This window comes from Oncorhynchus mykiss, chromosome 6, assembly GCF_057628025.1.
Source record: "Oncorhynchus mykiss isolate SJ-2025 chromosome 6, ASM5762802v1, whole genome shotgun sequence".
Lineage (NCBI taxonomy): Eukaryota > Metazoa > Chordata > Actinopteri > Salmoniformes > Salmonidae > Oncorhynchus > Oncorhynchus mykiss.
The window spans coordinates 682,083-956,903 of record NC_143027.1 but is presented as its reverse complement, the minus strand read 5'-3'; the positions used below and the strand labels follow the sequence as shown (position 1 = coordinate 956,903).

Below are 274,821 nucleotides of genomic sequence, written 5' to 3'. Positions count from 1 at the left end.
TTTTACAGGGTCAGCCATAGTAGTGGTGAATTGTGTTGTTTTACAGGGTCAGCCATAGTAGTGGTGAATTGTGTTGTTTTACAGGGTCAGCCATAGTAGTGGTGAATTGTGTTGTTTTACAGGGTCAGCCATAGTAGTGGTGAATTGTGTTGTTTTACAGGGTCAGCCATAGTAGTGGTGAATTGTGTTGTTTTACAGGGTCAGCCATAGTAGTGGTGAATTGTGTTGTTTTACAGGGTCAGCCATAGTAGTGGTGAATTGTGTTGTTTTACAGGGTCAGCCATAGTAGTGGTGAATTGTGTTGTTTTACAGGGTCAGCCATAGTAATGGTGAATTGTGTTGTTTTACAGGGTCAGCCATAGTAGTGGTGAATTGTGTTGTTTTACAGGGTCAGCCATAGTAGTGGTGAATTGTGTTGTTTTACAGGGTCAGCCATAGTAATGGTGAATTGTGTTGTTTTACAGGGTCAGCCATAGTAGTGGTGTATTGTGTTGTTTTACAGGGTCAGCCATAGTAGTGGTGAATTGTGGTTTTTTACAGGGTCAGCCATAGTAGTGGTGAATTGTGTTGTTTTACAGGGTCAGCCATAGTAGTGGTGAATTGTGTTGTTTTACAGGGTCAGCCATAGTAGTGGTGAATTGTGTTGTTTTACAGGGTCAGCCATAGTAGTGGTGAATTGTGTTGTTTTACAGGGTCAGCCATAGTAGTGGTGAATTGTGTTGTTTTACAGGGTCAGCCATGGTAGTGCCCAGAGCCAATTAGTGTTAAGTGCTTTGCTCGAGGGCAAAGACAGATTATATTTTCAGCTCTGATATTTACAGATACCGATAGGCTACCTGCCACCTCTATGGGCCTTGGTCAAACTGTACCCACTAAATAGGGGATAGGATGCCACCTCTATGGGCCTTGGTCAAACTGTACCCACTAAATAGGGGATAGGGTGCCACCTCTATGGGCCTTGGTCAAACTGTACCCTCTAAATAGGGGATAGGATGCCACCTCTATGGGCCTTGGTCAAACTGTACCCACTAAATAGGGGATAGGGTGCCACCTCTATGGGCCTTGGTCAAACTGTACCCACTAAATAGGGGATAGGGTGCCACCTCTATGGGCCTTGGTCAAACTGTACCCACTAAATAGGGGATAGGGTGCCACCTCTATGGGCCTTGGTCAAACTGTACCCACTAAATAGGGGATAGGATGCCACCTCTATGGGCCTTTGTCAAACTGTACCCACTAAATAGTGTGCTGTTTGAGACACAGTCTAAGACCTGACATTGAGGCTCGTTCCAGACTGGTTCAGGGAAGTTCAAGTGTGACTCAAATGTCACCTGCTCTTTAGTTGACCTGCAGAGTAAAGGTCGGCTCCTCCCCCGTTGGTCTTCAGTGTACACTCCACTCTCTGGCCGCAGCTGGAGCATAATGGAAACTATTGTGATGGGTCTTTGAGTGTCTTTGAAATTAAGTCAAGTTGTGATGGGTCTTTGAGTGTCTTTGAAATTAAGTCAAGTTGGGTAAATGAGTGTGTTGAGGATATTTTTTAACTATTTTTTTTATTTCACCTTTATTTAACCAGGTAGGCTAGTTGAGAACAAGTTCTCATTTGCAACTGCGACCTGGCCAAGATAAAGCATAGCAGTGTGAACAGACAACAACACAGAGTTACACATGGAGTAAACAATTAACAAGTCAATAACACAGTAGAAAAAAAGGAGAGTCTATATGCATTGTGTGCAAAAGGCATGGTAGGCGAATAATTACAATTTTGAGGATTAACACTGGAGTGATAAATTATCAGATGGTCATGTACAGGTAGAGATATTGGTGTGCAAAAGAGCAGAAAAATAAATAAATAAAAACAGTATGGGGATGAGGTAGGTGAAAATGGGTGGGCTATTTACCGATAGACTATGTACAGCTGCAGCGATCGGTTAGCTGCTCAGATAGCAGATGTTTGAAGTTGGTGAGGGAGATAAAAGTTTTGCAATTCGTTCCAGTCACAGGCAGCAGAGAACTGGAACGAAAGGCGGCCAAATGAGGTGTTGGCTTTAGGGATGATCAGTGAGATACACCTGCTGGAGCGCGTGTTACGGGTGGGTGTTGCCATCGTGACCAGTGAACTGAGATAAGGCGGAGCTTTACCTAGCATGGACTTGTAGATGACCTGGAGCCAGTGGGTCTGGCGACGAATATGTAGCGAGGGCCAGCCGACTAGAGCATACAGGTCGCAGTGGTGGGTGGTATAAGGTGCTTTAGTGACAAAACGGATGGCACTGTGATAAACTGCATCCAGTTTGCTGAGTAGAGTGTTGGAAGCAATTTTGTAGATGACATCGCCAAAGTCGAGGATCGGTAGGATAGTCAGTTTTACTAGGGTAAGTTTGGCGGCGTGAGTGAAGGAGACTTTGATGCGGAATAGAAAGCCGACTCTAGATTTGATTTTTGATTGGAGATGTTTGATATGAGTCTGGAGAACATCCCTGGTCAGTGTAGTACTAGAACATCCCTGGTCATCCCTACTGCCTCTGATCTGGAGGAATCTATAAACAGAGAAAATCCCTGGTCGTCCCTACTGCCTCTGATCTGGAGGACTCACTAAACAGAGAACATCCCTGGTCATCCCTACTGCATCTGATATGGAGGACTCACTAAACAGAGAACATCCCTGGACATACATACTGCCTCTGATCTGGAGAACTCACTAAACAGAGAACATCTTTGGTTATCCCTACTGCCTCTGATCTGAAGTACTCACTAAACAGAGAACATCCCTGGTCATCCCTACTGTCTCTGATCTGGAGGACTCACTAAACAGAGAACATCCCTGGTCATCCCTACTGCCTCTGATCTGGAGGAATCACTAAACAGAGAACACCCCTGGTCATCCCTACTGCCACTGATCTGGAGGACTCACTAAACAGAGAACATCCCTGGTCATCCCTACTGCATCTGATCTGGAGGACTCACTAAACAGAGAACATCCCTGGTCATCCCTACTGCCTCTGATCTGGAGGACTCACTAAACAGAGAACATCCCTGGTCATCCCTACTGCCTCTGATCTGGAGGACTCACTAAACAGAGAACATCCCTCGTCATCCCTACTGCCTCTGATCTGGAGGACTCACTAAACCGAGAACATCCCTGGTCATCCCTACTGCCTCTGATCTGGTGGACTAACTAAACAGAGAACATCCCTGGTCATCCCTACTGTCTCTCATCTGGAGGACTCACTATAGAGAGAACATCCCTGGTCATCCCCACTGCCTCTGATCTGGAGGACTCACTAAACAGAGAACATCCCTGGTCATCCCTACTGCCTCTGATCTGGAGGACTCAATAAACAGAGAACATCCCTGGTCATCCCTACTGCCTCTGATCTGGATGACTCACTAAACAGAGAACATCCCTGGTCATCCCTACTGCCTCTGATCTAGAGTACTCACTAAACAGTGAACATCACTGGTAATCTCTACAGATTCTGATCTGGTGGACTCACTAAACATCCCTACTGCCTCTGATCTGGATGACTCACTAAACAGAGAACATCCTTGGTCATCCATACTGCCTCTGATCTGGAGGACTCACTAAACAGAGAACATCCCTGGTCATCCCTACTGCCTCTGATCTGGAGGACTCACTAAACAGAGAACATCCCTGGTCATCCCTACTGTCTCTGATCTGGAGGACTCACTATAGAGAGAACATCCCTGGTCATCCCAACTGCCTCTGATCTGGATGACTCACTAAACAGAGAACATCCCTGGTCATCCCTACTGCCGCTGATCTGGAGGACTCACTAAACAGAGAACATCCCTGGTCATCCCTACTGCCTCTGATCTGGTGGACTCACTAAACAGAGAACATCCCTGGTCATCCCTACTGTCTCTGATCTGGAGGACTCACTAAACAGAGAACATCCCTGGTCATCACTACTGCCTCTGATCTGGAGGACTCACTAAACAGAGAACATTCCTGGTCATCACTACTGCCTCTGATCTGGATGACTAACTAAACAGAGAACATCCCTGGTCATCCCCACTGCCTCTGATCTGGAGGACTCACTAAACAGAGAACATCCCTGGTCATCCCTACTGCCTCTGTTCTGGAGGACTCACAAAACAGAGAACAACTTTAGTTATCCCTACTGCCTCTGATCTGGAGGACTCACTAAACAGAGAACATCACTGGTCCTCCCTACTGCCTCTGATCTGGAGGACTCACTAAACAGAGAACATCGCTGGTCATCCCTACTGTCTCTGATCTGGAGAACTCACTAAACAGAGAACATCTTTGGTTATCCCTACTGCCTCTGATCTGAAGTACTCACTAAACAGAGAACATCCCTGGTCATCCCTACTGTCTCTGATCTGGAGGACTCACTAAACAGAGAACATCCCTGGTCATCCCTACTGTCTCTCATCTGGAGGACTCACTATAGAGAGAACATCCCTGGTCATCCCCACTGCCTCTGATCTGGAGGACTCACTAAACAGAGAACATCCCTGGTCATCCCTACTGCCTCTGATCTGGAGGACTCAATAAACAGAGAACATCCCTGGTCATCCCTACTGCCTCTGATCTGGAGGACTCAAAAAACAGAGAACAACTTTGGTTACCCCTACTGCCCCTCATCTGGAGGACTCACTAAACAGAGAACATCACTGGTCCTCCCTACTGCCTCTGATCTGGAGGACTCACTAAACAGAGAACATCGTTGGTCATCCCTACTGTCTCTGATCTGGAGGACTCACTAAACAGAGAACATCCCTGGTCATCCCTACTGCCTCTGATCTGGAGGACTCACTAAACAGAGAACATCCCTGGTCATCCCTACTTCCTCTGATCTGGAGGACTCACTAAACAGAGAACATCCCTGGTCATCTCTACTGCCTCTGATCTGGAGGACTCACTAAACAGAGAACATCCCTGGTCATCACTACTGCCTCTGATCTGGATGACTCACTAAACAGAGAACATCCCTGGTCATCCCTACTGCCGCTGATCTGGAGGACTCACTAAACAGAGAACATCCCTGGTCATCCCTACTGCCTCTGATCTGGTTGACTCACTAAACAGAGAACATCCCTGGTCATCCCTACTGCCTCTGATCTGGAGGACTCACTAAAAAGAGAACATCCCTGGTCATCACTACTGCCTCTGATCTGGATGACTCACTAAACAGAGAACATCCCTGGTCATCCCTACTGCCTCTGATCTGGAGGACTCACTAAACAGAGAACATCCCTGGTCATCCCCACTGCCTCTGATCTAGAGTACTCACTAAACAGTGAACATCACTGGTAATCTCTGCAGCTTCTGATCTGGTGGACTCACTAAACATCCCTACTGCCTCTGATCTGGAGGACTCACTAAACAGAGAACATCCCTGGTCATCCCTACTGCCTCCGATCTGGAGGACTCACTAAACAGAGAACATCCCTGGTCATCCCTACTGTCTCTGATCTGGAAGACTCACTATAGAGAGAAAATCCCTGGTCATCCCAACTGCCTATGATCTGGATGACTCACTAAACAGAGAACATCCCTGGTCATCCCTACTGCCACTGATCTGGAGGACTCACTAAACAGAGAACATCCCTGGTCATCCTTACTGCCTCTGATCTGGTGGACTCACTAAACAGAGAACATCCCTGGTCATCCCTACTGTCTCTGATCTGGAGGACTCACTAAACAGAGAACATCCCTGGTCATCACTACTGCCTCTGATCTGGAGGACTCACTAAACAGAGAACATCCCTGGTCATCACTACTGCCTCTGATCTGGATGACCAACTAAACAGAGAACATCCCTGGTCATCCCCACTGCCTCTGATCTGGAGGACTCACTAAACAGAGAACATCCCTGGTGATCCCTACTGCCTCTGATCTGGAGGACTCACTAAACAGAGAACATCCCTGGTCATCCCTACTGCCTCTGTTCTGGAGGACTCACTAAACAGAGAACATCACTGGTCCTCCCTACTGCCTCTGATCTGGAGGACTCACTAAACAGAGAACATCGCTGGTCATCCCTACTGTCTCTGATCTGGAGGACTCACTAAACAGAGAACATCCCTGGTCATCCCTACTGCCTCTGATCTGGAGGACTCACTAAACAGAGAACATCCCTGGTCATCCCTACTGCCGCTGATCTGGAGGACTCACTAAACAGAGAACATCCCTGGTCATCCCTACTGCCTCTGATCTGGTGGACTCACTAAACAGAGAACATCCCTGGTCATCCCTACTGTCTCTGATCTGGAGGACTCACTAAACAGAGAACATCCCTGGTCATCACTACTGCCTCTGATCTGGAGGACTCACTAAATAGAGAACATCCCTGGTCATCACTACTGCCTCTGATCTGGATGACTAACTAAACAGAGAACATCCCTGGTCATCCCCACTGCCTCTGATCTGGAGGACTCACTAAACAGAGAACATCCCTGGTCATCCCTACTGCCTCTGATCTGGAGGACTCACTAAACAGAGAACATCCCTGGTCATCCCTACTGCCTCTGTTCTGGAGGACTCACTAAACAGAGAACATCACTGGTCCTCCCTACTGCCTCTGATCTGGAGGACTCACTAAACAGAGAACATCGCTGGTCATCCCTACTGTCTCTGATCTGGAGGACTCACTAAACAGAGAACATCCCTGGTCATCCCTACTGCCTCTGATCTGGATGACTCACTAAACAGAGAACATCCCTGGTCATCCCTACTGCCTCTGATCTAGAGTACTCACTAAACAGTGAACATCACTGGTAATCTCTACAGATTCTGATCTGGTGGACTCACTAAACATCCCTACTGCCTCTGATCTGGATGACTCACTAAACAGAGAACATCCTTGGTCATCCATACTGCCTCTGATCTGGAGGACTCACTAAACAGAGAACATCCCTGGTCATCCCTACTGCCTCTGATCTGGATGACTCACTAAACAGAGAACATCCCTGGTCATCCCTACTGCCGCTGATCTGGAGGACTCACTAAACAGAGAACATCCCTGGTCATCCCTACTGCCTCTGATCTGGTGGACTCACTAAACAGAGAACATCCCTGGTCATCCCTACTGCCTCTGATCTGGACGACTGACTAAACAGAGAACATCCCTGGACATCCCTACTGCCTCTGATCTGGAGGACTCACTAAACAGAGAACATCCTTGGTCATCCCTACTGCCTCTGATCTGGAGGACTCACTAAACAGAGAACATCCCTGGTCATCCCTACTGCCTCTGATCTGGATGACTCACTAAACAGAGAACGTCCCTGGTCATCCCTACTGCCTCTGATCTAAAGTACTCACTAAACAGTGAACATCACTGGTAATCTCTACAGATTCTGATCTGGTGGACTCACTAAACATCCCTACTGCCGCTGATCTGGATGACTCACTAAACAGAGAACATCCTTGGTCATCCATACTGCCTCTGATCTGGAGGACTCACTAAACAGAGAACATCCCTGGTCATCCCTACTGCCTCTGATCTGGAGGACTCACTAAACAGAGAACATTCCTGGTCATCCCTACTGTCTCTGATCTGGAGGACTCACTATAGAGAGAACATCCCTGGTCATCCCCACTGCCTCTGATCTGGAGGACTCACTAAACAGAGAACATCCCTGGTCATCTCTACTGCCTCTGATCTGGAGGACTCACTAAACAGAGAACATCCCTGGTCATCCCTACTGCCTCTGTTCTGGAGGACTCACAAAACAGAGAACAACTTTGGTTATCCCTACTGCCTCCGATCTGGAGGACTCACTAAACAGAGAACATCACTGGTCCTCCCTACTGCCTCTGATCAGGAGGACTCACTAAACAGAGAACATCCCTGGTCATCCCTACTGTCTCTGATCTGGAGGACTCACTAAACAGAGAACATCCCTGGTCATCTCTACTGCCTCTGATCTGGAGGACTCACTAAACAGAGAACATCCCTGGTCATCACTACTGCCTCTGATCTGGATGACTCACTAAACAGAGAACATCCCTGGTCATCCCTACTGCCGCTGATCTGGAGGACTCACTAAACAGAGAACATCACTGGTCCTCCCTACTGCCTCTGATCTGGAGGACTCACTAAACAGAGAACATCCCTGGTCATCCCTACTGTCTCTGATCTGGAGGACTCACTAAACAGAGAACATCCCTGGTCATCCCTACTGCCTCTGATCTGGAGGACTCACTAAACAGCGAACATCCCTGGTCATCCCTACTGTCTCTGATCTGGAGGACTCACTAAACAGAGAACATCCCTGGTCATCTCTACTGCCTCTGATCTGGAGGACTCACTAAATAGAGAACATCCCTGGTCATCACTACTGCCTCTGATCTGGATGACTCACTAAACAGAGAACATCCCTGGTCATCCCTACTGCCGCTGATCTGGAGGACTCACTAAACAGAGAACATCCCTGGTCATCCCTACTGCCTCTGATCTGGAGGACTCACTAAACAGAGAACATCCCTGGTCATCCCCACTGCCTCTGATCTAGAGTACTCACTAAACAGTGAACATCACTGGTAATCTCTGCAGCTTCTGATCTGGTGGACTCACTAAACATCCCTACTGCCTCTGATCTGGAGGACTCACTAAACAGAGAACATCCCTGGTCATCCCTACTGCCTCCGATCTGGAGGACTCACTAAACAGAGAACATCCCTGGTCATCCCTACTGTCTCTGATCTGGAAGACTCACTATAGAGAGAAAATCCCTGGTCATCCCAACTGCCTATGATCTGGATGACTCACTAAACAGAGAACATCCCTGGTCATCCCTACTGCCACTGATCTGGAGGACTCACTAAACAGAGAACATCCCTGGTCATCCTTACTGCCTCTGATCTGGTGGACTCACTAAACAGAGAACATCCCTGGTCATCCCTACTGTCTCTGATCTGGAGGACTCACTAAACAGAGAACATCCCTGGTCATCACTACTGCCTCTGATCTGGAGGACTCACTAAACAGAGAACATCCCTGGTCATCACTACTGCCTCTGATCTGGATGACCAACTAAACAGAGAACATCCCTGGTCATCCCCACTGCCTCTGATCTGGAGGACTCACTAAACAGAGAACATCCCTGGTGATCCCTACTGCCTCTGATCTGGAGGACTCACTAAACAGAGAACATCCCTGGTCATCCCTACTGCCTCTGTTCTGGAGGACTCACTAAACAGAGAACATCACTGGTCCTCCCTACTGCCTCTGATCTGGAGGACTCACTAAACAGAGAACATCGCTGGTCATCCCTACTGTCTCTGATCTGGAGGACTCACTAAACAGAGAACATCCCTGGTCATCCCTACTGCCTCTGATCTGGAGGACTCACTAAACAGAGAACATCCCTGGTCATCCCTACTGCCGCTGATCTGGAGGACTCACTAAACAGAGAACATCCCTGGTCATCCCTACTGCCTCTGATCTGGTGGACTCACTAAACAGAGAACATCCCTGGTCATCCCTACTGTCTCTGATCTGGAGGACTCACTAAACAGAGAACATCCCTGGTCATCACTACTGCCTCTGATCTGGAGGACTCACTAAATAGAGAACATCCCTGGTCATCACTACTGCCTCTGATCTGGATGACTAACTAAACAGAGAACATCCCTGGTCATCCCCACTGCCTCTGATCTGGAGGACTCACTAAACAGAGAACATCCCTGGTCATCCCTACTGCCTCTGATCTGGAGGACTCACTAAACAGAGAACATCCCTGGTCATCCCTACTGCCTCTGTTCTGGAGGACTCACTAAACAGAGAACATCACTGGTCCTCCCTACTGCCTCTGATCTGGAGGACTCACTAAACAGAGAACATCGCTGGTCATCCCTACTGTCTCTGATCTGGAGGACTCACTAAACAGAGAACATCCCTGGTCATCCCTACTGCCTCTGATCTGGATGACTCACTAAACAGAGAACATCCCTGGTCATCCCTACTGCCTCTGATCTAGAGTACTCACTAAACAGTGAACATCACTGGTAATCTCTACAGATTCTGATCTGGTGGACTCACTAAACATCCCTACTGCCTCTGATCTGGATGACTCACTAAACAGAGAACATCCTTGGTCATCCATACTGCCTCTGATCTGGAGGACTCACTAAACAGAGAACATCCCTGGTCATCCCTACTGCCTCTGATCTGGATGACTCACTAAACAGAGAACATCCCTGGTCATCCCTACTGCCGCTGATCTGGAGGACTCACTAAACAGAGAACATCCCTGGTCATCCCTACTGCCTCTGATCTGGTGGACTCACTAAACAGAGAACATCCCTGGTCATCCCTACTGCCTCTGATCTGGACGACTGACTAAACAGAGAACATCCCTGGACATCCCTACTGCCTCTGATCTGGAGGACTCACTAAACAGAGAACATCCTTGGTCATCCCTACTGCCTCTGATCTGGAGGACTCACTAAACAGAGAACATCCCTGGTCATCCCTACTGCCTCTGATCTGGATGACTCACTAAACAGAGAACGTCCCTGGTCATCCCTACTGCCTCTGATCTAAAGTACTCACTAAACAGTGAACATCACTGGTAATCTCTACAGATTCTGATCTGGTGGACTCACTAAACATCCCTACTGCCGCTGATCTGGATGACTCACTAAACAGAGAACATCCTTGGTCATCCATACTGCCTCTGATCTGGAGGACTCACTAAACAGAGAACATCCCTGGTCATCCCTACTGCCTCTGATCTGGAGGACTCACTAAACAGAGAACATTCCTGGTCATCCCTACTGTCTCTGATCTGGAGGACTCACTATAGAGAGAACATCCCTGGTCATCCCCACTGCCTCTGATCTGGAGGACTCACTAAACAGAGAACATCCCTGGTCATCTCTACTGCCTCTGATCTGGAGGACTCACTAAACAGAGAACATCCCTGGTCATCCCTACTGCCTCTGTTCTGGAGGACTCACAAAACAGAGAACAACTTTGGTTATCCCTACTGCCTCCGATCTGGAGGACTCACTAAACAGAGAACATCACTGGTCCTCCCTACTGCCTCTGATCAGGAGGACTCACTAAACAGAGAACATCCCTGGTCATCCCTACTGTCTCTGATCTGGAGGACTCACTAAACAGAGAACATCCCTGGTCATCTCTACTGCCTCTGATCTGGAGGACTCACTAAACAGAGAACATCCCTGGTCATCACTACTGCCTCTGATCTGGATGACTCACTAAACAGAGAACATCCCTGGTCATCCCTACTGCCGCTGATCTGGAGGACTCACTAAACAGAGAACATCACTGGTCCTCCCTACTGCCTCTGATCTGGAGGACTCACTAAACAGAGAACATCCCTGGTCATCCCTACTGTCTCTGATCTGGAGGACTCACTAAACAGAGAACATCCCTGGTCATCCCTACTGCCTCTGATCTGGAGGACTCACTAAACAGCGAACATCCCTGGTCATCCCTACTGTCTCTGATCTGGAGGACTCACTAAACAGAGAACATCCCTGGTCATCTCTACTGCCTCTGATCTGGAGGACTCACTAAATAGAGAACATCCCTGGTCATCACTACTGCCTCTGATCTGGATGACTCACTAAACAGAGAACATCCCTGGTCATCCCTACTGCCGCTGATCTGGAGGACTCACTAAACAGAGAACATCCCTGGTCATCCCTACTGCCTCTGATCTGGTGGACTCACTAAACATAGAACATCCCTGGTCATCCCTACTGTCTCTGATCTGGAGTACTCACTAAACAGAGAACATCCCTGGTCATCTCTACTGTCTCTGATCTGGAGGACTCACTAAACAGAGAGCATCCCTGGTCATCACTACTGCCTCTGATCTGGATGACTAACTAAACAGAGAACATCCCTGGTCATCCCCACTGCCTCTGATCTGGTGGACTCACTAAACAGAGAACATCCCTGGTCATCCCTACTGCCTCTGATCTGGAGGACTCACTAAACAGAGAACATCCCTGGTCATCCCTACTGCCTCTGATCTGGAGGACTCACTAAACAGAGAACATCCTTGGTCATCCCTACTGCCTCTGATCTGGAGGACTCACTAAACAGAGAACATCCCTGGTCATCCCTACTGCCTCTGATATGGAGGACTCACTAAACAGAGAACATCCCTGGTCATCCCTACTGCCTCTGATCTGGATGACTCACTAAACAGAGAACGTCCCTGGTCATCCCTACTGCCGCTGATCTGGAGGACTCACTAAACAGAGAACATCCCTGGTCATCCCTACTGCCTCTGATCTGGTGGACTCACTAAACAGAGAACATCCCTGGTCATCCCTACTGCCTCTGATCTGGAGGACTCACTAAACTGAGAACATCCCTGGTCATCCCTACTGCCTCTGATCTGGTGGACTCACTAAACAGAGAACATCCCTGGTCATCCCTAATGCCTCTGATCTGGAGGACTCACTAAACAGAGAACATCCTTGGTCATCCCTACTGCCTCTGATCTGGAGGACTCACTAAACAGTGAACATCACTGGTAATCTCTACAGATTCTGATCTGGTGGACTCCCTAAACATCCCTACTGCCGCTGATCTGGATGACTCACTAAACAGAGAACATCCTTGGTCATCCTTACTGCCTCTGATCTGGAGGACTCACTAAACAGAGAACATCCCTGGTCATTTCTACTGCCTCTGATCTGGAGGACTCACCAAACAGAGAACATCCCTGGTAATCCCCACTGTCTCTGATCTGGAGGACTCACTATAGAGAGAACATCCCTGGTCATCCCAACTGCCTCTGATCTGGTGGACTCACTAAACATAGAACATCCCTGGTCATCCCTACTGTCTCTGATCTGGAGTACTCACTAAACAGAGAACATCCCTGGTCATCTCTACAGTCTCTGATCTGGAGGACTCACTAAACAGAGAGCATCCCTGGTCATCACTACTGCCTCTGATCTGGATGACTAACTAAACAGAGAACATCCCTGGTCATCCCCACTGCCTCTGATCTGGTGGACTCACTAAACAGAGAACATCCCTGGTCATCCCTACTGCCTCTGATCTGGAGGACTCACTAAACAGAGAACATCCCTGGTCATCCCTACTGCCTCTGATCTGGAGGACTCACTAAACAGAGAACATCCTTGGTCATCCCTACTGCCTCTGATCTGGAGGACTCACTAAACAGAGAACATCCCTGGTCATCCCTACTGCCTCTGATATGGAGGACTCACTAAACAGAGAACATCCCTGGTCATCCCTACTGCCTCTGATCTGGATGACTCACTAAACAGAGAACGTCCCTGGTTATCCCTACTGCCTCTGATCTGGAGGACTCACTAAACAGAGAACATCTATGGCCATCCCTACTGCCTCTGATCTGGAGGACTCACTAAACAGAGAACATCCCTGGTCATCCCTACTGTCTCTCATCTGGAGGACTCACTATAGAGAGAACATCCCTGGTCATCCCCACTGCCTCTGCTCTGGAGGACTCACTAAACAGAGAACATCCCTGGTCATCCCTACTGCCTCTGATCTGGAGGACTCAATAAAAAGAGAACATCCCTGGTCATCCCTACTGCCTCTGATCTGGAGGACTCACAAAACAGAGAACAACTTTGGTTATCCCTACTGCCTCTGATCTGGAGGACTCACTAAACAGAGAACATCACTGGTCCTCCCTACTGCCTCTGATCTGGAGGACTCACTAAACAGAGAACATCGCTGGTCATCCCTACTGTCTCTGATCTGGAGGACTCACTAAACAGAGAACATCCCTGGTCATCACTACTGCCTCTGATCTGGAGGACTCACTAAACAGCGAACATCCCTGGTCATCCCTACTTCCTCTGATCTGAAGGACTCACTAAACAGAGAACATCCCTGGTCATCCCTACTGTCTCTGATCTGGAGGACTCACTAAACAGAAAACATCCCTGGTCATCTCTACTGCCTCTGATCTGGAGGACTCACTAAACAGAGAACATCCCTGGTCATCACTACTGCCTCTGATCTGGATGACTCACTAAACAGAGAACATCCCTGGTCATCCCTACTGCCGCTGATCTGGAGGACTCACTAAACAGAGAACATCCCTGGTCATCCCTACTGCCTCTGATCTGGTGGACTCACTAAACAGAGAACATCCCTGGTCATCCCTACTGCCTCTGATCTGGAGGACTCACTAAACAGAGAACATCCCTGGTCATCACTACTGCCTCTGATCTGGATGACTCACTAAACAGAGAACATCCCTGGTCATCCCTACTGCCGCTGATCTGGAGGACTCACTAAACAGAGAACATCCCTGGTCATCCCTACTGCCTCTGATCTGGTGGACTCACTAAACAGAGAACATCCCTGGTCATCCCTACTGCCTCTGATCTGGAGGACTCACTATAGAGAGAACATCCCTGGTCATCCCCACTGCCTCTGCTCTGGAGGACTCACTAAACAGAGAACATCCCTGGTCATCCCTACTGCCTCTGATCTGGAGGACTCAATAAAAAGAGAACATCCCTGGTCATCCCTACTGCCTCTGATCTGGAGGACTCACAAAACAGAGAACAACTTTGGTTATCCCTACTGCCTCTGATCTGGAGGACTCACTAAACAGAGAACATCACTGGTCCTCCCTACTGCCTCTGATCTGGAGGACTCACTAAACAGAGAACATCGCTGGTCATCCCTACTGTCTCTGATCTGGAGGACTCACTAAACAGAGAACATCCCTGGTCATCACTACTGCCTCTGATCTGGAGGACTCATTAAACAGCGAACATCCCTGGTCATCCCTACTTCCTCTGATCTGAAGGACTCACTAAACAGAGAACATCCCTGGTCATCCCTACTGTCTCTGATCTGGAGGACTCACTAAACAGAAAACATCCCTGGTCATCTCTACTGCCTCTGATCTGGAGGACTCACTAAACAGAGAACATCCCTGGTCATCCCTACTGTCTCTGATCTGGAGGACTCACTAAACAGAAAACATCCCTGGTCATCTCTACTGCCTCTGATCTGGAGGACTCACTAAACAGAGAACATCCCTGGTCATCACTACTGCCTCTGATCTGGATGACTCACTAAACAGAGAACATCCCTGGTCATCCCTACTGCCGCTGATCTGGAGGACTCACTAAACAGAGAACATCCCTGGTCATCCCTACTGCCTCTGATCTGGTGGACTCACTAAACAGAGAACATCCCTGGTCATCCCTACTGCCTCTGATCTGGAGGACTCACTAAACAGAGAACATCCCTGGTCATCACTACTGCCTCTGATCTGGATGACTCACTAAACAGAGAACATCCCTGGTCATCCCTACTGCCGCTGATCTGGAGGACTCACTAAACAGAGAACATCCCTGGTCATCCCTACTGCCTCTGATCTGGTGGACTCACTAAACAGAGAACATCCCTGGTCATCCCTACTGCCTCTGATCTGGAGGACTCACTAAACTGAGAACATCCCTGGTCATCCCTACTGCCTCTGATCTGGAGGACTCACTAAACAGAGAACATCCCTGGTCATCCCTACTGCCTCTGATCTGGAGGACTCACTAAACAGAGAACATCCTTGGTCATCCCTACTGCCTCTGATCTGGAGGACTCACTAAACAGTGAACATCACTGGTAATCTCTACAGATTCTGATCTGGTGGACTCCCTGAACATCCCTACTGCCGCTGATCTGGATGACTCACTAAACAGAGAACATCCTTTGTCATCCTTACTGCCTCTGATCTGGAGGACTCACTAAACAGAGAACATCCCTGGTCATCCCTACTGCCTCTGATCTGGAGGACTCACCAAACAGAGAACATCCCTTGTAATCCCTACTGTCTCTGATCTGGAGGACTCACTATAGAGAGAACATCCCTGGTCATCCCAACTGCCTCTGATCTGGAGGACTCACTAAACAGAGAACATCCCTGGTCATCCCTACTGCCTCTGATCTGGAGGACTCAATAAACAGAGAACATCCCTGGTCATCCCTACTGCCTCTGATCTGGTGGACTCACTAAACAGAGAACATCCCTGGTCATCCCTACTGCCTCTGATCTGGAGGACTCACTAAACTGAGAACATCCCTGGTCATCCCTACTGCCTCTGATCTGGAGGACTCACTAAACAGAGAACATCCCTGGTCATCCCTACTGCCTCTGATCTGGAGGACTCACTAAACAGAGAACATCCTTGGTCATCCCTACTGCCTCTGATCTGGAGGACTCACTAAACAGTGAACATCACTGGTAATCTCTACAGATTCTGATCTGGTGGACTCCCTGAACATCCCTACTGCCGCTGATCTGGATGACTCACTAAACAGAGAACATCCTTGGTCATCCTTACTGCCTCTGATCTGGAGGACTCACTAAACAGAGAACATCCCTGGTCATCCCTACTGCCTCTGATCTGGAGGACTCACCAAACAGAGAACATCCCTTGTAATCCCTACTGTCTCTGATCTGGAGGACTCACTATAGAGAGAACATCCCTGGTCATCCCAACTGCCTCTGATCTGGAGGACTCACTAAACAGAGAACATCCCTGGTCATCCCTACTGCCTCTGATCTGGAGGACTCAATAAACAGAGAACATCCCTGGTCATCCCTACTGCCTCTGGTCTGGAGGACTCACAAAACAGAGAACAACTTTGGTTATCCCTTCTGCCTCTAATCTGGATGACTCACTAAACAGAGAACATCCCTGGTCATCCCAACTGCCTCTGATCTGGAGGACTCACTAAACAGAGAACATCGCTGGTCATCCCTACTGTCTCTGATCTGGAGGACTCACTAAACAGAGAACATCCCTGGTCATCCCTACTGTCTCTGATCTGGAGGACTCACTATAGAGAGAACATCCCTGGTCATCCCAACTGCCTCTGATCTGGAGGACTCACTAAACAGAGAACATCCCTGGTCATCCCTACTGCCTCTGGTCTGGAGGACTCACAAAACAGAGAACAACTTTGGTTATCCCTACTGCCTCTGATCTGGAGGACTCACTAAACAGAGAACTTCACTGGTCCTCCCTACTGCCTCTGATCTGGAGGACTCACTAAACAGAGAACATCGCTGGTCATCCCTACTGTCTATGACTTGGAGGACTCACTAAACAGAGAACATCCCTGGTCATTCCTACTGTCTCTGATCTGGAGGACTCACTAAACAGAGAACATCCCTGGTCATCTCTACTACCTCTGATCTGGAGGACTCACTAAACAGAGAACATCCCTGGTCATCACTACTGCCTCTGATCTGGATGACTCACTAAACAGAGAACATCCCTGGTCATCCCTACTGCCGCTGATTTGGAGGACTCACTAAACAGAGAACATCCCTGGTCATCCCTACTGCCTCTTATCTGGTGGACTCACTAAACAGAGAACATCCCTGGTCATCCCTACTGTCTCTGATCTGGAGGACTCACTAAACAGAGAACATCCCTGGTCATCTCTACTGCCTCTGATCTGGAGGACTCACTAAACAGAGAGCATCCCTGGTCATCACTACTGCCTCTGATCTGGAGGACTCACTAAACAGAGAACATCCCTGGTCATCCCTACTGCCTCTGATCTGGAGGACTCACTAAACAGAGAACATCCCTGGTCATCCCTACTGCCTCTGATCTGGAGGACTCACTAAACAGAGAACATCGCTGGTCATCCCTACTGTCTCTGATCTGGAGGACTCACTAAACAGAGAACATCCCTGGTCATCCCTACTGCCTCTGATCTGGAGGACTCACTAAACAGAGAACATCGCTGGTCATCCCTACTGTGTCTGATCTGCAGGACTCACTAAACAGAGAACATCCCTGGTCAACCCTACTGCCTCTTATCTGGAGGACCCACTAAACAGAGAACATCGCTGGTCATCCCTACTGTCTCTGATCTGGAGGACTCACTAAACAGAGAACATCCCTGGTCATCCCTACTGTCTCTGATCTGGAGGACTCACTAAACAGAGAACATCCCTGGTCATCTCTACTGCCTCTGATCTGGAGGACTCACTAAACAGAGAACATCCCTGGTCATCCCTACTGCCTCTGATCTGGTGGACTCACTAAACAGAGAACATCCCTGGTCATCCCTACTGTCTCTGATCTGGAGGACTCACTAAACAGAGAACATCCCTGGTCATCACTACTGCCTCTGAGCTGGTGGACTCACTAAACAGAGAACATCCCTGGTCATCCCTACTGTCTCTGATCTGGAGGACTCACTAAACAGAGAACATCCCTGGTCATCACTACTGCCTCTGATCTGGAGGACTCACTAAACAGAGAACATCCCTGGTCATCACTACTGCCTCTGATCTGGATGACCAACTAAACAGAGAACATCCCTGGTCATCCCCACTGCCTCTGATCTGGAGGACTCACTAAACAGAGAACATCCCTGGTGATCCCTACTGCCTCTGATCTGGAGGACTCACTAAACAGAGAACATCCCTGGTCATCCCTACTGCCTCTGTTCTGGAGGACTCACTAAACAGAGAACATCACTGGTCCTCCCTACTGCCTCTGATCTGGAGGACTCACTAAACAGAGAACATCGCTGGTCATCCCTACTGTCTCTGATCTGGAGGACTCACTAAACAGAGAACATCCCTGGTCATCCCTACTGCCTCTGATCTGGATGACTCACTAAACAGAGAACATCCCTGGTCATCCCTACTGCCGCTGATCTGGAGGACTCACTAAACAGAGAACATCCCTGGTCATCACTACTGCCTCTGATCTGGAGGACTCACTAAATAGAGAACATCCCTGGTCATCACTACTGCCTCTGATCTGGATGACTAACTAAACAGAGAACATCCCTGGTCATCCCCACTGCCTCTGATCTGGAGGACTCACTAAACAGAGAACATCCCTGGTCATCCCCACTGCCTCTGATCTGGAGGACTCACTAAACAGAGAACATCCCTGGTCATCCCTACTGCCTCTGATCTGGAGGACTCACTAAACAGAGAACATCCCTGGTCATCCCTACTGCCTCTGTTCTGGAGGACTCACTAAACAGAGAACATCACTGGTCCTCCCTACTGCCTCTGATCTGGAGGACTCACTAAACAGAGAACATCCCTGGTCATCCCTACTGTCTCTGATCTGGAGGACTCACTAAACAGAGAACATCCCTGGTCATCCCTACTGCCTCTGATCTAGAGTACTCACTAAACAGTGAACATCACTGGTAATCTCTACAGATTCTGATCTGGTGGACTCACTAAACATCCCTACTGCCTCTGATCTGGATGACTCACTAAACAGAGAACATCCTTGGTCATCCATACTGCCTCTGATCTGGAGGACTCACTAAACAGAGAACATCCCTGGTCATCCCTACTGCCTCTGATCTGGATGACTCACTAAACAGAGAACATCCCTGGTCATCCCTACTGCCGCTGATCTGGAGGACTCACTAAACAGAGAACATCCCTGGTCATCCCTACTGCCTCTGATCTGGTGGACTCACTAAACAGAGAACATCCCTGGTCATCCCTACTGCCTCTGATCTGGACGACTGACTAAACAGAGAACATCCCTGGACATCCCTACTGCCTCTGATCTGGAGGACTCACTAAACAGAGAACATCCTTGGTCATCCCTACTGCCTCTGATCTGGAGGACTCACTAAACAGAGAACATCCCTGGTCATCCCTACTGCCTCTGATCTGGATGACTCACTAAACAGAGAACGTCCCTGGTCATCCCTACTGCCTCTGATCTAAAGTACTCACTAAACAGTGAACATCACTGGTAATCTCTACAGATTCTGATCTGGTGGACTCACTAAACATCCCTACTGCCGCTGATCTGGATGACTCACTAAACAGAGAACATCCTTGGTCATCCATACTGCCTCTGATCTGGAGGACTCACTAAACAGAGAACATCCCTGGTCATCCCTACTGCCTCTGATCTGGAGGACTCACTAAACAGAGAACATTCCTGGTCATCCCTACTGTCTCTGATCTGGAGGACTCACTATAGAGAGAACATCCCTGGTCATCCCCACTGCCTCTGATCTGGAGGACTCACTAAACAGAGAACATCCCTGGTCATCTCTACTGCCTCTGATCTGGAGGACTCACTAAACAGAGAACATCCCTGGTCATCCCTACTGCCTCTGTTCTGGAGGACTCACAAAACAGAGAACAACTTTGGTTATCCCTACTGCCTCCGATCTGGAGGACTCACTAAACAGAGAACATCACTGGTCCTCCCTACTGCCTCTGATCAGGAGGACTCACTAAACAGAGAACATCGCTGGTCATCCCTACTGTCTCTGATCTGGAGGACTCACTAAACAGAGAACATCCCTGGTCATCCCTACTGCCTCTGATCTGGAGGACTCACTAAACAGAGAACATCGCTGGTCATCCCTACTGTCTCTGATCTGCAGGACTCACTAAATAGAGAACATCCCTGGTCATCCCTACTGCCTCTGATCTGGAGGACTCACTAAACAGAGAACATCCCTGGTCATCACTACTGCCTCTGATCTGGATGACTCACTAAACAGAGAACATCCCTGGTCATCCCTACTGCCGCTGATCTGGAGGACTCACCAAACAGAGAACATCCCTGGTCCTCCCTACTGCCTCTGATCTGGAGGACTCACTAAACAGAGAACATCGCTGGTCATCCCTACTGTCTCTGATCTGGAGGACTCACTAAACAGAGAACATCCCTGGTCATCCCTACTGCCTCTGATCTGGAGGACTCACTAAACAGCGAACATCCCTGGTCATCCCTACTGTCTCTGATCTGGAGGACTCACTAAACAGAGAACATCCCTGGTCATCTCTACTGCCTCTGATCTGGAGGACTCACTAAATAGAGAACATCCCTGGTCATCACTACTGCCTCTGATCTGGATGACTCACTAAACAGAGAACATCCCTGGTCATCCCTACTGCCGCTGATCTGGAGGACTCACTAAACAGAGAACATCCCTGGTCATCCCTACTGCCTCTGATCTGGTGGACTCACTAAACATAGAACATCCCTGGTCATCCCTACTGTCTCTGATCTGGAGTACTCACTAAACAGAGAACATCCCTGGTCATCTCTACTGTCTCTGATCTGGAGGACTCACTAAACAGAGAGCATCCCTGGTCATCACTACTGCCTCTGATCTGGATGACTAACTAAACAGAGAACATCCCTGGTCATCCCCACTGCCTCTGATCTGGTGGACTCACTAAACAGAGAACATCCCTGGTCATCCCTACTGCCTCTGATCTGGAGGACTCACTAAACAGAGAACATCCCTGGTCATCCCTACTGCCTCTGATCTGGAGGACTCACTAAACAGAGAACATCCTTGGTCATCCCTACTGCCTCTGATCTGGAGGACTCACTAAACAGAGAACATCCCTGGTCATCCCTACTGCCTCTGATATGGAGGACTCACTAAACAGAGAACGTCCCTGGTCATCCCTACTGCCGCTGATCTGGAGGACTCACTAAACAGAGAACATCCCTGGTCATCCCTACTGCCTCTGATCTGGTGGACTCACTAAACAGAGAACATCCCTGGTCATCCCTAATGCCTCTGATCTGGAGGACTCACTAAACTGAGAACATCCCTGGTCATCCCTACTGCCTCTGATCTGGTGGACTCACTAAACAGAGAACATCCCTGGTCATCCCTACTGCCTCTGATCTGGAGGACTCACTAAACAGAGAACATCCTTGGTCATCCCTACTGCCTCTGATCTGGAGGACTCACTAAACAGTGAACATCACTGGTAATCTCTACAGATTCTGATCTGGTGGACTCCCTAAACATCCCTACTGCCGCTGATCTGGATGACTCACTAAACAGAGAACATCCTTGGTCATCCTTACTGCCTCTGATCTGGAGGACTCACTAAACAGAGAACATCCCTGGTCATCCCTACTGCCTCTGATCTGGAGGACTCACCAAACAGAGAACATCCCTGGTAATCCCTACTGTCTCTGATCTGGAGGACTCACTATAGAGAGAACATCCCTGGTCATCCCAACTGCCTCTGATCTGGAGGACTCACTAAACAGAGAACATCCCTGGTCATCACTACTGCCTCTGATCTGGATGACTCACTAAACAGAGAACATCCCTGGTCATCCCTACTGTCTCTGATCTGGAGGACTCACTAAACAGAGAACATCTCTGGTCATCACTACTGCCTCTGATCTGGAGGACTCACTAAATAGAGAACATCCCTGGTCATCACTACTGCCTCTGATCTGGATGACTAACTAAACAGAGAACATCCCTGGTCATCCCCACTGCCTCTGATCTGGAGGACTCACTAAACAGAGAACATCCCTGGTCATCCCTACTGCCTCTGATCTGGAGGACTCACTAAACAGAGAACATCCCTGGTCATCCCTACTGCCTCTGATCTGGATGACTCACTAAACAGAGAACATCCCTGGTCATCCCTACTGCCTCTGATCTAGAGTACTCACTAAACAGTGAACATCACTGGTAATCTCTACAGATTCTGATCTGGTGGACTCACTAAACATCCCTACTGCTTCTGATCTGGATGACTCACTAAACAGAGAACATCCTTGGTCATCCATACTGCCTCTGATCTGGAGGACTCACTAAACAGAGAACATCCCTGGTCATCCCTACTGCCTCTGATCTGGATGACTCACTAAACAGAGAACATCCCTGGTCATCCCTACTGCCGCTGATCTGGAGGACTCACTAAACAGAGAACATCCCTGGTCATCCCTACTGCCTCTGATCTGGTGGACTCACTAAACAGAGAACATCCCTGGTCATCCCTACTGCCTCTGATCTGGACGACTGACTAAACAGAGAACATCCCTGGACATCCCTACTGCCTCTGATCTGGAGGACTCACTAAACAGAGAACATCCTTGGTCATCCCTACTGCCTCTGATCTGGAGGACTCACTAAACAGAGAACATCCCTGGTCATCCCTACTGCCTCTGATCTGGATGACTCACTAAACAGAGAACGTCCCTGGTCATCCCTACTGCCTCTGATCTAAAGTACTCACTAAACAGTGAACATCACTGGTAATCTCTACAGATTCTGATCTGGTGGACTCACTAAACATCCCTACTGCCGCTGATCTGGATGACTCACTAAACAGAGAACATCCTTGGTCATCCATACTGCCTCTGATCTGGAGGACTCACTAAACAGAGAACATCCCTGGTCATCCCTACTGCCTCTGATCTGGAGGACTCACTAAACAGAGAACATTCCTGGTCATCCCTACTGTCTCTGATCTGGAGGACTCACTATAGAGAGAACATCCCTGGTCATCCCCACTGCCTCTGATCTGGAGGACTCACTAAACAGAGAACATCCCTGGTCATCTCTACTGCCTCTGATCTGGAGGACTCACTAAACAGAGAACATCCCTGGTCATCCCTACTGCCTCTGTTCTGGAGGACTCACAAAACAGAGAACAACTTTGGTTATCCCTACTGCCTCCGATCTGGAGGACTCACTAAACAGAGAACATCACTGGTCCTCCCTACTGCCTCTGATCAGGAGGACTCACTAAACAGAGAACATCGCTGGTCATCCCTACTGTCTCTGATCTGGAGGACTCACTAAACAGAGAACATCCCTGGTCATCCCTACTGCCTCTGATCTGGAGGACTCACTAAACAGAGAACATCGCTGGTCATCCCTACTGTCTCTGATCTGCAGGACTCACTAAATAGAGAACATCCCTGGTCATCCCTACTGCCTCTGATCTGGTGGACTCACTAAACAGAGAACATCCCTGGTCATCCCTACTGCCTCTGATCTGGACGACTGACTAAACAGAGAACATCCCTGGACATCCCTACTGCCTCTGATCTGGAGGACTCACTAAACAGAGAACATCCTTGGTCATCCCTACTGCCTCTGATCTGGAGGACTCACTAAACAGAGAACATCCCTGGTCATCCCTACTGCCTCTGATCTGGATGACTCACTAAACAGAGAACGTCCCTGGTCATCCCTACTGCCTCTGATCTAAAGTACTCACTAAACAGTGAACATCACTGGTAATCTCTACAGATTCTGATCTGGTGGACTCACTAAACATCCCTACTGCCGCTGATCTGGATGACTCACTAAACAGAGAACATCCTTGGTCATCCATACTGCCTCTGATCTGGAGGACTCACTAAACAGAGAACATCCCTGGTCATCCCTACTGCCTCTGATCTGGAGGACTCACTAAACAGAGAACATTCCTGGTCATCCCTACTGTCTCTGATCTGGAGGACTCACTATAGAGAGAACATCCCTGGTCATCCCCACTGCCTCTGATCTGGAGGACTCACTAAACAGAGAACATCCCTGGTCATCTCTACTGCCTCTGATCTGGAGGACTCACTAAACAGAGAACATCCCTGGTCATCCCTACTGCCTCTGTTCTGGAGGACTCACAAAACAGAGAACAACTTTGGTTATCCCTACTGCCTCCGATCTGGAGGACTCACTAAACAGAGAACATCACTGGTCCTCCCTACTGCCTCTGATCAGGAGGACTCACTAAACAGAGAACATCGCTGGTCATCCCTACTGTCTCTGATCTGGAGGACTCACTAAACAGAGAACATCCCTGGTCATCCCTACTGCCTCTGATCTGGAGGACTCACTAAACAGAGAACATCGCTGGTCATCCCTACTGTCTCTGATCTGCAGGACTCACTAAATAGAGAACATCCCTGGTCATCCCTACTGCCTCTGATCTGGAGGACTCACTAAACAGAGAACATCCCTGGTCATCCCTACTGCCTCTGATCTGGAGGACTCACTAAACTGAGAACATCCCTGGTCATCCCTACTGCCTCTGATCTGGTGGACTCACTAAACAGAGAACATCCCTGGTCATCCCTACTGCCTCTGATCTGGAGGACTCACTAAACAGAGAACATCCTTGGTCATCCCTACTGCCTCTGATCTGGAGGACTCACTAAACAGTGAACATCACTGGTAATCTCTACAGATTCTGATCTGGTGGACTCCCTAAACATCCCTACTGCCGCTGATCTGGATGACTCACTAAACAGAGAACATCCTTGGTCATCCTTACTGCCTCTGATCTGGAGGACTCACTAAACAGAGAACATCCCTGGTCATCCCTACTGCCTCTGATCTGGAGGACTCACCAAACAGAGAACATCCCTGGTAATCCCTACTGTCTCTGATCTGGAGGACTCACTATAGAGAGAACATCCCTGGTCATCCCAACTGCCTCTGATCTGGAGGACTCACTAAACAGAGAACATCCCTGGTCATCACTACTGCCTCTGATCTGGATGACTCACTAAACAGAGAACATCCCTGGTCATCCCTACTGTCTCTGATCTGGAGGACTCACTAAACAGAGAACATCCCTGGTCATCACTACTGCCTCTGATCTGGAGGACTCACTAAATAGAGAACATCCCTGGTCATCACTACTGCCTCTGATCTGGATGACTAACTAAACAGAGAACATCCCTGGTCATCCCCACTGCCTCTGATCTGGAGGACTCACTAAACAGAGAACATCCCTGGTCATCCCTACTGCCTCTGATCTGGAGGACTCACTAAACAGAGAACATCCCTGGTCATCCCTACTGCCTCTGTTCTGGAGGACTCACTAAACAGAGAACATCACTGGTCCTCCCTACTGCCTCTGATCTGGAGGACTCACTAAACAGAGAACATCGCTGGTCATCCCTACTGTCTCTGATCTGGAGGACTCACTAAACAGAGAACATCCCTGGTCATCCCTACTGCCTCTGATCTGGATGACTCACTAAACAGAGAACATCCCTGGTCATCCCTACTGCCTCTGATCTAGAGTACTCACTAAACAGTGAACATCACTGGTAATCTCTACAGATTCTGATCTGGTGGACTCACTAAACATCCCTACTGCTTCTGATCTGGATGACTCACTAAACAGAGAACATCCTTGGTCATCCATACTGCCTCTGATCTGGAGGACTCACTAAACAGAGAACATCCCTGGTCATCCCTACTGCCTCTGATCTGGATGACTCACTAAACAGAGAACATCCCTGGTCATCCCTACTGCCGCTGATCTGGAGGACTCACTAAACAGAGAACATCCCTGGTCATCCCTACTGCCTCTGATCTGGTGGACTCACTAAACAGAGAACATCCCTGGTCATCCCTACTGCCTCTGATCTGGACGACTGACTAAACAGAGAACATCCCTGGACATCCCTACTGCCTCTGATCTGGAGGACTCACTAAACAGAGAACATCCTTGGTCATCCCTACTGCCTCTGATCTGGAGGACTCACTAAACAGAGAACATCCCTGGTCATCCCTACTGCCTCTGATCTGGATGACTCACTAAACAGAGAACGTCCCTGGTCATCCCTACTGCCTCTGATCTAAAGTACTCACTAAACAGTGAACATCACTGGTAATCTCTACAGATTCTGATCTGGTGGACTCACTAAACATCCCTACTGCCGCTGATCTGGATGACTCACTAAACAGAGAACATCCTTGGTCATCCATACTGCCTCTGATCTGGAGGACTCACTAAACACAGAACATCCCTGGTCATCCCTACTGCCTCTGATCTGGAGGACTCACTAAACAGAGAACATTCCTGGTCATCCCTACTGTCTCTGATCTGGAGGACTCACTATAGAGAGAACATCCCTGGTCATCCCCACTGCCTCTGATCTGGAGGACTCACTAAACAGAGAACATCCCTGGTCATCTCTACTGCCTCTGATCTGGAGGACTCACTAAACAGAGAACATCCCTGGTCATCCCTACTGCCTCTGTTCTGGAGGACTCACAAAACAGAGAACAACTTTGGTTATCCCTACTGCCTCCGATCTGGAGGACTCACTAAACAGAGAACATCACTGGTCCTCCCTACTGCCTCTGATCAGGAGGACTCACTAAACAGAGAACATCGCTGGTCATCCCTACTGTCTCTGATCTGGAGGACTCACTAAACAGAGAACATCCCTGGTCATCCCTACTGCCTCTGATCTGGAGGACTCACTAAACAGAGAACATCGCTGGTCATCCCTACTGTCTCTGATCTGCAGGACTCACTAAATAGAGAACATCCCTGGTCATCCCTACTGCCTCTGATCTGGAGGACTCACTAAACAGAGAACATCCCTGGTCATCCCTACTGTCTCTGATCTGAAGGACTCACTAAACAGAGAACATCCCTGGTCATCCCTACTGTCTCTGATCTGGAGGACTCACTAAACAGAGAACATCCCTGGTCATCTCTACTGCCTCTGATCTGGAGGACTCACTAAACAGAGAACATCCCTGGTCATCACTACTGCCTCTGATCTGGATGACTCACTAAACAGAGAACATCCCTGGTCATCCCTACTGCCGCTGATCTGGAGGACTCACCAAACAGAGAACATCCCTGGTCCTCCCTACTGCCTCTGATCTGGAGGACTCACTAAACAGAGAACATCCCTGGTCATCCCTACTGCATCTGATATGGAGGACTCACTAAACAGAGAACATCCCTGGACATACATACTGCCTCTGATCTGGAGAACTCACTAAACAGAGAACATCTTTGGTTATCCCTACTGCCTCTGATCTGAAGTACTCACTAAACAGAGAACATCCCTGGTCATCCCTACTGTCTCTGATCTGGAGGACTCACTAAACAGAGAACATCCCTGGTCATCCCTACTGCCTCTGATCTGGAGGAATCACTAAACAGAGAACACCCCTGGTCATCCCTACTGCCACTGATCTGGAGGACTCACTAAACAGAGAACATCCCTGGTCATCCCTACTGCATCTGATCTGGAGGACTCACTAAACAGAGAACATCCCTGGTCATCCCTACTGCCTCTGATCTGGAGGACTCACTAAACAGAGAACATCCCTGGTCATCCCTACTGCCTCTGATCTGGAGGACTCACTAAACAGAGAACATCCCTCGTCATCCCTACTGCCTCTGATCTGGAGGACTCACTAAACCGAGAACATCCCTGGTCATCCCTACTGCCTCTGATCTGGTGGACTAACTAAACAGAGAACATCCCTGGTCATCCCTACTGTCTCTCATCTGGAGGACTCACTATAGAGAGAACATCCCTGGTCATCCCCACTGCCTCTGATCTGGAGGACTCACTAAACAGAGAACATCCCTGGTCATCCCTACTGCCTCTGATCTGGAGGACTCAATAAACAGAGAACATCCCTGGTCATCCCTACTGCCTCTGATCTGGATGACTCACTAAACAGAGAACATCCCTGGTCATCCCTACTGCCTCTGATCTAGAGTACTCACTAAACAGTGAACATCACTGGTAATCTCTACAGATTCTGATCTGGTGGACTCACTAAACATCCCTACTGCCTCTGATCTGGATGACTCACTAAACAGAGAACATCCTTGGTCATCCATACTGCCTCTGATCTGGAGGACTCACTAAACAGAGAACATCCCTGGTCATCCCTACTGCCTCTGATCTGGAGGACTCACTAAACAGAGAACATCCCTGGTCATCCCTACTGTCTCTGATCTGGAGGACTCACTATAGAGAGAACATCCCTGGTCATCCCAACTGCCTCTGATCTGGATGACTCACTAAACAGAGAACATCCCTGGTCATCCCTACTGCCGCTGATCTGGAGGACTCACTAAACAGAGAACATCCCTGGTCATCCCTACTGCCTCTGATCTGGTGGACTCACTAAACAGAGAACATCCCTGGTCATCCCTACTGTCTCTGATCTGGAGGACTCACTAAACAGAGAACATCCCTGGTCATCACTACTGCCTCTGATCTGGAGGACTCACTAAACAGAGAACATTCCTGGTCATCACTACTGCCTCTGATCTGGATGACTAACTAAACAGAGAACATCCCTGGTCATCCCCACTGCCTCTGATCTGGAGGACTCACTAAACAGAGAACATCCCTGGTCATCCCTACTGCCTCTGTTCTGGAGGACTCACAAAACAGAGAACAACTTTAGTTATCCCTACTGCCTCTGATCTGGAGGACTCACTAAACAGAGAACATCACTGGTCCTCCCTACTGCCTCTGATCTGGAGGACTCACTAAACAGAGAACATCGCTGGTCATCCCTACTGTCTCTGATCTGGAGAACTCACTAAACAGAGAACATCTTTGGTTATCCCTACTGCCTCTGATCTGAAGTACTCACTAAACAGAGAACATCCCTGGTCATCCCTACTGTCTCTGATCTGGAGGACTCACTAAACAGAGAACATCCCTGGTCATCCCTACTGTCTCTCATCTGGAGGACTCACTATAGAGAGAACATCCCTGGTCATCCCCACTGCCTCTGATCTGGAGGACTCACTAAACAGAGAACATCCCTGGTCATCCCTACTGCCTCTGATCTGGAGGACTCAATAAACAGAGAACATCCCTGGTCATCCCTACTGCCTCTGATCTGGAGGACTCAAAAAACAGAGAACAACTTTGGTTACCCCTACTGCCCCTCATCTGGAGGACTCACTAAACAGAGAACATCACTGGTCCTCCCTACTGCCTCTGATCTGGAGGACTCACTAAACAGAGAACATCGTTGGTCATCCCTACTGTCTCTGATCTGGAGGACTCACTAAACAGAGAACATCCCTGGTCATCCCTACTGCCTCTGATCTGGAGGACTCACTAAACAGAGAACATCCCTGGTCATCCCTACTTCCTCTGATCTGGAGGACTCACTAAACAGAGAACATCCCTGGTCATCTCTACTGCCTCTGATCTGGAGGACTCACTAAACAGAGAACATCCCTGGTCATCACTACTGCCTCTGATCTGGATGACTCACTAAACAGAGAACATCCCTGGTCATCCCTACTGCCGCTGATCTGGAGGACTCACTAAACAGAGAACATCCCTGGTCATCCCTACTGCCTCTGATCTGGTTGACTCACTAAACAGAGAACATCCCTGGTCATCCCTACTGCCTCTGATCTGGAGGACTCACTAAAAAGAGAACATCCCTGGTCATCACTACTGCCTCTGATCTGGATGACTCACTAAACAGAGAACATCCCTGGTCATCCCTACTGCCTCTGATCTGGAGGACTCACTAAACAGAGAACATCCCTGGTCATCCCCACTGCCTCTGATCTAGAGTACTCACTAAACAGTGAACATCACTGGTAATCTCTGCAGCTTCTGATCTGGTGGACTCACTAAACATCCCTACTGCCTCTGATCTGGAGGACTCACTAAACAGAGAACATCCCTGGTCATCCCTACTGCCTCCGATCTGGAGGACTCACTAAACAGAGAACATCCCTGGTCATCCCTACTGTCTCTGATCTGGAAGACTCACTATAGAGAGAAAATCCCTGGTCATCCCAACTGCCTATGATCTGGATGACTCACTAAACAGAGAACATCCCTGGTCATCCCTACTGCCACTGATCTGGAGGACTCACTAAACAGAGAACATCCCTGGTCATCCTTACTGCCTCTGATCTGGTGGACTCACTAAACAGAGAACATCCCTGGTCATCCCTACTGTCTCTGATCTGGAGGACTCACTAAACAGAGAACATCCCTGGTCATCACTACTGCCTCTGATCTGGAGGACTCACTAAACAGAGAACATCCCTGGTCATCACTACTGCCTCTGATCTGGATGACCAACTAAACAGAGAACATCCCTGGTCATCCCCACTGCCTCTGATCTGGAGGACTCACTAAACAGAGAACATCCCTGGTGATCCCTACTGCCTCTGATCTGGAGGACTCACTAAACAGAGAACATCCCTGGTCATCCCTACTGCCTCTGTTCTGGAGGACTCACTAAACAGAGAACATCACTGGTCCTCCCTACTGCCTCTGATCTGGAGGACTCACTAAACAGAGAACATCGCTGGTCATCCCTACTGTCTCTGATCTGGAGGACTCACTAAACAGAGAACATCCCTGGTCATCCCTACTGCCTCTGATCTGGAGGACTCACTAAACAGAGAACATCCCTGGTCATCCCTACTGCCGCTGATCTGGAGGACTCACTAAACAGAGAACATCCCTGGTCATCCCTACTGCCTCTGATCTGGTGGACTCACTAAACAGAGAACATCCCTGGTCATCCCTACTGTCTCTGATCTGGAGGACTCACTAAACAGAGAACATCCCTGGTCATCACTACTGCCTCTGATCTGGAGGACTCACTAAATAGAGAACATCCCTGGTCATCACTACTGCCTCTGATCTGGATGACTAACTAAACAGAGAACATCCCTGGTCATCCCCACTGCCTCTGATCTGGAGGACTCACTAAACAGAGAACATCCCTGGTCATCCCTACTGCCTCTGATCTGGAGGACTCACTAAACAGAGAACATCCCTGGTCATCCCTACTGCCTCTGTTCTGGAGGACTCACTAAACAGAGAACATCACTGGTCCTCCCTACTGCCTCTGATCTGGAGGACTCACTAAACAGAGAACATCGCTGGTCATCCCTACTGTCTCTGATCTGGAGGACTCACTAAACAGAGAACATCCCTGGTCATCCCTACTGCCTCTGATCTGGATGACTCACTAAACAGAGAACATCCCTGGTCATCACTACTGCCTCTGATCTGGATGACTAACTAAACAGAGAACATCCCTGGTCATCCCCACTGCCTCTGATCTGGAGGACTCACTAAACAGAGAACATCCCTGGTCATCCCTACTGCCTCTGATCTAGAGTACTCACTAAACAGTGAACATCACTGGTAATCTCTACAGATTCTGATCTGGTGGACTCACTAAACATCCCTACTGCCTCTGATCTGGATGACTCACTAAACAGAGAACATCCTTGGTCATCCATACTGCCTCTGATCTGGAGGACTCACTAAACAGAGAACATCCCTGGTCATCCCTACTGCCTCTGATCTGGATGACTCACTAAACAGAGAACATCCCTGGTCATCCCTACTGCCGCTGATCTGGAGGACTCACTAAACAGAGAACATCCCTGGTCATCCCTACTGCCTCTGATCTGGTGGACTCACTAAACAGAGAACATCCCTGGTCATCCCTACTGCCTCTGATCTGGACGACTGACTAAACAGAGAACATCCCTGGACATCCCTACTGCCTCTGATCTGGAGGACTCACTAAACAGAGAACATCCTTGGTCATCCCTACTGCCTCTGATCTGGAGGACTCACTAAACAGAGAACATCCCTGGTCATCCCTACTGCCTCTGATCTGGATGACTCACTAAACAGAGAACGTCCCTGGTCATCCCTACTGCCTCTGATCTAAAGTACTCACTAAACAGTGAACATCACTGGTAATCTCTACAGATTCTGATCTGGTGGACTCACTAAACATCCCTACTGCCGCTGATCTGGATGACTCACTAAACAGAGAACATCCTTGGTCATCCATACTGCCTCTGATCTGGAGGACTCACTAAACAGAGAACATCCCTGGTCATCCCTACTGCCTCTGATCTGGAGGACTCACTAAACAGAGAACATTCCTGGTCATCCCTACTGTCTCTGATCTGGAGGACTCACTATAGAGAGAACATCCCTGGTCATCCCCACTGCCTCTGATCTGGAGGACTCACTAAACAGAGAACATCCCTGGTCATCTCTACTGCCTCTGATCTGGAGGACTCACTAAACAGAGAACATCCCTGGTCATCCCTACTGCCTCTGTTCTGGAGGACTCACAAAACAGAGAACAACTTTGGTTATCCCTACTGCCTCCGATCTGGAGGACTCACTAAACAGAGAACATCACTGGTCCTCCCTACTGCCTCTGATCAGGAGGACTCACTAAACAGAGAACATCCCTGGTCATCCCTACTGTCTCTGATCTGGAGGACTCACTAAACAGAGAACATCCCTGGTCATCTCTACTGCCTCTGATCTGGAGGACTCACTAAACAGAGAACATCCCTGGTCATCACTACTGCCTCTGATCTGGATGACTCACTAAACAGAGAACATCCCTGGTCATCCCTACTGCCGCTGATCTGGAGGACTCACTAAACAGAGAACATCACTGGTCCTCCCTACTGCCTCTGATCTGGAGGACTCACTAAACAGAGAACATCCCTGGTCATCCCTACTGTCTCTGATCTGGAGGACTCACTAAACAGAGAACATCCCTGGTCATCCCTACTGCCTCTGATCTGGAGGACTCACTAAACAGCGAACATCCCTGGTCATCCCTACTGTCTCTGATCTGGAGGACTCACTAAACAGAGAACATCCCTGGTCATCTCTACTGCCTCTGATCTGGAGGACTCACTAAATAGAGAACATCCCTGGTCATCACTACTGCCTCTGATCTGGATGACTCACTAAACAGAGAACATCCCTGGTCATCCCTACTGCCGCTGATCTGGAGGACTCACTAAACAGAGAACATCCCTGGTCATCCCTACTGCCTCTGATCTGGTGGACTCACTAAACATAGAACATCCCTGGTCATCCCTACTGTCTCTGATCTGGAGTACTCACTAAACAGAGAACATCCCTGGTCATCTCTACTGTCTCTGATCTGGAGGACTCACTAAACAGAGAGCATCCCTGGTCATCACTACTGCCTCTGATCTGGATGACTAACTAAACAGAGAACATCCCTGGTCATCCCCACTGCCTCTGATCTGGTGGACTCACTAAACAGAGAACATCCCTGGTCATCCCTACTGCCTCTGATCTGGAGGACTCACTAAACAGAGAACATCCCTGGTCATCCCTACTGCCTCTGATCTGGAGGACTCACTAAACAGAGAACATCCTTGGTCATCCCTACTGCCTCTGATCTGGAGGACTCACTAAACAGAGAACATCCCTGGTCATCCCTACTGCCTCTGATATGGAGGACTCACTAAACAGAGAACATCCCTGGTCATCCCTACTGCCTCTGATCTGGATGACTCACTAAACAGAGAACGTCCCTGGTCATCCCTACTGCCGCTGATCTGGAGGACTCACTAAACAGAGAACATCCCTGGTCATCCCTACTGCCTCTGATCTGGTGGACTCACTAAACAGAGAACATCCCTGGTCATCCCTACTGCCTCTGATCTGGAGGACTCACTAAACTGAGAACATCCCTGGTCATCCCTACTGCCTCTGATCTGGTGGACTCACTAAACAGAGAACATCCCTGGTCATCCCTAATGCCTCTGATCTGGAGGACTCACTAAACAGAGAACATCCTTGGTCATCCCTACTGCCTCTGATCTGGAGGACTCACTAAACAGTGAACATCACTGGTAATCTCTACAGATTCTGATCTGGTGGACTCCCTAAACATCCCTACTGCCGCTGATCTGGATGACTCACTAAACAGAGAACATCCTTGGTCATCCTTACTGCCTCTGATCTGGAGGACTCACTAAACAGAGAACATCCCTGGTCATTTCTACTGCCTCTGATCTGGAGGACTCACCAAACAGAGAACATCCCTGGTAATCCCCACTGTCTCTGATCTGGAGGACTCACTATAGAGAGAACATCCCTGGTCATCCCAACTGCCTCTGATCTGGTGGACTCACTAAACATAGAACATCCCTGGTCATCCCTACTGTCTCTGATCTGGAGTACTCACTAAACAGTGAACATCACTGGTAATCTCTACAGATTCTGATCTGGTGGACTCACTAAACATCCCTACTGCCTCTGATCTGGATGACTCACTAAACAGAGAACATCCTTGGTCATCCATACTGCCTCTGATCTGGAGGACTCACTAAACAGAGAACATCCCTGGTCATCCCTACTGCCTCTGATCTGGATGACTCACTAAACAGAGAACATCCCTGGTCATCCCTACTGCCGCTGATCTGGAGGACTCACTAAACAGAGAACATCCCTGGTCATCCCTACTGCCTCTGATCTGGTGGACTCACTAAACAGAGAACATCCCTGGTCATCCCTACTGCCTCTGATCTGGACGACTGACTAAACAGAGAACATCCCTGGACATCCCTACTGCCTCTGATCTGGAGGACTCACTAAACAGAGAACATCCTTGGTCATCCCTACTGCCTCTGATCTGGAGGACTCACTAAACAGAGAACATCCCTGGTCATCCCTACTGCCTCTGATCTGGATGACTCACTAAACAGAGAACGTCCCTGGTCATCCCTACTGCCTCTGATCTAAAGTACTCACTAAACAGTGAACATCACTGGTAATCTCTACAGATTCTGATCTGGTGGACTCACTAAACATCCCTACTGCCGCTGATCTGGATGACTCACTAAACAGAGAACATCCTTGGTCATCCATACTGCCTCTGATCTGGAGGACTCACTAAACAGAGAACATCCCTGGTCATCCCTACTGCCTCTGATCTGGAGGACTCACTAAACAGAGAACATTCCTGGTCATCCCTACTGTCTCTGATCTGGAGGACTCACTATAGAGAGAACATCCCTGGTCATCCCCACTGCCTCTGATCTGGAGGACTCACTAAACAGAGAACATCCCTGGTCATCTCTACTGCCTCTGATCTGGAGGACTCACTAAACAGAGAACATCCCTGGTCATCCCTACTGCCTCTGTTCTGGAGGACTCACAAAACAGAGAACAACTTTGGTTATCCCTACTGCCTCCGATCTGGAGGACTCACTAAACAGAGAACATCACTGGTCCTCCCTACTGCCTCTGATCAGGAGGACTCACTAAACAGAGAACATCCCTGGTCATCCCTACTGTCTCTGATCTGGAGGACTCACTAAACTGAGAACATCCCTGGTCATCCCTACTGTCTCTGATCTGGAGGACTCACTAAACTGAGAACATCCCTGGTCATCCCTACTGCCTCTGATCTGGTGGACTCACTAAACAGAGAACATCCCTGGTCATCTCTACTGTCTCTGATCTGGAGGACTCACTAAACAGAGAGCATCCCTGGTCATCACTACTGCCTCTGATCTGGATGACTAACTAAACAGAGAACATCCCTGGTCATCCCCACTGCCTCTGATCTGGTGGACTCACTAAACAGAGAACATCCCTGGTCATCCCTACTGCCTCTGATCTGGAGGACTCACTAAACAGAGAACATCCCTGGTCATCCCTACTGCCTCTGATCTGGAGGACTCACTAAACAGAGAACATCCTTGGTCATCCCTACTGCCTCTGATCTGGAGGACTCACTAAACAGAGAACATCCCTGGTCATCCCTACTGCCTCTGATATGGAGGACTCACTAAACAGAGAACATCCCTGGTCATCCCTACTGCCTCTGATCTGGATGACTCACTAAACAGAGAACGTCCCTGGTCATCCCTACTGCCGCTGATCTGGAGGACTCACTAAACAGAGAACATCCCTGGTCATCCCTACTGCCTCTGATCTGGTGGACTCACTAAACAGAGAACATCCCTGGTCATCCCTACTGCCTCTGATCTGGAGGACTCACTAAACTGAGAACATCCCTGGTCATCCCTACTGCCTCTGATCTGGTGGACTCACTAAACAGAGAACATCCCTGGTCATCCCTAATGCCTCTGATCTGGAGGACTCACTAAACAGAGAACATCCTTGGTCATCCCTACTGCCTCTGATCTGGAGGACTCACTAAACAGTGAACATCACTGGTAATCTCTACAGATTCTGATCTGGTGGACTCCCTAAACATCCCTACTGCCGCTGATCTGGATGACTCACTAAACAGAGAACATCCTTGGTCATCCTTACTGCCTCTGATCTGGAGGACTCACTAAACAGAGAACATCCCTGGTCATTTCTACTGCCTCTGATCTGGAGGACTCACCAAACAGAGAACATCCCTGGTAATCCCCACTGTCTCTGATCTGGAGGACTCACTATAGAGAGAACATCCCTGGTCATCCCAACTGCCTCTGATCTGGTGGACTCACTAAACATAGAACATCCCTGGTCATCCCTACTGTCTCTGATCTGGAGTACTCACTAAACAGTGAACATCACTGGTAATCTCTACAGATTCTGATCTGGTGGACTCACTAAACATCCCTACTGCCTCTGATCTGGATGACTCACTAAACAGAGAACATCCTTGGTCATCCATACTGCCTCTGATCTGGAGGACTCACTAAACAGAGAACATCCCTGGTCATCCCTACTGCCTCTGATCTGGATGACTCACTAAACAGAGAACATCCCTGGTCATCCCTACTGCCGCTGATCTGGAGGACTCACTAAACAGAGAACATCCCTGGTCATCCCTACTGCCTCTGATCTGGTGGACTCACTAAACAGAGAACATCCCTGGTCATCCCTACTGCCTCTGATCTGGACGACTGACTAAACAGAGAACATCCCTGGACATCCCTACTGCCTCTGATCTGGAGGACTCACTAAACAGAGAACATCCTTGGTCATCCCTACTGCCTCTGATCTGGAGGACTCACTAAACAGAGAACATCCCTGGTCATCCCTACTGCCTCTGATCTGGATGACTCACTAAACAGAGAACGTCCCTGGTCATCCCTACTGCCTCTGATCTAAAGTACTCACTAAACAGTGAACATCACTGGTAATCTCTACAGATTCTGATCTGGTGGACTCACTAAACATCCCTACTGCCGCTGATCTGGATGACTCACTAAACAGAGAACATCCTTGGTCATCCATACTGCCTCTGATCTGGAGGACTCACTAAACAGAGAACATCCCTGGTCATCCCTACTGCCTCTGATCTGGAGGACTCACTAAACAGAGAACATTCCTGGTCATCCCTACTGTCTCTGATCTGGAGGACTCACTATAGAGAGAACATCCCTGGTCATCCCCACTGCCTCTGATCTGGAGGACTCACTAAACAGAGAACATCCCTGGTCATCTCTACTGCCTCTGATCTGGAGGACTCACTAAACAGAGAACATCCCTGGTCATCCCTACTGCCTCTGTTCTGGAGGACTCACAAAACAGAGAACAACTTTGGTTATCCCTACTGCCTCCGATCTGGAGGACTCACTAAACAGAGAACATCACTGGTCCTCCCTACTGCCTCTGATCAGGAGGACTCACTAAACAGAGAACATCCCTGGTCATCCCTACTGTCTCTGATCTGGAGGACTCACTAAACAGAGAACATCCCTGGTCATCTCTACTGCCTCTGATCTGGAGGACTCACTAAACAGAGAACATCCCTGGTCATCACTACTGCCTCTGATCTGGATGACTCACTAAACAGAGAACATCCCTGGTCATCCCTACTGCCGCTGATCTGGAGGACTCACTAAACAGAGAACATCACTGGTCCTCCCTACTGCCTCTGATCTGGAGGACTCACTAAACAGAGAACATCCCTGGTCATCCCTACTGTCTCTGATCTGGAGGACTCACTAAACAGAGAACATCCCTGGTCATCCCTACTGCCTCTGATCTGGAGGACTCACTAAACAGCGAACATCCCTGGTCATCCCTACTGTCTCTGATCTGGAGGACTCACTAAACAGAGAACATCCCTGGTCATCTCTACTGCCTCTGATCTGGAGGACTCACAAAATAGAGAACATCCCTGGTCATCACTACTGTCTCTGATCTGGATGACTCACTAAACAGAGAACATCCCTGGTCATCCCTACTGCCGCTGATCTGGAGGACTCACTAAACAGAGAACATCCCTGGTCATCCCTACTGCCTCTGATCTGGTGGACTCACTAAACATAGAACATCCCTGGTCATCCCTACTGTCTCTGATCTGGAGTACTCACTAAACAGAGAACATCCCTGGTCATCTCTACTGTCTCTGATCTGGAGGACTCACTAAACAGAGAGCATCCCTGGTCATCACTACTGCCTCTGATCTGGATGACTAACTAAACAGAGAACATCCCTGGTCATCCCCACTGCCTCTGATCTGGTGGACTCACTAAACAGAGAACATCCCTGGTCATCCCTACTGCCTCTGATCTGGAGGACTCACTAAACAGAGAACATCCCTGGTCATCCCTACTGCCTCTGATCTGGAGGACTCACTAAACAGAGAACATCCTTGGTCATCCCTACTGCCTCTGATCTGGAGGACTCACTAAACAGAGAACATCCCTGGTCATCCCTACTGCCTCTGATATGGAGGACTCACTAAACAGAGAACATCCCTGGTCATCCCTACTGCCTCTGATCTGGATGACTCACTAAACAGAGAACGTCCCTGGTCATCCCTACTGCCGCTGATCTGGAGGACTCACTAAACAGAGAACATCCCTGGTCATCCCTACTGCCTCTGATCTGGTGGACTCACTAAACAGAGAACATCCCTGGTCATCCCTACTGCCTCTGATCTGGAGGACTCACTAAACTGAGAACATCCCTGGTCATCCCTACTGCCTCTGATCTGGTGGACTCACTAAACAGAGAACATCCCTGGTCATCCCTAATGCCTCTGATCTGGAGGACTCACTAAACAGAGAACATCCTTGGTCATCCCTACTGCCTCTGATCTGGAGGACTCACTAAACAGTGAACATCACTGGTAATCTCTACAGATTCTGATCTGGTGGACTCCCTAAACATCCCTACTGCCGCTGATCTGGATGACTCACTAAACAGAGAACATCCTTGGTCATCCTTACTGCCTCTGATCTGGAGGACTCACTAAACAGAGAACATCCCTGGTCATTTCTACTGCCTCTGATCTGGAGGACTCACCAAACAGAGAACATCCCTGGTAATCCCCACTGTCTCTGATCTGGAGGACTCACTATAGAGAGAACATCCCTGGTCATCCCAACTGCCTCTGATCTGGTGGACTCACTAAACATAGAACATCCCTGGTCATCCCTACTGTCTCTGATCTGGAGTACTCACTAAACAGAGAACATCCCTGGTCATCTCTACAGTCTCTGATCTGGAGGACTCACTAAACAGAGAGCATCCCTGGTCATCACTACTGCCTCTGATCTGGATGACTAACTAAACAGAGAACATCCCTGGTCATCCCCACTGCCTCTGATCTGGTGGACTCACTAAACAGAGAACATCCCTGGTCATCCCTACTGCCTCTGATCTGGAGGACTCACTAAACAGAGAACATCCCTGGTCATCCCTACTGCCTCTGATCTGGAGGACTCACTAAACAGAGAACATCCTTGGTCATCCCTACTGCCTCTGATCTGGAGGACTCACTAAACAGAGAACATCCCTGGTCATCCCTACTGCCTCTGATATGGAGGACTCACTAAACAGAGAACATCCCTGGTCATCCCTACTGCCTCTGATCTGGATGACTCACTAAACAGAGAACGTCCCTGGTTATCCCTACTGCCTCTGATCTGGAGGACTCACTAAACAGAGAACATCTATGGCCATCCCTACTGCCTCTGATCTGGAGGACTCACTAAACAGAGAACATCCCTGGTCATCCCTACTGTCTCTCATCTGGAGGACTCACTATAGAGAGAACATCCCTGGTCATCCCCACTGCCTCTGCTCTGGAGGACTCACTAAACAGAGAACATCCCTGGTCATCCCTACTGCCTCTGATCTGGAGGACTCAATAAAAAGAGAACATCCCTGGTCATCCCTACTGCCTCTGATCTGGAGGACTCACAAAACAGAGAACAACTTTGGTTATCCCTACTGCCTCTGATCTGGAGGACTCACTAAACAGAGAACATCACTGGTCCTCCCTACTGCCTCTGATCTGGAGGACTCACTAAACAGAGAACATCGCTGGTCATCCCTACTGTCTCTGATCTGGAGGACTCACTAAACAGAGAACATCCCTGGTCATCACTACTGCCTCTGATCTGGAGGACTCACTAAACAGCGAACATCCCTGGTCATCCCTACTTCCTCTGATCTGAAGGACTCACTAAACAGAGAACATCCCTGGTCATCCCTACTGTCTCTGATCTGGAGGACTCACTAAACAGAAAACATCCCTGGTCATCTCTACTGCCTCTGATCTGGAGGACTCACTAAACAGAGAACATCCCTGGTCATCACTACTGCCTCTGATCTGGATGACTCACTAAACAGAGAACATCCCTGGTCATCCCTACTGCCGCTGATCTGGAGGACTCACTAAACAGAGAACATCCCTGGTCATCCCTACTGCCTCTGATCTGGTGGACTCACTAAACAGAGAACATCCCTGGTCATCCCTACTGCCTCTGATCTGGAGGACTCACTAAACAGAGAACATCCCTGGTCATCACTACTGCCTCTGATCTGGATGACTCACTAAACAGAGAACATCCCTGGTCATCCCTACTGCCGCTGATCTGGAGGACTCACTAAACAGAGAACATCCCTGGTCATCCCTACTGCCTCTGATCTGGTGGACTCACTAAACAGAGAACATCCCTGGTCATCCCTACTGCCTCTGATCTGGAGGACTCACTATAGAGAGAACATCCCTGGTCATCCCCACTGCCTCTGCTCTGGAGGACTCACTAAACAGAGAACATCCCTGGTCATCCCTACTGCCTCTGATCTGGAGGACTCAATAAAAAGAGAACATCCCTGGTCATCCCTACTGCCTCTGATCTGGAGGACTCACAAAACAGAGAACAACTTTGGTTATCCCTACTGCCTCTGATCTGGAGGACTCACTAAACAGAGAACATCACTGGTCCTCCCTACTGCCTCTGATCTGGAGGACTCACTAAACAGAGAACATCGCTGGTCATCCCTACTGTCTCTGATCTGGAGGACTCACTAAACAGAGAACATCCCTGGTCATCACTACTGCCTCTGATCTGGAGGACTCATTAAACAGCGAACATCCCTGGTCATCCCTACTTCCTCTGATCTGAAGGACTCACTAAACAGAGAACATCCCTGGTCATCCCTACTGTCTCTGATCTGGAGGACTCACTAAACAGAAAACATCCCTGGTCATCTCTACTGCCTCTGATCTGGAGGACTCACTAAACAGAGAACATCCCTGGTCATCCCTACTGTCTCTGATCTGGAGGACTCACTAAACAGAAAACATCCCTGGTCATCTCTACTGCCTCTGATCTGGAGGACTCACTAAACAGAGAACATCCCTGGTCATCACTACTGCCTCTGATCTGGATGACTCACTAAACAGAGAACATCCCTGGTCATCCCTACTGCCGCTGATCTGGAGGACTCACTAAACAGAGAACATCCCTGGTCATCCCTACTGCCTCTGATCTGGTGGACTCACTAAACAGAGAACATCCCTGGTCATCCCTACTGCCTCTGATCTGGAGGACTCACTAAACAGAGAACATCCCTGGTCATCACTACTGCCTCTGATCTGGATGACTCACTAAACAGAGAACATCCCTGGTCATCCCTACTGCCGCTGATCTGGAGGACTCACTAAACAGAGAACATCCCTGGTCATCCCTACTGCCTCTGATCTGGTGGACTCACTAAACAGAGAACATCCCTGGTCATCCCTACTGCCTCTGATCTGGAGGACTCACTAAACTGAGAACATCCCTGGTCATCCCTACTGCCTCTGATCTGGAGGACTCACTAAACAGAGAACATCCCTGGTCATCCCTACTGCCTCTGATCTGGAGGACTCACTAAACAGAGAACATCCTTGGTCATCCCTACTGCCTCTGATCTGGAGGACTCACTAAACAGTGAACATCACTGGTAATCTCTACAGATTCTGATCTGGTGGACTCCCTGAACATCCCTACTGCCGCTGATCTGGATGACTCACTAAACAGAGAACATCCTTTGTCATCCTTACTGCCTCTGATCTGGAGGACTCACTAAACAGAGAACATCCCTGGTCATCCCTACTGCCTCTGATCTGGAGGACTCACCAAACAGAGAACATCCCTTGTAATCCCTACTGTCTCTGATCTGGAGGACTCACTATAGAGAGAACATCCCTGGTCATCCCAACTGCCTCTGATCTGGAGGACTCACTAAACAGAGAACATCCCTGGTCATCCCTACTGCCTCTGATCTGGAGGACTCAATAAACAGAGAACATCCCTGGTCATCCCTACTGCCTCTGATCTGGTGGACTCACTAAACAGAGAACATCCCTGGTCATCCCTACTGCCTCTGATCTGGAGGACTCACTAAACTGAGAACATCCCTGGTCATCCCTACTGCCTCTGATCTGGAGGACTCACTAAACAGAGAACATCCCTGGTCATCCCTACTGCCTCTGATCTGGAGGACTCACTAAACAGAGAACATCCTTGGTCATCCCTACTGCCTCTGATCTGGAGGACTCACTAAACAGTGAACATCACTGGTAATCTCTACAGATTCTGATCTGGTGGACTCCCTGAACATCCCTACTGCCGCTGATCTGGATGACTCACTAAACAGAGAACATCCTTGGTCATCCTTACTGCCTCTGATCTGGAGGACTCACTAAACAGAGAACATCCCTGGTCATCCCTACTGCCTCTGATCTGGAGGACTCACCAAACAGAGAACATCCCTTGTAATCCCTACTGTCTCTGATCTGGAGGACTCACTATAGAGAGAACATCCCTGGTCATCCCAACTGCCTCTGATCTGGAGGACTCAATAAACAGAGAACATCCCTGGTCATCCCTACTGCCTCTGGTCTGGAGGACTCACAAAACAGAGAACAACTTTGGTTATCCCTTCTGCCTCTAATCTGGATGACTCACTAAACAGAGAACATCCCTGGTCATCCCAACTGCCTCTGATCTGGAGGACTCACTAAACAGAGAACATCGCTGGTCATCCCTACTGTCTCTGATCTGGAGGACTCACTAAACAGAGAACATCCCTGGTCATCCCTACTGTCTCTGATCTGGAGGACTCACTATAGAGAGAACATCCCTGGTCATCCCAACTGCCTCTGATCTGGAGGACTCACTAAACAGAGAACATCCCTGGTCATCCCTACTGCCTCTGGTCTGGAGGACTCACAAAACAGAGAACAACTTTGGTTATCCCTACTGCCTCTGATCTGGAGGACTCACTAAACAGAGAACTTCACTGGTCCTCCCTACTGCCTCTGATCTGGAGGACTCACTAAACAGAGAACATCGCTGGTCATCCCTACTGTCTATGACTTGGAGGACTCACTAAACAGAGAACATCCCTGGTCATTCCTACTGTCTCTGATCTGGAGGACTCACTAAACAGAGAACATCCCTGGTCATCTCTACTACCTCTGATCTGGAGGACTCACTAAACAGAGAACATCCCTGGTCATCACTACTGCCTCTGATCTGGATGACTCACTAAACAGAGAACATCCCTGGTCATCCCTACTGCCGCTGATTTGGAGGACTCACTAAACAGAGAACATCCCTGGTCATCCCTACTGCCTCTTATCTGGTGGACTCACTAAACAGAGAACATCCCTGGTCATCCCTACTGTCTCTGATCTGGAGGACTCACTAAACAGAGAACATCCCTGGTCATCTCTACTGCCTCTGATCTGGAGGACTCACTAAACAGAGAGCATCCCTGGTCATCACTACTGCCTCTGATCTGGAGGACTCACTAAACAGAGAACATCCCTGGTCATCCCTACTGCCTCTGATCTGGAGGACTCACTAAACAGAGAACATCCCTGGTCATCCCTACTGCCTCTGATCTGGAGGACTCACTAAACAGAGAACATCGCTGGTCATCCCTACTGTCTCTGATCTGGAGGACTCACTAAACAGAGAACATCCCTGGTCATCCCTACTGCCTCTGATCTGGAGGACTCACTAAACAGAGAACATCGCTGGTCATCCCTACTGTGTCTGATCTGCAGGACTCACTAAACAGAGAACATCCCTGGTCAACCCTACTGCCTCTTATCTGGAGGACCCACTAAACAGAGAACATCGCTGGTCATCCCTACTGTCTCTGATCTGGAGGACTCACTAAACAGAGAACATCCCTGGTCATCCCTACTGTCTCTGATCTGGAGGACTCACTAAACAGAGAACATCCCTGGTCATCTCTACTGCCTCTGATCTGGAGGACTCACTAAACAGAGAACATCCCTGGTCATCCCTACTGCCTCTGATCTGGTGGACTCACTAAACAGAGAACATCCCTGGTCATCCCTACTGTCTCTGATCTGGAGGACTCACTAAACAGAGAACATCCCTGGTCATCACTACTGCCTCTGAGCTGGTGGACTCACTAAACAGAGAACATCCCTGGTCATCCCTACTGCCGCTGATCTGGAGGACTCACTAAACAGAGAACATCCCTGGTCATCACTACTGCCTCTGATCTGGAGGACTCACTAAACAGAGAACATCCCTGGTCATCACTACTGCCTCTGATCTGGATGACTAACTAAACAGAGAACATCCCTGGTCATCCCCACTGCCTCTGATCTGGAGGACTCACTAAACAGAGAACATCCCTGGTCATCCCCACTGCCTCTGATCTGGAGGACTCACTAAACAGAGAACATCCCTGGTCATCCCTACTGCCTCTGATCTGGAGGACTCACTAAACAGAGAACATCCCTGGTCATCCCTACTGCCTCTGTTCTGGAGGACTCACTAAACAGAGAACATCACTGGTCCTCCCTACTGCCTCTGATCTGGAGGACTCACTAAACAGAGAACATCCCTGGTCATCCCTACTGTCTCTGATCTGGAGGACTCACTAAACAGAGAACATCCCTGGTCATCCCTACTGCCTCTGATCTAGAGTACTCACTAAACAGTGAACATCACTGGTAATCTCTACAGATTCTGATCTGGTGGACTCACTAAACATCCCTACTGCCTCTGATCTGGATGACTCACTAAACAGAGAACATCCTTGGTCATCCATACTGCCTCTGATCTGGAGGACTCACTAAACAGAGAACATCCCTGGTCATCCCTACTGCCTCTGATCTGGATGACTCACTAAACAGAGAACATCCCTGGTCATCCCTACTGCCGCTGATCTGGAGGACTCACTAAACAGAGAACATCCCTGGTCATCCCTACTGCCTCTGATCTGGTGGACTCACTAAACAGAGAACATCCCTGGTCATCCCTACTGCCTCTGATCTGGACGACTGACTAAACAGAGAACATCCCTGGACATCCCTACTGCCTCTGATCTGGAGGACTCACTAAACAGAGAACATCCTTGGTCATCCCTACTGCCTCTGATCTGGAGGACTCACTAAACAGAGAACATCCCTGGTCATCCCTACTGCCTCTGATCTGGATGACTCACTAAACAGAGAACGTCCCTGGTCATCCCTACTGCCTCTGATCTAAAGTACTCACTAAACAGTGAACATCACTGGTAATCTCTACAGATTCTGATCTGGTGGACTCACTAAACATCCCTACTGCCGCTGATCTGGATGACTCACTAAACAGAGAACATCCTTGGTCATCCATACTGCCTCTGATCTGGAGGACTCACTAAACAGAGAACATCCCTGGTCATCCCTACTGCCTCTGATCTGGAGGACTCACTAAACAGAGAACATTCCTGGTCATCCCTACTGTCTCTGATCTGGAGGACTCACTATAGAGAGAACATCCCTGGTCATCCCCACTGCCTCTGATCTGGAGGACTCACTAAACAGAGAACATCCCTGGTCATCTCTACTGCCTCTGATCTGGAGGACTCACTAAACAGAGAACATCCCTGGTCATCCCTACTGCCTCTGTTCTGGAGGACTCACAAAACAGAGAACAACTTTGGTTATCCCTACTGCCTCCGATCTGGAGGACTCACTAAACAGAGAACATCACTGGTCCTCCCTACTGCCTCTGATCAGGAGGACTCACTAAACAGAGAACATCGCTGGTCATCCCTACTGTCTCTGATCTGGAGGACTCACTAAACAGAGAACATCCCTGGTCATCCCTACTGCCTCTGATCTGGAGGACTCACTAAACAGAGAACATCGCTGGTCATCCCTACTGTCTCTGATCTGCAGGACTCACTAAATAGAGAACATCCCTGGTCATCCCTACTGCCTCTGATCTGGAGGACTCACTAAACAGAGAACATCCCTGGTCATCACTACTGCCTCTGATCTGGATGACTCACTAAACAGAGAACATCCCTGGTCATCCCTACTGCCGCTGATCTGGAGGACTCACCAAACAGAGAACATCCCTGGTCCTCCCTACTGCCTCTGATCTGGAGGACTCACTAAACAGAGAACATCGCTGGTCATCCCTACTGTCTCTGATCTGGAGGACTCACTAAACAGAGAACATCCCTGGTCATCCCTACTGCCTCTGATCTGGAGGACTCACTAAACAGCGAACATCCCTGGTCATCCCTACTGTCTCTGATCTGGAGGACTCACTAAACAGAGAACATCCCTGGTCATCTCTACTGCCTCTGATCTGGAGGACTCACTAAATAGAGAACAACCCTGGTCATCACTACTGCCTCTGATCTGGATGACTCACTAAACAGAGAACATCCCTGGTCATCCCTACTGCCGCTGATCTGGAGGACTCACTAAACAGAGAACATCCCTGGTCATCCCTACTGCCTCTGATCTGGTGGACTCACTAAACATAGAACATCCCTGGTCATCCCTACTGTCTCTGATCTGGAGTACTCACTAAACAGAGAACATCCCTGGTCATCTCTACTGTCTCTGATCTGGAGGACTCACTAAACAGAGAGCATCCCTGGTCATCACTACTGCCTCTGATCTGGATGACTAACTAAACAGAGAACATCCCTGGTCATCCCCACTGCCTCTGATCTGGTGGACTCACTAAACAGAGAACATCCCTGGTCATCCCTACTGCCTCTGATCTGGAGGACTCACTAAACAGAGAACATCCCTGGTCATCCCTACTGCCTCTGATCTGGAGGACTCACTAAACAGAGAACATCCTTGGTCATCCCTACTGCCTCTGATCTGGAGGACTCACTAAACAGAGAACATCCCTGGTCATCCCTACTGCCTCTGATATGGAGGACTCACTAAACAGAGAACGTCCCTGGTCATCCCTACTGCCGCTGATCTGGAGGACTCACTAAACAGAGAACATCCCTGGTCATCCCTACTGCCTCTGATCTGGTGGACTCACTAAACAGAGAACATCCCTGGTCATCCCTAATGCCTCTGATCTGGAGGACTCACTAAACTGAGAACATCCCTGGTCATCCCTACTGCCTCTGATCTGGTGGACTCACTAAACAGAGAACATCCCTGGTCATCCCTACTGCCTCTGATCTGGAGGACTCACTAAACAGAGAACATCCTTGGTCATCCCTACTGCCTCTGATCTGGAGGACTCACTAAACAGTGAACATCACTGGTAATCTCTACAGATTCTGATCTGGTGGACTCCCTAAACATCCCTACTGCCGCTGATCTGGATGACTCACTAAACAGAGAACATCCTTGGTCATCCTTACTGCCTCTGATCTGGAGGACTCACTAAACAGAGAACATCCCTGGTCATCCCTACTGCCTCTGATCTGGAGGACTCACCAAACAGAGAACATCCCTGGTAATCCCTACTGTCTCTGATCTGGAGGACTCACTATAGAGAGAACATCCCTGGTCATCCCAACTGCCTCTGATCTGGAGGACTCACTAAACAGAGAACATCCCTGGTCATCACTACTGCCTCTGATCTGGATGACTCACTAAACAGAGAACATCCCTGGTCATCCCTACTGTCTCTGATCTGGAGGACTCACTAAACAGAGAACATCTCTGGTCATCACTACTGCCTCTGATCTGGAGGACTCACTAAATAGAGAACATCCCTGGTCATCACTACTGCCTCTGATCTGGATGACTAACTAAACAGAGAACATCCCTGGTCATCCCCACTGCCTCTGATCTGGAGGACTCACTAAACAGAGAACATCCCTGGTCATCCCTACTGCCTCTGATCTGGAGGACTCACTAAACAGAGAACATCCCTGGTCATCCCTACTGCCTCTGATCTGGATGACTCACTAAACAGAGAACATCCCTGGTCATCCCTACTGCCTCTGATCTAGAGTACTCACTAAACAGTGAACATCACTGGTAATCTCTACAGATTCTGATCTGGTGGACTCACTAAACATCCCTACTGCTTCTGATCTGGATGACTCACTAAACAGAGAACATCCTTGGTCATCCATACTGCCTCTGATCTGGAGGACTCACTAAACAGAGAACATCCCTGGTCATCCCTACTGCCTCTGATCTGGATGACTCACTAAACAGAGAACATCCCTGGTCATCCCTACTGCCGCTGATCTGGAGGACTCACTAAACAGAGAACATCCCTGGTCATCCCTACTGCCTCTGATCTGGTGGACTCACTAAACAGAGAACATCCCTGGTCATCCCTACTGCCTCTGATCTGGACGACTGACTAAACAGAGAACATCCCTGGACATCCCTACTGCCTCTGATCTGGAGGACTCACTAAACAGAGAACATCCTTGGTCATCCCTACTGCCTCTGATCTGGAGGACTCACTAAACAGAGAACATCCCTGGTCATCCCTACTGCCTCTGATCTGGATGACTCACTAAACAGAGAACGTCCCTGGTCATCCCTACTGCCTCTGATCTAAAGTACTCACTAAACAGTGAACATCACTGGTAATCTCTACAGATTCTGATCTGGTGGACTCACTAAACATCCCTACTGCCGCTGATCTGGATGACTCACTAAACAGAGAACATCCTTGGTCATCCATACTGCCTCTGATCTGGAGGACTCACTAAACAGAGAACATCCCTGGTCATCCCTACTGCCTCTGATCTGGAGGACTCACTAAACAGAGAACATTCCTGGTCATCCCTACTGTCTCTGATCTGGAGGACTCACTATAGAGAGAACATCCCTGGTCATCCCCACTGCCTCTGATCTGGAGGACTCACTAAACAGAGAACATCCCTGGTCATCTCTCCTGCCTCTGATCTGGAGGACTCACTAAACAGAGAACATCCCTGGTCATCCCTACTGCCTCTGTTCTGGAGGACTCACAAAACAGAGAACAACTTTGGTTTCCCTACTGCCTCCGATCTGGAGGACTCACTAAACAGAGAACATCACTGGTCCTCCCTACTGCCTCTGATCAGGAGGACTCACTAAACAGAGAACATCGCTGGTCATCCCTACTGTCTCTGATCTGGAGGACTCACTAAACAGAGAACATCCCTGGTCATCCCTACTGCCTCTGATCTGGAGGACTCACTAAACAGAGAACATCGCTGGTCATCCCTACTGTCTCTGATCTGCAGGACTCACTAAATAGAGAACATCCCTGGTCATCCCTACTGCCTCTGATCTGGTGGACTCACTAAACAGAGAACATCCCTGGTCATCCCTACTGCCTCTGATCTGGACGACTGACTAAACAGAGAACATCCCTGGACATCCCTACTGCCTCTGATCTGGAGGACTCACTAAACAGAGAACATCCTTGGTCATCCCTACTGCCTCTGATCTGGAGGACTCACTAAACAGAGAACATCCCTGGTCATCCCTACTGCCTCTGATCTGGATGACTCACTAAACAGAGAACGTCCCTGGTCATCCCTACTGCCTCTGATCTAAAGTACTCACTAAACAGTGAACATCACTGGTAATCTCTACAGATTCTGATCTGGTGGACTCACTAAACATCCCTACTGCCGCTGATCTGGATGACTCACTAAACAGAGAACATCCTTGGTCATCCATACTGCCTCTGATCTGGAGGACTCACTAAACAGAGAACATCCCTGGTCATCCCTACTGCCTCTGATCTGGAGGACTCACTAAACAGAGAACATTCCTGGTCATCCCTACTGTCTCTGATCTGGAGGACTCACTATAGAGAGAACATCCCTGGTCATCCCCACTGCCTCTGATCTGGAGGACTCACTAAACAGAGAACATCCCTGGTCATCTCTACTGCCTCTGATCTGGAGGACTCACTAAACAGAGAACATCCCTGGTCATCCCTACTGCCTCTGTTCTGGAGGACTCACAAAACAGAGAACAACTTTGGTTATCCCTACTGCCTCCGATCTGGAGGACTCACTAAACAGAGAACATCACTGGTCCTCCCTACTGCCTCTGATCAGGAGGACTCACTAAACAGAGAACATCGCTGGTCATCCCTACTGTCTCTGATCTGGAGGACTCACTAAACAGAGAACATCCCTGGTCATCCCTACTGCCTCTGATCTGGAGGACTCACTAAACAGAGAACATCGCTGGTCATCCCTACTGTCTCTGATCTGCAGGACTCACTAAATAGAGAACATCCCTGGTCATCCCTACTGCCTCTGATCTGGAGGACTCACTAAACAGAGAACATCCCTGGTCATCCCTACTGCCTCTGATCTGGAGGACTCACTAAACTGAGAACATCCCTGGTCATCCCTACTGCCTCTGATCTGGTGGACTCACTAAACAGAGAACATCCCTGGTCATCCCTACTGCCTCTGATCTGGAGGACTCACTAAACAGAGAACATCCTTGGTCATCCCTACTGCCTCTGATCTGGAGGACTCACTAAACAGTGAACATCACTGGTAATCTCTACAGATTCTGATCTGGTGGACTCCCTAAACATCCCTACTGCCGCTGATCTGGATGACTCACTAAACAGAGAACATCCTTGGTCATCCTTACTGCCTCTGATCTGGAGGACTCACTAAACAGAGAACATCCCTGGTCATCCCTACTGCCTCTGATCTGGAGGACTCACCAAACAGAGAACATCCCTGGTAATCCCTACTGTCTCTGATCTGGAGGACTCACTATAGAGAGAACATCCCTGGTCATCCCAACTGCCTCTGATCTGGAGGACTCACTAAACAGAGAACATCCCTGGTCATCACTACTGCCTCTGATCTGGATGACTCACTAAACAGAGAACATCCCTGGTCATCCCTACTGTCTCTGATCTGGAGGACTCACTAAACAGAGAACATCCCTGGTCATCACTACTGCCTCTGATCTGGAGGACTCACTAAATAGAGAACATCCCTGGTCATCACTACTGCCTCTGATCTGGATGACTAACTAAACAGAGAACATCCCTGGTCATCCCCACTGCCTCTGATCTGGAGGACTCACTAAACAGAGAACATCCCTGGTCATCCCTACTGCCTCTGATCTGGAGGACTCACTAAACAGAGAACATCCCTGGTCATCCCTACTGCCTCTGTTCTGGAGGACTCACTAAACAGAGAACATCACTGGTCCTCCCTACTGCCTCTGATCTGGAGGACTCACTAAACAGAGAACATCGCTGGTCATCCCTACTGTCTCTGATCTGGAGGACTCACTAAACAGAGAACATCCCTGGTCATCCCTACTGCCTCTGATCTGGATGACTCACTAAACAGAGAACATCCCTGGTCATCCCTACTGCCTCTGATCTAGAGTACTCACTAAACAGTGAACATCACTGGTAATCTCTACAGATTCTGATCTGGTGGACTCACTAAACATCCCTACTGCTTCTGATCTGGATGACTCACTAAACAGAGAACATCCTTGGTCATCCATACTGCCTCTGATCTGGAGGACTCACTAAACAGAGAACATCCCTGGTCATCCCTACTGCCTCTGATCTGGATGACTCACTAAACAGAGAACATCCCTGGTCATCCCTACTGCCGCTGATCTGGAGGACTCACTAAACAGAGAACATCCCTGGTCATCCCTACTGCCTCTGATCTGGTGGACTCACTAAACAGAGAACATCCCTGGTCATCCCTACTGCCTCTGATCTGGACGACTGACTAAACAGAGAACATCCCTGGACATCCCTACTGCCTCTGATCTGGAGGACTCACTAAACAGAGAACATCCTTGGTCATCCCTACTGCCTCTGATCTGGAGGACTCACTAAACAGAGAACATCCCTGGTCATCCCTACTGCCTCTGATCTGGATGACTCACTAAACAGAGAACGTCCCTGGTCATCCCTACTGCCTCTGATCTAAAGTACTCACTAAACAGTGAACATCACTGGTAATCTCTACAGATTCTGATCTGGTGGACTCACTAAACATCCCTACTGCCGCTGATCTGGATGACTCACTAAACAGAGAACATCCTTGGTCATCCATACTGCCTCTGATCTGGAGGACTCACTAAACACAGAACATCCCTGGTCATCCCTACTGCCTCTGATCTGGAGGACTCACTAAACAGAGAACATTCCTGGTCATCCCTACTGTCTCTGATCTGGAGGACTCACTATAGAGAGAACATCCCTGGTCATCCCCACTGCCTCTGATCTGGAGGACTCACTAAACAGAGAACATCCCTGGTCATCTCTACTGCCTCTGATCTGGAGGACTCACTAAACAGAGAACATCCCTGGTCATCCCTACTGCCTCTGTTCTGGAGGACTCACAAAACAGAGAACAACTTTGGTTATCCCTACTGCCTCCGATCTGGAGGACTCACTAAACAGAGAACATCACTGGTCCTCCCTACTGCCTCTGATCAGGAGGACTCACTAAACAGAGAACATCGCTGGTCATCCCTACTGTCTCTGATCTGGAGGACTCACTAAACAGAGAACATCCCTGGTCATCCCTACTGCCTCTGATCTGGAGGACTCACTAAACAGAGAACATCGCTGGTCATCCCTACTGTCTCTGATCTGCAGGACTCACTAAATAGAGAACATCCCTGGTCATCCCTACTGCCTCTGATCTGGAGGACTCACTAAACAGAGAACATCCCTGGTCATCCCTACTGTCTCTGATCTGAAGGACTCACTAAACAGAGAACATCCCTGGTCATCCCTACTGTCTCTGATCTGGAGGACTCACTAAACAGAGAACATCCCTGGTCATCTCTACTGCCTCTGATCTGGAGGACTCACTAAACAGAGAACATCCCTGGTCATCACTACTGCCTCTGATCTGGATGACTCACTAAACAGAGAACATCCCTGGTCATCCCTACTGCCGCTGATCTGGAGGACTCACCAAACAGAGAACATCCCTGGTCCTCCCTACTGCCTCTGATCTGGAGGACTCACTAAACAGAGAACATCGCTGGTCATCCCTTACTGTCTCTGATCTGGAGGACTCACTAAACAGAGAACATCCCTGGTCATCCCTACTGCCTCTGATCTGGAGGACTCACTAAACAGCGAACATCCCTGGTCATCCCTACTGTCTCTGATCTGGAGGACTCACTAAACAGAGAACATCCCTGGTCATCTCTACTGCCTCTGATCTGGAGGACTCACTAAATAGAGAACATCCCTGGTCATCACTACTGCCTCTGATCTGGATGACTCACTAAACAGAGAACATCCCTGGTCATCCCTACTGCCGCTGATCTGGAGGACTCACTAAACAGAGAACATCCCTGGTCATCCCTACTGCCTCTGATCTGGTGGACTCACTAAACAGAGAACATCCCTGGTCATCCCTACTGCCTCTGATCTGGAGGACTCACTAAACAGAGAACATCCCTGGTCATCCCTACTGCCTCTGATCTGGAGGACTCACTAAACAGAGAACATCCTTGGTCATCCCTACTGCCTCTGATCTGGAGGACTCACTAAACAGAGAACATCCCTGGTCATCCCTACTGCCTCTGATATGGAGGACTCACTAAACAGAGAACGTCCCTGGTCATCCCTACTGCCGCTGATCTGGAGGACTCACTAAACAGAGAACATCCCTGGTCATCCCTACTGCCTCTGATCTGGTGGACTCACTAAACAGAGAACATCCCTGGTCATCCCTACTGCCTCTGATCTGGAGGACTCACTAAACTGAGAACATCCCTGGTCATCCCTACTGCCTCTGATCTGGTGGACTCACTAAACAGAGAACATCCCTGGTCATCCCTACTGCCTCTGATCTGGAGGACTCACTAAACAGAGAACATCCTTGGTCATCCCTACTGCCTCTGATCTGGAGGACTCACTAAACAGTGAACATCACTGGTAATCTCTACAGATTCTGATCTGGTGGACTCCCTAAACATCCCTACTGCCGCTGATCTAGATGACTCACTAAACAGAGAACATCCTTGGTCATCCTTACTGCCTCTGATCTGGAGGACTCACTAAACAGAGAACATCCCTGGTCATCCCTACTGCCTCTGATCTGGAGGACTCACCAAACAGAGAACATCCCTGGTAATCCCTACTGTCTCTGATCTGGAGGACTCACTATAGAGAGAACATCCCTGGTCATCCCAACTGCCTCTGATCTGGAGGACTCACTAAACAGAGAACATCCCTGGTCATCACTACTGCCTCTGATCTGGATGACTCACTAAACAGAGAACATCCCTGGTCATCCCTACTGCCGCTGATCTGGAGGACTCACTAAACAGAGAACATCCCTGGTCATCCCTACTGCCTCTGATCTGGTGGACTCACTAAACATAGAACATCCCTGGTCATCCCTACTGTCTCTGATCTGGAGTACTCACTAAACAGAGAACATCCCTGGTCATCTCTACTGTCTCTGATCTGGAGGACTCACTAAACAGAGAGCATCCCTGGTCATCACTACTGCCTCTGATCTGGATGACTAACTAAACAGAGAACATCCCTGGTCATCCCCACTGCCTCTGATCTGGTGGACTCACTAAACAGAGAACATCCCTGGTCATCACTACTGCCTCTGATCTGGATGACCAACTAAACAGAGAACATCCCTGGTCATCCCCACTGCCTCTGATCTGGAGGACTCACTAAACAGAGAACATCCCTGGTGATCCCTACTGCCTCTGATCTGGAGGACTCACTAAACAGAGAACATCCCTGGTCATCCCTACTGCCGCTGATCTGGATGACTCACTAAACAGAGAACATCCTTGGTCATCCTTACTGCCTCTGATCTGGAGGACTCACTAAACAGAGAACATCCCTGGTCATCCCTACTGCCTCTGATCTGGAGGACTCACCAAACAGAGAACATCCCTGGTAATCCCTACTGTCTCTGATCTGGAGGACTCACTATAGAGAGAACATCCCTGGTCATCCCAACTGCCTCTGATCTGGAGGACTCACTAAACAGAGAACATCCCTGGTCATCCCTACTGCCTCTGATCTGGAGGACTCAATAAACAGAGAACATCCCTGGTCATCCCTACTGCCTCTGGTCTGGAGGACTCACAAAACAGAGAACAACTTTGGTTATCCCTTCTGCCTCTAATCTGGATGACTCACTAAACAGAGAACATCCCTGGTCATCCCAACTGCCTCTGATCTGGAGGACTCACTAAACAGAGAACATCGCTGGTCATCCCTACTGTCTCTGATCTGGAGGACTCACTAAACAGAGAACATCCCTGGTCATCCCTACTGTCTCTGATCTGGAGGACTAACTATAGAGAGAACATCCCTGGTCATCCCAACTACCTCTGATCTGGAGGACTCACTAAACAGAGAACATCCCTGGTCATCCCTACTGCCTCTGGTCTGGAGGACTCACAAAACAGAGAACAACTTTGGTTATCCCTACTGCCTCTGATCTGGAGGACTCACTAAACAGAGAACTTCACTGGTCCTCCCTACTGCCTCTGATCTGGAGGACTCACTAAACAGAGAACATCGCTGGTCATCCCTACTGTCTCTGACTTGGAGGACTCACTAAACAGAGAACATCCCTGGTCATTCCTACTGTCTCTGATCTGGAGGACTCACTAAACAGAGAACATCCCTGGTCATCTCTACTACCTCTGATCTGGAGGACTCACTAAACAGAGAACATCCCTGGTCATCACTACTGCCTCTGATCTGGATGACTCACTAAACAGAGAACATCCCTGGTCATCCCTACTGCCGCTGATTTGGAGGACTCACTAAACAGAGAACATCCCTGGTCATCCCTACTGCCTCTTATCTGGTGGACTCACTAAACAGAGAACATCCCTGGTCATCCCTACTGTCTCTGATCTGGAGGACTCACTAAACAGAGAACATCCCTGGTCATCTCTACTGCCTCTGATCTGGAGGACTCACTAAACAGAGAGCATCCCTGGTCATCACTACTGCCTCTGATCTGGATGACCAACTAAACAGAGAACATCCCTGGTCATCCCCACTGCCTCTGATCTGGAGGACTCACTAAACAGAGAACATCCCTGGTGATCCCTACTGCCTCTGATCTGGAGGACTCACTAAACAGAGAACATCCCTGGTCATCCCTACTGCCGCTGATCTGGATGACTCACTAAACAGAGAACATCCTTGGTCATCCTTACTGCCTCTGATCTGGAGGACTCACTAAACAGAGAACATCCCTGGTCATCCCTACTGCCTCTGATCTGGAGGACTCACCAAACAGAGAACATCCCTGGTAATCCCTACTGTCTCTGATCTGGAGGACTCACTATAGAGAGAACATCCCTGGTCATCCCAACTGCCTCTGATCTGGAGGACTCACTAAACAGAGAACATCCCTGGTCATCCCTACTGCCTCTGATCTGGAGGACTCAATAAACAGAGAACATCCCTGGTCATCCCTACTGCCTCTGGTCTGGAGGACTCACAAAACAGAGAACAACTTTGGTTATCCCTTCTGCCTCTAATCTGGATGACTCACTAAACAGAGAACATCCCTGGTCATCCCAACTGCCTCTGATCTGGAGGACTCACTAAACAGAGAACATCGCTGGTCATCCCTACTGTCTCTGATCTGGAGGACTCACTAAACAGAGAACATCCCTGGTCATCCCTACTGTCTCTGATCTGGAGGACTAACTATAGAGAGAACATCCCTGGTCATCCCAACTACCTCTGATCTGGAGGACTCACTAAACAGAGAACATCCCTGGTCATCCCTACTGCCTCTGGTCTGGAGGACTCACAAAACAGAGAACAACTTTGGTTATCCCTACTGCCTCTGATCTGGAGGACTCACTAAACAGAGAACTTCACTGGTCCTCCCTACTGCCTCTGATCTGGAGGACTCACTAAACAGAGAACATCGCTGGTCATCCCTACTGTCTCTGACTTGGAGGACTCACTAAACAGAGAACATCCCTGGTCATTCCTACTGTCTCTGATCTGGAGGACTCACTAAACAGAGAACATCCCTGGTCATCTCTACTACCTCTGATCTGGAGGACTCACTAAACAGAGAACATCCCTGGTCATCACTACTGCCTCTGATCTGGATGACTCACTAAACAGAGAACATCCCTGGTCATCCCTACTGCCGCTGATTTGGAGGACTCACTAAACAGAGAACATCCCTGGTCATCCCTACTGCCTCTTATCTGGTGGACTCACTAAACAGAGAACATCCCTGGTCATCCCTACTGTCTCTGATCTGGAGGACTCACTAAACAGAGAACATCCCTGGTCATCTCTACTGCCTCTGATCTGGAGGACTCACTAAACAGAGAGCATCCCTGGTCATCACTACTGCCTCTGATCTGGAGGACTCACTAAACAGAGAACATCCCTGGTCATCCCTACTGCCTCTGATCTGGAGGAATCACTAAACAGAGAACATCCCTGGTCATCCCTACTGCCTCTGATCTGGAGGACTCACTAAACAGAGAACATCGCTGGTCATCCCTACTGTCTCTGATCTGGAGGACTCACTAAACAGAGAACATCCCTGGTCATCCCTACTGCCTCTGATCTGGAGGACTCACTAAACAGAGAACATCCCTGGTCATCCCTACTGTCTCTGATCTGGAGGACCCACTAAACAGAGAACATCGCTGGTCATCCCTACTGTGTCTGATCTGCAGGACTCACTAAACAGAGAACATCCCTGGTCAACCCTACTGCCTCTTATCTGGAGGACCCACTAAACAGAGAACATCGCTGGTCATCCCTACTGCCTCTGATATGGAGGACTCACTAAACAGAGAACATCCCTGGTCATTCCTACTGCCTCTGATCTGGAGGACTCACTAAACAGAGAACATCCCTAGTCATCATACTGCCTCTGATCTAGAGTACTCACTAAACAGTGAACATCACTGGTAATCTGTACTGATTCTGATCTGGTGGAATCACTAAACATCCCTACTGCCTCTTATCTGGATGACTCACTAAACAGAGAACATCCTTGTTTATCCCTGCTAACTCTGATCTGGAGGACTCACTAAACAGAGAACATCACTGGTCCTCCCTACTGCCTCTGATCTGGAGGACTCACTAAACAGAGAACATCCCTGGTCATCCCTACTGTCTCTGATCTGGAGGACTTACTAAACAGAGAACATCCCTGGTCATCCCTAGTGCCTGTGATCTGGAGGACTCACTAAACAGAGAACATCCCTGGTCATCCCTACTGTCTCTGATCTGCAGGACTCACTAAACAGAGAACATCCCTGTTCAACCCTACTGCCTCTTATTTGGAGGACCCACTAAACAGAGAACATCGCTGGTCATCCCTACTGTCTCTGATCTGGAGGACTCACTAAACAGAGAACATCCCTGGTCATCCCTACTGTCTCTGATCTGGAGGACTCACTAAACAGAGAACATCCCTGGTCATCTCTACTGCCTCTGATCTGGAGGACTCACTAAACAGAGAACATCCCTGGTCATCCATACTGCCTCTGATCTGGATGACTCACTAAACAGAGAACGTCCCTGGTCATCCCTACTGCCTCTGATCTGGAGGACTCACTAAACAGAGAACATCCCTGCTCATCCCTACTGCCTCTGATATGGAGGACTCACTAAACAGAGAACATCCCTGGTCATTCCTACTGCCTCTGATCTGGAGGACTCACTAAACAGAGAACATCCCTCGTCATCATACTGCCTCTGATCTAGAGTACTCACTAAACAGTGAACATCACTGGTAATCTGTACTGATTCTGATCTGGTGGAATCACTAAACATCCCTACTGCCTCTTAACTGGATGACTCACTAAACAGAGAACATCCTTGTTTATCCCTGCTAACTCTGATCTGGAGGACTCACTAAACAGAGAACATCACTGGTCCTCCCTACTGCCTCTGATCTGGAGGACTCACTAAACAGAGAACATCCCTGGTCATCCCTACTGTCTCTGATCTGGAGGACTTACTAAACAGAGAACATCCCTGGTCATCCCTACTGCCTGTGATCTGGAGGACTCACTAAACAGAGAGCATCCCTGGTCATCACTACTGCCTCTGATCTGGAGGACTCACTAAACAGAGAACATCCCTGGTCATCCCTACTGCCTCTGATCTGGAGGACTCACTAAACAGAGAACATCCCTGGTCATCCCTACTGCCTCTGATCTGGAGGACTCACTAAACAGAGAACATCGCTGGTCATCCCTACTGTCTCTGATCTGGAGGACTCACTAAACAGAGAACATCCCTGGTCATCCCTACTGCCTCTGATCTGGAGGACTCACTAAACAGAGAACATCGCTGGTCATCCCTACTGTGTCTGATCTGCAGGACTCACTAAACAGAGAACATCCCTGGTCAACCCTACTGCCTCTTATCTGGAGGACCCACTAAACAGAGAACATCGCTGGTCATCCCTACTGTCTCTGATCTGGAGGACTCACTAAACAGAGAACATCCCTGGTCATCCCTACTGTCTCTGATCTGGAGGACTCACTAAACAGAGAACATCCCTGGTCATCTCTACTGCCTCTGATCTGGAGGACTCACTAAACAGAGAACATCCCTGGTCATCACTACTGCCTCTGATCTGGATGACTCACTAAACAGAGAACATCCCTGCTCATCCCTACTGCCTCTGATATGGAGGACTCACTAAACAGAGAACATCCCTGGTCATTCCTACTGCCTCTGATCTGGAGGACTCACTAAACAGAGAACATCCCTCGTCATCATACTGTCTCTGATCTAGAGTACTCACTAAACAGTGAACATCACTGGTAATCTGTACTGATTCTGATCTGGTGGAATCACTAAACATCCCTACTGCCTCTTATCTGGATGACTCACTAAACAGAGAACATCCTTGTTTATCCCTGCTAACTCTGATCTGGAGGACTCACTAAACAGAGAACATCACTGGTCCTCCCTACTGCCTCTGATCTGGAGGACTCACTAAACAGAGAACATCCCTGGTCATCCCTACTGTCTCTGATCTGGAGGACTTACTAAACAGAGAACATCCCTGGTCATCCCTACTGCCTGTGATCTGGAGGACTCACTAAACAGAGAACATCCCTGGTCATCCCTACTGTCTCTGATCTGCAGGACTCACTAAACAGAGAACATCCCTGTTCAACCCTACTGCCTCTTATTTGGAGGACCCACTAAACAGAGAACATCGCTGGTCATCCCTACTGTCTCTGATCTGGAGGACTCACTAAACAGAGAACATCCCTGGTCATCCCTACTGTCTCTGATCTGGAGGACTCACTAAACAGAGAACATCCCTGGTCATCTCTACTGCCTCTGATCTGGAGGACTCACTAAACAGAGAACATCCCTGGTCATCACTACTGCCTCTGATCTGGATGACTCACTAAACAGAGAACATCCCTGGTCATCCCTACTGCCGCTGATCTGGAGGACTCACTAAACAGAGAACATCCCTGGTCATCCATACTGCCTCTGATCTGGATGACTCACTAAACAGAGAACGTCCCTGGTCATCCCTACTGCCTCTGATCTGGAGGACTCACTAAACAGAGAACATCCCTGCTCATCCCTACTGCCTCTGATATGGAGGACTCACTAAACAGAGAACATCCCTGGTCATTCCTACTGCCTCTGATCTGGAGGACTCACTAAACAGAGAACATCCCTCGTCATCATACTGCCTCTGATCTAGAGTACTCACTAAACAGTGAACATCACTGGTAATCTGTACTGATTCTGATCTGGTGGAATCACTAAACATCCCTACTGCCTCTTATCTGGATGACTCACTAAACAGAGAACATCCTTGTTTATCCCTGCTAACTCTGATCTGGAGGACTCACTAAACAGAGAACATCACTGGTCCTCCCTACTGCCTCTGATCTGGAGGACTCACTAAACAGAGAACATCCCTGGTCATCCCTACTGTCTCTGATCTGGAGGACTTACTAAACAGAGAACATCCATGGTCATCCCTACTGCCTGTGATCTGGAGGACTCACTAAACAGAGAACATCCCTGGTCATCCCTACTGTCGCTGATCTGGAGGACTCACTAAACAGAGAACATCCCTGGTCATCCCTACTGCCTCTGATCTGGAGGACACACTAAACAGAGAACATCCCTGGTCACCTCTATTGCCTCTGATCTGGAGGACTCACTTATCAGAGAACATCCCTGGTCATCACTACTGCCTGTGATCTGGAGGACTCACTAAACAGAGAACATTCCTGGTCATCCCTACTGTCGCTGATCTGGAGGACTCACTAAACAGAGAACATCCCTGGTCATTCCTACTGCCTCTGATCCGGAGGACTCACTAAACAGAGAACATCGCTCGTCTTCATAATGCCTCTGACCTAGAGGACTCACTAAACAGTGAACATCCCTGGTCATCCCTACTGCCTCTGATCTGGTGGACTCACTAAACAGAGAACATCCCTGGTCATCCCTACTGCGTCTGATCTGGTGGACTCACTAAACAGAGAACATCCCTGGTCATCCCTACTGCCTCTGATCTGGAGGACTCACTAAAAAGAGAACATCCCTGGTCATCACTACTGCCTCTGATCTGGATGACTCACTAAACAGAGAACATCCCTGGTCATCCCTACTGCCGCTGATCTGGAGGACTCACTAAACAGAGAACATCCCTGGTCATCCCTACTGCCTCTGATCTGGTGGACCTACTAAACAGAGAACATCCCTGGTCATCCCTACTGCCTGTGATCTGGAGGACTCACTAAACAGAGAGCATCCCTGGTCATCACTACTGCCTCTGATCTGGAGGACTCACTAAACAGAGAACATCCCTGGTCATCCCTACTGCCTCTGATCTGGAGGACTCACTAAACAGAGAACATCCCTGGTCATCCCTACTGCCTCTGATCTGGAGGACTCACTAAACAGAGAACATCGCTGGTCATCCCTACTGTCTCTGATCTGGAGGACTCACTAAACAGAGAACATCCCTGGTCATCCCTACTGTCTCTGATCTGGAGGACTCACTAAACAGAGAACATCCCTGGTCATCCCTACTGCCTCTGATCTGGAGGACTCACTAAACAGAGAACATCGCTGGTCATCCCTACTGTGTCTGATCTGCAGGACTCACTAAACAGAGAACATCCCTGGTCAACCCTACTGCCTCTGATCCGGAGGACTCACTAAACAGAGAACATCGCTCGTCTTCATAATGCCTCTGACCTAGAGGACTCACTAAACAGTGAACATCCCTGGTCATCCCTACTGCCTCTGATCTGGTGGACTCACTAAACAGAGAACATCCCTGGTCATCCCTACTGCGTCTGATCTGGTGGACTCACTAAACAGAGAACATCCCTGGTCATCCCTACTGCCTCTGATCTGGAGGACTCACTAAAAAGAGAACATCCCTGGTCATCACTACTGCCTCTGATCTGGATGACTCACTAAACAGAGAACATCCCTGGTCATCCCTACTGCCGCTGATCTGGAGGACTCACTAAACAGAGAACATCCCTGGTCATCCCTACTGCCTCTGATCTGGTGGACCTACTAAACAGAGAACATCCCTGGTCATCCCTACTGCCTGTGATCTGGAGGACTCACTAAACAGAGAGCATCCCTGGTCATCACTACTGCCTCTGATCTGGAGGACTCACTAAACAGAGAACATCCCTGGTCATCCCTACTGCCTCTGATCTGGAGGACTCACTAAACAGAGAACATCCCTGGTCATCCCTACTGCCTCTGATCTGGAGGACTCACTAAACAGAGAACATCGCTGGTCATCCCTACTGTCTCTGATCTGGAGGACTCACTAAACAGAGAACATCCCTGGTCATCCCTACTGCCTCTGATCTGGAGGACTCACTAAACAGAGAACATCGCTGGTCATCCCTACTGTGTCTGATCTGCAGGACTCACTAAACAGAGAACATCCCTGGTCAACCCTACTGCCTCTTATCTGGAGGACCCACTAAACAGAGAACATCGCTGGTCATCCCTACTGTCTCTGATCTGGAGGACTCACTAAACAGAGAACATCCCTGGTCATCCCTACTGTCTCTGATCTGGAGGACTCACTAAACAGAGAACATCCCTGGTCATCTCTACTGCCTCTGATCTGGAGGACTCACTAAACAGAGAACATCCCTGGTCATCACTACTGCCTCTGATCTGGATGACTCACTAAACAGAGAACATCCCTGCTCATCCCTACTGCCTCTGATATGGAGGACTCACTAAACAGAGAACATCCCTGGTCATTCCTACTGCCTCTGATCTGGAGGACTCACTAAACAGAGAACATCCCTCGTCATCATACTGTCTCTGATCTAGAGTACTCACTAAACAGTGAACATCACTGGTAATCTGTACTGATTCTGATCTGGTGGAATCACTAAACATCCCTACTGCCTCTTATCTGGATGACTCACTAAACAGAGAACATCCTTGTTTATCCCTGCTAACTCTGATCTGGAGGACTCACTAAACAGAGAACATCACTGGTCCTCCCTACTGCCTCTGATCTGGAGGACTCACTAAACAGAGAACATCCCTGGTCATCCCTACTGTCTCTGATCTGGAGGACTTACTAAACAGAGAACATCCCTGGTCATCCCTACTGCCTGTGATCTGGAGGACTCACTAAACAGAGAACATCCCTGGTCATCCCTACTGTCTCTGATCTGCAGGACTCACTAAACAGAGAACATCCCTGTTCAACCCTACTGCCTCTTATTTGGAGGACCCACTAAACAGAGAACATCGCTGGTCATCCCTACTGTCTCTGATCTGGAGGACTCACTAAACAGAGAACATCCCTGGTCATCCCTACTGTCTCTGATCTGGAGGACTCACTAAACAGAGAACATCCCTGGTCATCTCTACTGCCTCTGATCTGGAGGACTCACTAAACAGAGAACATCCCTGGTCATCACTACTGCCTCTGATCTGGATGACTCACTAAACAGAGAACATCCCTGGTCATCCCTACTGCCTCTGATCTGGAGGACTCACTAAAAAGAGAACATCCCTGGTCATCACTACTGCCTCTGATCTGGATGACTCACTAAACAGAGAACATCCCTGGTCATCCCTACTGCCGCTGATCTGGAGGACTCACTAAACAGAGAACATCCCTGGTCATCCCTACTGCCTCTGATCTGGTGGACCTACTAAACAGAGAACATCCCTGGTCATCCCTACTGCCTGTGATCTGGAGGACTCACTAAACAGAGAGCATCCCTGGTCATCACTACTGCCTCTGATCTGGAGGACTCACTAAACAGAGAACATCCCTGGTCATCCCTACTGCCTCTGATCTGGAGGACTCACTAAACAGAGAACATCCCTGGTCATCCCTACTGCCTCTGATCTGGAGGACTCACTAAACAGAGAACATCGCTGGTCATCCCTACTGTCTCTGATCTGGAGGACTCACTAAACAGAGAACATCCCTGGTCATCCCTACTGCCTCTGATCTGGAGGACTCACTAAACAGAGAACATCGCTGGTCATCCCTACTGTGTCTGATCTGCAGGACTCACTAAACAGAGAACATCCCTGGTCATCTCTACTGCCTCTGATCTGGAGGACTCACTAAACAGAGAACATCCCTGGTCATCACTACTGCCTCTGATCTGGATGACTCACTAAACAGAGAACATCCCTGGTCATCCCTACTGCCGCTGATCTGGAGGACTCACTAAACAGAGAACATCCCTGGTCATCCATACTGCCTCTGATCTGGAGGACTCACTAAACAGAGAACATCCCTGGTCATCACTACTGCCTCTGATCTGGATGACTCACTAAACAGAGAACATCCCTGCTCATCCCTACTGCCTCTGATATGGAGGACTCACTAAACAGAGAACATCCCTGGTCATTCCTACTGCCTCTGATCTGGAGGACTCACTAAACAGAGAACATCCCTCGTCATCATACTGTCTCTGATCTAGAGTACTCACTAAACAGTGAACATCACTGGTAATCTGTACTGATTCTGATCTGGTGGAATCACTAAACATCCCTACTGCCTCTTATCTGGATGACTCACTAAACAGAGAACATCCTTGTTTATCCCTGCTAACTCTGATCTGGAGGACTCACTAAACAGAGAACATCACTGGTCCTCCCTACTGCCTCTGATCTGGAGGACTCACTAAACAGAGAACATCCCTGGTCATCCCTACTGTCTCTGATCTGGAGGACTTACTAAACAGAGAACATCCCTGGTCATCCCTACTGCCTGTGATCTGGAGGACTCACTAAACAGAGAACATCCCTGGTCATCCCTACTGTCTCTGATCTGCAGGACTCACTAAACAGAGAACATCCCTGTTCAACCCTACTGCCTCTTATTTGGAGGACCCACTAAACAGAGAACATCGCTGGTCATCCCTACTGTCTCTGATCTGGAGGACTCACTAAACAGAGAACATCCCTGGTCATCCCTACTGTCTCTGATCTGGAGGACTCACTAAACAGAGAACATCCCTGGTCATCTCTACTGCCTCTGATCTGGAGGACTCACTAAACAGAGAACATCCCTGGTCATCACTACTGCCTCTGATCTGGATGACTCACTAAACAGAGAACATCCCTGGTCATCCCTACTGCCTCTGATCTGGAGGACTCACTAAAAAGAGAACATCCCTGGTCATCACTACTGCCTCTGATCTGGATGACTCACTAAACAGAGAACATCCCTGGTCATCCCTACTGCCGCTGATCTGGAGGACTCACTAAACAGAGAACATCCCTGGTCATCCCTACTGCCTCTGATCTGGTGGACCTACTAAACAGAGAACATCCCTGGTCATCCCTACTGCCTGTGATCTGGAGGACTCACTAAACAGAGAGCATCCCTGGTCATCACTACTGCCTCTGATCTGGAGGACTCACTAAACAGAGAACATCCCTGGTCATCCCTACTGCCTCTGATCTGGAGGACTCACTAAACAGAGAACATCCCTGGTCATCCCTACTGCCTCTGATCTGGAGGACTCACTAAACAGAGAACATCGCTGGTCATCCCTACTGTCTCTGATCTGGAGGACTCACTAAACAGAGAACATCCCTGGTCATCCCTACTGCCTCTGATCTGGAGGACTCACTAAACAGAGAACATCGCTGGTCATCCCTACTGTGTCTGATCTGCAGGACTCACTAAACAGAGAACATCCCTGGTCAACCCTACTGCCTCTTATCTGGAGGACCCACTAAACAGAGAACATCGCTGGTCATCCCTACTGTCTCTGATCTGGAGGACTCACTAAACAGAGAACATCCCTGGTCATCCCTACTGTCTCTGATCTGGAGGACTCACTAAACAGAGAACATCCCTGGTCATCTCTACTGTCTCTGATCTGGAGGACTCACTAAACAGAGAACATCCCTGGTCATCTCTACTGCCTCTGATCTGGAGGACTCACTAAACAGAGAACATCCCTGGTCATCACTACTGCCTCTGATCTGGATGACTCACTAAACAGAGAACATCCCTGCTCATCCCTACTGCCTCTGATATGGAGGACTCACTAAACAGAGAACATCCCTGGTCATTCCTACTGCCTCTGATCTGGAGGACTCACTAAACAGAGAACATCCCTCGTCATCATACTGTCTCTGATCTAGAGTACTCACTAAACAGTGAACATCACTGGTAATCTGTACTGATTCTGATCTGGTGGAATCACTAAACATCCCTACTGCCTCTTATCTGGATGACTCACTAAACAGAGAACATCCTTGTTTATCCCTGCTAACTCTGATCTGGAGGACTCACTAAACAGAGAACATCACTGGTCCTCCCTACTGCCTCTGATCTGGAGGACTCACTAAACAGAGAACATCCCTGGTCATCCCTACTGTCTCTGATCTGGAGGACTTACTAAACAGAGAACATCCCTGGTCATCCCTACTGCCTGTGATCTGGAGGACTCACTAAACAGAGAACATCCCTGGTCATCCCTACTGTCTCTGATCTGCAGGACTCACTAAACAGAGAACATCCCTGTTCAACCCTACTGCCTCTTATTTGGAGGACCCACTAAACAGAGAACATCGCTGGTCATCCCTACTGTCTCTGATCTGGAGGACTCACTAAACAGAGAACATCCCTGGTCATCCCTACTGTCTCTGATCTGGAGGACTCACTAAACAGAGAACATCCCTGGTCATCACTACTGCCTCTGATCTGGATGACTCACTAAACAGAGAACATCCCTGGTCATCCCTACTGCCGCTGATCTGGAGGACTCACTAAACAGAGAACATCCCTGGTCATCCATACTGCCTCTGATCTGGATGACTCACTAAACAGAGAACGTCCCTGGTCATCCCTACTGCCTCTGATCTGGAGGACTCACTAAACAGAGAACATCCCTGCTCATCCCTACTGCCTCTGATATGGAGGACTCACTAAACAGAGAACATCCCTGGTCATTCCTACTGCCTCTGATCTGGAGGACTCACTAAACAGAGAACATCCCTCGTCATCATACTGCCTCTGATCTAGAGTACTCACTAAACAGTGAACATCACTGGTAATCTGTACTGATTCTGATCTGGTGGAATCACTAAACATCCCTACTGCCTCTTATCTGGATGACTCACTAAACAGAGAACATCCTTGTTTATCCCTGCTAACTCTGATCTGGAGGACTCACTAAACAGAGAACATCACTGGTCCTCCCTACTGCCTCTGATCTGGAGGACTCACTAAACAGAGAACATCCCTGGTCATCCCTACTGTCTCTGATCTGGAGGACTTACTAAACAGAGAACATCCATGGTCATCCCTACTGCCTGTGATCTGGAGGACTCACTAAACAGAGAACATCCCTGGTCATCCCTACTGTCGCTGATCTGGAGGACTCACTAAACAGAGAACATCCCTGGTCATCCCTACTGCCTCTGATCTGGAGGACACACTAAACAGAGAACATCCCTGGTCACCTCTATTGCCTCTGATCTGGAGGACTCACTTATCAGAGAACATCCCTGGTCATCACTACTGCCTGTGATCTGGAGGACTCACTAAACAGAGAACATTCCTGGTCATCCCTACTGTCGCTGATCTGGAGGACTCACTAAACAGAGAACATCACTGGTCATTCCTACTGCCTCTGATCCGGAGGACTCACTAAACAGAGAACATCGCTCGTCTTCATAATGCCTCTGACCTAGAGGACTCACTAAACAGTGAACATCCCTGGTCATCCCTACTGCCTCTGATCTGGTGGACTCACTAAACAGAGAACATCCCTGGTCATCCCTACTGCGTCTGATCTGGTGGACTCACTAAACAGAGAACATCCCTGGTCATCCCTACTGCCTCTGATCTGGAGGACTCACTAAAAAGAGAACATCCCTGGTCATCACTACTGCCTCTGATCTGGATGACTCACTAAACAGAGAACATCCCTGGTCATCCCTACTGCCGCTGATCTGGAGGACTCACTAAACAGAGAACATCCCTGGTCATCCCTACTGCCTCTGATCTGGTGGACCTACTAAACAGAGAACATCCCTGGTCATCCCTACTGCCTGTGATCTGGAGGACTCACTAAACAGAGAGCATCCCTGGTCATCACTACTGCCTCTGATCTGGAGGACTCACTAAACAGAGAACATCCCTGGTCATCCCTACTGCCTCTGATCTGGAGGACTCACTAAACAGAGAACATCCCTGGTCATCCCTACTGCCTCTGATCTGGAGGACTCACTAAACAGAGAACATCGCTGGTCATCCCTACTGTCTCTGATCTGGAGGACTCACTAAACAGAGAACATCCCTGGTCATCCCTACTGCCTCTGATCTGGAGGACTCACTAAACAGAGAACATCGCTGGTCATCCCTACTGTGTCTGATCTGCAGGACTCACTAAACAGAGAACATCCCTGGTCAACCCTACTGCCTCTTATCTGGAGGACCCACTAAACAGAGAACATCGCTGGTCATCCCTACTGTCTCTGATCTGGAGGACTCACTAAACAGAGAACATCCCTGGTCATCCCTACTGTCTCTGATCTGGAGGACTCACTAAACAGAGAACATCCCTGGTCATCTCTACTGCCTCTGATCTGGAGGACTCACTAAACAGAGAACATCCCTGGTCATCACTACTGCCTCTGATCTGGATGACTCACTAAACAGAGAACATCCCTGGTCATCCCTACTGCCTCTGATCTGGAGGACTCACTAAAAAGAGAACATCCCTGGTCATCACTACTGCCTCTGATCTGGATGACTCACTAAACAGAGAACATCCCTGGTCATCCCTACTGCCGCTGATCTGGAGGACTCACTAAACAGAGAACATCCCTGGTCATCCCTACTGCCTCTGATCTGGTGGACCTACTAAACAGAGAACATCCCTGGTCATCCCTACTGCCTGTGATCTGGAGGACTCACTAAACAGAGAGCATCCCTGGTCATCACTACTGCCTCTGATCTGGAGGACTCACTAAACAGAGAACATCCCTGGTCATCCCTACTGCCTCTGATCTGGAGGACTCACTAAACAGAGAACATCCCTGGTCATCCCTACTGCCTCTGATCTGGAGGACTCACTAAACAGAGAACATCGCTGGTCATCCCTACTGTCTCTGATCTGGAGGACTCACTAAACAGAGAACATCCCTGGTCATCCCTACTGCCTCTGATCTGGAGGACTCACTAAACAGAGAACATCGCTGGTCATCCCTACTGTGTCTGATCTGCAGGACTCACTAAACAGAGAACATCCCTGGTCAACCCTACTGCCTCTTATCTGGAGGACCCACTAAACAGAGAACATCGCTGGTCATCCCTACTGTCTCTGATCTGGAGGACTCACTAAACAGAGAACATCCCTGGTCATCCCTACTGTCTCTGATCTGGAGGACTCACTAAACAGAGAACATCCCTGGTCATCTCTACTGCCTCTGATCTGGAGGACTCACTAAACAGAGAACATCCCTGGTCATCACTACTGCCTCTGATCTGGATGACTCACTAAACAGAGAACATCCCTGCTCATCCCTACTGCCTCTGATATGGAGGACTCACTAAACAGAGAACATCCCTGGTCATTCCTACTGCCTCTGATCTGGAGGACTCACTAAACAGAGAACATCCCTCGTCATCATACTGTCTCTGATCTAGAGTACTCACTAAACAGTGAACATCACTGGTAATCTGTACTGATTCTGATCTGGTGGAATCACTAAACATCCCTACTGCCTCTTATCTGGATGACTCACTAAACAGAGAACATCCTTGTTTATCCCTGCTAACTCTGATCTGGAGGACTCACTAAACAGAGAACATCACTGGTCCTCCCTACTGCCTCTGATCTGGAGGACTCACTAAACAGAGAACATCCCTGGTCATCCCTACTGTCTCTGATCTGGAGGACTTACTAAACAGAGAACATCCCTGGTCATCCCTACTGCCTGTGATCTGGAGGACTCACTAAACAGAGAACATCCCTGGTCATCCCTACTGTCTCTGATCTGCAGGACTCACTAAACAGAGAACATCCCTGTTCAACCCAACTGCCTCTTATTTGGAGGACCCACTAAACAGAGAACATCGCTGGTCATCCCTACTGTCTCTGATCTGGAGGACTCACTAAACAGAGAACATCCCTGGTCATCCCTACTGTCTCTGATCTGGAGGACTCACTAAACAGAGAACATCCCTGGTCATCTCTACTGCCTCTGATCTGGAGGACTCACTAAACAGAGAACATCCCTGGTCATCACTACTGCCTCTGATCTGGATGACTCACTAAACAGAGAACATCCCTGGTCATCCCTACTGCCGCTGATCTGGAGGACTCACTAAACAGAGAACATCCCTGGTCATCCATACTGCCTCTGATCTGGATGACTCACTAAACAGAGAACGTCCCTGGTCATCCCTACTGCCTCTGATCTGGAGGACTCACTAAACAGAGAACATCCCTGCTCATCCCTACTGCCTCTGATATGGAGGACTCACTAAACAGAGAACATCCCTGGTCATTCCTACTGCCTCTGATCTGGAGGACTCACTAAACAGAGAACATCCCTCGTCATCATACTGCCTCTGATCTAGAGTACTCACTAAACAGTGAACATCACTGGTAATCTGTACTGATTCTGATCTGGTGGAATCACTAAACATCCCTACTGCCTCTTATCTGGATGACTCACTAAACAGAGAACATCCTTGTTTATCCCTGCTAACTCTGATCTGGAGGACTCACTAAACAGAGAACATCACTGGTCCTCCCTACTGCCTCTGATCTGGAGGACTCACTAAACAGAGAACATCCCTGGTCATCCCTACTGTCTCTGATCTGGAGGACTTACTAAACAGAGAACATCCATGGTCATCCCTACTGCCTGTGATCTGGAGGACTCACTAAACAGAGAACATCCCTGGTCATCCCTACTGTCGCTGATCTGGAGGACTCACTAAACAGAGAACATCCCTGGTCATCCCTACTGCCTCTGATCTGGAGGACACACTAAACAGAGAACATCCCTGGTCACCTCTATTGCCTCTGATCTGGAGGACTCACTTATCAGAGAACATCCCTGGTCATCACTACTGCCTGTGATCTGGAGGACTCACTAAACAGAGAACATTCCTGGTCATCCCTACTGTCGCTGATCTGGAGGACTCACTAAACAGAGAACATCACTGGTCATTCCTACTGCCTCTGATCCGGAGGACTCACTAAACAGAGAACATCGCTCGTCTTCATAATGCCTCTGACCTAGAGGACTCACTAAACAGTGAACATCCCTGGTCATCCCTACTGCCTCTGATCTGGTGGACTCACTAAACAGAGAACATCCCTGGTCATCCCTACTGCGTCTGATCTGGTGGACTCACTAAACAGAGAACATCCCTGGTCATCCCTACTGCCTCTGATCTGGAGGACTCACTAAAAAGAGAACATCCCTGGTCATCACTACTGCCTCTGATCTGGATGACTCACTAAACAGAGAACATCCCTGGTCATCCCTACTGCCGCTGATCTGGAGGACTCACTAAACAGAGAACATCCCTGGTCATCCCTACTGCCTCTGATCTGGTGGACCTACTAAACAGAGAACATCCCTGGTCATCCCTACTGCCTGTGATCTGGAGGACTCACTAAACAGAGAGCATCCCTGGTCATCACTACTGCCTCTGATCTGGAGGACTCACTAAACAGAGAACATCCCTGGTCATCCCTACTGCCTCTGATCTGGAGGACTCACTAAACAGAGAACATCCCTGGTCATCCCTACTGCCTCTGATCTGGAGGACTCACTAAACAGAGAACATCGCTGGTCATCCCTACTGTCTCTGATCTGGAGGACTCACTAAACAGAGAACATCCCTGGTCATCCCTACTGCCTCTGATCTGGAGGACTCACTAAACAGAGAACATCGCTGGTCATCCCTACTGTGTCTGATCTGCAGGACTCACTAAACAGAGAACATCCCTGGTCAACCCTACTGCCTCTTATCTGGAGGACCCACTAAACAGAGAACATCGCTGGTCATCCCTACTGTCTCTGATCTGGAGGACTCACTAAACAGAGAACATCCCTGGTCATCCCTACTGTCTCTGATCTGGAGGACTCACTAAACAGAGAACATCCCTGGTCATCTCTACTGCCTCTGATCTGGAGGACTCACTAAACAGAGAACATCCCTGGTCATCACTACTGCCTCTGATCTGGATGACTCACTAAACAGAGAACATCCCTGCTCATCCCTACTGCCTCTGATATGGAGGACTCACTAAACAGAGAACATCCCTGGTCATTCCTACTGCCTCTGATCTGGAGGACTCACTAAACAGAGAACATCCCTCGTCATCATACTGTCTCTGATCTAGAGTACTCACTAAACAGTGAACATCACTGGTAATCTGTACTGATTCTGATCTGGTGGAATCACTAAACATCCCTACTGCCTCTTATCTGGATGACTCACTAAACAGAGAACATCCTTGTTTATCCCTGCTAACTCTGATCTGGAGGACTCACTAAACAGAGAACATCACTGGTCCTCCCTACTGCCTCTGATCTGGAGGACTCACTAAACAGAGAACATCCCTGGTCATCCCTACTGTCTCTGATCTGGAGGACTTACTAAACAGAGAACATCCCTGGTCATCCCTACTGCCTGTGATCTGGAGGACTCACTAAACAGAGAACATCCCTGGTCATCCCTACTGTCTCTGATCTGCAGGACTCACTAAACAGAGAACATCCCTGTTCAACCCTACTGCCTCTTATTTGGAGGACCCACTAAACAGAGAACATCGCTGGTCATCCCTACTGTCTCTGATCTGGAGGACTCACTAAACAGAGAACATCCCTGGTCATCCCTACTGTCTCTGATCTGGAGGACTCACTAAACAGAGAACATCCCTGGTCATCTCTACTGCCTCTGATCTGGAGGACTCACTAAACAGAGAACATCCCTGGTCATCACTACTGCCTCTGATCTGGATGACTCACTAAACAGAGAACATCCCTGGTCATCCCTACTGCCTCTGATCTGGAGGACTCACTAAAAAGAGAACATCCCTGGTCATCACTACTGCCTCTGATCTGGATGACTCACTAAACAGAGAACATCCCTGGTCATCCCTACTGCCGCTGATCTGGAGGACTCACTAAACAGAGAACATCCCTGGTCATCCCTACTGCCTCTGATCTGGTGGACCTACTAAACAGAGAACATCCCTGGTCATCCCTACTGCCTGTGATCTGGAGGACTCACTAAACAGAGAACATCCCTGGTCATCCCTACTGCCTCTGATCTGGAGGACTCACTAAACAGAGAACATCGCTGGTCATCCCTACTGTCGCTGATCTGGAGGACTCACTAAACAGAGAACATCCCTGGTCATCCCTACTGCCTCTGATCTGGAGGACACACTAAACAGAGAACATCCCTGGTCACCTCTATTGCCTCTGATCTGGAGGACTCACTTATCAGAGAACATCCCTGGTCATCACTACTGCCTGTGATCTGGAGGACTCACTAAACAGAGAACATTCCTGGTCATCCCTACTGTCGCTGATCTGGAGGACTCACTAAACAGAGAACATCACTGGTCATTCCTACTGCCTCTGATCCGGAGGACTCACTAAACAGAGAACATCGCTCGTCTTCATAATGCCTCTGACCTAGAGGACTCACTAAACAGTGAACATCCCTGGTCATCCCTACTGCCTCTGATCTGGTGGACTCACTAAACAGAGAACATCCCTGGTCATCCCTACTGCGTCTGATCTGGTGGACTCACTAAACAGAGAACATCCCTGGTCATCCCTACTGCCTCTGATCTGGAGGACTCACTAAAAAGAGAACATCCCTGGTCATCACTACTGCCTCTGATCTGGATGACTCACTAAACAGAGAACATCCCTGGTCATCCCTACTGCCGCTGATCTGGAGGACTCACTAAACAGAGAACATCCCTGGTCATCCCTACTGCCTCTGATCTGGTGGACCTACTAAACAGAGAACATCCCTGGTCATCCCTACTGCCTGTGATCTGGAGGACTCACTAAACAGAGAGCATCCCTGGTCATCACTACTGCCTCTGATCTGGAGGACTCACTAAACAGAGAACATCCCTGGTCATCCCTACTGCCTCTGATCTGGAGGACTCACTAAACAGAGAACATCCCTGGTCATCCCTACTGCCTCTGATCTGGAGGACTCACTAAACAGAGAACATCGCTGGTCATCCCTACTGTCTCTGATCTGGAGGACTCACTAAACAGAGAACATCCCTGGTCATCCCTACTGCCTCTGATCTGGAGGACTCACTAAACAGAGAACATCGCTGGTCATCCCTACTGTGTCTGATCTGCAGGACTCACTAAACAGAGAACATCCCTGGTCAACCCTACTGCCTCTTATCTGGAGGACCCACTAAACAGAGAACATCGCTGGTCATCCCTACTGTCTCTGATCTGGAGGACTCACTAAACAGAGAACATCCCTGGTCATCCCTACTGTCTCTGATCTGGAGGACTCACTAAACAGAGAACATCCCTGGTCATCTCTACTGCCTCTGATCCGGAGGACTCACTAAACAGAGAACATCCCTGGTCATCACTACTGCCTCTGATCTGGATGACTCACTAAACAGAGAACATCCCTGCTCATCCCTACTGCCTCTGATATGGAGGACTCACTAAACAGAGAACATCCCTGGTCATTCCTACTGCCTCTGATCTGGAGGACTCACTAAACAGAGAACATCCCTCGTCATCATACTGTCTCTGATCTAGAGTACTCACTAAACAGTGAACATCACTGGTAATCTGTACTGATTCTGATCTGGTGGAATCACTAAACATCCCTACTGCCTCTTATCTGGATGACTCACTAAACAGAGAACATCCTTGTTTATCCCTGCTAACACTGATCTGGAGGACTCACTAAACAGAGAACATCACTGGTCCTCCCTACTGCCTCTGATCTGGAGGACTCACTAAACAGAGAACATCCCTGGTCATCCCTACTGTCTCTGATCTGGAGGACTTACTAAACAGAGAACATCCCTGGTCATCCCTACTGCCTGTGATCTGGAGGACTCACTAAACAGAGAACATCCCTGGTCATCCCTACTGTCTCTGATCTGCAGGACTCACTAAACAGAGAACATCCCTGTTCAACCCTACTGCCTCTTATTTGGAGGACCCACTAAACAGAGAACATCGCTGGTCATCCCTACTGTCTCTGATCTGGAGGACTCACTAAACAGAGAACATCCCTGGTCATCCCTACTGTCTCTGATCTGGAGGACTCACTAAACAGAGAACATCCCTGGTCATCTCTACTGCCTCTGATCTGGAGGACTCACTAAACAGAGAACATCCCTGGTCATCACTACTGCCTCTGATCTGGATGACTCACTAAACAGTGAACATCCCTGGTCATCCCTACTGCCTCTGATCTGGAGGACTCACTAAAAAGAGAACATCCCTGGTCATCACTACTGCCTCTGATCTGGATGACTCACTAAACAGAGAACATCCCTGGTCATCCCTACTGCCGCTGATCTGGAGGACTCACTAAACAGAGAACATCCCTGGTCATCCCTACTGCCTCTGATCTGGTGGACCTACTAAACAGAGAACATCCCTGGTCATCCCTACTGCCTGTGATCTGGAGGACTCACTAAACAGAGAGCATCCCTGGTCATCACTACTGCCTCTGATCTGGAGGACTCACTAAACAGAGAACATCCCTGGTCATCCCTACTGCCTCTGATCTGGAGGACTCACTAAACAGAGAACATCCCTGGTCATCCCTACTGCCTCTGATCTGGAGGACTCACTAAACAGAGAACATCGCTGGTCATCCCTACTGTCTCTGATCTGGAGGACTCACTAAACAGAGAACATCCCTGGTCATCCCTACTGCCTCTGATCTGGAGGACTCACTAAACAGAGAACATCGCTGGTCATCCCTACTGTGTCTGATCTGCAGGACTCACTAAACAGAGAACATCCCTGGTCAACCCTACTGCCTCTTATCTGGAGGACCCACTAAACAGAGAACATCGCTGGTCATCCCTACTGTCTCTGATCTGGAGGACTCACTAAACAGAGAACATCCCTGGTCATCCCTACTGTCTCTGATCTGGAGGACTCACTAAACAGAGAACATCCCTGGTCATCTCTACTGCCTCTGATCTGGAGGACTCACTAAACAGAGAACATCCCTGGTCATCACTACTGCCTCTGATCTGGATGACTCACTAAACAGAGAACATCCCTGCTCATCCCTACTGCCTCTGATATGGAGGACTCACTAAACAGAGAACATCCCTGGTCATCCCTACTGTCTCTGATCTGGAGGACTTACTAAACAGAGAACATCCATGGTCATCCCTACTGCCTGTGATCTGGAGGACTCACTAAACAGAGAACATCCCTGGTCATCCCTACTGTCGCTGATCTGGAGGACTCACTAAACAGAGAACATCCCTGGTCATCCCTACTGCCTCTGATCTGGAGGACACACTAAACAGAGAACATCCCTGGTCACCTCTATTGCCTCTGATCTGGAGGACTCACTTATCAGAGAACATCCCTGGTCATCACTACTGCCTGTGATCTGGAGGACTCACTAAACAGAGAACATTCCTGGTCATCCCTACTGTCGCTGATCTGGAGGACTCACTAAACAGAGAACATCACTGGTCATTCCTACTGCCTCTGATCCGGAGGACTCACTAAACAGAGAACATCGCTCGTCTTCATAATGCCTCTGACCTAGAGGACTCACTAAACAGTGAACATCCCTGGTCATCCCTACTGCCTCTGATCTGGTGGACTCACTAAACAGAGAACATCCCTGGTCATCCCTACTGCGTCTGATCTGGTGGACTCACTAAACAGAGAACATCCCTGGTCATCCCTACTGCCTCTGATCTGGAGGACTCACTAAAAAGAGAACATCCCTGGTCATCACTACTGCCTCTGATCTGGATGACTCACTAAACAGAGAACATCCCTGGTCATCCCTACTGCCGCTGATCTGGAGGACTCACTAAACAGAGAACATCCCTGGTCATCCCTACTGCCTCTGATCTGGTGGACCTACTAAACAGAGAACATCCATGGTCATCCCTACTGCCTCTGATCTGGAGGACTCACTAAACTGAGAACATCCCTGGTCATCCCTACTGCCTCTTATCTGGTGGACTCACTAAACAGAGAACATCCCTGGTCATCCCTACTGCCTCTGATCTGGAGGACTCACTAAACAGAGAACATCCCTGGTCATTCCTACTGCCTCTGATCTGGAGGACTCACTAAACAGAGAACATCCCTCGTCATCATACTGCCTCTGATCTAGAGTACTCACTAAACAGTGAACATCACAGGTAATCTGTACTGATTTCAATCTGGTGGAATCACTAAACATCCCTACTGCCTCTTATCTGGATGACTCACTAAACAGAGAACATCCTTGTTTATCCCTGCTAACTCTGATCTGGAGGACTCACTAAACAGAGAACATCACTGGTCCTCCCTACTGCCTCTGATCTGGAGGACTCACTAAACAGAGAACATCCCTGGTCATCCCTACTGTCTCTGATCTGGAGGACTTACTAAACAGAGAAAATCCCTGGTCATCCCTACTGCCTGTGATCTGGAGGACTCACTAAACAGAGAACATCCCTGGCCATCCCTACTGTCGCTGATCTGGAGGACTCACTAAACAGAGAACATCCCTGGTCATCCCTACTGCCTCTGATCTGGAGGACACACTAAACAGAGAACATCCCTGGTCACCTCTATTGCCTCTGATCTGGAGGACTCACTTATCAGAGAACATCCCTGGTCATCACTACTGCCTGTGATCTGGAGGACTCACTAAACAGAGAACATTCCTGGTCATCCCTACTGTCGCTGATCTGGAGGACTCACTAAACAGAGAACATCACTGGTCATTCCTACTGCCTCTGATCCGGAGGACTCACTAAACAGAGAACATCGCTCGTCTTCATAATGCCTCTGACCTAGAGGACTCACTAAACAGTGAACATCCCTGGTCATTCCTACTGCCTCTGATCTGGTGGACTCACTAAACAGAGAACATCCCTGGTCATCCCTACTGCGTCTGATCTGGTGGACTCACTAAACAGAGAACATCCCTGGTCATCCCTACTGCCTCTGATCTGGAGGACTCACTAAAAAGAGAACATCCCTGGTCATCACTACTGCCTCTGATCTGGATGACTCACTAAACAGAGAACATCCCTGGTCATCCCTACTGCCGCTGATCTGGAGGACTCACTAAACAGAGAACATCCCTGGTCATCCCTACTGCCTCTGATCTGGTGGACCTACTAAACAGAGAACATCCCTGGTCATCCCTACTGCCTCTGATCTGGAGGACTCACTAAACTGAGAACATCCCTGGTCATCCCTACTGCCTCTTATCTGGTGGACTCACTAAACAGAGAACATCCCTGGTCATCCCTACTGCCTCTGATCTGGAGGACTCACTAAACAGAGAACATCCTTGGTCATCCCCACTGCCTCTGATGTGGAGGACTCACTAAACAGAGAACATCCCTGGTCATCCCTACTGCCTCTGATCTGGATGACTCACTAAACAGAGAACGTCCCTGGTCATCCCTACTGCCTCTGATCTAGAGTACTCACTAAACAGTGAACATCACTGGTAATCTCTACAGATTCTGATCTGGAGGACTCACTAAACAGAGAACATCCCTGGTCATCCCTACTGTCTCTGATCTGCAGGACTCACTAAACAGAGAACATCCCTGGTCAACCCTACTGCCTCTTATCTGGAGGACCCACTAAGCAGAGAACATCGCCGGTCATCCCTACTGTCTCTGATCTGGAGGACTCACTAAACAGAGAACATCCCTGGTCATCCCTACTGTCTCTGATCTGGAGGACTCACTAAACAGAGAACATCCCTGGTCATCTCTACTGCCTCTGATCTGGAGGACTCACTAAACAGAGAACATCCCTGGTCATCACTACTGCCTCTGATCTGGATGACTCACTAAACAGAGAACATCCCTGGTCATCCCTACTGCCGCTGATCTGGAGGACTCACTAAACAGAGAACATCCCTGGTCATCCATACTGCCTCTGATCTGGATGACTCACTAAACAGAGAACGTCCCATGTCATCCCTACTGCCTCTGATCTGGAGGACACACTAAACAGAGAACATCCCTGCTCATCCCTACTGCCTCTGATATGGAGGACTCACTAAACAGAGAACATCCCTGGTCATTCCTACTGCCTCTGATCTGGAGGACTCACTAAACAGAGAACATCCCTGGTCATCATACTGCCTCTGATCTAGAGTACTCACTAAACAGTGAACATCACTGGTAATCTGTACTGATTCTGATCTGGTGGAATCACTAAACATCCCTACTGCCTCTTATCTGGATGACTCACTAAACAGAGAACATCCTTGTTTATCCCTGCTAACTCTGATCTGGAGGACTCACTAAACAGAGAACATCACTGGTCCTCCCTACTGCCTCTGATCTGGAGGACTCACTAAACTGAGAACATCCCTGGTCATCCCTACTGTCTCTGATCTGGAGGACTTACTAAACAGAGAACATCCCTGGTCATCCCTACTGCCTGTGATCTGGAGGACTCACTAAACAGAGAACATCCCTGGTCATCCCTACTGTCGCTGATCTGGAGGACTCACTAAACAGAGAACATCCCTGGTCATCTCTACTGCCTCTGATCTGGAGGACACACTAAACAGAGAACATCCCTGGTCACCTCTATTGCCTCTGATCTGGAGGACTCACTTATCAGAGAACATCCCTGGTCATCACTACTGCCTGTGATCTGGAGGACTCACTAAACAGAGAACATCCCTGGTCATCCCTACTGTCGCTGATCTGGAGGACTCACTAAACAGAGAACATCCCTGGTCATTCCTACTGCCTCTGATCCGGAGGACTCACTAAACAGAGAACATCGCTCGTCTTCATAATGCCTCTGACCTAGAGGACTCACTAAACAGTGAACATCCCTGGTCATCCCTACTGCCTCTGATCTGGTGGACTCACTAAACAGAGAACATCCCTGGTCATCCCTACTGCTGCTGATCTGGAGGACTCACTAAACAGAGAACATCCATGGTCATCCCTACTGCGTCTGATCTGGTGGACTCACTAAACAGAGAACATCCCTGGTCATCCCTACTGCCTCTGATCTGGAGGACTCACTAAACAGAGAACATCCCTGGTCATCACTACTGCCTCTGATCTGGATGACTCACTAAACAGAGAACATCCCTGGTCATCCCTACTGCCGCTGATCTGGAAGACTCACTAAACAGAGAACATCCCTGGTCATCCCTACTGCCTCTGATCTGGTGGACTCACTAAACAGAGAACATCCCTGGTCATCCCTACTGCCTCTGATCTGGAGGACTCACTAAACTGAGAACATCCCTGGTCATCCCTACTGCCTCTGATCTGGTGGACTCACTAAACAGAGAACATCCCTGGTCATCCCTACTGCCTCTGATCTGGAGGACTCACTAAACAGAGAACATCCTTGGTCATCCTCACTGCCTCTGATCTGGAGGACTCACTAAACAGAGAACATCCCTGGTCATCCCTACTGCCTCTGATCTGGATGACTCACTAAACAGAGAACGTCCCTGGTCATCCCTACTGCCTCTGATCTAGAGTACTCACTAAACAGTGAACATCACTGGTAATCTCTACAGATTCTGATCTGGTGGACTCCCTAAACATCCCTACTGCCGCTGATCTGGATGACTCACTAAACAGAGAACATCCTTGGTCATCCTTACTGCCTCTTATCTGGAGGACTCACTAAACAGAGAACATCCCTGGTCATCCCTACTGCCTCTGATCTGGAGGACTCACTAAACAGAGAACATCCCTGGTCATCCCTACTGCCTCTGATCTGGAGGACTCAATAAACAGAGAACATCCCTGGTCATCCCTACTGCCTCTGGTCTGGAGGACTCACAAAACAGAGAACAACTTTGGTTATCCCTTCTGCCTCTGATCTGGAGGACTCACTAAACAGAGAACTTCACTGGTCCTCCCTACTGCCTCTGATCTGGAGGACTCACTAAACAGAGAACATCGCTGGTCATCCCTACTGTCTCTGATCTGGAGGACTCACTAAACTGAGAACATCCCTGGTCATCCCTACTGTCTCTGATCTGGAGGACTCACTATAGAGAGAACATCCCTGGTCATCCCAACTGCCTCTGATCTGGAGGACTCACTAAACAGAGAACATCCCTGCTCATCCCTACTGCCTCTGATCTGGAGGACTCAATAAACAGAGAACATCCCTGGTCATCCCTACTGCCTCTGGTCTGGAGGACTCACAAAACAGAGAACATCCCTCGTCATCATACTGCCTCTGATCTAGAGTACTCACTAAACAGTGAACATCACTGGTAATCTGTACTGATTCTGATCTGGTGGAATCACTAAACATCCCTACTGCCTCTTATCTGGATGACTCACTAAACAGAGAACATCCTTGTTTATCCCTGCTAACTCTGATCTGGAGGACTCACTAAACAGAGAACATCACTGGTCCTCCCTACTGCCTCTGATCTGGAGGACTCACTAAACAGAGAACATCCCTGGTCATCCCTACTGTCTCTGATCTGGAGGACTTAATAAACAGAGAACATCCCTGGTCATCCCTACTGCCTGTGATCTGGAGGACTCACTAAACAGAGAACATCCCTGGTCATCCCTACTGTCGCTGATCTGGAGGACTCACTAAACAGAGAACATCCCTGGTCATCCCTACTTTCTCTGATCTGGAGGACACACTAAACAGAGAACATCCCTGGTCATCCCTACTGCCTCTGATCTGGAGGACACACTAAACAGAGAACATCCCTGGTCACCTCTATTGCCTCTGATCTGGAGGACTCACTTATCAGAGAACATCCCTGGTCATCACTACTGCCTGTGATCTGGAGGACTCACTAAAAAGAGAACATTCCTGGTCATCCCTACTGTCGCTGATCTGGAGGACTCACTAAACAGAGAACATCACTGGTCATTCCTACTGCCTCTGATCCGGAGGACTCACTAAACAGAGAACATCGCTCGTCTTCATAATGCCTCTGACCTAGAGGACTCACTAAACAGTGAACATCCCTGGTCATCCCTACTGCCTCTGATCTGGTGGACTCACTAAACAGAGAACATCCCTGGTCATCCCTACTGCCGCTGATCTGGAGGACTCACTAAACAGAGAACATCCCTGGTCATCCCTACTGCGTCTGATCTGGTGGACTCACTAAACAGAGAACATCCCTGGTCATCCCTACTGCCTCTGGTCTGGAGGACTCACAAAACAGAGAACATCCCTCGTCATCATACTGCCTCTGATCTAGAGTACTCACTAAACAGTGAACATCACTGGTAATCTGTACTGATTCTGATCTGGTGGAATCACTAAACATCCCTACTGCCTCTTATCTGGATGACTCACTAAACAGAGAACATCCTTGTTTATCCCTGCTAACTCTGATCTGGAGGACTCACTAAACAGAGAACATCACTGGTCCTCCCTACTGCCTCTGATCTGGAGGACTCACTAAACAGAGAACATCCCTGGTCATCCCTACTGTCTCTGATCTGGAGGACTTAATAAACAGAGAACATCCCTGGTCATCCCTACTGCCTGTGATCTGGAGGACTCACTAAACAGAGAACATCCCTGGTCATCCCTACTGTCGCTGATCTGGAGGACTCACTAAACAGAGAACATCCCTGGTCATCCCTACTGCCTCTGATCTGGAGGACACACTAAACAGAGAACATCCCTGGTCATCCCTACTGCCTCTGATCTGGAGGACACACTAAACAGAGAACATCCCTGGTCACCTCTATTGCCTCTGATCTGGAGGACTCACTTATCAGAGAACATCCCTGGTCATCACTACTGCCTGTGATCTGGAGGACTCACTAAAAAGAGAACATTCCTGGTCATCCCTACTGTCGCTGATCTGGAGGACTCACTAAACAGAGAACATCACTGGTCATTCCTACTGCCTCTGATCCGGAGGACTCACTAAACAGAGAACATCGCTCGTCTTCATAATGCCTCTGACCTAGAGGACTCACTAAACAGTGAACATCCCTGGTCATCCCTACTGCCTCTGATCTGGTGGACTCACTAAACAGAGAACATCCCTGGTCATCCCTACTGCCGCTGATCTGGAGGACTCACTAAACAGAGAACATCCCTGGTCATCCCTACTGCGTCTGATCTGGTGGACTCACTAAACAGAGAACATCCCTGGTCATCCCTACTGCCTCTGATCTGGAGGACTCACTAAAAAGAGAACATCCCTGGTCATCACTACTGCCTCTGATCTGGATGACTCACTAAACAGAGAACATCCCTGGTCATCCCTACTGACGCTGATCTGGAGGACTCACTAAACAGAGAACATCCCTGGTCATCCCTACTGCCTCTGATCTGGTGGACTCGCTAAACAGAGAACATCCCTGGTCATCCCTACTGCCTCTGATCTGGAGGACTCACTAAACTGAGAACATCCCTGGTCATCCCTACTGCCTCTGATCTGGTGGACTCACTAAACAGAGAACATCCCTGGTCATCCCTACTGCCTCTGATCTGGAGGACTCACTAAACAGAGAACATCCTTGGTCATCCCCACTGCCTCTGATCTGGAGGACTCACTAAACAGAGAACATCTCTGGTCATCCCTACTGCCTCTGATCTGGATGACTCACTAAACAGAGAACGTCCCTGGTCATCCCTACTGCCTCTGATCTAGAGTACTCACTAAACAGTGAACATCACTGGTAATCTCTACAGATTCTGATCTGGAGGACTCACTAAACAGAGAACATCCCTGGTCATCCCTACTGTCTCTGATCTGCAGGACTCACTAAACAGAGAACATCCCTGGTCAACCCTACTGCCTCTTATCTGGAGGACCCACTAAACAGAGAACATCGCTGGTCATCCCTACTGTCTCTGATCTGGAGAACTCACTAAACAGAGAACATCCCTGGTCATCCCTACTGTCTCTGATCTGGAGGACTCACTAAACAGAGAACATCCCTGGTCATCTCTACTGCCTCTGATCTGGAGGACTCACTAAACAGAGAACATCCCTGGTCATCACTACTGCCTCTGATCTGGATGACTCACTAAACAGAGAACATCCCTGGTCATCCCTACTGCCGCTGATCTGGAGGACTCACTAAACAGAGAACATCCCTGGTCATCCATACTGCCTCTGATCTGGATGACTCACTAAACAGAGAACGTCCCTGGTCATCCCTACTGCCTCTGATCTGGAGGACACACTAAACAGAGAACATCCCTGCTCATCCCTACTGCCTCTGATATGGAGGACTCACTAAACAGAGAACATCCCTGGTCATTCCTACTGCCTCTGATCTGGAGGACTCACTAAACAGAGAACATCCCTCGTCATCATACTGCCTCTGATCTAGAGTACTCACTAAACAGTGAACATCACTGGTAATCTGTACTGATTCTGATCTGGTGGAATCACTAAACATCCCTACTGCCTCTTATCTGGATGACTCACTAAACAGAGAACATCCTTGTTTATCCCTGCTAACTCTGATCTGGAGGACTCACTAAACAGAGAACATCACTGGTCCTCCCTACTGCCTCTGATCTGGAGGACTCACTAAACAGAGAACATCCCTGGTCATCCCTACTGCCTCTGATCTGGTGGACTCACTAAACAGAGAACATCCCTGGTCATCCCTACTGCCTCTGATCTGGAGGACTCACTAAACAGAGAACATCCTTGGTCATCCCCACTGCCTCTGATCTGGAGGACTCACTAAACAGAGAACATCTCTGGTCATCCCTACTGCCTCTGATCTGGATGACTCACTAAACAGAGAACGTCCCTGGTCATCCCTACTGCCTCTGATCTAGAGTACTCACTAAACAGTGAACATCACTGGTAATCTCTACAGATTCTGATCTGGAGGACTCACTAAACAGAGAACATCCCTGGTCATCCCTACTGTCTCTGATCTGCAGGACTCACTAAACAGAGAACATCCCTGGTCAACCCTACTGCCTCTTATCTGGAGGACCCACTAAACAGAGAACATCGCTGGTCATCCCTACTGTCTCTGATCTGGAGAACTCACTAAACAGAGAACATCCCTGGTCATCCCTACTGTCTCTGATCTGGAGGACTCACTAAACAGAGAACATCCCTGGTCATCTCTACTGCCTCTGATCTGGAGGACTCACTAAACAGAGAACATCCCTGGTCATCACTACTGCCTCTGATCTGGATGACTCACTAAACAGAGAACATCCCTGGTCATCCCTACTGCCGCTGATCTGGAGGACTCACTAAACAGAGAACATCCCTGGTCATCCATACTGCCTCTGATCTGGATGACTCACTAAACAGAGAACGTCCCTGGTCATCCCTACTGCCTCTGATCTGGAGGACACACTAAACAGAGAACATCCCTGCTCATCCCTACTGCCTCTGATATGGAGGACTCACTAAACAGAGAACATCCCTGGTCATTCCTACTGCCTCTGATCTGGAGGACTCACTAAACAGAGAACATCCCTCGTCATCATACTGCCTCTGATCTAGAGTACTCACTAAACAGTGAACATCACTGGTAATCTGTACTGATTCTGATCTGGTGGAATCACTAAACATCCCTACTGCCTCTTATCTGGATGACTCACTAAACAGAGAACATCCTTGTTTATCCCTGCTAACTCTGATCTGGAGGACTCACTAAACAGAGAACATCACTGGTCCTCCCTACTGCCTCTGATCTGGAGGACTCACTAAACAGAGAACATCCCTGGTCATCCCTACTGTCTCTGATCTGGAGGACTTACTAAACAGAGAACATCCCTGGTCATCCCTACTGCCTGTGATCTGGAGGACTCACTAAACAGAGAACATCCCTGGTCATCACTACTGCCTCTGATCTGGATGACTCACTAAACAGAGAACATCCCTGGTCATCCCTACTGCCGCTGATCTGGAGGACTCACTAAACAGAGAACATCCCTGGTCATCCATACTGCCTCTGATCTGGATGACTCACTAAACAGAGAACGTCCCTGGTCATCCCTACTGCCTCTGATCTGGAGGACACACTAAACAGAGAACATCCCTGCTCATCCCTACTGCCTCTGATATGGAGGACTCACTAAACAGAGAACATCCCTGGTCATTCCTACTGCCTCTGATCTGGAGGACTCACTAAACAGAGAACATCCCTCGTCATCATACTGCCTCTGATCTAGAGTACTCACTAAACAGTGAACATCACTGATAATCTGTACTGATTCTGATCTGGTGGAATCACTAAACATCCCTACTGCCTCTTATCTGGATGACTCACTAAACAGAGAACATCCTTGTTTATCCCTGCTAACTCTGATCTGGAGGACTCACTAAACAGAGAACATCACTGGTCCTCCCTACTGCCTCTGATCTGGAGGACTCACTAAACAGAGAACATCCCTGGTCATCCCTACTGTCTCTGATCTGGAGGACTTACTAAACAGAGAACATCCCTGGTCATCCCTACTGCCTGTGATCTGGAGGACTCACTAAACAGAGAACATCCCTGGTCATCCCTACTGTCGCTGATCTGGAGGACTCACTAAACAGAGAACATCCCTGGTCATCCCTACTGCCTCTGATCTGGAGGACACACTAAACAGAGAACATCCCTGGTCACCTCTATTGCCTCTGATCTGGAGGACTCACTAAACAGAGAAAATCCCTGGTCATCCCTACTGCCTCTGATCTGGAGGACTCACTAAACAGAGAACATCCCTGGTCATCCCTACTGCGTCTGATCTGGTGGACTCACTAAACAGAGAACATCCCTGGTCATCCCTACTGCCTCTGATCTGGAGGACTCACTAAACAGAGAACATCCCTGGTCATCACTACTGCCTCTGATCTGGATGACTCACTAAACAGAGAACATCTCTGCTCATCCCTACTGCGTCTGATCTGGTGGACTCACTAAACAGAGAACATCCCTGGTCATCCCTACTGCCTCTGATCTGGTGGACTCACTAAACAGAGAACATCCCTGGTCATCCCTACTGCCTCTGATCTGGAGGACACACTAAACAGAGAACATCTCTGCTCATCCCTACTGCCTCTGATATGGAGGACTCACTAAACAGAGAACATCCCTGGTCATTCCTACTGCCTCTGATCTGGAGGACTCACTAAACAGAGAACATCCCTCGTCATCATACTGCCTCTGATCTAGAGTACTCACTAAACAGTGAACATCACTGGTAATCTGTACTGATTCTGATCTGGTGGAATCACTAAACATCCCTACTGCCTCTTATCTGGATGACTCACTAAACAGAGAACATCCCTGGTCATCCCTACTGCCTCTGGTCTGGAGGACTCACAAAACAGAGAACAACTTTGGTTATCCCTTCTGCCTCTGATCTGGAGGACTCACTAAACAGAGAACTTCACTGGTCCTCCCTACTGCCTCTGATCTGGAGGACTCACTAAACAGAGAACATCGCTGGTCATCCCTACTGTCTCTGATCTGGAGAACTCACTAAACAGAGAACATCCCTGGTCATCCCTACTGTCTCTGATCTGGAGGACTCACTAAACAGAGAACATCACTGGTCCTCCCTACTGCCTCTGATCTGGAGGACTCACTAAACAGAGAACATCCCTGGTCATCCCTACTGTCTCTGATCTGGAGGACTTACTAAACAGAGAACATCCCTGGTCATCCCTACTGCCTGTGATCTGGAGGACTCACTAAACAGAGAACATCCCTGGTCATCCCTACTGTCGCTGATCTGGAGGACTCACTAAACAGAGAACATCCCTGGTCATCCCTACTGTCTCTGATCTGGAGGACACACTAAACAGAGAACATCCCTGGTCACCTCTATTGCCTCTGATATGGAGGACTCACTAAACAGAGAACATCCCTGGTCATTCCTACTGCCTCTGATCTGGAGGACTCACTAAACAGAGAACATCCCTCGTCATCATACTGCCTCTGATCTAGAGTACTCACTAAACAGTGAACATCACTGGTAATCTGTACTGATTCTGATCTGGTGGAATCACTAAACATCCCTACTGCCTCTTATCTGGATGACTCACTAAACAGAGAACATCCTTGTTTATCCCTGCTAACTCTGATCTGGAGGACTCACTAAACAGAGAACATCACTGGTCCTCCCTACTGCCTCTGATCTGGAGGACTCACTAAACAGAGAACATCCCTGGTCATCCCTACTGTCTCTGATCTGGAGGACTTACTAAACAGAGAACATCCCTGGTCATCCCTACTGCCTGTGATCTGGAGGACTCACTAAACAGAGAACATCCCTGGTCATCCCTACTGTCGCTGATCTGGAGGACTCACTAAACAGAGAACATCCCTGGTCATCCCTACTGCCTCTGATCTGGAGGACACACTAAACAGAGAACATCCCTGGTCACCTCTATTGCCTCTGATCTGGAGGACTCACTAAACAGAGAAAATCCCTGGTCATCCCTACTGCCGCTGATCTGGAGGACTCACTAAACAGAGAACATCCCTGGTCATCCCTACTGCGTCTGATCTGGTGGACTCACTAAACAGAGAACATCCCTGGTCATCCCTACTGCCTCTGATCTGGAGGACTCACTAAACAGAGAACATCCCTGGTCATCACTACTGCCTCTGATCTGGATGACTCACTAAACAGAGAACATCCCTGGTCATCCCTACTGCCGCTGATCTGGAGGACTCACTAAACAGAGAACATCCCTGGTCATCCCTACTGCCTCTGATCTGGTGGACTCACTAAACAGAGAACATCCCTGGTCATCCCTACTGCCTCTGATCTGGAGGACACACTAAACAGAGAACATCCCTGCTCATCCCTACTGCCTCTGATATGGAGGACTCACTAAACAGAGAACATCCCTGGTCATTCCTACTGCCTCTGATCTGGAGGACTCACTAAACAGAGAACATCCCTCGTCATCATACTGCCTCTGATCTAGAGTACTCACTAAACAGTGAACATCACTGGTAATCTGTACTGATTCTGATCTGGTGGAATCACTAAACATCCCTACTGCCTCTTATCTGGATGACTCACTAAACAGAGAACATCCCTGGTCATCCCTACTGCCTCTGGTCTGGAGGACTCACAAAACAGAGAACAACTTTGGTTATCCCTTCTGCCTCTGATCTGGAGGACTCACTAAACAGAGAACTTCACTGGTCCTCCCTACTGCCTCTGATCTGGAGGACTCACTAAACAGAGAACATCGCTGGTCATCCCTACTGTCTCTGATCTGGAGAACTCACTAAACAGAGAACATCCCTGGTCATCCCTACTGTCTCTGATCTGGAGGACTCACTAAACAGAGAACATCACTGGTCCTCCCTACTGCCTCTGATCTGGAGGACTCACTAAACAGAGAACATCCCTGGTCATCCCTACTGTCTCTGATCTGGAGGACTTACTAAACAGAGAACATCCCTGGTCATCCCTACTGCCTGTGATCTGGAGGACTCACTAAACAGAGAACATCCCTGGTCATCCCTACTGTCGCTGATCTGGAGGACTCACTAAACAGAGAACATCCCTGGTCATCCCTACTGCCTCTGATCTGGAGGACACACTAAACAGAGAACATCCCTGGTCACCTCTATTGCCTCTGATCTGGAGGACTCACTAAACAGAGAAAATCCCTGGTCATCCCTACTGCCGCTGATCTGGAGGACTCACTAAACAGAGAACATCCCTGGTCATCCCTACTGCGTCTGATCTGGTGGACTCACTAAACAGAGAACATCCCTGGTCATCCCTACTGCCTCTGATCTGGAGGACTCACTAAACAGAGAACATCCCTGGTCATCACTACTGCCTCTGATCTGGATGACTCACTAAACAGAGAACATCCCTGGTCATCCCTACTGCCGCTGATCTGGAGGACTCACTAAACAGAGAACATCCCTGGTCATCCCTACTGCCTCTGATCTGGTGGACTCACTAAACAGAGAACATCCCTGGTCATCCCTACTGCCTCTGATCTGGAGGACTCACTAAACTGAGAACATCCCTGGTCATCCCTACTGCCTCTGATCTGGTGGACTCACTAAACAGAGAACATCCCTGGTCATCCCTACTGCCTCTGATCTGGAGGACTCACTAAACAGAGAACATCCTTGGTCATCCCCACTGCCTCTGATCTGGAGGACTCACTAAACAGAGAACATCCCTGGTCATCCCTACTGCCTCTGATCTGGATGACTCACTAAACAGAGAACGTCCCTGGTCATCCCTACTGCCTCTGATCTAGAGTACTCACTAAACAGTGAACATCACTGGTAATCTCTACAGATTCTGATCTGGTGGACTCCCTAAACATCCCTACTGCCGCTGATCTGGATGACTCACTAAACAGAGAACATCCTTGGTCATCCTTACTGCCTCTGATCTGGAGGACTCACTAAACAGAGAACATCCCTGGTCATCCCTACTGCCTCTGATCTGGAGGACTCACTAAACAGAGAACATCCCTGGTAATCCCTACTGTCTCTGATCTGGAGGACTTACTAAACAGAGAACATCCCTGGTCATCCCTACTGCCTGTGATCTGGAGGACTCACTAAACAGAGAACATCCCTGGTCATTCCTACTGCCTCTGATCCGGAGGACTCACTAAACAGAGAACATCGCTCATCTTCATAATGCCTCTGACCTAGAGGACTCACTAAACAGTGAACATCCCTGGTCATTCCTACTGCCTCTGATCTGGTGGACTCACTAAACAGAGAACATCCCTGGTCATCCCTACTGCGTCTGATCTGGTGGACTCACTAAACAGAGAACATCCCTGGTCATCCCTACTGCCTCTGATCTGGAGGACTCACTAAAAAGAGAACATCCCTGGTCATCACTACTGCCTCTGATCTGGATGACTCACTAAACAGAGAACATCCCTGGTCATCCCTACTGCCGCTGATCTGGAGGACTCACTAAACAGAGAACATCCCTGGTCATCCCTACTGCCTCTGATCTGGTGGACCTACTAAACAGAGAACATCCCTGGTCATCCCTACTGCCTCTGATCTGGAGGACTCACTAAACTGAGAACATCCCTGGTCATCCCTACTGCCTCTTATCTGGTGGACTCACTAAACAGAGAACATCCCTGGTCATCCCTACTGCCTCTGATCTGGAGGACTCACTAAACAGAGAACATCCTTGGTCATCCCCACTGCCTCTGATCTGGAGGACTCACTAAACAGAGAACATCCCTGGTCATCCCTACTGCCTCTGATCTGGATGACTCACTAAACAGAGAACGTCCCTGGTCATCCCTACTGCCTCTGATCTAGAGTACTCACTAAACAGTGAACATCACTGGTAATCTCTACAGATTCTGATCTGGAGGACTCACTAAGCAGAGAACATCCCTGGTCATCCCTACTGTCTCTGATCTGCAGGACTCACTAAACAGAGAACATCCCTGGTCAACCCTACTGCCTCTTATCTGGAGGACCCACTAAACAGAGAACATCGCTGGTCATCCCTACTGTCTCTGATCTGGAGGACTCACTAAACAGAGAACATCCCTGGTCATCCCTACTGTCTCTGATCTGGAGGACTCACTAAACAGAGAACATCCCTGGTCATCTCTACTGCCTCTGATCTGGAGGACTCACTAAACAGAGAACATCCCTGGTCATCACTACTGCCTCTGATCTGGATGACTCACTAAACAGAGAACATCCCTGGTCATCCCTACTGCCGCTGATCTGGAGGACTCACTAAACAGAGAACATCCCTGGTCATCCATACTGCCTCTGATCTGGATGACTCACTAAACAGAGAACGTCCCATGTCATCCCTACTGCCTCTGATCTGGAGGACACACTAAACAGAGAACATCCCTGCTCATCCCTACTGCCTCTGATATGGAGGACTCACTAAACAGAGAACATCCCTGGTCATTCCTACTGCCTCTGATCTGGAGGACTCACTAAACAGAGAACATCCCTGGTCATCATACTGCCTCTGATCTAGAGTACTCACTAAACAGTGAACATCACTGGTAATCTGTACTGATTCTGATCTGGTGGAATCACTAAACATCCCTACTGCCTCTTATCTGGATGACTCACTAAACAGAGAACATCCTTGTTTATCCCTGCTAACTCTGATCTGGAGGACTCACTAAACAGAGAACATCACTGGTCCTCCCTACTGCCTCTGATCTGGAGGACTCACTAAACAGAGAACATCCCTGGTCATCCCTACTGTCTCTGATCTGGAGGACTTACTAAACAGAGAACATCCCTGGTCATCCCTACTGCCTGTGATCTGGAGGACTCACTAAACAGAGAACATCCCTGGTCATCCCTACTGTCGCTGATCTGGAGGACTCACTAAACAGAGAACATCCCTGGTCATCTCTACTGCCTCTGATCTGGAGGACACACTAAACAGAGAACATCCCTGGTCACCTCTATTGCCTCTGATCTGGAGGACTCACTTATCAGAGAACATCCCTGGTCATCACTACTGCCTGTGATCTGGAGGACTCACTAAACAGAGAACATCCCTGGTCATCCCTACTGTCGCTGATCTGGAGGACTCACTAAACAGAGAACATCCCTGGTCATTCCTACTGCCTCTGATCCGGAGGACTCACTAAACAGAGAACATCGCTCGTCTTCATAATGCCTCTGACCTAGAGGACTCACTAAACAGTGAACATCCCTGGTCATCCCTACTGCCTCTGATCTGGTGGACTCACTAAACAGAGAACATCCCTGGTCATCCCTACTGCTGCTGATCTGGAGGACTCACTAAACAGAGAACATCCCTGGTCATCCCTACTGCGTCTGATCTGGTGGACTCACTAAACAGAGAACATCCCTGGTCATCCCTACTGCCTCTGATCTGGAGGACTCACTAAACAGAGAACATCCCTGGTCATCACTACTGCCTCTGATCTGGATGACTCACTAAACAGAGAACATCCCTGGTCATCCCTACTGCCGCTGATCTGGAAGACTCACTAAACAGAGAACATCCCTGGTCATCCCTACTGCCTCTGATCTGGTGGACTCACTAAACAGAGAACATCCCTGGTCATCCCTACTGCCTCTGATCTGGAGGACTCACTAAACTGAGAACATCCCTGGTCATCCCTACTGCCTCTGATCTGGTGGACTCACTAAACAGAGAACATCCCTGGTCATCCCTACTGCCTCTGATCTGGAGGACTCACTAAACAGAGAACATCCTTGGTCATCCCCACTGCCTCTGATCTGGAGGACTCACTAAACAGAGAACATCCCTGGTCATCCCTACTGCCTCTGATCTGGATGACTCACTAAACAGAGAACGTCCCTGGTCATCCCTACTGCCTCTGATCTAGAGTACTCACTAAACAGTGAACATCACTGGTAATCTCTACAGATTCTGATCTGGTGGACTCCCTAAACATCCCTACTGCCGCTGATCTGGATGACTCACTAAACAGAGAACATCCTTGGTCATCCTTACTGCCTCTTATCTGGAGGACTCACTAAACAGAGAACATCCCTGGTCATCCCTACTGCCTCTGATCTGGAGGACTCACTAAACAGAGAACATCCCTGGTCATCCCTACTGCCTCTGATCTGGAGGACTCAATAAACAGAGAACATCCCTGGTCATCCCTACTGCCTCTGGTCTGGAGGACTCACAAAACAGAGAACAACTTTGGTTATCCCTTCTGCCTCTGATCTGGAGGACTCACTAAACAGAGAACTTCACTGGTCCTCCCTACTGCCTCTGATCTGGAGGACTCACTAAACAGAGAACATCGCTGGTCATCCCTACTGTCTCTGATCTGGAGGACTCACTAAACTGAGAACATCCCTGGTCATCCCTACTGTCTCTGATCTGGAGGACTCACTATAGAGAGAACATCCCTGGTCATCCCAACTGCCTCTGATCTGGAGGACTCACTAAACAGAGAACATCCCTGCTCATCCCTACTGCCTCTGATCTGGAGGACTCAATAAACAGAGAACATCCCTGGTCATCCCTACTGCCTCTGGTCTGGAGGACTCACAAAACAGAGAACATCCCTCGTCATCATACTGCCTCTGATCTAGAGTACTCACTAAACAGTGAACATCACTGGTAATCTGTACTGATTCTGATCTGGAGGAATCACTAAACATCCCTACTGCCTCTTATCTGGATGACTCACTAAACAGAGAACATCCTTGTTTATCCCTGCTAACTCTGATCTGGAGGACTCACTAAACAGAGAACATCACTGGTCCTCCCTACTGCCTCTGATCTGGAGGACTCACTAAACAGAGAACATCCCTGGTCATCCCTACTGTCTCTGATCTGGAGGACTTACTAAACAGAGAACATCCCTGGTCATCCCTACTGCCTGTGATCTGGAGGACTCACTAAACAGAGAACATCCCTGGTCATCCCTACTGTCGCTGATCTGGAGGACTCACTAAACAGAGAACATCCCTGGTCATCCCTACTGCCTCTGATCTGGAGGACACACTAAACAGAGAACATCCCTGGTCATCCCTACTGCCTCTGATCTGGAGGACACACTAAACAGAGAACATCCCTGGTCACCTCTATTGCCTCTGATCTGGAGGACTCACTTATCAGAGAACATCCCTGGTCATCACTACTGCCTGTGATCTGGAGGACTCACTAAAAAGAGAACATTCCTGGTCATCCCTACTGTCGCTGATCTGGAGGACTCACTAAACAGAGAACATCACTGGTCATTCCTACTGCCTCTGATCCGGAGGACTCACTAAACAGAGAACATCGCTCGTCTTCATAATGCCTCTGACCTAGAGGACTCACTAAACAGTGAACATCCCTGGTCATCCCTACTGCCTCTGATCTGGTGGACTCACTAAACAGAGAACATCCCTGGTCATCCCTACTGCCGCTGATCTGGAGGACTCACTAAACAGAGAACATCCCTGGTCATCCCTACTGCGTCTGATCTGGTGGACTCACTAAACAGAGAACATCCCTGGTCATCCCTACTGCCTCTGATCTGGAGGACTCACTAAAAAGAGAACATCCCTGGTCATCACTACTGCCTCTGATCTGGATGACTCACTAAACAGAGAACATCCCTGGTCATCCCTACTGCCGCTGATCTGGAGGACTCACTAAACAGAGAACATCCCTGGTCATCCCTACTGCCTCTGATCTGGTGGACTCGCTAAACAGAGAACATCCCTGGTCATCCCTACTGCCTCTGATCTGGAGGACTCACTAAACTGAGAACATCCCTGGTTATCCCTACTGCCTCTGATCTGGTGGACTCACTAAACAGAGAACATCCCTGGTCATCCCTACTGCCTCTGATCTGGAGGACTCACTAAACAGAGAACATCCTTGGTCATCCCCACTGCCTCTGATCTGGAGGACTCACTAAACAGAGAACATCTCTGGTCATCCCTACTGCCTCTGATCTGGATGACTCACTAAACAGAGAACGTCCCTGGTCATCCCTACTGCCTCTGATCTAGAGTACTCACTAAACAGTGAACATCACTGGTAATCTCTACAGATTCTGATCTGGAGGACTCACTAAACAGAGAACATCCCTGGTCATCCCTACTGTCTCTGATCTGCAGGACTCACTAAACAGAGAACATCCCTGGTCAACCCTACTGCCTCTTATCTGGAGGACCCACTAAACAGAGAACATCGCTGGTCATCCCTACTGTCTCTGATCTGGAGAACTCACTAAACAGAGAACATCCCTGGTCATCCCTACTGTCTCTGATCTGGAGGACTCACTAAACAGAGAACATCCCTGGTCATCTCTACTGCCTCTGATCTGGAGGACTCACTAAACAGAGAACATCCCTGGTCATCACTACTGCCTCTGATCTGGATGACTCACTAAACAGAGAACATCCCTGGTCATCCCTACTGCCGCTGATCTGGAGGACTCACTAAACAGAGAACATCCCTGGTCATCCATACTGCCTCTGATCTGGATGACTCACTAAACAGAGAACGTCCCTGGTCATCCCTACTGCCTCTGATCTGGAGGACACACTAAACAGAGAACATCCCTGCTCATCCCTACTGCCTCTGATATGGAGGACTCACTAAACAGAGAACATCCCTGGTCATTCCTACTGCCTCTGATCTGGAGGACTCACTAAACAGAGAACATCCCTCGTCATCATACTGCCTCTGATCTAGAGTACTCACTAAACAGTGAACATCACTGGTAATCTGTACTGATTCTGATCTGGTGGAATCACTAAACATCCCTACTGCCTCTTATCTGGATGACTCACTAAACAGAGAACATCCTTGTTTATCCCTGCTAACTCTGATCTGGAGGACTCACTAAACAGAGAACATCACTGGTCCTCCCTACTGCCTCTGATCTGGAGGACTCACTAAACAGAGAACATCCCTGGTCATCCCTACTGTCTCTGATCTGGAGGACTTACTAAACAGAGAACATCCCTGGTCATCCCTACTGCCTGTGATCTGGAGGACTCACTAAACAGAGAACATCCCTGGTCATCCCTACTGTCGCTGATCTGGAGGACTCACTAAACAGAGAACATCCCTGGTCATCCCTACTGCCTGTGATCTGGAGGACACACTAAACAGAGAACATCCCTGGTCACCTCTATTGCCTCTGATCTGGAGGACTCACTAAACAGAGAAAATCCCTGGTCATCCCTACTGCCGCTGATCTGGAGGACTCACTAAACAGAGAACATCCCTGGTCATCCCTACTGCGTCTGATCTGGTGGACTCACTAAACAGAGAACATCCCTGGTCATCCCTACTGCCTCTGATCTGGAGGACTCACTAAACAGAGAACATCCCTGGTCATCACTACTGCCTCTGATCTGGATGACTCACTAAACAGAGAACATCCCTGGTCATCCCTACTGCCGCTGATCTGGAGGACTCACTAAACAGAGAACATCCCTGGTCATCCCTACTGCCTCTGATCTGGTGGACTCACTAAACAGAGAACATCCCTGGTCATCCCTACTGCCTCTGATCTGGAGGACACACTAAACAGAGAACATCCCTGCTCATCCCTACTGCCTCTGATATGGAGGACTCACTAAACAGAGAACATCCCTGGTCATTCCTACTGCCTCTGATCTGGAGGACTCACTAAACAGAGAACATCCCTCGTCATCATACTGCCTCTGATCTAGAGTACTCACTAAACAGTGAACATCACTGGTAATCTGTACTGATTCTGATCTGGTGGAATCACTAAACATCCCTACTGCCTCTTATCTGGATGACTCACTAAACAGAGAACATCCCTGGTCATCCCTACTGCCTCTGGTCTGGAGGACTCACAAAACAGAGAACAACTTTGGTTATCCCTTCTGCCTCTGATCTGGAGGACTCACTAAACAGAGAACTTCACTGGTCCTCCCTACTGCCTCTGATCTGGAGGACTCACTAAACAGAGAACATCGCTGGTCATCCCTACTGTCTCTGATCTGGAGGACTCACTAAACAGAGAACATCCCTGGTCATCCCTACTGTCTCTGATCTGGAGGACTCACTAAACAGAGAACATCACTGGTCCTCCCTACTGCCTCTGATCTGGAGGACTCACTAAACAGAGAACATCCCTGGTCATCCCTACTGTCTCTGATCTGGAGGACTTACTAAACAGAGAACATCCCTGGTCATCCCTACTGCCTGTGATCTGGAGGACTCACTAAACAGAGAACATCCCTGGTCATCCCTACTGTCGCTGATCTGGAGGACTCACTAAACAGAGAACATCCCTGGTCATCCCTACTGCCTCTGATCTGGAGGACACACTAAACAGAGAACATCCCTGGTCACCTCTATTGCCTCTGATCTGGAGGACTCACTAAACAGAGAAAATCCCTGGTCATCCCTACTGCCGCTGATCTGGAGGACTCACTAAACAGAGAACATCCCTGGTCATCCCTACTGCGTCTGATCTGGTGGACTCACTAAACAGAGAACATCCCTGGTCATCCCTACTGCCTCTGATCTGGAGGACTCACTAAACAGAGAACATCCCTGGTCATCACTACTGCCTCTGATCTGGATGACTCACTAAACAGAGAACATCCCTGGTCATCCCTACTTCCGCTGATCTGGAGGACTCACTAAACAGAGAACATCCCTGGTCATCCCTACTGCCTCTGATCTGGTGGACTCACTAAACAGAGAACATCCCTGGTCATCCCTACTGCCTCTGATCTGGAGGACTCACTAAACTGAGAACATCCCTGGTCATCCCTACTGCCTCTGATCTGGTGGACTCACTAAACAGAGAACATCCCTGGTCATCCCTACTGCCTCTGATCTGGAGGACTCACTAAACAGAGAACATCCTTGGTCATCCCCACTGCCTCTGATCTGGAGGACTCACTAAACAGAGAACATCCCTGGTCATCCCTACTGCCTCTGATCTGGATGACTCACTAAACAGAGAACGTCCCTGGTCATCCCTACTGTCTCTGATCTGGAGGACTCACTAAACAGAGAACATCCCTGGTCATCTCTACTGCCTCTGATCTGGAGGACTCACTAAACAGAGAACATCCCTGGTCATCACTACTGCCTCTGATCTGGATGACTCACTAAACAGAGAACATCCCTGGTCATCCCTACTGCCGCTGATCTGGAGGACTCACTAAACAGAGAACATCCCTGGTCATCCATACTGCCTCTGATCTGGATGACTCACTAAACAGAGAACGTCCCTGGTCATCCCTACTGCCTCTGATCTGGAGGACACACTAAACAGAGAACATCCCTGCTCATCCCTACTGCCTCTGATATGGAGGACTCACTAAACAGAGAACATCCCTGGTCATTCCTACTGCCTCTGATCTGGAGGACTCACTAAACAGAGAACATCCCTCGTCATCATACTGCCTCTGATCTAGAGTACTCACTAAACAGTGAACATCACTGGTAATCTGTACTGATTCTGATCTGGTGGAATCACTAAACATCCCTACTGCCTCTTATCTGGATGACTCACTAAACAGAGAACATCCTTGTTTATCCCTGCTAACTCTGATCTGGAGGACTCACTAAACAGAGAACATCACTGGTCCTCCCTACTGCCTCTGATCTGGAGGACTCACTAAACAGAGAACATCCCTGGTCATCCCTACTGTCTCTGATCTGGAGGACTTACTAAACAGAGAACATCCCTGGTCATCCCTACTGCCTGTGATCTGGAGGACTCACTAAACAGAGAACATCCCTGGTCATCACTACTGCCTCTGATCTGGATGACTCACTAAACAGAGAACATCCCTGGTCATCCCTACTGCCGCTGATCTGGAGGACTCACTAAACAGAGAACATCCCTGGTCATCCATACTGCCTCTGATCTGGATGACTCACTAAACAGAGAACGTCCCTGGTCATCCCTACTGCCTCTGATCTGGAGGACACACTAAACAGAGAACATCCCTGCTCATCCCTACTGCCTCTGATATGGAGGACTCACTAAACAGAGAACATCCCTGGTCATTCCTACTGCCTCTGATCTGGAGGACTCACTAAACAGAGAACATCCCTCGTCATCATACTGCCTCTGATCTAGAGTACTCACTAAACAGTGAACATCACTGATAATCTGTACTGATTCTGATCTGGTGGAATCACTAAACATCCCTACTGCCTCTTATCTGGATGACTCACTAAACAGAGAACATCCTTGTTTATCCCTGCTAACTCTGATCTGGAGGACTCACTAAACAGAGAACATCACTGGTCCTCCCTACTGCCTCTGATCTGGAGGACTCACTAAACAGAGAACATCCCTGGTCATCCCTACTGTCTCTGATCTGGAGGACTTACTAAACAGAGAACATCCCTGGTCATCCCTACTGCCTGTGATCTGGAGGACTCACTAAACAGAGAACATCCCTGGTCATCCCTACTGTCGCTGATCTGGAGGACTCACTAAACAGAGAACATCCCTGGTCATCCCTACTGCCTCTGATCTGGAGGACACACTAAACAGAGAACATCCCTGGTCACCTCTATTGCCTCTGATCTGGAGGACTCACTAAACAGAGAAAATCCCTGGTCATCCCTACTGCCTCTGATCTGGAGGACTCACTAAACAGAGAACATCCCTGGTCATCCCTACTGCGTCTGATCTGGTGGACTCACTAAACAGAGAACATCCCTGGTCATCCCTACTGCCTCTGATCTGGAGGACTCACTAAACAGAGAACATCCCTGGTCATCACTACTGCCTCTGATCTGGATGACTCACTAAACAGAGAACATCTCTGCTCATCCCTACTGCGTCTGATCTGGTGGACTCACTAAACAGAGAACATCCCTGGTCATCCCTACTGCCTCTGATCTGGTGGACTCACTAAACAGAGAACATCCCTGGTCATCCCTACTGCCTCTGATCTGGAGGACACACTAAACAGAGAACATCTCTGCTCATCCCTACTGCCTCTGATATGGAGGACTCACTAAACAGAGAACATCCCTGGTCATTCCTACTGCCTCTGATCTGGAGGACTCACTAAACAGAGAACATCCCTCGTCATCATACTGCCTCTGATCTAGAGTACTCACTAAACAGTGAACATCACTGGTAATCTGTACTGATTCTGATCTGGTGGAATCACTAAACATCCCTACTGCCTCTTATCTGGATGACTCACTAAACAGAGAACATCCCTGGTCATCCCTACTGCCTCTGGTCTGGAGGACTCACAAAACAGAGAACAACTTTGGTTATCCCTTCTGCCTCTGATCTGGAGGACTCACTAAACAGAGAACTTCACTGGTCCTCCCTACTGCCTCTGATCTGGAGGACTCACTAAACAGAGAACATCGCTGGTCATCCCTACTGTCTCTGATCTGGAGAACTCACTAAACAGAGAACATCCCTGGTCATCCCTACTGTCTCTGATCTGGAGGACTCACTAAACAGAGAACATCACTGGTCCTCCCTACTGCCTCTGATCTGGAGGACTCACTAAACAGAGAACATCCCTGGTCATCCCTACTGTCTCTGATCTGGAGGACTTACTAAACAGAGAACATCCCTGGTCATCCCTACTGCCTGTGATCTGGAGGACTCACTAAACAGAGAACATCCCTGGTCATCCCTACTGTCGCTGATCTGGAGGACTCACTAAACAGAGAACATCCCTGGTCATCCCTACTGTCTCTGATCTGGAGGACACACTAAACAGAGAACATCCCTGGTCACCTCTATTGCCTCTGATATGGAGGACTCACTAAACAGAGAACATCCCTGGTCATTCCTACTGCCTCTGATCTGGAGGACTCACTAAACAGAGAACATCCCTCGTCATCATACTGCCTCTGATCTAGAGTACTCACTAAACAGTGAACATCACTGGTAATCTGTACTGATTCTGATCTGGTGGAATCACTAAACATCCCTACTGCCTCTTATCTGGATGACTCACTAAACAGAGAACATCCTTGTTTATCCCTGCTAACTCTGATCTGGAGGACTCACTAAACAGAGAACATCACTGGTCCTCCCTACTGCCTCTGATCTGGAGGACTCACTAAACAGAGAACATCCCTGGTCATCCCTACTGTCTCTGATCTGGAGGACTTACTAAACAGAGAACATCCCTGGTCATCCCTACTGCCTGTGATCTGGAGGACTCACTAAACAGAGAACATCCCTGGTCATCCCTACTGTCGCTGATCTGGAGGACTCACTAAACAGAGAACATCCCTGGTCATCCCTACTGCCTCTGATCTGGAGGACACACTAAACAGAGAACATCCCTGGTCACCTCTATTGCCTCTGATCTGGAGGACTCACTAAACAGAGAAAATCCCTGGTCATCCCTACTGCCGCTGATCTGGAGGACTCACTAAACAGAGAACATCCCTGGTCATCCCTACTGCGTCTGATCTGGTGGACTCACTAAACAGAGAACATCCCTGGTCATCCCTACTGCCTCTGATCTGGAGGACTCACTAAACAGAGAACATCCCTGGTCATCACTACTGCCTCTGATCTGGATGACTCACTAAACAGAGAACATCCCTGGTCATCCCTACTGCCGCTGATCTGGAGGACTCACTAAACAGAGAACATCCCTGGTCATCCCTACTGCCTCTGATCTGGTGGACTCACTAAACAGAGAACATCCCTGGTCATCCCTACTGCCTCTGATCTGGAGGACACACTAAACAGAGAACATCCCTGCTCATCCCTACTGCCTCTGATATGGAGGACTCACTAAACAGAGAACATCCCTGGTCATTCCTACTGCCTCTGATCTGGAGGACTCACTAAACAGAGAACATCCCTCGTCATCATACTGCCTCTGATCTAGAGTACTCACTAAACAGTGAACATCACTGGTAATCTGTACTGATTCTGATCTGGTGGAATCACTAAACATCCCTACTGCCTCTTATCTGGATGACTCACTAAACAGAGAACATCCCTGGTCATCCCTACTGCCTCTGGTCTGGAGGACTCACAAAACAGAGAACAACTTTGGTTATCCCTTCTGCCTCTGATCTGGAGGACTCACTAAACAGAGAACTTCACTGGTCCTCCCTACTGCCTCTGATCTGGAGGACTCACTAAACAGAGAACATCGCTGGTCATCCCTACTGTCTCTGATCTGGAGAACTCACTAAACAGAGAACATCCCTGGTCATCCCTACTGTCTCTGATCTGGAGGACTCACTAAACAGAGAACATCACTGGTCCTCCCTACTGCCTCTGATCTGGAGGACTCACTAAACAGAGAACATCCCTGGTCATCCCTACTGTCTCTGATCTGGAGGACTTACTAAACAGAGAACATCCCTGGTCATCCCTACTGCCTGTGATCTGGAGGACTCACTAAACAGAGAACATCCCTGGTCATCCCTACTGTCGCTGATCTGGAGGACTCACTAAACAGAGAACATCCCTGGTCATCCCTACTGCCTCTGATCTGGAGGACACACTAAACAGAGAACATCCCTGGTCACCTCTATTGCCTCTGATCTGGAGGACTCACTAAACAGAGAAAATCCCTGGTCATCCCTACTGCCGCTGATCTGGAGGACTCACTAAACAGAGAACATCCCTGGTCATCCCTACTGCGTCTGATCTGGTGGACTCACTAAACAGAGAACATCCCTGGTCATCCCTACTGCCTCTGATCTGGAGGACTCACTAAACAGAGAACATCCCTGGTCATCACTACTGCCTCTGATCTGGATGACTCACTAAACAGAGAACATCCCTGGTCATCCCTACTGCCGCTGATCTGGAGGACTCACTAAACAGAGAACATCCCTGGTCATCCCTACTGCCTCTGATCTGGTGGACTCACTAAACAGAGAACATCCCTGGTCATCCCTACTGCCTCTGATCTGGAGGACTCACTAAACTGAGAACATCCCTGGTCATCCCTACTGCCTCTGATCTGGTGGACTCACTAAACAGAGAACATCCCTGGTCATCCCTACTGCCTCTGATCTGGAGGACTCACTAAACAGAGAACATCCTTGGTCATCCCCACTGCCTCTGATCTGGAGGACTCACTAAACAGAGAACATCCCTGGTCATCCCTACTGCCTCTGATCTGGATGACTCACTAAACAGAGAACGTCCCTGGTCATCCCTACTGCCTCTGATCTAGAGTACTCACTAAACAGTGAACATCACTGGTAATCTCTACAGATTCTGATCTGGTGGACTCCCTAAACATCCCTACTGCCGCTGATCTGGATGACTCACTAAACAGAGAACATCCTTGGTCATCCTTACTGCCTCTGATCTGGAGGACTCACTAAACAGAGAACATCCCTGGTCATCCCTACTGCCTCTGATCTGGAGGACTCACTAAACAGAGAACATCCCTGGTAATCCCTACTGTCTCTGATCTGGAGGACTTACTAAACAGAGAACATCCCTGGTCATCCCTACTGCCTGTGATCTGGAGGACTCACTAAACAGAGAACATCCCTGGTCATTCCTACTGCCTCTGATCCGGAGGACTCACTAAACAGAGAACATGGCTCATCTTCATAATGCCTCTGACCTAGAGGACTCACTAAACAGTGAACATCCCTGGTCATTCCTACTGCCTCTGATCTGGTGGACTCACTAAACAGAGAACATCCCTGGTCATCCCTACTGCGTCTGATCTGGTGGACTCACTAAACAGAGAACATCCCTGGTCATCCCTACTGCCTCTGATCTGGAGGACTCACTAAAAAGAGAACATCCCTGGTCATCACTACTGCCTCTGATCTGGATGACTCACTAAACAGAGAACATCCCTGGTCATCCCTACTGCCGCTGATCTGGAGGACTCACTAAACAGAGAACATCCCTGGTCATCCCTACTGCCTCTGATCTGGTGGACCTACTAAACAGAGAACATCCCTGGTCATCCCTACTGCCTCTGATCTGGAGGACTCACTAAACTGAGAACATCCCTGGTCATCCCTACTGCCTCTTATCTGGTGGACTCACTAAACAGAGAACATCCCTGGTCATCCCTACTGCCTCTGATCTGGAGGACTCACTAAACAGAGAACATCCTTGGTCATCCCCACTGCCTCTGATCTGGAGGACTCACTAAACAGAGAACATCCCTGGTCATCCCTACTGCCTCTGATCTGGATGACTCACTAAACAGAGAACGTCCCTGGTCATCCCTACTGCCTCTGATCTAGAGTACTCACTAAACAGTGAACATCACTGGTAATCTCTACAGATTCTGATCTGGAGGACTCACTAAGCAGAGAACATCCCTGGTCATCCCTACTGTCTCTGATCTGCAGGACTCACTAAACAGAGAACATCCCTGGTCAACCCTACTGCCTCTTATCTGGAGGACCCACTAAACAGAGAACATCGCTGGTCATCCCTACTGTCTCTGATCTGGAGGACTCACTAAACAGAGAACATCCCTGGTCATCCCTACTGTCTCTGATCTGGAGGACTCACTAAACAGAGAACATCCCTGGTCATCTCTACTGCCTCTGATCTGGAGGACTCACTAAACAGAGAACATCCCTGGTCATCACTACTGCCTCTGATCTGGATGACTCACTAAACAGAGAACATCCCTGGTCATCCCTACTGCCGCTGATCTGGAGGACTCACTAAACAGAGAACATCCCTGGTCATCCATACTGCCTCTGATCTGGATGACTCACTAAACAGAGAACGTCCCATGTCATCCCTACTGCCTCTGATCTGGAGGACACACTAAACAGAGAACATCCCTGCTCATCCCTACTGCCTCTGATATGGAGGACTCACTAAACAGAGAACATCCCTGGTCATTCCTACTGCCTCTGATCTGGAGGACTCACTAAACAGAGAACATCCCTGGTCATCATACTGCCTCTGATCTAGAGTACTCACTAAACAGTGAACATCACTGGTAATCTGTACTGATTCTGATCTGGTGGAATCACTAAACATCCCTACTGCCTCTTATCTGGATGACTCACTAAACAGAGAACATCCTTGTTTATCCCTGCTAACTCTGATCTGGAGGACTCACTAAACAGAGAACATCACTGGTCCTCCCTACTGCCTCTGATCTGGAGGACTCACTAAACAGAGAACATCCCTGGTCATCCCTACTGTCTCTGATCTGGAGGACTTACTAAACAGAGAACATCCCTGGTCATCCCTACTGCCTGTGATCTGGAGGACTCACTAAACAGAGAACATCCCTGGTCATCCCTACTGTCGCTGATCTGGAGGACTCACTAAACAGAGAACATCCCTGGTCATCTCTACTGCCTCTGATCTGGAGGACACACTAAACAGAGAACATCCCTGGTCACCTCTATTGCCTCTGATCTGGAGGACTCACTTATCAGAGAACATCCCTGGTCATCACTACTGCCTGTGATCTGGAGGACTCACTAAACAGAGAACATCCCTGGTCATCCCTACTGTCGCTGATCTGGAGGACTCACTAAACAGAGAACATCCCTGGTCATTCCTACTGCCTCTGATCCGGAGGACTCACTAAACAGAGAACATCGCTCGTCTTCATAATGCCTCTGACCTAGAGGACTCACTAAACAGTGAACATCCCTGGTCATCCCTACTGCCTCTGATCTGGTGGACTCACTAAACAGAGAACATCCCTGGTCATCCCTACTGCTGCTGATCTGGAGGACTCACTAAACAGAGAACATCCCTGGTCATCCCTACTGCGTCTGATCTGGTGGACTCACTAAACAGAGAACATCCCTGGTCATCCCTACTGCCTCTGATCTGGAGGACTCACTAAACAGAGAACATCCCTGGTCATCACTACTGCCTCTGATCTGGATGACTCACTAAACAGAGAACATCCCTGGTCATCCCTACTGCCGCTGATCTGGAAGACTCACTAAACAGAGAACATCCCTGGTCATCCCTACTGCCTCTGATCTGGTGGACTCACTAAACAGAGAACATCCCTGGTCATCCCTACTGCCTCTGATCTGGAGGACTCACTAAACTGAGAACATCCCTGGTCATCCCTACTGCCTCTGATCTGGTGGACTCACTAAACAGAGAACATCCCTGGTCATCCCTACTGCCTCTGATCTGGAGGACTCACTAAACAGAGAACATCCTTGGTCATCCCCACTGCCTCTGATCTGGAGGACTCACTAAACAGAGAACATCCCTGGTCATCCCTACTGCCTCTGATCTGGATGACTCACTAAACAGAGAACGTCCCTGGTCATCCCTACTGCCTCTGATCTAGAGTACTCACTAAACAGTGAACATCACTGGTAATCTCTACAGATTCTGATCTGGTGGACTCCCTAAACATCCCTACTGCCGCTGATCTGGATGACTCACTAAACAGAGAACATCCTTGGTCATCCTTACTGCCTCTTATCTGGAGGACTCACTAAACAGAGAACATCCCTGGTCATCCCTACTGCCTCTGATCTGGAGGACTCACTAAACAGAGAACATCCCTGGTCATCCCTACTGCCTCTGATCTGGAGGACTCAATAAACAGAGAACATCCCTGGTCATCCCTACTGCCTCTGGTCTGGAGGACTCACAAAACAGAGAACAACTTTGGTTATCCCTTCTGCCTCTGATCTGGAGGACTCACTAAACAGAGAACTTCACTGGTCCTCCCTACTGCCTCTGATCTGGAGGACTCACTAAACAGAGAACATCGCTGGTCATCCCTACTGTCTCTGATCTGGAGGACTCACTAAACTGAGAACATCCCTGGTCATCCCTACTGTCTCTGATCTGGAGGACTCACTATAGAGAGAACATCCCTGGTCATCCCAACTGCCTCTGATCTGGAGGACTCACTAAACAGAGAACATCCCTGCTCATCCCTACTGCCTCTGATCTGGAGGACTCAATAAACAGAGAACATCCCTGGTCATCCCTACTGCCTCTGGTCTGGAGGACTCACAAAACAGAGAACATCCCTCGTCATCATACTGCCTCTGATCTAGAGTACTCACTAAACAGTGAACATCACTGGTAATCTGTACTGATTCTGATCTGGAGGAATCACTAAACATCCCTACTGCCTCTTATCTGGATGACTCACTAAACAGAGAACATCCTTGTTTATCCCTGCTAACTCTGATCTGGAGGACTCACTAAACAGAGAACATCACTGGTCCTCCCTACTGCCTCTGATCTGGAGGACTCACTAAACAGAGAACATCCCTGGTCATCCCTACTGTCTCTGATCTGGAGGACTTACTAAACAGAGAACATCCCTGGTCATCCCTACTGCCTGTGATCTGGAGGACTCACTAAACAGAGAACATCCCTGGTCATCCCTACTGTCGCTGATCTGGAGGACTCACTAAACAGAGAACATCCCTGGTCATCCCTACTGCCTCTGATCTGGAGGACACACTAAACAGAGAACATCCCTGGTCATCCCTACTGCCTCTGATCTGGAGGACACACTAAACAGAGAACATCCCTGGTCACCTCTATTGCCTCTGATCTGGAGGACTCACTTATCAGAGAACATCCCTGGTCATCACTACTGCCTGTGATCTGGAGGACTCACTAAAAAGAGAACATTCCTGGTCATCCCTACTGTCGCTGATCTGGAGGACTCACTAAACAGAGAACATCACTGGTCATTCCTACTGCCTCTGATCCGGAGGACTCACTAAACAGAGAACATCGCTCGTCTTCATAATGCCTCTGACCTAGAGGACTCACTAAACAGTGAACATCCCTGGTCATCCCTACTGCCTCTGATCTGGTGGACTCACTAAACAGAGAACATCCCTGGTCATCCCTACTGCCGCTGATCTGGAGGACTCACTAAACAGAGAACATCCCTGGTCATCCCTACTGCGTCTGATCTGGTGGACTCACTAAACAGAGAACATCCCTGGTCATCCCTACTGCCTCTGATCTGGAGGACTCACTAAAAAGAGAACATCCCTGGTCATCACTACTGCCTCTGATCTGGATGACTCACTAAACAGAGAACATCCCTGGTCATCCCTACTGCCGCTGATCTGGAGGACTCACTAAACAGAGAACATCCCTGGTCATCCCTACTGCCTCTGATCTGGTGGACTCGCTAAACAGAGAACATCCCTGGTCATCCCTACTGCCTCTGATCTGGAGGACTCACTAAACTGAGAACATCCCTGGTTATCCCTACTGCCTCTGATCTGGTGGACTCACTAAACAGAGAACATCCCTGGTCATCCCTACTGCCTCTGATCTGGAGGACTCACTAAACAGAGAACATCCTTGGTCATCCCCACTGCCTCTGATCTGGAGGACTCACTAAACAGAGAACATCTCTGGTCATCCCTACTGCCTCTGATCTGGATGACTCACTAAACAGAGAACGTCCCTGGTCATCCCTACTGCCTCTGATCTAGAGTACTCACTAAACAGTGAACATCACTGGTAATCTCTACAGATTCTGATCTGGAGGACTCACTAAACAGAGAACATCCCTGGTCATCCCTACTGTCTCTGATCTGCAGGACTCACTAAACAGAGAACATCCCTGGTCAACCCTACTGCCTCTTATCTGGAGGACCCACTAAACAGAGAACATCGCTGGTCATCCCTACTGTCTCTGATCTGGAGAACTCACTAAACAGAGAACATCCCTGGTCATCCCTACTGTCTCTGATCTGGAGGACTCACTAAACAGAGAACATCCCTGGTCATCTCTACTGCCTCTGATCTGGAGGACTCACTAAACAGAGAACATCCCTGGTCATCACTACTGCCTCTGATCTGGATGACTCACTAAACAGAGAACATCCCTGGTCATCCCTACTGCCGCTGATCTGGAGGACTCACTAAACAGAGAACATCCCTGGTCATCCATACTGCCTCTGATCTGGATGACTCACTAAACAGAGAACGTCCCTGGTCATCCCTACTGCCTCTGATCTGGAGGACACACTAAACAGAGAACATCCCTGCTCATCCCTACTGCCTCTGATATGGAGGACTCACTAAACAGAGAACATCCCTGGTCATTCCTACTGCCTCTGATCTGGAGGACTCACTAAACAGAGAACATCCCTCGTCATCATACTGCCTCTGATCTAGAGTACTCACTAAACAGTGAACATCACTGGTAATCTGTACTGATTCTGATCTGGTGGAATCACTAAACATCCCTACTGCCTCTTATCTGGATGACTCACTAAACAGAGAACATCCTTGTTTATCCCTGCTAACTCTGATCTGGAGGACTCACTAAACAGAGAACATCACTGGTCCTCCCTACTGCCTCTGATCTGGAGGACTCACTAAACAGAGAACATCCCTGGTCATCCCTACTGTCTCTGATCTGGAGGACTTACTAAACAGAGAACATCCCTGGTCATCCCTACTGCCTGTGATCTGGAGGACTCACTAAACAGAGAACATCCCTGGTCATCCCTACTGTCGCTGATCTGGAGGACTCACTAAACAGAGAACATCCCTGGTCATCCCTACTGCCTGTGATCTGGAGGACACACTAAACAGAGAACATCCCTGGTCACCTCTATTGCCTCTGATCTGGAGGACTCACTAAACAGAGAAAATCCCTGGTCATCCCTACTGCCGCTGATCTGGAGGACTCACTAAACAGAGAACATCCCTGGTCATCCCTACTGCGTCTGATCTGGTGGACTCACTAAACAGAGAACATCCCTGGTCATCCCTACTGCCTCTGATCTGGAGGACTCACTAAACAGAGAACATCCCTGGTCATCACTACTGCCTCTGATCTGGATGACTCACTAAACAGAGAACATCCCTGGTCATCCCTACTGCCGCTGATCTGGAGGACTCACTAAACAGAGAACATCCCTGGTCATCCCTACTGCCTCTGATCTGGTGGACTCACTAAACAGAGAACATCCCTGGTCATCCCTACTGCCTCTGATCTGGAGGACACACTAAACAGAGAACATCCCTGCTCATCCCTACTGCCTCTGATATGGAGGACTCACTAAACAGAGAACATCCCTGGTCATTCCTACTGCCTCTGATCTGGAGGACTCACTAAACAGAGAACATCCCTCGTCATCATACTGCCTCTGATCTAGAGTACTCACTAAACAGTGAACATCACTGGTAATCTGTACTGATTCTGATCTGGTGGAATCACTAAACATCCCTACTGCCTCTTATCTGGATGACTCACTAAACAGAGAACATCCCTGGTCATCCCTACTGCCTCTGGTCTGGAGGACTCACAAAACAGAGAACAACTTTGGTTATCCCTTCTGCCTCTGATCTGGAGGACTCACTAAACAGAGAACTTCACTGGTCCTCCCTACTGCCTCTGATCTGGAGGACTCACTAAACAGAGAACATCGCTGGTCATCCCTACTGTCTCTGATCTGGAGGACTCACTAAACAGAGAACATCCCTGGTCATCCCTACTGTCTCTGATCTGGAGGACTCACTAAACAGAGAACATCACTGGTCCTCCCTACTGCCTCTGATCTGGAGGACTCACTAAACAGAGAACATCCCTGGTCATCCCTACTGTCTCTGATCTGGAGGACTTACTAAACAGAGAACATCCCTGGTCATCCCTACTGCCTGTGATCTGGAGGACTCACTAAACAGAGAACATCCCTGGTCATCCCTACTGTCGCTGATCTGGAGGACTCACTAAACAGAGAACATCCCTGGTCATCCCTACTGCCTCTGATCTGGAGGACACACTAAACAGAGAACATCCCTGGTCACCTCTATTGCCTCTGATCTGGAGGACTCACTAAACAGAGAAAATCCCTGGTCATCCCTACTGCCGCTGATCTGGAGGACTCACTAAACAGAGAACATCCCTGGTCATCCCTACTGCGTCTGATCTGGTGGACTCACTAAACAGAGAACATCCCTGGTCATCCCTACTGCCTCTGATCTGGAGGACTCACTAAACAGAGAACATCCCTGGTCATCACTACTGCCTCTGATCTGGATGACTCACTAAACAGAGAACATCCCTGGTCATCCCTACTTCCGCTGATCTGGAGGACTCACTAAACAGAGAACATCCCTGGTCATCCCTACTGCCTCTGATCTGGTGGACTCACTAAACAGAGAACATCCCTGGTCATCCCTACTGCCTCTGATCTGGAGGACTCACTAAACTGAGAACATCCCTGGTCATCCCTACTGCCTCTGATCTGGTGGACTCACTAAACAGAGAACATCCCTGGTCATCCCTACTGCCTCTGATCTGGAGGACTCACTAAACAGAGAACATCCTTGGTCATCCCCACTGCCTCTGATCTGGAGGACTCACTAAACAGAGAACATCCCTGGTCATCCCTACTGCCTCTGATCTGGATGACTCACTAAACAGAGAACGTCCCTGGTCATCCCTACTGCCTCTGATCTAGAGTACTCACTAAACAGTGAACATCACTGGTAATCTCTACAGATTCTGATCTGGTGGACTCCCTAAACATCCCTACTGCCGCTGATCTGGATGACTCACTAAACAGAGAACATCCTTGGTCATCCTTACTGCCTCTGATCTGGAGGACTCACTAAACAGAGAACATCCCTGGTCATCCCTACTGCCTCTGATCTGGAGGACTCACTAAACAGAGAACATCCCTGGTAATCCCTACTGTCTCTGATCTGGAGGACGCACTATAGAGAGAACATCCCTGGTCATCCCAACTGCCTCTGATCTGGAGGACTCACTAAACAGAGAACATCCCTGGTCATCCCTACTGCCTCTGATCTGGAGGACTCAATAAACAGAGAACATCCCTGGTCATCCCTACTGCCTCTGGTCTGGAGGACTCACAAAACAGAGAACAACTTTGGTTATCCCTTCTGCCTCTGATCTGGAGGACTCACTAAACAGAGAACTTCACTGGTCCTCACTACTGCCTCTGATCTGGAGGACTCACTAAACAGAGAACATCGCTGGTCATCCCTACTGTCTCTGATCTGGAGGACTCACTAAACTGAGAACATCCCTGGTCATCCCTACTGTCTCTGATCTGGAGGACTCACTATAGAGAGAACATCCCTGGTCATCCCAACTGCCTCTGATCTGGAGGACTCACTAAACAGAGAACATCCCTGCTCATCCCTACTGCCTCTGATCTGGAGGACTCAATAAACAGAGAACATCCCTGGTCATCCCTACTGCCTCTGTTCTGGAGGACTCACAAAACAGAGAACAACTTTGGTTATCCCTACTGCCTCTGATCTGGAGGACTCACTAAACAGAGAACATCGCTGGTCATCCCTACTGTCTCTGATCTGGAGGACTCACTAAACAGAGAACATCCCTGGTCATCCCTACTGTCTCTGATCTGGAGGACTCACTAAACAGAGAACATCCCTGGTCATCTCTACTAACTCTGATCTGGAGGACTCACTAAACAGAGAACATCCCTGGTCATCACTACTGCCTCTGATCTGGATGACTCACTAAACAGAGAACATCCCTGGTCATCCCTACTGCCGCTGATTTGGAGGACTCACTAAACAGAGAACATCCCTGGTCATCCCTACTGCCTCTGATCTGGAGGACTCACTAAACAGAGAGCATCCCTGGTCATCACTACTGCCTCTGATCTGGATGACTAACTAAACAGAGAACATCCCTGGTCATCCCCACTGCCTCTGATCTGGAGGACTCACTAAACAGAGAACATCCCTGGTCATCCCTACTGTCTCTGATCTGGAGGACTCACTAAACAGAGAACATCCCTGGTCATCTCTACTACCTCTGATCTGGAGGACTCACTAAACAGAGAACATCCCTGGTCATCACTACTGCCTCTGATCTGGATGACTCACTAAACAGAGAACATCCCTGGTCATCCCTACTGCCGCTGATTTGGAGGACTCACTAAACAGAGAACATCCCTGGTCATCCCTACTGCCTCTTATCTGGTGGACTCACTAAACAGAGAACATCCCTGGTCATCCCTACTGTCGCTGATCTGGAGGACTCACTAAACAGAGAACATCCCTGGTCATCCCTACTGCCTCTGATCTGGAGGACACACTAAACAGAGAACATCCCTGGTCACCTCTATTGCCTCTGATCTGGAGGACTCACTTATCAGAGAACATCCCTGGTCATCACTACTGCCTGTGATCTGGAGGACTCACTAAACAGAGAACATCCCTGGTCATCCCTACTGTCGCTGATCTGGAGGACTCACTAAACAGAGAACATCACTGGTCATTCCTACTGCCTCTGATCCGGAGGACTCACTAAACAGAGAACATCGCTCGTCTTCATAATGCCTCTGACCTAGAGGACTCACTAAACAGTGAACATCCCTGGTCATCCCTACTGCCTCTGATCTGGTGGACTCACTAAACAGAGAACATCCCTGGTCATCCCTACTGCCGCTGATCTGGAGGACTCACTAATCAGAGAACATCCCTGGTCATCCCTACTGCGTCTGATCTGGTGGACTCACTAAACAGAGAACATCCCTGGTCATCCCTACTGCCTCTGATCTGGAGGACTCACTAAACAGAGAACATCCCTGGTCATCACTACTGCCTCTGATCTGGATGACTCACTAAACAGAGAACATCCCTGGTCATCCCTACTGCCGCTGATCTGAAGGACTCACTAAACAGAGAACATCCCTGGTCATCCCTACTGCCTCTGATCTGGTGGACTCACTAAACAGAGAACATCCCTGGTCATCCCTACTGCCTATGATCTGGAGGACTCACTAAACTGAGAACATCCCTGGTCATCCCTACTGCCTCTGATCTGGTGGACTCACTAAACAGAGAACATCCCTGGTCATCCCTACTGCCTCTGATCTGGAGGACTCACTAAACAGAGAACATCCTTGGTCATCCCCACTGCCTCTGATCTGGAGGACTCACTAAACAGAGAACATCCCTGGTCATCCCTACTGCCTCTGATCTGGATGACTCACTAAACAGAGAACGTCCCTGGTCATCCCTACTGCCTCTGATCTGGAGGACTCACTATAGAGAGAACATCCCTGGTCATCCCAACTGCCTCTGATCTGGAGGACTCACTAAACAGAGAACATCCCTGCTCATCCCTACTGCCTCTGATCTGGAGGACTCAATAAACAGAGAACATCCCTGGTCATCCCTACTGCCTCTGGTCTGGAGGACTCACAAAACAGAGAACAACTTTGGTTATCCCTACTGCCTCTGATCTGGAGGACTCACTAAACAGAGAACATCGCTGGTCATCCCTACTGTCTCTGATCTGGAGGACTCACTAAACAGAGAACATCCCTGGTCATCCCTACTGTCTCTGATCTGGAGGACTCACTAAACAGAGAACATCCCTGGTCATCTCTACTACCTCTGATCTGGAGGACTCACTAAACAGAGAACATCCCTGGTCATCACTACTGCCTCTGATCTGGATGACTCACTAAACAGAGAACATCCCTGGTCATCCCTACTGCCGCTGATTTGGAGGACTCACTAAACAGAGAACATCCCTGGTCATCCCTACTGCCTCTGATCTGGAGGACTCACTAAACAGAGAGCATCCCTGGTCATCACTACTGCCTCTGATCTGGATGACTAACTAAACAGAGAACATCCCTGGTCATCCCCACTGCCTCTGATCTGGAGGACTCACTAAACAGAGAACATCCCTGGTCATCCCTACTGTCTCTGATCTGGAGGACTCACTAAACAGAGAACATCCCTGGTCATCTCTACTACCTCTGATCTGGAGGACTCACTAAACAGAGAACATCCCTGGTCATCACTACTGCCTCTGATCTGGATGACTCACTAAACAGAGAACATCCCTGGTCATCCCTACTGCCGCTGATTTGGAGGACACACTAAACAGAGAACATCCCTGGTCATCCCTACTGCCTCTTATCTGGTGGACTCACTAAACAGAGAACATCCCTGGTCATCCCTACTGTCTCTGATCTGGAGGACTCACTAAACAGAGAACATCCCTGGTCATCTCTACTGCCTCTGATCTGGAGGACTCACTAAACAGAGAGCATCCCTGGTCATCACTACTGCCTCTGATCTGGATGACTAACTAAACAGAGAACATCCCTGGTCATCCCCACTGCCTCTGATCTGGAGGACTCACTAAACAGAGAACATCCCTGGTCATCCCTACCTCCTCTGATCTGGAGGACTCAATAAACAGAGAACATCCCTGGTCATCCCTACTGCCTCTGGTCTGGAGGACTCACTAAACAGAGAACTTCACTGGTCCTCCCTACTGCCTCTGATCTGGAGGACTCACTAAACAGATTACATCACTGGTCATCCCTACTGTCTCTGATCTGGAGGACTCACTAAACAGAGAACATCCCTGGTCATCCCTACTGTCTCTGATCCGGAGGACTCACTAAACGGAGAACATCCCTGGTCATCCCTACTGCCGCTGATTTGGAGGACTCACTAAACAGAGAACATCCCTGGTCATCCCTACTGCCTCTTATCTGGTGGACTCACTAAACAGAGAACATCCCTGGTCATCCCTACTGTCTCTGATCTGGAGGACTCACTAAACAGAGAACATCCCTGGTCATCCCTACTGCCTCTGATCTGGAGGACTCACTAAACAGAGAACATCGCTGGTCATCCCTACTGTCTCTGATCTGCAGGACTCACTAAACAGAAAACATCCCTGGTCAACCCTACTGCCTCTGATCTGGAGGACCCACTAAACAGAGAACATCGCTGGTCATCCCTACTGTCTCTGATCTGGAGGACTCACTAAACAGAGAACATCCCTGGTCATCCCTACTGTCTCTGATCTGGAGGACTCACTAAACAGAGAACATCCCTGGTCATATCTACTGCCTCTGATCTGGAGGACTCACTAAACAGAGAACGTCCCTGGTCATCACTACTGCCTCTGATCTGGATGACTCACTAAACAGAGAACATCCCTGGTCATCCCTACTGCCGCTGATCTGGAGGACTCACTAAACAGAGAACATCCCTGGTCATCCATACTGCCTCTGATCTGGATGACTCACTAAACAGAGAACGTCCCTGGTTATCCCTACTGCCTCTGATCTGGAGGACTCACTAAACAGAGAACATCCCTGCTCATCCCTACTGCCTCTGATATGGAGGACTCACTAAACAGAGAACATCCCTGGTCATTCCTACTGCCTCTGATCTGGAGGACTCACTAAACAGAGAACATCACTGGTAATCTGTACTGATTCTGATCTGGTGGAATGACTAAACATCCCTACTGCCTCTTATCTGGATGACTCACTAAACAGAGAACATCCTTGTTTATCCCTACTAACTCTGATCTGGAGGACTCACTAAACAGAGAACATCACTGGTCCTCCCTGCTGCCTCTGATCTGGAGGACTCACTAAACAGATTACATCACTGGTCATCCCTACTGTCTCTGATCTGGAGGACTCACTAAACAGAGAACATCCCTGGTCATCCCTACTGTCTCTGATCTGGAGGACTCACTAAACAGAGAACATCCCTGGTCATCCCTACTGCCGCTGATTTGGAGGACTCACTAAACAGAGAACATCCCTGGTCATCCCTACTGCCTCTTATCTGGTGGACTCACTAAACAGAGAACATCCCTGGTCATCCCTACTGTCTCTGATCTGGAGGACTCACTAAACAGAGAACATCCCTGGTCATCCCTACTGCCTCTGATCTGGAGGACTCACTAAACAGAGAACATCACTGGTAATCTGTACTGATTCTGATCTGGTGGAATGACTAAACATCCCTACTGCCTCTTATCTGGATGACTCACTAAACAGAGAACATCCTTGTTTATCCCTACTAACTCTGATCTGGAGGACTCACTAAACAGAGAACATCACTGGTCCTCCCTGCTGCCTCTGATCTGGAGGACTCACTAAACAGATTACATCACTGGTCATCCCTACTGTCTCTGATCTGGAGGACTCACTAAACAGAGAACATCCCTGGTCATCCCTACTGTCTCTGATCTGGAGGACTCACTAAACAGAGAACATCCCTGGTCATCCCTACTGCCGCTGATTTGGAGGACTCACTAAACAGAGAACATCCCTGGTCATCCCTACTGCCTCTTATCTGGTGGACTCACTAAACAGAGAACATCCCTGGTCATCCCTACTGTCTCTGATCTGGAGGACTCACTAAACAGAGAACATCCCTGGTCATCCCTACTGCCTCTGATCTGGAGGACTCACTAAACAGAGAACATCACTGGTCCTCCCTACTGCCTCTGATCTGGAGGACTCACTAAACAGAGAACATCGCTGGTCATCCCTACTGTCTCTGATCTGGAGGACTCACTAAACAGAGAACATCCCTGGTCATCCCTACTGCCTCTGATCTGGAGGACTCACTAAACAGAGAACATCGCTGGTCATCCCTACTGTCTCTGATCTGCAGGACTCACTAAACAGAAAACATCCCTGGTCAACCCTACTGCCTCTGATCTGGAGGACCCACTAAACAGAGAACATCGCTGGTCATCCCTACTGTCTCTGATCTGGAGGACTCACTAAACAGAGAACATCCCTGGTCATCCCTACTGTCTCTGATCGGGAGGACTCACTAAACAGAGAACATCCCTGGTCATCTCTACTGCCTCTGATCTGGAGGACTCACTAAACAGAGAACGTCCCTGGTCATCACTACTGCCTCTGATCTGGATGACTCACTAAACAGAGAACATCCCTGGTCATCCCTACTGCCGCTGATCTGGAGGACTCACTAAACAGAGAACATCCCTGGTCATCCATACTGCCTCTGATCTGGATGACTCACTAAACAGAGAACGTCCCTGGTCATCCCTACTGCCTCTGATCTGGAGGACTCACTAAACAGAGAACATCCCTGCTCATCCCTACTGCCTCTGATATGGAGGACTCACTAAACAGAGAACATCCCTGGTCATTCCTACTGCCTCTGATCTGGAGGACTCACTAAACAGAGAACATCACTGGTAATCTGTACTGATTCTGATCTGGTGGAATGACTAAACATCCCTACTGCCTCTTATCTGGAGGACTCACTAAACAGAGAACATGCCTGGTCATCCCTACTGTCTCTGATCTGGAGGACTCACTAAACTGAGAACATCCCTGGTCATCCCTACTGCCTCTGATCTGGTGGACTCACTAAACAGAGAACATCCCTGGTCATCCCTACTGCCTCTGATCTGGAGGACTCACTAAACAGAGAACATCCCTGGTCATCCCTACTGCCTCTGATCTGGAGGACTCACTAAACAGAGAACATCCCTGGTCATCCCTACTGCCTCTGATCTGGAGGACTCTCTAAACAGAGAACATCCCTGGTCATCCCTACTGCCTCTGATCTGGAGGACTCACTAAACAGAGAACATCCCTGGTCATCCCTACTGCCTCTGATCTGGAGGACTCTCTAAACAGAAAACATAACTGGTCATCACTATTGCCTCTGATCTGGAGGACTCACTAAAGAGAGAACATCCCTGGTCATCCCTACTGCCTCTGATCTGGAGGACTCACTAAACAGAGAACATCCCTGGTCATCCCTACTGCCTCTGATCTGGAGGACTCTCTAAACAGAGAACATCCCTGGTCATCCCTACTGCCTCTGATCTGGAGGACTCACTAAACAGAGAACATCCCTGGTCATCCCTACTGCCTCTGATCTGGAGGACACACTAAACAGAGAACATCCCTGGTCACCTCTATTGCCTCTGATCTGGAGGACTCACTTATCAGAGAACATCCTGGTCATCACTACTGCCTGTGATCTGGAGGACTCACTAAACAGAGAACATCCCTGGTCATCCCTACTGTCGCTGATCTGGAGGACTCACTAAACAGAGAACATCACTGGTCATTCCTACTGCCTCTGATCCGGAGGACTCACTAAACAGAGAACATCGCTCGTCTTCATAATGCCTCTGACCTAGAGGACTCACTAAACAGTGAACATCCCTGGTCATCCCTACTGCCTCTGATCTGGTGGACTCACTAAACAGAGAACATCCCTGGTCATACCTACTGCCTCTGATCTGGAGGGCTCACTAAACAGAGAACATCCCTGGTCATCCCTACTGCCTCTGATCTGGAGGACTCACTAAACAGAGAACATCCCTGGTCATCCCTACTGCCTCTGATCTGGAGGACTCACTAAACAGAGAACATCCCTGGTAATCTCTACTGATTCTGATCTGTTGGACTCACTAAACATCCCTACTGCCTCTGATCTGGATGACGCACTAAACAGAGAACATCCTTGGTCATCTCTACTGCCTCTGATCTGGAGGACTCACTAAACAGAGAACATCCCTGGTCATCCCTACTGCCTCTGATCTGGAGGACTCTCTAAACAGAGAACATCCCTGGTCATCCCTACTGCCTCTGATCTGGAGGGCTCACTAAACAGAGAACATCTCTGGTCATCCCTACTGCCTCTGATCTGGAGGACTCACTAAACAGAGAACATCCCTGGTCATCCCTACTGCCTCTGATCTGGAGGACTCACTAAACAGAGAACATCCCTGGTCATCCCTACTGCCTCTGATATGGAGGACTCACTAAACAGAGAACATCCCTGGTCATCCCTACTGCCTCTGATCTGGAGGACTCACTAAACAGAGAACATCACTGGTCATTCCTACTGCCTCTGATCTTGAGGATTCACTAAACAGAGAACATCTTTCATCATCATACTGCCTCTGATCTAGAGGACTCACTAAACACAAATGCTTAGTTTGTAAATTATGTTGGAGCAAGCCCCTGGCTATCTGTTCTTTAAAAAAACACTGGTGATGTCTGGTTTGCTTAGTGGTCTAGGGCCACTGGTGGTCCAAGAGGGTACTGCAGGTCATCTGCAAATTCCTTTAAAATAAATTACAATGATGTAATGAGGGAAAATGGTCTCTTCCCCTCCAGTTCCTGGTCCAGGATGGGAATTCATAGGAGGTGGCCATCTTGGTTTTCTTCTTGGTCTCTGGTCTGGGTGTTGTGGCTTGGTCTGGGTGGTCAGGTTTGGTCTGGGTGGTAATGCTTGGTCTGGGTGGTGAGGCTTGGTCTGGGTGGTGAGGCTTGGTCTGGGTGGCAATGCTTGGTCTGGGTGGTGAGGCTAGTTCTTGGCGGTGAGGCTTGGTCTGGGTGGTGAGGCCAGGTCTGGGTGGTGAGGCCAGGCCTGGGTGGTGAGGCTTGGTTTGGGTGGTGAGGCATTGGTCTGGGTGGTGAGGCTTGGTCTGGGTGGTGAGGCTTGGTCTGGGTGGTGAGGCTAGTTCTGGGTGGTAGGGCTAGTTCTGGGTGGTAATACTTGGTCTGGGGTGGTGAGGTTTGGCCTGGGTGTTAATGCTTGAGTGTGTGTCTTTGGTCTTCAGTCTAGTGGTTGATGGTCTTCAAATCAAATTAAATACAATTGTACTTGTCACATGCCCCGAAAACAACAACCTTACAGTGAAATGCTGACTTACAAGCCCTTAACCAACAGCTGTAGACCTTACAGTGAAATGCTGACTTACAAGCCCTTAACCAACAATGCTTTAAGAAGTTAAGAACAAAGTGTTAAGTAAAAAATAGATAAGTAAAAAAAATATATATATATAAACTCAGCAAAAATAAACGTCCCTTTTTCAAGATAATTCGTAAAAATCATCATTGTAAAGGGTTTAAACACTGTTTCCCATGCTTGTTCAATGAACCATAAACAATTAATGAACATGCACCTGTGGAACGGTCGTTAAGACACTAACAGCTTACAGATGGTAGGCATCCTCGCAGTGGCAGACCACGTGTAACAACACCTGCACAGGATCGGTACATCCGAACATCACACCTGCGGGACAGGTACAGGATGGCAACAACAACTGCCCGAGTTACACCAGGAAAGCACAATCCCTCCATCAGTGCTCAGTCTGTCTGCAATAGGCTGAGAGAGACTGAGGGCTTGTAGGCCTGTTGTAAGACAGGTCCTCACCAGACATCACCGGCAACAATGCCACCTATGGGCACAAACCCACTGTTGCTGGACCAGAAAGGACTGGCAAAAAGTGCTCTTCACTGACAAGTCGCGGTTTTGTCTCACCAGGGGTGATGGTCAGATTCACGTTTATCGTCGAAGGAATAAGCGTTACACCGAGGTCTGTACTCTGGAGCGGGATTGATTTGGAGGTGGAGGGTGCAACATGGTCTAGGGCGGTGTGTCACAGCATCATCGGACTGAGCTTGATGTCATTGCAGGCAATCTCAACGCTGTGCGTTACAGGAAGGACATCCTCCTCCCTCATGTGGTACACTTCCTGCAGGCTCATCCTGACATGACCCTGTCGCCAGCCATACTGACAATGCCACCAGCCATACTGCTCGTTCTGTGTGTGATTTCCTGCAAGACAGGAATGTCAGTGTTCTGCCATGGCCAACGAAGAGCCCAACAATCCCATTGAGCACGTCTGGGACCTGTTGGATCGGAGGGTGAGGGCTAGGGCCATTCCCCCCAGAAATGTCCAGGAACTTGCAGGTGTCTTGGTGGAGGAGTGGGGGTAACATCTCACAGCAAGAACTGGCAGATCTGGTGCAGTCCATGAGGAGGAGATGCACTGCAGTACTTAATGCAGCTGGTGGCCACACCAGATACTGACTGTTACTTTTGATTTTGAGCCCCCCTTTGTTTAGGGACACATTATTCAATTTCTGTTAGTCATATGTCTGTGGAACTTGTTCAGTTTATGTGTCAGTAGTTGAATCTTGTTATGTTCATACAAATATTTCCACATGTTAAGTTTGCTGAAAATAAACGCAGTTGACAGTGAGAGGATATTTATTTTTTTGCTGAGTTTATATACAGTGGGGTAAAAAAGTATTCAGTCCGCAACCAATTGTGCAAGTTCTCCCACTTAAAAAGACGAGAGAGGCCTGTAATTTTCATCATAGGTACACTTCAAATATGACAGACAAAATGAGGAAAACAAATCCAGAAAATCACATTGTAGGATTTTTAATGAATTTATTTGCAAATTATGGTGGAAAATAAGTATTTGGTCACCTACAAACAACGAAGATTTCTGGCTCTCACAGACCTGTAACTTCTTCTTTAAGAGGCTCCTCTGTCCTCCACTCGTTACCTGTATTAATAGCACCTGTTTGAACTTGTTATCAGTATAAAAGACACCTGTCCACAACCTCAAACAGTCACAGTCCAAACTCCACTATGGCCAAGACCAAAGAGCTGTCAAAGGACACCAGAAACAAAATTGTAGACCTGCACCAGGCTGGGAAGACTGAATCTGCAATATGTAAGCAGCTTGGTTTGAAGAAATCAACTGTGGGAGCAATTATTAGGAAATGGAAGACATACAAGACCACTGATAATCTCCCTCGATCTGGGGCTCCACGCAAGATCTCACCCGTGGGGTCAAAATGATCACAAGAACGGTGAGCAAAAATCCCAGAACCACACGGGGGGACCTAGTGAATGACCTGCAGAGAGCTGGGACCAAAGTAACAAAGCCTACCATCAGCAAGGGCATTGAAGATGAAACGTGGCTGGGTCTTTCAGCATCACAATGATCCCAAACACACCGCCCGGGCAATGAAGGAGTGGCTTCGTAAGAAACATTTCAAGGTCCTGGAGTGGCCTAGCAAGTCTCCAGATCTCAACCCCATAGAAAATCTTTGGAGGGAGTTGAATGTCCGTGTTGCCCAGCAACAGCCCCAAAACATCAAAACAAACAGCGTCCTGGATGGCAGGAAGCTTGGCCCCAGTGATGTACTGAGCCTTACGCACTACCCTCTGTAGTGCTTGCGGTCGGAGGCCGAACAGTTGCCAGGCAGTGGTGCAACCAGTAAGGATGCTCAGATGGTGCAGCTGTCGAAACTTTTGAGGATCTGAGGACCCATGCCAAATCTTTTTAGTCTCCGACTGCATTAGCATGCTTGGACCATGTTAGTTTGTTGGTGATGTGGACACCAAAGACCTTGAAGCTCTTAATCTGCTCCACTACAGCCCGTCGATGAGAATGGGGGCGTGCTCGGTTCTCCTTTTCCTGTAGTCCACAACCATCTCCTTTGCCTTTATCACATTGACGGAGAGGTTGTTGTCCTGGCACCACACAGCAAGGTCTCTGATCTCCTCCCTATAGGCTGTCTTGTTGTTGTCGGTGATCAGGCCTGCCGCTGTTGTGTCAAGGCAAACTTAATGATGGTGTTGGAGTCGTGCTTGGCCCTGCAGTCATGAGTGAACAGGGAGGGGACTAAGCATGCAACCTGTGTTGAGGAACAGCGTGGCAGATGTGTTGTTACCTAACGTCACCACCTGGGGGCGGCCCGTCAGGAAATCCAGGATCCAGTTGCAGAGGAAGGTGTTTAGTACCAGGGTCCTTAGCTTATTGTTTCAAATATTTTTTATTAAACACACACAGGAATGGTGTATAAGGTATACAAGATAGGTATACAATTCTTATCTAAACATACAAGAGCATAAAGGAACAACAAGACCCATAAACCTGGGTGCAGAACAAATCATACAAAACACAACATACAAAACAAGGACAAGTAGAAAGAAAGAGGGAAGATGTCCCCCCTATCCCCCCCCTTATTCCCCCAACCCCCCCCCCCCCCAACTGCTCGGGTGGCAGGGCCAGCACACGCTGCCCAAAGGTAGATTAAAATATTACAATTGAGAGTGCGTTAATAAGTACAAATTCACAGCGCCGACTCGTCCAAGTAGGAGAGGAAAGGCTGCCAGATTTGATCAAATGTTGATAATTTATTGTTCAGAATATATCTAATTCTTTCTAAGTGTACAGTATTTGCCAATTCACTGAGCCATAATTTGGTAGAGGGCGCATCCCTCCTCTTCCAAAACAACAAGATTAGTTTTTTTGCCGAGATGAGACCGTACGAGATGAGTTGTTTTTGGGGGTTGGTTAATCCGTTTAGGGACTCAGATACTCCCAGGATTATCAGAAGCGGGTCTGGATCTATTGAAGTCTCCAAAACTTCAGAGAGGATCCCAAAAATTCCACTCCAATAATCATGCAAGCTAGAGCATAGGGCAAAGCAGTGGAGTAGTGTACCCTGCGTAGCCTGACATTTATCACATGTAGGGGATGTCTCAGGAAATATCCTATGCAGTTTAGTTTTGGAATAGTGTAATCTGTGTAATACCTTGAATTGTATGAGACGATGTCTGGAATTAATGGAGCATGTGTGGATGTACTCCAAGCTCTCTTCCCAGTCTGCCACCGAGATGTCAGTCCCTAGTTCTTCCTCCCATTTAGCCTTAATGGCATCAGTGGAAGGTGTGCTAACAGATTGAAAAGCATCATATAGACGCGATATCAGTTTATCGGAGGTGGGGCATATTTTTATGCATCCGTCAAACATGGAAGGTTTAGCATTCCCAAATGTTGGGAGGTGTTTTCTAACGTAGTCTCTAATTTGTAGGTATCTGAAAAAATTACTTCTGGGAAGGTTATAAGTTTCCCTCAGCAACTCAAAGGAAGCAAAGGTCCCTTCTATGTATAAATCCCCTATGGTACTTATCCCCAACTCTCCCCATCGCTCAAAGGTGTTATCAAGGTTAGAAGGGGCAAAGGAGGGATTCCTGGCGACAGGGAGCATGAATGACATTGGTCTAAGCTCAAAGTGGACTTTAATTTGCTTCCAGATTCGAACTGTGCTATGTATAATAGGATTGTTACAATAAAGTGACATCTCCAGATTGACAGGCGACAAAATCACAGCGCCAATAGAGAAGGGGTGACACTCCTCACGCTCCATACTAAGCCAGCTGGATGCCGGAAGTACGTCATCCAGCAGAAACGTAACAATGCGGAGGTTAGCGGCCCAGCCCACAACCCTGAAAGGAGATGGAGATGACACAGCCTCTCAGATAAGCCTTCAGTGTTTCCCACAATAATGCTGGGGAGGTCTCTGTGTTGTCATTGGTATCAAAGAAAAATGTAATTTGGTCTTTAAGATATTCACAGAATGTTGGTTCTGTGAGGAGTTGAGGATTCAACCTCCAGACCCTCTCGTTTGGTACAATGTCACCCAATCTCAGGGAGAAGGTGAGTGGACTGTGGTCCGAGATTATAATATCATACCTCACATTGCAGGTATAGGGGAGTAGTTTAGCATCCAACAAAAAGTAGTCAATTCGAGTGTAAACCTTGTGAACATGAGAGTAAAAGGAGTATTCCCTACCCGTAGGGTTAGCGATCCTCCATATATCAAATAAGTTCGAATTTTTTATGTAGGTATTCAAGAATTCGCTTGAATAGGAGGTAGGGGTTCGCCGAGTAGAGGATCTATCCAAATATTGGTCTAGCACACAGTTAAGGTCCCCTCCAATGACCAGGTTAGTATGGGAGATATCTGGAATCATGGCAAGGACTCTTTTGAAAAAAGAGGGGTTGTCAATGTTTGGCCCATAGATATTTAGTAGAGTTACTGAGGTAGAGTGGATTTCTCCTATTGCGATCACATACCGACCCTCTTTATCCGCAATAGTCGTTTTATGTAGAAAGGGAATTCCTTTCCGTACCAGAATCGCTGTGCCTCTCGTTTTGGCAGAGAAGTTAGAGTGATACACTTGCCCCACCCACCTACACTTAAGTCTGCCATGAGAGTTATTCTTCAGATGGGTTTCTTGCAAAAATATAATATCAGACGAGAGTGCTTTCAAGTGGGCTAGGACCTTGCCCCTCTTAATTGGTTCGTTTAAACCCTTGACATTCCAGGAAGTGAATGTAAGCCCCGCCCTCCTCTCGTTTGTAGTTCCTATGGTGGCCTGCATACCATGTAGCTTGATAAAAAGGTAAGAAAGCGCACCAAACCATCACGATCAGCATATGTAGCACCTACACCCGAGCAGTATCCAACCCACCCCTCCCCCCCTGCAAGCACCTTTACTTCCCACCCTGTTCCCCTAATTTCCCCAACACTTACCCCCCCCATCAACCCACATTTAACAGGCATGCACAAACAGGAGAGAAAAAAAAGGAAAAATAAAAATAATAAACACATTGTCTGGCCGATGCCAAAAAAGCACGGCGCGACCTCGAACAAGAGGTAAAACAAAAATAAAATCCCAACTATACGTTCACCTCTCACTATCCTAGAACTTCTACTAACATATGAACTGAGGAGGCTCCCGCGAGTTAAGTGTTCAGTTAACATCTAATAAACCTAAACAGAATAAGTTGCAACTTAAACATATTGCGCATTTAAGCGTCATCCTGGGTCAATCCCAGAGATAAGCAAGATATAGCCTCAAGATTATATTGCTAAGCACTGCCGGTCAAAAAATAAACCATCCACAACCGACATAGTCAGCTGTACCTTTACATACTGTGGGTCAGGAGATCGGAACAAGGATTTGTTAAATTAAACGTTCCCCCCATAAACAAAATATGTTTAATAAAAAATTAATAAAAATATATACATTATATATATATATATATATATACACACATACATACATATACACACATACACACATATATACATATACACATATATACATACATACATACATCTACACATACATACACATACATACATACATACATATACATACACATATACATACATATATACACACATACACATATACACACACACAGATATACATATACACATACACACTTATACATACACACACATATACACATACACACATATATATATATACACATACATACATACATACACACATACATATACATACACACACATACATACACATACACACATACATCCATACATATATACACACATACATACACATATACATACACACATATACACACACACATACATACACACATATATATATACATACACACATACACACACATATACATACATATACATGTATGTATACATACCCACACAAAAAAATAATATATAAAAATATATATTTAAAGAATATGTATATACATCCATATGCACATACACACATACAAACATTCATACCCCAGAATAACAATCTACACTGATTTAAAATATACACATACAAACATTCATACCCCAGAATAACAATCTACACTGATTTAAAATATACACATACATAATACTAAAATGCTAAGAGAAAATAGTAATAAAGTACAAATTCAAATCAAATCAAATCAAATTTTATTTGTCACATACACATGGTTAGCAGATGTTAATGCGAGTGTAGCGAAATGCTTGTGCTTCTAGTTCCGACAATGCAGTAATAACAAGTAATCTAACTAACAATTCCAAAACTACTGTCTTGTACACAGTGTAAGGGGATAAAGAATATGTACATAAGGATATATGAATGAGTGATGGTACAGAGCAGCATAGGCAAGATACAGTAGATGGTATCGGGTACAGTATGTACAAATGAGATGAGTATGTAAACAAAGTGGCATAGTATAGTATAAAGTGGCTAGTGATACATGTATTACATAAGGATACCGTCGATGATATAGAGTACAGTATATACGTATGCATATGAGATGAATAATGTAGGGTAAGTAACATTTATATAAGGTAGCATTGTTTAAAGTGGCTAGTGATATATTTACATCATTTCCCATCAATTCCCATTATTAAAGTGGCTGGAGTTGAGTCAGTGTCAGTGTGTTGGCAGCAGCCACTCAGTGTTAGTGGTGGCTGTTTAACAGTCTGATGGCCTTGAGATAGAAGCTGTTTTTCAGTCTCTCGGTCCCAGCTTTGATGCACCTGTACTGACCTCGCCTTCTGGATGATAGCGGGGTGAACAGGCAGTGGCTCGGGTGGTTGATGTCCTTGATGATCTTTATGGCCTTCCTGTGACATCGGGTGGTGTAGGTGTCCTGGAGGGCAGGTAGTTTGCCCCCGGTGATGCGTTGTGCAGACCTCACTACCCTCTGGAGAGCCTTACGGTTGAGGGCGGTGCAGTTGCCATACCAGGCGGTGATACAGCCCGCCAGGATGCTCTCGATTGTGCATCTGTAGAAGTTTGTGAGTGCTTTTGGTGACAAGCCGAATTTCTTCAGCCTCCTGAGGTTGAAGAGGCGCTGCTGCGCCTTCTTCACGATGCTGTCTGTGTGAGTGGACCAATTCAGTTTATCTGTGATGTGTATGCCGAGGAACTTAAAACTTGCTACCCTCTCCACTACTGTTCCATCGATGTGGATAGGGGGGTGTTCCCTCTGCTGTTTCCTGAAGTCCACAATCATCTCCTTAGTTTTGTTGACGTTGAGTGTGAGGTTGTTTTCCTGACACCACACTCCGAGGGCCCTCACCTCCTCCCTGTAGGCCGTCTCATCGTTGTTGGTAATCAAGCCTACCACTGTTGTGTCGTCCGCAAACTTGATGATTGAGTTGGAGGCGTGCGTGGCCACGCAGTCGTGGGTGAACAGGGAGTACAGGAGAGGGCTCAGAACGCAACCTTGTGGGGCCCCAGTGTTGAGGATCAGCGGGGAGGAGATGTTGTTGCCTACCCTCACCACCTGGGGGCGGCCCGTCAGGAAGTCCAGTACCCAGTTGCACAGGGCGGGGTCGAGACCCAGGGTCTCGAGCTTGATGACGAGCTTGGAGGGTACTATGGTGTTGAATGCCGAGCTGTAGTCGATGAACAGCATTCTCACATAGGTATTCCTCTTGTCCAGATGGGTTAGGGCAGTGTGCAGTGTGGTTGAGATTGCATCGTCTGTGGACCTATTTGGGCGGTAAGCAAATTGGAGTGGGTCTAGGGTGTCGGGTAGGGTGGAGGTGATATGGTCCTTGACTAGTCTCTCAAAGCACTTCATGATGACGGATGTGAGTGCTACGGGGCGGTAGTCATTTAGCTCAGTTACCTTAGCTTTCTTGGGAACAGGAACAATGGTGGCCCTCTTGAAGCATGCGGGAACAGCAGACTGGTATAGGGATTGATTGAATATGTCCGTAAACACACCGGCCAGCTGGTCTGCGCATGCTCTGAGGGCGCGGCTGGGGATGCCATCTGGGCCTGCAGCCTTGCGAGGGTTAACACGTTTAAATGTCTTACTCACCTCGGCTGCAGTGAAGGAGAGACCGCATGTTTTCGTTGCAGGCCGTGTCAGTGGCACTGTATTGTCCTCAAAGCGGGCAAAAAAGTTATTTAGTCTGCCTGGGAGCAAGACATCCTGGTCCGTGACTGGGCTGGGTTTCTTCCTGTAGTCCGTGATTGACTGTAGACCCTGCCACATGCCTCTTGTGTCTGAGCCGTTGAATTGAGATTCTACTTTGTCTCTGTACTGGCGCTTAGCTTGTTTGATAGCCTTGCGGAGGGAATAGCTGCACTGTTTGTATTCGGTCATGTTACCAGACACCTTGCCCTGATTAAAAGCAGTGGTTCGCGCTTTCAGTTTCACACGAATGCTGCCATCAATCCACGGTTTCTGGTTAGGGAATGTTTTAATCGTTGCTATGGGAACGACATCTTCAACGCACGTTCTAATGAACTCGCACACCGAATCAGCGTATTCGTCAATGTTGTTATCTGACGCAATACGAAACATCTCCCAGTCCACGTGATGGAAGCAGTCTTGGAGTGTGGAGTCAGCTTGGTCGGACCAGCGTTGGACAGACCTCAGCGTGGGAGCCTCTTGTTTTAGTTTCTGTCTGTAGGCAGGGATCAACAAAATGGAGTCGTGGTCAGCTTTTCCGAAAGGGGGGCGGGGCAGGGCCTTATATGCGTCGCGGAAGTTAGAGTAACAATGGTCCAAGGTCTTTCCTCCCCTGGTTGCGCAATCGATATGCTGATAAAATTTGGGGAGTCTTGTTTTCAGATCAGCCTTGTTAAAATCCCCAGCTACAATGAATGCAGCCTCCGGATAAATTGTTTCCAGTTTGCAGAGAGTTAAATAAAGTTCGTTCAGAGCCATCGATGTGTCTGCTTGGGGGGGGATATATACGGCTGTGATTATAATCGAAGAGAATTCTCTTGGTAGATAATGCGGTCTACATTTGATTGTGAGGAATTCTAAATCAGGTGAACAGAAGGATTTGAGTTCCTGTATGTTTCTTTCATCGCACCATGTCACGTTAGTCATAAGGCATACGCCCCCGCCCCTCTTTTTACCAGAAAGATGTTTTTTCCTGTCTGCGCGATGCATGGAGAAACCTGTTGGCTGCACCGCTTCGGATAGCGTCTCTCCAGTAAGCCACGTTTCCGTGAAGCAAAGAACGTTACAGTCTCTGATGTCCCTCTGGAATGCTACCCTTGCTCGGATTTCATCAACCTTGTTGTCAAGAGACTGGACATTGGCAAGAAGAATGCTAGGGAGTGGTGCGCGCTGTGCCCGTCTCCGGAGTCTGACCAGAAGACCGCCTCGTTTCCCTCTCTTTCGGAGTCGTTTTTTTGGGTCGCTGCATAGGATCCACTCCGTTGTCCTGTTTGTAAGGCAGAACACAGGATCCGCGTCGCGAAAAACATATTCTTGGTCGTACTGATGGTGAGTTGATGCTGATCTTATATTCAGTAGTTCTTCTCGACTGTATGTAATGAAACCTAAGATGACCTGGGGTACTAATGTAAGAAATAACACGTAAAAAAACAAAAAACTGCATAGTTTCCTAGGAACGCGAAGCGAGGCGGCCATCTCTGTCGGCGCCGGAAGTTGTAATTGTAATTATAATTATATGTTTGTAATTATTATATATTATATGTTATATGTTTGTAATTAATTGTAATTATATGTACGCACACCTACACAGACATAAGCACTACAGAGGGCTGGTGGGACTCTAGTCGGGAGAGAGGCCCACGGCCAGACAAAGGCAGAACGGCACAAAACATCAACCTGCTAACCAGGTGTCTGCCCCCTCCCAACCATCACCCCCAGTCCCCTGCAAGCAATAAATAAATGGTATGGTAGTAAGAATAATGTAAGGATTGTAAAATAAATAACGAAACAAAACAAAAGTGGGGGAATATAAGTATATCCGTCCGAAAGTGTCAGTGATCAAACCTGGAAGTAAAAAATATGCATCGCTGAGCACAGCCGGGATGAAAGTGAATGTAACATTAATTGAGAGCTCTGACCGCCATCCATCGGTAGCTTTTGTTGAGCCCGTTTAATACGTTTTCACCCAATATGGTATAGTATGGATTCGAGTCCATGAGCAGACCCTAACACGCAATAACAAGGCACTCTAACCTGTACGGGGGATTGGTGTATATCCCCGGATAAACTTCTCTGGGTCCAAAACCGAGGAGAGCCAAATCTTCTCACCGGAAGGCGGGGTAATTCTTAGCCTTGCAGGGAAGAGTAAGGCTGGGCGAAGATGGAGTTTGTAGAGTTTGGTCATGACATCTCTGTAGTCGGCGCGATGCTTTGCCACATCGGGCGCATAATCCTCATAGACACGGAATGGATGCCCTTTATGTGAAAGGTTGCCCCTCCTTCGAGCTTCACGCAGGATAAGATCCTTGGTCTTGAAACTGTGACAGCAGATGATTACTGGGCGAGGACGTTTGCCCGGTCCAGGCACTGGGACAAGGGAGCGATGTGCGCGGTCCAGCTGGGGATCCGAATCCAAAACATCCGATCCCATTGCATCTTTCAATAACTTGGCGAAGAAGTCGGTGGGGCGAGAGCCCGCCTCTACCCCCTCTGCCAGACCAACAACGCGAAGGTTATTACGTCTGGATCGGCCCTCCAGGTCCACCACTTACACAGAAAGCCTCTGCACAGTATCCTGCAATGACGTGCATAGCTTCTCTAACTCGTCGATCCTACCAGCGTTGTATTCAGAAGCTTTCTCAAGGTCCACAATACTCTGGCCATGCGAAGCGACCGTTCGAATGATGCTCTCGATTTTGGTGTCCAGTTCAGCAATAGTGGTCTTAAGATCCTCAGCTATAGCAACACGTAGCTCCCCCAAAGCCCGGGGAAGTTCTGTAAGTGTCACGTTGTTGCAGGTGCCTCCCGCCATGTCTGTCTCGTTGTTTAGTGGGGAGTAGGCCTCCGCTGTGGATTTATTGTCCTTTGGTCGCTTATTACTCGGCATTTTCATATAAAAAGTTACAATCTTGTATTAGAAAGAAACGTTTGTTGTAAAAAGTGCCATAAAGTAGGTTAAATTAGATTATTTCGCAAAAAAGTTGCAGGAGCCTCTCACGCACAGCCGTTCACTCCAACATGCTAGCTCCGCCCCCCGGGTCCTTAGCTTATTGATGAGCTTGAGGGCACTATGGTGTTGAACGCTGAGCTGTAGTCAATGAATAGCATTCTTTTTATTTTTTTTATTTTTTATTCTACCCCTTTTTCTCCCCAAATTTCGTGGTATCCAATTGTTTTAGTAGCTACTATCTTGTCTTATCGCTACAACTCCCGTACGGGCTCGGGAGAGACGAAGGTTGAAAATCATGCGTCCTCCGATACACAACCCAACCAAGCCGCACTGCTTCTTAACACAGCGCGCATCCAACCCGGAAGCCAGCCGCACCAATGTGTCGGAGGAAACACTGTGCACCTGGCAACCTTGGTTAGCGCGCACTGCGCCCGGCCCGCCACAGGAGTCGCTGGAGCGCGATGAGACAAGGATATCCCTACCGGCCAAGCCCTCCCTAACCTGGACGACGCTAGGCCAATTGTGCGGACTTCCCGTGGGGCGAGACCCTGGGCGCGAACCCAGATTCTCTGGTGGCACAGCTGGCCACCCGGGAGGTCCCTGAATAGCCTGGGTAGGAAAGGGAAGTGTAGGGAAGTGTGGAGTGTAATAGAGATTGCATCATCTGTGGATCTGTTTGTGCGGTATGCAAATTGGAGTGGGTCTAAGGTTTCTGGGATTATGGTGTTTATGTGAGCCATGACCAGCCTTTCAAAGCGCTTCATGGCTACAGATGTGAGTGCTACAAGTCGGTAGTCATTTAGGAAGGTTACCTTAGTTTTCTTGGGCACAGGGACTATGGTGGTCTGCTTAAAACATGTTGGTATTACAGACTTGGGAATGGAGAGGTTGAAAATGTCAGTGAAGACACTTGCCAGTTGGTCAGCGCATGCTCGCAGTACACGTCCTGGTAATCGGTCTGGCACTGCGGCCTTGTGAATGTTGACCTGTTTAAAGGTCTTACTCATATTGGCTGCAGAGAGAGTGATCACTACACGGCAGGACCTGGTCAATGACCTGAAGAGAGCTGGAACCAGTCTCAAAGAAAACCATTAGTAACACACTACGCCGTCATGGATTAAAATCCTGCAGCGCAGGCAAGGTCCCCCTTGACAAGCCAGCGCATGTCAAGGCCCATCTGTAGTTTGCCAATGACCATCTGGATGATCCAGAGGAGGAATGGGAGAAGGTAATGTGGTCTGATGAGACAAAAATAGAGCTTTTTGGTCTAAACTCCACTCGCCGTGTTTGGAGGAAGAAGAAGGATGAGTACAACCCCAAGAACACCATCCCAACCGTGAAGCATGGAGGTGGAAACGTCATTCTTTGGGGATGCTTTTCTGCAAAGGGGACAGGATGACTGCACCGTATTGAGGGGAGGATGGATGGGGCCATGTATCGGGAGATCTTGGCCAACAACCTCCTTCTCTCAGTAAGAGCATTGAAGATGGGTCGTGGCTGGGTCTTCCAAACGACCCGAAACACACAGCCAGGGCAACTAAGAAGTGGCTCCGTAAGAAGCATCCAGTCTCCAGACCTGAACCCAATAGAACATCTTTGGAGGGAGCTGAATGTCCGTATTGCCCAGCCACAGCCCCGAAACCTGAAGGATCTGGAGAAGGTCTGTATGGAGGAGTGGGCCAAAATCCCTGCTGCAGTGTGTGCAAACCTGGTCAAGAACTACAGGAAACGTATGATCTCTGTAATTGCAAACAAAGGTTTCTGTAAAAAATATTAAGGTCTGCTTTTCTGATGTATCAAATACTTATGTCATGCAATAAAATGTAAATTAATTACTTAAAAATCATACAATGTGATTTTCTGCATTTTTGTTTTAGATTCCGTCTCTCACAGTTGAAGTGTACCTATGATAAAAATTACAGACCTCTACATGCTTTGTAAGTAGGAAATCCTGCAAAATCGGCAGTGTATCAAATACTTGTTCTCCCCACTGTATATGCATAGTCTGTCACCCTTTGTCTTACTAGACGCCACTGTTCTATCCTGCCGGTACAGCGTATAACCAGCCAGTTTTAATGTCCCGTTGGTAGTTTAATCTTCCTCGTAGGTCGTCGTTTTTATTTTGCAATGATTGCACGTTAGCTAGAAGAACGGAAGGCAGGAGGGGTTTATTCAATCACCTATCAATTCTCAGAAGGCAGCCCGACCTCCGTCCACTTTTTTTCAGTCGTCTCTTCACGCAAATAACCGGGATTTGGGCCTGTTCCCGGAAAAGCAGTATGACGGAGCAACTCACTGCCTTCCTGAAGACAAACAATGTATACGACATGCTTCAGTCTGGTTTTAGACCCCATCATAGCACTGAGACTGCACTTGTGAAGGTGGGAAATTACCTTTTAATGGCATCAGACCAAGGCTCTGCATCTGTCCTCGTGCTCCTAGACCTTAGTGCTGCTTTTGATACCATCGATCACCACATTCCTTTGGAGAGATTGGAAACCCAAATTGGTCTACACGGACAAGTTCTGGCCTGGTTTAGATCTTATCTGTCGGAAAGATATCAGTTTGTCTCTGTGAATGGTTTGTCCTCTGACAAATCAACTGTGTTCCTCAAGGTTCCGTTTTAGGACCACTATTGTTTTCACTATATTTTTTACCTCTTGGGGATGTCATTCGAAAACATAATGCTAACTTTCACTGCTATGTGGATGACACACAGCTGTACATTTCAATGAAACACGGTGAAGCCCCAAAATTGCCCTCGCTAGAAGCCTGTGTTTCAGACATTAGGAAGTGGATGGCTGCAAACTTTCTACTTTTAAACTCGGACAAAACAGAGATGCTTGTTCTAGGTCCCAAGAATCAAAGAGATCTTCTGTTGAATCTGACGGTTGCACAGTCGTCTCAAATAAAACTGTGAAGGACCTCGGCGTTACTCTGAACCCTGATCTCTCTTTTGATGAACACATCAAGACTGTTTCAAGGACAGTTTTTTCCCCATCTACATAACATTGCAAAAATCAGAAACTTTCTGTCCAAAAATAATGCAGAAAAATTAATCCATGCTTTTGTCACTTCTAGATTAGACTACTGCAATGCTCTACTTTCCGGCTACCCTAATAAAGCACTAAATAAACTTCAGTTAGTGCTAAATACGGCTGCTAGAATCCTGACTAGAACCAAAAAAATATATAATATTACTCCTGTGCTAGCCTCCCTACACTGCCTTCCTGTTAAGGCAAGGGCTGATTTCAAGGTTTTACTGCTAACCTACAAAGCATTACATGAGCTTTCCCCTACCTATCTTTCTGATTTGGTCCTGCCGTACATACCTACACGTACGCTATGGTCACAAGACGCAGGCCTCCTAACTGTCCCTAGAATTTCTATGCAAACAGCTGGAGGCAGGGCTTTCACCTATAGAGCTCCATTTTTATGGAATGGTCTGCCTACCCATGTGAGAGACGCAGACTCGGTCTCAACCTTTATGTCTTTACTGAAGACTCATCTCTTCAGTGGGTCATATGATTGAGTGTAGTCTGGCCCAGGAGTGTGAAGGTGAAGGAAAGGCTCTGGAGCAACGAACCGCCCTTGCTGTCTCTACCTGGCCGGTTACCCTCTCTCCACTGGGATTCTCTGCCTCTAACCCTATTACAGGGGCTGAGTCACTGGCTTACTGGTGCTCTTTAATGCTGTCCCTAGGAGGGGTGCGTCACTTGAGTGGGTTGAGTCACTGATGTGATCTTCCTGTCTGGGTTGGCGCCCCCCCTTGGGTTGTGCCGTGGTGGAGATCTTTGTGGGCTATACTCTGCCTTGTCTCAGGATGGTAAGTTGGTGGTTGAAGATATCCCTCTAGTGGTGTGGGGGCTGTGCTTTGGCAAAGTGGGTGGGGTTATCCCCTGTCCGGGGGTATCATCGGATTGGGCCACAGTGTCTCCTGACCCCTCCTGTCTCAGCCTCCAGTATTTATGCTGCAGTAGTTTATGTGTCGGGGGGCTAGGGTCAGTTTGTTATATCTGGAGTACTTCTCCTGTCTTACCCGGTGTCCTGTGTGAATTTAAGTATGCTCTCTCTAATTCTCTCTTTCTCTCGGAGGAACTGAGCCCTAGGACCATGCCTCATGACTACCTGGCATGATGACTCCTTGCTGTCCCCAGTCCACCTGGCCGTGCTGCTGCTCCAGTTTCAACTATTCTTTCTTGCGGCTATGGAATCCTGACCTGTTCACCGGACCTGCTGTTTTCAACTCTCTAGAGACAGCAGGAGTGGTAGAGATACTCTTAATTATCGGCTATGAAAAGCCAACTGACATTTACTCCTGAGGTGCTGACTTGCTGCACCCTCGACAACTACTGTGATTATTATTTGACCATGCTAGTCATTTATGAACATTTGAACATCTTGGCCATGTTCTGTTATAATCTCCACCCGGCACAGCCAGAAGAGGATTGGCCACCCCTCATAGCCTGGTTCTTCTCTATGTTTCTTCCTAGGTTCCTGCCTTTCTAGGGAGTTTTTCCTAGCCACCGTGCTTCTACACCTGCATTGCTTGCTGTTTGGGGTTTTAGGCTGGGTTTCTGTACAGCACTTTGAGATATCAGCTGATGTACGAAGGGCTATATAAATACATTTGATTTGATTTGATTTGACGGGCTCGTCGGACTCGTTAAAGGAAAAAAAGGCTTCTGACAGTTTGCCCTTGAGATAGAAGCTGTTTTTCAGAATCTCAGTCCCAGCTTTGATGCACCTGTACTGACCTCGCCTTCTGGATGATAGCGTGGTGAACAGGCAGTGGCTCGGGTGGTTGTTGTCCTTGATGATCTTTTTGGCCTTCTTATGACATCCGGTGCTGTAGGTGTCCTGGAGGGCAGGTAGTTTGCCCCTGGTGATGCATTGTGCAGACCACACCACCCTCTGGAGAGCCTAGAGGTTGAGGGCAGTACAGTTGCCTTACCAGGCTGTGATACAGCCTGACAGGATGCTCTCAATTGTGCATCTGTAAAAGTTTGTGAGGGTTTTAGGTGTTAAGCCAAATGTCTTCAGCCTCCTGAGGTTGAAGAGGCGCTGCGGTGCCTTCTTCACCACGCTGTCTGTGTGGGTGGACCATTTCAGTTTGTCTGTGATGTGTACGCAGATGAACTTAAAACTTTTCACCTTCTCCACTGCTGTCCTTTCGATGTGGATGGGGGGGGGGGGGTGCGCCCTCTGCTGTTTCCTAAAGTCCACGATCATCTCCTTTGTTTTGTTGACGTTGATTAGAACAGTAAAAAAAAAATTTGGGGTCAAACCTGTGGTATATGGTCTGATATACCACAGCTTTCAGCCAATCTGCATTCATGGATCAACCCAGGTTTATAATTGTAAATAAATCCCCTTTACGCATGTGCATAACTATAGATAAATCCGACAGAAGAGTTTGTTGAGTTTGTTGCTCATAGATCTCGGAATCTCTGAGCAAGAAACACTTGGATGAACATGAAAAAACAAATGTTGAGCTATTTTCTGGCTCCCGAGTGGCACAGCGGTCTACGGCACTGTATCTCAGTGCTTGAGGCGTCACTACAGATCCTGGTTCAATTCCAGGCTGTATCACAACCCGGCCGTGATTGGGAGTCCCATAGGGCAGCGCACAATTGGCCCAGCATCGTCCGGGTTAGGGTTTGGCCGGGGTAGGCCAGAATTGTAAATAAGAATGTGTTCTTAACTGACTTGCCTAGTTAAATAAAGTGTAAATGAAAAGAATCTGGCAATTATGCTGTTATTCTGTGCCAGATATTAAGACTATAAACTGTTATAAATGGCCCATTTGTGGGATTGACTTGTCAATCTAATGCGTTCTAACACATGATTGGCAATTGCGATAGAGCTTTGATACCTTCCAATTTAATGAACTTAACATGTCCATAATAACACAAGGCTACGGCAACAATACACTGAAGTTATAGGCTATTTATTAAATTGGTTTGACAACTCCAGGAACGCTACACAAGTGGCACAAATTGATTTGCAATGACTCCCGTGATATTGTCATTTCAACATATTTATTGTATCAAATGGAAGCCGACAATGGCATACAAATGAATAGGCTACTTGATGGTCAATAGATGCAAATGTATCATTCTCCACATCCACAAAAAATCTGAGGGAATGGATAACAAATCTGAGGGAATGAATAAATAATCTGAGGGAATGGATAAATAATCTGAGGGAATGGATAACAAATCTGAGGGAATGGGTAAATAATCTGAGGGAATGGATAAATAATCTGAGGGAATGGATAACACATCTGAGGGAATGGATAAATAATCTGAGGGAATGGATAACAAATCTGAGGGAATGAATAACAAATCTGAGGGAATTAATAAATAATCTGAGGGAATGGATAAATAATCTGAGGGAATGGATAAATAATCTGAGGGAATGGATAACAAATCTGAGGGAATGGATAACAAATCTGAGGGAATGGATAAATAATCTGAAGGAATAGATAAATAATCTGAGGTAATGGATAAATAATCTGAGGGAATGGATAAATAATCTGAGGGAATGGATAAATAATCTGAGGGAATGGATAAATAATCTGAGGGAATGGATAACCAATCTGAGGGAATGGATAAAACATCTGAGAGAATGGATAAATAATCTGAGGGAATGGATAAAACATCTGAGAGAATGGATAAAAAACAGGGATTGGCTGATTTTTTCTCTCCACCATGACACTTAGGGGGCGCTGTGGGCTACAGATTCCAATCCCAGTTTTAGCTGGAACTTCTTCTTCTCTGGTATAATGGCCTTCGCAACAGTTGGATGTGAATTCCGCCACCTACTGCACGGCTGGATAATAAGGATGCGGGGTAAAAATCATACAAACTAACAAAAAATAAACTTTCTCTAAACAAAATAAACCTGCTTTAATATTCAATTCTCAAATTCTAAATCGGGACATTTTCTGGCATCAGTAGTCCTTACAGTGCTTCTGCCGTGAAGGTTTGGAGGCCCAAAAACTTTTTGGCTACAGATATAATAATGTCCACTTTCTTGGACTTCTTAAACCCTTGTGCTGTACAATTATATAAATGGCTAATGGCTATAAATGGCTAAAAACATTCACCTTCTTCACAATGAGTGCATCCAGATCACTCAATGGATTTAAAACATTTACAACTGGTTGAGGTACATCCACCTTCATATCTTCTTCAGCACTGTGGCCTCTTACCCCTTTGACTCTCCTCACCGCCTCCACATAGGAGATCTGCCGTGCAGCCAAATCAAATCAAATCAAATGTATTTATATAGCCCATCGTACATCAGCTGATATCTCAAAGTGCTGTACAGAAACCCAGCCTAAAACCCCAAACAGCAAGCAATGCAGGTGTAGAAGCACGGTGGCTAGGAAAAACTCCCTAGAAAGGCCAAAACCTAGGAAGAAACCTAGAGAGAGGAACCAGGCTATGTGGGGTGGCCAGTCCTCTTCTGGCTGTGCCAGGTGGAGATCATAACAGAACATGGCCAAGATGTTCAAATGTTCCTAAATGACCAGCATGGTCCAATAAAAATAAGGCAGAACAGTTGAAACTGGAGCAGCAGCACGGCCAGGTGGACTGGGGACAGCAAGGAGTCATCATGTCAGGTAGTCCTGAGGCATGGTCCTAGGGCTCAGGTCCTCAGAGAGAGAGAAAGAAAGAGAGAAAGAGCGAATTAGAGGGTGATCTCTTTCACCCTAACAGGGCACATGTCCATATCTTTTACAATTCCCAAAATGTAGTGGTTTAGACACAAATGCTCTCACCGCATACCTTACATATCAAAGCCTCAAATGTTGGGGCAACAGGTAGCGTTGGGCCAGTAACCGAAAGGTTGCTGGATCGAATCCCTGACCTGACAAGGTAAAAATATGTTGTTCTGCCCCTGAACAAGGCAGTTAACCTACTGTTCCCCGATAGGCTGTCATTGTAAATAAGAATTTGTTCTTAAATCACTTGCCTGGTTAATTAAAGGTTAAATATTTATTTTAAAAAATCAGGTAAAGTCTCCTCAAACAACAATAATATCAACAGGCTTTTCTCCTTCCTTCCATTTACCATACGGGTCAGGTGACGTGCACTGACCACTCCTGGGATTTTCTGACTGAGGGACTCGTCATCTGTATCCAAGGAAACTCCAGCTGTAACTCCTTTGGCAGGCACCATGCTCCAAGACAGGTTACTTCTGACGTGGACGAATTTAGCCAGATCAATACAGGTTACTTCTGATGTGGACGAATTCAGCCAGATCAATACAGGTTATTTCTGATGTGGACAAATTCAGCCAGATCAATACGGGTTACTTCTGATGTGGACGAATTCAGCCAGATCAATACAGGTTACTTCTGACGTGGACGAATTTAGCCAGATCAATACAGGTTACTTCTGACGTGAATGAATTTAGCCAGATCAATACATGTTACTTCTGACGTGAATGAATTTAGCCAGATCAATACGGGTTACTTCTGATGTGAATGAATTTAGCCAGATCAATACGGGTTATTTCTGATGTGAATGAATTTAGCCAGATCAATACATGTTACTTCTGACGTGAATGAATTTAGCCAGATCAATACGGGTTACTTCTGATGTGATTGAATTTAGCCAGATCAATACATGTTACTTCTGACGTGAATGAATTTAGCCAGATCAATACGGGTTACTTCTGATGTGAGTGAATTTAGCCAGATCAATACGGGTTATTTCTGATGTGAATGAATTTAGCCAGATCAATAATTGTAACTTCTGATGTGAATGAATTTAGCCAGATCAATACGGGTTACTTCTGATGTGAATGAATTTAGCCAGATCAATATGGGTTATTTCTGATGTGGACGAATTTAGCCAGATCAATACAGGTTACTTCTGACGTTAATTAATTTAGCCAGATCAATACAGGTTACTTCTGACGTTAATTAATTTAGCCAGATCAATACAGGTTACTTCTGACGTTAATTAATTTAGCCAGATCAATACAGGTTACTTCTGACGTTAATTAATTTAGCCAGATCAATACAGGTTACTTCTGACGTTAATTAATTTAGCCAGATCAATACAGGTTACTTCTGACGTTAATTAATTTAGCCAGATCAATACAGGTTACTTCTGACGTTAATTAATTTAGCCAGATCAATACAGGTTACTTCTGACGTTAATTAATTTAGCCAGATCAATACAGGTTACTTCTGACGTTAATTAATTTAGCCAGATCAATACAGGTTACTTCTGACGTTAATTAATTTAGCCAGATCAATACAGGTTACTTCTGACGTTAATTCATTTAGCCAGATCAATACAGGTTACTTCTGACGTTAATTCATTTAGCCAGATCAATACAGGTTACTTCTGACGTTAATTAATTTAGCCAGATCAATACAGGTTACTTCTGACGTTAATTCATTTAGCCAGATCAATACAGGTACTTCTGACGTTAATTAATTTAGCCAGATCAATACAGGTTACTTCTGACGTTAATTCATTTAGCCAGATCAATACGGGTTACTTCTGACGTTAATTAATTTAGCCAGATCAATACAGGTTACTTCTGACGTTAATTAATTTAGCCAGATCAATACAGGTTACTTCTGACGTTAATTAATTTAGCCAGATCAATACAGGTTACTTCTGACGTTAATTAATTTAGCCAGATCAATACAGGTACTTCTGACGTTAATTAATTTAGCCAGATCAATACGGGTTACTTCTGACGTTAATTAATTTAGCCAGATCAATACAGGTTACTTCTGACGTTAATTAATTTAGCCAGATCAATACAGGTTACTTCTGACGTTAATTAATTTAGCCAGATCAATACAGGTTACTTCTGACGTTAATTAATTTAGCCAGATCAATACAGGTTACTTCTGACGTTAATTAATTTAGCCAGATCAATACAGGTTACTTCTGACGTTAATTAATTTAGCCAGATCAATACAGGTTACTTCTGACGTTAATTAATTTAGCCAGATCAATACAGGTTACTTCTGACGTTAATTAATTTAGCCAGATCAATACAGGTTAATTCTGACGTTAATTCATTTAGCCAGATCAATACAGGTTACTTCTGACGTTAATTAATTTAGCCAGATCAATACAGGTTACTTCTGACGTTAATTAATTTAGCCAGATCAATACAGGTTAATTCTGACGTTAATTAATTTAGCCAGATCAATACAGGTACTTCTGACGTTAATTAATTTAGCCAGATCCATACAGGTACTTCTGACGTTAATTAATTTAGCCAGATCAATACAGGTACTTCTGACGTTAATTAATTTAGCCAGATCAATACAGGTTACTTCTGACGTTAATTAATTTAGCCAGATCAATACAGGTTACTTCTGACGTTAATTAATTTAGCCAGATCAATACAGGTTACTTCTGACGTTAATTAATTTAGCCAGATCAATACAGGTTACTTCTGACGTTAATTAATTTAGCCAGATCAATACAGGTTACTTCTGACGTTAATTAATTTAGCCAGATCAATACAGGTTACTTCTGACGTTAATTAATTTAGCCAGATCAATACAGGTTACTTCTGACGTGAATGAATTTAGCCAGATCAATACATGTTACTTCTGACGTGAATGAATTTAGCCAGATCAATACGGGTTACTTCTGATGTGAATGAATTTAGCCAGATCAATACGGGTTATTTCTGATGTGAATGAATTTAGCCAGATCAATACATGTTACTTCTGACGTGAATGAATTTAGCCAGATCAATACGGGTTACTTCTGATGTGATTGAATTTAGCCAGATCAATACATGTTACTTCTGACGTGAATGAATTTAGCCAGATCAATACGGGTTACTTCTGATGTGAGTGAATTTAGCCAGATCAATACGGGTTATTTCTGATGTGAATGAATTTAGCCAGATCAATAATTGTAACTTCTGATGTGAATGAATTTAGCCAGATCAATACGGGTTACTTCTGATGTGAATGAATTTAGCCAGATCAATATGGGTTATTTCTGATGTGGACGAATTTAGCCAGATCAATACAGGTTACTTCTGACGTTAATTAATTTAGCCAGATCAATACAGGTTACTTCTGACGTTAATTAATTTAGCCAGATCAATACAGGTTACTTCTGACGTTAATTAATTTAGCCAGATCAATACAGGTTACTTCTGACGTTAATTAATTTAGCCAGATCAATACAGGTTACTTCTGACGTTAATTAATTTAGCCAGATCAATACAGGTTACTTCTGACGTTAATTAATTTAGCCAGATCAATACAGGTTACTTCTGACGTTAATTAATTTAGCCAGATCAATACAGGTTACTTCTGACGTTAATTAATTTAGCCAGATCAATACAGGTTACTTCTGACGTTAATTCATTTAGCCAGATCAATACAGGTTACTTCTGACGTTAATTAATTTAGCCAGATCAATGCAGGTTACTTCTGACGTTAATTCATTTAGCCAGATCAATACAGGTTACTTCTGACGTTAATTCATTTAGCCAGATCAATACAGGTTACTTCTGACGTTAATTAATTTAGCCAGATCAATACAGGTTACTTCTGACGTTAATTCATTTAGCCAGATCAATACAGGTACTTCTGACGTTAATTAATTTAGCCAGATCAATACAGGTTACTTCTGACGTTAATTCATTTAGCCAGATCAATACGGGTTACTTCTGACGTTAATTCATTTAGCCAGATCAATACAGGTACTTCTGACGTTAATTAATTTAGCCAGATCAATACAGGTTACTTCTGACGTTAATTCATTTAGCCAGATCAATACGGGTTACTTCTGACGTTAATTAATTTAGCCAGATCAATACAGGTTACTTCTGACGTTAATTAATTTAGCCAGATCAATACAGGTTACTTCTGACGTTAATTAATTTAGCCAGATCAATACAGGTTACTTCTGACGTTAATTAATTTAGCCAGATCAATACAGGTACTTCTGACGTTAATTAATTTAGCCAGATCAATACGGGTTACTTCTGACGTTAATTAATTTAGCCAGATCAATACAGGTTACTTCTGACGTTAATTAATTTAGCCAGATCAATACAGGTTACTTCTGACGTTAATTAATTTAGCCAGATCAATACAGGTTACTTCTGACGTTAATTAATTTAGCCAGATCAATACAGGTTACTTCTGACGTTAATTAATTTAGCCAGATCAATACAGGTTACTTCTGACGTTAATTAATTTAGCCAGATCAATACAGGTTACTTCTGACGTTAATTAATTTAGCCAGATCAATACAGGTTACTTCTGACGTTAATTAATTTAGCCAGATCAATACAGGTTACTTCTGACGTTAATTAATTTAGCCAGATCAATACAGGTTACTTCTGACGTTAATTAATTTAGCCAGATCAATACAGGTTAATTCTGACGTTAATTAATTTAGCCAGATCAATACAGGTTACTTCTGACGTTAATTAATTTAGCCAGATCAATACAGGTTACTTCTGACGTTAATTAATTTAGCCAGATCAATACAGGTTAATTCTGACGTTAATTCATTTAGCCAGATCAATACAGGTACTTCTGACGTTAATTAATTTAGCCAGATCCATACAGGTACTTCTGACGTTAATTAATTTAGCCAGATCAATACAGGTACTTCTGACGTTAATTAATTTAGCCAGATCCAGTGCAGCATCTTTTGTTCTTCATCGACACAATTAACCAAAAAAGGCCGCTTCTAGATTTAATTCACTGTTCTCTTCACAGTCATTGATAGTACAAATGGATCTCCCAAATGAACTTTGTCCAAAAAATGCAGTCCAACAAGAAATGCATTAGTCCACAGTCTCAAATGGAATATGCCCGAGCCCAGTGTGATGACTGGGTACAATATGCCACCAGACCCTAACCTGCTTTGGTGCGCTCTGCCAACTGTTTGTTTACCAAATGCGTTAAACTGAATCCCCCTGCTGAAAAATAACATTACTCCAATTGGAATAGCGTATTATATGCAATGTGTGCATGGCCCACAAACACTATGCACATGTTTATATACTGTAAATTGGTGTCTATTAATTGAGTAGCATTTAGATAACTTATATAATCAGATTTCAACCAAAACCCAGATATTAATCAAAATAAGACGCCAAAAAGACATCATGAAAAATATGTCTTAATCTAGTTGTGATCTGGTTAGATGTCCCGATCACATTTCAACCAGAAAAATACGTCTTGATCACTGTCGTATGCCCACTGGGTGGCGTTCAGAGGGCTTTGCAAGGCCAAGTTTGATAGACCTGGCCCTGTTGCCTACGTTAACTCTGAGGGAAAGCATTATGTTTTAACAACTTCCTGCGAGATAGATCTTCATTATACAGTGCCAGGGTTCATCTGGTCAGCGAGTGGGTAGAGGAGAGGAGTGCCCGCCAGGACTGGGCTGGGTCGGGCATGCCATCACCCCCCTACGGCCTGGAATGCTGAGTTTGGGCCAAACTGTCCACGGTGACGTTGGAGGGTGAGAGTACACGTGGGACAGTAACCTTGTAGGTTCTCAATATTGCATCAACTTCTCGCGACATTAAACACTTCAATAAGATAAACTCACCGTACTAGTTGTCACTTGTGTCGCGAGAGAAGAGCCGTTGGTCGCCGAGCATCCGTTTTTTTTTTTGCTGAAGATTTTCCTGCAACCGGTCAGAAGCCACGGTCACCATCACCACTAGCTACCACTTACCACCCCGACAATGAGCGACGACGAGCAGACCAAGCTGCTGGAGTGTGCCGGTCCCCCGTCCGCTTCTCCCGCAAAGAAACCCCCGCGGATGCCCAAGTGCTCCCGGTGCAGGAACCACGGCTACGTGTCGCCGCTGAAGGGACACAAGCGCTTCTGCAACTGGAGAGACTGCCAGTGCCAGAAATGCAAACTGATCGCGGAGCGGCAGAGAGTTATGGCGGCCCAGGTAGGGAACTACTGTAGTTTGCAATAGTGCATTGTATTAGGATCTTTCGATTAAGCTATGCATTGGTTTTTTTCCACAGTAAATGTAAATAATGCTGTTTTGCAATTATATGCATACGTGGATTGTGCATTGTGCTGTGTGGAACTAGCTAACTTTAGCTAGTTAACGTTAGCAATAATTTATTAGCTACAGTTTTGCTGCTGTGGTTTTCAAATAGTCTGTCAGATTTATTTTATTTTCATCCTACAGTTATTTGTTTATGTTCCGTATTTACACAGTTGATCACAACAAAGGCATTTGTTTAGAGACATGGATACATTGAATAGCTTGGTGGCTACAATCTGCTACAATGTGAATACACCATCATGCTGGAGTTTCCCTCAGACAGACAGCTAAATGTGTAGACCAATACATAACCTGAAGCATGGATGGAATCCAGGTTATTGAAATACGATGTTAGAATAGTGCCAAAATGTACACTATCAATTTTGCTTTAAATATATGCTTCAGTGTAATTTGTAAACTATAATTTTATAACAAGGCACTTTAACAAGGCACTTTGGGCTTGCAGCTTACTAAAACGGAGTCCAAAGTGAAGGAAGTTTATGACGAACTCTGATGATCAGAGAGACTGGTGGCTTTGTGGAATTTGTCTAATTCACTCAAGGTCAATACTTTAGTCAGATAGGCTACATGTAGAGTAACCTAATCTACTACTAGTGGAAGAAGCTGAAGTCACTCCCTGTCTGTCAGTAAGCCTTCTTCAGGATATATGATTGTGAGACAATACATTTTTTATAAAGTTTGTAATGTCCAATTGTTTCCAAGTTCACTGACATGCAGGAATTCCTATATTTTCATGTGTAGGTAGATTTGGTGGACAAAGATAACAGCTAATATGAATTAAAAACAGGCTGTGGTCAAAGTAAACCCAAAGATATTCTCCACATGCATTTTACATCAGGTCCAGGAGCAGGCTGGGTGTGGGAACTGGCCAATGAGGTCCAGGAGCAGGCTGGGTGTGGGAACTGGCCAATGAGGTCCAGGAGCAGGCTGGGTGTGGGAACTGGCCAATGAGGTCCAGGAGCAGGCTGGATGTGGGAACTGGCCAATGAGGTCCAGGAGCAGGCTGGGTGTGGGAACTGGCCAATGAGGTCCAGGAGCAGGCTTAATCTGGGTGTGGGAACTGGCCAATGAGGTCCAGGAGCAGGCTTAATCTGGGTGTGGGAACTGGCCAATGAGGTCCAGGAGCAGGCTGGGTGTGGGAACTGGCAAATGAGGTCCAGGAGCAGGCTGGGTGTGGGAACTGGCCAATGAGGTCCAGGAGCAGGCTGGGTGTGGGAACTGGCCAATGAGGTCCAGGAGCAGGCTTAATCTGGGTGTGGAAACTGGCCAATGAGGTCCAGGAGCAGGCTTAATCTGGGTGTGGGAACTGGCCAATGAGGTCCAGGAGCAGGCTTAATCTGGGTGTGGAAACTGGCCATTGAGGTCCAGGAGCAGGCTTAATCTGGGTGTGGAAACTGGCCAATGAGGTCCAGGAGCAGGCTTAATCTGGGTGTGGAAACTGACCAATGAGGTCCAGGAGCAGGCTTAATCTGGGTGTGGAAACTGGCCAATGAGGTCCAGGAGCAGGCTTAATCTGGGTGTGGGAACTGGCCAATGAGGTCCACGAGTATGCGAAATCTGTGTGTGGGAACTCTGTCTGTCTGTCTGTCTGTCTGTCTGTCTGTCTGTCTGTCTGTCTGTCTGTCTGTCTGTGTCTACCTTCCTGCTTGTATGTCTGTCATGTCTCTATCCTTCCTCAATACAGTAACTAACTGTGTCTGTGTGTGGGTGTGCATGTATGTGTCTTTCTCTGTGTGTGTGTGTGCCTCTTTCTCTCTCTGTGTGTGTGCCTCTTTCTCTCTGTGTGTGTGTGCCTCTTTCTCTCTGTGTGTGTGTGTGTGTGCCTCTTTCTCTCTGTGTGTGCAGGTGGCTCTGCGACGGCAGCAGGCTCAAGAGGAGGAGATGGGGCTCTGTAGCCCAGCCACGCTGTCCAGTCAGGAGGTTGTTGTGAAGAATGAGCCCACTGGAGACTGTCTGTCCTCGGTGTCTGGAGGACGATCACCTACCTGTGGAAACACCTCAGCTGGTACCTCACCTTCTAATGCAGGTATATATATGACACACATTCAATCCATGTGCATCCACCCACGTCCAAACATATTAGTGTTACTGATGTAAATCTGGTCCCTATGTTTATAACACAGTATAATGTCAGGACTACCACAACTAATATAATCTGGTGCCTATGTTTATAACACAGTGACTACCACAACTAATATAATCTGGTACCTATGGTTATAACACAGTGACTACCACAACTAATATAATCTAGTACCTATGTTTATAACACAGTGACTACCACAACTAATATAATCTGGTACCTATGTTTATAACACAGTGACTACCACAACTAATAGAATCTGGTACCTATGTTTATAACACAGTGACTACCACAACTAATATAATCTAGTACCTATGTTTATAACACAGTGACTACCACAACTAATATAATCTAGTACCTATGTTTATAACACAGTGACTACCACAACTAATATAATCTGGTACCTATGTTTATAACACAGTGACTACCACAACTAATATAATCTGGTGCCTATGTTTATAACACAGTATAATTCCATGACTACCACAACTAATATAATCTAGTACCTATGTTTATAACACAGTGACTACCACAACAAATATAATCTAGTACCTATGTTTATAACACAGTGACTACCACAACTAATATAATCTGGTGCCTATGTTTATAACACAGTATAATTCCATGACTACCACAACTAATATAATCTAGTACCTATGTTTATAACACAGTGACTACCACAACAAATATAATCTAGTACCTATGTTTATAACACAGTGACTACCACAACAAATATAATCTAGTACCTATGTTTATAACACAGTGACTACCACAACTAATATAATCTGGTACCTATGTTTATAACACAGTGACTACCTCAACTAATATAATCTGGTGCCTATGTTTATAACACAGTGACTACCACAACTAATATAATCTGGTACCTATGTTTATAAGACAGTGACTACCACAACAAATATAATCTAGTACCTATGTTTATAACACAGTGACTACCACAACTAATATAATCTAGTACCTATGTTTATAACACAGTGACTACCACAACTAATATAATCTGGTGCCTATGTTTATAACAAAGTGACTACCACAACTAATATAATCTGGTACCTATGTTTATAACACAGTGACTACCACAACTAATATAATCTAGTACCTATGTTTATAACACAGTGACTACCACAACTAATATAATCTAGTGCCTATGTATATAGTATAATGCCATGACTACCACAACTAATATAATCTAGTACCTACATTTATAACACAGTGACTACCACAACTAATATAATCTGGTGCCTATGTTTATAACACAGTGACTACCACAACAAATATAATCTAGTACCTATGTTTATAACACAGTGACTACCACAACTAATATAATCTATTACCTATGTTTATAACACCGTGACTACCACAACTAATATAATCTAGTACCTATGTTTATAACACCGTGACTACCACAACTAATATAATCTAGTACCTATGTTTATAACACAGTGACTACCACAACTAATATAATCTGGTGCCTATGTATATAGTATAATGCCATGACTACCACAACTAATATAATCTAGTACCTATGTTTATAACACAGTGACTACCACAACTAATATAATCTAGTACCTAAATTTATAACACAGTGACTACCACAACTAATATAATCTAGTACCTAAATTTATAACACAGTGACTACCACAACTAATATAATCTAGTACCTATGGTTATAACACAGTAACTACCACAACTAATATAATCTAGTACTTATGTTTATAACACAGTGACTACCACAACTAATATAATCTAGTACCTATGTTTATAACACAGTGACTACCACAACAAATATAATCTAGTACCTATGTTTATAACACAGTGACTACCACAACTAATATAATCTGGTGCCTATGTTTATAACACTGTATAATGCCATGACTACCACAACTAATATAATCTAGTACCTATGTTTATAACACAGTGACTACCACAACTAATATAATCTGGTACCTATGTTTATAACACAGTGACTACCACAACAAATATAATCTAGTACCTATGTTTATAACACAGTGACTACCACAACTAATATAATCTAGTACCTATGTTTATAACACAGTGACTACCACAACTAATATAATCTGGTACCTATGTTTATAACACAGTGACTACCACAACTAATATAATCTGGTACCTATGTTTATAACACAGTGACTACCACAACTAATATAATCTAGTACCTATGTTTATAACACAGTGACTACCACAACTAATATAATCTGGTACCTATGTTTATAACACAGTGACTACCACAACTAATATAATCTGGTGCCTATGTTTATAACACAGTATAATTCCATGACTACCACAACTAATATAATCTAGTACCTATGTTTATAACACAGTGACTACCACAACAAATATAATCTAGTACCTATGTTTATAACACAGTGACTACCACAACTAATATAATCTGGTGCCTATGTTTATAACACTGTATAATGCCATGACTACCACAACTAATATAATCTGGTGCCTATGTTTATAACACAGTGACTACCACAACTAATATAATCTGGTACCTATGTTTATAACACAGTGACTACCACAACAAATATAATCTAGTACCTATGTTTATAACACAGTGACTACCACAACTAATATAATCTAGTACCTATGTTTATAACACAGTGACTACCACAACTAATATAATCTGGTGCCTATGTTTATAACACAGTGACTACCACAACTAATATAATCTGGTACCTATGTTTATAACACAGTGACTACCACAACTAATATAATCTAGTACCTATGTTTATAACACAGTGACTACCACAACTAATATAATCTAGTGCCTATGTATATAGTATAATGCCATGACTACCACAACTAATATAATCTAGTACCTACATTTATAACACAGTGACTACCACAACTAATATAATCTGGTGCCTATTTTTATAACACAGTGACTACCACAACTAATATAATCTAGTACCTATGTTTATAACACAGTGACTACCACAACTAATATAATCTAGTACCTATGTTTATAACACAGTGACTACCACAACTAATATAATCTGGTGCCTATGTATATAGTATAATGCCATGACTACCACAACTAATATAATCTAGTACCTAAATTTATAACACAGTGACTACCACAACTAATATAATCTAGTACCTAAATTTATAACACAGTGACTACCACAACTAATATAATCTAGTACCTAAATTTATAACACAGTGACTACCACAACTAATATAATCTAGTACCTATGGTTATAACACAGTGACTACCACAACTAATATAATCTAGTACTTATGTTTATAACACAGTGACTACCACAACTAATATAATCTAGTACCTATGTTTATAACACAGTGACTACCACAGCTAACATAATCTAGTACCTATGTTTATAACACAGTGACTACCACAACTAATATAATCTAGTACCTATGTTTATAACACAGTGACTACCACAACTAATATAATCTAGTACCTATGTTTATAACACAGTGACTACCACAACTAATATAATCTAGCACCTATGTTTATAACACAGTGACTACCACAACTAATATAATCTGGTGCCTATGTTTATAACACAGTATAATGCCATGACTACCACAACTAATATAATCTGGTACCTATGTTTATAACACAGTGACTACCACAACTAATATAATCTAGTACCTATGTTTATAACACAGTGACTACCACAATTAATATAATCTAGTACCTATGTTTATAACACAGTGACTACCACAACTAATATAATCTAGTACCTATGTTTATAACACAGTGACTACCACAACTAATATAATCTAGCACCTATGTTTATAACACAGTGACTACCACAACTAATATAATCTGGTGCCTATGTTTATAACACAGTATAATGCCATGACTACCACAACTAATATAATCTAGTACCTATGTTTATAACACAGTGACTACCACAACTAATATAATCTGGTGCCCATGTTTATAACACAGTGACTACCACAACAAATATAATATAGTACCTATGTTTATAACACAGTGACTACCACATCTAATATAATCTAGTACCTATGTTTATAACACAGTGACTACCACAACTAATATAATCTAGTTCCTATGTTTATAACACAGTGACTACCACAACTAATATAATCTAGTACCTATGTTTATAACACAGTGACTACCACAACAAATATAATCTAGTACCTATGTTTATAACACAGTGACTACCACAACTAATATAATCTAGTACCTATGTTTATAACACAGTGACTACCACAACTAATATAATCTAGTACCTATGTTTATAACACAGTGACTACCACAACTAATATAATCTAGTACCTATGTTTATAACACAGTGACTACCACAACTAATATAATGTGGTACCTATGTTTATAACACAGTGACTACCACAACTAATATAATCTAGTACCTATGTTTATAACACAGTGACTACCACAACTAATATAATCTAGTACCTATGGTTATAACACAGTGACTACCACAACTAATATAATCTGGTACTTATGTTTATAACACAGTGACTACCACAACTAATATAGTCTGGTACCTATGTTTATAACACAGTGACTACCACAACTAATATAATCTGGTACCTATGTTTATAACACAGTGACTACCACAACTAATATAATCTAGTACCTATGGTTATAACACAGTGACTACCACAACTAATATAATCTGGTACTTATGTTTATAACACAGTGACTACCACAACTAATATAGTCTGGTACCTATGTTTATAACACAGTGACTACCACAACTAATATAATCTGGTACCTATGTTTATAACACAGTGACTACCACAACTAATATAATCTAGTACCTATGTTTATAACACAGTGACTACCACAACTAATATAATCTGGTACCTATGTTTATAACACAGTGACTACCACAACTAATATAATCTGGTACCTATGTTTATAACACAGTGACTACCACAACTAATATAATCTGGTACCTATGTTTATAACACAGTATAATGCCATGACTACCACAACTAATATAATATTGTCCCTATGTTTATAACACAGTATAATGCCATGACTACCACAACTAATATAATCTGGTACCTATGTTTATAACACAGTGACTACCACAACTAATATAATCTAGTACCTATGTTTATAACACAGTATAATGCCATGACTACCACAACTAATATAATCTGGTACCTATGTTTATAACACAGTGACTACCACAACTAATATAATCTAGTACCTATGTTTATAACACAGTGACTACCACAACTAATATAATCTGGTGCCTATGTTTATAACACAGTGACTACCACAACTAATATAATCTGGTACCTATGTTTATAACACAGTGACTACCACAACAAATATAATCTAGTACCTATGTTTATAACACAGTGACTACCACAACTAATATAATCTAGTACCTATGTTTATAACACAGTGACTACCACAACTAATATAATCTGGTACCTATGTTTATAACACAGTGACTACCACAACTAATATAATCTGGTACCTATGTTTATAACACAGTGACTACCACAACTAATATAATCTAGTACCTATGTTTATAACACAGTGACTACCACAACTAATATAATCTGGTACCTATGTTTATAACACAGTGACTACCACAACTAATATAATCTGGTGCCTATGTTTATAACACAGTATAATTCCATGACTACCACAACTAATATAATCTAGTACCTATGTTTATAACACAGTGACTACCACAACAAATATAATCTAGTACCTATGTTTATAACACAGTGACTACCACAACTAATATAATCTGGTGCCTATGTTTATAACACTGTATAATGCCATGACTACCACAACTAATATAATCTGGTGCCTATGTTTATAACACAGTGACTACCACAACTAATATAATCTGGTACCTATGTTTATAACACAGTGACTACCACAACAAATATAATCTAGTACCTATGTTTATAACACAGTGACTACCACAACTAATATAATCTAGTACCTATGTTTATAACACAGTGACTACCACAACTAATATAATCTGGTGCCTATGTTTATAACACAGTGACTACCACAACTAATATAATCTGGTACCTATGTTTATAACACAGTGACTACCACAACTAATATAATCTAGTACCTATGTTTATAACACAGTGACTACCACAACTAATATAATCTAGTGCCTATGTATATAGTATAATGCCATGACTACCACAACTAATATAATCTAGTACCTACATTTATAACACAGTGACTACCACAACTAATATAATCTGGTGCCTATTTTTATAACACAGTGACTACCACAACTAATATAATCTAGTACCTATGTTTATAACACAGTGACTACCACAACTAATATAATCTAGTACCTATGTTTATAACACAGTGACTACCACAACTAATATAATCTGGTGCCTATGTATATAGTATAATGCCATGACTACCACAACTAATATAATCTAGTACCTATGTTTATAACACAGTGACTACCACAACTAATATAATCTAGTACCTAAATTTATAACACAGTGACTACCACAACTAATATAATCTAGTACCTAAATTTATAACACAGTGACTACCACAACTAATATAATCTAGTACCTATGGTTATAACACAGTGACTACCACAACTAATATAATCTAGTTCTTATGTTTATAACACAGTGACTACCACAACTAATATAATCTAGTACCTATGTTTATAACACAGTGACTACCACAGCTAACATAATCTAGTACCTATGTTTATAACACAGTGACTACCACAACTAATATAATCTAGTACCTATGTTTATAACACAGTGACTACCACAACTAATATAATCTAGTACCTATGTTTATAACACAGTGACTACCACAACTAATATAATCTAGCACCTATGTTTATAACACAGTGACTACCACAACTAATATAATCTGGTGCCTATGTTTATAACACAGTATAATGCCATGACTACCACAACTAATATAATCTGGTACCTATGTTTATAACACAGTGACTACCACAACTAATATAATCTAGTACCTATGTTTATAACACAGTGACTACCACAATTAATATAATCTAGTACCTATGTTTATAACACAGTGACTACCACAACTAATATAATCTAGTACCTATGTTTATAACACAGTGACTACCACAACTAATATAATCTAGCACCTATGTTTATAACACAGTGACTACCACAACTAATATAATCTGGTGCCTATGTTTATAACACAGTATAATGCCATGACTACCACAACTAATATAATCTAGTACCTATGTTTATAACACAGTGACTACCACAACTAATATAATCTGGTGCCCATGTTTATAACACAGTGACTACCACAACAAATATAATATAGTACCTATGTTTATAACACAGTGACTACCACATCTAATATAATCTAGTACCTATGTTTATAACACAGTGACTACCACAACTAATATAATCTAGTTCCTATGTTTATAACACAGTGACTACCACAACTAATATAATCTAGTACCTATGTTTATAACACAGTGACTACCACAACAAATATAATCTAGTACCTATGTTTATAACACAGTGACTACCACAACTAATATAATCTAGTACCTATGTTTATAACACAGTGACTACCACAACTAATATAATCTAGTACCTATGTTTATAACACAGTGACTACCACAACTAATATAATCTAGTACCTATGTTTATAACACAGTGACTACCACAACTAATATAATGTGGTACCTATGTTTATAACACAGTGACTACCACAACTAATATAATCTAGTACCTATGTTTATAACACAGTGACTACCACAACTAATATAATCTAGTACCTATGGTTATAACACAGTGACTACCACAACTAATATAATCTGGTACTTATGTTTATAACACAGTGACTACCACAACTAATATAGTCTGGTACCTATGTTTATAACACAGTGACTACCACAACTAATATAATCTGGTACCTATGTTTATAACACAGTGACTACCACAACTAATATAATCTAGTACCTATGGTTATAACACAGTGACTACCACAACTAATATAATCTGGTACTTATGTTTATAACACAGTGACTACCACAACTAATATAGTCTGGTACCTATGTTTATAACACAGTGACTACCACAACTAATATAATCTGGTACCTATGTTTATAACACAGTGACTACCACAACTAATATAATCTAGTACCTATGTTTATAACACAGTGACTACCACAACTAATATAATCTGGTACCTATGTTTATAACACAGTGACTACCACAACTAATATAATCTGGTACCTATGTTTATAACACAGTGACTACCACAACTAATATAATCTGGTACCTATGTTTATAACACAGTATAATGCCATGACTACCACAACTAATATAATATTGTCCCTATGTTTATAACACAGTATAATGCCATGACTACCACAACTAATATAATCTGGTACCTATGTTTATAACACAGTGACTACCACAACTAATATAATCTAGTACCTATGTTTATAACACAGTATAATGCCATGACTACCACAACTAATATAATCTGGTACCTATGTTTATAACACAGTGACTACCACAACTAATATAATCTAGTACCTATGTTTATAACACAGTGACTACCACAACTAATATAATCTGGTGCCTATGTTTATAACACAGTGACTACCACAACTAATATAATCTGGTACCTATGTTTATAACACAGTGACTACCACAACTAATATAATCTGGTACCTATGTTTATAACACAGTGACTACCACAACTAATATAATCTGGTACCTATGTTTATAACACAGTGACTACCACAACTAATATAATCTGGTACCTATGTTTATAACACAGTGACTACCACAACTAATATAATCTGGTACCTATGTTTATAACACAGTGACTACCACAACTAATATAATCTGGTACCTATGTTTATAACACAGTGACTACCACAACTAATATAATCTGGTACCTATGTTTATAACACAGTGACTACCACAACTAATATAATCTGGTACCTATGTTTATAACACAGTGACTACCACAACTAATATAATCTGGTACCTATGTTTATAACACAGTGACTACCACAACTAATATAATCTGGTACCTATGTTTATAACACAGTGACTACCACAACTAATATAATCTGGTACCTATGTTTATAACACAGTGACTACCACAACTAATATAATCTAGTACCTATGTTTATAACACAGTGACTACCACAACTAATATAATCTGGTACCTATGTTTATAACACAGTGACTACCACAACTAATATAATCTGGTACCTATGTTTATAACACAGTGACTACCACAACTAATATAATCTGGTACCTATGTTTATAACACAGTGACTACCACAACTAATATAATCTGGTACCTATGTTTATAACACAGTGACTACCACAACTAATATAATCTAGTACCTATGTTTATAACACAGTGACTACCACAACTAATATAATCTGGTACCTATGTTTATAACACAGTGACTACCACAACTAATATAATCTGGTACCTATGTTTATAACACAGTGACTACCACAACTAATATAATCTGGTACCTATGTTTATAACACAGTGACTACCACAACTAATATAATCTGGTACCTATGTTTATAACACAGTGACTACCACAACTAATATAATCTGGTACCTATGTTTATAACACAGTGACTACCACAACTAATATAATCTGGTACCTATGTTTATAACACAGTGACTACCACAACTAATATAATCTGGTACCTATGTTTATAACACAGTGACTACCACAACTAATATAATCTAGTACCTATGTTTATAACACAGTGACTACCACAACTAATATAATCTGGTACCTATGTTTATAACACAGTGACTACCACAACTAATATAATCTGGTACCTATGTTTATAACACAGTGACTACCACAACTAATATAATCTGGTACCTATGTTTATAACACAGTGACTACCACAACTAATATAATCTGGTACCTATGTTTATAACACAGTGACTACCACAACTAATATAATCTAGTACCTATGTTTATAACACAGTGACTACCACAACTAATATAATCTGGTACCTATGTTTATAACACAGTGACTACCACAACTAATATAATCTGGTACCTATGTTTATAACACAGTGACTACCACAACTAATATAATCTGGTACCTATGTTTATAACACAGTGACTACCACAACTAATATAATCTGGTACCTATGTTTATAACACAGTGACTACCACAACTAATATAATCTGGTACCTATGTTTATAACACAGTGACTACCACAACTAATATAATCTGGTACCTATGTTTATAACACAGTGACTACCACAACTAATATAATCTGGTACCTATGTTTATAACACAGTGACTACCACAACTAATATAATCTGGTACCTATGTTTATAACACAGTGACTACCACAACTAATATAATCTGGTACCTATGTTTATAACACAGTGACTACCACAACTAATATAATCTGGTACCTATGTTTATAACACAGTGACTACCACAACTAATATAATCTGGTACCTATGTTTATAACACAGTGACTACCACAACTAATATAATCTGGTACCTATGTTTATAACACAGTGACTACCACAACTAATATAATCTGGTACCTATGTTTATAACACAGTGACTACCACAACTAATATAATCTGGTACCTATGTTTATAACACAGTGACTACCACAACTAATATAATCTGGTACCTATGTTTATAACACAGTGACTACCACAACTAATATAATCTAGTACCTATGTTTATAACACAGTGACTACCACAACTAATATAATCTGGTACCTATGTTTATAACACAGTGACTACCACAACTAATATAATCTGGTACCTATGTTTATAACACAGTGACTACCACAACAAATATAATCTGGTACCTATGTTTATAACACAGTGACTACCACAACTAATATAATCTGGTACCTATGTTTATAACACAGTGACTACCACAACTAATATAATCTGGTACCTATGTTTATAACACAGTGACTACCACAACAAATATAATCTGGTACCTATGTTTATAACACAGTGACTACCACAACTAATATAATCTGGTACCTATGTTTATAACACAGTGACTACCACAACTAATATAATCTGGTACCTATGTTTATAACACAGTGACTACCACAACAAATATAATCTAGTACCTATGTTTATAACACAGTGACTACCACAACTAATATAATCTGGTACCTATGTTTATAACACAGTGACTACCACAACTAATATAATCTGGTGCCTATGTTTATAACACAGTGACTACCACAACTAATATAATCTGGTACCTATGTTTATAACACAGTGACTACCACAACTAATATAATCTGGTACCTATGTTTATAACACAGTGACTACCACAACTAATATAATCTGGTACCTATGTTTATAACACAGTGACTACCACAACTAATATAATCTGGTACCTATGTTTATAACACAGTGACTACCACAACTAATATAATCTGGTACCTATGTTTATAACACAGTGACTACCACAACTAATATAATCTGGTACCTATGGTTATAACACAGTGACTACCACAACTAATATAATCTGGTACCTATGTTTATAACACAGTGACTACCACAACTAATATAATCTAGTACCTATGTTTATAACACAGTGACTACCACAACTAATATAATCTGGTACCTATGTTTATAACACAGTGACTACCACAACTAATATAATCTGGTACCTATGTTTATAACACAGTGACTACCACAACTAATATAATCTGGTACCTATGTTTATAACACAGTGACTACCACAACTAATATAATCTGGTACCTATGTTTATAACACAGTGACTACCACAACTAATATAATCTGGTACCTATGTTTATAACACAGTGACTACCACAACTAATATAATCTGGTACCTATGGTTATAACACAGTGACTACCACAACTAATATAATCTGGTACCTATGTTTATAACACAGTGACTACCACAACTAATATAATCTAGTACCTATGTTTATAACACAGTGACTACCACAACTAATATAATCTGGTACCTATGTTTATAACACAGTGACTACCACAACTAATATAATCTGGTACCTATGTTTATAACACAGTGACTACCACAACTAATATAATCTGGTACCTATGTTTATAACACAGTGACTACCACAACTAATATAATCTGGTACCTATGTTTATAACACAGTGACTACCACAACTAATATAATCTAGTACCTATGTTTATAACACAGTGACTACCACAACTAATATAATCTGGTACCTATGTTTATAACACAGTGACTACCACAACTAATATAATCTGGTACCTATGTTTATAACACAGTGACTACCACAACTAATATAATCTGGTACCTATGTTTATAACTATTGGGTTTAGATCAGTTGAACATATTAAAATCAAACACAGGTCTTGACATGAACTTTTTTGCCACTAGTCCTTTTGAACATGTAGGACTGATTAGCTTCCTGAAAGCTCAAGTCACTTCTAATGGTCTGTAACACCAGGGGCCAAAATGGTGACATCAAATTCTGTTGAATGATGCAAGGAACCACTTTACACAATACAATTATTGTTATCATTATGATTATTATCATTATTATTATTATTATTAGCATTATTATTATCAGATTTAAATGCAGGCTCCCCTCTGCCTATTGGCTTCTTTGCAGAGTCAAGCTTGTCTCAAAATAGAACACTTTCCCTTTAAGGTTCGCCTGGAGGATGGTTGGCCTAAGAAATATTACAACATTCCAATTACAACCAAATATTATTATGTCTTTATAAAATACTTTCCTACTTTAATGAATCTGGGATCAAATGGCTAAGGTTGGCTACCTCAAAGCAAGGTAACTAACTAACTTGTTTATCTGCCTGGTAAGGCAGGTTTCACTGGAGATCTATTGCCAGCATTGGTAGTTATTTGTGGTTTAGGCTATTCTAAGAATATTTGAATGTTGTCAGAATGACTTGGCCAATGTTGAATATCGGGGAATAACAGCTTTCCAACTGTGTCAGAATTATTTTGCAGCTATTTTCATTGCTTTAGAGGTGTTTTCCAACAGGAGTGTTTTGCCCTGGTTTACTAACACAACCATTCATTTGTGGTTATTCACAATATTTATTTTAGGACATCAGACATGACAATGACATTAATAGATCCTATTAGCTAATTAGTTAACTAGCGAGATAGTTAGCCAGGCTACATGTTATGTTTTGAATTGGCTATCTAGTTAGTCTGTTGTCTATCATTATTTTATAGGCCAGGGATGGGCAATTTTGATAGGGGTGGGGGCCACAAAGAATCTGAACACATTATGAGGGGCAGCAGTGGCTGGCGGGTACCCACACACGCAGTCAGTCCCGGCCCTAGCCTTTTGGGGACCCCCACCGACGGCCTTTTGGGGACCCCCCCGACGGCCTTTTGGGGACCCCCCCGACGGCCTTTTGGGGACCCCCCCCGACGGCCTTTTGGGGACCCCCCCCCCGACGGCTGACAGAAATTTTGTGGACAGTGGACACAACTGGCTCTGCAGACATCGGGAGGACAGTGGACACAACTGGCTCTGCAGACATTGGGAGGCCAGTGGACACAACTGGCTCTGCAGACATTGGGAGGACAGTGGACACAACTGGCTCTGCAGACATTGGGAGGCCAGTGGACACAACTGGCTCTGCAGACATCGGGAGCTCAGTGGACAGCATCTCATGTGGAGGACTTTCTGTGTAGTCCTAGTCCTGATGTCCTGGTACTATCAGTATAGTTCTGATGTCCTGGTACTATCAGTATAGTTCTGATGTCCTGGTACTATCAGTATAGTCCTGATGTCCTGGTACTATCAGTATAGTCCTGACGTCCTGGTACTATCAGTATAGTCCTGATGTCCTGGTACTATCAGTATAGTTCTGATGTCCTGGTACTATCAGTATAGTTCTGATGTCCTGGTACTATAGTATAGTCCTGGTACTATCAGTATAGTCCTGATGTCCTGGTACTATCAGTGTAGTCCTGATGTCCTGGTACTATCAGTATAGTTCTGATGTCCTGGTACTATCAGTGTAGTCCTGATGTCCTGGTACTATCAGTGTAGTCCTGATGTCCTGGTACTATCAGTATAGTCCTGATGTCCTGGTACTATCAGTATAGTCCTGATGTCCTGGTACTATAGTATAGTCCTGGTACTATCAGTATAGTCCTGATGTCCTGGTACTATCAGTATAGTCCTGATGTCCTGGTACTATCAGTATAGTCCTGATGTCCTGGTACTATAGTACAGTCCTGGTGCTATTGTACAGTCCTGGTACTATCAGTATAGTCCTGATGTCCTGGTACTGTAGTCCTAGTCCTAGTCCTGATGTCCTGGTACTATAGTGTAGTCCTAGTCCTGCTGTCCTGGTACTATCAGTATAGTCCTGATGTACTGGTACTATAGTGTCCTGGTACTATCAGTATAGTCCTGATGTCCTGGTACTATAGTATAGTCCTGGTACAATCAGTATAGTCCTGATGTCCTGGTACTATCAGTATAGTCCTGGTGCTATAGTACAGTCCTGGTACTATCAGTATAGTTCTGATGTCCTGGTACTATAGTGTAGTCCTAGTCCTGCTGTCCTGGTACTATCAGTATAGTCCTGATGTCCTGGTACTATAGTGTAGTCCTGATGTCCTGGTACTATCAGTATAGTCCTGATGTACTGGTACTATAGTGTCCTGGTACTATCAGTATAGTCCTGATGTCCTGGTACTATAGTGTAGTCCTGATGTCCTGGTACTATAGTACAGTCCTGGTGCCAGCCTCAAGTCCATCTTTTGATCACTCTGTGGTAGAGGAAGTAAGGAGGCAGAAACAGCTTGTTCCTTCAAGCCTGATATCAGCTCTGGACTGGAATACCAACCCGGTCAAGGCTGCTGCCACTGTGTGTGTTTGTGGCCCCTGGACCGGTGACAGAGAGGAGAGGAGTTGAGCACTCAGTGATTCAGCCATGAGGACAACGGTCAGACCTGGGACACACACAACACTTCTGTCTCCTAATCTACTGATAGTGAGATATACCACAGAGCTGAATCTGGCAGAAGCTTGAGACAAATGTGTCTTTGTTGACTCCAGATATCCCAACACATGATGAGGACTGTTGTTGATATGGTAAATATGCCTTAATTCTGCTCCTTGAGGTAGGTTAGTTGTTGTATCATGTATAATTTTTTGTTTTCTTGAGTAAGACAGCTCCAAAATGCAGGTGTTTCAGCCCAGCTCAGTGCTTTCTGTGGTGGGGCAGCCAGCAGAAAATACAGTGTTGAGCCTGATTGGCTCAGTTTTCTGTCACTCATGGGACAGCACGTCATCCCCAATTCTAAGGTTAGAGCTCGAATATTTTAACCCTTGGGTTCTGCCATAGAGTTATATTAGAAATGCCCATCCAAGAAGGCTCAAGGTCATTGGCCACAGATAATGATTGGAGTGATCATGTCAACATCATACTTTCAAAATCTTAGCTAGCAAGCTAGCAGTCGTCGCCATGAATCAAGTCGACAATCAAATCCTTTTCAACATTACACAACAAGTTGTGGTTTGGGAAGGAATCAGTGGCTAACTGTGAGTTCAAGACAACTCGGGAAAACGAGCTACGACTGGGAAAATACGTTTGAACGGTCGTTCAAATCTTTCTCTTTGATGACAACATTTCCTCAGGATGGACCGCTGCGCCACTTTCCTGTTCAAGCACATTACAACATGAGTCCAAAAAATGCTGCTGTATAAATGATGTAATATGCCAGGGAGATATGTAGACTGTAGCTGAGAAAGTAATACTAAGTGTATGTTGTGTCGTAAGCTGTTAGTAGCCCATGTTCCTCGCCCTAATAATTTGGTCTGTTTTCACCGTTTGTGGCCGTTGTCTGCAACTTTTTTTGTACAACTTTGACAGTGCTACTGATAGTAGTGGTGGCCCTTGGCTTGCACGTGCAAATTCAGCACACACAACATTCTATAAAATAATTGTGTTATTTGACGTATCAAATTAAAAGCTTATTTAATGTGTCAAATAATGTTATGACATGTATCTTGTTTGACACGCAAAGACCCAAACGGCGTTCAATGTTCAGAGAAATGTAATCATCGAATATTGTAAGAGCTTTCATTGTCTGCTTATATGCCCTCTTTATTTATCCTACGGTTCTGACTTGGTGTACAGGGAGAACACTGTAAGTAAGAACGGCCCATGTTCTGAATTCTGTCGCTGTACATTTCAAAAGTGCTGAAGAAATAGTTATATTGACTATCCTCGTCGTCTCTCTCTTAATGTCTTAATCGAAATTACGGATGGCCTCTTATCCACTTGTTGTCCCCCTATGTCATAGTTTGTACATCTCAATTGTCAGCAGGAACCACATTTGTTTAAAAAGCAAGTCAGCCATTTCAGCTATGTCTTTTAGAAAGGCAGTAAATGATGCTGAGTTAACTGTAGCAGTGGTAAGGTGTTGGGACAACTTTATGTTGGCCCTCACAGTTTGTGGGCACAGTTTGTCACCGTTATAGTGCAACTCATGTATTGTTTAGTGTAGTGTTGTTGCTTTGCTGGCATGCCACATTTGTTTGTATGTATGGTTTTACCAATGAAGAGAAGGATGGAGATTGACAGGAAGAATCAGTTCAGGACAGCCACCAGCAGATGGTGCTATTGTGTGAGACTGAAAACTAAAAATGTCTTGACTGAAAACAGAAAGACATCGTTTATTTTTGTTAAATTTAACCTTTATTTAACCAGGTGGCTAGTTGAACACCTTTATTTAACCTGGTAGGCTAGTTGAGAACACCTTTATTTAACCAGGTAGGCCAGTTGAGAACACCTTTATTTAACCAGGTAGACCAGTTGAGAACATGTCCTCATTTACAACTGCGACCTGGCCAATATAAAGCAAAGCAGTTTGACAAAAACAACAACACAGAGTTACACGTGGAATAAACAAACATATAGTTAATAATACAGTATAAACAAGTCTATATACAGTGTGTGCAAATGGAGTGAGGAGGTAAGGCAATAAATAGGCCATAGTAGCGAAGTAATTACAATTTAGCAATTAACACTGAGTGATTGATGTGCGGATGAGGATGTACAAGTAGAAATACTGGTGTGCAAAATAACAGAAAAACAAAAAACAAAAATGGGGATGAGGTAGGTAGGTTGGATGGGCTATTTACAGATGGGCTATGTACAGCTGCACCGACCGGTAAGCTGCTCTGACAGCTGATGCTTAAAGTTAGTGAGGGAGATATAAGTCTCCAACTTCAGTGATTTTTGCATATTAGTTTCCAACCTTGTGAACTCTCTTGGAACTGGCAGAGTTGGTATCAGTGTACTAGGGGTGGCAGTACACTGGCTGGAGGATTTTTAAGTCCATAATTTCAGCATGTGTACAGATGGAAAGCAGAGTGAATGTCTTTTAATCTCTCTCCTGTCTGTCCCTGCAGGGAGTCGGTCTGGTCTGAGGGACAGTATACCTGGCCCTGCCTGACCTCTAACCCTAACCCTGTTCCTCTGTCCCTGCAGGGAGTCGGTCTGGTCTGAGGGACAGTATACCTGGCCCTGCCTGACCTCTAACCCTAACCCTGTTCCTCTGTCCCTGCATGGAGTCGGTCTGGTCTGAGGGACAGTATACCTGGCCCTGTCTGACCTCTAACCCTAATCCTGTTCCTCTGTCCCTGCAGGGAGTCGGTCTGGTCTGAGGGACAGATACCTGGCCCTGTCTGACCTCTAACCCTAACCCTGTTCCTCTGTCCCTGCAGGGAGTCGGTCTGGTCTGAGGGACAGTATACCTGGCCCTGCCTGACCTCTAACCCTAACCCTGTTCCTCTGTCCCTGCAGGGAGTCGGTCTGGTCTGAGGGACAGTATACCTGGCCCTGCCTGACCTCTAACCCTAACCCTGTTCCTCTGTCCCTGCAGGGAGTTGGTCTGGTCTGAGGGACAGTATACCTGGCCCTGCCTGACCTCTAACCCTGTCCTCAATCCCTTGTAGGTAGTCGTTCTGGCCTGGCGTCCAGCCCCACAGCGTTCAGTAGGGGGCAGTCTACTGACGGAACAGCTGACCTTCTGGTGGACACCTCCTACTACAACTTCTACCAGCCGTCACGCTACCCTACAGCCTACTACAGTAACCTGTACAACTACCAACAATACCAGGTAGGCCTCTCTGTAACCCTACCCTACAGCCTACTACAGTAACCTGTACAACTACCAACAATACCAGGTAGGCCTCTCTGTAACCCTACCCTACAGCCTACTACAGTAACCTGTACAACTACCAACAATACCAGGTAGGCCTCTCTGTAACCCTACCCTACAGCCTACTACAGTAACCTGTACAACTACCAACAATACCAGGTAGGCCTCTCTGTAACCCTACCCTACAGCCTACTACAGTAACCTGTACAACTACCAACAATACCAGGTAGGCCTCTCTGTAACCCTACCCTACAGCCTACTACAGTAACCTGTACAACTACCAACAATACCAGGTAGGCCTCTCTGTAACCCTACCCTACAGCCTACTACAGTAACCTGTACAACTGCCAACAATACCAGGTAGGCCTCTCTGTAACCCTACCCTACAGCCTACTACAGTAACCTGTACAACTACCAACAATACCAGGTAGGCCTCTCTGTAACCCTACCCTACAGCCTACTACAGTAACCTGTACAACTACCAACAATACCAGGTAGGCCTCTCTGTAACCCTACCCTACAGCCTACTACAGTAACCTGTACAACTACCAACAATACCAGGTAGGCCTCTCTGTAACCCTACCCTACAGCCTACTACAGTAACCTGTACAACTACCAACAATACCAGGTAGGCCTCTCTGTAACCCTACCCTACAGCCTACTACAGCAACTTGTACAACTACCAGCAATACCAGGTAGGCCTCTCTGTAACCCTACCCTACAGCCTACTACAGCAACTTGTACAACTACCAGCAATACTGGGAGCAACCAACGAAGGAGCCACCAATGGGGAGAATAGTGAGACGCTGGACAGAGGGAGGGAGCCACCAATGGGGAGAATAGTGAGACACTGGACAGAGGGAGGGAGCCACCAACGGGGAGAATAGTGAGACACTGGACAGAGGGAGGGAGCCACCAACGGGGAGAATAGTGAGACGCTGGACAGAGGGAGGGAGCCACCAACGGGGAGAATAGTGAGACACTGGACAGAGGGAGGGAGCCACCAACGGGGAGAATAGTGAGACGCTGGACAGAGGGAGAGAGCCACCAACGGGGAGAATAGTGAGACACTGGACAGAGGGAGGGAGCCACCAACGGGGAGAATAGTGAGACGCTGGACAGAGGGAGAGAGCCACCAACGGGGAGAATAGTGAGACACTGGACAGAGGGAGGGAGCCACCAACGGGGAGAATAGTGAGACACTGGACAGAGGGAGGGAGCCACCAACGGGGAGAATAGTGAGACACTGGACAGATGGAGGGAGCCACCAACGGGGAGAATAGTGAGACGCTGGACAGAGGGAGAGAGCCACCAACGGGGAGAATAGTGAGACACTGGACAGAGGGAGGGAGCCACCAACGGGGAGAATAGTGAGACGCTGGACAGAGGGAGAGAGCCACCAACGGGGAGAATAGTGAGACGCTGGACAGAGGGAGGGAGCCACCAACGGGGAGAATAGTGAGACGCTGGACAGAGGGAGAGAGCCACCAACGGGGAGAATAGTGAGACACTGGACAGAGGGAGAGAGCCACCAACGGGGAGAATAGTGAGATGCTGGACAGAGGGAGAGAGCCACCAACGGGGAGAATAGTGAGACACTGGACAGAGGGAGAGAGCCACCAACGGGGAGAATAGTGAGACACTGGACAGAGGGAGAGAGCCACCAACGGGGAGAATAGTGAGACGCTGGACAGAGGGAGAGAGCCACCAACGGGGAGAATAGTGAGACACTGGACAGAGGGAGAGAGCCACCAACGGGGAGAATAGTGAGACGCTGGACAGAGGGAGGGAGCCACCAACGGGGAGAATAGTGAGACGCTGGACAGAGGGAGAGAGCCACCAACGGGGAGAATAGTGAGACACTGGACAGAGGGAGGGAGCCACCAACGGGGAGAATAGTGAGACGCTGGACAGAGGGAGGGAGCCACCAACGGGGAGAATAGTGAGACGCTGGACAGAGGGAGAGAGCCACCAACGGGGAGAATAGTGAGACACTGGACAGAGGGAGCAGACTCAGTGTTCCAGGACGATTTGGAGAATACTGATTGGAATATATATAGGACTCATCTAACCACGATTAACCACGATTCATTCTCTAACGTTGAGGAATACACATCATCAATCACAAGATTCATCAAAAAATCCGGACATTCCCCAACCAAAAACCCTGGACTAACGGAGAAATCTGTACCATGCTGAGAGCCCCGTACTGCAGCATTCAACGTCAGCAAAGTGAATGTGTAAAACACCTTCATGATTCCTATATTGTCTCTGATAACAGAGTTTAAAACACCTTCAAGGACAGTAACACCAGGCAAGTCAGTTAAGAACAAATTCTTATTTTTGACAACGGCCTAGAAACAGTGGGTTAACTGCCTTGTTCAGGCTTTGTCAGCTCTGGGATTCGATCTTGCAATCTTTTGGCTACTAGTCCAAACACTCTAACCACTAGGCTACCTGCCACCCCGTAAACATGCATGATGCATTGTTTAACCTTTAACTTCCTTTAAGCTGAGGGAGGACGTGAGCTCTGTTTAAAGCTCTGTTTAAATATAATTTTGAAATTGAGAAAGACAATCATTTTCTCCCCACCTGTCTGTGTGTGTGTGTGTTATCGTCTGAAACAGATGCCGAACGGCGAGAGTCGTCTATCCAGCCACAACGTGTCTCCTCAGTACCGGATGCATTCCTACTATTCCTCTGCCTCCTACCTCAGCCAGGGGCTAGGCCAGGGGTTGGGCCAGGGTCTGGGCCAGGTGCTGGGCCAGGGGTTGGGCCAGGGTCTGGGCCATGGATTGGGTCAGGGGCTGGGGACCACGGCAGCCTGTGTTCCCCCCATCTTCTCTCTGGAGGACAACACCTGCCATGACACCAAGCAGACCTGTGAGTAATACACACAGAGATACGTACGCACACATATGCACGCGCACGCACACACGCACACACACACACACACACGACACACACACACACGACACACACACACACACACACACAGATACATAGAGATACACACGCACACACACATACACACACACACACATACTATACACACACAGATACATACACACACTTACATTTCCACTGAATCCAGAGAGGGGTTCATCCGGGGAGGTCCACACTGCACGACAAAGACTCTGCAAAACGTATAAAAATAACGTCAAAAGTCCAGGTTTTATTATGGCCATTTGTACTGTTAGTCCTACTCGTCATCCTACAGTTGTTTACAATCACTTTGGCACTAATTTCAGAACCTTGTGGTCATTATTCAAAACTCTAGACACAAAACTCAAAACGGTCATCACTTTTAACACAGGCTGTCCAATGTTCAAAACATTGCATTGTGCATTCATATCTTTAAAGAAACCTTGCACCTGCAGAATCATCGGTTCAAATAACTCATTTATCATGAAATACCATAGGAACATTCATTTAGATCACCCACACACAAGATACCGATAGTTTCACTGTGTAGTTGTTCATACAATCATTAAATATTGTAGTACAAAATGTGATACATGTTTCATTATGCTACTACACATAAATACATCACTGTAAAAGGACTAGTAGAGAGAATACTACAGACACAGTGGAATCATTGAACAAAATATGACATTTATTGATGAAATACAATAAAATCACAACATAGGTTTCTTTGAATCAAAGCAAAAATAATTAGCTACAAAAAAGAAAAAAATTACAATAAAACGTCAACTGCAGTGTGCCTCACCTGGCTTACTGTAAAACGTCAACTGCAGTGTGCCTCACCTGGCTTACTGTAAAACGTCACTGCAGTGTGCCTCACCTGGCTTACTGTAAAACATCAATGCAGTGTGCCTCACCTGGCTTACTGTAAAACATCACTGCAGTGTGCCTCACCTGGCTTACTGTAAAACATCACTGCAGTGTGCCTCACCTGGCTTACTGTAAAACATCACTGCAGTGTGCCTCACCTGGCTTACTGTAAAACATCACTGCAGTGTGCCTCACCTGGCTTACTGTAAAACATCACTGCAGTGTGCCTCACCTGGCTTACTGTAAAACATCACTGCAGTGTGCCTCACCTGGCTTACTGTAAAACGTCACTGCAGTGTGCCTCACCTGGCTTACTGTAAAACATCACTGCAGTGTGCCTCACCTGGCTTACTGTAAAACATCACTGCAGTGTGCCTCACCTGGCTTACTGTAAAACATCACTGCAGTGTGCCTCACCTGGCTTACTGTAAAACATCACTGCAGTGTGCCTCACCTGGCTTACTGTAAAACATCACTGCAGTGTGCCTCACCTGGCTTACTGTAAAACATCACTGCAGTGTGCCTCACCTGGCTTACTGTAAAACATCACTGCAGTGTGCCTCACCTGGCTTACTGTAAAACATCACTGCAGTGTGCCTCACCTGGCTTACTGTAAAACATAAACCGCAGTGTTCCTCACCTGGCTTACTGTAAAACATCACTGTAGTGTGCCTCACCTGGCTTACTGTAAAACGTCACTGCAGTGTGCCTCACCTGGCTTACTGTAAAACGTCAACTGCAGTGTGCCTCACCTGGCTTACTGTAAAACGTCACTGCAGTGTGCCTCACCTGGCTTACTGTAAAACATCACTGCAGTGTGCCTCACCTGGCTTACTGTAAAACATCACTGCAGTGTGCCTCACCTGGCTTACTGTAAAACGTCACTGCAGTGTGCCTCACCTGGCTTACTGTAAAACATCACTGCAGTGTGCCTCACCTGGCTTACTGTAAAACATCACTGCAGTGTGCCTCACCTGGCTTACTGTAAAACATCACTGCAGGGTGCCTCACCTGGCTTATTGTAAAACATCACTGCAGTGTGCCTCACCTGGCTTACTGTAAAACATCACTGCAGTGTGCCTCACCTGGCTTACTGTAAAACATCACTGCAGTGTGCCTCACCTGGCTTACTGTAAAACATCAACCGCAGTGTTCCTCACCTGGCTTACTGTAAAACATCACTGTAGTGTGCCTCACCTGGCTTACTGTAAAACGTCAACCGCAGTGTTCCTCACCTGGCTTACTGTAAAACATCACTGCAGTGTGCCTCACCTGGCTTACTGTAAAAAGCTAAACAAAGGATTGATTACTGTACTTTTATATTTCCATCAACTGTGTCTTGTGGAGTTGGCCACAGGTTCTCATCCACATCACAATGGATGTTTTCATTGGCCAAACATCTTGGGAAGAATATTCGGGTGAATCCAGGCCTGACACTGGTCTGCCGTGATGTCATTGCATGGTGAATCCAGGCCTGACACTGGTCTGCCGTGATGTCATCGTATGCGTCATCCATGGCCTGGAGAAGGGTGGCTTGTTTGTGAGGGCGCCTATCATATACCTTCCAACTCCATTTGGAGAAAAAATCCTAAATTGGGTTAAGGAACGGAGAGTATGGGGGTAAGTACATGGTGGTAGTGGTAGTGGTGGTAGTGGTAATGCAGATATAGTAATGCAGATATAGTAATGCAGCTATAGTAATGCAGATATTGCTAGGTTAGTCAGATTTAGCCCTCCAGATATAGTAATGCAGATATAGTAATGCAGATATTGCTAGGTTAGTCAGATTTAGCCCTCCAGATATAGTAATGTAGATATAGTAATGTAGATATTGCTAGGTTAGTCAGATTTAGCCCTCCAGATATAGTAATGCAGATATAGTAATGCAGATATTGCTAGGTTAGTCAGATTTAGCCCTCCAGATATAGTAATGTAGATATAGTAATGCAGATATTGCTAGGTTAGTCAGATTTAGCCCTCCAGATATAGTAATGTAGATATAGTAATGCAGATATTGCTAGGTTAATCCGATTTAGCCCTCCAGATATAGCCAGATATTGTAATGCAGATATTGCTAGGTTAGTCCGATTTAGCCCTCCAGATATAGTAATGTAGATATAGTAATGCAGATATTGCTAGGTTAGTCAGATTTAGCCCTCCAGATATAGTAATGTAGATATAGTAATGCAGATATTGCTAGGTTAGTCAGATTTAGCCCTCCAGATATAGTAATGTAGATATAGTAATGCAGATATTGCTAGGTTAGTCCGATTTAGCCCTCCAGATATAGTAATGCAGATATTGTAATGCAGCTTTTGCTAGGTTAGTCTGATTTAGCCCTCCAGATATAGTAATGTAGATATTGTAATGTAGATATTGCTAGGTTAGTCAGATTTAGCCCTCCAGATATAGCCAGATATTGTAATGCAGATATTGTAATGCAGATATTGCTAGGTTAGTCAGATTTAGCCCTCCAGATATAGTAATGTAGATATAGTAATGCAGATATTGCTAGGTTAGTCCGATTTAGCCCTCCAGATATAGTAATGCAGATATTGTAATGCAGCTTTTGCTAGGTTAGTCTGATTTAGCCCCCCAGATATAGTAATGTAGATATTGTAATGTAGATATTGCTAGGTTAGTCAGATTTAGCCCTCCAGATATAGTAATGTAGATATAGTAATGCAGATATTGCTAGGTTAGTCAGATTTAGCCCTCCAGATATAGTAATGTAGATATAGTAATGCAGATATTGCTAGGTTAGTCAGATTTAGCCCTCCAGATATAGTAATGTAGATATAGTAATGCAGATATTGCTAGGTTAGTCCGATTTAGCCCTCCAGATATAGTAATGTAGATATTGTAATGTAGATATTGCTAGGTTAGTCAGATTTAGCCCTCCAGATATAGCCAGATATTGTAATGCAGATATTGTAATGCAGATATTGCTAGGTTAGTCAGATTTAGCCCTCCAGATATAGTAATGTAGATATAGTAATGCAGATATTGCTAGGTTAGTCCGATTTAGCCCTCCAGATATAGCCAGATATAGTAATGCAGATATTGCTAGGTTAGTCCGATTTAGCCCTCCAGATATAGTAATGCAGATATTGGTAGGTGAATCCGATTTAGCCCTCCAGATATAGTAATGCAGATATTGTAATGTAGATATTGCTAGGTTAGTCAGATTTAGCCCTCCAGATATAGTAATGTAGATGTAGTAATGTAGATATTGCTAGGTTAGTCAGATTTAGCCCTCCAGATATAGTAATGTAGATATAGTAATGTAGATATTGCTAGGTTAGTCAGATTTAGCCCTCCAGATATAGTAATGTAGATATAGTAATGTAGATATTGCTAGGTTAGTCAGATTTAGCCCTCCAGATATTGTAATGCAGATATTGCTAGGTTAGTCAGATTTAGCCCTCCAGATATAGTAATGTAGATATAGTAATGTAGATATTGCTAGGTTAGTCAGATTTAGCCCTCCAGATATTGTAATGTAGATATTGCTAGGTTAGTCAGATTTAGCCCTCCAGATATAGTAATGTAGATATTGTAATGCAGATATAGTAATGTAGATATTGTAATGCAGATATTGTAATGCAGATATAGTAATGTAGATATTGTAATGCAGATATTGTAATGCAGATATTGCTAGGTTAGTCAGATTTAGCCCTCCAGATATAGCCAGATACTGTCATGCCGATATATTTACGCAGATATTTCTAGGTTATTCAGATTTAGCCAAATATGGGTGGTCCACAGTTTGTTTTTGTATTGTCTTCTACAGTGGGCTTCTAGGTTCTTGTTTATACCTCTGTTAGAGATCATATTATTTGTTGACAAATTTTTACCTGACAGGTAGTAAGTAACATGGCAATAGTTAGCCAGTCAGTCAGACAGCCAGACAGTCAGTAAGTCAGTCGGACAGCTAGCCAGTCAGTCAGAAAGCCAGAGAACCAGCCAGTCAATCAGACATCCAGTCAATCAGACAGCCAGTCAGACAGCCAGCAGGTCAGCCAGTCAGTCAGCCAGCCGGTCAGCCAGTCAGAAGAGGACAGGAGCTGGACAGGTAGGAGAGGAGATGGCCAGGTAGGAGAGGAGATGGCCAGGTAGGAGAGGAGATGGACAGGTAGAAGAGGAGATGGGACAGGTGGGGGTAGATGGACAGGTGAGAGGAGATGGACAGGTGAGAGGAGATGGACAGGTAAGAGAGGAGATGGACAGGTAGAAGAGGAGATGGACAGGTCGAAGAAGAGATGGACTGGTAGAAGAGGAGATGGACAGGTTGAAGAGGAAATGGACAGGTAGAAGAGGAGCTGGACAGGTAGAAGAGGAGATGGACAGGTAGAAGAGGAGATGGACAGGTAGAAGAGGAAATGGACAGTTAGAAGAGGAGATGGACAGGTGAGAGGAGATGGACAGGTTGGAGGAGATGGACAGGTGAGAGAGGAGATGGACAGGTAGAAGAGGAGATGGACAGGTGAGAGGAGATGGACAGTTGAGGGAGGAGATGGACAGGTAGAAGGGGAGATGGACAGGTAGAAGAGGAAATAGACAGGTAGAAGAAGAGATGGACAGGTAGAAGAGGAGATGGACAGGTAGAAGAGGAGCTGGACAGGTAGAAGAGGAGATGGACAGGTAGAAGAGGAGAAGGACAGTGAGAAAGGAGATGGACAGGTAGGAGAGGAGATGGACAGGTAGAAGAGGAGATGGACAGGTAGAAGAGGAGCTGGACAGGTAGAAGAGGAGATGGACAGGTAGAAGAGGAGAAGGACAGTGAGAAAGGAGATGGACAGGTAGGAGAGGAGATGGACAGGTAGAAGAGGAGATGGACAGGTAGAAGAGGAGATGGACAGGTAGAAGAGGAGATGGACAAGAGAGAAAGGAGATGGACAGGTAGAAGTGGAGATGGACAGGTGAGAAAGGAGATGGACCGGTAGAAGAGGAGATGGACAGGTAGAAGAGGAGATGGACAGGTAGAAGAGGAGATGGACAGGTAGAAGAGGAAATGGACAGGTAGGAGAGGAGATGGACAGGTAGAAGAGGAGATGGACAGGTAGAAGATGAAATGGACAGGTTGAAGAGGAAATGGACAGGTAGGAGAAGACGAAGAGAAAGCAGCTGGAGTGGCAGTGTTCTCTGGGTTAATTCATGTCTTTATCAGGGCCAAAAAGTCAAGGGAATGAAGAGCAGTATAGGCTGAGATGAACTCTGCGTTCTTGACCACAGATCTGCAGATCTGCGGTCCAAACGCTGCCTTACACGGAACCCAAACCAGCTGTGCGCGTGCACCATCGTGCACAAATGTATTTTGTCCCCCCCACACCAAACGCGATCACGACATGCAGGTTAAAATATCAAAACAAACTCTGAACCAATTACATTAATTTGGGGACAGGTAGAAAAGCATTAAACATGTATGGCAATTTAGCTAGTTAGCTTGCACTTTCTAGCTAATTTGTCCTGGGATATAAACATTGAGTTGTTATTTTACCTGAAATGGACAAGGTCTTCTACTCCGACAATTAATCCACACATAAAATGGCCAACCAAATCGTTTCTAGTCATCTCCTCCTTCCAGGCTTTTTCATCGGTATATATGGTGATCGCATCTAAACGTTCATTGTATTACCACAACGACCGGCAAAACAGTTTGTCTTTCAATCACCCACGTGGGTATAACCAATGAGGAGATGGCACCTGCTTCTATGAACCAATGAGGAGATGAGAGAGGCAGGACTTGCAGCGCGATCTGCGTCAGAAATAGAAAGGACTTCTATTTTAGGTCTTGGCATCGCAGACGGTCGTTGGCGCGCGCGAGCAGTGTGGGTGTAATAATTTAATAACGTGGGTTTCTAAATGTATTTTGCCAAGCTCGCGACGTGTCCGATCTGGTCAGCATGTTAGACCAGGAATTCCACGTGGGTTGTGTCTGGTCTGGTCAGCATGTTAGACCAGGAATTCCACGTGGGTTGTGTCCGGTCTGGTCAGCATGTTAGACCAGGAATTCCACGTGGGTTGTGTCCGGTCTGGTCAGCGTGTTAGACCAGGAATTACACGTGGGTTGTGTCCGGTCTGGTCAGCATGTTAGACCAGGAATTCCACGTGGGTTGTCTCCGGTCTGGTCAGCATGTTAGACCAGGAATTACACGTGGGTTGTGTCCGGTCTGGTCAGCATGTTAGACTTGGAATTCCACGTGGGTTGTGTCCGGTCTGGTCAGCATGTTAGACCAGGAATTCCACGTGGGTTGTGCACGCAGGGTACACTACATTAGAGAGGGTGCAGCCAAGGGGTGGGGGTGGCAGCTCTTCTTTACTCTGTGTGTTGTACATGGATATGGTGGTTCTTAGTTGTGTTGTATTTCTAGTATAATAATCACAAGACCTTCCAGTTGTTTTGGTGCTTGTCTGTTTGCAGTAAGGAGGTACATTTTGGCACATTGACCTTGTACAGTCCTGCACAGTCAGTCGGCCTGGTTATCTAAACAGGGTTAGAAAACTGGTTATCAGAGTAGTGTTCCCCTCCTCTCCTCTCGCCTCCTTATCCTCCTCCTCCTCTTCCTCCCTCCTCCTTTCTCCTGCTCCTCCCCTCACCCTCCTCATTCATCTCTTCCTCTCTCCTCTTCCTCTCCTCTACATCCTCCTCATCCTTCTCTCTCCTCTTTCTCCTACTCTCTCCTTTTCCTCTCTCCTCTTTCTCTCTTCTCCTGTCTCTCATCTTCCTCCTCCTCTCTCCTCTTCCTTTCTTTCTCTCTTCTCTTTCACCTCCTCTCCTTTTTCCTCTCTCCTCTTCCTCCTCCTCTCTCCTCTTCCTCCTCCTTCTCCTCCTTCTCTTCCATTCTCCTCTTCATCCTTCTCTTCCTCTCTCCTCTTCCTCCTCTCTCCTCATTCTCCTCCTCTCTCCTCTTCCTCCTCCTCTCTCCTCTTCCTCCTCCTTCTCTTCCTTTCTCCTCTTCATCCTTCTCTTCCTCTCTCCTCTTCCTCCTCCTCTCTCCTCTTCCACCTCCTTCTCCTCTCTCCTCTTCCTCCTTCTCTATCCTCTCTCCTTCTCTCTCTTCTTCCTCTCTCCCCCTCCTTCTCTGCCTCTTCCTCTCTCTTCCTCTCTCCTTCTCTTCCTCTCCTCTCTTCCTCTCCTCCTCTTCCTCTCCTCTTCCTCACTCCTCCTCCTCCTCTTCCTCTCTCTTCTTCTCTTCCTCTCTCCTCCTCCTCCCTCCTCTCCCTCCTCCTTCTCTTCCTTTCTCCTCTTCATCCTTCTCTTCCTCTCCTCTCTCCTCTTCCTCCTCCTTCTCCTCTTTCTCTTCCTTTCTCCTCTTCATCCTTCTCTTCCTCTCTCCTCTTCCTCTTCCTCCTCCTCTTCCTCCACCTCTCTCCTCTTCATCCTACTTCTCCTCCTTATCTTCCTCTCTCCTCTTTCTCCTTCTCTGCCTCTCCTCCTCTTCTCTCCACTTCCTTCTCTCTCCTCTTCCTCTCTCCTCCTTCTCCTCTTCCTCCTCCTCTTCCTCTTCCTCTTCTTTTCCTCTCCTCTTCCTCTAACCTCCTCCTTCTCCTCCTCTTCCTCTCTCCTCCTCCTCCTTCTCTTCCTCTCTCCTCCTCCTCTCTCTATCTCCTCCTTCTCTTCCTCTCTCCTCCTCTTCCTCACTACCTCTCTCATCCTCTCTCCTCCTCCTCCTCCTCTCTGCTCTTCCACTCTCCTCTTCCTCCCTTCTCCTCCTTCTCTTCCTCTCTCCTCCTCTTCCTCTCTCTTCCTCTCTTCCTCTCTCCTCCTTCTCTTCCTCTCTCCTCTTCCTTCTCCTACTTCTTCTCTCCTCCTCCTCGTCTCCTCCTCCTCCTCCTCTCTCCCCTGTGGCACCACACCAACAGGCCACTATGTCTGTCACTACCAGATACCGGCAGCACAGCTAGTGCCAGATCCTTGCCTCCCCTCTGCCGGTTCCCAGGCGGGCACTGTGCCGTTGACGTTGTTCTGTGCTGTACCTAACCCCCAGAACACAATGCCTCCACCGGACCGGCACTCCTCGGACCCTGTCCTTGACATTCCACCTAGCTGGCCAAGGGACTCACTGGGAGGGAAAGACTGGGTCGATATTAGAATGAAGATGCTAGTCTTGTTGAATGAGAATAATGTGGTCATTATGTTCAGTTGAAGAAAGACACGTCAGTGTTCTAGACACAGAAGAAGAGTCTGTCTTTTTATAATGTCATGTTATAATTTGATATCAAAATATCCACTATATATAAAAAAGAATGTAGACACCCCTTCAAATTAGTGGATTTGGCTAATTCAACCACACCCGTTGCTGACAGATGTATAAAATGGAGCACACCGCCATGCAATCTCCATTGAGAAACATTTGCAGTAGAATGGCCTTACTGAAGAGCTCAGTGACTTTCAACGTGGCACCGTCATAGGATTCCACTTTTCCAACAAGTCAGTTCATCAAATGTCGACCCTGCTAGAGCTGCCCCGGTCAACTGTAAGTGCTGTTATGGTGGAAACGTCTCAGCCCCAAAGTGGTAGGCCACGCAAGCTCACAGAACGGGACCGCCGAGTGCTGAAGCGCAAAGCGCAAAAACATTGTCTGTCCTGGTTGCAACACTCACTACTGAGTTCCAAACTGCCTCTGGAAGCAACGTCAGCACAAAAACTGTTCATCGGGAGCTTCATGAAATGGGTTTCCATGGCCGAGCAGCCGCACACAAGCCTAAGATCACCATGTTCAATGCCAAGCGTCGGCTGGAGTGATGTAAACCATTTGAGTCTGGAGCAGTGGAAAGTGTTGAATCACGCTTCACCATCTGGCAGTCCGATGTACGAAACTGTGTTTAGTGGATGCCAGGGAAACACTACCAGCCCAAAAGCATATAGTGCCAACTGTAAAGTTTGCTGGTGGAGGAATACGGGTCTGGGGCTGTGTTTTCGTGGTTCGGGCCCCTTAGTTCCAGTAAAGGAAAATCTTAATGCTACAGAATACAATGACGATTCTGTGCTTCCAACTTTGTGGAAAACAGTTTGGGGAAGGCCCTTTCCTGTTTCAGCCTGACAATGCCCCCGTGCACAATGCTAGGTCCATACAGAATTGGTTGGTCGAAATCGGTGTGAGAGCCCTGACCTCAACCTCACCGAATACCTTTGGGATGAATTGGAATTCCGACTGCGAGTCGGGCCTAATCGCCCAACATCAGTGCCCGACCTCACTAATGCTGTTGTGACTGAATGGACGCAAGGGGCGGACCAACTCTATATTAATGCCCAAGACTTTGGAATGAGATGTTGGACGAGCAGGTGTCCACATACTTTTGGTCATGTTGTGTAAATAACTTTGGCTTCTTTCCTTGTGTATTGAGACACGAGGACATTAAGAGGAACACCGTGTGACAGCTCTCTCCCAGCCCTGACGGCAGCACTGCACTCCCCAGCAGAAAGCAGGTCATTAGTTGGCCAAACACACACACACACACACACACACCAAGCAGCCAAATAAGGATCAGGATGCCACGCTGTCCTATCCCCCCCCCCCCCACCCTGCGCCGTAAATACACTGGACGGGAAAAGAGGTGATGCTGCAGTCAAACCCAACTTAACCCCTCACCTCACCCAGCCTCACCTCACCCCCCAGCCCAGCCTCACCTCACCTCACCCCCCAGCCCAGTCTCACCTCACCCCCCAGCCCAGCCTCACCTCACCCAGCCCAGCCTCACCTCACCCCACAGCCCAGCCTCACCTCACCCAGCACAGCCTCACCTCACCCAGCCTCACCTCACCCCCCAGCCCAGCCTCACCCAGCCCAGCCTCACCTCACCCAGCCCAGCCTCACCTCACCCCCCAGCCCAGTCTCACCTCACCCCCCAGCCCAGTCTCACCTCACCCCCCAGCCCAGCCTCACCCAGCCCAGCCCAGCCTCACCTCACCCCCCAGCCCAGCCTCACCTCACCCAGCACAGCCTCACCTCGGCCCCGCCTGCTACATGGTCTCGGCCCCACCTGCTACATGGTCTCGGCCCCACCTGCTACATGGTCTCGGCCCCACCTGCTACATGGTCTCGGCCCCACCTGCTACATGGTCTCGGCCCCTGTTGCTACATGGTCTCGGCCCCACCTGCTACATGGTCTCGGCCCCACCTGCTACATGGTCTCGGCCCCGCCTGCTACATGGTCTCGGCCCCACCTGCTACATGGTCTCGGCCCCTGCTGCTACATGGTCTCGGCCCCACCTGCTACATGGTCTCGGCCCCTGCTGCTACATGGTCTCGGCCCCTGCTGCTACATGGTCTCGGCCCGACCTGCTACATGGTCTCGGTCTCGTTCCCTGCTGCTACATGGTCTCGGCCCCTGCTGCTACATGGTCTCGGCCCCTGCTGCTGCATGGTCTCGGCCCCTGTTGCATGGTCTCGGCCCCTGCTGCATGGTCTCGGCCACTGCATGGTCTCGGCCCCTGCTGCTGCATGGTCTCGGCCCCTGTTGCATGGTCTCGGCCCCTGCTGCTGCATGGTCTCGGCCCCTGCTGCTGCATGGTCTCGGCCCGACCTGCTACATGGTCTCGGCCCCTGTTGCTACATGGTCTCGGCCCCACCTGCTACATGGTCTCGGCCCCACCTGCTACATGGTCTCGGCCCCGCCTGCTACATGGTCTCGGCCCCACCTGCTACATGGTCTCGGCCCCACCTGCTACATGGTCTCGGCCCCACCTGCTACATGGTCTCGGCCCCTGTTGCTACATGGTCTCGGCCCCACCTGCTACATGGTCTCGGCCCCACCTGCTACATGGTCTCGGCCCCACCTGCTACATGGTCTCGGCCCCGCCTGCTACATGGTCTCGGCCCCACCTGCTACATGGTCTCGGCCCCTGCTGCTACATGGTCTCGGCCCCACCTGCTACATGGTCTCGGCCCCTGCTGCTACATGGTCTCGGCCCCTGCTGCTACATGGTCTCGGCCCGACCTGCTACATGGTCTCGGTCTCGTTCCCTGCTGCTACATGGTCTCGGCCCCTGCTGCTACATAGTCTCGGCCCCTGCTGCTACATGGTCTCGGCCCCACCTGCTGCATGGTCTCGTCCCACCTGCTGCTACATGGTTTCGGTCTCGGCCCCGCCTGCTACTTGGTCTCGGTCTCGGCCCCACCTGCTGCTACATGGTCTCGTCCCCACCTGCTGCTACATGGTCTCGGTCTCGGCCCCACCTGCTGCTACATGGTCTCGGTCTCGGCCCCACCTGCTGCATGGTCTCGTCCCCACCTGCTGCTACATGGTCTTGGTCTCGTCCCCACCTGCTACATGGCCTCGTCCCCACCTGCTACATGGCCTCGTCCCCACCTGCTACATGGTCTCGTCCCCACCTGCTGCTACATGGTCTCGGTCTCGGCCCCACCTGCTGCTACATGGTCTCGGTCTCGGCCCCATCTGCTGCATGGTCTCGTCCCCACCTGCTGCTACATGGTCTTGGTCTCGTCCCCACCTGCTACATGGCCTCGTCCCCACCTGCTACATGGCCTCGTCCCCACCTGCTACATGGTCTCGGCCCCACCTGCTACATGGTCTCGGCCCCACCTGCTACATGGTTTCGTCCCCACCTGCTGCTACATGGTCTCGGTCTCGGCCCCTGCTGCTACATGGTCTCGTCCCCACCTGCTGCATGGTGTCGTCCCCAACTGCTGCATGGTCTCGGCCCCTGCTGCTACATGGTCTCGGCCCCTGCTGCTACATGGTCTCGTCCCCACCTGCTGCTACATGGTCTCGGCCCCTGCTGCTGCATGGTCTCGGCCCCTGCTGCTGCATGGTCTCGGCCCCTGCTGCTGCATGGTCTCGGCACCTGCTGTTGCATGGTCTCGGCCCCTGCTGTTGCATGGTCTCGGCCCCTGCTGCTGCATGGTCTCGGCCCCTGCTTTTGCATGGTCTCGGCCCCTGCTGCTGCATGGTCTCGGCCCCTGCTGCTGCATGGTCTCGGCCCCTGCTGCTGCATGGTCTCGGCCCCTGCTGCTGCATGGTCTCGGCCCCTGCTGCTGCATGGTCTCGGCCCCTGTTTCATGGTCTCGGCCCCTGCTGCATGGTCTCGGCCCCTGCTGCTACATGGTCTCGGCCCCTGTTGCTACATGGTCTCGGCCCCACCTGCTACATGGTCTCGGCCCCACCTGCTACATGGTCTCGGCCCCACCTGCTACATGGTCTCGGCCCCACCTGCTACATGGTCTCGGCCCCTGTTGCTACATGGTCTCGGCCCCACCTGCTACATGGTCTCGGCCCCACCTGCTACATGGTCTCGGCCCCGCCTGCTACATGGTCTCGGCCCCGCCTGCTACATGGTCTCGGCCCCACCTGCTACATGGTCTCGGCCCCTGCTGCTACATGTTCTCGGCCCCATATGCTACATGGTCTCGGCCCCTGCTGCTACATGGTCTCGGCCCCTGCTGCTACATGGTCTCGGCCCCTGCTGCTGCATGGTCTCGGCCCGACCTGCTGCATGGTCTCGGCCCGACCTGCTACATGGTCTCGGCCCTTGCTGCTACATGGTCTCGGCCCCTGCTGCTACATGGTCTCGGCCCCACCTGCTGCATGGTCTCGTCCCCACCTGCTGCTACATGGTTTCGGTCTCGGCCCCGCCTGCTACTTGGTCTCGGTCTCGGCCCCACCTGCTGATACATGGTCTCGTCCCCACCTGCTGCTACATGGTCTCGGTCTCGGCCCCACCTGCTACATGGTCTCGTCCCCACCTGCTGCTACATGGTCTTGGTCTCGTCCCCACCTGCTACATGGCCTCGTCCCCACCTGCTACATGGCCTCGTCCCCACCTGCTACATGGTCTCGTCCCCACCTGCTGCTACATGGTCTCGGTCTCGGCCCCTGCTGCTACATGGTCTCGTCCCCACCTGCTGCATGGTCTCGGCCCCTGCTACATGGTCTCGGCCCCTGCTGCTACATGGTCTCGGCCCCACCTGCTACATGGTCTCGGCCCCTGCTGCTACATGGTCTCGGCCCCTGCTGCTACATGGTCTCGGCCCCACCTGCTACATGGTCTCGGCCCCGCCTGCTACATGGTCTCGGCCCCACCAGCTACATGGTCTCGGCCCCACCTGCTACATGGTCTCGACCCCACCTGCTACATGGTCTCGGCCCCTGCTGCTACATGGTCTCGGCCCCACCTGCTACATGGTCTCGGCCCCTGTTGCTACATGGTCTCGGCCCCTGCTGCTACATGGTCTCGGCCCCTGCTGCTACATGGTCTCGGCCCCTGCTGCTACATGGTCTCGTCCCGACCTGCTACATGGTCTCGGCCCTTGTTGCTACATGGTCTCGGCCCCTGCTGCTACATGGTCTCGGTCTCGGCCCCTGCTACCCTACAACCATTGAGGGAATGCTGCATTTGAAATCAATGAAAGGTGCTATACTGCTCACGCAGTTAACGTTAGCCAGCTAGGGATAGTCAAATCTTCATTTTGGGTCTCAGTTTAGGGTGTTCATTCATAAAATGATGAATTCATTCCCCCCACCACATTGCAAGCAAAACATTTGAACAGCCGCCCTCTTGCCTCTTGACAGCAGAGAGAACATATTTTGTGTAATACTACAGATTTTGCCATGGGACGGAGAGAAATGTTTTCAGTTTTTACTATGATATTTGAGTGAGACTGACAAACCAATGGGGGTCCCCATGCCGTAATTAGACAATGATAAGTAAGTTTAGATAGCTGGCAGCTAGACTAACTTATCAATCTAAAACATTTTGGCTGACATGGCTAATTGAGTGGCTGACATAACAAGATAAACTGCTGATGCACAATCAATCAAATGTATTTAAAAAGCCCTTTTTACATCAGCAGATGTCACAAAGTGCTGTACAGAAACCCAGCCTAAAACCACAAACAGCAAGCAATGCAAGTGTAGAAGCAACACCTTGTGTAGTTTACTATTTACAAGTCTTCAACAGTAAGTTGAGACCTGACTGACTTCTTAAAGAATAGACAGAAGGAAAGAGCCATTCACCAGGATCAGATCTGAATGAGTTCCTCTCTCCTCCTCTCCTCTTTTCCTCTCCTCTATCATCCTCTCCCTCTCTATCATACTCTCCTCCTCTCCTTTCTTCCTCTCCTCTATCCTCTCTTCCTCTCCTCTATTCTCTCTTCCTCTCCTCTATCCTCTCTTCCTCTCCTCTATCCTCTCCCTCTCTATCATACTCTCTCCTCCTCTCCTTTCTTCCTCTCCTCTATCCTCTCTTCCTCTCCTCTATCCTCTCTCCTATATTCTCTCTTCCTCTCCTCTATCCTCTCTTCCTCTCCTCTATCCTCTCCTCTCTATCATCTCATCTCTTCCTCTCCTCTATCCTCTCTCCCTCTCCTCTATCCTCTCTTCCTCTCCTCTATCCTCTTCCTTTCCTCTATCCTCTCTTCCTCTCCTCTATCATTCTCTCCTCTCTTCCTTTTCTCTCCTCTATCCTTTCTTCCTCTCCTCTATCCTCTCTTCCTCTCCTCTTCCTTTCCTCTATCATTCTCTCATCTCTTCCTCTTCTCTCCTCTCTCCTTTTTTCCTCTCCTCTATCCTCTCTTCCTCTCCTCTATCATTCTCTCATCTCTTCCTCTTCTCTCCTCTCTCCTTTCTTCCTCTCCTCTATCCTCTCTTCCTCTCCTCTTCCTTTCCTCTATCATTCTCTCATCTCTTCCTCTTCTCTCCTCTATCCTCTCTTCCTCTCCTCTATCCTCTCTTCCTCTCCTCTATCATTCTCTCCTCTCTTCCTTTTCTCTCCTCTATCCTTTCTTCCTCTCCTCTATCCTCTCTTCCTCTCCTCTTCCTTTCCTCTATCATTCTCTCATCTCTTCCTCTTCTCTCCTCTCTCCTTTCTTCCTCTCCTCTATCCTCTCTTCCTCTCCTCTTCCTTTCCTCTATCATTCTCTCATCTCTTCCTCTTCTCTCCTCTATCCTCTCTTCCTCTCCTCTTCCTTTCCTCTATCATTCTCTCATCTCTTCCTCTTCTCTCCTCTCTCCTTTCTTCCTCTCCTCTATCATTCTCTCCCCTCCTGTCACATCTGGGCTTTTGTTCCTCTCTTCTCTCACTTGCAGGAATGATTGAGTCTTGTTCACTCCCTCTTTCACTCACTCCCTCCCTCTTTCACGGGGCAGGAGAAAAAGCTTCCTTTTGTTAAAGCAACACAAAGACTGTTTAATAGCCGTGGATTCAAAAATATTCTGTAGAGAAGGGGAAAGGAGTGGGAGGAGAGGGAGTGTGAGGAAAGAGAGTGTGAGAAGGGCAAAAGTTCATGGGGAGAATAATCTTTGTGTGAATGATGTAAGGTAGAGCCTCTCGTGTTTCAGAGCAGTTTAAACTTGACGGACGTATGTGGTTCAGTAAAGTGGGGTTATTGTTCATTTTCTGTCAGGAGAAAAGTCTTAGATTGTGTCCCAAATGGCACCCTTTTCCCTATATAGTGGTACTACTATAGACCAGAGCCCTATTCCCTATATAGTGGTACTACTATAGACCAGAGCTCTATTCCCTATATAGTGGTACTACTATAGACCAGAGCTCTATTCCCTATATAGTGCACTACTATAGACCAGAGCCCTTTTCCCTATATAGTGCACTACTATAGACCAGAGCCCTTTTCCCTATATATAGTGCACTACTATAGACCAGAGCCCTATTCCCTATATAGTGCACTACTATAGACCAGAGCCCTATTCCATATATAGTGGTACTACTATAGACCAGAGCCCTATTCCCTATATAGTGGTACTACTATAGACCAGAGCCCTATTCCCTATATAGTACACTACTTTAGACCAGAGCCCTATTCCCTATATAGTGGTACTACTATAGACCAGAGCCCTATTCCCTATATAGTGGTACTACTATAGACCAGAGCCCTATTCCCTATATAGTCCACTACTATAGACCAGAGCCCTATTCCCTATATAGTGCACTACTTTAGACCAGAGCCCTATTCCCTATGTAGTGCACTACTATAGACCAGAGCCATATTCCCTATATAGTCCACTACTTTAGACCAGAGCCCTAATCCCTATATAGTGCACTACTTTAGACCAGGGCCCTATTCCCTATATAGTGCACTACTTTAGACCAGGGCCCTATTCCCAATATAGTGCACTACTTTAGACCAGGGCCCTATTCCCTATATAGTGCACTTCTTTAGAACAAAGCCCTACCTTCTATTTGCCTTCTGTAATCTTTGTCAGGTTTAGCCTTTCATCAACTAGTCCACTGCTTCCTGTTGCTTCAGAAATATGTCTGTAATGCACAGAACCCTGATCTAGAACCTAATGTAGAATGTGTCTTTAATGCACAGAACCCTGATCTAAAACCTAATGTAGAATGTGTCTTTAATGCACAGAACACTGATCTAGAACCTAATGTAGATACAATACCGATATGCAACTGAATAGAAATACTGCATTAAAATTCAGAATAATATTTTATATTATAGGGCATCACCCTCAGGGGTATTTACGAATATCATTGGACACATTAGAACTAGTGGATATATGGAGGTTTAATACCCTGACCTAGTGAGATATACATGGAGCAGGTTTAATACCCTGACCTAGTGAGATATACATGGAGGAGGTTTAATATCCTGACCTAGTAAGATATACATGGAGGAGGTTTAATATCCTGACCTAGTGAGATATACATGGAGGAGGTTTAATATCCTGACCTAGTGAGATATACATGGAGGTTTAATATCCTGATCTAGTGAGATATACATGGAGGTTTAATATCCTGACCTAGTGAGATATAAATGGAGGAGGTTTAATATCCTGACCTAGTGAGATATACATGGAGGAGGTTTAATATCCTGACCTAGTGAGATATACATGGAGGAGGTTTAATATCCTGACCTAGTGAGATATACATGGAGGAGGTTTAATATCCTGACCTAGTGAGATATACATGGAGAAGGTTTAATATCCTGACCTAGTGAGATATACATGTCGGTTTAATATCCTGACCTAGTGAGATATACATGGAGGTTTAATACCCTGACCTAGTGAGATATACATGGAGGAGGTTTAATATCCTGACCTAGTGAGGTATACATGGAGGAGGTTTAATATCCTGACCTAGTGAGATATACATGGAGGTTTAACATCCTGACCTAGTGAGATATACATGGAGGTTTAATATCCTGACCTAGTGAGATATACATGGAGCAGGTTTAATATCCTGACCTAGTGAGATATACATGGAGGAGGTTTAATATCCTGACCTAGTGAGATATACATGGAGGAGGTTTAATATCCTGACCTAGTGAGATATACATGGAGGAGGTTTAATATCCTGACCTAGTGAGATATACATGGAGGAGGTTTAATATCCTGACCTAGTGAGATATACATGGGGGTTTAATATCCTGACCTAGTGAGATATACATGGAGGAGGTTTAATATCCTGACCTAGTGAGATATACATGGAGGAGGTTTAATATCCTGACCTAGTGAGATTTACATGGAGGAGGTTTAATATCCTGACCTAGTGAGATATACATGGAGGAGGTTTAATATCCTGACCTAGTGAGATATACATGGAGGAGGTTTAATATCCTGACCTAGTGAGATATACATGGAGGAGGTTTAATATCCTGACCTAGTGAGATATACATGGAGGAGGTTAAATATCCTGACCTAGTTCTTTAATCATATTCAAGTGTACCTATTTATTTATGACCCTGCCTACACCAAAAGTATCTTTCTTTTAAATGATTTGAGCAAAAAATATTTCACTTTATTTGGAAGAGCAAGCCTGACAAATAAAATGTGCTTATTTATATCGGGATGATTTGTTCAGGGGGCTAAAATGATTAAATATTAAAGCATTAAACCTCGAAACCTTTCCCCTTATCCAGATTACAACCTCTCAGTTTCAGTTGTGTACAGTGTAAAACATTCAGAGCCCTCCACTTCTTCCACAATGTGTCACTTAACAGCCTTATTCTAAAATGGATCAAATACTTTTTTCCCCTTATCAATCTACATACAAAACCCCATAATGACAACGCAAAAACACATTTTTACATTTTTACACAAAAAAAAACGAATATCATATTCACATAAGTATTTAGACCCTTTACTTAGTACTTTGTTGAAACACTTTTGGCAGCGATTACAGCCTCGAGTCTTCTTGGGTATGACGCTACAAGCTTGGCATACCTGTATTTGGGGAGTTTCTCCCATTCTTCTCTGCAGATCCTCTCAAGCTCTGTCAGGTTGGATGGGGAGCATCGCTGCACAGCTATTTTCAGGTCTCTCCAGAGATGTTTGATCGGGTTCAAGTGCGAGCTCTGGCTGGGCCACTCAAGGATATCCCCAAGCCACTCCTTCTTTGTCTTGGCTGTGTGCTTAGGGTCATTGTTGTGTTGGAAGGTGAACCTTTGCCCCAATCTGAGGTCCTGAGTGCTTTGGAGCAGGTTTTCATCAAGGATCTCTGTACTTTGCTCCGTTCATCTTTACCTCAATCCTGACTAGTCTTCATGTCCCTGCCGCTGAAAAACATCCCCACAGCATGATGTTGCCACCACTATGCTTCACCGTAGGGATGGTGTCAGGTTTCCTTCAGATGTGACACCGGGCATTCAGGCCAAAGAGTTCAATCTTAGTTTCATCAGACCAGAGAATATTGTTTCTCATGGTCTGAGAGTCCTTTAGGTGCCTTTTGGCAAACTCCAAGTGGGCTGTCATGTGCCTTTTTACTGAGGTGTGGCTACTGTCTGGCCACTCTACCATAAAGGCCTGATTGGTGGAGTGCTGCAGATATTATTGTCCTTCAGGAAGGTTCTCCCATCTCCACAGAGGAACTCTGAAGGTCTTTCAGAGTGACCATCGAGTTCTTTGTCACCTCCCTGACCAAGGCCCTTCTCCCCGATTGCTCAGTTTGGCCGGGCGGCCAGCTCTAGGAAGAGTCTTGGTATTGCCATACTTCTTCCATTTAAGAATGATGGAGGCCACTGTGTTCTTGGGGACCTTCAATGCTGCAGATTTTTTTTTCTCCAAATCATGTTCAATCAATTGAATTTACCACAGGTGGTCTCCAAGTTGTAGAAACATCTCAAGGAGGGTCAAATGAAACAGGATACACCTGGGCTCAATTTCGAATCTCTTACTTATGTAAATAAGATATTTCTGTTTTTAATTTTTTGTAAATATGCCGGGTGGAGATTATAAGAGTACATCATGGCCATTAAGGCCAGATTGTTCCCTCGAGATGTTCAAACCTTCATAGAAGACCAGCAGGGTCAAATAATAATCACAGTGGGTGTATTTATTTTTTATTTATTTTTTATTTCACCTTTATTTAACCAGGTAGGCTAGTTGAGAACAAGTTCTCATTTGCAACTGCGACCTGGCCAAGATAAGGCATAGCAGTGTGAACAGACAACACAGAGTTACACATGGAGTAAACATTTAACAAGTCAATAACACAGTAGAAAAAAGGGGAGTCTATATATACATTGTGTGCAAAAGGCATGAGAAGGTAGGCAAATAATTACAATTATGCAGATTAACACTGGAGTGATAAATGATCAGATGGTTATGTACAGGTAGAGATATTGGTGTGCAAAAGAGCAGAAAAATAAATAAATAAAAACAGTATGGGGATGAGGTAGGTGAAAATGGGTGGGCTATTTACCAATAGACTATGTACAGCTGCAGCGATCGGTTAGCTGCTCAGATAGCAGATGTTTGAAGTTGGTGAGGGAGATAAAAGTCTCCAACTTCAGCGATTTTTGCAATTCGTTCCAGTCACAGGCAGCAGAGAACTGGAACGAAAGGCGGCCAAATGAGGTGTTGGCTTTAGGGATGATCAGTGAGATACACCTGCTGGAGCGCGTGCTACGGATGGGTGTTGCCATCGTAACCAGTGAACTGAGATAAGGCGGAGCTTTACCTAGCATGGACTTGTAGATGACCTGGAGCCAGTGGGTCTGGCGACGAATATGTAGCGAGGGCCAGCCGACTAGAGCATACAAGTCGCAGTGGTGGGTGGTATAAGGTGCTTTAGTGACAAAACGGATGGCACTGTGATAAACTGCATCCAGTTTGCTGAGTAGAGTGTTGGAAGCAATTTTGTAGATGACATCGCCGAAGTCGAGGATCGGTAGGATAGTCAGTTTTACTAGGGTAAGTTTAGCGGCGTGACTGAAGGAGGCTTTGTTGCGGAATAGAAAGCCGACTCTTGATTTGATTTTCGATTGGAGATGTTTGATATGGGTCTGGAAGGAGAGTTTAGAGTCTAGCCAGACACCTAGGTACTTATAGATGTCCACATATTCAAGGTCGGAACCATCCAGGGTGGTGATGCTGGTCAGGCGTGCGGGTGCAGGCAGCGAACGGTTGAAAAGCATGCATTTGGTTTTACTAGCGTTTAAGAGCAGTTGGAGGGTTGCAACAGGTAGAGTGTTGCAACAGGTCAGCACCTCAGGAGTAAATGTCAGCTGGCTTTTCATAGTCGATCATTCAGAGGTTGAGACAGCAGGTGTGGTAGAGAGAGAAAGGGAGAGAGTCATTCAGAGGCCGAGACAGCAGGTGAGGTAGAGAGAGAGAGAGTCATTCAGAGGACTAGACAGCAGGTGAGGTAGAGAGAGAGAGTCATTCAGAGGACTAGACAGCAGGTGATGTAGAGTCATTCAGAGGCCTAGACAGCAGGTGATGTAGAGAGAGAGAGAGAGAGAGTCATTCAGAGGTCGAGACAGCAGGTGATGTAGAGAGAGAGAGAGTCATTCAGAGGTCGAGACAGCAGGTGATGTAGAGAGAGAGAGAGAGTCATTCAGAGGTCGAGACAGCAGGTGATGTAGAGAGAGAGAGAGAGAGTCATTCAGAGGTCGAGACATTGCCATCAATAAAATGCAATAGTACTTGTTGTCCGTAGCTTAGGCCTACCCATACCATAACCCCACCGCCACCATGTTCACCACTCGCCCACACCACGCCATACACGTGGTCTGCGGTTGTGAGGCCGGATGGAGGTACTCTCTAAAACGACGTTGGATGCAGCTTATGGTACAAAAATGAACATTCAATTCTCTGGCAACAGCTCTGGTGGACATTCCTGGAGTCAGCATTCCAATATCACGCTCCCTCAAAAATACAGACATCTGTGGCATTGTGTTGTGACAAAACTGCACATTGCCTTTTATTGTCCCCAGCACAAGGTGCACCTGTGTAATGATCATGCTGTTTCTAACCCACCTGTCTGTGTCTCCCTGCAGCCTTCTCCCCAGTCAGTGGAGGCGCTAACGGCCATGACGGTCTATCCTGTCTGTCCATCAGCTCCCTGGTCAACAGCTCTGAGGGGAAGACTGAGTGTGACGGACAAGACCAGGGACAGGGCTTTACTGTCGACTCCATCATAGAGGGAAACCACAAGTAACCAGAGAGAGGAAGAGAAAAAACATCTAAAATCACACTCTTTTTGAAATCTATTTGTTGAAATAAAGGTTTTGTTTCTGTAAACTTTCTTCCAATGTTGTCATTCTGAAGATATTCAAAGTGGTTATTTTTTCCTGTCTGAGCTCTATATAAATGGTTCTAGTGAGTGTGGTCTGTTAGCCAGGGGGAAGGTGAACATACAGGGGAGTTATGAATCATGTTGCCTCCCTAGATCTATGCTAGTCTATACCAGTCTATCCTACTCTATACCAGTTTATATTAGTCTATATATGGAATATACTAGTCTATCAGTCTACTTCAGGCAATATTAGGCTATACCAGTCAGTCAGTACCAGTGTATATCGGTATATACCAACCTATACCCGTCTATATTTGTATATACCAATCAGTCTATATCAGTCAGTCCAGAACAGACTATGGGAGGCGTAAGGTACTACATAGTATGGAGCGCCGTTTGGGTCTGCGTGTCGAAAACGATACACTTTAAAAAACAGTTATTTTTATAGAATGATGTTGTGTGCTGAATTTGCACTTAACAAGCCAAGCACCACCACTGCGATCAATAGCACTTTCAAAGCTGTACAAAAAAATACGTCTGCAAACACCCGGCCACGATGTGTTTACAATACCGCGTTGGTAATATGGCTGTATTTGTTCTACCGAATGGGAAAACGTCTGTGTGAGCATTTAAAATAAGATCAGGATCAAACAAGCAAGATCAAAAAATTGTGCAAATATCTTTGATACATGTTATTTGCAACTTCTGCAGTAGCACCCTATCTTTAGCTTGGCACCTAGCTAGCGCCAATACAACCAGCCTGAAAACAATGCAGTCATTTTCATTATTCTGAACAATGATTTAGGATTCCATGTAAGAATTAGTTCGGGAGACACTTTCAGTTCATGAAAATAACGAGCCAGCTAGCTACTTAACCATGTTGCCCAAAGCTAACGTTATAAGCAGCCAGATAACTTCCTCTGGCACGTGAGGCTTTACCGGACCGGTTACGTGTTGTGAAGATAGACACAATAATGACCTTTGCGGTTGGCCTTCAAAATAAAAGTCTCTATGAAAATTACGCAGAACATTACAATTGGTGGAATCATGACATATTTAGACTAGATAATGGTAAACAAGGTTGGAATGGGGTATATGTCTACTCGGTGACACCCACAGAACACAAATGTGAAGAGTTTAAGCAAATAGCTCTTATCAGGGACGTTGACAGGGAAATCACCTGCCCAGTCAGCCTATTGTGTGTACTGACAATCATTTTGCACTGTACAGCCTTATCTAAGGATTGGGGATCAATGAAATGGGGTATCATTCTACTCAGTACCTAAGTGCTTTTTTCCCAACGTCCTCCTCAGTGTTATCAGACTCCTAAACATCCACGTTGTATTGTTTCCCCTTTGGATTAGTGTTCAATACACATAGTAGGTTGACTGGTACAGTAAATGAGGCTCAATTCACAGTTGTTTCTGAGTCCTGCAATAAGAGCTAAGATGCTAATGTTCTCTGGGTGTCACTGAGTCGACTGATACCCCATGTCATTGATCCACAACCCATAGGTAAGGCTGTGCAGTGAAACAAGGATGCCCCCAATGCAATTCTAAAGTCTAATACACCCAGTGGGATTTCAACAGATTTTTGTCAAATTAACAAATTATTGTATTTTGAATTTATATAACAACATTCCAAATTCGTTTTGCAAGATCTATTAAATTATGACATAATTCCACTATTTGTATTAATTTGCTTCGCTGTCAATGACGGACTGTCTTATACATTTGGGGTATTTGTAACGATCGTCTTCGGTGGAAGGAGAGGAGGACCAAAGCGCAGCGTGGTAAGTGTTCATATTCATATTTATTTAAACTCAGAACACTAAACAAAATAACAAAGAGAAAGAAACGAAACAGTTCTGTAAGGTGACGAGAAACACTAGACAGAAAATAATCACCCACAAAACACCGATGGGAACAGGCTACCTAAGTATGGTTCTCAATCAGAGACTACGATAGACAGCTGCCTCTGATTGGGAACCATACCAGGCCAAACACAGAAATACAACACATAGAAGAAAAACTAGAATGCCCACCCCAACTCATACCCTGACCAAACGTGACAGTATTTCAGATGACACCTATCTAGATAGTTAGCTAGCTAACTATAGCTACTGAGAAAATATGATGTTGTTTTGCTATGTTTTTGGGAAAGAACACCATTCGCGTCCATCAGCTAGCTAGCTTTCTTTATGACCAGCACTGTCCAAAGCCTGGGGAAGTGTGGGCCCGTGCAGCTGCGGTAGCTACGTGAGACAAAACTTTACCAGCTTCATAGCAGACGTATCGGTCAATCGCTGTGACATTTGAAATACGAGTGATATTGTAATCAATGTGTAATAACTACGTGTCACTTATTGTGACATGCAGTCCTATTCAGGTCCTGATTGGTCAACAAGGTTATTTGATGAGTCAAATTGTGTTATGCGTGTATCTTTTTTGACACACAAAGACCCAAATGGCCATAACATAGAGCCATGACTACATGTAACTCAATTCCACATCAGGTAACTGATGCAAACAGTGGAATCAGATTTTAAAACCAGATAAAATTACACCATATGGAACAGCGGGGACTGTGAAGAGACACACATATAGGCACAGACACAAGCAAGATCGAATCCCTGAGCTGACAAGGTAAAAATCTGCCATTCTGCCCCTGAACAGGCAGTTAACCCACTGTTCCTAGGCCGTCATTGAAAATAAGAATTTGTTCTTAATTAACTGACTTGCCGAGTTAAATAAAGGTAAAATAAAAATCAGTCTATATCTTTCTTTACCAGTCTATACCAGTCTATATCAGTCTTTACCAGTCTATATCAGCCTTTACCAGTCTATATCTGTCTTTACCAGTCTATATCTGTCTTTACCAGTCTATATCAGTCTTTACCAGTCTAGATCAGTCTTTACCAGTCTATATCTGTCTTTACCAGTCTATATCTGTCTTTACCAGTCTATATCAGTCTTTACCAGTCTATATCTTTCTTTACCAGTCTATATCAGTCTTTACAAGTCTATATCTATCTTTACCAGTCTATATCTGTCTTTACCAGTCTATATCAGCCTTTACCAGTCTATATCTGTCTTTACCAGTCTATATCTGTCTTTACCAGTCTATATCAGTCTTTACCAGTCTAGATCAGTCTTTACCAGTCTATATCTGTCTTTACCAGTCTATATCTGTCTTTACCAGTCTATATCTTTCTTTACCAGTCTATATCAGTCTTTACAAGTCTATATCTATCTTTACCAGTCTATATCTGTCTTTACCAGTCTATATCTGTCTTTACCAGTCTATATCTGTCTTTATCAGTCTATATCAGTCTATATCAGTCTTTACCAGTCTATATCAGTCTTTACCTGTCTATATCTGTCTTTACCAGTCTATATCTGTCTTTATCTGTCTTTACCAGTCTATATCAGTCTTTACCAGTCTATATCAGTCTATATCTGTCTTTACCAGTCTATATCAGTCTTTACCAGTCTATATCAGTCTTTACCAGTCTATATCAGTCTATATCTGTCTTTACCAGTCTATATATTTCTTTACCAGTCTATATCAGTCTTTACCGGTCTATATCAGTCTATATCTGTCTTTACCAGTCTATATCTTTCTTTACCAGTCTATACCAGTCTATATCAGTCTTTACAAGTCTATATCTATCTTTACCAGTCTATATCTGTCTTTACCAGTCTATATCTGTCTTTACCAGTCTATATCTGTCTTTATCAGTCTATATCAGTCTATATCAGTCTTTACCAGTCGATATCAGTCTATATCAGTCTTTACCTGTCTATATCTGTCTTTACCAGTCTTTACCAGTCTATATCAGTCTTTACCAGTCTATATCAGTCTATATCTGTCTTTACCAGTCTATATCAGTCTTTACCAGTCTATATCAGTCTTTACCAGTCTATATCAGTCTATATCTGTCTTTACCAGTCTATATATTTCTTTACCAGTCTATATCAGTCTTTACAGTCTATATCAATCTATATCTGTCTTTACCAGTCTATATCTTTATTTACCAGTCTATATCAGTCTTTACCAGTCTATCAGTCTATGTCTGTCTTTACCAGTCTATATCAGTCTTTATCAGTCTATAAAAGTCTTTACCAGTCGATATCAGTCTATATCTGTCTTTACCAGTCTATATCAGTCTTTACCAGTCTATACCAGTCTTTACCAGTCTACACCAGTCTATATCAGTCGATGTCTGTCTATACCAGTCTATATCAGTCTATATCAGTCCTTACCAGTCTATATCAGTCTATATCAGTCGATACCAGTCTATATCAGTCTATACCAGTCTATATCAGTCTATATCAGTCTATATCAGCCTATACCAGTTTATATCAGTCTATACCAGTCTGTAACAGTCTTTATCAGTCTATATCAGTCTATACCAGTCTATGCCAGTCTATATCAGTCTATACCAGTCTATATCAGTCTATATCAGTCTATACCAGTCAATATCAGTCTATACCAGTCGATATCAGTCCTTACCAGTCTATATCTGTCTTTACCAGTCTATATCTGTCTTTATCAGTCTATATCAGTCTATATCAGTCTTTACCAGTCGATATCAGTCTATATCAGTCTTTACCTGTCTATATCTGTCTTTACCAGTCTTTACCAGTCTATATCAGTCTTTACCAGTCTATATCAGTCTATATCTGTCTTTACCAGTCTATATCAGTCTTTACCAGTCTATATCAGTCTTTACCAGTCTATATCAGTCTATATCTGTCTTTACCAGTCTATATATTTCTTTACCAGTCTATATCAGTCTTTACAGTCTATATCAATCTATATCTGTCTTTACCAGTCTATATCTTTATTTACCAGTCTATATCAGTCTTTACCAGTCTATCAGTCTATGTCTGTCTTTACCAGTCTATATCAGTCTTTATCAGTCTATAAAAGTCTTTACCAGTCGATATCAGTCTATATCTGTCTTTACCAGTCTATATCAGTCTTTACCAGTCTATACCAGTCTTTACCAGTCTACACCAGTCTATATCAGTCGATGTCTGTCTATACCAGTCTATATCAGTCTATATCAGTCCTTACCAGTCTATATCAGTCTATATCAGTCGATACCAGTCTATATCAGTCTATACCAGTCTATATCAGTCTATATCAGTCTATATCAGCCTATACCAGTTTATATCAGTCTATACCAGTCTGTAACAGTCTTTATCAGTCTATATCAGTCTATACCAGTCTATGCCAGTCTATATCAGTCTATACCAGTCTATATCAGTCTATATCAGTCTATACCAGTCAATATCAGTCTATACCAGTCGATATCAGTCCTTACCAGTCGATATCAGTCTTTACTAGTCAATATCAGTCTATATCAGTCTTTACCAGTCTATATCAGTCTATATCAGTCTTTACCAGTCTATACCAGTCGATATCAGTCTATATCTGTCCTTACCAGTCTATATCAGTCTATACCAGTCTATATCAGTCTATATTCAGTCTATACCAGTCGATATCAGTCTATATCTGTCTATATCAGTCTTTACCAGTCTATACCAGTCTATACCAGTCTATATCAGTATTTGCCAGTCTATATCAGTCTATACCAGTCTATATCAGTCTATACCAGTCAATATCAGTCTATATTTGTCTTTACCAGTCTCTATCAGTCTATACCAGTCTATATCAGTCTATACCAATCTATATCAGTCTATACCAGTCTATATCAGTCTATACCAGTCGATATCAGTCTATATCAGTCTATACCAGTCTATATCAGTCTATACCAGTCTATATCAGTCTATACCAGTCGATATCAGTCTATATCAGTCTATACCAGTCTATATCAGTCTTTACCAGTCTATATCAGTCTATATCTGTCTTTATTTGTCTTGTATTGGTACTGTGAGTTCTATCTCAGCTCTATGAAGTCTCCTCCATGTTTCTATCCCTCATCCAACCACATAATTTAACCTGCTGGTTGATATACACGTTTGATTTTCAAATTATATTTAATAAACTGTATATCAGAATATTAATTCCCAGAACAGCAAGACCTTTTAACAGAATATGAACCTTTGTTTAATTTTGCTTTAAAAATAGCGTATAAGCTTCCATACATGACTTGTTTTGTTTGTTCGTAGTGCACAGCAGCTTGCTGGTTGTATTCATTTAGATAGATTGTGTTGTTTAAAATCTCTGTTGAAAATATATGAGCAATAAGCCTAAGATTGTTGAGTGTAATACTACTGCACTGTGTTTCTGTGTGTGTGTTTTATAGCCATTCATTTTAAATGACACATTACAAAACTGTTTATTCCTAGTTATGTTTGAATAAAACAGCGACACATGTCATTTGGAATCTTGGATGTAGTTACAAGTTCTACAGAAATAAACCACTTATTGGTGAGTTGAAATGTAAAATGTGATTGTGTGTAGGGGAGAAAGATATAAAGCAGAACAATTCAGAGACTTGTATTTTGTTTTTCCTTCCTGATATATCAGTGAAATTTACTCTCTTTAATCTCTGTTTTGATCTCTTTAATCTCTGTTTTAATCTCTTTAATCTCTGTTTTAATATCTTTAATCTCTGTTTTGATCTCTTTAATCTCTGTTTTAATCTCTCATGTCTGTTTTAATCTCTTTAATCTGTTTTAATCTCTTTAATCTCTGTTTTGATCTCTTTAATCTCTTTAATCTCTGTTTTAATCTCCCATGTCTGTTTTAATCTCTTTAATCTCTTTAATCTCTGTTTTAATCTCTCATGTCTGTTTTAATCTCTTTAATCTGTTTTAATCTCTTTAATCTCTGTTTTAATCTCTTTAATCTCTGTTTTAATCTCTTTAATCTCTGTTTTAATCTCTCATGTCTGTTTTAATCTCTTTAATCTGTTTTAATCTCTTTAATCTCTGTTTTGATCTCTTTAATCTCTTTAATCTCTGTTTTAATCTCCCATGTCTGTTTTAATCTCTTTAATCTCTTTAATCTCTGTTTTAATCTCTCATGTCTGTTTTAATCTCTTTAATCTGTTTTAATCTCTTTAATCTCTGTTTTAATCTCTTTAATCTCTGTTTTAATCTCTTTAATCTCTGTTTTAATCTCTCATGTTTTCTTTAATCTCTTTCATCTCTGTTTTGATCCTGTTGTTGATGTTTACTAAATCAATTCTGATGTTGGCATTTTGCAGACATTACAAATAGTCTATAATATTAAAGTATGTTAGTAGTGCTCTCACTTTCTCCCTCACTCAGTAATAATCAGGTAGATTTGGGAACACATGAGATACAGCAGAGAAGAAGAGGCGAAGCGAGAGGGTTTACTCCGCCCCAAATCTGTCCACGTCAAGCAGATCATTAATTATTAAGCAAGTGAGGATTTTTTGTATGAGTGCGATGAGAGAGTGTTGAATTTCATCAAGATATACATTAATTGCTATTTTGATATGTGAGGCTTTTTTTCATCTAATAGATGTTCCGTAGTGGTGAGGTTGTTATGGTTGTACTGATATAAGTGTAATGCACGTGACACGTGTAATGCACCCTGCAACGTTTAGAAAAAACACTTTATCAGAGTTGGCCCTGTTGCAGATCCAGACGGTATATAAATATTCATGAGGCTAGCGTAGCATCTCTCTCCATTGAATACAGGCGGTTGACGTCAACACCCCTCATCGAATATTCAAAAGATTATTCAAATAATGAGATGTATCCACCAATCCAAAGAGAGGTATATGCAGGAGCTGGACAACAAATCCCATTGTCAGGGAGGAGACACAAGCATCTCATCATTATATACATATGCCTGGCTACAGTCCTCTGTCAGTTTGAAAGATATTTGTAAGACAAGTGAGGTTAACGTTCTCCATGTGGTTTAGTATGGAATGTCAGCACCAGCAGGTTTCATTAATAAGTGAATGGGTGCTCGTAGATGTGTGATTATAGAGGGAGTTGAGGAATCTCCCCACCTGCAGTGTATTCCTGTGTTTGTTTCAATCCTTTTTGTTTCCTTTTTGTTTACTAAGATTCGTCACTATCTATGAACGTTGCAACCTGGCTGCTCCACAACCGAGCTTAACTTCGACCCCTGGTTAGTACATACAACACATTCTCACACGATTAAGACACATGTTCTGTGAGTTGACTCAGTGAGTTGTTTCTGTAAAGTAGTAATGTCCAGTACCCCGACAGGGCTGTGGGTTAGGTGTGTTGTGTTCAGTAGACCGGGGGGGTTGTAGGTCAGTCAGTAGACCAATAGGAGGGTTGTAGGTCAGTAAAGTAGACCAATACGAGGGTTGTAGGTCAGTAAAGTAGACCAATAAGACGGTTGTAGGTCACTAAAGTAGACCAATAAGAAGGTTGTAGGTCAGTAAAGTAGACCAATAAGAGGGTTGTAGGTCAGTAAAGTAGACCAATAAGAGGGTCGTAGGTCAGTAAAGTAGACCAATAAGAGGGTCGTAGGTCAGTAAATTAGACAAATAAGAGGGATGTAGGTCAGTAAAGTAGACCAATAAGAGGGTTGTAGGTCAGTAAAGTAGACCAATAGGAGGGTTTTAGGTCAGTCAGTAGACCAATGGGAAGGTTGTAGGTCAGTCGGTAGACCAATAGGAGGGTTGTAGGTCATTAAAGTAGACCAATAAGTGGGTTGTAGGTCAGTCAGTAGACAAATAGGAGGGTTGTAGGTCAGTAAAGTAGACCAATAAGAGGGTTGTAGGTCAATAATGTAGACAAATAGGAGGGTTGTAGGTCAGTAAAGTAAACCAATAAGAGGGTTGTAGGTCAGTAAAGTAGACCAATAAGAGGGTTGTAGGTCAGTAAAGTAGACCAATAAGAGGGTCGTAGGTCAGTAAAGTAGAGCAATAAGAGGGTCGTAGGTCAGTAAAGTAGACCAATAAGAGGGTCGTAGGTCAGTAAAGTAAACCAATAAGAGGGTCGTAGGTCAGTGAAGTAGACCAATAAGAGGGTTTTAGCTCAGTAAAGTAGACCAATAAGATGCTCTGCTTTTTTGACACCACACTCCAAAAAGCAAGTCCTGGAGGCTCTAGTTTTGTAAGAGGAAGAGAAGGGTAGGATGAGAGGAAGAGAAGGAGAGGAGAGGAGATAAGGGGAGGAGGAGGAGAGGAAGAGAGGAAGAGAAGGAGAGGAAGAGAGGAAGAGAAGGAGAGGAAGAGAGGAAGAGAAGGAGAGGAAGAGAGGAAGAGAAGGAGAGGAAGAGAGGAAGAGAAGGGTAGGATGAGAGGAAGAGAAGGAGATGAAGAGAGGAAGAGAAGGAGAGGAAGAGAAGGAGAGGAGAGGAGATAAGGGGAGGAGGAGGAGAGGAAGAGAGGAAGAGAAGGAGAGGAAGAGAGGAAGAGAAGGAGAGGAAGAGAGGAAGAGAAGGAGAGGAAGAGAGGAAGAGAAGGAGAGGAAGAGAGGAAGAGAAGGAGAGGAAGAGAAGGAGAGGAAGAGAGGAAGAGAAGGGTAGGATGAGAGGAAGAGAAGGAGAGGAAGAGAAGGAGAGGAGAGGAGATAAGGGGAGGAGGAGGAGAGGAAGAGATGGCAGATGATGGACAACCCAAGAGATTGTCCATCACTGACCTCAGATTAAAGATATGACAGATACTGTAGGAGTGGCTATAGTTGTCAATGCCAGAAGGTTTGTCATTATTGATCGATAACAACAATTTTTCCACCTCTCCCACATTAACTTTACAAAAAATTCAAACGTGCAATGGTTTTCTTTAATTATGAATTTTTTTATGCATGAATATGATGTCTCACTGTTCGTTGTTGGAATTTCCTACCTAAGTTTGCACACTTTGCCAATGAAGTAATATTTCAAATAATTGGCAACATCAAATGGTTTTGTGATGAATAAGCCATCTGATTGGATGAACGATAGAGTTGAATTTGTCTTTCTGCCCATAATTTCATTTCAAGTACTTGAAAGTTGTTTTCCCATCATTCTTTATATCATTGATCTTGGCTTCATAATACAGTTTCTTCTTTTTGTTGAGTTTAGTCTCATCATTTCTCAATTTGCTGTAAGTCATTCAGTCAGATGTGCAGCCAGACTTATTAGCCACTTGTAACGGCAGATTTCCTCCTCTTCGTCTGATGAGGAGGTGTAGCAGGGATCGGACCAAAACGCAGCGTGATAAGTGTCCATATCGTTTATTATAAAACATAAATTGAATACTAAGAAATACAAAACAATAAATGTGAACATGAACGAAAACCAAACCGAAACAGTCCCGTGTGGTGACAAACACAGACACGGAAACAAACACCCACAAACCGAGACGAGCTTCAATGCCATACAACTCTCCTTCCGTGGCCTCCAACTGCTCTTAAACTCAAGTAAAACTAAATGCATGCTTTTCAATCGATCGCTGCCCGCACCTGCTCGCCCGTCCAGCATCACTACTCTGGACGGTTCTGACTTAGAATACGTGGACAACTACAAATACCTGGGTGTCTGGTTAGACTGTAAACTCTCCTTCCAGACTCACATTAAGCATCTCCAATCCAAAATTAAATCTAGAATCGGCTTCCCATATCGCAACAAAGCATCCTTCACTCATGCTGCCAAACATACCCTCATAAAACTGACCATCCTACCGATCCTCGACTTTGGTGATGTCATCTATAAAATAGCCTCCAACACTCTCCTCAACAAACTGGATGCAGTCTATCACAGTGCCATCCGTTTTGTCACCAAAGCCCCATACACCACCCACCATTGCGACCTGTACGCTCTCGTTGGTTGGCCCTCGCTTCATACTCGTCGCCAAACCCACTGGCTACAGGTTATCTACAAGTCTCTGCTAGGTAAAGCCCCGCCTTATCTCAGCTCACTGGTCACCATAGCAGCACCCACTCGTAGCACGCGCTCCAGCAGGTATATCTCACTGGTCACCCCCAAAGCCAATTCCTCCTTTGGTCGTCTTTCCTTCCAGTTCTCTGGTGCCCATGACTGGAACAAATTGCTAAAATCTCTGAAGCTGGAGACTCACATCTCCCTCACTAGCTTTAAGCACCAGCTGTCAGAGCATTTTACAGATCACTGCACCTGTACTTAGCCTATCTGTAAACAGCCCATCTATCTACCTACCTCATCCCCATACTGGTATTTATTTATTTAGCTCCTTTGCACCCCAGTATCTCTACCTGCACATTCATCTTCTGCTGATCTACCATTCCAGTGTTTAATTGCTATATTGTAATTACTTCGCCACCATGGCCTATTTATTTCCTTAACTTACCTCATTTGCACTCACTGTATATAGACTTTTTGTTTTATTTTGTTCTACTGTATTATTGACTGTGTGTTTTGTTTGTTCCATGTGTAACTCTGTGTTGTTGTTTGTGTCGAACTGCTACGCTTTATCTTGGCCAGGTCGCAGTTGCAAATGAGAACTTGTTCTCAACTAGCCTACCTGGTTAAATAAAGGTGAAATAAAAATAAAATAAAAACCAACAGTGAAACCCAGGCTACCTAAGTATGATTCTCAATCAGAGACAACTAACGACACCTGCCTCTGATTGAGAACCATACTAGGCCGAAAAAGAAACCTAAACATAGAAACACAAAACATAGACTGCCCACCCCAACTCACACCCTGACCATACTAAATAAAGACAACACAAAGGAAAATAAAGGTCAGAACGTGACACCACTTCTTTTCCCCTTCTCTTTCAACCATACAGTACTTAAATTCCTCATCAATCCATGGAGCCTTAACAGTTCAACAGTCAGTTTCTTAACAGGTGAATATTTATCAATAATTGGAAGAAGCAATTTCATAAATTCATCAAGTGCAGCATCTGGATGCTCCTTATTAATCACATCAGACCATTAAATATTTTTAACATCACCCAGTGGGAGGTGACCATAGAGATACATATGACTATTTCATTGAGTGGTTGTGACTATATGAGCTCAGATGTGACTAAAGGGTGGGTGGAGTGCAGTGACAGGAGGCGCTGTGGTTGAGTGATGGAGGGACACCTGTCCAGTGAAACATCCATCTGACTGAGCTATCCAGGAAGGGTTAAGGTTAGCTCCATTCTGCTCACTCCGCTGAGTCTGTAGTCAGAAGCTCCTCCAAGGCAGTTCCCTTCATTAACTATGTCTATAGTCCACCTTTTTTCTCCTGTGATGAGACGTCCATCTCTACAAAGATTCCCACAAGAGTTATAACAATTTACAGACCTATTTACAAATACTTTTTAGCATTGTAACTATTTGAATTAGTTCCTTTTAGAGTTCAATGCATTTCTGCTACTTTCCCCCGCTCTGTTCCCCAAGCCAGAATTAGGCATACAATTGGAATAATTGTTTTATAGACCTATTAATGTAGGACTTCGTTGAGCGTTGAAATCCACACAAGGACTATTCAAGTATATATTTGTTAATAAAGATCATTGCTTTTTCACACATGGAGTGTGTGAAAAGGGAGAAGATAGTTTATTTATGTAATTTTACAGTCCACTAACAATGATGTAGTCCCACAACATTAATGATGTTATTATGCATGTTGCAGGATCTCTCCTCCCTCTCTCTCTATCTCTCTCTCTCTCTCCCTCTATCTCTCTCTCTCCCTCTCTCTCTCTCCCTCTCTCCTCCCTCTCTCTCTCCCTCTCTCTCTCTCCCTCTCCCTCCCTCTCTCTCTCTCTCCCTCTCCCTCTCCCTCTCTCTCCCTCTCTCTCTTTCTCTTTCTCCCTCTCTCTCTCTCCCTCTCCCTCTCCCTCTCTCCCTCTCTCTCTCGCCCTCTCCCTCTCCCTCTCTCCCTCTCTCTCTCCCTCTCCCTCTCTCTCTCCTCCCTCTCCCTCTCCCACTCTCTCCCTCTCTCTCTCTCTCTCTCTCTCTCTCCTCCCTCTCCTCCCTCTCCCTCTCCCTCTCCCTCTCCCACTCTCTCCCTCTCCCACTCCCCCTCTCTCTCCCTCTCTCTCCCTCTCCCTCTCCCTCTCTCTCTCTCTCTCTCCCTCTCTCCCTCTCCCTCTCTCTCTCTCTCTCTCTCCCTCTCTCTCTCTCCCTCTCCCTCTCTCCCTCTCCCTCTCCCTCTCCCTCTCCCTCTCCAGTTGAGACTGCAGCCCTGCGCTGCGTTCTATCCGTCACCTTGAGATTCTATTCCCTCGGCTCTGATCGTTTGAATTAAAAGCTTAATAGCCCTCGAGACAGAGTCCATGCAGTGAATTTACCAGGGCCTCCGTTCTCAGAGCCGCGTGCCTCGGTCCCATTATTTTCTTGAATAAACATTTTTAGGGCCAGAAATGTGACACGGGGGTGTCCGGTGTTGTGTTTCTATAAGCCGAGGCTAGGGGGGGACATCAGATCAACAGAGAGATTTTAATAGCCCACATCATTAAGTCCATATAGCACTAGATTGTGTTTAATGGTGAGAACAGAACGGATGTCCATTATATTTGGTGTAAATTAATTAAATATAATTATGAAGAATTCCATTAGATAAATAGTGACAAAGGAAAGCGGCGAAATAGCCAAATAACCGTGCATGGTTAGGCTAGGGGGAAACCAGGGGGGCTAGGGGGTAACCAGGGGGGCTAGAGGGTAACCAGGGGGGCTAGAGGGTAACCGGTGGGGCTAGGAAGAAATCACGGGGGCTAGGGGGAAACCAGGGGGGCTAGGGGGTAACCAGGGGGGCTAGGGGGAAACCAGGGGGGCTAGGGGGAAACCAGGGGAGCTAGGGGGTAACCAGTGGGTCTAGAAACCAGTGGGGCTAGGGGGAAACCAGGGGAGCTAGGGGGTAACCAGTGGGTCTAGAAACCAGTGGGTCTGAAACCAGGGGAGCAAGAGAGAAACCAGGGGGGCTAGGGGAAAACCAGGGGGGCTAGGGGGTAACCTGGGGGACTAGGGGTTAACCAGTGGGTCTAGAAACCAGGGGAGCTAGGGGTTAACCCCTGGGTCTAGAAACCAGGGGAGCTAGGGGTTAACCAGTGTGTCTAGAAACCAGGGAAGCTAGGGGGAAACCAGGGGGGCTAGGGGTTAACCAGTGTGTCACCAATTTGGCCACTTGGGTACATTTGGGCTACTTGTGTGGGACACCTGGGTGACTTCATGATAAATGTCATGTAGCACACTCATTTTGGAAGTTATCATTCTGAAACTTTGCACAAGTACTGTTGCCCTCTTATGTTCTTCACTGAAATTGTCCCCATCATCCTATCTGAATGTTTATTTTATCTTGTTCATTTTAAAGATGATGATACAACAATTGTATTATCTATACCAGATCTATTGTGTTATATTCTCCTACATTCAATTCACATTTACACAAACTTCAGAGTGTTTTCTTTCAAATTGTACCAAGAATATGCATATCCTTGGTTCTGTGCCTGAGCTACAGGCAGTTAGATTTGGGTATGTCTTCAGGCGGAAATTGAAAAAAGTATTGGGGTAGCTTCAATACTATCAACAAGGCAGGTCCTACAGTCCTACAGGCCCTAGTTTCTACCTTCTTAACAGCACTATCAACAAGGCAGGTCCTACAGGCCTTAGTTTCTACCTTCTTAACAACACTATCAACAAGGCAGGTCCTACAGGCCCTAGTTTCTACCTTCTTAACAATACTATCAACAAGGCAGGTCCTACAGGCCCTAGTTTCTACCTTCTTAACAACACTATCAACAAGGCAGGTCCTACAGGCCCTAGTTTCTACCTTCTTAACAACACTATCAACAAGGCAGGTCCTACAGGCCCTAGTTTCTACCTTCTTAACAACACTATCAACAAGGCAGGTCCTACAGGCCCTAGTTTTGTCACACCTGGACTACTGTTCAGTCGTGTGGTCAGGTGCCACAAAAAAAGGAAAATTAGGTAAATTGCTATTGGCTCAGAACAGGGCAGCACGGCTGGCCCTTGGATGTACACAGAGAGCTAACATTAATTATATGCATGTCAATCTCTCCTTGCTGAAAGTGGAGGAGAGATTGACTTCATCACTACTTGTATTTATGAGAGGTATTGACATGTTGAATGCACCAAGCTGTCTGTCTAAATGTTATGGGATTTTTAATATGAATAATGACTAAATGATGTATACAGTAAAATAATGTTTGTTCATTAGTAAGGGGTTATGTAGCATAGATCTAGGAAGAAAGGAATGTTTGTGGGTGTAGAAAGAGAATGAAGAGGGGCATTAACCTATGTTTGAACCGACCCAGCTGTAACTCTGGAGAGATAAGATAGGACAGGGAGAGCCCCTCCAGGGTTCCCTTATCTGGGGGGGACTGGAACTGTCAGCTGAGTAGTTATAAACTGTGGTTAGACTCATGAGAAAATCCCTATGTTAGTGTGTATGTGTGTGCGTAGGTTAGAATGGTATAAAAGGAATGTATTTGTGTATGCACGGCAGAGCTCTCGCAAATAAACCTGGATCTGATCAATTGTGAGCTGGGAATTCTGTCTGTTTAATTTAAGACAAGAACTTTACAACCTCTGGGTATTAGACAGATAAAGATCATTGGAATTTATTAACATTGATTACAAAATTACTGAACACTAAACTACTGGCACACAGCTCAGACACCCATGCATACCCCACAAGACATGCCACCAGGGGTCACTTCACAGTCCCCAAGTCCAGAACAGACTATGGGAGGCACACAGTACTACATAGAGCCATGACTACATGGAACTCTATTCCACAGTACTACATAGCGCCATGACTACATGGAACTCTATTCCACAGTACTACATAGAGCCATGACTACATGGAACTCTATTTCCACAGTACTACATAGAGCCATGACTACATGGAACTCTATTCCACAGTACTACATAGAGCCATGACTACATGGAACTCTATTCTACAGTACTACATAGAGCCATGACTACATGGAACTCTATTCCACAGTACTACATAGAGCCATGACTACATGGAATCCTATTCCACATCAAGTAACTGACGCAAGAGGTAACATTTTATTTAAACAACATATTAAAAAAACACCTGGAACAGCGGGGACTGTGAAGCAACACAAACATAGGCACAGACACATGCAAACACACAGACGATAAAATACGCACTATACACACACTGACACGTGGATTTTGTACTGTATATATATGGCTGAGTAGGGACCTGAGAGCTAACAGTCTGAATGTATTGTACTGTTTTTAAAATGGTAAACACTGCCTTCATTTTTCTGGACCCCAGGAAGAGTAGCTGCTGCCTTGGCAGGAACTAATGGGGATCCATAATAAACCCCAGGAAGAGTAGCTGCTGCCTTGGCAGGAACTAATGGGGATCCATAATAAACCCCAGGAAGAGTAGCTGCTGCCCTGGCAGGAACTAATGGGGATCCATAATAAACCCCAGGAAGACTAGCTGCTGCCTTGTCAGGAACTAATGGGGATCCATAATAAACCCAGGAAGAGTAGCTGCTGCCTTGACAGGAACTAATGGGGATCCATAATAAACCCCAGGAAGAGTAGCTGCTGCCTTGACAGGAACTAATGGGGATCCATAATAAACCCCAGGAAGACTAGCTGCTGCCTTGTCAGGAACTAATGGGGATCCATAATAAACCCCTGGAAGAGTAGCTGCTGCCTTGGCAGGAACTAATGGGGATCCATAATAAACCCCAGGAAGAGTAGCTGCTGCCTTGACAGGAACTAATGGGGATCCATAATAAACCCCAGGAAGAGTAGCTGCTGCCTTGACAGGAACTAATGGGGATCCATAATAAACCCCAGGAAGAGTAGCTGCTGCCTTGACAGGAACTAATGGGGATCCATAATAAACCCCAGGAAGAGTAGCTGCTGCCTTGACAGGAACTAATGGGGATCCATAATAAACCCCAGGAAGAGTAGCTGCTGCCTTGACAGGAACTTATGGGGATCCATAATAAACCCCAGGAAGAGTAGCTGCTGCCTTGTCAGGAACTAATGGGGATCCATAATAAACCCCAGTAAGAGTAGCTGCTGCCTTGGCAGGAACTAATGGGGATCCATAATAAACCCCAGGAAGAGTAGCTGCTGCCTTGACAGGAACTAATGGGGATCCATAATAAACCCCAGGAAGAGTAGCTGCTGCCTTGTCAGGAACTAATGGGGATCCATAATAAACCCCAGGAAGAGTAGCTGCTGCCTTGTCAGGAACTAATGGGGATCCATAATAAACCCCAGGAAGAGTAGCTGCTGCCTTGTCAGGAACTAATGTGGATCCATAATAAACCCCAGGAAGAGTAGCTGCTGCCTTGGCAGGAAATAATGGGGATCCATAATAAACCCCAGGAAGAGTAGCTGCTGCCTTGTCAGGAACTAATGTGGATCCATAATAAACCCCAGGAAGAGTAGCTGCTGCCTTGGCAGGAACTAATGGGGATCCATAATAAACCCCAGGAAGAGTAGCTGCTGCCTTGACAGGAACTAATGGGGATCCATAATAAACCCCAGGAAGAGTAGCTGCTGCCTTGTCAGGAACTAATGGGGATCCATAATAAACCCCAGGAAGAGTAGCTGCTGCCTTGTCAGGAACTAATGGGGATCCATAATAAACCCCAGGAAGAGTAGCTGCTGCCCTGGCAGGAACTAATGGGGATCCATCATAAACCCCAGGAAGAGTAGCTGCTGCCTTGTCAGGAACTAATGGGGATCCATAATAAACCCCAGTAAGAGTAGCTTCTGCCTTGGCAGGAACTAATGGGGATCCATAATAAACCCCAGGAAGAGTAGCTGCTGCCTTGGCTGGAACTAATGGGGATCCATAATAAACCCCAGGAAGAGTAGCTGCTGCCTTGTCAGGAACTAATGGGGATCCATAATAAACCCCAGGAAGAGTAGCTGCTGCCTTGGCTGGAACTAATGGGGATCCATAATAAACCCCAGGAAGAGTAGCTGCTGCCTTGGCAGGAAATAATGGGGATCCATAATAAACCCCAGGAAGAGTAGCTGCTGCCTTGTCAGGAACTAATGTGGATCCATAATAAACCCCAGGAAGAGTAGCTGCTGCCTTGGCAGGAACTAATGGGGATCCATAATAAACCCCAGGAAGAGTAGCTGCTGCCTTGACAGGAACTAATGGGGATCCATAATAAACCCCAGGAAGAGTAGCTGCTGCCTTGTCAGGAACTAATGGGGATCCATAATAAACCCCAGGAAGAGTAGCTGCTGCCTTGTCAGGAACTAATGGGGATCCATAATAAACCCCAGGAAGAGTAGCTGCTGCCCTGGCAGGAACTAATGGGGATCCATAATAAACCCCAGGAAGAGTAGCTGCTCCCTTGTCAGGAACTAATGGGGATCCATAATAAACCCCAGGAAGAGTAGCTGCTGCCCTGGCAGGAACTAATGGGGATCCATAATAAACCCCAGGAAGAGTAGCTGCTGCCTTGTCAGGAACTAATGGGGATCCATAATAAACCCCAGTAAGAGTAGCTGCTGCCTTGGCAGGAACTAATGGGGACCCATAATAAACCCCAGGAAGAGTAGCTGCTGCCTTGTCAGGAACTAATGGGGATCCATAATAAACCCCAGGAAGAGTAGCTGCTGCCTTGGCTGCAACTAATGGGGATCCATAATAAACCCCAGGAAGAGTAGCTGCTGCCTTGTCAGGAACTAATGGGGATCCATAATAAACCCCAGGAAGAGTAGCTGCTGCCTTGTCAGGAACTAATGGGGATCCATAATAAACCCCAGGAAGAGTAGCTGCTGCCTTGGCAGGAACTAATGGGGATCCATAATAAACCCCAGGAAGAGTAGCTGCTGCTTTGGCAGGAACTAATGGGGATCCATAATAAACCCCAGGAAGAGTAGCTGCTGCCTTGTCAGGAACTAATGGGGATCCATAATAAACCCCAGGAAGAGTAGCTGCTGCCTTGTCAGGAACTAATGGGGATCCATAATAAACCCCAGGAAGAGTAGCTGCTGCCTTGTCAGGAACTAATGGGGATCTGTAATAAATGTAATAAGTACAAATACAAAAACATTGACTCGATATTGGTACTCCTTGTATATAGCCTCATTACTACATGGTAACCCTAGACATTGACTCGATACTGGTACTCCTTGTATATAGTCTCATTACTACCTGGTAACCCTAGACATTGACTCGATACTGGTACTCCTTGTATATAGCCTCATTACTACCTGGTAACCCTAGACATTGACTCGATACTGGTACTCCTTGTATATAGCCTCATTACTACCTGGTAACCCTAGACATTGACTCGATACTGGTACTCCTTGTATATAGCCTCATTACTACCTGGTAACCCTAGACATTGACTCGATACTGGTACTCCTTGTATATAGTCTCATTACTACCTGGTAACCCTAGACATTGACTCGATACTGGTACTCCTTGTATATAGTCTCATTACTACCTGGTAACCCTAGACATTGACTCGATACAGGTACTCCTTGTATATAGCCTCATTACTACCTGGTAACCCTAGACATTGACTCGATACTGGTACTCCTTGTATATAGCCTCATTACTGGTACTCCTTGTATATAGCCTCATTACTACCTGGTAACCCTAGACATTGACTCGATACTGGTACTCCTTGTATATAGCCTCATTACTGGTACTCCTTGTATATAGTCTCATTACTACCTGGTAACCCTAGACATTGACTCAATACTGGTACTCCTTGTATATAGCCTCATTACTACCTGGTAACCCTAGACATTGACTCAATACTGGTACTCCTTGTATATAGCCTCATTACTACCTGGTAACCCTAGACATTGACTCGATACTGGTACTCCTTGTATATAGTCTCATTACTACCTGGTAACCCTAGACATTTACTCAATACTGGTACTCCTTGTATATAGCCTCATTACTACCTGGTAACCCTAGACATTGACTCGATACTGGTACTCCTTGTATATAGCCTCATTACTACCTGGTAACCCTAGACATTGACTCGATACTGGTACTCCTTGTATATAGCCTCATTACTACCTGGTAACCCTAGACATTGACTCGATACTGGTACTCCTTGTATATAGTCTCATTACTACCTGGTAACCCTAGACATTGACTCGATACTGGTACTCCTTGTATATAGCCTCATTACTACCTGGTAACCCTAGACATTGACTCGATACTGGTACTCCTTGTATATAGCCTCATTACTACCTGGTAACCCTAGACATTGACTCGATACTGGTACTCCTTGTATATAGTCTCATTACTACCTGGTAACCCTAGACATTGACTCGATACTGGTACTCCTTGTATATAGCCTCATTACTACCTGGTAACCCTAGACATTGACTCGATACTGGTAGTCCTTGTATATAGCCTCATTACTACCTGGTAACCCTAGACATTGACTCGATACTGGTACTCCTTGTATATAGCCTCATTACTACCTGGTAACCCTAGACATTGACTCGATACTGGTACTCCTTGTATATAGCCTCATTACTACCTGGTAACCCTAGACATTGACTCGATACTGGTACTCTTTGTATATAGCCTCATTACTACCTGATAACCTTAGACATTGACTCGATACTGGTACTCCTTGTATATAGCCTCATTACTGGTAGTCCTTGTATATAGCCTCATTACTACCTGGTAACCCTAGACATTGACTCGATACCGGTACTCCTTGATTAGCGTCCTTATTGTTATTTTGTTGTCTTACTATTTAGGCGCATGTGACAACAACACATTTTTTTGTCAAGGCACTGTAGCCTATAATATACAAACAAACTGCAGCATTGCTTTATTGCACTGTGGTTAAATAAGCCTTATTCTATAGACTTCAACACGTTGCTGTCCGTTTTATGAACTCAAGTACACATTATCCCATCCGAGTAACTGTTCAATGTAAATGTTTAATTGGGAGTGTGTCTTTCATTGTCCTGGTAGATTTATGGCTGTATGGAACCCTGGATGGAACGTCTCTCTCTCCCCGGGGATTGGCTGAGGTCTCTCTCTCCCCGGGGATTGGCTGAGGTCTCTCTCTCCCCAGGGATTGGCTGAGGTCTCTCTCTCCCCGGGGATTGGCTGAGGTCTCTCTCTCCCCGGGGATTGGCTGAGGTCTCTCTCTCCCCAGGGATTGGCTGAGGTCTCTCTCTCCCCGGGGATTGGCTGAGGTCTCTCTCTCCCCAGGGATTGGCTGAGGTCTCTCTCTCCACAGGGATTGGCTGATCGGGTGCCAGTGATGCACAAAACAGTATTTCGTTTCTCGCCTTTATGACCATGTGTCAGGAGGCTGATGGGGGCTGATGCACGTCTTTATTTCCAGGGAGGCAGGAGAGGTAGAGGTGGATCCAACCAGCACCTCCTGTCATCTCCTGACTTTCACTGCTCTCTACTCTGTCTGGCCCGGGCTGCGCGCACGCGCCCTTATCAGATGCACCTCGCGCCTCGCGCCTTTGGGAAGGCAAAGTGGCGAGACTGTGTGTGTGTGACTAACTGACTGGCTGACAGTGTGAGAAATGAATGGTTACAGATCTCCCTACCTGTACATAGGGGGTCTAGTGACACAGGTCCGAGCACCGCTCCAGAGGACCCCCAAGTGCGCGCGGTGCCGTAACCACGGCGTCCTGTCCTGGCTGAAGGGCCACAAGCGATACTGCTGCTTCAAGGACTGCACCTGTGAGAAATGCATCCTGATCATCGAGAGGCAGCGGGTCATGGCGGCGCAGGTGGCGCTCCGCAGACAGCAGGCCAACGAGAGTCTGGAGAGCATTGTCCCTGAGTCTCTGAGAGCCCTGCCCGGCATCACGGTGCCTGGATGGGGCGAGAGCATTATCCCTGAGTCTCTGAGAGCCCTGCCCGGCATCACGGTGCCTGGATGGGGCGAGAGCATTATCCCTGAGTCTCTGAGAGCCCTGCCCGGCATCACGGTGCCTGGATGGGGCGAGAGCATTATCCCTGAGTCTCTGAGAGCCCTGCCCGGCATCACGGTGCCTGGATGGGGCGAGAGCATTGTCCCTGAGTCTCTGAGAGCCCTGCCCGGCATCACGGTGCCTGGATGGGGCGAGAGCATTATCCCTGAGTCTCTGAGAGCCCTGCCCGGCATCACGGTGCCTGGATGGGGCGAGAGCATTATCCCTGAGTCTCTGAGAGCCCTGCCCTTCATCACGGTGCCTGGATGGGGCGAGAGCATTATCCCTGAGTCTCTGAGAGCCCTGCCCGGCATCACGGTGCCTGGATGGGGGGCGGGGAACCAGGGCCTGCCGCCCCACTCTGGGGACATGGACCTCCAATGGACATCGAAACAGACTGCCAACACACAGGGTAAGCCAATAATAATAGTAATAATAAAAATAAAAATAATAATACAACATTATGTATTTACTTTTATTGATAAAACACATTTCATTACAAAAAGAGATCTTAAATGTGCTGTGTGCATATGGGTAATAGAAAACTTAGCAACAAGAGAGTGTGCGTTTGGACACTTAGAAGTGGCTGCATTTATTGATTGAAAAAATGTATGCTAATATCAACATAGCAAAAAGCATTGCACTAGACTTAAAATCCAAATCATTACTATCTTTATCCCAAATATTGAAGAGATTTAAAAACTGCAAACGTCACTGCATTAATGCAGTCTTTATTTCCCCAGAGTTACACCAACGGTGGCCTGACTTTACAGACACATTATATGTATACTCTTCTACATATAATAGGTTCACATTTGTGGCAGGGAACAAATAGAGATCATTTAAATAAGTTACAAAACATTTAATTAATAAACAGTAAATGTACATTGTTAAATTCCAGGGTTTTCTCGTGCATTATAAGGACTGCACATCTTGATAAACAGGACTTTTATTTTCAGAAATGATTTGGGAGCAGATAGTGTTCTCAGCACTTCCTGCTAACAGCATTTCATAGAGAAAACAGTTAATGTTCATAAATTGCGGAGTTGTAGACAAGTTGATCGTCTGTGTAGCGGCAGAATCTACAAAAGCTCTATGTGGCTGTGTAGTCTCTACTAGACCTCTATGTTGCTGTGTAGTCTCTACTAGACCTCTATGTTGCTGTGTAGTCTCTACTAGACCACTATGGTGCTGTGTAGTCTCTACTAGACCTCTATGTTGCTGTGTAGTCTCTACTAGAACTCTATGTTGCTGTGTAGTCTCTACTAGACCACTATGGTGCTGTGTAGTCTCTACTAGACCTCTATGTTGCTGTGTAGTCTCTACTAGACCTCTATGGTGCTGTGTAGTCTCTACTAGACATCTATGTTGCTGTGTAGTCTCTACTAGACCACTATGGTGCTGTGTAGTCTCTACTAGACCTCTATGTTGCTGTGTAGTCTCTATTAGACCTCTATGGTGCTGTGTAGTCTCTACTAGACCTCTATGTTGCTGTGTAGTCTCTACTAGACCACTATGTTGCTGTGTAGTCCCTACTAGACCTCTATGTAGCTGTGTAGACTCTACTAGACCTCTATGTTGCTGTGTAGTCTCTACTAGACCACTATGTGGCTGTGTAACCTCTACTAGACCTCTATGTTGCTGTGTAGTCCCTACTAGACCTCTATGTAGCTGTGTAGTCTCTACTAGACATCTATGTGGCTGTGTAGTCTCTACTAGACCACTATGTTGCTGTGTAGTCCCTACTAGACCTATATGTAGCTGTGTAGTCTCTACTAGCCCTCTATTTGGCTGTGTAGTCTCTACTAGACCTCTATGTTGCTGTGTAGTCTCTACTAGACCTCTATGTTGCTGTGTAGTCTCTACTAGACCTCTATGGTGCTGTGTAGTCTCTACTAGATTTCTATGTTGCTGTGTAGTCTCTACTAGACCTCTATGTTGCTGAGTATACTCTACTAGACCTCTATGAAGCTGTGTAGTCTCTACTAGACATCTATGTTGTAGTGTAGTCTCTACTAGACCTCTATGTTGCTGTGTAGCCTCTACTAGACCTATATGGTGCTGTGTAGTCTCTACTAGAACTCTATGGTGTTGTGTAGTCTCTCCTAGACCTATATGTTGCTGTGTATTCTCTACTAGACCTCTATGTTGCTGTGTAGTCTCTACTAGACCTCTATGGTGCTGTGTAGTCTCTACTAGACCTCTATGTTGCTGTGTAGTCTCTACTAGACCTCTGGGTTGTCTCTAATAGACCTTGGTGTAGCCTCTACTAGACCTCTATGGTGCTGTGTAGTCTCTACTAGACCTATATGGTGCTGTGTAGTCTCTACTAGCCCTCTATGTTGCTGTGTAGCCTCTACTAGACCTCTATGTTGCTGTGTAGTCTCTACTAGACCTCTATGGTGCTGTGTAGTCTCTACTACACCTCTATGGTGCTGTGTAGTCTCTACTAGACCTATATGGTGCTGTGTAGTCTCTACTAGCCCTCTATGTTGCTGTGTAGCCTCTACTAGACCTCTATGTTGCTGTGTAGTCTCTACTAGACCTCTATGGTGCTGTGTAGTCTCTACTAGACCTCTATGTTGCTGTGTAGTCTCTACTAGACCTCTGGGTTGTCTCTAATAGACCTTGGTCTAGCCTCTACTAGACCTCTATGGTGCTGTGTAGTCTCTACTAGACCTATATGGTGCTGTGTAGTCTCTACTAGCCCTCTATGTTGCTGTGTAGCCTCTACTAGACCTCTATGTTGCTGTGTAGTCTCTACTAGACCTCTATGTTGCTGTGTAGTCTCTACTAGACCTCTATGGTGCTGTGTAGTCTCTACTAGACCTCTATGTTGCTGTGTAGTCTCTACTAGACCTCTGGGTTGTCTCTAATAGACCTTGGTGTAGCCTCTACTAGACCTCTATGGTGCTGTGTAGTCTCTACTAGACCTATATGGTGCTGTGTAGTCTCTACTAGCCCTCTATGTTGCTGTGTAGCCTCTACTAGACCTCTATGTTGCTGTGTAGTCTCTACTAGACCTCTATGGTGCTGTGTAGTCTCTACTAGACCTCTATGGTGCTGTGTAGTCTCTACTAGACCTATATGGTGCTGTGTAGTCTCTACTAGCCCTCTATGTTGCTGTGTAGCCTCTACTAGACCTCTATGTTGCTGTGTAGTCTCTACTAGACCTCTATGGTGCTGTGTAGTCTCTACTAGACCTATATGTTGCTGTGTAGTCTCTACTAGACATATATGTTGCTGTGTAGTCTCTACTAGACCTCTACATTGCTGTGTAGTCTCTACTAGACCTCTATGTTGCTGTGTAGCCTCTACTAGACTTCTATGTTGCTGTGTAGCCTCTACTAGACCTTAATGGTGCTGTGTGGTCTCTACTAGACCTCTATGTGGCTGTGTAGTCTCTACTAGACCTCCATGTTGTTGTGTAGTCTCTACTAGACCTCTATGGTGCTGTGTAGTCTCTACTAGATCTCTATGTTGCTGTGTAGTCTCTACTAGACCTCTATGTTGCTGTGTAGTCTCTACTAGACCTCTATGGTGCTGTGTAGTCTCTCCTAGACATATATGTTGCTGTGTAGTCTCTACTAGACCTCTATGTTGCTGTGTAGTCTCTACTAGACCTATATGGTGCTGTGTAGTCTCTACTAGACCTCTATGTTGCTGTGTAGTCTCTGTTAGACCTCTGGGTTGTCTCTAATAGACCTTGGTGTAGCCTCTACTAGACCTCTATGGTGCTGTGTAGTCTCTACTAGACCTCTATGGTGCTGTGTAGTCTCTACTAGACCACTATGGTGCTGTGTAGTCTCTAAGATACCTCTATGGTGCTGTGTAGTCTCTACTAGACCTCTATGTTGCTGTGTAGTCTCTGCTAGACCTCTGGGTTGTCTCTAATAGACCTTGGTGTAGCCTCTACTAGACCTCTATGGTGCTGTGTAGCCTCTACTAGACCTCTCTGTTGCTGTGTAGTCTCTACTAGACCTCTATGTTGCTGTGTAGTCTCTACTAGACATATATGTTGCTGTGTAGTCTCTACTAGACCTCTACATTGCTGTGTAGTCTCTACTAGACCTCTATGGTGCTGTGTAGTCTCTACTAGACTTCTATGTTGCTGTGTTGTCTCTAGTAGACCTCTATGTTGCTGTGTAGTCTCTACTTGACCTCTATGGTGCTGTGTGGTCTCTACTAGACCTCTATGTTGCTGTGTAGTCTCTACTAGACCTCTATGTTGCTGTGTAGTCTCTACTAGACCTCTGTGGTGCTTTGTAGTCTCTACTAGACCTCTATGTGGCTGTGTAGTCTCTATATAACATCTATGGTGCTGTGTGGTCTCTACTAGACCTCTATGTGGCTGAGGAGTCTCTACTAGACCTATATGGTACTGTGTAGTCTCTACTAGACCTCTATGTGGCTGTGTTGTCTCTACTAGACCTCTATGTGGCTGTGTAGTCTCTACTAGACCTCTAGGTTGCTGTGTAGTCTCTACTAGACCTCTATGGTGCTGTGTAGCCTCTACTAGACCTCTATGTTTCTGTGTAGCCTCTTCTTGACCTCTATGGTGCTGTGTAGTCTCTACTAGACCTCTATGTTGCTGTGTAGCCTCTTCTTGACCTCTATGGTGCTGTGTAGTCTCTACTAGACCTCTATGGTGCTGTGTAGTCTCTACTAGACCTCTATGGTGCTGTGTAGTCTCTACTAGACCTCTATGTTGCTGTGTAGTCTCAACTAGACCTCTATGTTGCTGTGTAGTCTCTACTTGATCTCTATGTTGCTGTGTTGTCTCTACTAGACCTCTATGGTGCTGTGTAGTCTCTACTAGACCTCTGTGGTGCTTTGTAGTCTCTACTAGACCTCTATGTGGCTGTGTAGTCTCTATATAACATCTATGGTGCTGTGTGGTCTCTACTAGACCTCTATGTGGCTGAGGAGTCTCTACTAGACCTATATGGTACTGTGTAGTCTCTACTAGACCTCTATGTGGCTGTGTTGTCTCTACTAGACCTCTATGTGGCTGTGTAGTCTCTACTAGACCTCTAGGTTGCTGTGTAGTCTCTACTAGACCTCTATGGTGCTGTGTAGCCTCTACTAGACCTCTATGTTTCTGTGTAGCCTCTTCTTGACCTCTATGGTGCTGTGTAGTCTCTACTAGACCTCTATGTTGCTGTGTAGCCTCTTCTTGACCTCTATGGTGCTGTGTAGTCTCTACTAGACCTCTATGGTGCTGTGTAGTCTCTACTAGACCTCTATGGTGCTGTGTAGTCTCTACTAGACCTCTATGTTGCTGTGTAGTCTCAACTAGACCTCTATGTTGCTGTGTAGTCTCTACTTGACCTCTATGTTGCTGTGTTGTCTCTACTAGACCTCTATGGTGCTGTGTAGTCTCTACTAGACCTCTATGTTGCTGTGTAGTCTCTACTAGACCTCTATGTTGCTGTGTAGTCTCTACTAGACCTCTGTGTTGCTGTGTAGTCTCTACTAGACCTCTATGTTGCTGTGTAGTCTCTACTAGACCTATATGTTGCTGTGTAGTCTCTACTAGACCTCTATGTAGCTGTGTAGTCTCTACTAGACCTCTATGTTGCTGTGTAGTCTCTACTAGACCTCTAAGTTGCTCTGTAGTCTCTACTAGACCTCTGTGTTGCTGTGTAGTCTCTACTAGACCTCTATGTTGCTGTGTACTCTCTACTATACATCTATGTTGCTTTTTAGTCTCTACTAGACCTATATGTTGCTGTGTAGTCTCTACTAGACCTCTGTGTAGTCTCTACTAGACATCTGTGTAGCCTCTACTATACCTATATTGTGCTGTGTAGCCTCAACCAGACCCCTATGTTGCTATGTATCCCCTACTTGACCTCTTTGGTGCTGTGTAGTCTCTACTAGACCTCTGTGTAGTCTATACTAGACCTCTTCTAGACCTCTGTGTAGTCTATACTAGACCTCTGTGTATTCTCTACTGGACCTCTTCTAGACCTCTGTGTATTCTCTATTAGACCTCTGTGTAGTCTATACTAGACCTCTGTGTATTCTCAACTGGACCTCTTCTAGACCTCTGTGTATTCTCTATTAGACCTATGTGTAGTCTCTACTAGACCTCTGTGTAATCTCTACTGGACCTCTTCTAGACCTCTGTGTGATCTCTATTAGACCTCTGTGTAGTCGCTACTGGACCTCTGTGTATTCTCTACTGGACATCTTCTAGACCTCTGTGTGGTCTCTTCGAGACCTCTATGTATTCTCTATTCGAGTGCCTCTTTGTCTCTGTGTAGTCTCTGTGTAGTGTTTTATCTTCTAGACCTCTGTGTATTCTCTACTAGACCTCTGTGTATTCTCTACTGGACCTCTTCAAGACCTCTGTGTTTTATCTTCTAGACCTCTGTGTATTCTCTACTAGACATCTGTGTATAATCTATTAGACCTCTGTGTATTCTCTACTAGACCTCTTCTTGATCTATGTGTAGTTTCCACTAGACCTCTGTGTGTTCTCTACTTTACCACTTCTTGATTTCTGTGTAGTCTCTACTAGACCTCTTCTTGATCTCTATGTAGTCTCTTCTAGACCTATGTGTATTCTCTTCTAGACCCCTGTGTATTCTCTACTAGACCTCTGTGTGTTCTCTACTAGACCTCTGTGTAGTCTCTACTAGACCTCTGTGTAGTCTCTACTAGACCTCTGTGTGTTCTCTACTAGACATCTGTGTATTCTCTACTAGACCTCTTCTTAATCTATGTTTAGTCTCTACTAGACCTCTATGTATTCTCTACTGGACCTCTACTAGACATCTGTGTATTCTCTGCTAGACCTCTTCTTGATCTATGTTTAGTCTCTACTAGACCTCTGTGTTGTCTCTTCCAGACCCCTGTGTATTCTCTACTATTCCTACATGTAGTCTCATCTAGAACTCTGTGTAGTCTCTACTAGACCTCTTTGTAGTCTTTTCTGGACCTCTTCTAGACCTCTATGTAGTCTCTACTAGACCTCGTCTTGGTCTATGTGTAGTCTCTACTAGACCTCTGTGTAGTCTCTACTAGACCTCTGTGTAGTCTCTACTAGACCTCTGTGTAGTCTCTACTAGACCTCTGTGTATTCTCTACTAGACCTCTGTGTAGTCTCTACTAGACCTCTGTGTAGTCTCTACTAGACCTCTGTGTAGTCTCTACTAGACCTATGTGTAGTCTCTACTAGACCTCTATGTATTCTCTACTGGACCTCTACTAGACATCTGTGTATTCTCTACTAGACCTCTGTGTATTCTCTACTAGACCTCTTCTTGATCTATGTTTAGTCTCTACTAGACCTCTGTGTAGTCTCTACTAGACCTCTGTGTATTCTCTACTAGACCTCTGTGTAGTCTCTGCTAGACCTCTGTGTATTCTCTACTAGACCTCTGTATAGTCTCTACTAGACCTCTGTGTATTCTCTACTAGACCTCTTCTTGTTCTATTTTTAGTCTCTACTAGACCTCTGTGTAGTCTCTACTAGACCTCTATGTTGCTGTGTAGTCTCTGCTAGACCTCTGGGTTGTCTCTAATAGACCTTGGTGTAGCCTCTACTAGACCTCTATGGTGCTGTGTAGCCTCTACTAGACCTCTCTGTTGCTGTGTAGTCTCTACTAGACCTCTATGTTGCTGTGTAGTCTCTACTAGACATATATGTTGCTGTGTAGTCTCTACTAGACCTCTACATTGCTGTGTAGTCTCTACTAGACCTCTATGGTGCTGTGTAGTCTCTACTAGACTTCTATGTTGCTGTGTTGTCTCTAGTAGACCTCTATGTTGCTGTGTAGTCTCTACTTGACCTCTATGGTGCTGTGTGGTCTCTACTAGACCTCTATGTTGCTGTGTAGTCTCTACTAGACCTCTATGTTGCTGTGTAGTCTCTACTAGACCTCTGTGGTGCTTTGTAGTCTCTACTAGACCTCTATGTGGCTGTGTAGTCTCTATATAACATCTATGGTGCTGTGTGGTCTCTACTAGACCTCTATGTGGCTGAGGAGTCTCTACTAGACCTATATGGTACTGTGTAGTCTCTACTAGACCTCTATGTGGCTGTGTTGTCTCTACTAGACCTCTATGTGGCTGTGTAGTCTCTACTAGACCTCTAGGTTGCTGTGTAGTCTCTACTAGACCTCTATGGTGCTGTGTAGCCTCTACTAGACCTCTATGTTTCTGTGTAGCCTCTTCTTGACCTCTATGGTGCTGTGTAGTCTCTACTAGACCTCTATGTTGCTGTGTAGCCTCTTCTTGACCTCTATGGTGCTGTGTAGTCTCTACTAGACCTCTATGGTGCTGTGTAGTCTCTACTAGACCTCTATGGTGCTGTGTAGTCTCTACTAGACCTCTATGTTGCTGTGTAGTCTCAACTAGACCTCTATGTTGCTGTGTAGTCTCTACTTGACCTCTATGTTGCTGTGTTGTCTCTACTAGACCTCTATGGTGCTGTGTAGTCTCTACTAGACCTCTGTGGTGCTTTGTAGTCTCTACTAGACCTCTATGTGGCTGTGTAGTCTCTATATAACATCTATGGTGCTGTGTGGTCTCTACTAGACCTCTATGTGGCTGAGGAGTCTCTACTAGACCTATATGGTACTGTGTAGTCTCTACTAGACCTCTATGTGGCTGTGTTGTCTCTACTAGACCTCTATGTGGCTGTGTAGTCTCTACTAGACCTCTAGGTTGCTGTGTAGTCTCTACTAGACCTCTATGGTGCTGTGTAGCCTCTACTAGACCTCTATGTTTCTGTGTAGCCTCTTCTTGACCTCTATGGTGCTGTGTAGTCTCTACTAGACCTCTATGTTGCTGTGTAGCCTCTTCTTGACCTCTATGGTGCTGTGTAGTCTCTACTAGACCTCTATGGTGCTGTGTAGTCTCTACTAGACCTCTATGGTGCTGTGTAGTCTCTACTAGACCTCTATGTTGCTGTGTAGTCTCAACTAGACCTCTATGTTGCTGTGTAGTCTCTACTTGACCTCTATGTTGCTGTGTTGTCTCTACTAGACCTCTATGGTGCTGTGTAGTCTCTACTAGACCTCTATGTTGCTGTGTAGTCTCTACTAGACCTCTATGTTGCTGTGTAGTCTCTACTAGACCTCTGTGTTGCTGTGTAGTCTCTACTAGACCTCTATGTTGCTGTGTAGTCTCTACTAGACCTATATGTTGCTGTGTAGTCTCTACTAGACCTCTATGTAGCTGTGTAGTCTCTACTAGACCTCTATGTTGCTGTGTAGTCTCTACTAGACCTCTAAGTTGCTCTGTAGTCTCTACTAGACCTCTGTGTTGCTGTGTAGTCTCTACTAGACCTCTATGTTGCTTTGTACTCTCTACTATACATCTATGTTGCTTTTTAGTCTCTACTAGACCTATATGTTGCTGTGTAGTCTCTACTAGACCTCTGTGTAGTCTCTACTAGACATCTGTGTAGCCTCTACTATACCTATATTGTGCTGTGTAGCCTCAACCAGACCCCTATGTTGCTATGTATCCCCTACTTGACCTCTTTGGTGCTGTGTAGTCTCTACTAGACCTCTGTGTAGTCTATACTAGACCTCTTCTAGACCTCTGTGTAGTCTATACTAGACCTCTGTGTATTCTCTACTGGACCTCTTCTAGACCTCTGTGTATTCTCTATTAGACCTCTGTGTAGTCTATACTAGACCTCTGTGTATTCTCAACTGGACCTCTTCTAGACCTCTGTGTATTCTCTATTAGACCTATGTGTAGTCTCTACTAGACCTCTGTGTAATCTCTACTGGACCTCTTCTAGACCTCTGTGTGATCTCTATTAGACCTCTGTGTAGTCGCTACTGGACCTCTGTGTATTCTCTACTGGACATCTTCTAGACCTCTGTGTGGTCTCTTCGAGACCTCTATGTATTCTCTATTCGAGTGCCTCTTTGTCTCTGTGTAGTCTCTGTGTAGTGTTTTATCTTCTAGACCTCTGTGTATTCTCTACTAGACCTCTGTGTATTCTCTACTGGACCTCTTCAAGACCTCTGTGTTTTATCTTCTAGACCTCTGTGTATTCTCTACTAGACATCTGTGTATAATCTATTAGACCTCTGTGTATTCTCTACTAGACCTCTTCTTGATCTATGTGTAGTTTCCACTAGACCTCTGTGTGTTCTCTACTTTACCACTTCTTGATTTCTGTGTAGTCTCTACTAGACCTCTTCTTGATCTCTATGTAGTCTCTTCTAGACCTATGTGTATTCTCTTCTAGACCCCTGTGTATTCTCTACTAGACCTCTGTGTGTTCTCTACTAGACCTCTGTGTAGTCTCTACTAGACCTCTGTGTAGTCTCTACTAGACCTCTGTGTGTTCTCTACTAGACATCTGTGTATTCTCTACTAGACCTCTTCTTAATCTATGTTTAGTCTCTACTAGACCTCTATGTATTCTCTACTGGACCTCTACTAGACATCTGTGTATTCTCTGCTAGACCTCTTCTTGATCTATGTTTAGTCTCTACTAGACCTCTGTGTTGTCTCTTCCAGACCCCTGTGTATTCTCTACTATTCCTACATGTAGTCTCATCTAGAACTCTGTGTAGTCTCTACTAGACCTCTTTGTAGTCTTTTCTGGACCTCTTCTAGACCTCTATGTAGTCTCTACTAGACCTCGTCTTGGTCTATGTGTAGTCTCTACTAGACCTCTGTGTAGTCTCTACTAGACCTCTGTGTAGTCTCTACTAGACCTCTGTGTAGTCTCTACTAGACCTCTGTGTATTCTCTACTAGACCTCTGTGTAGTCTCTACTAGACCTCTGTGTAGTCTCTACTAGACCTCTGTGTAGTCTCTACTAGACCTATGTGTAGTCTCTACTAGACCTCTATGTATTCTCTACTGGACCTCTACTAGACATCTGTGTATTCTCTACTAGACCTCTGTGTATTCTCTACTAGACCTCTTCTTGATCTATGTTTAGTCTCTACTAGACCTCTGTGTAGTCTCTACTAGACCTCTGTGTATTCTCTACTAGACCTCTGTGTAGTCTCTGCTAGACCTCTGTGTATTCTCTACTAGACCTCTGTATAGTCTCTACTAGACCTCTGTGTATTCTCTACTAGACCTCTTCTTGTTCTATTTTTAGTCTCTACTAGACCTCTGTGTAGTCTCTACTAGTACTCTGTGTATTCTCTACTAGACCTCTGTGTAGTCTCTACTAGACCTATGTGTGGTCTCATCTAGACCTCTGTGTAGTCTATACTAGACCTCTGTGTATTATCTACTAGATGTCTGTGTGGTCTCTTCTATACCTCTGTGTAGTCTCTACTATACCTCTGTGTAGTCTCTACTAGACCTATGTGTGGTCTCTACTAGACCTCTGTGTATTCTCTACTAGACATCTGTGTATTCTCTACTAAACCTCTGTGTAGTCTCTACTAGACCTCTGTGTAGTCTTTACTAGACTTCTGTGTAGTCTCTACTAGACCCCTGTGTTTTCTCTACTAGACCTCTGTGTATTCTCTACTAAACCTCTGTGTAGTCTCTACTAGACCTCTGTATAGTCTCTACTAGACCTCTGTGTATTCTCTACTAAACCTCTGTGTATTCTCCTCTAGACCTCTGTGTAGTCTCTACTTTACCTCTTCTTGATCTATGTGTAGTCTCTACTAGACCTTGGTGTATTCTCTACTAGACCTCTGTGTAGTCTCTACTAGACCTCTGTGTAGTCTCTACTAGACCTCTGTGTAGTCTCTACTAGACCTCTGTGTATTCTCTACTAGACCTCTGTGTAGTCTCTACTAGACCTCTGTGTAGTCTCTACTAGACCTCTGTGTAATCTCTACTAGACCTCTGTGTAGTCTCTACTAGACCTCTGTGTAGTGTCTACTAGACCTCTGTATAGTCTCTACTAGTAGTAGAGGGTTGAGGGTCCTGGCAGTCAGGAGGAGAAGGCTGAGCCTTTCTCCAGCTATGGATAATCTAAATGCATGCTCTCACATCAGAACTCCAGGTTGTTGTATTTCACATGTCACTGGTCCCAAGTTAATATGACTGTGTAGCAAGTCAAATTATTTTTATAGGATGTAGTATGCAGTGTTCTGTGTTGTCTGAGTAGCTGTCTGAGAGAGGTTGTTTCTCTGTAGATCTAACTGAGAATGTGTTTCTTTCTGTGTTCTCTGTAGTGCTGAGTGAGGATGTGTTTCTGTGTTCTCTGTAGTGCTGAATGAGGATGTGTTTCTGTGTTCTCTGTAGTGCTGAATGAGGATGTGTTTCTGTGTTCTCTGTAGTGCTGAATGAGGATGTGTTTCTGTGTTCTCTGTTGTGCTGAGTGAGGATGTGTTTCTGTGTTCTCTGTAGTGCTGAATGAGGATGTGTTTCTGTGTTCTCTGTAGTGCTGAATGAGGATGTGTTTCTGTGTTCTCTGTAGTGCTGAATGAGGATGTGTTTATGTGTTCTCTGTTGTGCTGAATGAGGATGCGTTTCTGTGTTCTCTGTAGTGCTGAATGAGGATGTGTTTCTGTGTTCTCTGTAGTGCTGAATGAGGATGTGTTTCTGTGTTCTCTGTAGTGCTGAATGAGGATGTGTTTCTGTGTTCTCTGTAGTGCTGAATGAGGATGTGTTTCTATGTTCTCTGTAGTGCTGAATGAGGATGTGTTTCTATGTTCTCTATAGTGCTGAATGAGGATGTGTTTCTATGTTCTCTGTAGTGCTGAATGAGGATGTGTTTCTATGTTCTCTGTAGTGCTGAATGAGGATGCGTCGGGGGACCACTCCGGCGGGGAGAATGGTGGTGATAGCGGCAGTGAGAAGGACCAGGTCCATAGCTACTCCCCTGAGGGCTCCAAAACCTCATACTACACTCCATCCCAGACCAACGAGGGTCGCTGTAGCCTCCCTCTCCCCCTCCCTAGCCTCCCTCTCCCCCTGGCCCTCCCTAAGACCTGCAGCACCTCTCCAGAGCTGAAGGCAGACATGCCCCCTAGGGGCTACCCCGGGGTTGGGGCAGGGGGGCTGCCAGGGGACCACAGCCTGGTGATTGAGGGCCTGTCTGGGTCTGTCTCCCTTCCCTTCAACCTGCGAGCCAACCGGCCACCCCTGGAGGTGCTGAAGAAGATCTTCCCGTCCCACAAGCCCCCGGTGCTGGAGCTGATCCTGCAGGGGTGTGGAGGGGACCTGGTGAGGGCCGTCGAGGTGCTGCTGTCCAGCCAGGCCCAGGAGGCCAGGGGGGGTCACCCCCACAGTCAGGACCTCCACTCCGACACCCTGATCCTGCCCTCCATCAGCCATCTCCTGGACCACTCCCTGGGGTCCTACCACCCTCTGGCCACCTCTGCCAAGTGGTCTGTGGACTCTGCTTTCAGGGTGCCTGAGTCCCTGTGCTTCTCGTTTGATTCGTCGTCCAGCCCCCTGACCCTGCAGCCAGGGTCATTCCCCCATCCACCCCGCCACCCTCTGAGGCTGAGGAACTCTCTGACACGCGGTGGTGGGACTGGACCCTTCTGCAATGACTTGACCCTATGGAACACCATGATGCTGCAGCGGCACCAGCTACGGTCAGCTCAGTACGTCTCTCCTTTTTCCTCCGCTGAGGTCTTCCAACGCTCTCCGCTTCTCTCCTCTCCTCTCCTCTCCTCTCCTCTCTTCTCCTCTCCTCCTCCTCTCCTCTCCTCTCCTCCTCCTCCTCTCTTCTCCTCTCCTCTTCCTCCCCACTCCTCTCCTCCTCCTCCCCACTCCTCTCCTCTTCCTCCCCACTCCTCTCCTCCTCTCCTCTCCTCTCCTCCTCCTCCTCTCTTCTCCTCTCCTCCTCCTCCCCACTCCTCTCCTCCTCCCGCCCCCAGAAGGTGCATCGTCTCTCCCAGCTAGAGGACTGTCCCCCTGCACCCATCTCCCCCACCCCCAGCGCTAAACAGACCCTCTACACCCAGAGGAGGACTACGAGGACCGCTCAGACTCCTTCGACTCACGAATCCTCAACTCCTCCACCTGAACCAATATGAACAAATTAACCTATATTTAAGCAGAATTCATGTGTGAATAAGTCCTGACTAAGGGCTGTTCTTAGAACAGAGGTGAAGCCAAGGGGAACTGCCCTTATGAGGGTGTTATTCTAGATCATTCCCAGGTTCCAGAGCCTTATTGCTTTTTTAAAACAGTTGCCAAAATATTAAAAAAGATTATCTGCATGTTTTTAAAAACGTTATTGTATTGACTAAATTCGTTTTATGTTATCCTTCCATCACACTAAATAGTCAGAGTTAAAGCCGGTCCTTAGTTCTGAGGTTGTGAAGTTGCTAGCCAAATGAGAAGGTCATTCATTCTGAGGTTGTGAAGTTGCTAGCCAAATGAGAAGGTCATTCATTCTGAGGTTGTGAAGTTGCTAGCCAAATGAGAGGGTCATTCATTCTGAGGTTGTGAAGTTGCTAACCAAATGAGAGGATAATTCATTCTGAGGTTGTGAAGTTGCTAGCCAAATGAGAAGGTCATTCATTCTGAGGTTGTGAAGTTGCTAGCCAAATGAGAAGGTCATTCATTCTGAGGTTGTGAAGTTGCTAGCCAAATGAGAAGGTCGTTCATTCTGAGGTTGTGAAGTTGCTAGCCAAATGAGAAGGTCATTCATTCTGAGGTTGTGAAGTCGCTAGCCAAATGAGAGGGTCATTCATTCTGAGGTTGTGAAGTTGCTAGCCAAATGAGAGGATAATTCATTCTGAGGTTGTGAAGTTGCTAGCCAAATGAGAAGGTCATTCATTCTGAGGTTGTGAAGTTGCTAGCCAAATGAGAGGGTCATTCATTCTGAGGTTGTGAAGTTGCTAGCCAAATGAGAGGGTCATTCATTCTGAGGTTGTGAAGTTGCTAGCCAAATGAGAGGGTCATTCATTCTGAGGTTGTGAACTTGCTAGCCAAATGAGAGGGTCAATCATTCTGTCCATTCTATTTTTAATGGTTGCTATGTTAAACAAATCATTGGCGTGTAGCTGGTGGTGACTAGATGGAGTACAGCTACGACCAAAAGTTACTTTTCATAGCAGGTTAGGAGGGCATTATAGCTAACCCTAACCCTTTGCCTAACCTTAATAACCTAATTCTCTTAACCTGCCACGGTAATTCTCCTAGGCTAGCTACTTGTCCTTTGCTACATACGTAGCCAACTAAAGCTAACAAACAATCACGTCAAGCACTGACAGCAAACTAACCCTAACCCTCTACAGGTAATGTAGCTGAATGTTAGGCTGTAACATGAGCTCTCTACAGGTAATGTTGCTTAATGTTAGGCTGTAACATGAGCTCTCTACAGGTAATGTAGCTGAATGTTAGGCTGTAACATGAGCTCTCTACAGGTAATGTAGCTGAATGTTAGGCTGTAACATGAGCTCTCTACAGGTAATGTTGCTTAATGTTAGGCTGTAACATGAGCTCTCTACAGGTAATGTAGCTGAATGTTAGGCTGTAACATGAGCTCTCTACAGGTCATGTAGCTTAATGTTAGGCTGTAACATGAGCTCTCTACAAGTAATGTTGCTTAATGTTAGGCTGTAACATGAGCTCTCTACAGGTAATGTAGCTGAATGTTAGGCTGTAACATGAGCTCTCTACAGGTCATGTAGCTTAATGTTAGGCTGTAACATGAGCTCTCTACAAGTAATGTTGCTTAATGTTAGGCTGTAACATGAGCTCTCTACAGGTAATGTAGCTGAATGTTAGGCTGTAACATGAGCTCTCTACAGGTCATGTAGCTTAATGTTAGGCTGTAACATGAGCTCTCTACAGGTAATGTAGCTGAATGTTAGGCTGTAGCATGAGCTCTCTACAGGTCATGTAGCTTAATGTTAGGCTGTAACATGAGCTCTCTACAGGTAATGTAGCTGAATGTTAGGCTGTAACATTATCTCATGGCATTATCTCATGGATATGACCAGAAATAATCAATGTAAAAGAATGTGACAGATTAGACGTTTGTAGAAATCCCTCTCTTTCCAGACAGATGCATGTAATGTACTGTGAATATTCTGTCGTTGATGTTGAAACGCCTTGCAGCATGTCAAGATTATGCCAAATAAACATAGGTGATAATAGTACATTGTGTCATTCATGTTAATTGACAAGATGTAGACAAATTCATTCCAAATGTATTAGGTACAAAATGGCTGTCATTCTATTTTGATGTAGTTGTTCTGAAAATGTTTTAAGCCACACTCATTCAATTTGTGCTTAAAACCACCAAAATAAAATTAAGCAATGGAGCAAATGAAGAGTTTCAGTCCAAAACTCTATACATTCACATTTTCAAACATTTTAGTAAATTCGTTTTTGTTTTAAAAAAATAATGAAAGAGACAAACATGTATAGGTTTGAAACCTATCACTTCATGGCTTCATTTCAGAAAGACAATAATCATGTTTTTTTGCTAAATTCTATATATCGGCCTCACTCGCAGATAAATAAGTAGTACTGCTAGGTTTTACACAGTCAAATGTAACACATTTTTTATAATGAAATGTAAAAATCCTACATTTTTATTGAAGAATTATAAACTGGGTGGTTTGAGCCCTGAATGCTGATTGGCTGACAGCCGTGGTACTGTATATCAGACCGTATACCACGGGTATGACAAAACAATTATTTGGAATGTTCTAATTACGTTGGTAACCAGTTTATAACAGTAATAAGGCACCTCGGGGGTTTGTGGTATATGGCCAATATAACACGGCTAAGGGCTGTGTCCAGGTACTCCGCAATGCGTCGTGAAGAACATCCCTTAGTCGTGGTATATTGTCCATATACCACACCACCTCTTGGCTTTTGCTGTTATAAACTCTTCAAATGCATCGGTAACATTTTCCCAGAACTTAATTTCTATGATACATCTGTAGGAAAGTCTTTCCATAAGAGCAACATTACTTTACAAAACAGGATTTTAAGCTATTTGTCAAAAAATCGAATCAAGTTGTCACCGAATACAACAGGTTTAGACTTCACTGTGAAATGCCTACTCACGAGCGCTTTCCCATCAATGCAGAGTTAAAAAGTAAGAAAAGTAGCCAATAAATATAGAACATAATAAAACAATAAATAGCAATAACGTGGCTGTATACAAGGATTACCGGTAACGAGTCAATATGCAGGGGTACGAGGTAATAATGAGACTGTATACAAGGAGTACCGGTAACGAGTCAATGTGCAGAGGTACGAGGTAATAATGAGACTGTATACAAGGAGTACCGGTAACGAGTCAATGTGCAGGGGTACGAGGTAATAACGTGGCTGTATACAAGGAGTACCGGTAACGAGTCAATGTGCAGGGGTATGAGGTAATAATGAGACTGTATACAAGGAGTACCGGTAACGGGTCAATGTGCAGGGGTACGAGGTAATAACGTGGCTGTATACAAGGAGTACCGGTAACGAGTCAATGTGCAGGGGTACGAGGTAATAATGAGACTGTATACAAGGAGTACCGGTAACGAGTCAATGTGCAGAGGTACGAGGTAATAATGAGACTGTATACAAGGAGTACCGGTAACGAGTCAATGTGCAGGGGTACGAGGTAATAACGTGGCTGTATACAAGGAGAACCGGTAACGAGTCAATGTGCAGAGGTAAGAGGTAATAATGAAACTGTATACAAGGAGTACCGGTAATGGGTCAATGTGCAGGGGTACGAGGTAATAACGTGGCTGTATACAAGGAGTACCGGTAACGAGTCAATGTGCATAGGTAAGAGGTAATAACGTGGCTGTTTACAAGGATTACCGGTAACGAGTCAATGTGCAGGAGTACGAGGTAATAATGAGACTGTATACAAGGAGTACAGGTAACGAGTCAATGTGCACGAGGTAATAATGAGACTGTATACAAGGAGTACCGGTAACGAGTCAATGTGCAGAGGTAAGAGGTAATAACGTGGCTGTATACAAGGAGTACCGGTAACGAGTCAATGTGCAGAGGTAAGAGGTAATAATGAGACTGTATACAAGGAGTACCGGTAACGGGTCAATATGCAGGGGTACGAGGTAATAATGAGACTGAATACAAGGAGTACCGGTAATGGGTCAATATGCAGGGGTAAGAGGTAATAATGAGACTGTATACAAGGAGTACCGGTAACGGGTCAATATGCAGGGGTAAGAGGTAATAATGAGACTGTATACAAGGAGTACCGGTAACGAGTCAATGTCCACGAGGTAATAATGAGACTGTATACAAGGAGTACGAGGTAATAATGAGACTGTATACAAGGATTACCGGTAACGAGTCAATGTGCAGGGGTAAGAGGTAATAATGAGACTGTATACAAGGAGTACCGGTAATGGGTCAATGTGCAGGGTTACGAGGTAATAATGAGACTGTATACAAGGAGTACCGGTAACGGGTCAATGTGCAGGGGTACGAGGTAATAATGAGACTGTATACAAGGAGTACCGGTAACGAGTCAATGTGCAGGGGTACGAGGTAATAATGAGACCGTATACAAGGAGTACCGGTAACGAGTCAATGTGCAGGGGTACGAGGTAATAATGAGACTGTATACAAGGAGTACCGGTAACGAGTCAATTTGCAGGGGTACGAGGTAATAATGAGACTGTATGGAGGGGTACGAGCTAATAATGAGACTGTATACAAGGAGTACGAGGTAATAATGAGACTGTATACAAGGAGTACCGGTAACGAGTCAATGTGCAGGGGTACGAGGTAATAATGAGACTGTATACAAGGAGTACCGGTAACGAGTCAATGTGCAGGGGTACGAGGTAATAATGAGACTGTATACAAGGAGTACCGGTAACGAGGCAATGTGCAGGGGTACGAGGTAATAATGAGACTGTATACAAGGATTACCGGTAACGAGTCAATGTGCAGAGGTACGAGGTAATAATGAGACTGTATACAAGGAGTACCGGTAACGAGTCAATGTGCAGGGTTACGAGGTAATAATGAGACTATATACAAGGAGTACCGGTAATGGGTCAATGTGCAGGGTTACGAGGTAATAATGAGACTGTATACAAGGAGTACCGGTAACGAGTCAATGTGCAGGGGTACGAGGTAATAATGAGACTGTATACAAGGAGTACCGGTAACGGGTCAATGTGCAGGGGTACGAGGTAATAATGAGACTGTATACAAGGAGTACCGATAACGAGTCAATGTGCAGGGGTACGAGGTAATAATGAGACTGTATACAAGGAGTACGAGGTAATAATGAGACTGTATACAAGGATTACCGGTAACGAGTCAATGTGCAGGGGTACGAGGTAATAATGAGACTGTATACAAGGAGTACCGGTAACGAGTCAATGTGCAGAGGTAAGAGGTAATAATGAGACTGTATACAAGGAGTACCGGTAACGGGTCAATGTGCAGGGGTACGAGGTAATAATGAGACTGTATACAAGGAGTACCGGTAACGAGGCAATGTGCAGGGGTACGAGGTAATAATGAGACTGTTTACAAGGATTACCGGTAACGAGTCAATGTGCAGGGGTACGAGGTAATAATGAGACTGTATACAAGGAGTACAGGTAACGAGTCAATGTGCAGAGGTAAGAGGTAATAACGTGGCTGTATACAAGGAGTACCGGTAACGAGTCAATGTCCACGAGGTAATAATGAGACTGTATACAAGGAGTACGAGGTAATAATGAGACTGTATACAAGGATTACCGGTAACGAGTCAATGTGCAGGGGTACGAGGTAATAATGAGACTGTATACAAGGAGTACCGGTAACGAGTCAATGTGCAGAGGTAAGAGGTAATAATGAGACTGTATACAAGGAGTACCGGTAACGAGTCAATGTGCAGGGGTACGAGGTAATAATGAGACTGTATACAAGGAGTACCGGTAACGAGGCAATGTGCAGGGGTACGAGGTAATAATGAGACTGTTTACAAGGATTACCGGTAACGAGTCAATGTGCAGGGGTACGAGGTAATAATGAGACTGTATACAAGGAGTACAGGTAACGAGTCAATGTGCAGAGGTAAGAGGTAATAACGTGGCTGTATACAAGGAGTACCGGTAACGAGTCAATGTCCACGAGGTAATAATGAGACTGTATACAAGGAGTACCGGTAACGAGTCAATGTGCAGAGGTAAGAGGTAATAATGAGACTGTATACAAGGAGTACCGGTAACGGGTCAATGTGCAGGGGTACGAGGTAATAATGAGACTGTATACAAGGAGTACGAGGTAATAATGAGACTGTAGACAAGGATTACCGGTAACGAGTCAATGTGCAGGGGTACGAGGTAATAATGAGACTGTATACAAGGAGTACCGGTAACGAGTCAATGTGCAGAGCAGAGGTACGAGGTAATAATGAGACTGTATACAAGGAGTACCGGTAACAGGTCAATGTGCAGGGGTACGAGGTAATAATGAGACTGAATACAAGGAGTACCGGTAACGAGTCAATGTGCAGAGGTAAGAGGTAATAATGAGACTGTATACAAGGAGTACCGGTAACGGGTCAATGTGCAGGGGTACGAGGTAATAATGAGACTGTATACAAGGAGTACCGGTAACTGGTCAATGTGCAGCGGTATGAGGTAATAACGTGGCTGTATACAAGGAGGGGTACCAGGTAGTTGAGGTAACTGAGGTAATATGTACATGTAGGTTGGGGTAAAGGTGACTAGGCAATCAGAAAGCTTCACAGATTCCTGTATAGAAATGTGAAGGTCATTTCCAATTGAGCTGACATATGCAGCTCTTACCCTGAATTTGGGCTCGGATTAACCCTTTCAAATTCAATCGCTCTGGTAAACTGAATTTCCGTGATGTGGATTAAATAGAACCCCAGGTTAGATCGTAAACAAAGTAGCATCAGCGTATGTGGGGAGACTAACAGTGTGTGTGTATGTGGGGAGACTAACAGTGTGTGTGTATGTGGGGAGACTAACAGTGTGTGTGTATGTGGGGAGACTAACAGTGTGTGTGTATGTGGGGAGACTAACAGTGTGTGTGTATGTGGGGAGACTAACAGTGTGTGTGTATGTGGGGAGAGTAACAGTGTGTGTGTGTGGGGGGGGGGGGGAGAGTAACAGTGTGTGTGTGTGTGTGTGTGTGTGTGTATGTGGAGAGAGTAACAATGTGTTTGTGTATGTGGGGAGAGTGACAGTGGGTGTGTGTATGTGGGGAGAGTGACAGTGTGTGTGTGTATGTGGGGAGAGTAACAATGTGTGTGTGGGGGGGAGTGTAACAGTGTGTGTGTATGTGGGGAGAGTAACAGTGTGTGTGTGTGGGGGGGGGGGGGAGAGTAACAGTGTGTGTGTGTGTGTGTGTGTGTATGTGGAGAGAGTAACAATGTGTTTGTGTATGTGGGGAGAGTGACAGTGGGTGTGTGTATGTGGGGAGAGTGACAGTGTGTGTGTGTATGTGGGGAGAGTAACAATGTGTGTGTGGGGGGGAGTGTAACAGTGTGTGTGTATGTGAGGAGAGTAACAGTGTGTATGTGTGTGTATGTGGGGAGAGTAACAGTGTGTGTGTGTGTGGAGAGTAACAGTGTGTGTGTGTGTGTGTGTGTGTGTGTGTGTGTGTTTGTGTGTGTGTGTGTATGTGGGGGAGAGTTACAGTGTTACAGTGTGTGTGTGTGTGGGGGGAGAGCAGCAGTGTGTGTGTGTGTGTGTGTGGGGAGAGTAACAGTGTGTGTGTGTATATGTGTGTGTGGGGAGAGTAACAGTGTGTGTTTGGGAGAGTAACAGTGTGTGTGTATGTGGGGGAGAGTTACAGTGTGTGTGTGTGGGGGGAGAGTAACAGTGTGTGTGTGTATGTGTGTGTGTGGAGAGTAACAGTGTGTGTGTGTGTGTGTATATGTGGGGAGAGTAACAGTGTGTGTGTGTGTGTGTGTGTGTGTGTGTGTGTGTGTGTGTGTGTGTGTGTGTGGGGGGGGGGGGGGGGTAACAGTGTGTGTGTGTGTGTGTGTGTGGGGGGGGGGGGGGGGGAGTAACAGTGTGTGTGTGTGTTTGTGGGGAGAGTGACATTGTGTGTGTGAGCATATGTAGTGTGTGTACAGTAGGTGTGGGGAAAGTGGATCCCTAGTCAGTTGCAGAACTGAATGCATTCAACCGAAATATGTCTTCTGCATTGAACACTTCTGAATCCGAGAGGTGCGGGGTGCTGCCTAAATCAACGTCATCAGCACCCAGGGAGCGGTTGTTGTTGGGGATTAACTGCCTTGCTCCAGGGCAGAATGGCAGATTGTTCAAACTTTCCCAGCTCAGGGATTCAAACCAGCAAACGTTCTGTTAAACACTCTTAACCGCTAGGCTATTTTCCTTCCCTGCCGTTTGTTGGAGTGTGAGTGAAGTCAAGGTTTAACCCACTGTTAAGGCAGTTACCCCACTTTTTAGGCAGTTAACCCACTGTTTAGGTAGTTAACCCACTGTTTAGGTAGTTAACCCACTGTTTAGGTAGTTAACCCACTGTTTAGGCAGTTAACCCACTGTTAAGACAGTTAACCCACTGTTAAGACAGTTAACCCACTGTTTAGGCAGTTAACCCACTGTTAAGACAGTTAACCCACTGTTAAGACAGTTAACCCACTGTTAAGGCAGTTAACTCACTGTTTAGGTAGTTAACCCACTGTTAAGGCAGTTAACCCACTGTTAAGACAGTTAACCCACTGTTAAGACACTGTTAAGGCAGTTAACCCACTGTTAAGACAGTTAACCCACTGTTAAGACATTTAACCCACTGTTAAGGCAGTTAACACACTGTTTAGGCAGTTAACCCACTGTTTAGGTAGTTAACCCACTGTTAAGACAGTTAATGTTAAGGCAGTTAACCCACTGTTAAGACATTTAACCCACTGTTAAGGCAGTTAACCCACTGTTTAGGTAGTTAACCCACTGTTAAGACAGTTAACCCACTGTTCAGGCAGTTAACCCACTGTTAAGACAGTTAATGTTAAGGCAGTTAACCCACTGTTAATACAGTTGACCCACTGTTAAGACACTGTTAAGGCAGTTAACCCACTGTTAAGACAGTTAACCCACTGTTAAGGCAGTTAACCCACTGTTAAGACAGTTAACCCACTGTTAAGACAGTTAACCCACTGTTAAGGCAGTTAACCCACTGTTTAGGTAGTTAACCCACTGTTAAGGCAGTTAACCCACTGTTAAGGCAGTTAACCCACTGTTTAGGTAGTTAACCCAATGTTAAGGCAGTTAACCCACTGTTAAGACAGTTAACCCACTGTTAAGGCAGTTAACCCACTGTTAAGACAGTTAACCCACTGTTAAGGCAGTTAACCCACTGTTAAGACAGTTAACCCACTGTTAAGACAGTTAACCCACTGTTAAGGCAGTTAACCCACTGTTTAGGTAGTTAACCCACTGTTAAGGCAGTTAACCCACTGTTAAGGCAGTTAACCCACTGTTTAGGTAGTTAACCCAATGTTAAGGCAGTTAACCCACTGTTAAGACAGTTAACCCACTGTTAAGGTAGTTAACCCACTGTTAAGGCAGTTAACCCACTGTTAAGACAGTTAACCAACTGTTAAGGCAGTTAACCCACTGTTAAGGCAGTTAACCCACTGTTTAGGTAGTTAACCCAATGTTAAGGCAGTTAACCCACTGTTTAGGTAGTTAACCCAATGTTAAGGCAGTTAACCCACTGTTTAGGTAGTTAACCCACTGTTAAGGCAGTTAACCTACTGTTAAGACAGTTAACCCACTGTTAAGGCAGTTAACCCACTGTTTAGGTAGTTAACCCAATGTTTAGGCAGTTAACCCACTGTTTAGGTAGTTAACCCACTGTTAAGGCAGTTAGCCACAGTATCTCCTGACCCCTCCTGTCTCAGCCTCCAGTATTTATGCTGCAGTAGTTTATGTGTCGGGGGGCTAGGGTCAGTTTGTTATATCTGGAGTACTTCTCCTGTCCTATTCGGTGTCCTGTGTGAATCTAAGTGTGCGTTCTCTAATTCTCTCCTTCTCTCTTTCTTTCTCTCTCTTGGAGGACCTGAGCCCTAGGACCATGCCCCAGGACTACCTGACATGATGACTCCTTGCTGTCCCCACTCCACCTGGCCGTGCTGCTACTCCAGTTTCAACAGTTCTGCCTTATTATTATTCGACCATGCTGGTCATTTATGAACATTTGAACATCTTGGCCATGTTCTGTTATAATCTCCACCCGGCACAGCCAGAAGAGGACTGGCCACCCCTCATAGCCTGGTTCCTCTTTAGGTTTCTTCCTAGGTTTTGGCCTTTCTAGGGAGTTTTTCCTAGCCACCGTGCTTCTACACCTGCATTGCTTGCTGTTTGGGGTTTTAGGCTGGGTTTCTGTACAGCACTTTGAGATATCAGCTGATGTATGAAGGGCTATATAAATACATTTGATTTGATTTTGATTTAACCCACTGTTTAGGCAGTTAACCCACTGTTTAGGCAGTTAACCCACTGTTTAGGCAGTTAACCCACTGTTAAGGCAGTCAACCCACTGTTTAGGCAGTTAACCCACTGTTAAGGCAGTCAACCCACTGTTTAGGCAGTTAACCCACTATTAAGGCAGTTAACCTACTGTTAAGGCAGTTGCTCAGCGTGATAGAGTCAGCGTGATAGAGTCAGCGTGATAGAGTCAGCGTGATAGAGTCAGCGTGATAGAGTCAGCGTGATAGAGTCAGCGTATTGGAGTGCGTGTGTGTGGGTGATGTCCAGCGAGTGTGCATAGTGCAGGAGAATCAGTGAAAAAAGGGCCAATGCAATAGTCTGGGTAGTGATGTGATGAACTGTTCAGCAGTCTTATAGGGCAGAAGCAGTTCAGGTGCCTTTAGGTCCCAGACTTAGCGCTCCGGTACTGCTTGCTGTGAGATAGCAGAGTGAACAGTCTCTGGCTTGGATGGTTAGGGCCTTCCTCTGGCACCACCTGGTGTAGAGGTCCTGGATGGCAGGGAGCTCGGCCCCAGTGCACCACCCTCGGTAGTGCCTTGTGATCGAGGGCGGTGCAGTTGCCATATCAAGCGGTGATGCAGCCAATGAAGATGCTATCAATGGTGTAGCTATAGAACTTTAAGGATCTGAGGGACCATGCCAAATCTATTCAACCTCCTGAGGGCGGAAGAGGCTCTGTTGAGCTCTCTTCACAACTATGTTTGTGTGTGTGGAACATGATAGGTCCTTAGTAATACGGCCCTCTGTTTCCTATAGTCCGCGATCAGCTCCTTTGTCTTACTCTGACCTCCTTCCTGTAGGCTGTCTCATCGTTGTCGTTGATCAGGCCTGCCACTGTTGTGTCGTCGGCAAACTTAATGATGGTGTTGGAGTTGTGTTTGGCCATGCAGTCATGGGTGAACAGGGAGTACCAGAGGGGACTAAACACACACCCCTGTCCTGAGGCTTGGTGAATAGCTTGGAGGGGACTATGGTGTTGAACTGAGCTGTAGTCAATGAAGAGCATTCTCACATAGGTATTCCTCTTGTCCAGGTGGGAGAGAGCAGTGTGGAGTACAATAGAGAATGGATCTATTGCGGCGGTTTGCGAATTGAAGTGGGTCCTGGGTGTCTGGAATGATGGTGTTGATGTGTGTCATGGCCAGCCTTTCAAAGCATTTCATGGTTACAGATGTGAGTGATACGGGACAACAGTCATTTAGGCAGGTTACCTTTGAGTTCTTAGGAACATGGACAATGGTGGTCTGCATGAAATATGTAGGTATCACAGACTGGGTCAGGGAGAGGTTGAAGGTGTCAGTGAAGACACTTGCCAGCTGGTCACCGCATGCTATGAGAATGCGCCCTGGTATTCCTTCTGGCCCAGTGCCCATGTGAGTGTTAACCTCTTTAAAAGACTTATTCACATCAGGGGAGCGAGATCACACAGTCGTCTGGGACAGACATGCCTTCTCTCTTGAGTAGCCCGAACAATGGAGTATGGTTCGACGTTAACAATGGAACAGCTGAGTCGGAGTTGAAGTTGGAGCCGCAATCGAGGTCTAAATCGAGATTAGTAGCTGTCGATTCATAGTTCAGAAATACTTGGCGGTCAAAGGTCATGGTGTGAGCTTTCTGTACGAAAAAATAATAAGGATAAACATTTAAAAAAGTCACAAAAAAGCAAAGTCGGGTTGGAGCATGTAAAATGTTGACCATATCATGACAACACAAATATGTTTCCAGAATAAGGTAAGACAGTTGTACTAATCCCAGCAAGGCATTTACAAGTTATATTCTTTAAAATCAAAGGATACATTTCATTATTTGAAATAACTGAACATTGCTGGAAAAATTTGACTGTGGCTTTTTAAAGTTACTATCCAGATGAAAAACCTGGATGAACCCCTAAATATGTTACTGTCCAAATGCGTTGTATGAACCAGGCAACCAACCTTTGGCAAACACATATACAAATGCTACATATATCTATTGAAATGTAAATATCTAATCTCAAAGATGTCTAAACAATACTGTCTATTTATTTGTGCTTTTATTCATTAAGGTTAGTCTCATTCTGTTCCGTTCACATCAGGTAGCAAAACACAGACAACTGTAGTTTTTGTTAAACCACATCTACAAAGTATATACATTATAATGCATCAGTACAATTGCAATGATAAAATAAATCAAAGTAGGCTAATTATTTCAATATATATTTTTTTTAAATAACTGCCATTAAGCTAAATATTTTTGGACTATAATGTAATACAACACATAAACAATAAGTATAAAATATACGTGTTTTACTGTTTTCAAAGTAGTGTAAGAGATGTAGCTTTATTGTCTACTATGTAATATATGTCCAACCCTTTTCCATCACAGAAGGAAGAAATGTCACAACAATGAACGTACTGACTCTGATCAACCCTGGTGTTTGAATTCAGGTAAAGCCTTAAAGCCCCCATTAAGTATGTTTTATGTTATTTTTAAATCATCACTGAATGTCTAATTCATCTCTGGGGGTGTTTATTTCATGAAAAATTATTTATTATTAAATATTTTGTAGCATTTATTTGCCTGAGCCTACTTTTGCCATTGAAATGCTCATTCTGATTGTATGGGCGTGTTGATACAAATGTAAATATATTTACATACACAGCCCTGATTGGTGATTGATATATATTTTTAAAGCTTTTACACTAAAAGGGTATTATCATAATTTTCACAACTTCAGAGTGTTATTTTGACCTCATAGTGAGGAAATATCATAAATAAATCTGTCAATTACGTTTTTGACTGCACTGCCCCTTTAATATAACAGACTGTAGAAGCCATAGTAAATTATAGCTGGTAATAATGATGGCTAGTTGACCATTGGCAGATCCTGTGAAGATCAGTTGGTGAAGCATGTTGCTTGCAATGCCAAGGGTCAGGAGTTAAATTCTTGTTGGGGCCACACATACGTAAATTGCTTTGGATGAAAATGTCTACAAATGGCATTATTATATTATTCAATCTCTGTCCTATAGCACCACCTACCTGTATAATTGAACCCTAATGGCCTATTCATTAATCTACACACATCTTCCAATATAGCTCTGACTGTGGATTGAAGTTGTTTATATTTTAGGTATAGAATAACAAGCATAGTTTATCCAATAGGCCTAGTAGTTTTGTCACAATCCTGAGTTTGTATTTCAGTCCAATGACACTTGGCTTGGTTAAGGGATGAGGCTGGAGAAATGTCACCCCTCTCAAATTCCTAGACCGAGATTAGGCTGGTGTAACCGGTGTGAAATGGCTAGTTAGCGGGTGCGCACTAACAGCGCTTCAATCCGTGACGTCACTCGCTCTGAGATCTTGAAGTAGTTGTTCCCCTTACTCTGCAAGGACCATGGCTTCTGTGGAGCGATGGGTAACGATGCTTCGAGGGTAGCTGTTGTCTATGTGTGCAGAGGGTCCCTGGTTCGAGCCCGGAGAGGGACAGATACAATGATGTTACAGATGGAATGACTGAGAACCCAAATTAGATTTTATAACATATTTTGATCTAAAACCTGAGCTGTTGATTGTACAACTAATGACAACAAAAATATAAACAATTGAGTAAAACTACCTTATTGCTGGTTATTATGGAATTAGATAAACTAATTCCTCAGTTCTATTCTTCAAGAATCAGTGAGTATAGAATTGGATGAAAATGACCACAGACCTACTACAGCAGGAGATTGGTTGAGCCATAAAGGGCTTATAAAATTGGACTCTATTCTACCACCGTGTGGTCAGGAGAGGAAACACACTTCCATAATATCAGGGTTACACAAGTGCATAAGGACTTTGGGTATTTTACATTTACGTAATTTAGCAGACGCTCTTATCCACAGCGACTTCAAACATTATCATACTTTTTATATCATACTGATCCCCCGTGGGAATTGAACTTACAACCCTGGCGTTGCAAGCTCCACCCACTGAGCTACACAGGTTATTTTTCTCAGAAGCCCCATCTATGTAAAACATAAAATATCATTAATTCAATTCGCTAACAATTTAACAAAAAATTATCTAGTAACATTTTAGTTGCCCTAGTGTTATTTAACCCTGCTACTAAAAAACATTCATAATAGCCTATTTTTTATGCTGCCACTAAAACAGCCTTATTCTAAAATGTATTAAATTGTTTTTGTACTAAAACACCACATTTATAATATGCTATATTTATCCATTGTACTAAAACACATGTATAATAGCCTATATTTAAGCCTGCTACTAAAATAATACATTTATAATAGGCTCTCTTTAGCCCCACTACTAAACACATTTATAGTAGGCAATATTTAGACAAGCACAAGGACAGGTGAAACAGATCAGGGTGTGACAAAAACAACATTTCTAATAGGCTATATTTAACCCTGCTACCAAAACACAGTTATAATAGAATGTAGTTAACCCTGCTACTAAAACACCACATTTATAATAGCCTACACTGACGTTCAAAAGTTGGGTCACTTAGAAATGTCCTTTTTTTTTAAGTAAAGCTCATTTTTGGTTCATTAAAATAACATCAAATTGATCAGAAATACAGTGTAGACATTGTTAATGTTGTAAATGACTTTTGTAGCTGGAAACGGCCCATTATCAGCCAGCATCACTCCTGTGTTCCAATGGACGTTGTGTTAGCTAATCCATTTTCATTTTATCGCATGGATTAGCCTTCCTTTCTCAGAACAAGAATAGACTGAAGAGTTTCAGAAGAAAGGTCTTTGCTTCTGGCCTTTTTGAGGCTGTAATCGAACCCACAAATGCTGATGCTCCAGATACTCAACTAGTCTAAAGAAGGCCAGTTGTATTACTTATTTAATCAGAACAACAGTTTTCAGCTGTGCTAATATAATTGCAAAAGGGTTTTCTAATGATCAATTAGGCTTTTAAAATGATCAACTTGGATTAGCTAACACAACATGCCACTGGAACACAGGAGTGATGGTTGCTGATATTGGGCCTCTGAACGTGTATGTAGATATTCCATAACAAAATCAGCAGTTTCCAGCTATAATAGTCATTTTCAACATTAACAATGTTACACTGTATTTCTGATCCATTTGATGTTATTTTAATGGACAAAAAATGTGCTTTTCTTTAAAAAACAAGGAAATGTCTAAGTGACCCCAAACTTTTGCACGGTAGTGTATATTTAACCCTGCTACTCAGCCTTATTCTAAAATGTTTAATAATGTTTCCCCCCCCCTCAATCAACACACGATACCCATAATCTACAAAGAAAAAACTTGTTTTTAGAAATGGTGCAAATGTATAAAAATGTAAAAATGAAATATTTACATACGGTTTCAGACCCTTTACTCAGTACTTTGTTGAAGCACCTTCGGCAGCGATTACAGTCTCAAGTCTTCTTGGGTACGACGCTACAAGCTTGGTTCACCTGTATTTGGGGAGTTTCTCCCATTCTTCTCTGCAGATCCTCTCAAGCTCTGTCAGGTTGGATGGGGAGCGCCGCTGCACAGCTGTTTTCAGGTCTCTTCAGTAATGATCTATCCGGTTCAAGTCTGGCTCTGGTTGGGACAATCCTGTATTGTCTTGGCTGTGTGCCTTGGGTTATTGTCCTGCTGGAAGGAGAATCTTCACCCCAGTACTGAGCACTCTGGAGCAGGTTTTCATGAAGTATGTCTCTGTACTTTGCTCAAATCATCTTTCCCTCGATCCTAACTAGTCTCCCAGTCACTGCCGCTGAAAAACATCCCCTCAGCATGATGTTGCCACCACCATGCTTCACCGTAGGGATGGTGCCAGGTTTCCTTCGGATGTGACACTTGGCATTCAGGCCAAAGAGTTCAAACTTGGTTTCATCAGACCAGAGAATCTTGTTTTTCATGGTCTGAGAGTCCTTTAGGTGCATTTTGGAAAACTCCAAGTGGGCTGTCATGTGCCTTTTACTGAGGAGTGGCTTCCGTCTGGCCACTCTACCATAAAGGCCTGATTGGAGTGCTGCAGAGATGGCTGTCCTTCTGGAAAGTTCGCTCATGTCCACAGAGGAACTCTGGAACTCTGTCAGAGTGACCATCGGCTTCTTGGTCACCTCCTTGACCAAGCCATTCTCCCCTGATTGCTCAGTTTGGCTGAACGGCCAGGTCTAGGAGGAGTCTTGGTGGTTCAAAACTTCTACCATTTAAGAATGATGGAGGCCACTGTGTTCTTGGGGACCATCAATGCTGTAGAAATGTTTTGGTACCCTTCCCCAGATCTGTGGCTCAACACAATCCTGTCTCAGAGCTCTACAGACAATTCCTTTGACTTCATGGCTTGGTTTTTGCTCTGACATGCACGGTTAACTGGGGGACCTTATATAGACAGGTGTGTGCCTTTCCAAATCATGTCCAATCAATTGAATTTACCACAGGTGGACTCCAATCAAGTTGCAGAAACATCTGAAGGATGATCAATGGAAACAGGATGCAACTGAGCTCAATTTCAAGACTCATACTAAAGGGTCTGAATACTTGCTAAATTAATATTTTAATTGGGCTATGAGAGAGAGAGAGAGAGAGAGAGAGAGAGAGAGAGAGAGAGATGCCAATTCCCTACAACTGGTTTTATGATTTTGGATCGCAGACAATTTGACATGACATTTTGGTCATTTATCAGACACTCTTATCCAGAGTGACTTACGGTTAGTTCACTCATCTCGGTGAGACAACCACATCACAGTCGTAGCATTATCATTTTCCCTCAATACAGAAGTTATCAGCTGAGTGCTGGTAGATGGTTGAGCGCTTTCTACTCCTCTCCAAAAATTATACTTGAGCAACATTGATGGTGAGATGTTCAAAGAGAATAAAACGTAATCTGACTGCTCTAGCATAAGGCAAAGGAGAATATGAACTGAATCTAATTAATTTAATTGTCATATTGTATTGTTGACCAATAAGGCCAAACAATGAATGTAAAACATGAATCCTAATTGCCTATATTTGCATCCCCAATTGCTTGGAACAGAGCAATATAGAACTCTGACTTAGACCAGAACCATATAGGACTCTGACTTAGACCAGAACCATATAGGACTCTGACATAGACCAGAACCATATAGGACTCTGACTTAGACCAGAACCATATAGGACTCTGACTTAGACCAGAACTATATAGGACTCTGACTTAGACCAGAACTATATAGGACTCTGACTTAGACCAGAACTATATAGGACTCTGACTTAGACCAGAACTATATAGGACTCTGACATGGACCAGAACTATATAGAACTCTAACTTAGACCAGAATTATATAGGACTCTGACTTAGACCAGAACCATATAGGACTCTGACATAGACCAGAACCATATAGGACTCTGACTTAGACCAGAACCATATAGGACTCTGACATGGACCAGAACCATATAGGACTCTGACATAGACCAGAACTATATAGGACTCTGACTTAGACCAGAACCATATAGGACTCTGACTTAGACCAGAACTATATAGGACTCTGACTTAGACCAGAACTATATAGGACTCTGACTTAGACCAGAACTATATAGGACTCTGACTTAGACCAGAACCATATAGGACTCTGACATGGACCAGAACCATATAGGACTCTGACTTAGACCAGAACTATATAGGACTCTGACTTAGACCAGAACTATATAGGACTCTGACTTAGACCAGAACTATATAGGACTCTGACTTAGACCAGAACTATATAGGACTCTGACTTAGACCAGAACCATATAGGACTCTGACATAGACCAGAACCATATAGGACTCTGACTTAGACCAGAACTATATAGGACTCTGACTTAGACCAGAACTATATAGGACTCTGACTTAGACCAGAACCATATAGGACTCTGACTTAGACCAGAACTATATAGGACTCTGACTTAGACCAGAACCATATAGGACTCTGACATGGACCAGAACCATATAGGACTCTGACTTAGACCAGAACTATATAGGACTCTGACTTAGACCAGAACCATATAGGACTCTGACTTAGACCAGAACTATATAGGACTCTGACTTAGACCAGAACTATATAGGACTCTGACTTAGACCAGAACTATATAGGACTCTGACTTAGACCAGAACTATATAGGACTCTGACTTAGACCAGAACTATATAGGACTCTGACTTAGACCAGAACCATATAGGACTCTGACATAGACCAGAACCATATAGGACTCTGACTTAGACCAGAACTATATAGGACTCTGACTTAGACCAGAACTATATAGGACTCTGACTTAGACCAGAACCATATAGGACTCTGACTTAGACCAGAACTATATAGGACTCTGACTTAGACCAGAACCATATAGGACTCTGACATGGACCAGAACCATATAGGACTCTGACTTAGACCAGAACTATATAGGACTCTGACTTAGACCAGAACCATATAGGACTCTGACTTAGACCAGAACTATATAGGACTCTGACTTAGACCAGAACTATATAGGACTCTGACTTAGACCAGAACCATATAGGACTCTGACTTAGACCAGAACTATATAGGACTCTGACTTAGACCAGAACTATATAGGACTCTGACTTAGACCAGAACCATAAAGGACTCTGACTTAGACCAGAACTATATAGGACTCTGACATGGACCAGAACTATATAGGACTCTGACTTAGACCAGAACTATATAGGACTCTGACTTAGACCAGAACTATATAGGACTCTGACATAGACCAGAACCATATAGGACTCTGACTTAGACCAGAACCATATAGGACTCTGACATGGACCAGAACTATATAGGACTCTGACTTAGACCAGAACCATATAGGACTCTGACATAGACCAGAACCATATAGGACTCTGACTTAGACCAGAACTATATAGGACTCTGACATAGACCAGAACCATATAGGACTCTGACTTAGACCAGAACTATATAGGACTCTGACATAGACCAGAACTATATAGGACTCTGACTTAGACCAGAACTATATAGGACTCTGACATAGACCAGAACCATATAGGACTCTGACTTAGACCAGAACTATATAGGACTCTGACATAGACCAGAACCATATAGGACTCTGACTTAGACCAGAACTATATAGGACTCTGACATAGACCAGAACCATATAGGACTCTGACATGGACCAGAACCATATAGGACTCTGACTTAGACCAGAACTATATAGGACTCTGACTTAGACCAGAACCATATAGGACTCTGACTTAGACCAGAACTATATAGGACTCTGACTTAGACCAGAACTATATAGGACTCTGACTTAGACCAGAACCATATAGGACTCTGACTTAGACCAGAACTATATAGGACTCTGACTTAGACCAGAACTATATAGGACTCTGACTTAGACCAGAACTATATAGGACTCTGACATGGACCAGAACTATATAGGACTCTGACTTAGACCAGAACTATATAGGACTCTGACTTAGACCAGAACTATATAGGACTCTGACTTAGACCAGAACTATATAGGACTCTGACATAGACCAGAACTATATAGGACTCTGACATAGACCAGAACCATATAGGACTCTGACATGGACCAGAACCATATAGGACTCTGACTTAGACCAGAACCATATAGGACTCTGACATGGACCAGAACCATATAGGACTCTGACTTAGACCAGAACCATATAGGACTCTGACTTAGACCAGAACTATATAGGACTCTGACTTAGACCAGAACTATATAGGACTCTGACTTAGACCAGAACTATATAGGACTCTGACTTAGACCAGAACCATATAGGACTCTGACTTAGACCAGAACCATATAGGACTCTGACTTAGACCAGAACTATATAGGACTCTGACATAGACCAGAACCATATAGGACTCTGACTTAGACCAGAACTATATAGGACTCTGACTTAGACCAGAACTATATAGGCCACCCTGTAAATAGGACTCTGGTTCTGACTTGGTCCGCAAAACATTTGATTGCCCTCCACTAAGTCAACAAGCCCTTGGTGTGAGTGTGTGCACGGTGTGTGTGTCTGTGTGCACGGTGTGTGTATGTGTGCATGAGAGTTTAGGGCCCACGTCATATGGAGACAATTGATGTCTGGTTAGTGATTAACCCTTAGCAGAGCTAATTAACATAACATGACAATGTCTATACCATGATCATGTTACTGTTTACTGCGTGAGCCCTACAATGTAAATCTATCTTGGACAAGGTGACTTTGATCAATATATTAGGCTCCCTGTGCAAGGCAGGTAATCCACTGGTCCCCGGGGACCGATGATGTGGATGTCCATTAAGACAGCCCTCAGCAACGCTCTGATTCAGAAGGGTTGAATGGGGAAGACACATTTCAGATGAATATATTCAGTTAGGTATTCTCTAGGTATCCCCCTTTCCCTTTATTAGTGTTACAGCTGTGGTAATACCATTACAGCTGTAGTAATACCATTACAGCTGTGGTAATACCATTACAGCTGTAGTGACACAATTACAGCTGTAGTAATACCATTACAGCTGTAGTAATACCATTACAGCTGTGGTAATACCATTACAGCTGTAGTAATACCATTACAGCTGTGGTAATACCATTACAGCTGTAGTAACACAATTACAGCTGTAGTAATACCATTACAGCTGTAGTAATACCATTACAGCTGTAGTAATACCATTGCAGCTGTGGTAATACCATTACAGCTGTAGTAACACAATTACAGCTGTAGTAATACCATTACAGCTGTAGTAATACCATTACAGCTGTAGTAATACCATTGCAGCTGTAGTAATACCATTACAGCTGTAGTAATACCATTACAGCTGTGGTAATACCATTACAGCTGTAGTAATACCATTACAGCTGTGGTAATACCATTACAGCTGTAGTAACACAATTACAGCTGTAGTAATACCATTACAGCTGTGGTAATACCATTACAGCTGTAGTAATACCATTACAGCTGTAGTAATACCATTACAGCTGTAGTAATAACATTACAGCTGTAGTAATAACATTACAGCTGTGGTAATACCATTACAGCTGTGCTAATACCATTACAGCTGTAGTAATACCATTACAGTTGTGGTAATACCATTACAGTTGTAGTAATACCATTACAGCTGTAGTAGTACCATTACAGCTGTGGTAATACCATTACAGCTGTGGTAATACCATTACAGCTGTAGTAATACCATTACAGCTGTGGTAATACCATTACAGCTGTGGTAATACCATTACAGCTGTAGTAGTACCATTACAGCTGTGGTAATACCATTACAGCTGTGGTAATACCATTACAGCTGTGGTAATACCATTACAGCTGTGGTAATACCATTACAGCTGTAGTAATACCATTACAGCTGTGGTAATACCATTACAGCTGTGGTAATACCATTACAGCTGTAGTAATACCATTACAGCTGTAGTAATACCATTGCAGCTGTGGTAATACCATTACAGCTGTGGTAATACCATTACAGCTGTGGTAAAAGCTTTACAGCTGTGGTAATAGCTTTACAGCTGTGGTAATAGCTTTACAGCTGTGGTAATACCATTACAACTGACTATCTATTATAACCTTTTGTTTACCCTTTCAATTTACTCTCAGATTCGAAAATGCTAATTAACATCAAAGCAGATGTCATGCAAAACTTCAAATCCCCTGCCAGCTCCTACACATCATCTCTAACTGATCCCTTGGCTAACAGGTATTGTGTCAATTTAAAACGTGCACAAGACGTTTCACAGAAATGTAAATTTAAACAAATGTAGGCAATTTATTAATTACTACATTTAGCTAAGATTAGATAGTTCATCCAGAGATTCTTACCTTGATTCGTCCAGATCATCATGTCATTTGTAGTTCTTTATGATAGCCACATTAGCAACTAATAAAATGTCATTTTGGGGGCATAAATACAGGCAAACATTGATACAAGTCAAGTTGTCCTACAGAGATACACACCATTATTAAGCCTACACAAAACACAGCCCTTATTTGAAGTGTTTCTAAAGTCCCCTATGGGGAGAAATGAATGGTGGAAAAACGATATGAACTCTTTCCCTGTTTGTCCGCTAGGTTTTATGGGTATTATGACTCATACTGTGGTACTCTATTGATGGCTACAAGAACCATTTGTCAGTTGTTATCTTGGCCAAAGGTTCTGCAACCAAGTACTAGCTCCGGGGTGACGATCATTTTGTCCATGCCATTTGTCTTCATTTTCTGAATTAAAATTGTAAACTTAGTTTCCAAAAATAAAAGATCTGTCCAGATCTGTAAACACTTGTAAGATATTCAGACACAACATGTGTCTGACTACCTATGGAGGAGGGCAGGAAGATCTGATCACAATCAAATCACAATGTGTCTTTTAATCGTCTACACCTGTCTGAAAATGTGGACACAATCAGAATGTGGACAAGATCAGGACAAAGGATGCAAGTTAGAACCAGGTATAAACTGGGACTCATGTTAGAACCAGGTATAAACTGGGACACATGTTAGAACCAGGTATAAACTGGGACACATGTTAGAACCAGGTATAAACTGGGACATAGTCAGGCTCTTACTGGAACCCTGATTTCATTAACTCCATAGAAATATAATTAACAGAATTTTATGAAACATTTAGAATTTTATGAGGCCTAACAACACACATGAAGTTGAATGCCAGCTTGATTTCCCAATGCACATCTCTGATCTGAAAAATGAACTCACCACATCAACAGTCGGAACCAAGGCCATGAATAAAATGTGTCTTATTTGGTCTAATAGAGAAAACCCAAAAAGAGTATATTTCCTTTTGGGAGCGAAGAGGTTACATAGATCGGACCTCTGTTAAGACACCCGGCGCTCATATTGGGTCATCTAATCTGTTTGGAAGACACTGTGACCGGCTACATCAAAGCATTCCTGCCGGGGAAATGGCACCCTGGGCAGTGCTAAGGTAGAGGCGGTCATAACCCCGATAATAAATTAGAAAAGAGGAGAGAGTGGCAAGCTGCACCTGCATAGCCCCACTGACGGCTTCACCACATGTTGGGAGGGAGGCCTGTGTGAATGCTCAGGGAATGGCAGGTCTCAACAATGGAAAAACTGGACAACAAGTTAAGTTACAAACTGCAGTCAAAACACTCTCTGGCAGCGAAGGCTTCACTGAAATGAGTAGGCTAGGCATGGTCGCTTCATATCCAATTCTTCTTCTCTGTTTTCATGTAGGCCTAGGGCAAATGTTACCCATTTCCCAAAACACACTCTTAATTTTGAATATATCATATGAAAATACATTTTGTATTTTGTGTTTTTCTCATAAAAAAAGTCTAGCCAATATTTCCCGTCTGCACTTTCAGATAAATGATTTAAGCCTAATCTTCCCCTGTAGTATTAATCAGATCACGTATTATACCTTCTGTGCAGCCTATAACCTATATCGGACTAGCCAAGGAAAACTGATAGAACTAAAGAAAATGTTAATCTATAATAAAAAATGGACTGTCTTCCAGCTGCCACAGATGATTTCGTCATCATGTTTATGTCCTTTCATTATTTTTGCAACATTTTAGGCAACGCAAAAGAGGAACATCCTTTTGAAATCCGATTCCTTGTAGGTTCTGATCTAGACCTTTATGCACAAAAGCCTCATCTTTTTCCAAGGCCCCTCATTGTGGGGATGATTGATAAAAAGGTGTCTCTCATAAGACTATATAGGCTTCTGTGGACCCCAAAACAGGCCTAGGCCTTCAGTATGTAGCGCATTCCTGCAGTCAAATTACCAAATTGGCCTCTCTGGCCTCATGGGTGGAATGTTCACATTTTTCAGAATTAATAAACATTTAAAATCTGGTTTCTATGTCAAACGGTTTTGTTCAATTTCATTCTTATGAAGTTTAATATTGGGATGCAAACTCAAAACGTAATACATTTCAACTCTATATCTGACATGGTACAGGTGTCTTATTTTTGAAAGCCAATAACCATGTGTGTGAGGTGTATATTTTTGTTTAAAAGTAGATATGTTAAATACTTCCAAGAAACACTGTGTGACCCTGATTTAGCCCACTGCAGTAAAAGGCTAAAACTTTGTCCAACCTATTTTAATGACCAATTCAACACGTTTGTTTCCTTGAATTGTTCTATTCATGGAGGCACCATATTGAAGGAAACAGCTTCAACAACTTTTTATATGACCCTAAAAATAAAATCCCAATTAGTCAGATGTATTGATCTACAACAGAAGCGTCTGAAACACGCGTCTAATCGATATCCGAATGGGGCCCCTCTCCCCTGGAATCTCCCGCGGTCAACTATGTTCCTATAGTTCGGTGTCACATTACAGCATCCTCAACAGATCCCTAACCTACTGGTTCTCATGGAGCTAACCCGCTAGGTCATCAGACTGGTAAACAGCCATTACTAACATAGAGAGGCTGCTGCCAACATACAGACTCAAATCTCTGGCCACTTAAATAAACAGACTTAATAAAGGTATCTCTAGTCACCTTAAATAACACCACTTTAATAATGTTTACATATCCTGCATTACTCATCTCATATGTATATACTGTATTCTATACCATCTACTGCATCTTGCCTATGCCGCACGCCATCGCTCCTCCATATATTTATTTGTTAGATTACTTGTTAGATATTACTGCAAAGTCGGAAGTAGAAGCACAAGCATTTCGTTACATTCGCATTCACATATGCTAACCATATTTGTGACCAATAACATTTGTTTTGATTTGAATGGATTTATATATTCCTATAGGATGTCATATTTAAGTTGCAAGTTATATTGAAACACGAACCATGAATCTGTAGGGTGACATTGTGAAGATTTCTTCTCACGTTGCCGCCTGTGTATCATACTACAACTCCAAGGTCTGTAGGGCGGGACAGGCAGGCAGTGAGAGTGTTCTCTAGTGTCCTCTAGTCCCGCATACTGACACAGTGTTTTCACAGACTCGTTTGTTGTGTCAACTTTCTAATCAGGCCAATCTGTACTCTGTCACTTTGTCTCACTAACTCCAGCTGCTCACATTGACAGGGTTGAAACGGTAGGGAGGTAGGTGATAGGTAATGTAACTAACTGCGTAGCAGGCCTTTTGGATAATATCTGAAGGCCTATATTATGATGAAATACATTATATAAAATAAAATGTAGTCAATGGTGCAACATCAGGTAAAAAATATGCCATTTTGTAAGCACTTATTACACTTATTAATGTATTTATACATTAAAACATCAATAACAAAGACAATGTAGGCATTGGTAAAGTCTGAAAGTATTTTGATCATTGTGAAAAATGTATTTAATTGTGTAGCCTACATTTGTCATACAGGCCTAGCCCGAAGGTTGTTTCCTCGTACAACATGTAACCTGCGGTTATTTTAGGCATATTTAGCATCTGATTGTAATAGGACTATTATTTAGAATTATTCCAAGTATTATTTTAAAACAAATGACTAGATGAAAAGTCTGTGGATGTGCCCTTGAGCAAGGGACTTCATCTTAATTGCTCATGTAAATCGCTCCGTATAAGAGTGTCTGCTGAATGGTCTAACGTCATTGTAACAAAGTGTAAATGCTGTTGAATAATTTAGAATTTAATAGGGCCTAATTGGGATCATTCCAACCGACAGTAAGACCATTCAAAAAATCAAATGCAAAGAACACCTATGAAGTTGTATTTTAAATAACCAGGTTTCCATCCAACCGGTTAATGAAAGTTAAGTACATGACACAACAGGCCTGATGGAAACAGCAAATCTGTCGGTAAGTGTACCAAATGTAGACAAAACTAAATATGCTAGACAAGGTGGGCTCTTTTTGTGTCAGTAAAATTAACTATGCAAGAAATGGCGTAGAAACGCTTTTATGGGCAAACATTGATATAATAACCTTGATTTTGAAATAAACTTGGAGTCACGTGGTGATAGTATTTCGTATCGTCCTCCCACTACGACTCGGGAAAGCACGCGGTTTAAGCTAATAGGCTACATATTAAATACATTATGATGAACTTCACAGGGTGGTGAAAATGCACGGTGATGAGGTTGACAAATAAAAATCATTTTGCCCTTTTGTCCATAATAATCTAATTATGTACCGTACCCACACTTTATCTGCGAGCTGTTGGCTAGAGCACATTTGCTATATAACGCAACATTTTTGGTGACAAAACCATTTGTAGAGTTGAAAATGCGATGGAAACCCATGTAACATGTATTTTTTATTCGGTACATGGGAATTTAACCACCAAAGTCATTTGTATGTGCACTACCCCATCCCGCACATCATGTTTTCAGCAGCAAGTCAATTTGATGGATATTTTTACGTGAATTTTTGAATATTCGCATGAAAATCTGGCACCAATTGGATGGAATCCAATCTTGTGTCAGACAACGTTGCTACACTCAATGAATTGATAAGAGCTTCAAGTTCTTCCCATTGAATATGAGGCCTATGCTACAAGCTGTCATTACGCATGAGGCCACTATCAAGCCCTCTATATAGCCTCATAGCCTCTCTCTCTTGCTTTCTGCTCTCCAATATGTTGATGAATCATTTCCTCGTTTTGTTTAGATTGTAACTCCACGCCATTACAACAATTACATCAACAACGAGAACGTCGTGAACAGCCAATAGGGTCGAGGGGTTGAAAACGAGCCAATCACGATGGAATGCACTCGCACCCAAATTCTTCATAGGGATGGTGCTCTGGCTCAAGCCTGGAAGAAAACCGTGGAGCGGACCAGAGTGACAGACCACGTCAAAACAACGTCTGTATTTATCGTTGGGATATCTCTCTCTGTTCCGCGGTACATTGAGCAACAATTAAACAGATTGTCAGCGGTGTCTGTCAGTGTTGTTTTACAGACAAGTTCATCAGTTCAGAGCGCACTGACTAGAGACAAACTGCAATAAGGAGTAGATGTTGGAAGGAACTTTGAATCTTTTCTGGAGTTGCCTGCCCGCATTGAAGTAAGTCTAACTGGTTTACCCATTTATCTTACTCGTTTTTCACACTTCATAGATTGGAGGGAACATATGCTGTTATTATGTCTCTGTTTATTACTAATTGATATGTTTATTGGACATTTATTAAACTGTCATCCATAGGGCGCACAATGTGGAACATCATTCCATAGGGATTTTAATGACAGATATATTATTTTATTTCAGACTGTATTGACTGTAGTGAACTAACCGCCGCGTGAGCCAGAACCTTGGAGATAGGACGGTAGGCACGAGGCACCGGGAGACAGGCAACAGACATGATGACGGATATCACCGGTGCAGAGTTTGAGATCGACGTGGAAAGTCTGGATACCGAAAGTGACGACCAGGACCAGCCGGACTACAGCTCCTCTCTGTCCTGCGCAGGAGACAACGAGCCGCGGGCCAAGGGAGATGACAAGCCGGGCACCACCAGCCAGGGGTCCGGTGAACAGCGTAAGCTAAGCCGGACGCCGAAGTGTGCCCGCTGCAGAAACCACGGAGTGGTGTCTTGTCTGAAGGGGCATAAGCGGTTCTGCCGCTGGAGGGACTGCCAGTGTGCCAACTGTCTTCTGGTGGTGGAGAGACAGCGGGTCATGGCGGCTCAGGTGGCACTACGGAGACAACAAGCTACAGAGGTGTGTGTTTGGATTCTAATAAATTATAATGTTATTAAATTAAGGTGCGTGTGTGTTTTTTCAGTCATTGGAGAGGGTGTAAAACTCGTTGGTTTCACCATGCAACTTTATTGCAAGCAATGTTGCCAAAACTGTATCTTAAATTAAAATAATTTTAATTTAAAATGTATTCCAACTGTCTTCATTGACTAGAAACATATGTCATTTTTACATTGTAAAAAACATTGTAAAAAGGGCCTAAATTGAAATCATGTCCCGTTTCGGTCTTATGCATCGAAATGATCAGGACAGAGGAAGTAGCAGCAAAGTCTAACACAGAAAATATTTTTAAATGTTTAGTTTTAGTTTAGTAGAGTTATATTATTTATTTCCTCACCGAACACAGTAACATGCTAGGGTGATGAAAGCCTAATAATAATCCTTTATTTATATTATAAGTAGCCTCTTGGTATCACTTATCTAATATTTTCAAAACCTTGGGACTGGTATCAAACGAATAAGGCCTCTGAAATCACAATTCAAATAGTTTTATTTCTGTAATTTTATCAGGATAAAAAGGGAATTTGTGGAAAGCAGATTCCAGCAGAGAGAAGAGCTATTTACCAGAGACACATCAGACCGTCAACGATGCTGGCTAAGAGCATTCTGGAAGGTAACAGAGTTGTAGTCTATTCTAGTCTTGTCTAGTCGATCCTATCCTAAACTATTGAATACTTTTCTGTTTTGTTCTATCCTATTCTATTCTATCATATACTATTCTATTCTATCCTATAATATTATATTCTAAACTATTCTATCCTATACTATTGTATTCTATACTATTCTATTATATCCTATTCTATTCTATTTTGGCCTATACTATTCTATCCTATGCTATTCTATTTTGTCCTATCCTATTGTATTCTATACTATTCGATTCTATCCTATAATATTATATTCTATACTTTTCTTTTCTATCCTATGCTATTGTATTCTATACTATTCTATTCTATCCTATTCTATTCTATCCTATTCTATTCTATTTTGTCCTATACTATTTTATCCTATACTATTATATTTTGTCCTATACTATTCTATCCTATACCCTTCTATTATATTCTATCCTATAGTATTCTACTCTATCCTATTCTATCCTATAATATTATATACCTTTCTATCCTATACTGTATTCTATACTATTCCATCCTATTCTATTCTATTTTGTCCTATACTATTCTATCCTATACACTTCTATTCTATTCTATTCTATCCTATACTATTCTATCCTATAATATTATATTATATACTTTTCTATCCTATACTATTGTATTCTATTCTATTTTATCATATTCCAATTTGTCTTATACTATTCTATTCTATTTTGTCCTATGCCATTCTATCATATTCTATTCTATTTTGTTCTATACCATTCTATCATATTCTATTATATTCTATTTTGTCCTATACCATTCTATCTGATTCTATTCTATTCTGTTCTATACTATTATATCCTTTCCTATTCTGTTTATCCTGTCCTATCCTCTTCTAGCCTTTCCTCTTCTGTTTATCCTGTCCTAACCTAGCCTTTCCTATTCTATTTTATCTTGTCCTATCCTATCCTTTCCTCTTCTATTTTATCCTGTCCTAACCTAGCCTTTCCTATTCTATTTTATTCTGTCTTAACCTTTCCTATTCTGTTTATCCTGTCCTCTCCTCTCCTTAACCTCTTCTATTTTATCCTGTCCTATCCTATCCTTTCCTATTCTATTTTATCCTATGCGATGCAATTCTATTCTCAGATTAAGATGGAAACTCCTTTACCCTGTTTACAAGTGATGGTTTTACTGAATGAACTGGTGTTGGATACTTGTTTATCTCCTTGATATTCTCTCTCTCGCTCAGACTTGTTACAATGTCTTTATTTTATAGGTATCAGATAGAACTAAGCAGGCACAATACAATTTGAGATGTTTTGTAAAATGCTTTAAAGTGGAAAAGACACATACATAATTGTTCTTATGTACATTAGTTTCTATGATTTATCAAGCTTTATTTAACCTAATCTGACTGATATCTAACCTGTTTATTTAACCTAATCTGTTTGATATCTAACCTGCTTTATTTAACCTAATCTGACTGATATCTAACCTGTTTATTTAACCTAATCTGTCTGATATCTAACCTGTTTATTTAACCTAATCTGTCTGATATCTAACCTGTTTATTTAACCTAATCTGTCTGATATCTAACCTGTTTATTTAACCTAATCTGACTGATATCTAACCTACTTTATTTAACCTAATCTGACTGATATCTAACCTGTTTATTTAACCAAATCTGTCTGATATCCAACCTGTTTATTTAACCTAATCTGTCTGATATCTAACCTGTTTATTTAACCTAATCTGTTTGATATCTAACCTGCTTTATTTAACCTAATCTGACTGATATCTAACCTGCTTTATTTAACCTAATCTGTCTGACATCTAACCTGCTTTATTTAACCTAATATCATTGATATCTAACCTGTTTATTTAACCTAATCTGTTTGATATCTAACCTGATTATTTAACCTAATCTGTCTGATATCTAACCTGTTTATTTAACCTAATCTGTCTGATATCTAACCTGCTTTATTTAACCTAATCTGACTGATATCTAACCTGTTTATTTAACCTAATCTGTCTGATATCTAACCTGTTTATTTAACCTAATCTGACTGATATCTAACCTGCTTTATTTAACCTAATCTGTCTGATATCTAACCTGCTTTATTTAACCTAATCTGTCTGATATCTAACCTGCTTTATTTAACCTAATCTGTCTGATATCTAACCTGCTTTATTTAACCAAATCTGTCTGATATCTAACCTGCTTTATTTAACCTAATCTCTCTGACATCTAACCTGCTTTATTTAACCTAATATCATTGATATCTAACCTGTTTATTTAACCTAATCTGTTTGATATCTAACCTGATTATTTAACCTAATCTGTCTGATATCTAACCTGTTTATTTAACCTAATCTGTCTGATATCTAACCTGCTTTATTTAACCTAATCTGACTGATATCTAACCTGTTTATTTAACCTAATCTGTCTGATATCTAACCTGTTTATTTAACCTAATCTGACTGATATCTAACCTGCTTTATTTAACCTAATCTGTCTGATATCTAACCTGCTTTATTTAACCTAATCTGTCTGATATCTAACCTGCTTTATTTAACCTAATCTGTCTGATATCTAACCTGCTTTATTTAACCAAATCTGTCTGATATCTAACCTGCTTTATTTAACCTAATCTGTCTGATATCTAACCTGCTTTATTTAACCTAATCTGTCTGATATCTAACCTGCTTTATTTAACCTAATATCATTGATATCTAACCTGCTTTATTTAACCTAATCTGATTGATATCTAACCTGCGTTATTTAACCTAATCTGACTGATATCTAACCTGCTTTATTTAACCAAATCTGTCTGATATCTAACCTGCTTTATTTAACCTAATCTGTCTGATATCTAACCTGCTTTATTTAACCTAATCTGTCTGATATCTAACCTACTTTATTTAACCTAATCTGTCTGATATCTAACCTGCTTTATTTAACCAAATCTGTCTGATATCTAACCTGCTTTATTTAACCTAATCTGTCTGATATCTAACCTGTTTATTTAACCTAATCTGTCTGATATCTAACCTGCTTTATTTAACCTAATATCATTGATATCTAACCTGCTTTATTTAACCTAATCTGATTGATATCTAACCTGTTTATTTAACCTAATCTGTCTGATATCTAACCTGTTTATTTAACCTAATCTGTCTGATATCTAACCTGCTTTATTTAACCTAATCTGTATGATATCTAACCTGCATTATTTAACCTAATCTGACTGATATCTAAGCTGTTTATTTAACCAAATCTGTCTGATATCTAACCTGTTTATTTAACCTAATCTGTCTGATATCTAACCTGTTTATTTAACCTAATCTGACTGATATCTAACCTGCTTTATTTAACCGAATCTGTCTGATATCTAACCTGCTTTATCTAACCTAATCTGTCTGATATCTAACCTGTTTATTTAACCTAATCTGTTTGATATCTAACCTGCTTTATTTAACCTAATCTGACTGATATCTAACCTGCTTTATTTAACCTAATCTGTCTGACATCTAACCTGCTTTATTTAACCTAATATCATTGATATCTAACCTGTTTATTTAACCTAATCTGTCTGATATCTAACCTGCTTTATTTAACCTAATCTGTCTGATATCTAACCTGCTTTATGTAACCTAATCTTTCTGATATCTAACCTGCTTTATTTAACCTAATCTGTCTGATATCTAACCTGCTTTATTTAAACAAATCTGTCTGATATCTAACCTGCTTTATTTAACCTAATCTGTCTGATATCTAACCTGCTTTATTTAACCTAATCTGTCTGATATCTAACCTGCTTTATTTTACCTAATCTGTCTGATATCTAATTTATTTAACCTAATATCATTGATATCTAACCTGCTTTATTTAACATAATCTGTCTGATATCTAACCTGCTTTATTTAACCAAATCTGTCTGATATCTAACCTGCTTTATCTAACCTAATCTGTCTGATATCTAACCTGTTTATTTAACCTAATCTGTTTGATATCTAACCTGCTTTATTTAACCTAATCTGACTGATATCTAACCTGCTTTATTTAACCTAATCTGTCTGACATCTAACCTGCTTTATTTAACCTAATATCATTGATATCTAACCTGTTTATTTAACCTAATCTGTCTGATATCTAACCTGCTTTATTTAACCTAATCTGTCTGATATCTAACCTGCTTTATGTAACCTAATCTTTCTGATATCTAACCTGCTTTATTTAACCTAATCTGTCTGATATCTAACCTGCTTTATTTAAACAAATCTGTCTGATATCTAACCTGCTTTATTTAACCTAATCTGTCTGATATCTAACCTGCTTTATTTAACCTAATCTGTCTGATATCTAACCTGCTTTATTTAACCTAATCTGTCTGATATCTAATTTATTTAACCTAATATCATTGATATCTAACCTGCTTTATTTAACATAATCTGTCTGATATCTAACCTGCTTTATTTAACCAAATCTGTCTGATATCTAACCTGCTTTATTTAACCTAATCTGTCTGATATCTAACCTGCTTTATTTAACCTAATCTGTCTGATATCTAACCTGCTTTATTTAACCTAATCTGTCTGATATCTAACCTGTTTATTTAACCTAATCTGACTGATATCTAACCTGCTTTATTTAACCGAATCTGTCTGATATCTAACCTGCTTTATCTAACCTAATCTGTCTGATATCTAACCTGTTTATTTAACCTAATCTGTTTGATATCTAACCTGCTTTATTTAACCTAATCTGACTGATATCTAACCTGCTTTATTTAACCTAATCTGTCTGACATCTAACCTGCTTTATTTAACCTAATATCATTGATATCTAACCTGTTTATTTAACCTAATCTGTCTGATATCTAACCTGCTTTATTTAACCTAATCTGTCTGATATCTAACCTGCTTTATGTAACCTAATCTTTCTGATATCTAACCTGCTTTATTTAACCTAATCTGTCTGATATCTAACCTGCTTTATTTAAACAAATCTGTCTGATATCTAACCTGCTTTATTTAACCTAATCTGTCTGATATCTAACCTGCTTTATTTAACCTAATCTGTCTGATATCTAACCTGCTTTATTTAACCTAATCTGTCTGATATCTAATTTATTTAACCTAATATCATTGATATCTAACCTGCTTTATTTAACATAATCTGTCTGATATCTAACCTGCTTTATTTAACCAAATCTGTCTGATATCTAACCTGCTTTATCTAACCTAATCTGTCTGATATCTAACCTGTTTATTTAACCTAATCTGTTTGATATCTAACCTGCTTTATTTAACCTAATCTGACTGATATCTAACCTGCTTTATTTAACCTAATCTGTCTGACATCTAACCTGCTTTATTTAACCTAATATCATTGATATCTAACCTGTTTATTTAACCTAATCTGTCTGATATCTAACCTGCTTTATTTAACCTAATCTGTCTGATATCTAACCTGCTTTATGTAACCTAATCTTTCTGATATCTAACCTGCTTTATTTAACCTAATCTGTCTGATATCTAACCTGCTTTATTTAAACAAATCTGTCTGATATCTAACCTGCTTTATTTAACCTAATCTGTCTGATATCTAACCTGCTTTATTTAACCTAATCTGTCTGATATCTAACCTGCTTTATTTAACCTAATCTGTCTGATATCTAATTTATTTAACCTAATATCATTGATATCTAACCTGCTTTATTTAACATAATCTGTCTGATATCTAACCTGCTTTATTTAACCAAATCTGTCTGATATCTAACCTGCTTTATTTAACCTAATCTGTCTGATATCTAACCTGCTTTATTTAACCTAATCTGTCTGATATCTAACCTGCTTTATTTAACCTAATATCATTGATATCTAACCTGCTTTATTTAACCTAATCTGACTGATATCTAACCTGTTTATTTAACCTAATCTGTTTAATATCTAACCTGTTTATTTAACCTAATCTGTCTGATATCTAACCTGTTTATTTAACCTAATCTGTCTGATATCTAACCTGCTTTATTTAACCTAATCTGTCTGATATCTAACCTGCTTTATTTAACCTAATCTGTCTGATATCTAACCTGCTTTATTTAACCTAATCTGATTGATATCTAACCTGCTTTATTTAACCTAATCTGACTGATATCTAACCTGCTTTATTTACCTAATCTGACTGATATCTAACCTGGGATATTTAACCTAATCTCTCTGATTGATAAACCTGCTTTATTTAACCTAATCTCTCTGATATCTAACCTGCTTTATTTAACCTATTCTGACTGATATCTAACCTGTTTATTTAACCTAATCTGACTGATATCTAACCTGCTTTATTTACCTAATCTGACTGATATCTAACCTGCTTTATTTAACCTAATCTGACTGATATCTAACCTGCTTTATTTAACCAAATCTGTCTGATATCTAACCTGCTTTATTTACCTAATCTGACTGATATCTAACCTATTTATTTAACCTAATCTGACTGATATCTAACCTGTTTATTTAACCTAATCTGTTTGATATCTAACCTGTTTATTTAACCTAATCTGTCTGATATCTAACCTGTTTATTTAACCTAATCTGTCTGATATCTAACCTGCTTTATTTAACCTAATCTGTCTGATATCTAACCTGCTTTATTTAACCTAATCTGTCTGATATCTAACCTGCTTTATTTAACCTATTATCATTGATATCTAACCTGCTTTATTTAACCTAATATCATTGATATCTAACCTGCTTTATTTAACCTAATCTGACTGATATCTAACCTGCTTATTTAACCTAATCTGATTCATATATCAATAAAAAAAAATATCCAATAGGCTTAACTCCACACCGTCAACCTGCAATCATTTGCATGCAGTTACTTTTGTTTTTAACAAACAGTTTTAACATCAATAAAATTAACAGTTATACGAAACAGATCATGTATACTTTATGCAGTTTACTATAACATTAAATCTAACCCAGAATGAAATCGAATATCGTATTATTATTATTAGTATGACTATAATATAGTATCATATTGTATTAAATTGTTATTATATAGTATCAATTAATATTAAATAGTATCATATAGTATTATATTATTATTATATAGTATCATATTGTTATATAGTTATGTTGCTGCATTGCTCTACTGTCAGAACTAGAAGCACAAGCATTTCGCTACATTTGCAATAACATCTGCTAACCATGTGTATGTGACCAATACAATTTGATTTGATTTGATTTTTATGTCATCTCACCTCTGCCCCTGTTCTGTCTCCTCTCAGGATACCGTCCGGTGCAGGGTGACCCATACCTGGGGGCCAGCCCGTCCCTCCCGCCCCCCCTCAGCGACAGGATGAGGAAGAGGAGAGCGTTTGCTGACAAAGAGCTGGAGAGGATCATGCTGGAGAGAGAGTACAAGGAGAGAGAGCTGCTAGGACCCTCCCAGGCTGCTACAGCCTCTCTGCTCTTCCCCAACAGTCTGGTCCGGCATGCTGCAGAGTACAAGTCCTACAAGACAGCCCCGGAGGAGCCTCAGCATAACAACAAGGAACTCTGTCGCTTCCTGTCACCCAGCTGTGTGGACCTCTCCCTGAAATATGCCACCAGCCCCAGCAACATGGAGCTCATCTCCTCCAATGTCTCCGTGGCGACCACCTACCGCCAGTACCCTCTGACCTCACCGCTGACCTCTCAGCGAGGGTTCATGGTGTGGCCACGTGGCCCCTCCCTCCTGTACCAGCAGTGCCTGCGCAATGCCACGGCCATCCAGAACATGAAGCCAGGTGCAGTCTGGGATCCCAGGACGATGGCCGCTGCCGCAGAAAGCCTCCCACCCGACCACGACGCCACGGCAACCACTGCCATCACTGCCGCCAAGCTCGAGGGGTCGAGGGTCGCTGTGGGCCTCCCCGAGGGTTTTGACCCCCAGCAGCAGGACGGCCACGCCCAGTCCCAGGCCCCTCTCACCCAGGGGGGGCACCGCAAACGATCAGCCTTCTCTCCCCCGAAGAGAGGCTTCGGACAGGCCTTCCCTCCAAGTACATATCACCCCCAGCCTCACCCTCACCACCCCAGCCACGAACATGTCCTGAACAAGCTGAGCAAGGACAGCGCCAAACACACGCTATCCATGAAGCTCAACTCTTTTCACTCACTCATCCAGCAGACACTGAGTGAGAAGGCTAGGGCCGGGACTGGAGAGAGAGAGAGGGCTGGGGTAGAGGTAGGAGCTGGGGCTGGGGAGAGAGCTGGGACGGGGGTCGAGCTCCGGGGCCCATACTGTAACGAACTGCTGGAGGAAGCAGCCAGAAAATACCGTGAAGGACCTTCTAAGGACTTCTACAGTTTCAAAGGCTCTAATAGATACAGCAAGGAGTTCCTGTCTAAGTCAGCCGGGACGAAGGTCGTGTCCAGCCAGTCTCTATCCTTCTCTGTGGAGGCCATTTTGAATAGGCCATCACCGGCTATGAACAGAGCATCACACTAACTGTATGAACAGAGCTTCACAGTCATGTTTACCAGGAACTTACTGGGACCAAAAATCAACCCCGAATTTCGTTTTTCCTTCAGACCTCCATTATCGGCTAAATAATGATGATTCTGCACAAACCCCTCAATTAAGTCTGGTCCACTCGCTTGAAATGGACCAAACTATTCTGACATTGGACCAACTGCCCTATGACATATCCGTTTCTATCTGCTCTGAACTATGTAGTGCTCTCTCAGACCATCTCCTGTCCAAGGATTTGATCAGGCAATTGTTTTAACTGGTCTTCCATTCCACAGACACACACACACCTACACACACACAGACACACACACACACACACACACCTACACACACACACACACCCACACCCACACCCACACACACACACACACACACCTACACACACACAGACACACACACAGACACACACACACACACACACACACACACCTACAGACACACACACACACACACACACACACAGACACACACACACACACACACACACACACACACACACACACACACACACCCCTACACACACACAGACACACACACACACACACACACCTACACACACACAGACACACACACACACACACAGACACACAGACACTCAGGCACACAGACACACAGACACACACAGAGACACAGACACTCAGACACACAGACACACACAGACACACAGACACACACAGACACACAGACACACAGACAATCCATTAGATGCAGAAGTCTGTCACTGTACTTGTTGCTGTAGTTGGTATATTTTGTTATTCTTTTTAAATAAGCACTGCCTCTCAGTACCGATATACTTCAAGCAGTAATGTTTATATGTATATTATATTTTAAATGAGCATGTTGTAAATCTCTTTATGGTGTAGATTATTTAAATGTATCACTAATGTGTCAATAAACTTTATAAATAATCAAGCTCTTGTATCAGGTTTGGTGTTTCATTCTTTGGATACATTTGATTTAATGATAATGATAATGATAATGATAATGATTTAATGATAATGATTTAATGATAATGATTTAATGATAATGATTTAATGATAATGATTTAATGATAATGATAATGATTTAATGATAATGATTTAATGATAATGATTTCATTATAATGATTTCATGATAATTATTTAACCATAAGGATTTAATGATGTTTGATGCGATGGGCTGTGGGTCAACCTTGTCATGACTATTGGTTATACAGTGGGGCAAAAAAGTATTTAGTCAGCCACCAATTGTGCAAGTTCTCCCATTTAAAAAGATGAGAGAGGCCTGTAATTTTCATCATAGGTACACTTCAACTATGACAGAAAAAATGAGAAGAAAAAAATCCAGAAAATCACACTGTAGGATTTTTTATGAATTTATTTGCAAATTATGGTGGAAAATAAGTATTTGGTCACCTACAAACAAGCAAGATTTCTGGCTCTCACAGACCTGTAACTTCTTCTTTAAGAGGCTCCTCTGTCCTCCACTCGTTACCTGTATTAATGGCACCTGTTTGAACTTGTTATCAGTATAAAAGACACCTGTCCTGATCTGGGACCAAAGTAACAAAGCCTACCATCAGTAACACACTATGCCACCAGGGACTCAAATCCTGCAGTGCCAGACGTGTCCCCCTGCTTAAGCCAGTACATGTCCAGGCCTGTCTGAAGTTTGCTAGAAAGCATTTGGATGATCCAGAAGAAGATTGGGAGAATGTCATATGGTCAGATGAAACCAAAATATAACTTTTTGGTAAAAACTCAACTCGTCGTGTTTGGAGGACAAAGAATGCTGAGTTGCATCCAAAGAACACCATACCTACTGTGAAGCATGGGGGTGGAAACATCATGCTTTGGGGCTGTTTTTCTGCAAAGGGACCAGGACGACTGATCCGTGTAAAGGAAAGAATGAATGGGGCCATGTATTGTGAGATTTTGAGTGAAAACCTCCTTCCATCAGCAAGGGCATTGAAGATGAAATGTGGCTGGGTCTTTCAGCATGACAATGATCCCAAACACACCGCCCGGGCAACGAAGGAGTGGCTTCGTAAGAAGCATTTTGAAGTTGAAAGTTGAAAGTCCGTGTTGCCCAGCAACAGCCCCAAAACATCACTGCTCTAGAGGAGATCTGCATGGAGGAATGGGCCAAAATACCAGCATCAGTGTGTGAAAACCTTGTGAAGACTTACAGAAAATGTTTGACCTCTGTCATTGCCAACAAAGGGTATATAACAAAGTATTGAGATAAACTTTTGTTATTGACCAAATACTTATTTTCCACCATAATTTGCAAATAAATTCATTCAAAATCCTACAATGTGATTTTCTGGAATTTTTTTTCTCATTTTGTCTGTCATAGTTGAAGTGTACCTATGATGAAAATTACAGGCCTCTCTCATCTTTTTAAGTGGGAGAACTTGCACAATTGGTGGCTGACTAAATTATTTTTTGCCCCACTGTATATTAGACATTAAGAATTCTAAAAAATCAGCATTTTTTCCCAAGCATTTCTAAGGGCTGGATTCAATCAATAGCGCTGAAGTTTGGCGTTACAGCATGATTGACATTTAAAGGCAATGTTCCCGCATTCAAGGTAAACGCTGCATATGTCGCCATAAATGGAAATGAGCTTTAAATTTAGATTCTACACTACAGAATACAGCCCAAGTACAAGTGATTAGAGAGTATTAAAAGCACAAATAAAAAAGAGGAATGTGTTTTATAGAACTGTTACAATTAATCTTGATGGTTGTCTTGCCGTCTCAAATAAAACTGAAGGACCCCTGATCTCTCTTTTGACATCAAGAATATTTCAAGGGCAGCTTTTTTCCATCTTCGTAACATCGCAAAAATCTGAAACCTTTTCTCAAAAAACGATGCAGAAATGCTAATCCATGCTTTTGTCACTTCTAGATTAGACTACTGTAATGATCTACTCTCCGGCTACCCGGATAAGGCACTAAATAAACTTCAATTAGTGCTAAACAAGGCTGGTAAATTCAAGACTAGAAACAAAAAAATTATCATATTACTCCAGTGCTAGTCTCTCTACACTGGCTTCCTGTTTAGGCTAGGGCTGATTTCAAGGTTTCACTGATAACCTACCAAGCATTACATGGGCTTGCTCCTACCTACAGTATATTTCTGATTTGGTCAAGCCGTACATAGCTACACATACGCTACGGTCACAAGACGCAGGCCTCCTAACTGTCCCTAGAATTTCTAGGCAAACATTTGGAGGCAGGGCTTTCTCCTATAGAGCTCCATTTTTATGGAATGATCTGCCTATCGACCTTTAAGTCTTCTCTGAAGACTCATCTCTTCAGTAGGTCCTATGATTGAGTGTAGTCTGGCCCTGGGGTGCGAAGGTGAATGGGAAGGCACTGGAATGATGAACCGCCCTTGCTGTCTTTGAATGGTCGGCTCCCCTCTCTCCACTGGGATTCTCTGACTCTGACCCTATTACTGGGGGCTGAGTCACTGGCTTACTAGCGCTGTCCCTAGGAGTGGTGTGTCACGTTGTGCCAAGCTTTTTGAGCTATATTCAACTTGAGTGGGTTGAGTCACTGACGTGATCATCCTGTCCGGTCAAGCGGCCGATCGGGCTCGTGTGTTGAGGAGATCTTCGTGATCTATACCCAGCCTTGTCTCAGGGTAGTAAATTGCCGGTCTGTTGATTTCCCTCTAGTGGTGTAGCGGCTGTTAAAGGGTCAGTCGGTTATATATGGTGTAATTGTGCTGTCTTATCTGGTCACCGGTGTGATCTTCGATATGATGCCTCTAATTCTCTCTCTCTTTCACCCTCTCTCCCTCCTCTCCTGGAGGACCTGAGCCCTGGGACGATGGCTCAGGACTACCTGGCCTGATGACTCCTGGCTGTCCCCAGTCCACCTGGTCGTGCTGCTGCTCCAGTTTCAACTGTTCTACCTGTGGCTATGGAACACTGACCTGTTTCACTGGACTACCTTGTCCTGGACCTGGTGTTAATGACTCTCCCGCTCTCCCTCTCCCCCTCTCTCCCTCTGTCTACTGCACATGCTGTCTCAACCGCTGAGTGCTCGGCTATGAAAAGCCAATTGACATTTACTGCTAAGGTACTGACATCAAATCAAATCAAATTGTATTGGTCACATACACATGGTTAGCAGATGTTAATGCGAGTGTAGCGAAATGCTTGTGCTTCTAGTTCCAACAGTGCAGTAATATCTAACAAGTAATCTGACAATTTCACAACAACTACTTTATACACACAAGTGTATAGGAATTAATAAGAATATGTACATAAAAATATATGGATGAGCGATGGCTGAACGGCATAGGCAAGATGCAGTAGATGGTATAGAGTATTGTATATACATTTGAGATGAGTAATGTAGGGTATGTAAACATTATATAAAGTGGCATTGTTTAAAGTGACTAGTGATACATTTATTACATCCAATTTTTAATTATTAAGTGGCTAGAGATTTGAGTAAGTATGTTGGCAGCAGCCACTCAATGTTAGTGATGGTTGTTTAACAACCTGATGGCCTTGAGATAGAAGCTGTTTTTCAGTCTCTCGGCCCCAGCTTTGATGCGCCTGTACTGACCTTGACTTCTGGATGATAGCATGGTGAACAGGCAGTGGCTCGGGTGGTTGTTGTCCTTGATGATCTTTTTGGCCTTCCTGTGACATCGGGTGGTGTAGGTGTCCTGGAGGGCAGGTAGTTTGCCCTTGTAACAGTATAATTTTAGACCGTCCCCTCGACCATACCCGGGCGCGAACTAGGGACCTTCTGCACACATCAACAGTCACCCTCGAAGCATCGTTACCCATCGCTCCACAAAAGCCGCGGCCCTTGCAGAGCAAGGGGAACTACTACGTCAAGGTCTCAGAGCCAGTGACGTCACTGATTGAAACGCTATTTAGCGCCCACGCTAACTAAGCTAGCCGTTTCACATCCGTTACACTCACCCCCCTTTTGACCTTCCTCCTTTTTCCGCAGCAACTAGTAATTCGGGTCACGGCACCAATGTAACAGTATAATTTTAGACCGTCCCCTCGCCCATACCCGGGCGCGAACTAGGGACCTTCTGCACACATCAACAGTCACCCTCGAAGCATCGTTACCCATCGCTCCACAAAAGCCGCGGCCCTTGCAGAGGGATAGCCGTTTCACATCCGTTACACCCTCGGTGATGCGTTGTGCAGACTTCACTACCTCTGGAGAGCCTTACGGTTACGGAGCAGTTGCCGTACCAGTAATCAACAAGGCATATTGATATTAGGGAGAGGCATGCGTAGCCGGGTGATCAACAGTGGTCCAGTGAGTGGTTAGGCTGGCTGGAGAGACGGCGATTCAGACAGCTAGCAGACCGGGGCTGGCAAGCATGCAGACCGGGGCTGGCAAGCTTGCAGACCGGGGCCTCTGCGTGCGGTGACGTCGATAGACCAGTCATGATGGATTAGTAGGGTTACGGGTAGCCGAGGGTTCCAAGTCCAACTGGCAAAATAGGTATAGTGGCCCAAGAAATTGTCCGATGGATCTATACAGCTAACAGTCCAATATGCTCTAGCCAGCTAGCAGCTAGCGGGCCGCAGCTAGCGGATGGGCATTCAGAGGCCTGTTGAGCACCCCCTCGAGCAGATTACGTCATAGTCCAGTCGTGAAGGATCTTCGGGGTTCCGTGCCCCGTACCGGCAGTAGAAGGGGTCCTGGTATTGTAGCCCAGGAGTGGCTGATGGGCCTCTTTAGCTAGCCGGGAGAAAGGGCCTAGCATGGGCTAGCTCCAGGCTAATTTGTGCTTGCTCCGGGACCAACGTTAGCCTGTACTCAGATAACAGCTAGCTAGCTGCGAAGATCCAGGTGAAAATGTCCAGAGCTTGTGGTAGGAATCCAGGGATATGGAGAGAAAATAGGTCTGGTATGCTCTGATTTGAGTCGCGTTGTACAAACTGGCGAGAGCTTTCCGAGCTAAAGGTTAGCTGATGACCGCTAGCAGTGGTTAGCTGACTACTAGCTAGTAGCTAGTGAGCTGGCTAGCTTCTGTTGGGGGATTCCGGATTCGAGGTGAATAGAGACACCCTGGACCCAAACTGTTACAGACCTATACCCATCCTGCCCTGCATATCTAAGGTCTAATGCTAATACTGTTGCTGCTGCTAGTACTGTTACTACTGCTGATACTGTTACTTCTGCTGTTGATACTGTTAGTACTGCTACGACTGTTGATACTGTTGCTACTGCTACTGCTACTGCTACTGCTGCTACTATGATTTCTACTGCTGCTATTGCTGCCACTACTACTGCTGCTACTGTTAATCTGCTGCAACAGTTACTACCCCTGCTGCTGCTACTCTTAACACCACTCCTGCTGCTGCTACTGTTACAAGTCCTGTTATTACTACTTCTAATGCAACTGTTACTAATGCTGCTACTGTTGCTACTGCTACTACAACAATACTACTGCTGCTACTAATGATGCTGGTGCTACTGCTGCTGCCGTTGTTGTTACTGCTCCTACTGTTACTACTGCTGCTAATCTTACTACTTCTGCTACTACGGTTACTGCTGCTACTGCTGCTACTACTGCTGCTGCTGTTACTCACTACTGCTTCTACTGTTACTACTGCTGCAACTATTACTACTGTTGCTACTGTTAGTACTGCTAGTACTGCTACTACTGCTGCCTCTGATACCGCTGCTGCTATTGCTACTGCTGCTACTACTACTACTACTACTACTACTAATGCTACTGCTTTAACCGCTGATGCTGCTTCTTCTGCCACTTCTGCTGCTGCTAGTGCTACTGCTATAGCTGCTACTTCTGCTGCTTCTTCTGTTACCACTGTTGCTGCTTTTGCTACTGCTGCCACTTTTGCTCTTACTGCTACCTTTACCATTACTTTTGCTACTTTTTCTGTTACTACTACATCTGCTGCTGCTACTGCCACTAATACTACTGCTGGTGCAATTAATACTGATGCTGCTGCTACTGCTACTACTACTGGTGCTACTGGTACTACTACTACTACTGCTACTAATACTGGTGCAACTGCTACTACTGCTACTACAACTGGAGCTACTAATACTGGTGTTACTACTACTACTACTACTACTACTACTACTACTACTACTACTAACACTGGGGCTACTGCTACTGCTGCTACTACTACTGGAGCTACTAATACTGGTGTTACTACTTCTACTACTACTACGAGTGCTACTAGTACTGGTGCTACTACTGCTACTACTACTAGTGATACTAATACTAGTGCTACTAATACTGTTGCTACTACTACTAATACTAGTATTACTACCTCTACTAGTGCTACTAATACTAACCTACTAATTCTGGTGCTACTAATACTGGTGCTACTACTGCTACTACTAAAATCAAAAATAACAACAATAACAATAACAACAAATAGCAACAATAAAATAACAGTAGCGAGGCTATATACAGGGGGTACCGGTACAGAGTCAATGTGGAGGCTATATACAGGGGGTACCGGTACAGAGTCAATGTGGAGGCTATATACAGGGGGTACCGGTGCAGAGTCAATGTGGAGGCTATATACAGGGGGTACCGGTACAGAGTCAATGTGGAGGCTATATACAGGGGGTACCGGTACGGAGTCAATGTGGAGGTTATATACAGGGTATTACGGTACAGAGTCAATGTGGAGGCTATATACAGGGGGTACCGGTACGGAGTCAATGTGGAGGTTATATACAGGGTATTACGGTACAGAGTCAATGTGGAGGCTATATACAGGGTGTTACGGTACAGAGTCAATGTGGAGGCTATATACAGGGGGTACCGGTACGGAGTCAATGTGGAGGCTATATACAGGGGGTACCGGTACGGAGTCAATGTGGAGGCTATATACAGGGGGTACCGGTACAGAGTCAATGTGGAGGCTATATACAGGGGGTACCGGTACAGAGTCAATGTGGAGGCTATATACAGGGGGTACCGGTACAGAGTCAATGTGGAGGCTATATACAGGGGGTACTGGTACGGAGTCAATGTGGAGGCTATATACAGGGTGTTACGGTACAGAGTCAATGTGGAGGCTATATACAGGGGGTACCGGTACAGAGTCAATGTGGAGGCTATATACAGGGGGTACCGGTACGGAGTCAATGTGGAGGCTATATACAGGGTGTTACGGTACAGAGTCAATGCGGAGGCTATATACAGGGGGTACCGGTACAGAGTCAATGTGGAGGCTATATACAGGGGGTACCGGGACAGAGTCAATGTGGAGGCTATATACAGGGGGTACCGGTACAGAGTCAATGTGGAGGTTATATACAGGGGGTACCAGTACAGAGTCAATGTGGAGGCTATATACAGGGTATTACGGTACAGAGTCAATGTGGAGGCTATATACAGGGGGTACCGGTACAGAGTCAATGTGGAGGTT

At 45.4% G+C, this 274,821-nt stretch overlaps 2 protein-coding genes and 1 pseudogene across 3 annotated transcripts; all 3 read left to right on the top strand.

Moving 5' to 3' along the window:
• Nucleotides 1-147,657: 147,657 nt before the first annotated feature.
• dmrt1 (doublesex and mab-3 related transcription factor 1) lies at nt 147,658-193,552 on the top strand. 2 transcript variants are annotated; one of them, NM_001124269.1, is given in 5 exon segments: nt 147,658-147,894; nt 149,866-150,046; nt 168,096-168,259; nt 170,929-171,184; nt 193,309-193,548. In NM_001124269.1, coding segments are annotated over 5 exon segments (978 nt in total). In that variant the 5' UTR covers nt 147,658-147,678; the 3' UTR covers nt 193,470-193,548.
• A 21,394-nt stretch (nt 193,553-214,946) lies between these two features.
• On the top strand, nt 214,947-229,272 carry LOC110510478 (doublesex- and mab-3-related transcription factor 3-like; annotated as a pseudogene).
• Nucleotides 229,273-240,963: 11,691 nt separating this feature from the next.
• LOC110525132 (doublesex- and mab-3-related transcription factor 2-like) lies at nt 240,964-267,342 on the top strand. The gene is made up of 6 exons (XM_021605075.3): nt 240,964-241,405; nt 242,039-242,100; nt 256,223-256,621; nt 256,823-257,274; nt 257,824-257,926; nt 265,202-267,342. Exons 4-6 carry the CDS (start codon nt 256,915-256,917, stop codon nt 266,404-266,406), a joined length of 1,668 nt encoding a protein of 555 aa, XP_021460750.3. The 5' UTR covers nt 240,964-241,405; nt 242,039-242,100; nt 256,223-256,621; nt 256,823-256,914; the 3' UTR covers nt 266,407-267,342.
• Nucleotides 267,343-274,821: the final 7,479 nt, after the last annotated feature.

What these genes read in the sequence shown, in the direction of transcription:
- dmrt1 (XM_090236751.1), top strand. Translation starts at nt 149,554, where the DNA reads ATGAGGTCCACGAGTATGCGAAATCTGTGTGTGGGAACTCTGTCTGTC. An exon ending in TACCTCACCTTCTAATGCAG is followed by an intron (nt 150,047 to 168,095) that starts GTATATATATGA and finishes AATCCCTTGTAG; the next exon opens with GTAGTCGTTCTGGCCTGGCG. An exon ending in CCATGACACCAAGCAGACCT is followed by an intron (nt 171,185 to 193,308) that starts GTGAGTAATACA and finishes GTCTCCCTGCAG; the next exon opens with CCTTCTCCCCAGTCAGTGGA.
- LOC110525132 (XM_021605075.3), top strand. Translation starts at nt 256,915, where the DNA reads ATGATGACGGATATCACCGGTGCAGAGTTTGAGATCGACGTGGAAAGT. An exon ending in GGAGACAACAAGCTACAGAG is followed by an intron (nt 257,275 to 257,823) that starts GTGTGTGTTTGG and finishes TAATTTTATCAG; the next exon opens with GATAAAAAGGGAATTTGTGG. An exon ending in GGCTAAGAGCATTCTGGAAG is followed by an intron (nt 257,927 to 265,201) that starts GTAACAGAGTTG and finishes GTCTCCTCTCAG; the next exon opens with GATACCGTCCGGTGCAGGGT.